The sequence below is a fragment of the Schistocerca serialis genome, chromosome 10, assembly GCF_023864345.2.
Source record: "Schistocerca serialis cubense isolate TAMUIC-IGC-003099 chromosome 10, iqSchSeri2.2, whole genome shotgun sequence".
NCBI classification, from domain to species: Eukaryota; Metazoa; Arthropoda; class Insecta; order Orthoptera; family Acrididae; genus Schistocerca; species Schistocerca serialis.
Window position 1 is genome coordinate 229,447,050 of NC_064647.1, and position 243,793 is coordinate 229,690,842.

At 41.3% G+C, this 243,793-nt stretch overlaps 1 protein-coding gene across 1 annotated transcript; it reads left to right on the forward strand.

Moving 5' to 3' along the window:
- Positions 1 to 122,056: 122,056 nt before the first annotated feature.
- LOC126424818 (inositol-tetrakisphosphate 1-kinase-like) lies at positions 122,057 to 223,015 on the forward strand. Its single transcript, XM_050087612.1, has 11 exons — positions 122,057 to 122,927; positions 133,403 to 133,427; positions 143,791 to 143,889; positions 157,551 to 157,695; positions 173,866 to 173,958; positions 188,044 to 188,087; positions 195,867 to 196,026; positions 198,804 to 199,046; positions 207,164 to 207,307; positions 211,585 to 211,738; positions 218,549 to 223,015. The coding sequence occupies exons 1-10, from the start codon at positions 122,821 to 122,823 to the stop codon at positions 211,728 to 211,730; spliced, it is 1,206 nt and encodes a 401-aa protein (XP_049943569.1). The 5' UTR covers positions 122,057 to 122,820; the 3' UTR covers positions 211,731 to 211,738; positions 218,549 to 223,015.
- The last annotated feature ends 20,778 nt before the right edge of the window (positions 223,016 to 243,793 follow it).

Sequence of the window (243,793 nt, forward strand, 5' to 3'; positions counted from 1 at the left end):
ACTTCCTGGCAGATTAAAACTGTGTGCCCGACCGAGACTCGAACTCGGGACCTTTGCCTTTCGCGGGCAAGTGCTCTACCAACTGAGCTACCGAAGTACGACTCACGCCCGGTACTCACAGCTTTACTTCTGCCAGTATCTCGTCTCCTACCTTCCAAACTTTACAGAAGCTCTCCTGTGAACCTTGCAGAACTAGCACTCCTGAAAGAAAGGATATAGCGGAGACATGGCTTAGCCACAGCCTCAGGGATGTTTCCAGAATGAGATTTTCACTCTGCAGCGGAGTGTGAGTTGTGCTTCGGTAGCTCAGTTGGTAGAGCATTTGCCCGCGAAAGGCAAAGGTCCCAAGTTCGGGTCTCGGTCGGGCACACAGTTTTAATCTGCCAGGAAGTTTCATATCAGCGCACACTCCGCTGCAGAGTGAAAATCTCATTCTGGAAACATCCCCCAGGCTGTGGCTAAGCCATGTCTCCGCTATATCCTTTCTTTCAGGAGTGCTAGTTCTGCAAGGTTCACAGGAGAGCTTCTGTAAAGTTTGGAAGGTAGGAGACGAGATACCGTCAGAAGTAAAGCTGTGAGTACCGGGCGTGAGTCGTGCTTCGGTAGCTCAGTTGATAGAGCACTTGCCCGCGAAAGGCAAAGGTCCCGAGTTCGAGTCTCGGTCGGGCACACAGTTTTAATCTGCCAGGAAGTTTCATATCAGCGCACACTCCGCTGCAGAGTGAAAATCTCATTCTGGAAACATCCCCCAGGCTGTGGCTAAGCCATGTCCCCGCTATATCCTTTCTTTCAGGAGTGCTAGTTCTGCAAGGCTCGCAGGAGAGCTTCTGTAAAGTTTGGAAGGTAGGAGACGAGATACTGGCAGAAGTAAAGCTGTGAGTACTGGGCGTGAGTCGTGCTTTGGTAGCTCAGTTGGTAGAGCACTTGCCCGCGAAAGGCAAAGGTCCCGAGTTCGAGTCTCGGTCGGGCACACAGTTTTAATCTGCCAGGAAGTTTCACAAAAAATGTTATTTAGCCTAAGGGACAAAAGCCCTGTTAATGATCCCAGCTATGTAAAGTTCTTGGGGATATACTTAGACAATAAATTGTCCTGGGAACAACACATAAAATATATTAGGATCAAACTGTCTAGAGTAATTTATTTATTAAGATGTCTTATAAAATATGTACCAGCAGCCTATGTTAAGACTTCGTATTTTGCATTCTTCCAAAGTATTGAGTCATGTGGACTTATTCTCTGGGGAAACTCAAGCCATGTTAAAAATATATTACTTCTGCAGAAGAAAGCAATCAGAGTCATTACATGTTCCCAGCATAAGGTACATTGTAAGCCCTTGTTCACTGAATTTAAAACAATGACTGTTATAAATCTGCACATATACCAAGTGTTAACCTATACAAAAAATAACCTACATGAAGTAAAACGTAGAAATAATATCCAAGGTCACAACACAAGGAAAAACAAGCCCGTATATACATCATACTGTAGACTAACAAAGACAGTCAATACCTATGAGCTAGTGGGCCATAAACTATTTAATAAGCTTCCACAGACAGTACAAGATCTTCCAGAGTGTGAATTTAGGAAAACATTAAATAAGTGGCTTGTTGCCAACCCCTTTTATGAATTAAAAGAATTCTTTGACTGGGACATTGAATTGTAAGTCGATTATGCTTAATTATTCTGTTTATTAATGTAACAATTGTGCTGTACAAAAATTTGTCTATTGCTGTAATGGCCTAACGACAATAAAATTATCTTAAAAGAAATTATCTTATCTATACCAAAATTACAGTTTGCTCATTTTAGTGCAATACATAAATGAAATAGTAACTGCTGGGATTACTGATAGTATTGGTAGCACTGACAGGGAAAGAAACGTAAATGAATATGTGAGAGAGAAACTTGGAGCCAATTTGTTTTTTGGTTTGTTTGTTTTTCACCTAGTTAGAACCACACATCATTCAGAGTTAGTACATTGTGCATTCTAAATACTTACAAATACAATTTGCATTTTGTTTAGTAAAAATTAGTTTATCAGATAACTTCTGCACTTTTATGCAACCAAAGCAATTACGTTTGATGGAAATATGGTTTACATGCAGAAACATAAAAAAAATTATAGTATTGTTGTTGATTTTTGTATTCAATAGAATCGTCACATATATGGGAGAGATAAATGTAGTTAGATATAAGCTTCCAGCACATGTAAGTACAGATGCAATGGAGAGGAGGGGTTGCCATATATTTTAAAATTTACCATAGTGTGAAAAATTTAGAAACTAAAAAATGTTGTGTAGAGCAACATATACAGGGTGTAGAAAAATTGTGTCATAAAATTTTAACCCTGGATAGCTGATGTCAGTAGGAACCAAATTTACTACTGTTGTGTAGGTCGACAATGCACTATTTTGAAACTATAGAAACTTGGTGCCACACACTCCAGTTGGCTGTGGGATTGCTCTGTTGAGAAGAAGAATTAATGAGGGGGGGGGGGGGGGAGGGGGGGGGGGGAATTGCCCCTAAAGGTGGAAGAATCAGCAGTGATCAATTGTATCAATGGTATGATGATGCAGAAGGCAATGGAAACCACTGCATTAAAGACACGTAACGTGTATCTATAGGACATGTGGCTTGTAATTGAAGAAGTGGTATGATGATCTCTCCATTGGTAAAAGATTCCGGAATAGTACCCCATTCGGATTTCCACGAGGAAACTGCCAAGGGGGAGGATACCATGAGAAAAAGATTGAATAATCAAAGAAAGGATAACATCATACAAATTGCGGCATGGAACATTAGAAGCTTCAATGTGGTAGGGAAACTACAAAATCTGAAAGGGAAATGCAAAGGCTCAATCTAGATATAGTGGGGGTCAGTGAAGTGAAATGGAAAGAAGACAAGGATTTCTGGTTAGATGAGTATAGGGTAATATCAACAGCAGCAAGAAATGGTATAATGGTAGTAGGATTCATTATGAATATAAAGGTATGGCAGAGACTGTGTTACTGTGAATAGTTCAGTGACAGGGTTGTTCTTATGAAAATTGACAGCAAACAAACTCCAACAACAATACTTCAGATACGAGTATATATGCCGACGTCCCAAGCTGAAGGTGAAGAGATACAGAAAGTGTATGAGGATATTGAAGGGGTAATACAGTATGTAAAAGGAAATGAAAATCTAAGTCATGGGAGACTGTAATGCAGTTGTAGGGGAAGGAGTAGAATTAAAGGCTGCAGGAAAATATGGGCTTGGGACATGGAATGAGAGAGGAGAAAGACTAATTGAGTTCTGTAACAAGTTTCAGCTAGTAATAGCGAATACACTGTTCAAGAATCACAAGAGGAGGAGGTATACTTGGAAAAGGCTGGGTGATACGGGAATATTTCACTTCAGTTACATCATGGTCAGACAGAGATTCTGAAATCAGGTACTGGACTATAAGGCATATCCAGGAGCAGACATAGGCTCAGATCACAATATAGTAGTGATGAAGAGTAGGCTGAAGTTTAAGACATTAGTCAGGAAGCATCAGTACTCAAAGAACTGGGATAATGAAGTACTAAAGAATGATGAGATATGTTTGAAGTTCTCTAAGGCTGTAGATATACCAATAAGTTGAAGAGGAATGGACATCTCAAAAATGTGCCATCACAGAAGTTAGAAAGAAAAACATAGGTACAAAGAAGGTAACTGTGAATAAACCATGGGTAACAGAAGAAATACTTCAGTTGATCAGTGAAAGCAGGAAGTACAAAAATGTTTCTGGTAACTCAGGAATACGGAAATACAAGGCACTGAGGATTGAAATAAATGGGAAGCGCAGGGAATTTAAGAAGAAATGGCTGCATGAAAAATGTGAAGAAATCAAAAAAGAAATGATTGTCAGAAGGACTGACTCAGCATACAGGAAAGTCAAAACAACCTTCAGTGACATTAAAAGCAAGGGTGGTAGCATTAACAGTGCAATGAGAACTCCACTGCTAAATGTAGAGGAGAGAGTGGATAGGTGGAAAGAATACATTGAAACCCTCTGTGAAGGGGAAGATTTCTACAATGTGATAGAAGAGGAAACAGAAGTGAATTTATAAGAGATAGAGGATCTAGTATTAGAATCATAATTTAAAAGAGCTTTGGAGGAATTAAGATCAAATAAGGCAGAGGGATAGATAACATTCCATCAAAATTTCTAAAATCATTGGGGAAGTGGCAACAAAATGACTATTTACATTGGTGTGTAGAATGTATGAGTCTGGTGACATACCAGAGCCAGTGGGCAATGCAAAGTACCTAGAATGGTGCACGTAGTACACTAGCATATCGGAGATGCATATCGTAGTAACTGGCAGCAAATGAATGTATAAAATCAAAGAGGGGACTCAGAACCCCATTGGCAAGGTTCCCCCTCTGAGGTTTCAGTGTCTGTTGGTGAATCAATATCTGGATTACTAGGGGTGGGTCATTTACCATGACCCAATAGGTTTATTTTTTGCTGTCTTTTTTTTTTTTTTTTTTTTTTCTCAATGTCAAATAAGGAAAGCACTGGTGCTGTATTTCAGTTTCTACAATAATGAGTGACATCACCAACAATTTTAATCTTTGCACAATTCAGTGTACCTTTAACCATGCAGACAGACTCCGATTCATTTATTTTATGATGTTTCCTTATCCTAAGAACCAACGGCATTGTAGACATATAGTAAGATGTACCACAGGCTCACAATTCTGGAGACTGCAAGAGCTCACAAGTGTGAGAATTATCGTACAATCACCTTAACAGCTCATGCATCCAAGTTGCTGACAATAATAATACACAGAAGAACAGAAAAGAAAATTGAAGATGTGTTGTATGACAATCAGTTTGGCTTTAGAAAAGATAAAGGCAATTCTGACATTGTGGCTCATAATGGAAGCAAGACTAAAGGAAAATCAAGACACATTCATATGATCTGCCGACCTGGAAAAAGTGTTCAACAATGTAAAATGCTGCAAGATGTTCAAAATACTGAGAGAAATAGGGATAAGCTGTAGGGAGAGACAGGTAATATACAATATGTACAAAAGCCAAAAGGGAATAATAACAGTGGACAACCAAGAACAAAGTGCTCAGATTCAAAAGAGTGTAAGACGGGGATGTAGTCTTTCCCCTTACTGTTTAATCCGTACATCGAAGAAGCAATTATAGAAATAAAAGAAAGGTTCAGGAGTGGAATTAAAATTCAAGGTGAAAGGATATCAATGATACAATTCGCTGATGACACTGCTGTTCTGAGTGAAAGTGAAGAAGAATTACATGATTTACTGAACAGAATCAACAATCTAATGAGTACAGAATATGGACTGAGAGTAAATCAAAGAAAGACAAAGTAGTAAGAAGCAGCAGAAATGAGAACAGTGAGAAACTTAACGCCAGGATTGATGGTCACAAAGTAGATGAATTTAAGGAATTCAGCTACCTAGGATGTAAAATAACCAATGATGGATAGAGCATGGAGGACATCAAAAGCAGACTAGCAATGGCAAAAAGGGCAGGCTACTAGTATCGAATATAAGCCTTAATTTGAGGAAGAAATGTCTGGGAACGTAAGTCTTGAGTACAGCATTATATGATAGTGAAACATGGACTTCAGAAAAACTAGAACGCAAGAGAATTGAAACATTTCAGATGAGGTGCTGTAGAAGAATGTTGAAAATTAGGTGGACTGATAAGGTACAGAATGAGGAGGTTCTGCACAGAATCGGAGAGGAAAGGAATATGTGGAAAACACAGATGAAGAGAAGGTACAGGATGATAGGACATCTGTTAAGACATGAGCGAATGGCTTCCATGGTACTAGAGGGAACTGTAGACAGTCACAGTATTTGGAAGTCTGTGTCAGGACCTTGGTTTGCTCATAATCCAACGGCACACTAGACCGCAACAGCACAGTAAGTCAGCAATCACTGAGCATTGCCTGTTGGAACTCCACAGCATGGATTACGACTTCCAAATAGGGACTGTGTCATCAAAGAAGCCATAGAGATCAGAGTAAGGGAGCCACAACTAAATCGTGACAGCGGTTACACCCTTAGCGAGGTGTGTGAACCCGCAATCACCTGGACTAAGAAGAAAAAGGATATTTCCCAGAGTGTACCGACTTTGGGGGAGGAGGGAAGAATAACGAGAGCAGTGCCGGCAGCCCTCCTTGAACGAGAAGACCTAGGACGCAGCCCCCAGACAGCGGGAGAACGGATGCTGTGCCTGGACCGCACCGAGTCACAGGAAGCGCCTGAGGGAGGAGTGAGTGGGGGATTGTCCTATATATACATGGCGCCAGCCCACTGCTGGTCAGTAAATCAGAGCACCTGATGATGGCAATGTGGTCGATTGCCGAAATATTGTGTCCTATGCACACACATACCAGGCTGTTCACCCGAGATTTATTTCATCATAAAATATGCCTGGAGAAATTGAAGAATCACAGGTTAAATATTGTTACTGTTATAGCAAAACTGAAGTACACTCCTGGAAATGGAAAAAAAGAACGCATTGACACCGGTGTGTCAGACCCACCATACTTGCTCTGGACACTGTGAGAGGGCTGTACAAGCAATGATCACACGCACGGCACAGTGGACACACCAGGAACCGCGGTGTTGGCCGTTGAATGGTGCTAGCTGCGCAGCATTTGTGCACCACCGCCGTCAGTGTCAGCCAGTTTGCCGTGGCATACGGAGCTCCATCGCAGTCTTTAACACTGGTAGCATGCCGCGACAGCATGGACGTGAACCATATGTGCAGTTGACGGACTTTGAGCGAGGGCGTATAGTGGGCATGCGGGAGGCCGGGTGGACGTACCGCCGAATTGCTCAACACGTGGGGCGTGAGGTCTCCACAGTACATCGATGTTGTCGCCAGTGGTCGGCGGAAGGTGCACGTGCCCGTCGACCTGGGACCGGACCGCAGCGACGCACGGATGCACGCCAAGACCGTAGGATCCTACGCAGTGCCATAGGGGACCGCACCGCCACTTCCCAGCAAATTAGGGACACCGTTGCTCCTGGGGTATCGGCAAGGACCATTCGCAACCGTCTCCATGAAGCTGGGCTATGGTCCCGCACACCATTAGGCCGTCTTCCGCTCACGCCCCAACATCGTGCAGCCCGCCTCCAGTGGTGTCACGACAGGCGTGAATGGAGGGACGAATGGAGATGTGTAGTCTTCAGCGATGAGAGTCGCTTCTGCCTTGGTGCCAATGATGGTCGTATGCGTGTTTGGCGCCGTGCAGGTGAGCGCCACAATCAGGACTGCATATGACCGAGGCACACAGGGCCAACACCCGGCATCATGGTGTGGGGAGCGATCTCCTACACTGGCCGTACACCACTGGTGATCGTTGAGGGGACACTGAATAGTGCACGGTACATCCAAACCGTCATCGAACCCATCGTTCTACCATTCCTAGCCCAGCAAGGGAACTTGCTGTTCCAACAGGACAATGCACATCCGCATGTATCGCGTGCCACCCAACGTGCTCTAGAAGGTGTAAGTCAACTACCCTGGCCAGCAAGATCTCCGGATCTGTCCCCCATTGAGCATGTTTGGGACTGGATGAAGCGTCGTCTCACGCGGTCTGCACGTCCAGCACGAACGCTGGTCCAACTGAGGCGCCAGGTGGAAATGGCATGGCAAGCCGTTCCACAGGACTACATCCAGCATCTCTACGATCGTCTCCATGGGAGAATAGCAGCCTGCATTGCTGCGAAAGGTGGATATACACTGTACTAGTGCCGACATTGTGCATGCTCTGTTGCCTGTGTCTATGTGCCTGTGGTTCTGTCAGTGTGATCATGTGATGTATCTGACCCCAGGAATGTGTCAATAAAGTTTCCCCTTCCTGGGACAATGAATTCACGGTGTTCTTATTTCAATTTCCAGGAGTGTAGATAGAGTTAGCATGGTTAGAGATCACTCTTGGCAACCAGAGTAAAATAATAACTGGACTCTTTTCTCAAGCTCCCAATTAAGGTGATACAATTACTGAAACGTTCAAAGAAAACTTGAGTCTAAATTCAAACACTTATTCAACTCATACAATTATAGTTGGTGGTGACTTCAATTTACCCTCAATATGTTGGTGAAAATACATTTTTAAATATCCAGAGGACACATAAAACATCATCCAAAATTCTGCTCAATGCAGTTTCTGAAAATTACTTTGAGCAATTATTTCATGAGCCCATTCAAATAGTAAACAGCTGTGAAAACACACTTGACCTCTCAGCAACAAATAATCCTGAGCTAATAATGAGCATCAAAACAGATACATAGATGTGCTGAATACCACAGCTCCCAAATCCACCAAAAGTTCACCTGTTGCCTTCCTGAGAGACTGTCTCCATTCCTTCCAAACTAACAGTATAGGTGTGACTTGAATTCAAAGAAATAGTATGGACTGAGAGATTTCTACCAAAAGAATTAACAAATGATGGAGATGAACCCCCATGGTGCACAAGTAAAGTCAGAACACTGTTGCAGAAACACCAAAAAAGCATGACAAATTTAAATGAATGCACAACCCCCAAGTGTGGACTTCAATGCAAGATTCTTATAATAGTTTCCATAATGAAACTTTTCTCGAAACCTGGCAGAAAGTCCTAAGAGATTCTGTCATATGTAAAGTATGCTAGTGGCAAGTCACAGTCAATGCCTTCTCTGTGGGATAGCAACGGAAATAATATCGATAACAGTGCTACTAAAGCAGAGTTACTAAATACAAGCTTCCGAAATTCCTTGACCAAACAAGTTGAAGTAAATATTCCAGAATTCAAATCAAGAACAGCTGCCAACATGAGTAACTTACAAGTAGATATCTCCACAGTAGTGGAGCAACTTAAACCACTTAATAAAAGCAATCTTCAAGTCCAGATTATATACCACCAAGGCTCCTTTCAGAGTATGCTGATACAAATGTTTTGTGCTTAGAATAATTTCAAGAGTTTGTAGTAATGACTGTACCAGATTAGTATATTTTGGCTATTTTCAGTCCATTGCATCCTATGGGATAGTATTCTGGGGAAAAACAAATTGTCGTCTAAATGAGATTTTCAAATTACAAAAAAGTGCTATTCGAATAATGACCCACAGCCCACCTCAAACACATTGTAGGCCCCTTTTTAAAGCATTGAAAATTTTAACAATTCCGTCATTATACATTCTGAAATGTCTGTTGGTGATCAAAAGAAATCAGGACAAAATGAAAACCAATACAGACTTCCATAATTACGATACACGGCAATGTAAAGATCTCCACATACAAGCTGTAACAAGGACCCAAAGCCAGAAACATGTATGTAATCAAGGCATCAAACTTTTTAATGCACTACCAAAACATATCAAAGAGCTGGAAAATGAGGATAAATTTAAAACTGTTATAAAGAACCACATGCTTGACAAATGTTATTACAGCATAAGTGAATATCTCTGCGCAATTGTATAACAATATATGTTTAAGTTAATGTGACAAATGAAATTACATCAGTGCATAAGAAATTATGTTATAAAAACACTTATTAGTTGTATATTGTATTAAACATAAGATGGATTAATATGAATTCAGCACAGATACAAATTTTGTAAAGATATTATATAGTTGTTAAAATGAACCCTGACAAATCCTATATCACAAATGTGATCATTCGGATGATAATAAATAAATAAATAAATAGCTCCATACTTAACAACCACATACAATTGCTCACTCGATGAAAGATCCCTACCCAAAGATTGGAAAGTTAAATAGGTCACACCAATATCCAAGAAAAGCAATAGGAGTAATCTACTAAATTACAGTCCCATATTATTAACACTGATATGCAGCAGGATTTAGAAACATACAAGGGTTGTAACTTTAATAGTGGCAACTATTTATTTACAGTGTGTACAAAATAGATACATGTTTCAAAGTTTTGCTGACCTTCAAAATAGTCACCAGCATTGCGTATAACCTGTTGCCAGTGATGTGGAAGTCGTAGGATACTCTTAAGAGTGCCAGTTGTGTTCGAGCGGTGCCAACTGGTGATCTGTAAATGGCCAGCATATTGCCACTGACATATATCATGTATATGTAACCTGTTAACTGATTCATTCCACATCATTCACCACAAATCATGCAAATTATCTATGGAACATGGAATTAATGGAGTTTAATGAGCATATTTCAAAAGTTCTGTTGACCCTCACAGTGACATTTCCATCTTGTCAAACATTACTGCAACTATTTATATGTAGTTCTCAACATAGTATGGCTTGAGCATGTGCATTTGTAACTTAGTGTCATCTTTCATACTTTGAGAATGACCAAACGATTGGCATGAGGGACATGGAAGCAACGTAATGACAAATAATGAGTCAATTGGCTGTGGTACAATGACTTCATAACAAGTGGTTGAGATGGTCTCAGGATAACAGTACAGCAAGAAGAATAGGCTGGGCCTTCCACAAGGATTACTCCGTGAGAAGATTATAGGACTGTTTGACTGGCTCTGGCAAATAGAGAGATGACAACAGACGACATCTGGGTAGAGGTTACAGGCAGAGTGTCATCATGGACTACCAGGAATAGTTTACTGGAAGCACCAGATGACATTTACCACTGACACCATGCCACAGGCAACAGAGACCTGCATGATGTGGAGCAAGGATCACCTGAGACATTGAGTGGCATAACCCTTTGGTATCTGCACATCCATTGAATCAGGCTGAAAAGTAATTATCGAAAGTAGGCTACTTCACATGATGTAGTCCACAACAGCTTTGCAGTTCAGACGCTTCAACTTCACTTTGATGTTTAGTATCCTACAATTTATGGCCACATAAAGTCTCATTTACTATAATTTATAAACAGATAAATGGTTGGACACATACTATATTCTGTTGATGTCCTGTAATGAGATTGCTGGAGAGTGCTAACCTATCACTGGAGTAGCACAGAAGTTCACATGTTGCAAGTAAATCATTAATACATTCTCTAATTACACTGTCCTTCCAAGTAGACACCCACACAAAAATGAAAATGATTTGCACAGTAAGTATAATTTGGAGGTAACAACACAGTTCACAATTTGATCTTACTATCACAGTAAGCATTGTTGAAGTCTGGCACAGTCCATAATAATTTTTACACACTCCCTGTCCAATCAATCATTGAAAACAGTCACTAAATGCCAGAGTGATCTCCTGGATGCAAAATTTAGATAAAACTCATCACATTATACTAGCCTTACATTCATTCAGTGATGAAATTTGTCTCAAAAACATGGACCAGTTTAAAAACAACAGTGACGTTCAATGATTATAAGAAACATTTACATTACTCTCTACTTAATGTATCTTTGGCTCAGAAAGGGGTAAAATGTGCTGCTGTAAAACTTTTCTATAAATTACCAAATGAAATAAAGTCTCTGAGAGTCAGCAGTAATAGTTTCAAAAATAAATTGAAATCATATGTCCTTGACTACTCCTTCTATACCAAAGATGAATTCTTGAATACGAATATATAAATCTGTAGGTATAATATACGCATTTTGTGCCATTTAAAATAATAATAAAAATTTTAAGTTTTTTTTAAATTTATTTATTTTAAAAGGAAAACTTGATTCATGTGTGCATTTCTTATGCACTTGGCTTGTTCCACATCATAATGGTCACCATGATATTGATCAATGGAACATATAACTAACTAACTAACTAACTAACAGCACAAACACCTTGAGTAATAGACAAACCCTTGATTAGCCTGCCCAGTTCCCTGATTTGAAATCCATAGAGAATGTCTTGGATGCAATGGATAGCCATGTACAGGGTCTTTATACATTAATTATAGAAAAGTAGCCTTTAATTGTGAAAAAGGTAAATAAGTTACAGAAATGTTTGACACAGCACTGACTACAATATATCTTCAAGTTTTATGTACAAATGTTCACTGTGTCTACCTTTTGTAACATGACAAATGTCCCATCTCTAATCAATTTTAATTTTGTTTCAGACTGAAGCCAATAACAGCAACTCTGAACAGAAAGAAGGAAAAAGGATAGATAACACCTGAGATTAGAGTATTATTTTGTGCTAAGATGAGAGCTCTTCCAGCCTATCATTAAAAAGCCAAACTTGTGCAAGAGACTCAAAAATAAAACACTTGTACACACTTCATTATCCTACCAAATACATACACCACATTCAGAAGTTGCTACAGCCAGATGATTTGTAGTTTGTCTCACTTGAAATTCGAGGAAGCACGAGCTGATAACAACAGGAGTGTTGCAATACAACATGACTTGTTTTCATTGAATCTTTTTCATCTCACAATTCCTTATTGTCTAACAAAGCTATTTTTCTATGAATATTTACAAGGAGCACACTAGAGGGAGTGAATCTAAAATGAAAAGCAAGAGAGTGTTTGCACAATATAACTGGAACAGAAGTGACACTGTCACACAGTGTCAGTTACCAGCCATGTCCTCCTGTATGGTGATACACCAACAGTAATTCCTATAGTGTTGATACAAATGAATATGATCTCCTGTGCTATATTACAATTCTGGAGATGAAGCTATAGAACTTACATCTCCCCGCAGCAAAAAATTTAATTCTTTGAAATAGTGTTTTGGTCTAAAAATGTTTTAAAAATAGAAAAATCAAGAATTTTTTTCTAAAACTGCACAATAATTGATTATGTAATTTGTAAATTTTCAAGGCTATTGTTAAAATGCACCCAAAATTGTAAGAGAGACTACCATTCATAGTCCAGAAACAAAGCAGCATATCTAAAATATAACATACAAAACCCTAATTCCATAAATAAATATTGTAAGTAAATGAAGATATTAAGAATTACTGTCTCTATATGCATTTCTTCTGATATAGGAAAGTTCCTGAAATATGTACAGTACATTATACATTAGCTACAGTTTTAGTGTGTCCAAGCAGCCTTCATTTCGTTTATGTATTAGTTTGGTGCATTAAGTCATAATGTTTCTGTTTTGCATGCCGATATTCCAACTGCTGTGGGTTTATTTCTCAACTGTCCTTTTTTATTTGTGGTTCACTGTTGCTGTTTGAGTTTAGTATCATTATTTTGTCATCTGGAGATACTGAGTGGAGATGTGGATGCTAGAAAATGTAGTGTCAAGTGGGTAAATCAGAACGTTTCTGAACATTCTTCTGTTTGCACTCAACAGAGGCACGAGAGCAGTGGAGGCAGCCAGTAACATTTTTGCTCCATATGAGGCTAATGCCATTGGATAGAGAATGGCAATAAAATAGTTTACTCATTTTAAGGAGGATTCTTTTGACATTAGTGACTCTCCACATTCAGGAAGACCTTCAGGATTTGATGAGAATCATTTAAATGCATTAGTCCATAACAATCCACTTCAGAGTACCTGAGAATTGGCAAATTTGATGAACTGTGATCATTCCACCATCATGCAACATTTGTATGCAATGGGAAATTTCAAAAATAGGGTGTATGCGTACCACATGCTCTAAGCCGAAATCATAAAAATCAGCCTGTGATCATACGTGCATCTCTGCTTGCTCGTCATCAATTGGCTTGTGCACAACACTGACCATTCCTACCATGTGTCATTATTGGTGACAAGAGATGGTGTCTTTTATGATAACATAAGGAAAAGAAGGGAATGGTTAATACCAAACAAAGCAGCAATTCCTCTCATTAAGACCTGCTTGCATCCACAAAAGATAATGTTATACATCTCGTGGAATAGCAACAGTGTGGTGTACTATGAAATGCTTCTCTGAGGTGTAATCAGCACTATTGACATTTATTGTTGACAACTAAGACGTCTTGTAGATACAGTCCAAGAACAACAGCCATGAAGATTTTCATGGACCGACGCTAGTCCACAATAATGTCCGCCTGCATTCTGCTAGACTGACAAAAACACAATGCAGGAGTTAGATTTGAAGTCATTCTGACCCATCTTATTCACCTGATCTTGTGCCCTATGATTTCCACCTCTTCTGCTGTCTGTTGAACAACTTTCAAGGAAATTCCTTTACCTATGTAAATGCACCCCTAACATGGCTTGACAAGTTCTTCACCTCTAAACAATATGGTTCCTATAGCCATGAAATTGAAAAGTTACCCCAGCACTGGCAGACTGTTGTAAATAGCAAAGGAAAATTTTTTATCAGTGACTAAAGTCTCTGTTATGTGGATCTGTTCTCTTTATTAAACTTACACAAAGACACAAAAAACTTATGCACCTATCTATTGGTGTGTACTGTTTAATGTAATTTAAATGTTCTGTACTTTTATTCATGACCATTTTGAGTTTATATGCTTCTCAAACCTTTGGCACCATCTGTTCTTACATAGCAGTTTAGCATTATTACATCACATTTCTATATTTCTACCAAACAATTCATGAAATTCCTGCTGAGTTTACAACTTGTGTACTGTCTTCAAGAAACTTACATTAAGAGGATACATCACGCTTGTTTCACCAGTACATTAAATTGCTGTGAATAACAAAGATCCTTTTTAGCTTCTTTCATTAAGTAGCTTCCATAACTCACCAGTCTATCCCTTGGAATCGTCTGCACTTCCAAGCAAGCCAAAGATCCATGGAATGTTTATTCCCATGTTTGAGCAGGTATTTTGACTTGCAAAGTCACTGCAGTTGTGACCCCATGCTGAAGATATACATCATTGCTTGATATAGCTCACCACAAGTAAAATAAAAATAACAACACTGCACAACAATTGTACCTTTAAATCAACATGTTCTGTTATAACTTTTAGCTCCCAGTTTCATTCAGCAGTACGAAGGAGTACACATACACATCACAATACAAATGCATGGGTGAAAGCAAATATTTGTACACAGATTAATACACAGCATAGTTCCATTGGACTAGTGCTACTTTCCCCTCACACAAATAGCCTAACCGCTCTGCAATAATTGCATTCATATTACTGTGACCCGGGGATCTGGAATCACATTGTGAGCAGGAGGGTAGGCACAGAGTGTGAGAGAGTGGTCCAGTTTCCACCTGAAGGCATCAGTGACACAGTGGCATCTGCAATAACATTTATTTCTCCTGTTGAGTTTACAGAGTTGTAAAGTGACTCAGGGAGCTGTACAGCGGCCAAGCAAAGGTGTGTGCCGTAAAGAAGAGCTGACACTTCATCAGTGAGTCATGACATCATAGCTGTAGGTCAGTGACCCACTCCTGCATCCTTTGCTGGTGGCAGCCCAAGGTTGGAAAGGTGCCTGGTCTAGCGGCTAGCATTGCTGCCTCTGGATCACAGGGGCCGGGGGTCGATTCCCGGCTGGATTGGGGCTTTTCTCTGCACGGGGACTGGGTTTTTGTGTTGTCCTCACCATTTCATCAGCATCATTCATGACAATGGCTAGATTGGAATGCAAAAAAAATTGGACTGTGTAAAATTTGGGGCTTTGTACAGGAGATGATGACCATGCAGTTGAGTGCCCCACACACCAAACATCATCATCATCACTGTGCAGTAGTGTGTGACCCACACCTCGGTTGTCTCATAAACAGCCCATCGCTCACTCAGATGAAGACAGCTGACCGTATGGACCACGAAATCAATTTTCATGAATACTAGGCCCTGTGCATCCACCACGAATCGACCGAGGCTACAGCTGATGCTCACAAGTCGGCCAGAGGGCTGCACGAATGCACCATTAGTGCAGAGATGACAGCTTGCAGATCATCCACAATTGATCCTCAGTGGAGGAGGGCTGGCTCACACAGTCTTCTTCTTAGCCATAACATCGTAGTAGGCAGCAGTGTCAGACCGTGGTCGTGGACTGCTTCAAGCTGCGAGTAGCAGGCAGACTGTCGTCGATCAGCTTGTCGTGGTTTCTCTGAATCTCACTAGACCGGCATTCTCTCTGCTTCTAGCAACACAGACATCTTGGCAGCATGACTAGAAAGACCTTTGAGCTCTGAAACCTGTTATTTAAAGAGTCAATCCTGTGCCTATGATGCAGCGCCTCTGGGTGTAGGAGTGGATTTACCCTCATTAATTAGTCCCACCAGTGCTCCTTGCCTCACTGTAGTAATTCAATAATTATTGTGGGTCACTGAGCTCAGGCCTTTCTGCAGTGTTTGAAACTTGCAGTGGCACTCTGCCACTGAAGTTGCTAAGTGTTACTTCAAACTGCATTGTTATGCATCATAGCAGCATTCGCGTTTCTGCTTTCCTCAATCAGAGGTTGTGTGGCAGTGCCTGCCTGGTGTCCTGACTTCAGTCACATCAGTTGACATGGTTGACATTCCAATTGGCACACCAGCCAAGAGCTGACTTTCTCTGTTCTGAGCTTGCCTGGTAGAACTTTAAGTAAGTACAGCTAAATTATACTGTACTGTAACAACATTATCCTCAGACTGCATATAGTATCTATATCAGTACAACATGCAACTTAAAAAAAAAAAACATTTCTTCACTTTATAAATATGATATTCTTTCAGTCTAAAAGCATATATAACATATCCTTTGATAGCAATCACAAATTTTAAGCTAACTTTTTAAAAATAGCTTGTACAAGAAAATTGGTTCTATATTTTACTTTCAGTCCCTGTCACAAATAAGAGAGAAACTTCTGTATTGTTCAAAGGTTGTACTTAACTATTTCTTCTCACATAACTCAAATATACTAGAAGCAGTTGAAATTTTCTATGAGGTTATTATGATTTAAGACCATGGAATAATGACAAAAGATGAATGTCCACTATGTTGACTTTAATTACAAAGGAAACTGGTACTTTCACTCACTTTACCAATCAGCCATGTCTTCTTTATGGACTACTCTGTGGGTTGTATACACTGCAGGAAGCAAACCTTGTTTCCTGTAACCCAGCTATACCATAGCTATGTCTTTGAGGAGTATTGGTAGAGTCTCAGAAGGTTCAATTTTCCCACACACAACCACGAACTGTGGAAGTATGTATACTGGAAGAGATACAGTTCACCCCTGTCTCCTGTTTGGCTCTCCCTTTTAATCAATGATTTGACAGATTTCCACAAATTTTCTATATTCTGTGTGTGAACAGATAGACCATACAAAGAGACACATTCCACAGAATTATTAACAAATTGATATTGGAATGTTTCTTCAAGCCACTGTCAGACTTAAATCTGTCTGTTATCAGTTTGGTCACTAACAAGATCTAGTGCTCAATGATAGGCACTACTGTTTTCTTGCCCTAAAATATACTAAAACTATGAAGCACTTCCAGGATTCTCTTTCAGTGCCTCTGATGATCCATATGGGTTCACTTTCATTTTTTTTAGTGGTCATACCTTCCTGTATTTCTTAGTGGCTGTATGCAGTTAGTCTGTTTCAACCATTTTCTTTTGTCTATCAATATAACTATCCATGGTAGTCAGAAATTTTGTATCTCAATAGTTCAGTGCCAGAAGTGGTTGTTTGTAGGGTATAGTCTCTTACCCAACACACAACAAAAAAAAAAGCTCTTTTTGATGGTCAAATTGCAGTTATCGAACTATGTGTTTTCCCTTATTAATGTCCTTTTCTGACACCTCACACAGTACAATTGAAAAGGAAAACCCAGGATCAGCACCTTTCTCTTGAAGTTTCACACAGCTGTCTCCACAACAATTCACATAATTACTGAAATCATGATTTGGTAGAAAATCATATTTCCAACACAAATACAAAAAAGACTGCACACTACACAATCAAGGAATTAAGTATAAGGACTAGAGACTAAAGTGGCTTCACTCATTCCTATTCACAACGCTAAACATTTCACAATGTTCCCTTGTTGTTGTTGTTGTCTTCAGTCCTGAGACTGGTTTGATGCAGCTCTCCATGCTACTCTATCCTACGCAAGCTTCTTCATGTCTCAGTACCTACTGCAACCTACGTCCTTCTGAATCTGTTTAGTGTATTCATCTCTTGGTCTCCCTCTACGATTTTTACCCTCCACGCTGCCCTCCAATGCTGAATTTGTGATCCCTTGATGCCTCAGAACATGTTCTACCAACCGGTCCCCTCTTCTTGTCAAGTTGTGCTACAAACTCCTCTTCTCCCCAATTCTGTTCAATACCTCCTCATTAGTTATGTGATCTACCCATCTAACCTTCAGCATTCTTCTATAGCACCACATTTCAAAAGCTTCTATTCCCTTCTTGTCTAAACTATTTATCGTCCATGTTTCACTTCCATACATGGCTACACTCCATACAAATTCTTTCAGAAACAACTTCCTGACACTTACACCTATACTAGATGTTAACAAATTTCTCTTCTTCAGAAATGCTTTCCTTGCCATTGCCAGTCCACATTTTATATCCTCTCTACTTCGACCATCATCAGTTATTTTGCTCCCCAAACAGCAAAACTCCTTTACCACTTTAAGTGTCTCATTTCCTAATCTAATTCCCTCAGCATCACCCGACTTAATTCGACTACTTTCCATTATCCTTGTTCTGCTTTTGTTGATGTTCATCTTATACCCTGCTTACAAGACACTGTCCATTCCGTTCAACTGCTCTTCCAAGTCCTTTGCCGTCTCTGACAGAATTACAATGTCATCGGCGAACCTCAAAGTTTTTATTTCTTCTCCATGGATTTTAATACCTACTCCAAATTTTTCTTTTGTTTCCTTTACTGCTTGCTCAATATACAGATTGAATAACATCAGGGCAGGCTACAACGCTGTCTCACTCCCTTCCCAACCACTGCTTCCCTTTCATGCCCCTTGACTCTTTTAACTGCCATCTGGTTTCTGTACAAATTGTGAATAGCCTTTCGCTCCCTGTATTTTACCCCTGCCATCTTTAGAATTTGAAAGAGAGTATTCCAGTCAACATTGTCAAAAGCTTTCTCTAAGTCTACAAATGCTAGACATGTAGGTTTGCCTTTCCTTAATCTATTTTCTAAGATAAGTCGTAGGGTCAGTATTGCCTCACGTGTTCCAACATTTCTGTGGAATCCAAACGTAATGAACTAAACACTGTCATTACGTACTGCCACAGCAGCCATATGTTTGACATATTTCATCGATCGATATATGTCATTTGCAGCCTGCGCATTTGATAGGTAATGCTTCTTGGAAATTACCCACAAAACAAACAATGACTTGTCAGCTCCCTTGAAATCCTTCCTTGATGATTTTTGCTTCTGTGGACAGTTGGACTTATAGTGGCCACACTTCCAGCAGCTGAAACATTTTATTTTCTTCTTTTCTTGCTTGTCTTTGGACAAAACCAGCAGTGATTTCTTACCATGTTTTGTGAAGAAGGCACTGTCACCACCACCCTTGTCAACCTTGGCATATTCTTCCACGCTTCCATTTAGCAACTTTGCTTTGATGTTTTCTGATGTGAAATTTACATATGTTTTACTGGAAGAGTGCAATGAAACCATCAACTGTTTTTTCCCATGTTCTACAGTTATTTGGCTACATCAATAGTATGAGTAACATATTCCTGCAACTCTGCAATGTTCCGGAGATTCATTCGCGTTGCTTTGTTCTTTCTTAACAGCAGGCAGATTTTCCAGGGTACCACAAGCTTCCTTTTCCTTTGTTGCATATCCAAATGTGCTTACAGAGATCTATCCATATGCATCTATATCCTCCTCTGCATTCATAACAGTACTTGCACATATGTCTAATCCCATAGTTTTCCTCACATTAGAATGAGTTTCATTTAACTTCTACATGTTGTAATCATCCTTGTTTCTCAGTTTGCCTGCCACTGGAGTGGTGATTTTAGTCAAACTTATATTTGAAGACATTTTCTGAAACCTGAATTCACAGGCATTAAATCGTGCAACTAATTTCTCTTGAAAACCAAGAGTTCAAACACCAGTGAATTTGATGAAACATAAATTGACACAAGTATCACTCACACCATGATGACATAATGTGATATGCCTTTGCAGTTATCTTCCTACCTGCACAATATATGTAATTCACTGCATGGATTTACCATTCTGGACCCAAAACCTGTTAACATAGCAATCTTTGTGGTGATAAAGACAAATAACAATTACATTGTCATTAATATCCCCGCCCCCAATACTTCCAGAACATATACATAACTTTCATTATAACAGGTAGAACAGAAACCCAAAGTACTTCTCATGTCATTACTTTTTCCAAAAATGTTTACAAGTCTAATATAGTGTGGTGCACAGTTTGTACCAAATAGCACAATACTTCCCAAACGTGCAAAAAATAAGTATAATAGTCTAATAACTTCTCATAAACAATCAATATTCTATCAGTTAACCTCCTCTAAGCCTATAAAGTACAGAAACACAAAGCATTGTTAAATCTCATTTCATGCAAAACATTTTCTGTCTGTTGCAGTGATGTGCAAAATAATGTAACAGTTTGCAACAACAAATGAGAGTTCACTTACATAAATTTCCTTTAGCCAACCAGAACAAAATATAAACCATAATCATTGTCATTCCATGTGAAAAATATTTTTCTTCAAATGCAGTAAAACAGGTGTGTCCCCTTTTCAAAACAAGAAAATTTCTCATCATCCAAGCCAACCATAAATAAGTTTTGTAAAGAAGAGAAATGGCAGCATCAGTCATAAGTAGTTTGAAATCATTTATTACAGCACATCGATTTCAGTCACTGTGTGAGCATCTACAGTTCAAGGCGGTTTTATTTACAAATCAGATACTGTAAAGACTTGAAGACTCAACATTGTGTCTATACAGAAGAACATAGGAGCTGATGAACAATTTTTTTTCCTTTAATGTATTTATAAAACTCAATGCAAGTCAGCTTGTAGTTAAGCTACCGTATGATCTATCCAATTATTATTGCACAGTGTTTGTACCATACTACATCATAGTATAACTTATGGACACTACCTCTTGGAAATATTCCTGTGGCATATTTTATTATTATGGTGCTTAATATGCATACTACAGTTAATTGACATTAGTTTGTTTTATTATTACATATTCATATGTACTACTACATGCCATATTATACAAAAATGACGAAGCCTATTTCATTAGAATGCTGTGTAAGTGTGCAAAGCAAAATACTATCTTGAAACCATATGTCAAGTGTTACAGGAAAAAGCACAGGGAAGCTATAATTGCTGCAAAAAGGAAGGACAATCATTCATATATCAGAAAGGGTAACAACAAAATGAAATCTATGTGGAAAGTTATCAATAATCATACAGGCAAATATGGAAATGCAACTAATAAAATCATCATAAAACACAGAAATGGAATTGTTGATGATCCACTTCTAATAGCGAATATATTTAATGATCATTATATTAATGTAGCACAAAACCTGATCACCATTAAATATAATCCAAAGACAAAGATAACAACTCCAATAAATGAAAGAACAATATATCTACTTCCCATAACACCCAAAGAACTACAAACAGCTATCAGCAAACTAAAGAGTAAAATGACCTGCAGATTTGATAGTATCCCTGAAAAAATTATTATATATAGTACCGATAATATTGTCTCCCAACTTGTGGACATAATCAATGACTCCTTTCAAACTGGTGTGTTTCCAAGTAAACTTAAGCAGTCAACAGCAATACCAGTTTATAAAAGTGGTGACAAGTTTGACATTAAAAATTTCGGACCACTATTATTATTATCTGTATTTTCGAAAATAATTGAAAGAATAATTTACGACAGATTGCTAGACTTCCTAAACAAAAATAAGATTCTTGTAAATGCACAGAATGGTTTCAGAAAAGGCAAATCTACACAAACAGCTCTCTTCAGTTTCCTACGACTGGTTTACAAAGCTGTTGAGCACAAACAACTGATCTGTGGGCTATTTTTGGATCTTTCCAAAGTGTTTGAACTAACAAATCATAATCTACTGCTGTTAAAACTGCATAGTTATGGTGTCCGTGGTATTTACTATGAGTGGTTCAAGTCGTATTTAACTGATAGGGAACAAAGAGCACAAATTTCTCAGGATGGAAATGTGTACCATTCTGGATATAAAAAAGTTAATTATGGGGTGCCCCAGGGCTCGGTATTGGGACCATTTTTATTCTTGATTTTTATTAATGACCTACCTCAACAGTTTTCAATGGGTGATCCGATGTTATTTGCTGATGAAGCCAGCTTCATTATAAAAGGGAAGAATGATTATGAGATGTAGCAAAAAATCGACAAAACAGCATAAGTGGTAGAAGAATGGTTTAAAGATAACTATATAGTTGTCAATGTCAAGAAAAGTGTAGGGATGAACTTCAACCATATATGGAACAAAAATAGGACCAATGTAAAATTCACATTATCAAATAGCCAAATTCAGCAAAAGAATCATATAAAATTTTTACGATTATGGGTGGATGAGCATCTAAGATGGGAAAAACATGTAGAAATGCTTAACAAAAAATTAAGCAAGTACTGCTACATTTTAAGAGTGCTTAAAGATTGCTGCAGCACTGTAACAGTGTTAAGTGCTTATTATGCATACATGCATAGTCTACTGAAGTACAGTATGGAATAATGTTCTAGGGAAATACCTCTTTTGCAAAGCAGTCTTTTAAGCTCCAAAAGAAAGCTTTAAGTGATGATGCATGCACAGCACCATGTAGAGGTATCTTTAAGGAATTAAAAATCATGACTTTACCATCTATACTTATATTTGAAAGCATTTGATTAATTAAAAACCAAGTTTCAGCTTTGAATAGTGAAATCCATGATTATCAAACAAGGAATAGGGATGACTACCAAAGGGATGTTCACAGAAAATAAATATATCAGGAAAGTGTTGTTTACAAACTAAAAATTCTGTACAGTGCATTGCCAGATAACATCAAAAAAATACCAAGCATTAACACATTCAAATAGAACTCAAAAATCTACTAATAAACAACAGGTTCTACAGCATTAACGAATACCGTATCTGGAATTTTGCTCTAATCTGTAGGTTTGCTTCATAGCCCTCTAAACAAAAATTCGTAATTGTCAATCATTCCTAGATAAAACCAAACTTCTTTCACCAATGTATGTATGTAATTATGCACCTAGCTTTTGCGCTGTATGTTACTATGCCTAGTTAACTAAAGTACTGGTATTCAATAGTTTTAGTAAAATGGACCAAGGGGTTTCACAAGCTTTTATTCCATCTGTATGTATGTAAGCACAATAATGTTTTTGTTATAAAGGTGTATTGATACCAATGATAAGATTTTGTACATAATGTAAATATGAAATATTTCATACTATTATATACTATAACAATTCCAATGTCATGAATATGATAATACAGGTGCAAAAAAAAATAAAAATAAAATAAATAAATAGTAAAATGATCAACAGTAGAAAGAACTTCTTGATTCTCAATTCCACAGTCTCTGACAGCAGTCGATTTCTTTCATTAGTCCACTGGGCCGACATAGCAAAAACAGTCTTTCCACAGTAGTGTTGTGGGTGGGAAGAGACAACAAATAAATAGAAAACAAATACATAATTTTGGCAGTTGGCATTTGCATTCAGGATTTTCGGTTTCCGTAAGAAAGTAAATCCACCTTTCTGCCACGGAGTGTTTAGATTTTGGATTCTTCCGAGTCACGCTTCGTTTTTAAAAGAACCTCTTCAGATACATATATTCCTGAAACAACAGTAGCCTAAAATCCTCACACGATTTTTTGCTCAGATATATTATACTGTTTTCTATCATCACTCTATCTGGTGTTTCAGATAGTATCATCCAATCAAATAATTGACATTTACTAAAAGAAATAGCCCATTTTTCTAAGTAATCAAGTGCTGTGGTATAGAAATTCTTTCTCTCTTCCTCAGATTTCGAAATCAAATTAATTATTTCTTGGTTAGGGTTCTCATTCTTTAATTTATTCAAATTCATCTTGATTGTCGATTAGTACATTTCTAATCTCAATTATCGAGACTTTGTTCTTCTTCGTGGTTTTTACATATTTTTCAAACAGAGCCGAGTCTGACTGGAGACACATGAAGTAAATTTCACTGATTGGGCTACTGAAAAAATGTGAAATTATTTTAGGGGCCTGTCTTCGGCGTCAAAAAACTGTTTCAGTGGAATCCAAAGCTTAACAATTCTCTCAACTGCGGGCCGGCATTAAGGACAGCCATCTTGATTTCGGGTGAGACAGAAGAGTCTGATGACTGATATCAAAGTATAAGCAGAAATCTTGCAGCTTCTCTGTCCTTACTGTGTGTACTGAAAAATAATTAAATATTTTCATGACTATTATTGCAATGTCAGCATTTAAGACCCCAGCAGCGCTTGATATAGAATTGTGGAGAATATGGGCTGGGCATCCAATTCCCTCTACGTTTTTTCCTAGTTCTTTAATTTGGTGAAACACATTCCACTGGTCACAGTCGATGAAGCTCTCAAGAGTTAGTACTGGTATGTCTCCACAAAAAGCGATTAATTTATCTAATGGAATTTGTAGTTGTCTTAAAGTGTCTGGACAAAACTTTGCAATTGTCTCCAATGTTTCTTTATTCAGCGAATCATACTTCAACAGCTTCTGTTGGATTCCGTCAGTTTAAATGAAGTATTGAACAACTAAAGGAAAGACCGTTTCAGCCTTGTGGTTCGATGCGTCAGTGCTTAAGCTGTCAAATGAAACTTCTTGAAATTGTTTTATGCGCTCGGACATGCAGTATGGTGCAATTATATTTTTAACAATTACTGTAGCTTTGGTCCCGGCTGTACACTGTTTTGCGGAGACTCGGGAGTCAGGATACATTGCGGCATTCACCTGTGTGGTACGGTCAGGAGAACTGAAGGATTGATGATGTTTGAGAACCTATAAGTTGTTGCTAGTTCTGCAGCAGCAACGAGCAATTCCTCCTGGGTATCTACTTTAATCATGAGTGTAGAAACAGGCTGTGACGTCAGTATTACTGTGAATCTATTTGTATGATTCTTAGAAAAAATATGATGCCTCACATCCGTGAGTTACTGAGATGAAACTGTTACAAATCACATACAACACTTCCTGATCTGTACGTCCTTTGTTGACAAAATACCACTCTATTTCGTAATCATTCGAAAAGTGACACTTTCTCTTTCCATCCTCAGGAATTTTCGTAAGCTATGGTAAGTTTACTAGCCTGTAAACAGTCAATAATAACACTTTAGTCGTCGAAGTACACGTCACTATATGCTTCACGCCCTCTAAACCCGCAGTAAACATTTCGAACATTATTAACATTCACTCGTTATTCGTATTACCTTTAGAAAGAATCGTCGTATCAGATCACTGTATAAAATGAGAATTGTTCTTCCGCATGGCGCTGCTTAAATAGTTCCAGTCCCGTACTACTGGATGAGTCTGGTATTTTCTGGAATGATGGTGCTGGCATCGTCGATACAGGATATGCAGCGTGCGACGCCTTCTGTGAGACGACCTTGTCAGCATAAAATTGTTGACATAAATAAAACTAACTGAAGCTGCAATTACATGTTGCGCTAACAGATGGCATTATTACTCCAGTACTTGGTCCAAGCTTGAAACAGTATTTTACAAAACTGTGACAAACTTGGGTCTTTTCTGGATGTCAGTGCAAGAAGGTCCATAACTGTAACTGTCCTGATGTATCAGGATGGATGGCAACCCTAACCACAGAGGTGTTTAAACAATCATTGTTACAGTGCTTCACACGGAGTGGAATGGCAAAAAACCTTAATAACTGGTACAATGGTTCTACCCTCAACCATGCACTTCACAGTGGTCTGCAGAGTATAGTTAGTCAGGACATGTCTCATAGATCACTTGAACGACTTTTTTATCTAAATGTTCCAGAACAAGTTGTTTTACAGTATGTGTACGCATGATTAATGTTAACATTAAAGAACACAATATTATTTTTAGTCCTACCCATGAAATTACCCTGAATCCAGGGCAAACGATACTAAATATCTTGTAGAACAAAGTGGCAATTATATCAAAACGCAAGGTGCTTAAAAATGTAATTAGGAAGGCAAAAAGTATGTGGTATGCAGATAGAATAGCTAAGTCTCAGGATAAAATTAAAACCATATGGTCAGTCGTAAAGGAAGTGGCTGGTCTGCAGAGGCAGGTCGAGGATATAGAATCAGTGCGTAGTGGCAATGTCCGTGTCACTGATAAGTTGCATATATGTACAGTATTTAATAATCACTTTCTGAATATAGCAGGTGAACTAAATAGAAACCTAGTCCCAACAGGGAATCATATAGCGCTCTTAGAAAAAAGTGTTCTGAGACTGTTACCTGAAATGCTCCTCCATGATACTGACAAGAGGAAGATTGAGTTAATAATTAAATCACTAAAGACCAAGAACTCTCATGGATATGACGGGGTATCTAGCAGAATACGAAAGTATTGTTCTATGTATGTTAGCCCAGTACTTAGCCATATCTGTAACTTTTCCTTTAGGAGTGGTCGGTTTCCTGACCGATTAAAGTACTTGGTAGTGAAGCCAATTTATAAAAAGGGAGACATTCATAATATTGACAATGTTAGACCTATTTCTATGCCATCGGTGTTTGCTAAAGTTATCGTGAAGGTTGTATATACAAGGTTACTGGAGCATTTAAATTCACATAATTTGCTGTCAAATGTTCAGTTTGGTTTTCGAAATGGTTTAACAACTGAAAATGCTATATTCTCTTTTCTCTGTGAGGTTTTGGTCGGATTACATAAAAGGTTACGAACGCTAGGTGTTTTCTTTGATTTAACGAAGGCTTTTGACTGTGTTGACCACAAAATATTACTGCAGAAGTTGGACCATTATGGAGTAAGGGGAGTAGCTTACAATTGGTTCGCCTCTTACTTTAAGAACAGAAAGCAGAAGGTAATTCTCCGCAATTTTGAGAGTGGTAGTGATGTTCAGTCCCAATGGGGCACTGTTAAGTGGCACGTTCCCCAAGGGTCGGTGCTGGGGCCAGTGCTGTTTCTTATTTATATAAATGATATGCCTTCTAGTATTACAGGTGATTCAAAAATATTTCTGTTTGCTTATGACACCAGCTTGATTGTGAAGGATCTTGTGTATAATATTGAAACAGTATCAAATAATGTTGTTCATGAAATAAGTTCGTGGCTTGTGGAAAATAATTTGATGCTAAATCACAGTAAGACTCAGTTTTTACAGTTTCTAACTCACAATTCAACAAGAACTGATATTTTGATGAGACAGACTGGGCATATTATAAGCGAGACGGAATAGTTCAAGTTCCTAGGCGTTCGGATAGATGGTAAGCTGTTGTGGAAAGCCCATGTCCAGGATCTTGTTCAGGAACTAAATACTGCTTTATTTAAAATTAGAACAGAATCTGAAATAAGTGGCACTTCAACACGAAAGGTAGTCTATTTCGCATATTTTCATACGCTTATGTCATATGGTATTATTTTTTGGGGTAATTCTTCTGATTCAAAAAGAGTATTTTGGGCTCAAAAACGGGCTGTTCGAGCTATATGTGGTGTAAGTTCGAGAACCTCTTGTCGACCCCTATTCAATTGTCTGGGAATTCTGACATTGCCCTCACAGTATATATTTTCTTTAATGTCGTTTGTTGTTAGCAATATTAGCCTATTCCCAAGAGTTAGCAGTTCTCACTCAGTTAATACTAGGCAGAAATCCAATCTGCATGTGGAATGCACTTCCTTGACTCTTGGGCAGAAAGGAGTGCACTATTCTGCTGCATCCATTTTCAATAAGCTACCACAAGAACTCAAAAATCTTAGCAGTAGCCCAAACTCTTTTAAGTCGAAACTGAAGAGTTTCCTCATGGCTCACTTTTCTATTCTGTCGAGGAGCTCCTGGAAGAGCTAAAAAATTAAGCAAATTCCAGTGTTACATTGTTGATTTTCTTTATTTAAACTTACGACTTGTCACCTGAATATGTTTTTTTATATTTCATTTTATCTGTTTCTAATATCGTGTTATAATTTCATGTATTGACTCGTTCAATGACCATAGAGACTTCTCCTTAATTTGGTCCCACGGAACAATAAATAAATAAACAATAAACAAATTAGATTTAAAACATGCTTCGCTACATGTCACCCATTTTATGTTGTTGGGCAAATGATCAAAAATTTTTGTTGGTGCATACTGAACTTCTTTTTGAGCCACTGACATTTTAAGAATGACAGTTTTTCCTCTAGTCTTGTAGGGATGGACATCACTCTTCATCTCATATTGTGATGGATTATTTATGACGAATTTTATTACCGAATGTATGTATTATGGCGGCACTGTTAAAATGCCTAGCTTCCTTAGGAGGTGCCTACATGGCTTCCATAGGTGAACACCACATATTATTGTTATTGCTCGGTTTTGTTTAATCAATATTTTGTTTCTAATTGATGAGTTACTCTGGGAAATTATTCCATAAGGCATTATTGAGTGAAAATATTTAAAATATATCAGGAGGTTGATACATTTCCAAGATTAGTGATTATACAAAGAGCCAAAGTAGCTGAACTTAAATTGTTCGAGACGCACAGTAATACGCTTCCTCCAGTTAAAATTTTCATCAATATGTACACCCAAAAATTTGGAGCATTCTGCTCTATTTATTGATTCCTGCTCATGTGCTACGTCAATTGTTAGTGTGGCTGTATGTGTTATACTGAACTGAATGTTGTCTGTCTTTTCAAAATTAAGACAGTGCATTTTCAGATAGCTCACTTACAGTTCTATGAGAAATATCATTTACCAGCTCTTCTGTTGCTCTCTCACTAATGAGGTTTGCTATAACACTAGTATTGTCTGCAAAAAGTGCCAATTGTGCTTGTTGATAGTTAAATGAAAGGTCAGTCACATATGTAAGGAGTAGGAGTGGACCCAAAATTGATCCCTGTGGGACTCCCTTTGCGATATATATATATATATATATATATATATATATATATATATATATATATATATATTTTTTTTTTTTTCCTCAGTCGCCAAAATGTTGTACCTTTCCAACATTGTCTGGGTTATTCAGCACAGTATTTTGCATTCTGTTTGTTAGGTATGATTCAACCCAGCTGTGCATAAAGCCATCAATTCCATAAAACTCGAGTTTTTCGAATATGATATAGATGTAGATGTAAATCAGGGCTTAATTTCGTTCTGGCACCTCCTAGGGAATGAGCATAAGACAAATGACATTTCATGTATTTACTAACATTACTCACATACCTCACGTCGCATCATGTTTTGGTTTTCCTTACTTTTCAGAAAGCCAGAATTGTACGTGACCCCAATGAGCCAGGAGTAACATCATTGTCATACATTCTTTACTATTAAAAATACTGGAAAGTCGTTCACTGAGCACCTGCAATGCAACTGTTTGAACGTCTAGGTTGGTAGCAGTCGAAAACATGACGTCATAGTCACAACGATTACCCACATGTGCCGATATGCATCTAGCAGAGAACTAGGGAGCAAAGTTCCACCGCTATGTTGACAGACAGTATCACCTGTTGTTTCTATTAACTCTTGTGGTTTTTATTGTTTTGATTAGGAGTTTTCAAAATCCGAATTTAAGAACAGTATTTTGTAATAAATGGTTTCTCATTCTGAGTTTTTATCACCAGCTGTCAAAAATCTAAACTTGTGATTTTTATGGCTGGGTTGGGGGGCAGTTAAAGAGATGCGTTCCAGCGCTTAGAATTTTACAAATTAAGCACTGATGTAAATGTGTGAAGGTTGGAAGTGGGGTTAGGGACGTCAAGTTTGCTTGTGTCGAAAAATGTTGTGTATCGCAATTTCTACTACAGTCAGGGCACATTCTGCGAGTGCCAATAACGTGTTGCCGTAGATTGCTTGTCATGAGATTTTCTTACTCTATCCTATGGTTCCACTTGCCCAGTTTTAGTCTTCAGCACTGTTGTTTCAACTACTGTCAGCCACTGTCAACGGTCCAATTCCATGCCAGACGACCAGATGCTGTGGTTCCCCAATTACTTATGTCAATTTGTTATTTTTTAAAACGTAACTTCAGAACATCTTTGTACCACTTGAGCTGTTCTTCTTGTTTTCGTTATCCGTTTTTGATTTGGGTTCATTATTTGTTTCGGTAGACAGTGTCGGGCATGTGGGTAGTATGACCAGCTCATTAAAAGTTTATGTTTTATGACGACGACCTCCATGCCGGTAGTATTTGTATCCTCCATGATGCCGATGCTGGTACGCCGGTCTTACCATTTCACTTTCAAAACTCTCCTGAGGAATCGCTGACGATATTTTTCAGCTTCAAGTATCTTCTGCAGGTGATCAAACCCATAATTGAGCGATGGGCACTAACGGACAGAAAAACAAAGACGCACCACGAAGGTGTACTGGTCACAAATTGATATACATACATCTACATCTACGAGGGGGAACCCAAAAATAACCGGAATCATAATGCTGCACATCGTGCACTTGTAGTAGCAGGTTGCGCCGCCAGAGGGTTGTAGTAGGAGCTCTGCTGAGTAGTAGAAGCTCTTCCACGCGGCGTCACCCAACAGTGAGAAGTATGGTTTCTTTCGCAGTTCTTTGAGTGTGCGTACAGTGCAGACGTGACACGAGGAAATGGCTAGTTCTTACGAAGTGCGGCAGTGAAGTTTTGGTTTTTGCTCGGCAAGAACGCAGCAGAAACTGTTGCTATGATTCAGACAGCCTACAAAGACCATGCTCTTGGTAAAACGCAAGTGTACGAATGGTTTTCTCGGTTTAAAAAGGGAGAAATGGTGGTTGAAGATCAGCTCCATTCCAGTCGACCTTCAACTGCTCGAAGCGAAGACAACATCGACAAAATTCCTGATCTCATCAGTGAAGATCGACACAGGACAATCGAAATCTCGAGGACTTGTCCGGGTTGTCCTGGAGCTCAATTCAGTGCATCTTGACCATCGATTTGGGGATGCGAAGATTGGCAGCAAAATTTGGGCTGAAGATTCTTACCAGAGATCAAAGAGATCATCGCATTCAAGCCTGTCTCGAAATGAAGGACGCGTTCAAAGGTGATTCACATTTTTTTCAACGAAATCATTACAGGTGATGAGTCATGGTGCAATGGGTACGATCCAAAAAGTAAACAACAGTCATCACAATGGAAGTCACCTGGCTCACCTCGACCAAAAAAAGCTCGACATGTGAAATCGAATGTGAAAACAATGTTTATCTGTTTTTTTGACATCAAAAGGATCGCACACTCTGAATTTGTCCCTGAAAACCAGACAGAAGTTTATCGCGAAAACGTTTGGCTTTGTGGGATTCTGGCGTGTGGTTCCTGGATCACGACAACGCACCCGCGCACACAGCTCTCAGCGTTTGTCAGTTTTTGGCCTCAACGAAGGCGACTGCCTTGACCCACGCGCCCTGTTCACCAGATTTAACACCCTCGGACTTCTTCCTATTCCCGAAGATGAAAAGAGAGTTGAAAAGGAAGCGTTTTGCGGATGTGGAAGACGTTAAAACGCGATGTCATGTGAGTGCTAGCAGGTATAAAAGAGGACAAATTTAAAAGGTGCTTCGAACACTGGAATGAACGTTTGGACAAGTGTATTAATGCTAATGCAGAGTACTTCGAAGGAGATTAAGGTTGTATTTGAAAACAATAAAGTATATTATTTCTAGAAAGAAATTCCAGTTATTTTTGGATTCCCCCTCGTACATGATGACTCTGCAATTCACAATTAAGTGTCTCGCAGATGGTTCGTCGAACCACATTTAAGGTCAATTGCTAGTGAATCCGCTTCAAAAATTCGAATTTTTTTCCATCTAAAATCAATATTTAGAGTTTTTTGAACAAAATGGGAGCTAAATGACTCGATTTGGACATCGGGAATGTCTTTAAAAACAAATTTAAATATATATTGGTATGTGGCAACGACCGTGTTTCCGCTGCGGTCGGATGTCAAATGACGTCATTATTATTATTATTATTATTATTATTATGCCACTTCGAAAAGATACACTGCGTAATCGTTTTCTGAGTTGGCAGCCCTGTTAGCACACACGCTTTCTGATGCTCCTTTGTTTTCCTTTCTATAACTCTGGTTTTCGAGAGTTGTTTGTGTTCAAACTTCTGTACGTTGTTGAGTTATTGGCGCTGTCTCATTCTCGGAAGTAGTTATGCCTCCAACAAGTGTTTTGGAACAGGAAAACGTAAGTTTTATGGTATCGGTTTACTTCGTTGGAAATTAGAGACTGTGTAATTACATCCACAAACCAACTGAATGTTACGTTGACTCCACCAAGTGCCAAGTGCCTCAAGACAGAAGCTACAATTTCGAGTACCCAGAGTGACATTTCTATAAAATATGATCAAAACACTGTAGTGGAATGTGTTTCCCTAATTGCTGAATTGAATACTTTATGTTTGCTTCTAAAGAATGCTGCTCTGTGTGCGCTTTGTGGAAAAGGTGGTATTAAAATCGTCGATGATTTTGAAGGCAGGAAAAGTGTGGCTAGTAAGTTAAAAGTGTTTTGTGATTTCTGTGGGGTAATTAAAACTGGGTATTCATCTGAATTTACCTGCACCTACAAGATTTGAGAAGTACACACAGTTACTTCTTGAAAGTCTTGGTCAAGTGATTGCTGTATCAATGAAGAAAACAGTAGAAGAAACTGTGTTATGCAATGAAGGTGACACTGATAAACCTGCAGCCTTTGATGGGACATGGCAGAAGCGTGGTCACCTGTCATTGAATGGTGTTGTCACCGCAAAATCCTCAGAAAATGGAAAGGTGATTGACATAGAATGTATGACAAAGTACTGCCTTGATTGCAAAGAAAATAATCAGGATCATATTTGTGTTCAGAATTTTTCTGGGTACTGTGGTGGAATGGAATCAGAGGCAGTTCTCAGAATATTTCAAAGGTCAGAAGAGAATTATGGTGTAAGGTACGTGAAGAACCTTGGAGATGGAGACTCTAAAGGGTTTGCAAATGTGTTGGAAGAACTGTAAAAATTGAAAAGTTAGTGTGTGATAGCTACGTCCAAAAGAGGTTGGGCACACGTTTATGGAAGCTAATAAAAGACATGAAGGGGAAAAAGCTCAGTGATAGCAAACCACTTGGTGATCAGGGTCGTCTTAGTAAGGAAGAGGTGGACAAAATGCAGCTCTATTATGGTTTAGCCATAAGAAGGAATCGAGACAATATTGAGGCCATGAAGAAAGCAGTATGGGCTACCTTTTTCCATAAAGTTTCTATGGATGACCATCAACAGCATGCTCTCTGCGACAGTGGTGTAGATACATGGTGTGGATACAAAAAAGCAACAACAAATGGTGAGACCTACACACACCATCACTTCCTGCCATTTGAGGTACTGGAAGCAATTAAGCCAATATACAGGGATTCAAGTGACACTAAACTACTGTCATGGTGCTTACATGGAAAGACATAAAATGTTAATGAATGTTTCAACCATGTGATGTGGGAACACCTACCTAAATCTGTGTTGGTTTCAATACCATGAGATTTAGTGTATTAGATGCAGTTATTTGCTTTAATGGTATTGCAGTTAGCAGATTTGATGTTTTAGAGTTGTTGGGACTAACTCCCGGTTTCAATAAGAGACAAGCACTGATGGCAATTGATTCCTTGAGAGTGGCTGCAGGCGAAAAATGGGTTCTTGAGGCAACTAAAGATGCCAGAATAGCACAGAGGAGCAAGAAAAGGAAGAGAGAAGATGAAGAACGCACAAACCAAGAACATTATGCAACTAGAGGGTTTTAAGAACAACAGAGGTAACAGATGAAATGTACCGTTAAACTGAATTTCCCAAGAATCAAATTTTCTGACATGTTTATTTTATGCAAGGCACCGGCCTTGCCACAGTGGATACACCGGTTCCCGTGAGATCACCGAAGTTAAGCGCTGTCGGGCGTGGCCGGCACTTGGATGGGTGACCATCCAACCGCCATGTGCTGTTGACATTTTTCGGGGTGCACTCAGCCTCGTGATGCCAATTGAGGAGCTACTCGACCGAATAGTAGCGGCTTCGGTCAAGAATACCATCATAACGACCAGGAGAGCGGTGTGCTGACCCCATGCCCCTCCCATCCACATCCTCCTCTGAGGATGACACGGCGGTCAGATGGGCCACTTGTGGCCTGTAGACGGAGTGGTTATTTTATGCAAAAAAAGTTGAGCTAGAGGTCTGAAATCTGAAGTCTGGTTATTTTATGCAAAAAAAGTTGAGCTAGAGGTCTGAAATTTTTTGTGATATTTCAGGCTAGCATTTGGAGAAAAGTAGACTACAGACACCAGGAGGAAAAATATACCCTTATTAATTATAAAAAAATTACCTTAATTTTGATTGTCTAATTTATGTATTTATTGTATAAAAACTGTTGATTGATATCATTTGATTGTAGTCTGCTTTTTAGATAACAATGTCATAAATGTGTGCACAAAGTTTTAAGCATCTAAGAAAAGTAGATTATAAGTCTATAGACTTCAAACGGAGACTGGCAGGAAACATTTTCAATTACTGATCGACATAAATGTTTATATAATAAAGTTTATATCAAAGCTATTCTTATTATTCTTAGACCAAAATCTTCATCCTTAAAACGCTTTCATTGTCCTAAAATATCTTTGTATTCAATGTTCACATTATGTAGTCAGACCCTCATAAACTTTATGAACATTCTTAGTGTTTTTCCAGCCGTTCACTGGCAAGTTACCTTAAGCGACATCTCTACCTTTCCAATATTGAACAGAGTGCGGGAGAAACGAACACTTAAATCTTTCCACGCAAAACTCTGATTTCTCTTATTGTATTATGATGATCACTTCTCCCTATGTAGGTAAGCATCAACAAAATATTTTAGCATTCTGTGGAGAAAGGTGGTGATTGAAATTTTATGAGAAGTCCCACCGCAGCGAAAAGCGCCTTTGTCTTAATAACTGCCATCCCAATTACATCACACCCGTGGCACTATCTTCGCTATTTCGCGATAACATAAAACGAGCTGTCCTTTTTTGAACTTTTCGATGTGCTCCATCAATCCTGCCTGATGCGGATCCCACTCTACACAGTGATACTCCAAAAGGGGATGTTGAAGCGTAGTGTAGGCAGTCCCTTTAGTAGACCTGGTACATTTTCTGGGTGTTCTGTAGATAAATCGAAATCTTTGATTTGCTTTTGCCACAACATTACCTATGTGATCGTTCCAATTTAATTGATCCATAATTGTAATGCTCAGGTATTTAGTTGACTTTGCAGCCTTTAGATTTGTGTAATTTATCGTGTAACTGAAATTTAGAGCATTCTTTTTAGTGCTCAAGTGGATGACTCACACCTCTTTTGATTTAGAATTAATCGCCATTTTTTGCACCATCCAGATATCTTGTCCAAATCGTTTTGCAATTCGTTTTGATCATCTGATAACTTTACGTAATGGTAAATACAGCATCATCTGCAAACAATCTAAGAGGGCCACTCAGACTGTTTCCTAAATCGTTAATATAGATCAGAAACAGTAGAGGCCCTAAACACTTCCTTGGAGAACGCCAGATATTACTTCTGTTTTGCTCGATGACATTTCGTCAATTATTATAAACTGCGACCTTTTGACAGGAAACCACGAATCCAGTCATACAACTGAGACGATATCCCATTGGCATGTAAATTAATTAGAAATCGCTTGTGAGGAATGGTCTCAAAGCCTTCTGGAAATCTAAAAATATTGAATCAGTTTGACATCCCCTGTCGATAGCACTCATTACTTCATGAGGATAAAGAGTCAATTGTGTTTCACAAGAACGATATTTTCTGAATCCCTGATGGCTGTTTGTCAATAAATCGTTTTCTTCGAGGTGATTCATAATATTCGAGCACAGTATATGCTTCAAAATCCTACTGCAAATCAACTTTAGTGATATGGGTCCATAATTCGGTGGATTACCCCTATTTTCTTTCTTAGACATTGATGCGATTCGTGGAACTTTCTAGTCACTGGATACAGATCTTTCTGTGAGCGAGCGGTTGTATATGATTGCTAAGTATGAAGCTGTTGTATCAGTATACTCTGAAAGGAACCCGTCTGGTACACAATCTGGACCGGAAGATTTGGTTTTTTTAAGTGTTTTAAGCCGCTTCACTACACCGAAGATATCTACTTCTAAGTTACTCATGTTGGCAGTTTGTTCTTGATTCAAGTTCTGGAGTATTTATTTAGTTTCTTTTGCGAAGGAATTTCTGAGATCATCTCTGCTTTAGATGCACTGCCATCAATAATCTCACCATTGTCATCTTGCAGTGAAGGTATTGATTGCCACTGGTGTACTTTACATACAACCTGAATCTCTTTGGGTTATGTACCAGATTTCGAGACATAGTTTCGTTGTGGAAATTATTAAAAGCCATTTCGCACTGAAGTTCGCGCTAAATTTCGAGCTTCTGTAAAACTTCGTAAGTCTTGGGGATTATGCGTTCTTTTAAATTTGGTATCGACGGAAAATGCAAAATTGTAAACTTGGAGGCCGATGAATGAATGATTGACGCTGCAGCGCAATTTCACCTCGCAGCTGGCAGTGGTAATAAACAGGGGACCTGTCGACAGCCGGCCTCGTGGCCGAGCGGTTCTACGCGCTTCAGTCTGGAACCGTGTGACCGCTACGGTCGCAGGTTCGAATCCTGCCTCGGGCATGGATGTGTGTGACGTCCTTAGGTTAGTTAGGTTGAAGTAGTTCTAAGTTCTAGGGGACTGATGACCTGAGATGTTAAGTCCCATAGTGCTCAGAGCCATTTGAACCTGTCGACACCAGGCCACATCGTGTACTCGATTAAGCAGTAACTACGCCTCGCAGACAGACACGTGATCAATTTACACAGATGTCAGCACGTGACAGAGGCCATATAGTTGGGCTCAAACAAGCCGGTTGGAGTAATTGGCGAACCACTCGACATTTGAATAGAAGTGATGAGACTGTTCGACAATGTTTGCAGGAATGGGTTAACCACGGCCTTGCACTGCGTCAACAAGGAAACAATAATCCAGTTTGCAGTAGTGTCGGACACATTCGACCTGCGATCTGACTGCAGTAGAAGTGTCTTCAGCGTCGAGTCCCGCTTCGAGCTGAGCATCGTGAGAAGTGCAGAAGTGTCTGGAGATGCTCCAGACAGTGGCGGGATACCAACCCGATTGTCACCCTCCATACAGTTCAACAGCCAGGAGTAATGGTCTGGCGTGCCATTTTACACTCCTGGAAATTGAAATAAGAACACCGTGAGTTCATTGTCCCAGGAAGGGGAAACTTTATTGACACATTCCTGGGGTCAGATACATCACATGATCACACTGACAGAACCACAGGCACATAGACACAGGCAACAGAGCATGTACAATGTCGGCACTAGTACAGTATATATCCACCTTTCGCAGCAATGCAGGCTGCTATTCTCCCATGGAGACGATCGTAGAGATGCTGGATGTAGTCCTGTGGAACGGCTTGCCATGCCATATCCACCTGGCGCCTCAGTTGGACCAGCGTTCGTGCTGGACGTGCAGACCGCGTGAGACGACGCTTCATCCAGTCCCAAACATGCTCAATGGGGGACAGATCCGGAGATCTTGCTGGCCAGGGTAGTTGACGTACATCTTCTAGAGCACGTTGGGTGGCACGGGATACATGCGGACGTGCTTTGTCCTGTTGGAACAGCAAGTTCCCTTGCCGGTCTAGGAATGGTAGAACGATGGGTTCGATGACGGTTTGGATGTACCGTGCACTATTCAGTGTCCCCTAGACGATCACCAGTGGTGTACGGCCAGTGTACGAGATCGCTCCCCACACCATGATGCCGGGTGTTGGCCCTGTGTGCCTCGGTCGTATGCAGTCCTGATTGTGGCGCTCACCTGCACGGCGCCAAACACGCATACGACCATCATTGGCACCAAGGCAGAAGCGACTCTCATCGCTGAAGACGAAACGTCTCCATTCGTCCCTCCATTCACGCCTGTCGCGACACCACTGGAGGTGGGCTGCACGATGTTGGGGCGTGAGCGGAAGACGGCCTAACGGTGTGCGGGACCGTAGCCCAGCTTCATGGAGACGGTTGCGAATGGTCCTCGCCGATACCCCAGGAGCAACAGTGTCCCTAATTTGCTGGGAAGTGGCGGCGCGGTCCCCTACGGCACTGCGTAGGATCCTACGGTCTTGGCGTGCATCCGTGCGTCGCTGCGGTCCGGTCCCAAGTCGACGGGCACGTGCACCTTCCGCCGACCACTGGCGACAACATCGATGTACTGTGGAGACCTCACGCCCCACGTGTTGAGCAATTCGGCGGTACGTCCACCCGGCCTCCCGCATGCCCACTATACGCCCTCGCTCAAAGTCCGTCAACTGCACATACGGTTCACGTCCACGCTGTCGCGGCATGCTACCAGTGTTAAAGACTGCGATGGAGCTCCGTATGCCACGGCAAACTGGCTGACACTGACGGCGGCGGTGCACAGATGCTGTGCAGCTAGCGCCATTCGACGGCCAACACCGCGGTTCCTGCCTGGTGTGTCCGCTATGCCGTGCGTGTGATCATTGCTTGTACAGCCCTCTCGCAGTGTCCGGAGCAAGTATGGTGGGTCTGACACACCGGTGTCAATGTGTTCTTTTTTCCATTTCCAGGAGTGTATTTCATAACAGAATCCTTTTGGTTGTCACCACCGGAATCCTTACAGTACATCGGAAAGGTGACGATATTCTGCGACCCGTTTTCAGAATGAAATTTTCACTCTGCAGCGGAGTGTGCGCTGATATGAAATATCCTGGCAGATTAAAACTGTGTGCCAGACCGACACTCGAACTCGGGACCTTCGCCTTTCGCGGGCGAGTGCTCTACCGACTGAGCTACCCAAGCACGACTCACGACCCGTCATCACAACTTCAGTTCTGCCAGTACCTCGTCTCATACCTTCCAAACTTCACAGAAGCTCTTCCAAGAGTGCTAGTTCCATAAGGTTCGCAAAAGTGCCTCTGTGAAGTTTGGAAGGTAGGAGACGAGGTACTGGCGGAAATGAAGCCGTGAGGACGACTACTGAGTCGTGCTTGGATAGCTCAGGTAGTAGAACACTTGTCCGCAAAAGGTTTCGGTCCCGAGTTGGAGTCTCGGTCGGGCACACAGTTTCCATATGCCAGTAAGTTTCAACCGTGATAGTGTGCTACGATCCACTACACTATTTCCACTCATCTCTCTCAAAGCGTTGTAAATTTTTGTTGGGTTCTTTCCACATAGGAATTCGCTTTGGTTTTTCAGCTTCCATTTTAAAACTGAAATACTCGCGACACAGCCAAGCAAACTAGCAAATTCACATAGAACCTTCACTTCTCAAGTCTCGCTCACAACTGACGTGAACTTCAACGTGATCACGCCACCGAAACGGTCGCGCATGCGCAATGTGTTGGACTTTTGGTTTTGGAACCACCCTCGTAATTACACATGATACGCATCTACCTAGCACCACGCCTCGTAACAAAGCTTTTGATATGCGCTATATGTGTTATATGAGAGACAACTTCCAAGGTAAGCAAAGTGCTCAACATTCCGCAGGATTCCACCACTGAATGTTGCAGTTGCGTCTTTATAGTTGTTATTTGGTGAAAATTGATGCAAAATGTGTGTTTGCCTGATGGTGACATCTAGGTCGATTCTCATGTATGCCTAACAGAATACTTTCAAAACTGCTTGAAGAGCCGTGTTAGCCATATCAAGTAATTAATAAGTACTAAGTTGGTGCGTAATTTCGTAGCGTTTCTGTTTTGTAAGTTGGTATTCCGGTTGTAATGGGTTTATTTATCCATTGCCATTTCTTATTTGTAGTTCACCGTTGTTATCTGAGACAGTACGTATACCCTCTCAGTGTGTATACTGTCTTTTATCATTTGGAAATAGTGAGTGGAGCAGTGAACCCTAGAAAATAGATTGCCAAGTGGAGAAATCGGAACACTGCCAGTGTATTCTTCTGTTTAAATTCAGCAGAGGGGTAATAGCAGCGGTGGCGGCCAGAAACCATTGCGCCGTGTATAGGGATAAGATGGTGGTGATTGTTAGTGTTTAACGTCCCGTCGACAACGAGGTCATTAGAGACGGAGCGCAAGCTCGGGTTAGGGAAAGATTGGGAAGGAAATCGGCCGTGCCCTTTCAAAGGAACCATCCCGGCATTTGCCTGAAACGATTTAGGAAAATCACGGAAAACCTAAATCAGGATGGGCGGAGACGGGATTGAACCGTCGTCCTCCCGAATGCGAGTCCAGTGTGCTAACCACTGCGCCACCTCGCTCGGTAGGGATAAGAGATAATGTCATTGGATAGAGCATGGGAAGGAAACGGTTTTCTCGTTTTAAGGGGGAAGTTTTAGACATTAGTGACTCTCCACGTACAGCAAGATCTTCGAGGTTTGATGAAGGTCGTTTAAACACATTAATCCACAATGATTCACGTCAGTGTATTTGAGAACTGAAAAATGTGATGCGACATTTGCTTGAAGTGGGAAAGGTTCAAAAATCAGTTCTATAGCTACCGCACGTTCTAGGCCAAAATCATAAAAATCAGAGGCTGGCGATAGGTTCCTCTCTGCTTGCTCGTCATCAATTGGCTCATGAACAACGCCGATCATTCCTATCCTTACCATTACTGGTGACGAGAAGTGGTGTCTTTTTGGTAACATAAGGAAAAGAGAGGGATACTTACCTAGCCTAACCCAACCCAACCCAACCGAACCTACCTCAGAGTCTAAGCAAAGCAGCAACATCCTCAAATGAAGACCTGCGCGCATCCACAAAAGATAATGTTGCGCATCTGGTTGAACAGGGGCTGTGTGGTGGGGTATGAATTGCTTCCAAGAGGTGTAATCATCATTGCTGACATGTACTGTCAACAACTAAGACGTCTTGCAGACAGAATCTAACAAGGAAACCTCCCGATCGCACCCACCTCAGCTTTAGTTATAAGTTGGCACAGTGGACAGGCCTTGAGAAACTGAACACAGATCAATCGAGAAAACAGGAAGAAGTTGTGTGGAACTATGAAAAAAATAGGCAAAATATACAAACTGAGAAGGCCATGCGCAAGATAGGCAACATCAAGGAAACTCTGAAGTCAAGAGCGCCGTGGTCCCGTGTTTAGCGTGAGCAGCTGTGGAACGAGAGGTCCATGGTTCAAGTCTTCCTTCGGGTGAAAAGTTTACTCTGTTTATTTTCGCAAAGTTATGATCTGTCCGTTAGTTCGTTGACGTCTCTGTTCACTGTAATAAGTTTAGTGTCTGTGTTTTGCGACCGCACCGCAAAACCGTGCGGTTAGTAGACGAAAGGACGTGCCTCTCCAATGGGAACCGAAAACATTTGATCGCAAGGTCGTAGGTCAACCGATTCCTCCACAGGAAAACACGTCTGATTCATTCCATACGACACTGGTGATGGCATGTGCGTCACATGACAGGAATATGTTGTCGACCCACCTAACTTGTACACTTGGCGAATGGGTAAAAAGATTCTTCTACCTTGCCCGATTTAGGTTTTCTTGTGGATGTGATAATCACTCCCAAAAAAGTGATGAAAACGTAAGAGTTTGTCACATAAACTGCAACAAATGAATGCAACAGTTTCACAGTTGCACAGTTTTCCCTGTGCTCTGTCAAAACATATGTTTTTTTACGTTTTCAAATTTTTCCGTGTGTAGACCGTCAAATCCTGCCTATGTCCAAGCAAATCTGAAAATGTCCTGGAATTTTGGAGAGCGAAGTTGATTATGTGTGAGTGCCTGAACTTTGATAATTGTCTGAAAATAAAAAATTAAACTTTTCACGCGAGGGAAGGCTTGAATCAAGGACCTCTCGTTTCGGAGCTGCTCACGCTAACCACGGGACCACGGCGCACCAGAGCTCAGAGTTACGTTGTTGCCTATCTTGCACATGGACTACTCAGTTTGTATATTTTGCTTATTTTTTTCATAGTTCCACACAACTTCTTCCTGTTTTCTCGATTGATTTATGTTCAGTTTTTCAAGGCCTATTCACTGTGCCAATTTATAACTAAATCTGAGGGTGGTGCGATGGAGAGGTTCCCTTGTAAGGACAATGACATTGTATTTAGTTTAGGAGACATGATGTCATAAGCATTGAGATGCGTGAAACAATTCCGCGTCATACATGAAGTTTTACTACGGCTATTCCTTACCACTACTCATACCGTCGACTCAGCTTAGGATATCCCTGACACCTGGCAGTGCTTTTGACAGCTTCCGACTGCAAAGCGCAAATGGTAGTAGGCGAAAACGACAGCCGTCTATAAAGCTATGAAGAGGCTTTGCCATAGAAACATTTACAAGAACGCGCTGTTGACACGCGACGCTGCTGTACTTTATGCATACTTCTTCGTGCGACTGTTTCACAACTTCAAAGATGTTTTCATGAATGAATACACAAGCAATGCTGGGTTTGTCGGCTAGTACTGAAAATATTACAGATAATCTGCGGCCGGCCGCGAAGCCCTGACGAGTAGGAGGGTCGCGGCAGTGGGGGCAGAAGTGTCTGGGCGTGAGCCTGCCTGGAGCCGCCGTCGCTGCAGATCTTGGTGGTAGTAGCAAATACTCCAGCGAGGCCATGGAGGGCTGACACGGAGAAGGGTTTCGTGTGAACAGCCGTTGCACACAGTCGATCCTAAGCCCTAGGAGAAATCCTATTTGATGGGGGCCGTAATACAGGGAATGGCAATTGAATCTCAATGTAGACAAGTGTAATGTGCTGCGAATACATAGAAAGAAAGATCCTTTATCACTTAGCTACACTATAGCAGGTCAGCAACTGGAAGCAGTTAATTCCATAAATTATCTGGGAGTAGGCATTAGGAGTGATCTAAAATGGAATGACCATATAAAATTAAACGTCGGTAAAGCACATGGCAGACTGAGATTCATTGGAAGAATCCTAAAAAAATGCAGCCCAAAAACAAAGGAAGTTGGTTACAGTACACTCGTTCGCCCACTGCTTGAATACTGCTCACCAGTGTGGGATCTGTACGAGATAGGGTTGATAGAAGAGATAGAGAAGATCCAACGGAGAGCAGCGCGCTTCGTTACAGGATCATTTAGTAATCGCGAAAGCGTTACGGAGATGATAGATAAACTCCAGTGGAAGACTCTGCAGGAGAGACGCTCAGTAGCTCGGTACGGGCTTTTGTTGAAGTTTCGAGAACGTACCTTCACAGAGGAGTCAAGCAGTATATTGCTCCCTCCTACATATATCTCGCGAAGAGACCATGAGGATAAAATCAGAGAGATTAGAGCCCACACAGAGGCATACCGACAATCTTTCTTTCCACGAACAATACGAGACTGGAATAGAAGGGAGAACCGATAGAGGTATTCAAGGTACCCTCCGCCACACATCCTCAGGTGGCTTGCGAAGTATAGATGTAGATGTATATGTAATCTGATGGCCATATAGCTGAAATACGCCTATAGTTGAAATAAAAATATTCATAGTGCCGTAATTGGTTATACACATTTATTATGTCCTTATTTGCCCGCCCGGTTAGCCGTGCGGTCTAACGCATGGCTTTCCGGACTGGGTAGGAGCGCCTGGTCCCCTGCACGAATCTGCCCGGCAGACTCATATCGAGGACCGGTGAGCCGGCCAGTCGGTGGATGGTTTTTAGGCGGTTTTCCATCTGCCTCAGTGAATGCGGGCTGGTTCCCCTTATTCCCCCTCAGCTACACTATGTCGGCGATTGCTGCGCAAATAAGTTCTCCACGTATGCGTACATCACCATTACTCTACCACACAAACATAGGGGTTACACTCGTCTGGTGTGAGACGTTCCCTGGGGGGGGGGGGGGGGGGGGGGGGGGGGGACCACTGGGGGCCGAACCGCACAATAACCATGGGTTCGGTGTGGGGCAGCGGAGGGGTGAACTGGACTGCGATAGTCGTCGTGGGCTTGTGGACCACTGCGGCTCCGGAGACAGATCCTCTCCATCGTTTCTAGGCCCCCAGTCAACATACAATACAATACAATGTCCTTATTTAATCTTTGTTGTCAATGGAAGCCATTAGATAGGCAACCTGGACTGGAACTGTGAACCATGCGTCGTTTTAGCCTTCAGTAACATACACTGAAGCCCCAAAGAAACTGATGCAGGCGTGCGTACTCAAATACAGAGGTATGTAAACAGGCAGAATACGGCGCTCCTGTTGGAAACACCTATAAAAGACAACAAGTGTCTAGCGCAATTGTTAGGTTGGGTACTGCTGCTACAATGGCAGGTTATCAAGATTTAAATGAGTTTGAACGTGCTGTTATAATCGGAGCACGGGCGATTGGACACATCATCTCCGAGGTAGCGATGAAGTGGGGATTTTCACTTACGACCATTTCACGAGTGCACCATGAATATCAGGAATCCGGTAAAACATCAAATCTCTGACATTGCTACGGCCGGAAGAAGATCACAGGAACGGGACCAGCAATGACTGAAGAGAATCGTTCAACGTGACAGAAGTGTAACCCTTCCGTGAACTGTTTCAGGTTTCAATGCTGTGACATCAAGTGTGAACGCACAAACCATTCAAAGAACCGAAGGCCCACTCGTGTAGCCTCGATGACTGTATGACACAAAACTTTACACTTGGCCTAGGCCCGTCAACATTGACACTGGACTGTTGATGACTGGGCACATGTTGCCTGGTCGGACGAGTCTCATTTCAAATTGTATTGAACGGATGGACGTGTACAGGTATGGAGACAACCTCATGAATCCATGGACCCTGCATTTCAGCAGGGGACTGCCAAAAATGGTAGAGGCTGTGCATGGTGTGGGGCATGTGCAGTTGGAGTGATATGGAATCCCTGATGCGTCTAGATAAAACTGACAGGTGACACATACATGAGCATCCTGTCTGATCACCTGGCTCCGAAAGCCCATATCGATTATGTTTCGTTGAATGGTTCCTATGCTGACACTTGTTGATGGCCCAGCATTGAAATCTGCAGCAACTTGCGGATGCGTTGCACTTCTGTCACGTTGAACGATTCTCTTCAATCGTTGTCGGTCTCGTTCCTGCGGGATCTTCGTTCGGCCGCCGATTTGATGTTTTACCGGATTCCTGATATTCGCAGCACGCCGGCTTGTGTGGCCGAGCGGTTCTAGGCGCTTCAGTATGGAACCGCGCGTCCGCTACGGACGCAGGTTCGATTCCTGTCTCGGGCATGGATGTGTGTGATGTCCTTAGGTTAGTTAGATTTAAGTAGTTCTAAGTTCTAGGGGACTCATGACCTCAGATGTTAAGTCCCACAGTGCTCCGAGCCATTCACAGTACACTCGTGAAATGGTCACGCGAAAATCCCCACTTCATTGCTATCTCGGAGATGCCGTGTCCCATGGCTCTTGACCCGTTCACACTCACTTAACTCTTGAGAACCTGCCATTGTAGCAGCAGGAATCGATATAACAACTGCGCCAGACATTTGTATTATACAGGCGTTGCAGACCGCAGCGCCGTATTCTGCCTGTTTACATAGCTCTGTATTTGAATACCCATACCTGTACCAGTTTCTTTGGCTCTTCAGCGTATATTACTGAAGGCTAAAACGACGCACGGTTCACAGTTCCAGTCCAGGTTGCCTATCTAACGGCTTCAAAAAAAAATGGTTCAAATGGCTCTGAGCACTATGGGACTTAACTGCTATGGTCATCAGTCCCCTAGAACTTACAACTACTTAAACCTAACTAACCTAAGAACATCACACACATCCATGCCCGAGGCAGGATTCGAACCTGCGACCGTAGCAGTCGCGCGGTTCTAACGGCTTCCATTGACAACGAAGGATAAATAAGGGCATGATAAATGTGTACAACCAATTACGGCACTATGAATATTTTTATTTGAACTGTAGGTGTATTTCAGCTACACGGCCATTACCAGACTATCTGTAATATTTTCATTACTAGCTGACAAACCCAGCATTGCTTGTGTATTGATTCATGAAAACACTTTGAAATTGTGAAACAGTCGTACGACGAAATATGCATAATGTACAAATGTGTAAGCGTGTCTACAGCGCGTTTTGGTAAAGCCTCTTCATAGCTATGTAGACCGCTGTGGTTTTTGCCTACTGCCGATTGCTCTTCGCAATCTGAGCTGTCAAAAGCGCTGCCAGGTGTCAGGGATTTCCTAAGTTGGCTTGACAGTATGAGTAGTAGTAAGAAATAACCGTAGTAAGACTTCATGTACGGCGCGGCACTGTTTCCTGCATCTCAGTGCTTGTGACACCATGCCTCTTCAGCTATGTGTCGTACAATGATGTATCTGTGCAGGTAATTCAGCGGCATATGTTGTTACTGTCTGGGAAATATGTTACGAGGAGAGTTAGTAACAAAGAAGTAATAAATGTAATTGTCAGGCACAACGTGGCAGCTTTCCACGCATCTCAGTGTTTATGACGTCACATCTTCTGAGCTATGTGTCATGCAGTGATACTATTTTGTAGGTACATTTAGTGGCATATGTGGTAACTGTCTGTGAAATTTATTGTGAATAGAGTTAGTAGCACAAAAATATTAAATTTAAACATCATGCATGCTGCCACAATTTTTCACGCAGGTCATTGTTCATCACCTCGTATCTCCTGAACAATGACAGATAGATGGTTGTTACCCCGACAGCGATTGTTGCCTGACGTTGAGGCACGTGTGTACAAAGTTTGGTTCAAATCCGTCCAGTGCTTTAGGATGGGGATATGGACGACACCCCCCCCCCCCCTCCACACACACACACACACACACACACACACAGAGAGAGAGAGAGATGCATACATTTTTATTATCTTTATGGATTTTACATTATTATACCCAGAATTTAAAAATTTAGAATACTGTCATAATCTACTTATTAAGAGGTATTGCATTACGTTGAAGGTTTAACACAGTAAATCAGACTTTAATGTCGGAAAGTGTGTATTTTCTTGAGGTAATGCAACTAACGGCGGCAGATTATATTCTTCCAGAATTTGTGAATCAGAGCACTTAACGACTTGTAATAAATTTTAAAGATAAGCTGAAACTTTTGTGAAACTTTTTCTCGCTGAGACCCTTCCAGAACATAATGAAAGGAAAGATGTTGGTCGGTTCTGAATGACAACTCCTTCTGATCAATAGAAGACCTATTAGATATGAAGTAATAATTTGGAAAAAAGAAGATTAAATTGTGTTAAACTGACACGTTCCACATCATATCGAAATGTCGTATTCATGATCTATAGAACAAGTATTAATGTAATGTAATGTTACTAAATTTTCACTCTTCATCTACGTCTGATTACTCTGCTATTCACAATAAAGTGCCTGGCAGAGGGTTCAGTGAACCATCTTCAAGCTGTCTCTCGACCGTTCCACTCTCGACCGGCGCGCCTGAAAAACGAGCCCTTAAATTTTTCTGTGCGAGCCCTGATTTCTCTTATCTTATCGTCTTGATCGTTTTTCCCTATGTAGGTTAGTGCCAACAGAATGTTGTTGCAATCGGAAGAGAAAACTGGTGACTGAAATTTCTTGAGAAGATCCCGTCGCAACGTGAAACGCCTTTGTTTTAATGATTGCCACTCCAATTCATGTATCGTGTCTGTGGCACTATTCCCCTATTTCGCATGCAGTAAAACTTCAGGAATGGTGTTTTGATATATTAACTCTTTTCTACTAACTCTGATCGCAACACATTTTGCAGACAGTAGCCACAAACACCACTGAAGGTACCTGCAAAATTTCATTGCTCTACAAGACATAGTTCAGAAGATATGATATCATAAACATTGAACGCGTGAGAAACTAGCTTTTCATTAAACAGAGCTCAGTTCTTTAACGAATTAGGGTATTAGACGTTACTGGTACACATTAATTGTCGATTTTCTTGTGAGCTCTTCGAAAGAAAGAATAGCTGAGAAAACGTGTGTACATTATGGAAGTCTCGACTGCTTGTGCGCTGTTGAAACTCATACTGCATGCCAGATGGTGCGTCGAGAGAAGCAATGACTAGCATAAAACTGTCCCACTCAAGTATCAGTTTCCCGCGCTCTGTCGCTTTCTCCAGGAGAGGTTACTGCCCCTTCTGCTGCTGGCCCACTTGCCTGCGTAGTCGGCACAGTGTCTGGGACGGGTCTAGAGTTGCTATGCGACGAACACGCTTCCTCCACGGCAACGAACAGTCTTAACTCTAGGACGCCTAAGGGAGGGGGGGGGGGGAGGGGTTCGTTGAACCCATAATTTTTTTATGTCCCCTGCTTTTGCCCAAGTAACTTTCATACTACATATTACCTTTGAGTTATTGTTTATTGGCTATTTTATGAAACGTTAGTGTCAATATATTTTATAGAAAATTCCTGCTTTGAAAGAAAAAGTAAATAAACTTATTATGGGTCCAACAACCCCCCCCCCCCCCCTTAGGCTTCCATGCTATAGAAAATTTCCCTTAGTAGGATTTCGTATTTCTCATCTCCACAATGCAAGTTAGTTTCTTGTTGGTTGGTATTCTTGATATTCACAACAATCAGTTTACTTTCAGAGGAGGTGATTGTTGATGTCAGTCAGCTGTTATTTCTCTTGTAAACTTGCAGTGAGTTAGTGCAGTTCCCAACACGTAGGCCTCCAGTAACTTTGGTGTCCTACACAGCGACAACGAAACCAAGTAAGAACTTACTGATGTTGTCAACAATGCACCAAGATAAAGGCACTGTTGGAGGAGAGAAGAATAAAACCAAGATAAATGCATATTTTAATTCCACTAAAGGTGGAATTGATACCATTGATCAAATGGCGCGTATGTACAAAAAAGAGGGGAACAAAGAGTATTTTACTCTCTAATCGACATTTGTGCTATCAATGCAACCACCATATTCATCCAGCAACATCCAAGATGGAATGAAGAGAAACACAACAAACGGAAACTATATCTTCTGCAAGCTGGGATGGAACTAGTGAAATTGCAGGCAGAAGAAAGAAGTGCCAATGCATGAGGGTTTTCTAACCAAATTGTTCAATCAATGGAGACTATTCTACAAAATAAAATCAAAGAAGTGACAACAGAAGCACGTCAGCCTCCTGCAGGGAAAGGTCGGTGCCATATTTGTGTAAGAAAAGCTAAAACATAGAAGCAGAAGTACAACAATCTAAGTAAACCAAAACAGTATTGTGGACAGTGTCATCAACATGTGTGTAACACACATTCAGAAAAAATTGTGAAGTGTGTCTCTTGCCTTGAAGTTGGGGATTCAGAGTAGTCTATTGCACATGAACACATTGTAGTTTGTATTGTAATATGTCAATTTTTATTCACTCAACCCAACATTTATAACAATTAACAACATTTATAAACCGATGCCTTAGTTAAGATACATAAACCATTTTGAAAGTTGTAATTTTTCGTCAGTGAATTTATTTAATACCTGTGGGCTCGCCGAACCCCCCCCCCCCCCCCTTAGGCATCTAAGTTAGGAAAAAAGGCTTGGGCGTCCTTGGGTTAAGCCAACATCAAGAGATAAGCGATTCGGGGGCCAGAAAATAACTCGGAACAACCGCTCCTGTATTCTCACTGTTTATTTGCAGCGCGTCAACAACTCGGCATTGCAGTACTGTAGTTATTATGTTGGTGCATAAGTTCGTAGCGTTTTTACATAATTAAAGTTACACGTAACGGAGATTTTAGCCACCAATAATATATTCTCCTTCACAATCTAAAACCGTCTGCCAACGCTGGGATAGCTTTTAGACTCCCTGATTGTAGAAACCACGTGGCTTCGAGGAAAACAACTCGTCGTGCCATATTTGGAGCGAATTTTCATCCGGAGAGGAAGTTCCATGAAGGTTGTTCGATAGAGAGCGGAAAAGGTGAAAATCTGAGGGCGCAATATTAGTGAATATGATGGGTGTGGAATAACTTCTGTGGCGAAATAAATAAAAAACATTTTTACATTTTAAATTCCACGTCATTGTTGATTTAATCAGAGTTCTCACCTTAGACGTAGAATTAGTCCTTCTGCCACAATATTAATTCATTAGTCGCCATCGATGTTCTTCTCTTTGTTGACCGTGTGTACCATCATGAGTCGGCATCGGTTCACTTCACGAAGACGGTGGAAACCAAGGAATACTATGCTACGTCGCTATAAATAATTTTCGTAACACTTCGATACTTTTCACTATTTTTTATTCACAACACAATAAGACTTGCTGTGCTCGTCGCACAAACCATAATTACCAACCATATGGCTGCCTTTCCGCACAGTCCAAAAATCACGTCCATCCTCCACAAGGCAACAATCGAAAGTGTCCCTTAGCTCCTTGGAGTATCAAACAAAAGAGAATCCAATGTGAACTTTACAAAGATTATAATATACATGCCTCTCAATTTATCTTTGGCGCAGCTTTTAAGATATCGTATGTCTCTGCATAGGAATGTGTCATTACAACTGCCCCCCTACTGTATACTGTCACTAGAAAATTTTATTTGATTGACAGGATACAGTAGTCGACCTTGCAATTGATAGGTTTGGGGGTCTTTTATTTACAAACTTCATTTTTATTGTCTCATTTTCATGGCACTGTGAATTCTTTGGTATTTCTGAGTGTGTGTCAGTTTTTTGGTATACTTATGCTAATATTTACAAACCTTAATCCTAATATACAAAGTTCTGGTTAATACTGAGAAAATGACATCATGTAGTAAAGTTTGTACAATAAAATATACACTGAATACAACGTTACATACAAATGTTTCCTTCCTCATCAGAGGTGAAAATTAAGTCCTTGTATTGCTTTCTGTGTTTATTCTGGGGCGAAGAGCTTTGTTCGCTAGCCCGTGTTGAATATGGGCGGGTGATACGCGCGCCTGATTGTTTGGTTGTCCGTTAGCTGGCGACGTTGGTTGAATGCGCGCGCCAGTGCACTGAATATACACCGACATACGGGTACCGTCGACACTTCCGAACCTCAGTATGCGTGTGCCTTTTGTAGTTCCTTCCAGTACTTAGACTGGATACGACGAGGTACATTGGAATATGTGCCCCGAAGAACACACCACACTATGTGCGAGGCGGAGGACGATCCCGTCGATGCAACTCCAGGTAAGAAGCGTACCATGTCAAACTTGTTTGGCATTGTCCTTTCCTACTGTGACGCCATGGGTCGTTTGACGATACAAGCTTCAATTTTCGCTGTCACTTGTTTAGGGTCGCTGACATTTGCAACGTAGCACTACTTTGCACAATTTTAATTTCTACACACACACCACTTTAACCGCGAGTATTGCGATCGAAACTTCCTTTTCACTACACTTTTTTTTTCTTCGCATTAACCCCTTTTACCTATTGTACTGAGATTCATTCCCCTCAATACTTCTGGTCAATGCACATAATTTGTAAGTCACGGGACTTGGCATGAAATACAAAATACATCACATACAATGGAATAACATATAATACATACAATACATTGTTTACATTAACTACAGGAAAAAACTATCGACTAAAATTGAAAAAATTTTTGACCACTCATAGTGGCTTCTTCGTCTTGGATTTTACTGACACACACGCTCGCCTTTTTCCATTAATCTGTTAGAAGGAACAAGTCCTTTGTTTTCCTTCTTGAACTCGAGTATAAGTTAAGGTTTACCTCCATTACGTATTCTTCACACGCAACGACATGCATCAGCATGCAGAGAATACAGCTGTAGCCGCTCCACTGAAGCTTGGGAAGTGAATTTTCTACCTTCTACTTAGGGTAGTGGCAACGACTACGTGTATGCTACGGTTTTTTGCGTATAAAATCTGAAAATGCACGAAATAATCATTTGTATGCAGCATAACCCTAATAAAACTTCCTACCTTAACATAGACATATAAACATACAATCTTGAAGTTCAGGGTGTAGCTACTATTAATATGTACAGTGTTTCACAATAGCGGCGCGCCCTTGTGTGCGTGTATCATTTTCAATTAAAGTGCGCTTATAGGCGTCTTGTGGTATCATGGGAGAAAAAATAGACATTTTAATGCATCGGTTGTCATGAAAATCTATGTACACGAACAATCAGACCTTCATAGCTTCAGTGCAGCATGAAATTCTTTATGACGTTTTTGTTCATAATTCATTTTATAGGCGATTCCTTTGCTTACAGGTCGTCGATCACACTACTTACCTGTTTCTCGTATAGCGGCATGTCATTTTCATTCTTTGTGACCGTAAATCGTTATATGTATGAAAGATATAATTTTAACATGATTTATCCTTTCATGTTTCAAGTGGGTAAAGTAATTCATACCTTCCTTCTGCATACATGAGTGAAGCATCGCTAATGTTGCACTTTGTATCAGGTTTTTCGCATTTTCTCGTAAACTCGTAGAGTCTTACGGTTTTAATTAAGTTGTTTCTTGATGTTAGGTATACATGTTTATAAGAGGTTGTCTTAGAGTTTAATTTTCCTTATACACTTCTACGTTGTTTAAGTTCCGTACATGTACAGAGCTTCTTTCGCCTTTCACACATTCATACATACGTTTATACACAAAAAAATATCTACCACTATAATATACACTTTGCTGGTGGGGCCCTTTTTCGGTACCCTGCACCATTCCTTCAATATTCCAAAATAATTCAGGGTGTGCTGAACATCGTCCCCTCATACTAATAATACTTACAACTAAATATTTCTTCTTACATACATAACTGCCTTACAGTCCATTAATGTGCAACATTCCCTATTTTCCTCCTTTACACTTTAGCTTTCGTACATGTACCCTCGTGTATAGCTTATATATTCTACAAAGTTGTTTGCTGAGTGCTTCAGGTGTTTCCTAACGTTAATGTGTGTCTCTCTCTCTATAAACCCTAGGTATTTGTTTTGAGAGCGATTCAGTTCATTACTCACGCTGCATAGGTCTGTTTATGATTACCCTATTTTAAAGCTTGTGTCACTCTTTTCCTTAGTCACAAAAATTCCCGCGTTTACCTTGTTGTTCATTCTGAAAATCGCTAGCTACTGTGTAATGTAAATGTATGCGTTATCTCTTTGATTTCCTCTTTGCTGCTTTTTCCCTATATGTAATTGTGTGCTGTTCTCGTGTACATAGCCTTTCTTCCGGTTATATATCTGCATTATTTATTTATTTATTTTTCTTTTATCTTTCTCCTTCCGTACAAGCCAAGATTTTACTCAGTATAATATAATATTACAATACCGTCCACGACCAGTATGTACTTGTATGTTCACTTTTATTACGTAATACCAGCTTATAATTAAAGTTTCTAAGTTACTATTTACAAGACTTGTGTACCCTTTCCTTTCTTGTTTTTGAATGACTTTCGTCTCTGTGTCTCATGGTAAGAGTGGTCTCAAAACTTTTAAACTTTCCGCGCATGCGCGCTTACGTACCACGACTGGACTGTAGGTGCGGGGAAAACTCTGCATTGCTGGTGAACATTATTCGTGATAGCCACCATCGTGTAATAGTCACGTGACACCTGGACGCGACCGCGCATGCGCCTTTGCGCTTTGTGTACGCTCAGCTGATCGGACATGGAAGGGGGGAAGATTTCTCCCCGGCTCGCTGCCTACAGCGCGGCCAATGACCTCGTCTTGACATGCAGCTATCGCGTGCTCATGAGCTGAGCGTTGGATTGCAACTTCGACGTGTGGTTTGTTGCTCGTCTCAAGCGAACAAACTCTGACCTTCGCGTTAATTTGTCTTTGTTCCCCTCTCTTAAATAACTGAGGTAGACTACAAAAGTACCGTATGGTTTATTTTATAGTGTTAAGACTCACAGTAACACATGTTTCATTAGGTGTGGTTAACTATGCGTTGTTCAGCTGGCATATGCCCCCAGTTGTTCGCAGTTTCTTAGGTTAATGACAGCAATTTTACTATGTGATCCAAGGTTGTACAATTTCAATTTTGCTAAAATAACATATAACCTTTAATGAAAAAATTCCTTGATGTCCTTGTGGGGGTATAACCCTTTCACCTTGCCCGTTCGTGTGTTACCTAACAGATAACATCCTGGGTGAGGTTTGTCTATTATAATGAAAGGGCCATCATACATCAACTGCTACTTTTTGTTTAATGCCTTAATTTTAGAGGATTTTGCGTGGGTACGTAATAGTACTTCCTGTCCAATGTTGAATTCTGTAACCTTTCTTATCTTTTTGTTGTTATTACAGCCTGCACGAGGTCACTTACCTTGTCCGGTGCTTTCATCTCTTCTTCACATAGATCATCTTCTACGGTCGCATCCTGATCATATCTTAAAAGTAATTGTCTAAGATGTAATGTGTGCTTGTTTGTGCCCCCTGTTGTCAAATCGGTCGGCCGGTGGGGGCTCATTACGACCGATTGTTGTTTACCGGGGGAGACAACGGCGTTGCTTCAGTAGTGTCCGTTACCTCTACAAAGTGTACTGAGTGGTTATTCTGTCGCCAATTAGTTTCCGGACCGCTGCGTGCAACATTTTCTTGCGACCGGCCGTCGCTATTCCTCCTTGGTCTATCATACCTATTACTGTAACTATTGTAATTTTCATTTGTGTGCCGCCTTTCATCACGCGGGCCTGACCAATCATTCACGTGATTTCTATCATTTCCATACCGGCGTGGTCCGTAATCTGTACTATACCTTCGGTCTTCACGTCTCTGTGTCGCCGAATTCCTCCGATTCCCGTAATTCCAGGTTCCATTATTTGGCCTTGTCGCATACGGATGCCAACTGTGTGGGTTTTGTCCACTGCCATTAAAATGATATCCGTTACCGTTGTTTTGATTGGTTCCGGAATATTCATTCCGATTACTTGTGCTCGGCTCTTCGTATATTAGATCAATTGAGTCAAGCACGGAAAGAAAGTATTCAAGGTCGTTCTCCGGTATGGTTACCAATTTTTCGCGTAAGTTCGCGGGTAGTTTGTTTTTCAGAATTTTGAGAACATCTACGTGCGGTATTGGATTGTTCCAATAGCGCGTCTTATTCAAGTACTTTTCGAAATACTTTCTCAACCCGCCGTTTTTGAGGTTGAACGGTTGTGGGTTGAATACTTCACGGCGCAGTCTTTCTTGGACCCCAGCAGACCAATATTTCTCCAAGAAAGCCCGTTCAAATTGTTCGTAGGTGACGCACTGTTCAGCCATGTCTGTGGCCCACAAAAGTGCGTCGCCTTGTGGGAAGCCTACTACATATCTAATCTTCTGTGCCTCAGTCCAGTTTCTTGGTAAGACATTTTTAAATGCTCTTACAAATACGACTGGATGAGTTTTTCTGGATTCTGTGGAGAAAACTGGAAACTGTCTATGTTTCAACAGGCTCTCATCGACTAGAATCGTCGAGATGCAAGGCGACACGCCTACTGCCTGTTGCAGCACCGCGTTTGGCGAATAGCCATTGTTTGCCTGTGCCGGTGCGTGCACATACGCCGGACAGGGCGCGTGATGTTCTGCGTTATTGACATCGTAATCTGGCACGAATAAGTGTCGCGCTGCTTGTTGCTTGACGTAGGCAAGTCATTTGAAACGTTTAGTCTACCAGCAATTTCCTTACGTATTCTGTCCTCGGCTACTTTGATTTCATTACCTAATTTTTCAAAAAGTTTTGTTTCCCGGTCAGTTATTGATTCATTTACATTACCGTTTTCTAAAGTTTCATTTATTTTGATAATGTCCGCGTTGATACGTCGAGTCTCCTGTTTCAGAAAACCGACTTCTTCGTTAACTTTATTAACTTGGTCAGGTATTTCTTCACATGCGGACTGTACTCTTGTTTAATTTAATTGAATAGCCTGTACGTTTTCACGTATTTCTTTTTGTACGGTTTGTGTTTGATTGTGTGTTTCTACTATTTCTGACAGTTCCTGTTCCTGTTTGGTTGTAAGATCTGACAATTTCTTTTCTAAGTCATTTGCCAATACATTGTATACACTATTGACGGTTTTGATGACTTTGTCTTCGATCTTTTGATCGATTTCATTGGTGAGTTTATTTAAGCGTTGATCGAAATGTCTGTGTATGTTTTCAAATTGCGTGTTTACACTTGAAAACTGCTGTTGGAACCCAATTTCCATGTTTGACAATTTTGTGTTTGTCATTATTTCTAGATTCGCCAGTTTCTCGCTCACATTTGACATCAGACTATATAATGCCTCAAGCGTAACTGACAAAGCTTGTGTGTTTGTATTTATGCCATTATTTGTTGCCATTGCTTCTCTGCCACGGTCTGATTGAATCGAAACCGGGCTAGGTTCACTGACTTCACGCGAAATATTTTCATCTGATCTGGTAATCGATGCTTCATCGACTGTGCACAAGGTTTCATTTGCAAGTGGTTCATTATTGTTAATCCCTGTGGAGTGCAATTGAATCGTATTTACTTCTACATTATGTTGTGCTGAAAAACTAATTGCGTCATCATTTACGTCACTATTGTCAGAATCGATGACGTGTCCATGAACATTTGTTAAATTAAAGTTCTCCGATTCCATTGTGAAGATATTATTTTTATCTGTACTTTACTGTTAATCTAAATCTTTAAATTCTCTCGCAGTTGAATTAATAAAAATATCTCGCGATTGTTATTTGATGCGTGTCGGAAATTTACAAGATGGCGCACTACGTCTTCTAATTCTGCGATTGTTGAACATAAAAAAGTAATTATCAAAGTGTAATTGTGTGTTGCCACAAACACTACCAGGATTTTAATATGGACAGGAAATGGTTCTGCTTTAAGTGGAGCTAAGCCAAGGTGCAGCCACTGCATGCGTTTGCGCTTTCCTACCTTAATTCCGATTGAGCTGCGTCACTCACGATTACGTTAGTTTTGTAAATCCTTGTCCTTGTTCCTTCTGGTTATTGTGCCATCCGTTTATACAGTTAATATTGTTTCACTTTATTCGTCATTTTCCATGTGCGTCATGTAACAGAGAAACAGTAATTAGTACAAGTACATTTGTAGCACAACAATGAAGTACTTACTCTTTGTTCCACCAGCACTGTCCTGTCACGGTCGCCAGTGTGGCGAAATAAATAAAAAACATTTTTACATTTTAAATTCCACGTCATTGTTGATTTAATCAGAGTTCTCACCTTAGACGTAGAATTAGTCCTTCTGCCACAATATTAATTCATTAGTCGCCATCGATGTTCTTCTCTTTGTTGACCGTGTGTACCATCATGAGTCGGCATCGGTTCACTTCACGAAGACGGTGGAAACCAAGGAATACTATGCTACGTCGCTATAAATAATTTTCGTAACACTTCGATACTTTTCACTATTTTTTATTCACAACACAATAAGACTTGCTGTGCTCGTCGCACAAACCATAATTACCAACCATATGGCTGCCTTTCCGCACAGTCCAAAAATCACGTCCATCCTCCACAAGGCAACAATCGAAAGTGTCCCTTAGCTCCTTGGAGTATCAAACAAAAGAGAATCCAATGTGAACTTTACAAAGATTATAATATACATGCCTCTCAATTTATCTTTGGCGCAGCTTTTAAGATATCGTATGTCTCTGCATAGGAATGTGTCATTACACTTCCCAATCCAACTTCTGTATAGTCCTTGCCACGTCGTGTTGCGGCATTTCTGCGTGCTCGCGGTGGCCCTACTCAATATTTCGCAGCTGTTCCACATTCTTTGGCTCTTGAGTGTCGATACCTGCAAGATTCGACCCAATGTTACATAACCCACCGCCGCATAAGCCAGCAGGAAATACAGTTCACTAACAAAAATTTTGGACCACATTTACGAAGTATTTATCCCCACACTGTATTTCCTTGAAGAAATACGGCAACCAGTCACAGATTTATTTTATGCAAAGATACGTTTCGGCCTTTCATCCACCCATTTTCAACTTGCGAAATAATTTAGATCTGTATTAATATAAAGTCTTCCTTGACCACTGCTCGAATGCCATAGCTGCCTTTTATTCACTAACTTGCGATTCGTTTTTCCACATTTTTTCACTGAAGCTGCCCAGCTTTCACCATTTGACCGACTAATTAGTCGGCGCAGATCTAAATGTATTATGCCAGTCCAAGAAGGGCGAAAGCATAAAGTAAAGTTGTTCAAAATGGCTAGCCGCCACATTCTTCCAAGAAATTCAGTCCTCAGCAATGGGACTGAAGCACCATTAACATGCATAAATTGAAGCGGTCGGCAGAACAAAAAGCTAATCTACCACATATACGAGGGTGAGTCAAATGAAAACCTTAAATATTTTTTAAAATATTATTTATTGTGCTGAAGTGGTACAAAGCTGTATCACTTTTCAACATAATCTCCCCCACGCTCAGTGCAAGTCCTCTAGCGCTTACAAAGTGCACAAATTCCTTTAGAAAAAAATTCTTTTGGTAGTCCGCGCAAGCACTCGTGCACCGCGCGGCGTACCTCTTCATCAGAACGGAACTTCTGTCCTCCCACTGCGCCTTTGAGTGGTCCAAACATATGGGAATCACTTGGGGCTTGGTCTGGTGAGTACGGTGGATGAGGAAGACACTCAAAATTCTCGCTTTGATTTGATTGCAGGCCACAGATGATTTTTTAGGAGATCTGTGTATGATGCACTGGTGACAGTGGTCCCTCTAGGCATGTAATGCTCCAAAATGACGCCTTTTTGGTCCCAAAAGAGTCAGCAGAACCTTCCCTGCTGATGGTACTGTTCGAAACTTCTTTGGTTTTGGTGATGAGGAATGGCGCCATTCCTTGCTCGCTCTCTTCGTTTCCGGTTGGTGGAAGTGAACCCAGGTTTCGTCCCCAGTGACGATTCTTGCAAGGAAGCCATCTCCTTCTCGTTCAAAGCGCCAAAGAAGTTCTTCACAAGCATCAACACGTCGTTCTCTCATTTCAGGAGTCAGCTGCCATGGCACCCATCTTGAGACATTTTGTTAAACTGGAGCTTGTAATGCACAATGTGGTGTGCTGATCCGTGACTAATCTGTAAACATGCTGCAATGTCATTCAGTGTCACTCGGCGGTTTTCCTTCACTCTGGCTTCAACTGCTGCAATGGCCTGACCTGGACGAGGAGCATCTTCCACTGAAGTCACATCGTTTGCGAACTTATTACTCTATTCGTAGACTTGCTGCTGTGACAGACATGCATCACCTACTGAAGCTTCATTCGTCGATTAATTTAAATAGATTTCACACCTTCACTACGCAAAAATCGAATAACAGAACGCTGTACTTCCCTGGTGCAAGTCGCAAGTCGGGTGGCCATCCTTATACTGATACTGCGACGGTGTGTGTGCATCTGCACTATGCTGCCATCTACAGGCCATTCTGCACGCCGTTTGTAGCACGCTTACCAGCTTACAGGATAACAGCGCGAAATTTCGATTTGTTTTTACAAATTTAAGGTTTTCATTTGACTCACCCTCGTATAATTGAGGCTCAGCACGTCGATGACTGAATCGCCGTTGAGTAATGAGGATAAAGGTGAAAGGGCACTACATCAGTGGTACACTCCTGGAAATGGAAAAAAGAACACATTGACACCGGTGTGTCAGACCCACCATACTTGCTCCGGACACTGCGAGAGGGCTGTACAAGCAATGATCACACGCACGGCACAGCGGACACACCAGGAACCGCGGTGTTGGCCGTCGAATGGCGCTAGCTGCGCAGCATTTGTGCACCGTCGCCGTCAGTGTCGGTCAGTTTGCCGTGGCATACGGAGCTCCATCGCAGTCTTTAACACTGGTTGCATGCCGCGACAGCGTGGACGTGAACCGTATGTGCAGTTGACGGACTTTGAGCGAGGGCGTATAGTGGGCATGCGGGAGGCCGGGTGGACGTACCGCCGAATTGCTCAACACGTGGGGCGTGAGGTCTCCACAGTACATCGATGTTGTCGCCAGTGGTCGGCGGAAGGTGCACGTGCCCGTCGACCTGGGACCGGATCGCAGCGACGCACGGATGCACGCCAAGACCGTAGGATCCTACGCAGTGCCGTAGGGGACCGCACCGCCACTTCCCAGCAAATTAGGGACACTGTTGCTCCTGGGGTATCGGCGAGGACCATTCGCAACCGTCTCCATGAAGCTGGGCTACGGTCCCGCACACCGTTAGGCCGTCTTTCGCTCACGCCCCAACATCGTGCAGCCCGCCTCCAGTGGTGTCGCTACAGGCGTGAATGGAGGGACGAATGGAGACGTGTCGTCTTCAGCGATGAGAGTCGCTTCTGCCTTGGTGCCAATGATGGTCGTATGCGTGTTTGGCGCCGTGCAGGTGAGCGCCACAATCAGGACTGCATACGACCGAGGCACACAGGGCCAACACCCGGCATCATGGTGTGGGGAGCGATCTTCTACACTGGCCGTACACCACTGGTGATCGTCGAGGGGACACTGAATAGTGCACGGTACATCCAAACCGTCATCGAACCCATCGTTCTACCATTCCTAGACCGGCAAGGGAACTTGCTGTTCCAACAGGACAATGCACGTCCGCATGTATCCCGTGCCACCCAACGTGCTCTAGAAGGTGTAAGTCAACTACCCTGGCCAGCAAGATCTCCGGATCTGTCCCCCATTGAGCATGTTTGGGACTGGATGAAGCGTCGTCTCACGCGGTCTGCACGTCCAGCACGAACGCTGGTCCAACTGAGGCGCCAGGTGGAAATGGCATGGCAAGCCGTTTCACAGGACTACATCCAGCATCTCTAAGATGGTCTCCATGGGAGAATAGCGGCCTGCATTGCTGCGAAAGGTGGATATACACTGTACTAGTGCCGACATTGTGCATGCTCTGTTGCCTGTGTCTATGTGCCTGTGGTTCTGTCAGTGTGATCATGTGATGTATCTGACCCCAGGAATGTGTCAATAAAGTTTCCCCTTCCTGGGACAATGAATTCACGGTGTTCTTATTTCAATTTCCAGGAGTGTATTTGGAAAAGTTGAGAATTTGGGTCTGACGGGATACTGTCAGGATTGTATATGCAGTTGCGCTGAGCACTGTGTCAGGATGGCGTAGTGATCAACGTATCTGTATAGTACGCGGGAGACCCGGGTTCAAATCTCGATCCAGTACAGATTTTCAGCTTTCCCCATTGATTTAACGCAATGAGCACTGGCAGTTAATGTTAGTAACTGCTTCATGTTACCAGAGTGCTTGTTAAATTCAAAGACAAGAACATTAATACAATAAGACAAAAATGGTGGGTTATCACCTTTACAGTTTAAATGAAAAAAATTGTGAGAATGGGGACTTTGGAAATAAATAAGTCGCAAAACTGAACCAATACCTCTGAGCAGGAATAAAAATGCAACTATGGTAAACTTCCAGAATCTTGCGACAATTTCGCATTTCACTCAGAAAATAGGATAGAAGCAGTTACATAAATCTCCCAGAAAATAATAGCGAGTGGAATTGGTCTCAAATATCTAGATAAAAAAACAAAATTGTGGCAAATTTTTTAAAAAATACTCCAAAATATACAGAAGCAAAAATAAGTAAAACAGAGCAAGTTAGTAAATTTAAACATGTTGGAGAAACTATACGACAGAATTGACTAAAAAAGTTTGCAATACACGCAAGGGATGATAAAATGCATAGAGCACATTGTTTGACAAAAAATACCTACAGCAAGAAATACACATCTAGTAAAACTAAATTAAAACATTGTACCACAATGGTAAGATCAGAACACTTAACGATGAACTATGAGCTGGAAAGAATAGAGCTACCTGAAGGATGGATTATTATAAAAATAATGGATACAATACAAACTACAAGTGGTTGGAAAATTAGAGGTAAGGAGGAGATCTAGGAAAATATAGAGAAAGTATAAGAAGTAACGGCAAAAAAGGATAAAAATTCTTTGGAAGCTCTGGCAAATGGATAACAGGCTAATGGAACAAATATTCCTGCATTCCAGGAGAAGAAATCGACAACAGCATGAATTACAGAAATAAGAAAAGAAGGGAAGAATATGGAGGAGTAGTAGGAAAATGGGCAACCACAAAGAGAGAAGAAGATCAGAAGTTGTCGAGTGAACGTAGTTTCTCAATATGAGGACAAAAAGACAAAAAATGTACGTAGCAGACAATTCTTTCAAGCAGTACATACGCAACTGCTTGTTACCAGCATGTAGTGAATTCTAAAAAACGATAGCACGATCATTGTACTCCTACTAAATTTCTTCTGCTGGCCACTTCAGTTAACAGAAGCAGAAAGCTGCTATCCAGGTAGCTGGTTGTGTTTGCGGGTTGAACACAACGGTTCCTTACATTAGATTAGGTGACCCTCCTTCCATTCCAGACCATTCGACACCCTGGGCATTGGTGCCAGACCCAAAAAATTCCCCTCACAAATGGGACTATTAACATAGCAGTATTCAGGTTCCGAATCATTCGCAACCAAACCCTAATGCCCGTAAGAAGCAATGCAGCCCACTTAATGCAAGGGGCGTTTCATATTGATTTGCACGTTGCAATGTGAACATGTCATTTTGATTTTTGTAAGTTATCTTTCAGAGAGACAGAGAGCAAGTTGTGGTACTGTTCAACAGTCTTTGATCTTGTAATAGCTGAGTCTTAACCTCTGCGCAGTCTGATACATTTTTAGTTGAAGTGCGGTAGGCGATGAACACATGCAATACTGCTGTGTTGACTTGTGATTGTATCTGTTTCTGTTAGACGAAGGAAGCCTCATTGTAAAGGACAACAAGAATAGATATGATGTATATACTGAAAGGCGAAAAGGATATCAATTTTGAATAACCTTTTTTTAGCTTTGTTCGCTCGCTGAGAGGTGAGAGAAAGACCACCCCACTTTCCTGAGTAACGCATTAACATATCAGCTGATTAAGGAGGGATGTAATGGATTTATTAGTACAAAAAATCAATTTTTCAAAAATATTATTTTCTTGATCTACACAGTTTAATCTATGTTATGTGTGAATTTTATCGTGATAGCAGCTTTAGAAATGCCTTTAAATTGTTAAACTGAGTGACTCTGCACTGGCGGCCAATCCCACCTTTTCCAACATTTCGGAAACTGCTTGCTTCAGCGGAATTTTTGTGTGTGAAGACTGTTCTTTTACGATATCTTTGGCTGACATCTATATCTCTGGCTGGCATCTATATGTTTGCCTGAAAACTTTCTTGCATCTGGTTTATTTATGTTTTGACAGCGAAGGGTTGAATTCGCAGACCTTTACGTGGAAGTCAAGATTTATGCATAATGGGTGGTGGAAAACTGTGTTTAAGAGACTGTGGTTTCATAAAAATCGGTTTACCAGCAAAAAAGAGGAAGCAGCTCGAAATGAAGAACACAGGCTCTCAGCTTCAGCATCGAAACTTAGGACAGGAGAATTGTACAGGTGCGTGAAAGATGTTGATATGGATTCCACTGTATTCAGACTTATTGATTTAGAGCTTCCCTGCCAGGCTATTAAGTTTTCATGTTCATGTGTTAGCTGTAAAAATACGGAATGCATGATTGCTGTTGAAGAAACAAGAGTGGGAATAGCTTGTGATTTTAAATTAATCTGTAATTTGTGTAGCTATGAATTTTCGTTTTCCTCCTCCAAAAAAACTGACACTGGTACCTATGAAAGTAATTTTAGGTTAGCATATGCTCTGAGATGCCTTGGACAGGGCAGGGAAGGAGGTAATTAATTGCGCGGTTTTCTGAACATGCCTCCACCTTGTGCAAGGTTTGAAAAAATAAATAAACAAATGTCTGATGCTGCGGAACTGCCAAAGTTTCTGTGAAGAAAGCAATGGAGGAATTGGTAGAAATAAACCAAAAAGAAACAGCTCTTGGGGTAGATATTCATGACAGTCGATCTCCTACAAGTGTTACTGACCTGTGTGTGTGTCTGTCGATGGGACCTGGATAAAAAGGGGTCATACGAGGTATGAAGTTGCATCTGTTGTTGGTATTGACTCAGGTAAAGTTTTAGGTCTAGAAATTACGTCCAAATATTGCCACCAGTATGCAATAAGGAAAATGTCCAACTATGAAGACAGTGAGAAAATTTGGCACGAAAAATATGCAGTAGCATGATCTAAAAATTATAGTGGCTCAAGTGGGGGCATGGAGGCTACAGCAGTTGTGAGGATGTTCTTCAGATCTGAGGACCAGTAAAGTGTTCGATATACTAAATATCTTGGTGATGGGGACTCTTCTTCATTCAAAGCGGTGATGGGGCTCCTCTTCATTCAAAGCTGTAACAGATAAAAATCCGTACCACACAACAATAGAAAAGTTGGAATGTGTTGGTCACATCCAAAAGAGGCTTGATGGTAAGTTTTGCCACTTGCTGAAAGAGAAGGAAGGTGAAGCACTTGAGGATGGAAAACCACTAGGAGGAAAAGGCAGGCTTACTCTGAAAGAAACTGATTCTCTTCAGTTATTTTATGGGAGAGCTATCAGGAAAAAACATACATAATTTGGAGGCAATGAGGCGTGCTGTGTGAACAATTTTTTTCCACAAACTATCCACTGATCAAACACCAATCCACAATCTGCGTCCGAAAGACAGTTGGTGTAAGTTCAACAACAGAAATGAGACCTATTCACGTAAACATTACCAGAACCTGTTATGAACGCAAGTAAGCCCACATTTAGATTTCTTGAAAACCTTAATTTATTGAGGAAGTGTCTTCACGGAAACACACAATATGCAAGTGAAAGCCTCAATAATTTAGTTTGGATTAGATGCTAAAAAAGGACATTCTGTGAACTTGAAGTACTCAAAATAGGTGTCTATGATGCAGTTTTATGTTAAAGTAACGGAAATAATGGAAGAATTGAAGTGCTGAAGAGAGCTGGTATAGATCCTGGTGTGTTCACAACAGAAGCATTTTACACCATCGACGAGAGCAGGGTCAAGAAAGCTAACAGATCAGTGTCTTACCTGCAAATACAGGCCAGGCAGATTCGAAGAGAAGAGAAACCTGGAGGATGAGGAGTATCAGTAAGGAGGATTTTAAAATTGAATTAAGCTTATTACATCTAGAAGTATGAGAACAAAATCTTTGAACGTCATTTTCTCTGTTTTACATTTTTTACGATATTAGAAGCCTTTTCTGAAAAATTATATGCGTTAATGCTATGAAATTTTCAGGAACTGTTTGCAACGTGTTCTGTCTCAGTACAACTAAAAAATGCAAGACCTCGATATTGCATTCTGATTTTTAGGTGATTGTATGTAGAAAAAAAAGTTAATTTTGGATGTGCAAAATTAAAAACTCTGTTAATGATACAATTTGTACCATAAATTAATAACCATAGTTCATTGTTCTTATAATCTTCTCAAGACATTAAAATAAAATTTTCAGATTAATGCATGATTAGAATTTGAGTTGTGGCTTTTTATAAAAAAGACAATAAAAAATTAAAAAATAAAATTTCTGGCAAAATATTAATCCTGCATATTTGATTATATTTTTCTATCAAAACACAGCTCGGTTGCTTTACACAAGCAAAATTTTAGATTTGTGCATTAATAAATATGGCTGTAATGATTTTTTTCAAAATAAATGTTTACATATTCCGTTACATCCCCCCTTAAGCTGCTTGGTTTTATAGAAACTCTCTGTTAACATTCTTCCCTTTTTAAACAATTTTTCAATTTGTTAAGCATAGTATTGTTTAGACCAATGTTATGAGTGAAGATCTTGCAAAGTTTTACTCTGTCTTTTTAAATACATCAAACAATGGAAAATACAGGATGGAATGTAACAATATTATGAAAAAGGAAATTGCTACTTACCATAGAGCAGAGATGCTGAGTCACAGATAGAGACAACAAAAAGATTGTCACAAATAAGTTTTCGGCCAACAAGGCCTTTGTCAGAAATAGACTACACACACACACACACACACACACACACACTAATGCAGCTCTCACACACATGATCACAGTCTCTGGCAGCTGGAGCCAGACAGTGAGCAGCAGGGCATTGTGGGAGAGGCAACCGAGTGAGGGTAAGGATGAGGCTGGGACAGAGTGGGGAAGGGAGGGATAGCAGGGTAGGTGTGGGGATGGTAAAGTGCTGCTGGGAGCATGCAGGGATGAGGTAGAGAGTGGGGCAGCTAGGTGCAGTCGGGAAATTAGACGGACGGTGGAGGAGAGAGAGGGGTAAGTGTAAAAGGAGAGAAGTAAAAAGACTGGGTGCGTTGGTGGATCAGACGGCTGTGTAGTGCTGAAATGGGAACAGGGAAGGAGCTAGATGGGTAACGACAATGACTATTGAAGGTTGAGACCAGGAGGGTTACAGAAACATAGGATATATTGCAGGGTGTGAGATAACGGGCGAGTGTGGCGCCCTGAAAATATTATGTGTTCGGAGTTGGCGTAGTCGCACTGGGGCCTCTCGACGGGCCGCAGCTCGGCGGCGGCAACGTGGTGACAAACGTTAGCCCAGGTCCAGCCGTGTGCCTAGGAATTCCACGGTGATGCTGTGTCGATGAAGGAGACATGCCGACAACGCCAAAGATGGCGGACTTCATGAAACCTTAATGGCAGACATTTCGCAGTTCGTACAGAAATCAATAGTAGCCAGATGAATCATGATACCTCAAAAAGAAACATGTACATTACCACTGCTTGCATGACGATTCTGATGGTGTAATCAGATTTTCAATATCTTTATTAATTTAAAGTTTAGTATCTGATGATAAATTATACAAGTAACACCCAGCAGCGAATTTCCAAAATCTAAACCGTTTATCCGATTTTCTCGATCGCCGTGTCTTTAGAAAGCTATTAGTGCAAACCTAAATTGGTATAAATTACAGGCACGTAACTTGAATAGTACACGAGTTATTGGAGGTCAGAGTGGCCGATTACTATCGATCACGTCAGGCCATAAGTACTCCACAGTTACACGAAAAAACAGCAGCAGCATGCTTATAAATATATTTATTCACCTATGTCTTTGTTTATATCCGATATATACTATTCATGAAGAAATTGGTTAAATACACTCCTGGAAATGGAAAAAAGAACACATTGACACCGGTGTGTCAGACCCACCATACTTGCTCCGGACACTGCGAGAGGGCTGTACAAGCAATGATCACACGCACGGCACAGCGGACACACCAGGAACCGCGGTGTTGGCCGTCGAATGGCGCTAGCTGCGCAGCATTTGTGCACCGCCGCCGTCAGTGTCAGCCAGTTTGCCGTGGCATACGGAGCTCCATCGCAGTCTTTAACACTGGTTGCATGCCGCGACAGCGTGGACGTGAACCGTATGTGCAGTTGACGGACTTTGAGCGAGGGCGTATAGTGGGCATGCGGGAGGCCGGGTGGACGTACCGCCGAATTGCTCAACACGTGGGGCGTGAGGTCTCCACAGTACATCGATGTTGTCGCCAGTGGTCGGCGGAAGGTGCACGTGCCCGTCGACCTGGGACCGGACCGCAGCGACGCACGGATGCACACCAAGACCGTAACATCCTACGCAGTGCCGTAGGGGACCGCACCGCCACTTCCCAGCAAATTAGGGACACGGTTGCTCCTGGGGTATCGGCGAGGACCATTCGCAACCGTCTCCATGAAGCTGGGCTACGGTCCCACACACCGTTAGGCCGTCTTCCGCTCACGCCCCAACATCGTGCAGCCCGCCTCCAGTGGTGTCGCGACAGGCGTGAATGGAGGGACGAATGGAGACGTGTCGTCTTCAGCGATGAGAGTCGCTTCTGCCTTGGTGCCAATGATGGTCGTATGCGTGTTTGGCGCCGTGCAGGTGAGCGCCACAATCAGGACTGCATACGACCGAGGCACACAGGGCCAACACCCGGCATCATGGTGTGGGGAGCGATCTCCTACACTGGCCGTACACCACTGGTGATCGTCGAGGGGACACTGAATAGTGCACGGTACATCCAAACCGTCATCGAACCCATCGTTCTACCATTCCTAGACCGGCAAGAGAACTTGCTGTTCCAACAGGACAAAGCACGTCCGCATGTATCCCGTGCCACCCAACGTGCTCTAGAAGGTGTACGTCAACTACCCTGGCCAGCAAGATCTCCGGATCTGTCCCCCATTGAGCATGTTTGGGACTGGATGAAGCGTCGTCTCACGCGGTCTGCACGTCCAGCACGAACGCTGGTTCAACTGAGGCGCCAGGTGGAAATGGCATGGCAAGCCGTTCCACAGGACTACATCCAGCATCTCTACGATCGTCTCCATGGGAGAATAGTAGCCTGCATTGCTGCGAAAGGTGGATATACACTGTACTAGTGCCGACATTGTGCATGCTCTGTTGCCTGTGTCTATGTGCCTGTGGTTCTGTCAGTGTGATCATGTGATGTATCTGACCCCAGGAATGTGTCAATAAAGTTTCCCCTTGCTGGGACAATGAATTCACGGTGTTCTTATTTCAATTTCCAGGAGTGTATTTACTGTGTTTTAGAAAGCACAGAGACATTAGGCTACTGGCCTACCTTTTGTTACTATTCCTTTGATATATGTTTATTTAATTTGTTTATGTATTTAATAAAGCAGGTGTTGAGAGATGTGAAAATTACAAACTATCAGTTTAATAAGTCACACATGCAAAATACTAACACGAATTATTTACAGACGAATGGAAAAACTGGTAGAAGCCGACCTCGGTGAAGATCAGTTTGGACTCCGCAGAAATGTTGGAACACGTGAGGCAATACTGACCCTACGACTTATCTTAGAAAATAGATTAAGGAAAAGCAAACCTACATTTCTAGCATTTGTAGACTTAGAGAAAGTTTTTGACAGTGTTGTCTGAAATACTCTCTTTCGAATTCTAAAGGTGGTAGGGGTAAAATACATGGAGCGAAAGGCTATTTACAATTTGTACAGAAACCAGATGGCAGTTATAAGAGTCGAGGGGCATGAAAGGGAATCAGCGGTTGGGAAGGGAGTGAGACAGGGTTGTAGCCTCTCCCCAATGTTATTCAATCTGTATATTGAGCAAGCAGTAAAGGGAACAAAAGAAAAATTCGGAGTAGGGATTAAAGTCCACGGAGAAGAAACAAAAACGTTGAGGTTCGCCGATGATATTGTAATTCTGTCAGAGACGGCAAATGACTTGGAAGAGCAGTTGAACGGAATGGATAGTGTCTTGAAAGGAGGATATAAGATGAACATCAACAAAAACAAAACGAGGGTAATGGAATGTAGTCGAATTAAATCGGGTGATGCTGAGCGAATTAGATTAGGAAATGAGACACTTAAAGTAGTAAAGGACTTTTGCTATTTGGGGAGCAAAATATCTGATGATGGTCGAAGTAGAGAGGATATAAAATGTAGACTGGCAATGGCAAGGAAAGCGTTTCTGAAGAAGACAAATTTGTTAACATCGAGTATAGATTTAAGTGCCAGTAAGTCGTTTCTGAAAGTATTTCTATGGAGTGTAACCATGTATGGAAGTGAAACATGGACGATAAATAATTTGGACAAGAAGAGAATAGAAGCTTTCGAAATGTGGTGCTACAGAAGAATGCTGAAGATTAGATGGGTAAATCACATAACTAATGAGGAGGTATTGAATAGAATTGGGGAGAAGAGGAGTTTGTGGCACAGCTTGACAAGAAGAAGGGACCGGTCGGTAGGACATGTTCTGAGGCATCAATGGATCACAAATTTAGCATTGGAGGGCAGCGTGGAGGGTAAAAATCGTAGATGGAGACCAAGAGATGAATACACTAAGCAGATTCAGAAGGATGTAGGTTGCAGTAAGTACTGGGAGATGATGAATCTTGCACAGGATAGAGTAGCATGGAGAGCTGCATCAAACCAGTCTCAGGACTGAAGACAACAACAACGACAACAACATTTAATAATGTGTGTTAGAGCATGTTTATGGTCCAGCAGTAGGAATATTTATTTAATTTCAAGTTATTTAAATGTAAGTCCAGTATTTTGAATGTGTTTCATTATGTTTGTGTGGGTGTGTGGTTTGAAGACATGGCGTGAGCGCTCTAGCCAGTCACAGCACTCGTGAATGGGGAGACTGGATGGAAGTGGAAGAAGAGTATGGGAGAGGACACGGGGAGTGCTGGACGTGACGGCGCGATGGACAGAATGTCACGCCAGAGACTTGGGGAGTGTGGAGCAGGTTGCGTGTGGTCACGGCAGATAGAAATACTTCGGACTTCTTAGTTGTGCACTTGTGAGATTTCCGTGGCTTCTACAGTGAAGACGTAGCACGCATTTAGAAGTGAATATCTTGTGAGCTATGTTCTTGTTCATAACTAATTAAGTGCAGTAGGAATCTATTGTTTCCCTGTTATTCAACTTATATCGACACCAATAAGTGTTTTGCAGAAATATACCGCATTCTCAAAAGTACTTCTACTACCGTACTCATCATTTAAAGTCGTTAAAATAGTACCTGCAGATATTATTTAATTGCCATCTTTCTTTTATAAATTTCTATATTAATTCGCAGTTGCTGAGTGATAGGAACCTTCGACCATTCAATTCAAGTGTGTATTCATATTGTATACTCTAGACTCAGCAGTATCTAGCTTGTAATGCGGCAACTACTTATCCCATCCCCTAGACAATGAAACCAGCCAGAAGTTTTAATATTTCAACTCTGAGTCGAAGGGTACATAGTTGAGGGCCACTCACACCACACATCATTTTTATTGTTTGAAAGCTCACAAGGGAGAGTTCCCATCTGTGCAGTTCAGAAAAGCTGGTGTTGGGAAGAATGGCACAGGCTATGAAGCAGTCATTGAAATGAAGGACGACGTGTTGCGCAGTGTGCTCAGCAGCAGGGTGGTCCAGTTGTTTCTTGGCCACAGTTTGTCAGTGGCCATTCATGCCGACAGACAGCTTGTTGTTCGTTATGACCACGTAGAATGCAGCACAGCAGTTACACGTTAGCTTGTAGATCACATGACTGGTTTCACGGGTAGCCCTGATTTTGAGGGGATAGGTGATGTTTCTGACAGGACTGGAGTAGTTGGTGGTGGGAGGATGTATGTGAGAGGTCTTGCATCTAGATTTATTACAGGGACATGAGCCATGAGGCAAGGGGTTGGGAGCAGGGGTTATGTAGGGATGGATGAGAATATTGCCTAGGGTCGGTGGGTGGAGGAATACCACTATGGGAGGAGTAGAAGGGATAGTGGGTAGGACATTTCTCATTTCAGGACACGACAAGATGCAGAGAATGCAATTCAGTTGCTCCAGGCCTGGGTGGTACTGAGTCATGAAGGGAATGCTATTCTGTGGCTGGATGGTGGGGCTTTGAGAGGTGTTGGGTGGCTGGAAAGATAAGGCATGTGAGATCTGTTTTTGCACAAGGTTGGGAGGGTAATTACGATCTGTAAAGGTCTCAGTGAGGCCCTCAGTATATTTCGAGAGGGACCACTTGTCACTACACATGCATTAAGACATATTAACAATTTTAAAAAAACTTTGTTTCCATTACCATTAGCGACGCACAGTATACATTTTTCGACTGAAAATAAGTATTTGTATGTAATTTTGTGTGCAATTTTCTCTTACTTTATTCCAAGTGAGAAAATAAAAAAACCTGTTTCACCACGTCCCGATGACTTACTACTCCTGTTCCTGAGTCCCAGAATCTGTAAATCACACGTATTTGCTACAAATGTTTCCGTATCTGGCTTTATGCATAAACTCGTTTCCTACGATTCAACTCGCACGCAGTGGGTGCCAGTGGCTAGTTCGTTCGTACGAGATAACTAGTAGTTGGCAGGCAACGTGTTAAGCTCTACAATCTGGCAGTACGTAACTTGATGTAGCTCTTATGAATCGTATTATATAGCGTATTATCAAAGGAGCTAGCGTAAAACTGTTTTACTTACAATTTAGCTGGTGAAATTTGAACTACTGTACAAACTTTCATGGAACATAGCTAGGAACCATTCTCATTAAACCAACTGTCAAAAAGCTGCATGAAAATCGGACCTTTCGTTTGGAAGTTACTATGCCACACATACACACTCTTTTAAACTTGAAACACCCCTATGTTTGCGTCGCCGGTTAATAAGGAAAAAAGCGCAATAATAGTCTAGAGTTCTGGTGGTATCCATGCATCACATCCAACAGGAAGAGCCCACTTCGATTTGCGTGGGTGTGTCATATACCACAATAGAAGAAAATTGTTGCGCTCTGAGAGACAATCCATAGCAGTTGATGGTTAATTAAAAGCAGAGTTACCACACTGTTTATGACACTAAATTATAAATACGTTATCCATAGTAGTTGATGGTTAATTAAAAGCAGAGTTACCACACTGTTTATGACACTAAATTATAAATACGTTACTTACCTCTCTTGAAGATCGTAATTGAAAACGCAGTGACGTTTGGACGTTGCAAAGCTGGTTACAATCTGTACGCGCTACAATACTCACGCCAACAAAACAATCACGAAAAGGCTACCGTTATGGAAATCCAGCTCAGTAGTACCAACTTCAGCGCAAGTATTATGGAAGGTCTCGAACTTGAAAGCGTCAGCAGACAGGTCGTGGTGTGTCCGTGCGGTTCTAGGCGCTACAGTCTGTAACCGCGTGACCGCTATGGTCGCCGGTTCGAATCCTGCCTCGGGCATGGATGTGTATGATGTCCTTAGGTTAGTTAGGTTTAAGTAGTTCTAAGTTCTAGGGGACTGATGATCACAGATGTTGAGTCCCAAAGTGCTCAGAGCCAGCCAGCCAGACAGGTCGTGTAAACGCATTCCATAATGTGGTATGTTAGGTTTGGGATATGATATGAAAATAAAGTGTGAAACACTTTCACACGCAGAAAATGTGAGAAGTTACGTGTCGAAAAATCCCATGATCGCGACTTGGATTTTATTTGTACAAAACGGAACATTTAGGCGTCCCGCCTGAACCCGGTCTGTACAGGGGGACAGGACTCAAAAAACCGGAACTGTTCCGGCCAAATCGGGACGTCTGGTCACTTTATTTCATTGGAATAATTACTCTCTCCATCGCACGGTTTAAAGAAGGTTTATCATTACGCATTACTACATTGCACCATATGGTATGCAACAGTCTGAATATTCTTTGGAAATTTTATTTAAAAATAGAAATCTAGTTTAGCCGCTGCATGCTTGCTGTTTGCTGTTGTGCTTTCGAGAAGTCAGCAACATGTCAATACGCAGGGTAGACGGAGGTACGTGGAAATTTTGATTAGGGCCAAACGATTGTTTTACTTCAGTTACGCATTTGACGAAGTTGTATTCAGACCAGTTACAGTTCAATTCAAATTAGGTTCTGTTTAGTCAAAGGTTAGCTCAACTCAAATTTGGTTCTGTTTAGTCAAAGGTTAGCATACGAGTTTTAAGCTGAATAATAGTTTGTGGGTACATAGCCTTGGTACTACATAGACTTTTTTATAGACTGGGAGATAAATTTGGGCTAAATTTCATACAGAAACACGTAGTGTTTCTACAAGATTTTAGCCTGTAGGATAAATGGCAAAGGTAAAGATAGAGAAAAACCTAGGATAGAGTTTGACAGAGCTCCTGATGTATGGCTGGAATGGTAGAGTAGAGTAATGAAAACGCTGAAGTGATATTGTTGACTCAGAGAACGAGGATTTTGTGCATCAACGTGGTCATGGTTCAGAAATAGTATAAGAAATGGCAGAAAAGGATGGACGTGGCTCACAGGAATAAGTTATTGAAGAGGACGTATTTCATTTAGGAAAAGATGGAACAGTTAAATGGAGGAAAAGTTAATATCCTGCCAACGTTAGAACAATATCTAGTAATATTATTAGGCATTTACCTAGACCCAGAAATAAAGCGCGTATGACAAAGACAGAAACAGGTATTTCAAAGTCAGTTTTGACTGAAAGTGTAATATCTCTCATTGCAACGTGTACTAATTAGATTAGATTACATTAATTATTCATTCCATAAACCCATAAAAGTGGGAATCCTCCCGGGTGTGGAACATGTCAGATAAACACATTACAAAAATGTAATTATAACAACTTGAGTTTCATTAATTTTAATGATCCTCAGTCAATAAACAGTACAATTATGTACATGAATTAAAATTAAACTTCTAATATTTACAGGTTTAATATTTATGTCTGCTTTCATTAAATCCATCATTCTGACATTTGCTAGTTTCTTGGCTATTACAACCAAGTATTGTCAAAAATTAAAGTAAATTATTCAGTTCAGTGATCCTCAGTTAAGAACAGTCAGATTATGTATAAGATTTAAAATTAAGCTTCCACTATTTACAGAATTAAGACTTACATCTGCTTTCCATACATCCATCATTCACACAGCAGGTAGTTACTTGGCTGTTACAACCAAGTATTGTCAAAAATCAAAGTATAATAAATTTTCATTAAAATGGTCTACTGCACTTGTTGAGAAACTCATGGATGGAATAGAAGGAGCTGGCCACCAAAAACTCTTTTAAATCATGTTTAAATTGTGCCTTGCCTGGAATTAAACTCTTAATGGTTGCTGGTAACTTATTGAAAATACGCGTTGCTGAATACTGGACTCCTTTCTGGGCAAGAGCAAGTGATTTTAAATCTTTATGTATATTGCTCCTATTCCTAGTATTGATACTGTGTACTAAGCAGTTAGTTGGAAAGAGAGATGTATTATTTACAACAAACTTCATTAAGGAATATTTACATCAACGAAGTTCTTGGCAAGTTTTCTAGGGGAAGGAATGCTAAACAAAGAGATGTTATAGAAATCAAAAGCTTTCATTGGTTTGTAATATCTGAGGATCTATGAGACTTTCTAGCATGAGTTTTTCGAAGTTGTGGGTAAGTTCAAAGGGCAGTGAACATGTATCATGCTATTTATGCATGACTGAAAAGTGACGCAGGTTGCACATGAGATACACTCCTGGAAATGGAAAAAAGAACACATTGACACTGGTGTGTCAGACCCACCATACTTGCTCCGGACACTGCGAGAGGGCTGTACAAGCAATGATCACACGCACGGCACAGCGGACACACCAGGAACCGCGGTGTTGGCCGTCGAATGGCGCTAGCTGCGCAGCATTTGTGCACCGCCGCCGTCAGTGTCAGCCAGTTTGCCGTGGCATACGGAGCTCCATCGCAGTCTTTAACACTGGTTGCATGCCGCGACAGCGTGGACGTGAACCGTATGTGCAGTTGACGGACTTTGAGCGAGGGCGTATAGTGGGCATGCGGGAGGCCGGGTGGACGTACCGCCGAATTGCTCAACACGTTGGGCGTGAGGTCTCCACAGTACATCGATGTTGTCGCCAGTGGTCGGCGGAAGGTGCACGTGCCCGTCGACCTGGGACCGGACCGCAGCGACGCACGGTTGCACGCCAAGACCGTAGGATCCTACGCAGTGCCGTAGGGGACCGCACCGCCACTTCCCAGCAAATTAGGGACACTGTTGCTCCTGGGGTATCGGCGAGGACCATTCGCAACCGTCTCCATGAAGCTGGGCTACGGTCCCGCACACCGTTAGGCCGTCTTCCGCTCACGCCCCAACATCGTGCAGCCCGCCTCCAGTGGTGTCGCGACAGGTGTGAATGGAGGGACGAATGGAGACATGTCGTCTTCAGCGATGAGAGTCGCTTCTGCCTTGGTGCCAATGATGGTCGTATGCGTGTTTGGCGCCATGCAGGTGAGCGCCACAATCAGGACTGCATACGACCGAGGCACACAGGGCCAACACCCGGCATCATGGTGTGGGGAGCGATCTCCTACACTGGCCGTACACCACTGGTGATCGTCGAGGGGACACTGAATAGTGCACGGTACATCCAAACCATCATCGAACCCATCGTTCTACCATTCCTAGACCGGCAAGAGAACTTGCTGTTCCAACAGGACAAAGCACGTCCGCATGTATCCCGTGTCACCCAACGTGCTCTAGAAGGTGTACGTCAACTACCCTGGCCAGCAAGATCTCCGGATCTGTCCCCCATTGAGCATGTTTGGGACTGGATGAAGCGTCATCTCACGCGGTCTGCACGTCCAGCACGAACGCTGGTCCAACTGAGGCGCCAGGTGGAAATGGCATGGCAAGCCGTTCCACAGGACTACATCCAGCATCTCTACGATCGTCTCCATGGGAGAATAGCAGCCAGCATTGCTGCGAAAGGTGGATATCCACTGTACTAGTGCCGACATTGTGCATGCTCTGTTGCCTGTGTCTATGTGCCTGTGGTTCTGTCAGTGTGATCATGTGATGTATCTGACCCCAGGAATGTGTCAATAAAGTTTCCCCTTGCTGGAACAATGAATTCACGGTGTTCTTATTTCAATTTCCAGGAGTGTATTTGAGGTTTGTAGTATCCCTGAAAGAGGTGTTTGTAGAGAGAATGACAAGTTGGCATCTATCGGAGAGTTAGTGGAGCTATTTAAGAAAAAGTAATTTTCGAGAACATTTCTCGTGGAGAATAGCGGTTTTTGTAGTACTTTAAAATGAACATAAGCGCTCTCGACCTCGAGAAACCTTTACTTTTGTGGTCACCGGCATTTTTTTTTAATTTACGAACCGTTGCCAAAAGTATTTATCACATAGTATATGCCTTATTATATTTGTGTGTTAAGTGTATTATACTTAGGTTTAAATAAAACGCTCTTAACATTCCTACACACTGTTGAACGTGTCCAAATACACCGTTTATGTTGCGGATGACACCTGTGTAAATACACCGTTTATGTTGCGCATGACAACTGTGTGTCAGGACTTATCGCTCGAGGAAAGGAGGGTTAAGAGATTTAGTTCTGCTGCCGTTTAGATAACGTGTGTATCACAACATGCGAGCGAAATGGAAACGTACTCCAAAGCCGAAATAGGCGTGTCAGTACGAATCTTGTGGGCAAAACGTCTAAATTGCACTCAGATTCACTACGTTTACACGCGACACATCATCCGAAAGACGAAAACCGAATTTCGGAAACTGTTTTTCAATGCCGTGTTTACACAAGTCAGAAGTGGATTTGCCAGCCTAGTTAAATACGGTGCCTAGAAAACAACTGATACAGTTTACGATTTAGTCAGCACAGTCGCTACTTCTCTTCAGTTCAACGAGGTGTGAACAGCTTTAGTCTAATATTTCTACATATCCTTCACTGTACAAAAAGCCACTCCGTCCGCATTAACCAGATTTTTTAAAAAAGAAGATGAAACCTGTCGGCCCAACCACGTTTCAAAACCGGCTGCGTTTACATGGGAGTGGAAATCGATTGCGGAACTGGAAAATCGGTAATCAAAAGAGGATTCCAGAATCGATTTTGAAGTATTTACGTGACCACCCAGGAGCGGTATCGAGAAATCTGTTTACGAAATCCGCTTTTACGAGCCCCAAGTAAACGTGGTAATTCGTTGTGAGATTCTAGCAGTATACGGACCAAATACAATGTCGCGTCGGGCCCTACTGAAACGGTGCCAACGATTTGACCAAGGCCACACGGTCGAGAACGAAGGCCACCGAGATAGGCTTACCATATGTCCAGTATTAGCCAGGACAGTCCTGGATTTTTTATTCTGTCTGGTGTAATGTCCGGCGTTGCAAATATGTCTAGGGTTTGAAAATTTTACAGCTGGGGAGGACTTTATAAATTTTAGAACTAGATACTCGGCATCGCGTTTTTAAAGATTCTCCTGCGGCCATGGAGCAAGTGTCACAAGCGATGGGGAGATGTGGTTACTGGAGATGGGGAAAACCGACACCAGTATTGTAGTTCTGAATGTATTTTTCGATATTTCTTTGGTTGCTGTTATAACAAAAAAATGGTTCAAATGGCTCTGAGCACTATGGGACTTAACTACTGTGGTCATCAGTCCCCTAGAACTTAGAACTACTTAAACCTAACTAACCTAAGGACATCACACACATCCATGCCCGAGGCAGGATTCGAACCTGCGACCGTAGCAGTCGCGCGATTCCGGACTGCGCGCCTAGAACCGCTAGACCACCGCGGCCGGCGCTGTTATAACAGGTTGTTTTACTTTTTACAAATAACAGTAAAAAACCAAAATATCAATTAGTCATAGCAACAGTGCTAACATTTTTCGTTTTCAAACAAATCCTATCTGAAAAAAGAGTAATTTTTATTCGTAAAATTTGCACTGGTTTAAAATATTGCGTTAGTGTAGGAAATGGGAAAAGCGATCAGTGCTGTTTTAATAACAATGCCAACAGTAAAGACAACAAACGCGTGGCATAAAAATTTTTACAACACTGTTGGGACAATAAAGTCGCCGTTACCCGGTGTCGTGACTTAAAGTTACGCGTGTACGTTTAGCGTGCACTACTTGCCCTCGCCTGGTCTGTACGGTCGATTCTCCAGTCGTCCCTGGACACCCATTGCGTTGCACAATAGCGCCAATCTTAGCCTGGAAATATATTTACTAGCAATCAAGTGCAATGGCTTCGTTTGCTTTAAAAGATTAAAGATTTGTCTGCCCATTTCTATGAAACAATGAGAGAGGAATGGAATTATGGTAAGGGCACTAAATTAAAAACTTAACAATAATTTGTTCATAGTACACAACAAAAATAGACAGAAGTTGATCTGGTGTGTCTATCTGCATACAGGTATTATGCCGTTATCTGCTCGTAGCCCTTCAGAATGGAAAATTTGACGTGAAAAACAGAGTTCTTCAACCTCGGTTTTCACCCTTTAGCACTATTAGTAATGCCAAAATGGTATGGTCCCCGATTACAGTATGATTTCTGAGCAGAGTTTCAAAAAATTAGAATCAGTCGGAGAGTAGTACCAACTTTTTGTAGGATTCAACCTCTTATCCTGTTTCAAGAAAAGCAGCAGTCGATGAACGGATTGTGTTTTCTTTCATTTGCCTATTTTATATTTTGATTCTATGTATCTTTAAACTGAGAGAGTCCAAATGTTTGAAACTTTGTTTATTATAGGAAATAACGTGAATAAAAAACTGAAAATCTGATATTTCAGAAGCCGGTTATTTTGAGCGGTTGTAACAGTCAGTTAACCTGGGGTGGAAAAAAAACGATATAACCGAAAACCGGTTGTTTAACGGATAACCGCTATCCCTAGCGGCTACGTTTTCACCTCAACTTTTCACTTCGTCATTTGGGCAGAACAACAGGGAAAATATGTTTATGTTGTTCTCGTGCGTGGAGTACCTTTTCTATAAGTTTCTGATCATATTATCTCTATTCGTTTTTTGGTTCATCGTTTAGCGCTGGGGAGAAGGAAGTGTTTTTTTTAAATGTTAACCTGCAACAAAAATTCAAATTTTTTAAGTTGTGTAATGACAGTAACAATGAACGTGTTCATTGCACCCTGTGTACTGGAGGACTTTCTGTTGCGCGTGAAGGAAAGCGTAATATTAAAGACCATGTGAAACCAAATAAGCATGGGAGTACTTACTATCAATGCTACTACTTCACTCAACAGATTTTTTTAAAGACAAGGATGGGACTCACAGTGACCGGGAGTTTGCTGTTAAAGAGATTACATTTTCACACGAGACTCCTAGATACGACCTCAGTTTCAAAACATCAGACTGCACATCTAAACTGGTTAAAAAATTATACGACTCAAAATTTGCATTTGCTAGAACCAAACTCCCCCCCCCCCCCCCCATGAACCATGGACCTTGCCGTTGGTGGGGAGGCTTGCGTGCCTCAGCGATACAGATAGCCGTACCGTAGGTGCAACCACAACGGAGGGGTATCTGTTGAGAGGCCAGACAAACGTGTGGTTCCTGAAGAGGGGCAGCAGCCTTTTCAGTAGTTGCAAGGGCAACAGTCTGGATGATTGACTGATCTGGCCTTGTAACAATAACCAAAATGGCCTTGCTGTGCTGGTACTGCGAACGGCTGAAAGCAAGGGGAAACTACAGCCGTAATTTTTCCTGAGGGCATGCAGCTTTACTGTATGATTACATGATGATGGCGTCCTCTTGGGTAAAATATTCCGGAGGTAAAATAGTCCTCCATTCGGATCTCCGGGCGGGGACTACTCAAGAGGATGTCGTTATCAGGAGAAAGAAAACTGGCGTTCTACGGATCGGAGCGTGGAATGTCAGATCCCTTAATCGGGCAGGTAGGTTAGAAAATTTAAAAAGGGAAATGGATAGGTTGAAGTTAGATATAGTGGGAATTAGTGAAGTTCGGTGGCAGGAGGAACAAGACTTCTGGTCAGGTGACTACAGGGTTATAAACACAAAATCAAATAGGGGGAATGCAGGAGTAGGTTTAATAATGAATAGGAAAATAGGAATGTGGGTAAGCTACTACAAACAGCATAGTGGACGCATTATTGTGGCCAAGATCGACACAAAGCCTATGCCTACTACAGTAGTACAAGTTTATATGCCAACTAGCTCTGCAGATGATGAAGAAATTGAAGAAATGTATGATGAAATAAAAGAAATTATTCAGATTGTGAAGGGAGACGAAAATTTAATAGTCATGGGTGTAGGAAAAGGGAGAGAAGGGAACATAGTAGGTGAATATGGATTGGGGGACAGAAATGAAAGAGGAAGCCGCCTGGTAGAATTTTGCACAGAGCACAACATAATCATAACTAACACTTGGTTTAAGAATCATGAAAGAAGGTTGTATACATGGAAGAACCCTGGAGATACTAAAAGGTATCAGATAGATTATATAATGGTAAGACAGAGATTTAGGAACCAGGTTTTAAATTGTAAGACATTTCCAGGAGCAGACGTGGACTCTGACCACAATCTATTGGTTATGACCTGTAGATTAAAACTGAAGAAACTGCAAAAAGGTGGGAATTTAAGAAGATGGGACCTGGATAAACTAAAAGAACCAGAGGTTGTACAGAGATTCAGGGAGAGCATAAGGGAGCAATTGACAGAAATGGGGGAAATAAATACAGTAGAAGAAGAATGGGTAGCTTTGAGGGATGAAGTAGTGAAGGCAGCAGAGGATCAAGTAGGTAAAAAGACGAGGGCTAGTAGAAATCCTTGGGTAACAGAAGAAATATTGAATTTAATTGATGAAAGGAGAAAATATAAAAATGCAGTAAGTGAAACAGGCAAAAAGGAATACAAACGTCTCAAAAATGAGATCGACAGGAAGTGCAAAATGGCTAAGCAGGGATGGCTAGAGGACAAATGTAAGGATGTAGAGGCCTATCTCACTAGGGGTAAGATAGATACCGCCTACAGGAAAATTAAAGAGACCTTTGGAGATAAGAGAACGACTTGTATGAATATCAAGAGCTCAGATGGAAACCCAGTTCTAAGCAAAGAAGGGAAAGCAGAAAGGTGGAAGGAGTATATAGAGGGTCTATACAAGGGCGATGTACTTGAGGACAATATTATGGAAATGGAAGAGGATGTAGATGAAGATGAAATGGGAGATACGATACTGCGTGAAGAGTTTGACAGAGCACTGAAAGACCTGAGTCGAAACAAGGCCCCCGGAGTAGACAATATTCCATTGGAACTACTGACGGCCGTGGGAGAGCCAGTCCTGACAAAACTCCACCATCTGGTGAGCAAGAAGTATGAAACAGGCGAAATACCCTCAGACTTCAAGAAGAATATAATAATTCCAATCCCAAAGAAAGCAGGTGTTGACAGATGTGAAAATTACCGAACTATCAGCTTAATAAGTCACAGCTGCAAAATACTACACGAATTCTTTACAGACGAATGGAAAAACTAGTAGAAGCCAACCTCGGGGAAGATCAGTTTGGATTCCGTAGAAACACTGGAATACGTGAGGCAATACTGACCTTACGACTTATCTTAGAAGAAAGATTAAGGAAAGGCAAACCTACGTTTCTAGCATTTGTAGACTTAGAGAAAGCTTTTGACAATGTTGACTGGAATACTCTCTTTCAAATTCTAAAGGTGGCAGGGGTAAAATACAGGGAGCGAAAGGCTATTTACAATTTGTACAGAAACCAGATGGCAGTTATAAGAGTCGAGGGACATGAAAGGGAAGCAGTGGTTGGGAAGGGAGTAAGACAGGGTTGTAGCCTCTCCCCGATGTTGTTCAATCTGTATATTGAGCAAGCAGTGAAGGAAACAAAAGAAAAATTCGGAGTAGGTATTAAAATTCATGGAGAAGAAATAAAAACTTTGAGGTTCGCCGATGACATTGTAATTCTGTCAGGGACAGCAAAGGACTTGGACGAGCAGTTGAATGGAATGGACAGTGTCCTGAAAGGAGGATATAAGATGAACATCAACAAAAGCAAAACAAGGATAATGGAATGTAGTCTAATTAAGTCGGGTGATGCTGAGGGATTTAGATTAGGAAATGAGGCACTTAAAGTAGTAAAGGAGTTTTGCTATTTGGGGAGCAAAATAACTGATGATGGTCGAAGTAGAGAGGATATAAAATGTAGGCTGGCATTGGCAAGGAAAGCGTTTCTGAAGAAGAGAAATTTGTTAACATCCAGTATAGATTTAAGTGTCAGGAAGTCGTTTATGAAATTATTTGTATGGAGTGTAACCCTGTATGGAAGTGAAACATGGACGATAAACAGTTTGGACAAGAAATGTGGTGCTACAGAAGAATGCTGAAGATTAGATGGGTAGATCACATAACTAATGAGGAGGTATTGAATAGATTTGGGGAGAAGAGGAGTTTGTGGCACAAGTTGACTAGAAGAAGGTATCGGTTGGTAGGACATGTTCTGAGGCATCAAGGGATCACCAATTTAGTATTGGAGGGCAGCGTGGAGGGTAAAAATCGTATAGGGAGACCAAGAGATGAATACACTAAGCAGATTCAGAAGGATGTAGGTTGCAGTAGGTACTGGGAGATGAAAAAGTTTGCACAGGATAGAGTAGCATGGAGAGCTGCATCAAACCAGTCTCAGGACTGAAGACCACAACAACAACAACAACAGAACCAAACTGAGGCAGTTATTGTTAATGTTATTACAACACATGCTCGTATATATTTGTAATGTGTTGCATTCTATGGAAACCATGAATTTTATACCAGTAGCGACCCCTGTAAGATATTTCAGTCTGGAGGAGTGATTTCAAGTTAAACTTTTAAATTGTGATGAAGTGTCAGATGAAACTGCTCAAATTTTGACTCAGTATCTTTTTCAGTGCACGAAAAAATACAAAGGCGAAGATAAGTTCGTCTTTTATACCGTTGATAACGATGACAGTAATTTTTGTGGTGTAAGTCATGGCTAGTGAAAAATACACTATGTGATCAAAAGTATCCGGACACCTGGCTGAAAACTACTTACAAGTTCGTGGCGCCCTCCATCGGTAATGCTGGAATTCAATATGGTGTTGGGCATCCTTAGCCTTGAAATTGTTCAAATGGCTCTGAGCACTATGGGATTTAACATCTGAGGTCATAAGTCCCCTTCACTTAGAAGTACTTAAACCTAACTAACCTAAGGACATCACACACATCCATTCCCGAGGCAGGATTCGTACCTGCGACTGTAGCAGCAGCTCGGTTCCGTACTGAAGCGCCTAGAACCGCTCGGCCAAAACTGCCGGCCCTTAGCCTTGATGACAGCTTCCTCTCTCCCAGGCATACGTTCAGTCAGGTGCTGGAAGGTTTCTCGGGGAATGGCAGCCCATTCTTCACAGAGTGCTTCACTGAGGAGAGGTATGGATGTCGGTCGGTGAGGCCTGGCATGAAGTCGGCGTTCCGAAACAGCCCAAAGGTGTTCTGTAGGATTTAGGTCAGGAGTCTGTGCAGGCTAGTCACCTACAGGGAAGTTATTGGCGTGTAACCAGTCCGCCACAGGCCGTGCATTATGAACAGGTGCTCGATCGTGTTGAAAGATGCAGCCGCCAACCCCGAATTGCTCTTCAACAGTGGGAAGCAAGAAGGTGCTTAAAACATCAATGTACGTCTGTGCTGTGATAGTGCCATGAAAAACACGACCACATCATAACACCACCGCCTCCGAATGTTACTGTTGGCACTACACACGCTGCCAGATGACATTCACCTAGTATTCGCCATACCCACACACTGCCATCGGACCGCCACATTGTATACCGTGATTCGTCATCCCACACAACGTTTTTTCACTGTTCAATCGTCCAATGTTTACGCTCCTTACACCAAGCGAGGTGTCGTTTGGCATTTACCGGCGTTGTGTGTGGCTTACGAGCAGCTGCTCGACCATGAAATCCAGTTTTTTCAGCTCCCGACTAACTGTGATAGTACTTGCAGTGGCTCCTGATGCAATTTGAAATCCCTGTGTGATGGTCTGGATAGATGTCTGCCTATCACACATTACGACCCTCTTCAACTGCCGGCGGTCTCTGTCAATCAACTGACGAGGTCGGCCTGTACGCTTTTGTGCAGTACGTGTCCCTTCACGTTTCCACTTCACTACCATCTCGAGTAAGCTGTCCCTCACCAGTAAATAGAATGTATTTGCTTAACCGCCGATTAGTATTTAACCAGTTGCACAACTCCAAGTGAAGGGCAGGATCTCACGGAAGTAAATGATGCACTTTTTGTTTATGGTAAGGATACAGATTATTATACTTCAGTGTACACCATACCTTAGATTGTGAAACGCCGAATCGTTGAGAGATACGTCGTATACTGGTACCCGGGCTGCGTTGAACAGCATCCATAATATCCTCATCATCATCTTAACGTATCGAGCGCTCATACTGATTGTGAACGCTAGGCAAAGAACCTGTCTGCCGTAACATTCGAAATATTCCGCTAATGGTTCGTGGATCCGGAATCTTCCTAGTTGGATAGCGTACGCGATTTTCGTTAACTACAGCCGTAGCATTACCATCATATTTTTCGTAAATAAACGCCATATCGGCGTATTCCTCTTTCGTAAATTTGAAAGGCACCCCTATTTCGTAAATAATCTACAAACTACAATAGTTACTATGTGGTTCCACTTAAATACATTGTTATTATGTTCTTTCACAGAACAGTACAGAAAACTAACTCGTTTCAAGGTTAGAAAAAGACTAAAACAACTTACTAACGGTTACCAACAATGACAAATGTTTCTACATTCTTAATGGAAACAAATTTACTTCTATAATAATCTTTGCTTCTCTTGATGTTCTGCAAAACAACTGCAGATACACGACTGGGGCATGTTTTATTAGATTCACCAGATCAATAACAACAAAATAAATGGAAATCATGCTTTATTTTAACCTCGTACAGTTTTGCGATGGCTTCATATTAGCGAAGTTGCTAAATTTCATGCAAAATCTTTTATTAGTCGTAACTAAACAATCGCGGACCTATTATTATATGAACTTTTTTCTTTCGTTTTGCTTGAAGAATAACATATTAAAATATTTGCATATCTTCATTAATTACCCTTCATAAGAGTAGCGATCGATAGCTGTAACATAAGTGAAATAAAATTTGCTCTAATGTCAGTCACGGAGAGGGGATTCAAGTTAAAGCTTTAAATTCCGATTAAATGTCAGGTGTAATTGCTCAGATTTTGACTCAGTACCTTTTTCAGTGCATGACAAAATACAAAAGCGAAGAAAAGTTGTTCTCTTATACTGCTGGTACCGGTAACAGTAACTCTGATGGTGTGAAGTCATGTCTGGTGAAATATACAACTGAATAAATAAAGTACAATGTTTCAGTACACATTTAAGAGTTCCAAATATTTCCAAAAAATTTGTCCTTGGTTGCGCCCCAAAAAAATATGATAAGCTTACATCGACATCAACCACAGACGACAATGTACAGAAACTGATTCTCAGCAGTCACAGAGTGACTGTCACGGACATTCCTCAGCAGATGTGCATCGCAACAGGCAGTGGCCATTTTTCGTCAGAGATCGTCTGCAGTACTGGAAAATGAGCTAGAGCTGGCTTTCGCCATCACTGACTCCCGCACACACCGGCGCAAAGGATGACGAGACACAAGTCCGTCATTTCACACCTGCAATAAAGAGTGCTTCTATGGAATGGGGATATGCCCGCTCACCTCCGAGGCAGAACATTGAGTTATGAGCAGCAAAGGTCATGGCCACCATTTTCTTCTACACAGAGTTTATGGCTAAGGGTACAACCATGAACGCCGATTCTTACTTGTAAGACGTCATGGTCTCCTGACCTTCATTGCTTACATATTCCGCCCTCACAATCATATTCCACACATCAAGACGCTTCATTCGAACCCGAACTCGATAAGATAAAGTCAGTGTTGTATGAATTCATGTAAACGATATGCAAATAACAAGTGTGCACCGGGGTTGAAATATTCGAGGCTGGCGTACACACATACATTCCAGACACGACGGTCACAGGAGCTTTTAGTTCGAGAGAGGCAGACTACACACCGGGAGGCCAGTCCCTTCAGAGGACGAGTCAACCTCGGCCGCCCGTGGAGCGGACAGCATGTGCCCGAGTGAAAGGGGGAACGACCCCATGTTCGGCTTAAAAGCAAATTCCGCTACATTGTGTGGGAGCATCCAACCTATGCATTCTTTACACATAGCACGCAGTTTCAGAGATTTTCACAGCGAGGTAGCAAACACCAAACGCCGATACTACAGATTTCCGGATTGGTCGCCATAAACGAAACGTCATTCTCCCGTTTCAGAAGGGCAATGCTGATTGGCAGACGATATTTCTGACGCCTTGAGCTGAAGGAGTAATGGAAGAGACCAAAAGATATACCCCTTGACGTCTGGTGTGGAGAGGCGCTGTTCCGTTGTCGCTCTTGGAGCACGGAACAAGTCTCTCCTCAGTACTTCACTGGGAGAGCACCTCTGTCGAGAGCGAATCGAAGTATCTGTATTGAGTCCTTGTGATTAAGCGTTGTTCACTGTGTTGGCCAACACACTCATTGTGCAGTGTGAACGGACAGAGTTATAGTTAAACGCCTGCGATCGAATTTTTGAGTGCCATCGCAGTGGACTGGTTATCTGACCAGTGTACCATGCCAATAGTTAGACTAAGGCGAATAGGTTGGTTGGTTGGTTTTGGGGAAGGAGACCAGACAGCGTGGTCATCGGTCTCATCGGAATAGGGAAGGATGGGGAAGGAAGTCGGCCGTGCCCTTTCAGAGGAACCATCCCGGCATTTGCCTGGAGTGATTTAGGGAAATCACGGAAAACCTAAATCAGGATGGCCGGACGCGGGACTGAACCGTCGTCCTCCCGAATGCGAGTCCAGTGTCTTACCACTGCGCCACCTTGCTCGGTGGCGAATAGGAATCCTTGACTTCATCAAGGCGCAGGTAGAGTTTGATTGGCGAAGGTCAATCCAGATAGAATGAGAGTTATCTTATTTGTCAGCAGCGAGCGGCGCAGACGGCAGTCATCACAGCTTATGGTATTGTGCGCTACAGCTCTTGCGAGCCCCATATTTCCTCCACAACAGTACACTTCACTGCATTTCACACGCGACAGCCTCGACCGTACCTAGCAACATTCTAACAGATAATTATTCAAGTTGAGTAGGTGCAGCTCTCAGCCATTCTGCCAAGTCAATAACAAAAACTTTGTATAGAAATTTCATTAGCGAATCCTATCCTTAAGAGGTAACTTCACATTCCAAAAAGAACCCAGAAATAACTTGTTCTGTTCATAACTAAAAGTGCCATTGTGATTTCTCAGAATTTTTGCAAAAATAAATAATAATTTTCGTTAGTTTCACGTTTTCCTTACACTAACTAGCACTACTCCAGTACCCAAGTATCCCACCAGTTACGTAAGAAACGTTGTGAATTTTTGTGTCATTTCCTTACAGCGGACGACTCCAGAAGATATTTATTGCTGAAAGTTTTTCAGGCATTTCTCTTTAGAACGTTAGGAGCGTCTGTCTGACTTCTGTAGTAGTGTGGGGGTGGAAATTGCATCTTGCAGTAGCCACAGGGTGAAGGGTACATCTCAGATTAATCCGTTGTGCAGAATAACAGAATAGCAGATCAACCCCCCCCCGTTCACCACAGATACTGTGCAGCACTGACATCGTCTGCTGCTGATCACACAGATCAAGTGTGGAATGTCTTTGCATGTGAAAAGAAGTTGGATGCTGCAGTAAATGAGTCACAGCTGATTGTAACAGAGTGCATGAAATTGATTCCAATGGAAAAGCTCTACCGGGTCATTAACATTGAACCCATTATTGTGAGGAGACATTGCATTTGATATAGAGTAGATGATCTTTATGTAGTAAGCGTGATGCTTCCAACTATATTCATAGATCTGATTTTATTTTTAATTGATTTCAATGTTACATTACATCACCTTTAGGCCCCTGAGTACAGTAAATATATCTTTACATAACTGTACAAAATTCAGTATCAAACTATTTATAGTTATTTTCGAAACTGATCACACATTAATTTCATTAAACTAGAACAATTCCATTTTTGATACGCGCATGTCATCAGCAAAGTGTCCAATTGGACTTGTCTAAGACTTACTCTCCTTCTCCCAATTCCTACAATGGAAAAAGCTTTGCCGTCAATCTCTCCAACCGAAGCCCGCCTAATTCCAACACTGAACCCAGCCTCTTCCATTTCATACCACCATCCATACCGTGATCCTTGCCTCCTTCCACCTAACCACCCACTGGTCACCTTCCAGGAATTCCTTCCCTCTAACTTGGCCTCATCATCCTTCTCCAGGTCCCTTCCTCGGAACACCAACATTTCAGCAGAAGAAAGAATAGCCATACACAGCCTCAAAACAAATCCTGACCTGATCATTCTACCTGCAGACAAAGGTTCCACCATTGTTGTTATGTATTCCAGTGACTACCTGGCGGAGGGTCTCTGCCATTTATCCAACTCTTCCACCTACAAACTCTTCTAGGGTAATCCCATCCCAGAATTCCAACACAACCTCCAATCCCAGAGTTCTGAATTAAATGTTCTTGGGACATGTTTTCTTGGTACACTTAGTACAGAAACGAAGTCTCGAAAGATCGAATTAGAGTCAAAGTTAACAATGAGAAAAATTGAGCAAAACTAAAATTGAGACAAACACAGAAATATGACAAGTCAGCGATATTTTCTAAGTTCAACGCAGCTGGTGACAAGAGAGTATTAACATACATACTGGGTGATCAAAAAGTCAGTATAAATTTGAAAACTTAATAAACCACGGAATAATGTAGATAGAGAGGTAAAAATTGACACACATGCTTGGAATGACATGGGGTTTTATTAGAACAAAAAAAAAAGTTTACAAAATGTCCGACAGATGCGCGTCGTTTGGTGATGATCGTGTGCTCAGCCGCCACTTTTGTCATGCTTGGCCTCCCAAGTCCCCAGACCTCAGTCCGTGCGATTATTGGCTTTAGGGTTACCTGAAGTCGCAATTGTATCGTGATCGACAGACATCTCTAGGGATGCTGAAAGACAACATCCGACGCCAATGACTCACCATAACTCCGGACATGCTTTACAGTGCTGTTCACAAAATTATTCCTCGACTACAGCTATTGGTGAGGAATAATGGTGGACATATTGAGCATTTCCTGTAAAGAACATCATCTTTGCTTTGTCTTACCCCATGTCATTCCAAGCATATGTGTCAATTTGTACCTCTCTATCTACACTATTCCGTGATTTATTGTTTTCAAATTTATACTGACTTTTTGATCACCCGGTATAATCTGAAGCAAAAGGCCTCTAGAACGAAAGCAAACATTGTTGGAAAACGTTACTAGCTAATAGTTACATAAAGTACTACGCTAAAAATTACATGTCCTGATAGGACTGACAACTTTAAGGTTCCAGTATGGCGAAAACATGGTCAAGTCCTAGGCCACTCAGAGTGTACTCACGTCCCGCCCTAATTACAGCCGTCGGCGCCAGAACACAGCCAATCTTGCTTCCTGTCATGTGGCCGGGGTAGGAAAGGGGTCTGTGATATCAACCACTTCTGCTGGTGCTTCACTCGCCATCTGGTGGGCCTGTGAACCGTGCCAGCCCTCGAATGTCATCTGTAAGGTAGCAGGTTGCCTGCACAACTTGGATGTAATGTGGGTTGCCGAAAGAAAGGCGGGAGTCCACTCTACAACATACTCGTTGTCGAGATACGGTTACCAACGTCTGGCCACCACAACGAAGGATGGCCTTATTGTGTGCCCAATACATCGTAATGCTGGCGAGAGCGCTACGCCCAGCTGTCAAACCCCATCTACATTTTAATTAAAATAACTCCTGGAAATACTAGAACGTTTCAGATAGATTATATAATGGTAAGACAAGAGATTTAGGAACCGGGTATTAAATTGTAAGACATTTCCAGGGGTAGATGTGGACTCTGACCACAATCTACGAACTGTAGATTAAAACACAAGAAACTGCAAAAAAAGGTAGGAATTTAAGGAGATGGGACCTGGATAAACTGAAAGAATCGGAGATTGTACAGAGTTTCAGGGAGAGCATAAGGGAACAATTGAAATGACTGGGGAAAGAAATACAGTAGAGGAAGAATAGGTAGCTTTGAGGATGAAATAGTGAAGGCAGCAGAGGATCAAGTAGGTAAAAAGACGAGAGCTAGTAGAAATCCTTGGATAACAGAAGAGATACTGAACTTAATTGATGAAAGGAGAAGTACAAAAATGCAGAATATGAAGCAGGCAAAGAGGAATACAAACGTCTCAAAAATGAGATCGACAGGAAGTGCAAATGGCTAAGCAGGGATGGCTAGAGGACAAATGTAAGGATGTAGAGGCTTATCTCACGAGGGGTAAGATAGATATTGCCTACAGGAAAATTAAAGAGAACTTTGGAGAAAAGAGAGCCACTTATTTGAATGTCAAGAGCGTTGATGGAAACCCAGTTCTAAGCAAAGAAGGGAAAGCAGTAAGGTGGAAGGAGTATATAGAGGGTCTATACAAGGGCGATGTACTTGAGGACAATATTATGGAAATGGAAGAGGATGTAGATGAAGATGAAATGGGAGATATGACACTGCGTGAAGAATTTGACAGAGCACTGAAAGACCTGAGTGGAAACAAGGCCCCCAGAGTAGACAACATTCCATTAGAACTACTGACGGCTTTGGGAGAGCCAGTCCTGACAAAACTCTACCATCTGGTGAGCAAGATGTATGAGACAAGAAAAATACCCTCAGACTTCAAGAAGAATGTAATAATTCCAATCCCATAGAAAGCAGGTGTTGACAGATGTGAGAATTACCGAACTATCAGTTTAATAAGTCACAGCTGCAAAATACTAACACGAATTCTTTACAGACGAATGGAAAAACTGGTAGAAGCCGACCTCGGGGAAGATCAGTTTGGATTCTGTAGAAATGTTGGAACACGTGAGGCAATACTGACCTTACAACTTATCTTAGAAGGAAGATTAAGGAAAGGCAAACCTACGTTTCTAGCATTTGTAGACTTAGAGAAAGATTTTGACAATGTTGGCTGGAAACTCTCTTTCAAATTCTGAAGGTGGCGGGGGTAAAATACAGGGAGCGAAGGGCTATTTACAATTTGTACAGAAACAAGACGACAGTTATAAGAGTCGAGGGACATGAAAGGGAAGCAGTGGTTGGGAAGGGAGTGAGACAGGGTTCTAGGCTCTCCCCGATGCTATTCAATCTGTATATTTAGCAAGCAGTAATGGAAACAAAAGAAAAGTTCGGAGTAGGCATTAATATCCATGGAGAATAAATAAAAACTTTGAGGTTCGCCGATGACATTGTAATTCTGTCAGAGACAGCAAAGGACTTGCAAGAACAGTTGAATGGAATGGGCAGTGTCTTGAAAGGAGCGTATAAGATGAACATGAACAAAAGCAAAACGAGGATAATGGAATGTAGTCGAATTAAGTTGGGTGATGCTGAGGGAATTGGATTAGAAAATGAGACATTTAAAGTAGTAAAGGAGTTTTGCTATTTGGCGAGCGAATAACTGATAATAGTCGAAGTAGAGAATATATAAAAGGTAGACTGGCAATGGCAAGGAAAGCATTTCTGAAGAAGAGAAATTTGTTAACATCGAGTATAGATTTAAGTGTCAGGAAGTCGTTTCTGGAAGTATTTGTATGGAGTGTAGCCATGTATGGAAGTGAAACATGGACGATCACTAGTTTGGACAAGAAGAGAATAGAAGCTTTCGAAATGTGGTGCTACAGAAGAATGCTGAAGATGAGATGGGTAGATCACATAACTGATGATGAAGTATTGAGTAGAATTGGGGAGAAGAGGAGTTTGTGGCACAACTTGACAAAAATAAGGGACCGGTTAGCAGGACATGTTCTGAGGCATCAAGAGATCACCAATTTAGTATTGGAGGGCAGCGTGGAGGGTAAAAATCGTAGAGGGAGACCAAGAGATGAATACACTAATCAGATTCAGAAGCATGCAGGTTGCAGTAGGTACTGGGAGGTGAAGAAGCTTGCACAGGATAGAGTAGGATGAAGAGCTGCATCAAACCAGTCTCAGGACAAGACCACAACAACAACAACAACTCCTTGATTGACGTTTCAGCACGTCAAGTAGCAGGGGCGAGCCAGCAATCCGACACACTTCGTTGTCGAGTTCCACCTTCTCGCAGTTCTGCGTGTTTTGTATGGGGATGCAGCACCTTCTCAGTTGTAGATAGCTGCGCGCCAGCAATCTGTGCATTAGAGGTTTAATCCAAGTCGGACTTGGAACAATCACGTTCCTACACATATGTATGTGCCATCCGAGAACAAGTAATGGACTGCCCACAACGTTCTATCTCGCCGTGTACCACTGGCCGGAGACTAGCAGTAGATGGATGAAGAAATTACTGTCCATGTGCCAGCTGCGGTCAACACCACAACACGAACGGCTACGTTCGAATTGGTGCCATAACTAGGAACCACGTGCTGTTAATGACTGGCGTCGCAGTGTGTTCGCCATGAGACTGAGGTTCTGTACTACACTGGATGACCTGTTCAATACTTCCTCATTAGTTATGTGATCTACCCATCTAATCTTCAGCATTCTTCTGTAGCACCACACTTCGAAAGCGTCTATTCTCTTCTTGTCCAAACTATTTATCGTCCGTGTTTCACTTCCATACATGGCTACACTCCATACAAATACTTTCAGAAACGACTTCCTGACACTTAAATCTATACTCGATGTAGACTGGCTTTCCTTGCCACTGCCAGTCTACATTTTATATCCTCTCTACTTCGACCATCATCAGTTATTTTGCTCCCCAAATAGCAAAACTCCTTAACTACTTTAAGTGTCTCATTTCCTAATCTAATTCCGTCAGCATCACCCGATTTAATTAGACTACATTCCATTATCCTCGTTTTCTTTTGTTGATGTTCAACCTATATCCTCCTTTCAGGACACTGTCCATTCCGTTCAACTGCTCTTCCAAGTCCTTTGCTGTCTCTGACAGAATTACAATGTCATCGGCGAACCTCAAAGTTTTTATTTATTCTCCATGGATATTAATGCCTACTCCGAATTTTTCTTTTGTTTCCTTTACTGCTTACTCAATATACAGATTGAATAACGTCGGGGAGAGGCTACAACCCTGTCTCACTTCCTTTCCAACCACTGCTTCCCTTTCATGCCCCTCGACTCTTACAACTGCCATCTGGTTTCTGTACAAATTGTAAATAGCCTTTCGCTCCCTGTATTTTACCCCTGCCACCTTTAGAATTTGAAGGAGAGTATGCCAGTCAACACTGTCAAAAGCTTTCTCTAAGTCTACTGATAGTTCGGTAATTTTCACATCTGTCAACACCTGCTGTCTTTGGGATTGGAATTATAATATTCTTCTTGAAGTCTGAGGGTATTTCACCTGTCTCATACATAGACGTCGACATATTTATATACTTTTACGCATACAAACAACGAATAAGTGTGTATAATATAAGGTTAGCACAAAATCGTTTGCCTTAAATTTTTTCTGGATACGCAATTCATCGAAAACACCTGGTTTATGATTTGTTTCTTAAAAGAGTAAAAAAATATATTAGAAACATTTTACTGAATTTGCAGCTTTTCCAGTTTTGCGCGATTTTTGACAATCATTTTAAGTTCTTTTCAGGCATGTTAAGACCCTTTTCAGCCTTTTTTGTCACTGCAGCATCACTCTGGGCAAATTAGTAAAGGTGCGAAGTACCCATTATGCAGAGACAGCATGTCATAAAGTTTGTTATAAAAAAATGCTGACTAAAAACTTACCTCGCTGAAAATAGAACCCTCGCGATGACCCTAGAGCCCTTGCCATGTGTTCACTACTACATTTACACCTCCTACCGGATGTTATGTGCCTACTTTACGTCCATAAGTACGATAACTTTGAATTCCGGTCGTATGTAAAGGCTGTTAGAGGCACTAAAGCTAGTATCCAGTTCCTAGCGAATGAGACAGGAATTAAAACTGAGGGTAACAAAGCAAAAGCTGAAATGCTTAGTGCAGTTTGCAAATATAAGTTTACAAACGAAACCCCGGAGAATTACCCTAATTTAATCCTAATAGCACTGAAAAGATGAAGGAAAACCCCAGGAGAATTGCGCCAATTTAATCCCAGTACCACTGCAAAACTGGATGAAATAAGTATTAGTGTCAGTGGTGTTGGGAAGCAGCTGAAACTGTTAAAGTTGAACAAAGCTCCATCACCCGAAGGAATGCCTATGACATTCTATACTGAATTTGCGGCTGAATTAGCTCTCCTCTAACTTTGTTCTATAGTAGATCCCTCGAGCAAGAAACAGTGCCCAGTTCTTAAAAAAAAGTCACAGGCCACACCAGTCGACAAGAAGGGTAGTAGAAGTGATCTACAAAACTACTGTGCAATATCCTTGACATCAATTTGTTGTAGAATATTACAACATATTCTGAGCTCAAACATAATCTACATCTACATCCATACTCCGCAAGCCACCTGACGGTGTGTGGCGGAGGGTACCTTGAGTACCTCTATCGGTTCTCCCTTCTATTCCATTGTTCGTGGAAAGAAGGATTGTCGGTATGCCTCTGTGTGGGCTCTAATCTCTCTGATTTTATCCTCATGGTCCCTTCGCGAGATATACATAGAAGGGAGCAATATACTGCTTGACTCCTCGGTGAAGGTATGTTCTCGAAACTTCAACAAAAGCCCGTACTGAGCTACTGAGCGTCTCTCCTGCAGAGTCTTCCACTGGAGTTTATCTATCATCTCCGTAACGCTTTCGAGATTACTAAATGATCCTGTGACGAAACGCGCTGCTCTCCGTTGGATCTTTTCTATCTCTTGTATCTATCTGGTACGGATCCCACACTGCTGAGCAGTATTCAAGCAGTGGACGAACAAGCGTACTGTAACCTACTTCCTTTCTTTTCGGATTGCATTTCCTTAGGACTCTTCGAATGAATTTCAGTCTGGTGCCTGCTTTACCGACGTTCAAATTTATATGATCATTCCATTTTAAATCACTCCTAAGGCGTACTCCCAGATAATTTATGGAATTAACTGCTTCCAGTTGCTGACCTGCTGCATTGTAGCTGAATGATAAGGGATCTTTCTTTCTATGTATTCGCAGCACATTACACTTGTCTACATTGAGATTCAATTGCCATTCCCTGCACCATGCGTCAATTCGCTGCAGATCCTCCTGCATTTCAGTACAATTTTCCATTGTTACAACCTCTCGATATACCACATCATCATCCGAAAAAAGCCTCAGTGAACTTCCGATGTCATCCACAAGGTCATTTATGTATATTGTGAATAGCAACGGTCCTATGACACTCCCCTGCGGCACACCTGAAATCATTCTTACTTCGGAAGACTTCTCTCCATTGAGAATGACATGCTGCGTTCTGTTATCTAGGAACTCTTCAATCCAATCACACAATTGCTCTGATAGTCCATATGCTCTTACTTTGTTCATTAAACGACTGTGGGGAACTGTATCTAACGCCTTGCGGAAGTCAAGAAACACGGCATCTACGTGGGAACCCGTGTCTATGGCCCTCTGAGTCTCGTGGACGAATAGCGCGAGCTGGGTTTCACACGATCGTCTTTTTCGAAACCCATGCTGATTCCTACAGAGTAGATTTCTAGTCTCCAGAAAAGTCATTATACTCGAACATAATACGTGTTCCAAAATTCTACAACTGATCGACGTTAGAGATATAGGTCTATAGTTCTGCACATACGTTCGACGTCCCTTCTTGAAAACGGGGATTACCTGTGCCCTTTTCCAATCCTTTGGAACACTACGGTCTTCTAGAGACTTACAGTACACCGCTGCTAGAAGGGGGGCAAGTTCCTTCGCGTACTTTGTGTAAAATCGAACTGGTATCCCATCAGGTCCAGCGGCCTTTCCTCTTTTGAGCGATGAAGTATCTTGAACAAAATGACCTCAATACCATCCAGCATGGATTCCGAAAACATCGATGATGTGAAACCCAACACACACTTTTCTCGCATGACATACTAGAAGCTTTGGATCAAGGCAGTCAGGTAGATGCAGTATTTCTTCATTTCCGCAAAGCATTTGACTCGGAATCACAACTGCATTTATTGTCGAAAGTACGATCATACGGGGTATCAAGTGAAATTTGTGACTTGAATGAGAAGGATGGCCTTTATCGTAGTTTGTGAGTAGTGGGTTATGGTGTGAGAGTGTGCAAAGTATTTTCATTGGGAGGAATACAGTGGGGGACCCAGAGAGCATTCTAGCGAGATCCTTTCCTGGAAATGGCGAATTTGTAACGGAAATAAACTGACAGAGGAGCAGGAGCGAAAGATCTGTGCCCTTCAGGTGCAGTTACAAGACGCAAAGGAGGAACTATATAGGTTGAGGAGGTGAAGGGCACCCGGGAATCGGAACTGGCAGTTGGTAAGAAGACAGCTAGGAGGAGCAGATGTTCAGACAGTTGTACCTTGCGTATAAAAATAGATTTGACCAACTCTGTGAGTTGGATGGAGAGAAGTCTCTTGTAGCCGTAGTTGTAGGAAACATGCAGCAGTCTTCAGCAGTTAGGAGGCCTAAGTCAGTTGCGAAGTCTAACAGGGAGAAGAAAGCTCTGCTGCTAGGTAGTTCACATGGCAGAGGTGTGGGCAAGCAGTTGCAGGAAGTGTTGGGGAGTGAACACCAGGTCACCAGCATTGTGAAGCTTAGCGCAGGGTTGGCTCAGGAGACATGGGGGAGTTATGTAGCAATTTTACGAAAAAGGATCAAGTAGTGATTGTGGGTGGAGCTGAGAATAGTCTTGGTACGGACGGGGAATATGATGTAGGTGGTGACCTGGTAAAGATAGCTACTCAAACTGGTGGCACTAACGTGCACTTCGTGCAACTGTTTCGACGTCATGATCGGCCTCATCTTAATGCTTCTGTTAGGCGTGTAAACATGGTGCTGGAGAAGGCACTGACGGTGGAGGGCCTGGCTCACATTACAGTGTTGCTAGCTGACTCTATCAATAGATTGGGTTTCCCTAGGCATGTCCTGCACGTCAGTATGTATGAAGGGGAGACTGACAAAGCTTATAGATGGCAGTGTAGTGGGTGGCGGTGGGATCACACATGAGAAAATTCCTGTAGAACTTAGTGTTGCAGCTGTACTTTTTTTAGATTATTGACAAGGGATTTCAGATCGATTCCGTATTTCTGGTTTTCCAGAAGGCTTTTGACACTGTATCATACGAGCGGCTTACAGTGAAATTGTGTGCTTATGGAATATGGTGTCAGTTATGTGACTGTATTTGTGACTTCCTGTCAGTGAGGTCACAGTGCGTAGAAATTGACGGAAAGTCATCGAGCAAAACAGAAGTGATCTCTGGCGTTCCCCAAGGTAGTGTAATAGGTCCTTCGCTGCTCCTTATCTATATAAACGATTTGGGAGACAATCTCAGCAGCCGTTTAGCTTGTTTGCTGATTACGCTGTGGTTTATCGACTAATAAAGTCATCAGATCAAAACAAACTGCAAAACGATTTAGAAAAGGTATCTGAATGGTGCGAAAATCGGCAGTTGACCCTAAATAACGAAAAGTGTGAGGTCATCCACATGAGTGCTAAAACTTCGATTACACTACAAATCAGTCAAATATAAAGGCCGTAAATTCAAATAAATACCTATGTATTACAATTACGAACAACTGAAATTGAAAGGAACGCATAGAAAATGTTGTGGGGAAGGCTAGCCAAACACTGAGTTTTATTGGCAGGACACTTAGAGAATGTAACAGTTCTACTAAGGAGTGCCTACACTACGCTTGCCCTTCCTCTTTTAGAATACTGCTGCGCGGTGGGGGTCCTTACCAGACAGGACTGACGGAGTACATCGAAAAAGTTCAAAGAAGGGAAGCACGTTTTGTATTATCGCGAAATATGGAAGAGAGTGTCACTGAAATGATACGGGATTTGGGCTGGACGTCATTAAAAGAAAGGCGTTTTTCTTTGCTTCGGAATCTTCTCACGAAATTGCAATCACCAACTTTCTCCTGCGACTGCGAAAATATTTTGTTGACACCGACCTACATAGGGAGGAACGATCACCACGATAAAATAATGTAAATCAGAGTTCGTACGGAAAAATATAAGTGTTCGTTCTTTCCGCACGATATATGATATTGAGATAATAGACAATTGTGAAGGTGGTTTGATGTAACCTCTGCAAGGCACTTACATGTGATTTGCAGAGTATCCATGTAGATGTAGATGTTGATGTAGATGTATATATTGATTCAAGTCAGTTCAAAATCAAGTATACCTGATTAAAGGAAGTCCGTCTAACAAAGGAATCGCCTGAGGAGGTCAGGTATTCAAATAGTGAAGGAATCAGCATATTTCTTCAAAATATAAGAGGTCTTAGAGATAAAGTTAGTGAACTGCTTATAGATGTTGGCTCTGTCATTATTGGTATATTCGAGCACCATTTAAATAGTTTGACAATTGCGAGGCTTCCTTTACCAGGATACAGATTAGCTGGCTGTCTTTCAAGCGTTCTCTGAGGAGTGCAGGCGTGGCCATGTACACAAAAAACAGTATTCCATTTGAGTCCGTAGACATAACGCAGTACTGTACTGAACAGATATTTGAATGCTGTGCAGGGGCACTTGAATTTAGTGAAACTAAACTTCTGATTGTTGTTGTTTATAGCTTTCCTAACTCTGACTTCAGAGCATTTCTGCTCAAGCTAGGGAGGGTTCTTGGTTCACCTTATAGGAAGTACCAAAAATTAGCTATAGGGGGTGACTTCAGTATTAATTTTGTATGTGTATGATGTTGAAAGATCGCCTACATTCATACGATCTGATGTAGACTATGTTCTTTTCCAACCAGTGTGCAGGAGAACAGTAGCACAGCCATAGACAATATTTTTATTTATTCTTCATTACTAGACAGGCATTCTGTTAGAAAAAGGGTGAATGGCCTTTCAGACCATGATGCACAAACTTTAACACTAAACATAGAGAGAGAGAGAGAGAGAGAGAGAGAGAGAGAGAGAGAGAGGGAGGGAGTGGGAGAGGCCAATGTCAGAATACTCAGGCTAATGAACGGGGGTCGACAAGAGGTTTACGAACTTACACCACTTGTTGTCCGAACTATCCATTTCGAAGCCAAAAATATCTCTTGAGAATGGGATATGTTACTCCAAAATATAATACCACACGTCATAAGCGGATTAAAATAAGCGAAGTAGATTACTCTTCGTGTAGAACTATCACTTATTTCAGATGCTTCCAATAGTAAACATGGTAGCATTAAGTCTTTGAACAAGATCCTGAATGTTGTAACCTCCCCACCGCAATTTAAAAGAAATGTAATGGATAATACTTAATATAAATGCTGATGGACATTGCTCTAAGCGTAACCTGCCCACAATGAAATGTACTGACAATGGCAACAAAAATGTGAAATACGCAATCTGACTCAAATATAAATTCTTCACAAAATTTAAAGTCCGTTCAGTGACAAGAAAATACAATTAAACCGAAATATCGGTCTTTGGCCCTGTGTAAAACAATCAGAATTAAAGTCTTACCTCAGAATAAATGGATGTCACATATCTGCTCTTGTTGTTGCGCACCGCTTGGAGGAACTGCATTGCAAATAATAATATTTCCTTTTTTTGTGATTTTTGTGAAATTTTTCTTGTAAAGAAGTGGAATGAAATGGGAAGTGCAACGAGATCTTTAGTTCAATAAAAAATTAAATTTTGAAAAAATGCTTTTGAAATAAAATTATTATTGGGGAACTTGTTGGAGAATAATTACAATAAATAAATTTTTACATTATCTAATAATTATATTAATTAATGGTATACCTTATTCACCATCTTGACCAGTGTTGCCGACCGCCTACATCACACAACCGCACTGGGCTGCTACTACTGACCGACCGCTCTGCATGACGACTAAACCGAGCTACAGACTCGCAACGACTAACTGACAGACTCGCAACGACTACTACTGACTGAGAACCGCTCGCAACACTCGCGCGGTCAAGCGCATACTCTCTGGTCACAGATGCTACAATGCCTCGCCATCGCTGCTGCGTTACATACGTGTTTCATAACCCTCCACTGGGGGGGCAAAAATTTGGCAGCGATGGTGAGTCATTTGGACTTGCCAATCGCGGCAAAATTTTTCTTTAATTAACAAAATCCTACAACTTACAGAATATTTAAATGTTGTGCACACGCACTAAGTACAAAATATATCAGACAAAGACAAAATGTGGATACTAAACATTGTAGCAAATCAGAAAAAAGTATATACAAATTTTGACAGATAAAGTGCACAGGCACTGAAGAAATTCTTTAGCATATTCAGAACAAATAAACAGACTGGCAAAAAATATTATGTTGACAAGTGACATAAGTGTACTCGCATTGGAGTTCAGCGAATCGAAAAATGTATAACCTATGAACATAAATGATGTTACCAAAAAATTTTTTTTTTATGTGACAAGAATCAGGATAGGAAAGGGAAGGATTGCATCATGGTTGTAGCACTTTAGATTGCACACAGCTGCTCTGAAAGTCCATATCTTTCCACAGAAGTACAACACCAAGTGACACAACTTGAAGATCTTTTCCCATCAGAATTTATCAGTGTAGCAAAGACACTGAACTGTCGTAGTAATGTTCCATGTTTTCATTTTGGCAGTACATTACGTACACCAAACAGTGGGACCATAATAATGTCTTCATCGCTCATGGTGGTGGACAGCATGTCGTGTCAACACCACACTCTTACAAGGCACACCAACGTAGAATTAGTGCAAAACCAAATATAGTGCTCCATGATCACTGGGATAAACAGGACAAATGGACATTGCAGTAATTCAGGGTAGTCAGCTTATGAGGTGAAGGACATCAAGTCACATAAAATTGATAATTACAGACTTAATTAGTAGTTTGTGGCATTCATAGCCCAGTTATTGAACATTTCTGTACCAAGTATGTAGTATTACAGAAAAATGTTCATTATTTGTTGTACATAGAATCAGTAGCCTTCTTTTCCTGGTTACAAAGCATTATGAAATAATCGCATTCTTTTCAGTTACAGAGTATAATTAAGAATCATTAATCTTCTCCTAATTACAGTTAATTAATCATTTGTCATTCCAATAATCATTAGCCTTTTCCTAATTACAGTTAATTAATCATTTGTCGTTAATTGATCATTTGTCTAATTACAGTTAATTAATTGATCATTTGTCATCTCAATATAGTAAGAATTATTAGCCTTAATTAATTACAAAGCATTATTAAACAGTACCATAGTTAATTAATTATGTGTCATTCCAATCTATTAAGAATCACTAGTCTTTTCCTAATTACAAAGCATTATGAAACAGTCACATTCATTTCCAATAACAAAGTATGGCATCGTTAATTAATCATTTGAAATTCCAATATAGTAAGAATTATTAGCCTTCTCCTAATTACAAAGCATTACGAAATAATCACATTCTTTTCCAGTTACAGAGTATAATTAAGAATCATTAGCCTTTTTCTAATTACAAAGCATTATTAAACAGTCACATTCTTTTCTGGTTACAAAGTATCAACATTGGAAACAAGAGCTAATCAATGGCATAATTAATCACAATTCGTGGAGTGACATTAATTATTGGCACTCAGTGGCCAGCAAGTATTGAATAGAATCATCATTCAGTATTATTCAGATTATTACGAAGTCATTATTAAAAATCAGTTAATTACAGTCAAATCATTAATAATCACAGGCATTATAAGTGGTAACATTACAATAAACAGTGTTCCTCCTTCAGTAGTATTCAGACCATTACAAAGTCATTATTAAAATCAGTTAATTACAGGCAAATCATTAGTAATCACAGGCATTATAAGTGGTAACATTACAATAAACAGTGGCAGTTGTTAGCTAGTGACAAAGCATCATTTTGAATATAGTCTCATTAAGAGGTCATTAATCAAGTGACATGCTATTCAGAGTTGATCAGTATTATTCAGAATTATCATAAACTAGTGACATTATGTGGGACTGGTAATACATTTTTTTTGTTAGCAATGCATTGCGTTGGGATCGATAATTAATTGCTGAGGCATAATACTTTTTGCTTTTGACCTATTGCTGCAAATGAGGATAGGTAACGTCATTCGTCATGAGTCAGCTGTAGCAAGATTATGTAACAAGGCAGTACATGTGATCACATTTATAAATGATAAACACAAATGGGTAAAATACAAAAAAATGCAAGTACTAGAACAGGTATAATAAGTAACAGGTTTAGTAAGTGTCATGAAAAACTTCTCCTGAAAAAAATACAAAATGGATTATTGACCGGAAAGAGGAAACGCACACTATGCTGAAAAGTAGTGAACTTCGAATTAACAGGCAGTGAAGTGTGTATAAAAATGTATTCCATAGCTGTCCTTTCCAAAACTTTCAGTCATCCTACTATGCAATGTAACACCTGCTGTCAAAGCAAACTGCAACAAATACTTAAATAACTACGTAGCATAAATACATTACTTCAACATTATCCTCATCTGTAAAGAAAAAAACTTCATTATCCATATCATCAAAACTTCATTATTATCATCACCTGTAAAGAAAAACTTCATTATTCATAATACCATTTCCTTCATCATTATTCATCAGTATTCACTATCATCTGCAAAAAATCACTTCATTACTCATTACATAACTATCCCTTATCTCTAACATATTTCATCACTAAAACTAAGATGTGTAGTTCTGTCTGACAGCCTGCATCAATCACCTTGTATTCTGAAAGAAAAAATTAGTTAAGACTGCTATTCTTCGATGAGTATAGTATATTCTTGTTAATGTTTGTTAATCCTGATCCATTTACTCTTCCTCATAAAGTTATTGCATCTCCTTTCGTTTATTCCGTAGGTGAAATTCCCATTTATGTTATATTTATTTCTTAGAATCATCATTCCTTTCTGAAATTGATGAACAAAGATTAATGTCCTGCATTTAAATCATATACCCACTAGATAATGACTGGTTTATGGTAACATAATTAACCCTACAGCATAACATGACAGAAAACGTAATATGTTAAAGACGTTGACAGTGTTCAGATGCAAAAATGTACACAGAATAATACAATGCAGTAGCAAAAAAAATGTGAAACAGTCACGATGTTGAGATGTCAAAAGCCAAAAAAAAATGTCAAAGTCGACTGGTGTGTGTTATATCTTAACTATTTCATAGTGCATACAAACAAAACTGGAGTACAATCATATACACAAAAAAGTAGAAAATGTGCACGGTCTGATGTGTAACGACAAGAAAAGCGACCTGCTAACCTTACCTTGCCGGGCACTTGCCAAGAAAAAATACGATAATCATCAGTAATTAGTCACGTGAAATAATTGCATTAGTAAATGGCATCATAGTGTGTTGAATCATACAGTGGTTTCACTCAATAAACGGTTTAATGTTTGAGATATGGTGATTGCCTTTCGATTTTCTGGTTCTCAAAGTTTCGACGTGTACAACATTGGGGTGAGGGATGCTGCGAATCCGATATGGACCTGCGTATAGAAGTTCAAATTTACTGCACTTACCTTTTAATTTGCTGGATAAATAGTGTGTACGTACTAGTATCTTCTGTCCAACGTGAAAGTCGCGGCGTGTACAAACCTGTTTTTGCTGTCTTCTCCGGCGCTCTGCGGCACGTTTGATGTTCTTCAGCGCAATGTCAATTATTTCGTGGTGTCGTAGGCGACGACTTTTGGGAAATTCTATTAATTCTTTAATTTTGTTCGGTAGTTCAACGTTTTTCAGTATAACAGTCGGAGATAGCATAGTGGATTCATTTGGAATGGAATTAATTACATCTTGGAATGAGAGTATGTGTGTATCCCAATCAATATGTCTTTTGTGGCAGTATATTCGGCACAGTTTACCAATTTCTTTCATTAATCTTTCACAGGGGTTCGAAGAAGCGTGGTACTTGGATATATAAATCGGAGAAATGTTTCTAGCTCGTAACATGCGTGTCCATACGCTACTACGAAATTGAGATCCATTGTCAGAAATTACTTTCATTACATGCCCTACATGAGATAGAAAATGTTTTACAAATGCTTTCGAAACAGTTTTAGCAGTAGCTTTGCGTAACGGAGTGAAAGTAACAAATTTTGAAGTGAGCTCAACAGCGACAAAGATGTAGCAAAAACCTCTGTTAGTTCTCGGAATCGGACCAAAAATGTCTACTGCGGCCATGTGTCTTAATTTCACAGGTATAATGGGATATAAAGGAGGAATATGTGAAGTGGTGTCTGATTTAGCTTTCTGGCAAATTTTACAAGACGCTAAAACTCGTCGTATACGTTTTTCCATGTTAGTAAAATAACAGTTCTGTCTCAGTATAAGAAAACATTTTCGTGCTCCGTAATGTGCGTAACTTAGATGAGTGTACCAGATTAATTTGTTAACCAGTTCGTCAGGAATGCATAATAACCAATTGTTGCTGTCAGGATGAGAGCGGCGAAACAGAATGTCATTGCGTACAGTGTAGTGGTTTCTAATCGTAACATTATTCTTATCTAGCCAAAGCTGTTTAATTTCTTTCCACACATTGTCTTTATTTTGCTCCTTTGCTATGTCCTGTAATGACGATGAAATAAAGTTTTCAAATGCAACTTGCTGAATGTACATGACACTGAAATTTGTTTTGCAGAAGTGGGTTGCTACGTCTTGCTGATTGTTGCCGAGAGAACGCGATAGTGCGTCTGCTATAACATTTTGCGTGCCGGGAATGTGAACTATTGTAAAATTAAATTCCTGTAAATATAGTTTCCATCTGCTTAATCTATCGTGAGTAAATTTAGCTGAAAGCAAAAATTGTATCGCTCTGTGATCCGTGTAAACGGTGGTATGTCTGCCATAAAGAAAGTGCCTAAATCTCGTAAAAGCCCATACAACACATAATGTTTCAAGTTCTGTAACGGAATAATTTCGCTCAGCAGGTGACAGAATGCGGCTTGCAAATGCGATGTTTTTAATTACTGTTGAACCATCTTCTTCGATTTCCTGGAAAATGTGTACGCCTAAAGCGGCGTTGGAACTGTCGGTAGCAATGGAAAAATTTCTAGTAAGATCTGGGTGCGATAAAAGTGGAGCATTCAACAGAGCATGTTTCAGGTTCATGAATTCAGAGTGTGCTTGCTTATCCCAAGACCAAATAGTGTTTTTACCTGTTAATTGGCATAGTCTAGGCGTGTCTAAAGCGGAGTGATGAATAAATTTACGAAAAAAGTTAATTAAGCCCAAAAACACTGCGTAATTGCTTCTTTGTCGTAGGAACAGTAATGTCACGTAGAGCTTGAAGTTTTTCCGGATCTGGTGCAATGCCTTCTGCTGAAATTACGTGTCCAAGAAATTTTATGGAAGTTTTGCCAAAATGCGATTTACTGAGGTTAACTGTAAGTCCTTGTGCATGAAAAGTTTGTAACAGTTGTTCAAGAATCAGATTGTGTTCGGACCAGTTAGCTTCTGCGATAAGACTGTCGTCTACATACGTCGTAATTCTGTCCTTAATGCAAACGTGTGTCGGATGTCGTCAAAATTAATAACATTTTCGTGAAGAAGATTCTGCGTGTCAAAAGTAATGCTTACGTTACTGGAATATGCAATCTGTACTGTGTCTGGTCAAATTCTGTGGCACGTGCTATTATTTACGAGAAGATGCTGTGGCATTTCGATTATTTGAACTGTTCTGTCATTTCTTACTGACGTATTACGCTATCGATGACACCTATTGTCTGGATCATTCATGATAATGTGTTGTTGCTGATGTTGTTGCTGCTCATAAGATCGACTGTTATTAAATGTACGCTGAAAATTGTGCTCATCATTTTTTTACGTCTGTCATGATAGTAATTTCTATACGGCGCATTGCGATACGAGTTGAAATAGTGTGTTGTCTGTACGTGATTATTTCTTTGCTGCCATGCGTTACTATTTGTTGGGGCCGGGACTATACGTGCACGCGGCGAAACATTAAAGTTTGGTTGACCTTGTACATTACATTGTTGGTTATGTATTCCAACCGGCTGACTTTCATGCTGTTGTGGTGGAAAACGTCTATTGTTACCAAAATGTGGTTCCTGTTACTAATAATTCCACACATACTGATGATTACGATTTTTTTTTCTGTAATTAAAATTACGCTGGTAGTTCTGGAGTGCCTAAAGAAAATTGTCACTTTCGGTAAAAATTTGTCATATCCGGTTTTCATTACATATTCTTAATTCTAAATAGAGCAATAGTTAAAGAGCTATTTGGATAGATATAAAGGATAGTAGAAGAGAAGGCAGCAGTGCAGAAAACTAAAGATGAAACAGCACTACTACAGCTCGGGGCCCTATGCTCGCTACGGCACATATTCATTAAAGCGTAATGAATCCCCTGAGGTCATTTACGCTCTGCAAATAAATGTTAGATTTTGTGTTACAGGCAATAGCGGTAAAATTTCAAAGGCAAATTGTTGTATCCGTGCTAATTCAAATTTCTTCATTACAGGCAATGCTGTTGTAAATACAAAAATAAATTGTCGCATCTGGTTCAAAGCTAGCTTCTCCATTACAGGTAACAGCGGTGAATGTACAAAGGTAAATTGTCGTATACAGTGCAAAGCGTGTACCTGTACGCTGTCATTAAATTCCTTAGATTTTCTTACAAATGCAAATTGCTTGAAATCTACGTTCTCGCCACTGAATTTGATAACACGCTCAGGCTTGTATGTGAATCCGCTCGTTTGTGTCATTTCGTACTTTAAGTTGTGTAGCTTTTCAGATTTTAAGTCGCGTGGCTTTTCGGATTTTAATTCGCGTAGTTGCTGTAAATTGCTCACATTATACACGCTGCGTGACTCTGACAAATGCTCGCAACGTGGCGGATTCTGTGACGTATTGGTGACTGAAATAGTTTTCCACTCTGTTACTGTAACACTTTCGTCAATTTGGTTGATCTGTCGTGCAAATTTCTCATCAGCTTCCGTATTCGGAGTGTGTGAAACTTCCACTGACTCTAAATTAATCTCGTCGCGAATCTGTACTTCGTTTTTAGGACATTCTTCAGTGACTGCATTAATTTCGTGGATCTGCATTGCATTTGAATTATCTAAGCCTTGTGCAACAGTGCCAACTTCTTCATTACTGTTATTAGCACAAGCCTTAGTATCCGCATGTAATTGTTCTTTACTGTCCTGACATTGAACGGTAATAGCTGTATTCTCTTCACTAACTTGTCTGTTCTGTTCATTAAGGTTATCGTGTTTTTCCCTCGGCTGTTTAATACATTCAGAAAATAGTTTGTTCCGTTCACTAAATAGTTGTTGTAACTCTTTACGACTGTTGTCTTGCTTTTCTATCATTTGGTTAATTAGTTGCAACACTAGTGCCAAAAATTGATCAAGGCCAAAATTAGCGTTTATACTCTCTGTGCTGTTTAGTGGTGGATCTGGAATTGTCTTGTTTTGCGTGACCATTTGGTCATTCTGTAATTTACAAAAAGGTTTCTCACTCGAGTCCGTCGTAATTTCGGTACACTGACCACTTTCACGAGAATTTTTCAAACCGGGTGTGTTAGGCTCGGCAGCGCTCATTACTATAGAGCATTCTGCGTCATCAATTGTCGTCAAGTTAACAGACGAGACAATTGAGTTCGTTTGTTCATCATTAAGGTGAAAGTCATCATTAGTGGTTGGAATGCACTGATTGTTAGTGAACGCAGGATTGTCATCCTTACGTTGCGTATCACAATTACTATCGGTCACGTTGTTTAAGTCGGTAATTTCATTCACAATACTTCGCGATACACTATTCACAGTCTTTCGCGGCATTTTAACAATAGTCAAAATTATTCACAAAACAATTAAGCACATATGCAAAAGCAACACACAAATACAACAGAGCAACGAATTGCCGTTGACCTGTAGAAAGAAAGTCACAAGTTAATAAAAGCGTTGCGCCAAATCCTAATTATATCTAAGCAAATAAGAGCAGATATGTGCCTGTTTTTCAAAAGACTCTCAACGAAATTCGATCCTGGACTGGGTGTCGCCAAGTGTAACCTCCCCACCGTAATTTAAAAGAATGGCCAATATTATTTAGGGATGCTAATGGACATTGCGCTAAACGTAACCTGCGCACAATGAAATGTACTGACAATGGCAACAAAAATGTGAAATACGCAATCTGACTCACGTGTTTCAATGTGGGTTTTCCATGACAGTTTACACCCAGAAATTTAACTGTTCAGTTCCACTAATCTTATGCCCATTCTGTGAACTTAAAACGTCGGATTTGGTTGAATTGTGTTTAGAAACTGTAAAAACTGAGTCTTACTGTGATTTAGAATAAGTTTATTTTCGGCAAACCTTGAAGTTATGTCATGAAGTGCACTATTTGAAACAGTACCGATGTTGTACACAACATACTGTACTGGCAATCTAGTGTCATCAGCAAACAGAAATAGTTTACAATTACCTGTAATACTAGAAGACATGTCATTTATATAAATAAGGAACGGAGGTGGCCCAAGAACTGATCCCTGGAGCAACCCCCCTCCCACCCTCCCCCTTATATATTACTTCACTTTTTTTGCGGGAAGGTGTGCAGTATATTACTGCATTCATTTTCAGTAAGTTACCACAAGAATTCAAAAATTGTAGCAGTAACCCACGAGCTTTCAAATCAAGACTGAAGAGGTTCCTCATGGATCATTCTTCCTATTCTGTCGAGGAGTTCCTTGAAAAGTGTTATATTGAAGACTGCGTTTACATAAACTAATGGCTTGTATTTTTTGGGGTTCTCAAACATTTAATTTTAACTGTTGTTACTTTCATGTTGTAATTTCATGTACTGATACATTCATGACCTTGGAGATTTGATCGTCAATTTGATCCTATCGAACTAAATGCGTAAAAAAAAAATAAAAAAAGCAATCCAGCATGGATTCCAAAAACGTTGATAATGTGAAACTCAACTCGCACTTTTCTTACATGACATACTATAAGGTTTGAATCAAGGCAGTCAGCTAGAAGCATTATTTCTTGATTTCCGAAAAGCATTTGACTCAGTATCACATCTAGGCAAAAGTATGATCATATGGGGTATCGAGAGAAATTTGTGACTGGATTGAGGATTTTTTGCTGGGGAGGACGCAGCATATTATCTTGGATGGAGAGTCATCGTCAGATTTTGAAGTAACTTCGGGTGTTCCCCAGGGAAGTGTGTTGGGACCCTTGCTGTTCATGTTGTATATTAATGACGTTGCAGGCGATATTAATAGTAACCTCAGACTTTTTGCAGATGATGCAGTTATCTATAATGAAATATTGTCTGAAAGAAGCTGCATAAATATTTAGTCAGATCTTGATAAAAATTGAATGTGGTGCAAAGATTGGCAACTTGCTTTAAATGTTCAAAAATATGAATTTGTGCACTTCACAAAACGAAAAATCGTAGTATTCTATGGCTATAATATCAATAAGTCGCTGATGAAATCGTCCAACTGATACAAATAGCTGGATGTAAGACTTTGTAGGGAGTAAAGCAGGTGGTAGACTTCGGTTTATTGGCAGAATAGTGGGAAACTGCAATCACTCTCCAAAGGAGATCGCCTACAAATCATTTTTGCGACCGGTTCTAAAGTACTGCTAAAGTGTGTGGCATCCATACCAAACAGAAGTAAAAGAGAATATTGAACGTGTTCAGAGAGGGGCAGCAGGAATGATCACAAGTTTGCTTGATCCGAGGGAGAGTTTCACAGAAATACTGAAGGAATTGAGCTGAAAGACTCTTGAAGATAGACGTAAACTATCCCGAGAAAGTCTAATAACAGAGATCCGGAAAGGGCGTTAAATGATGACTCTAGGAATATACTACAATCCTCTATGTATAGCTCACTTAGAGCTCATGAGGATAAGATTAGAATAACTACAACATGCACAGAGGCATTCAAACTATCATTCTTCCCGTGCTCCATATGTAAATGGAACGAGAAGAAAACATAACAGCTGGTACATTGGGACGTACGCTCTGCCATGCACCTCATAGTGGTTTGCAGAGTGTAGATGCAGTTGTAGCTGTAGATGTAGAACTGCCGGATCTCGGTAATGGATAACAATACTTTAAAAAGTTTCAAGTTTCCCAAAGAATATCATCTTAAGAACACATGGTAAACGTTTCTCCGATCTCCTATAATTAGAAATTATAGAAAGGGCCATTCCCCACAACTGGTTCTTTTCGCAGCCAACAACCGTGGTTTTCTGGGGTTTCCTCAGCAACCGCCCACGAACAAATGGTGCTTTTGTAAGCCATCTAAGGCCCACTCTAGACCAAACCTAATGGAAAGAAACCAGCTGATTTACTCAATTTGCCCGAGTTCGAGAAAGTGTGTAATGTTTAAATTTTGACCCTGTACTGAAGGATAGTTACAGTATGCCCGTTCTTTCGAGAGGTACACAAATGGTCATTAGGCGAAGGTCTACGCAAAACACTTGACCCCTTATCTCTGTAATCTGTAGAACCCTAGATATATGACCCCAGAAAAATAACATTTTCACGGACTGTTTTTTGGAACATACTGATACCGTGCATGCTGTGCACAGACTGATACATGGATAGCATAGCGTGGTCGTTATCTTCAAAGGCTATCGCATGAACAGTCTCAGGACGCTCACCGTTCGCTCACCGATAGATCTGTACCTACAGATTGGAAAATTGCGCAGGTCGCACCAGTGTTTAAGAAGGGTAGTAGGAGTAATCCATCTAACTACAGACCTATATCATTGACGTCGGTTTGCAGTAGGGTTTTGGAGCATATACTGTATTCAAACATTACGAATCACCTCGAAGGGAACGATCTATTGATACGTAATCAGCATGGTTTCAGAAAACATCGTTCTTGTGCAACGCAGCTAGCTCTTTATTCGCACGAAGTAATGGCCGCTAACGACAGCGGATCTCAAATTGATTCCGAATTTCTAGATTTCCGGAAAGCTTTTGACACCGTTCCTCACAAGCGACTTCTAATCAAGCTGCGGGCCTATGGGGTATCGTCTCAGTTGTGCGACTGGATTCGTGATTTCCTGTCAGGAAGGCCGCAGTTCGTAGCAATAGACGGCAAATCATCGAGTAAAACTGAAGTGATATCATGTGTTCCCCAGGGAAACGTCCTGGGACCTCTGCTGTTCCTGATGTATATAAATGACCTGGGTGACAATCTGAGCAGTTCTCTTAGGTTGTTCGCAGATGATGCTGTAATTTACCGTCTAGTAAGGTCATCCGAAGATCAGTATCAGTTGCAAAACGATTTAGAAAAGATTGCTGTATGGTGTGGCAGGTGGCAGTTGACGCTAAATAACGAAAAGTGTGAGGTGATCCACATAATTTCCAAAAGAAATCCGCTGGAATTCGATTACTCGATAAATAGTACAATTCTCAAGGCTGTCAATTCAACTAAGTACCTGGGTGTTAAAATGACGAACAACTTCAGTTGGAAAGATAATATTGTGGGGAAGGCGAGCCAAAGGTTGCGTTTCATTGGCAGGACACTTAGAAGATGCAACAAGTCCACTAAAGAGACAGCTTACACTACACTCGTTCGTCGTCTGTTAGAATATTGCTGCGCGGTGTGGGATCCTTACCAGGTGGGATTGACGGAGGACATCGAAAGGGTGCAAAAAAGGGCAGCTCGTTTTGTATTATCACGTAGTAGGGGAGAGAGTGTGGCAGATATGATATGCGAATTGGGATGGAAGTCATTACGGCAAAGACGTTTTTCGTCGCGGCGGGATCTACTTACGAAATTTCAGTCACCAACTTTCTCTTCCGAATGCGAAAATGTTTTGTTGAGCCCAACCTACATAGGTAGGAATGATCATCAAAATAAAATAAGAGAAATCAGAGCTCGAACAGAAAGGTTTAGGTGTTCGTTTTTCCCGCGCGCTGTTCGGGAGTGGAATGGTAGAGACATAGTATGATTCTGGTTCGACGAACCCTCTGCCAAGCACTTAAATGTGAATTGCAGAGTAGTCATGTAGATATAGATGTAGATGTAGATGAGGACGTCATCACAGACATTTTTGTCCAAGGACAAATGGTTAACTTCTATCGCGATTAAACAGTACAGTAGATAGGAACGGAGTCCTTGTACACCGCAGCAGTTAGGGAATAGTCGCCAGAATTGCACCACTGTGTTGGACTATTCCTTTTCTATAGCTCGACCTAACTGCTCGAGATAGCGACAGAGAAAAATGTGACCGTTTCGGATCTGTTCCACACAGATTCGCGTCCACCTTGATTGCAACACAGCGTAGAACCGCAACCGCGCCAAGGAAACGACATACTTTCCCGTCAGCTGTGTGAGAACAAAATCGTACATGACTGCGAAACACAGTATTTCACGTCGCTCTCGGAAATGTTAAATATTCGGTTTATTATAACCGCAGACGATCCTTACGTGAGAATTTTGTACTGAGTAGAAAGTCTATGCTCCCAGATTTGATTGAGTGACTGATTTCAGAAGGGGACATGTTCTACCTCTTGTCCTCCCTAGCGTCTGCTACGGAGGCCCATGCCTTGATTATTTCATCTAATTGAATAATGTGTCCAACACCTTCATAGTTCACCTATATGTAACTGTAACTCATTCAACCTGATACTTGAGCAGACTCATCACCTCAAACAGGTCCCATAATCGAAGTGTTCTCTGCGAAAAAGCTGCAATACTTTAGTATTGAAAGGTCTGATATTTCCCTTACTTACAGTTCCAATAAGCATCAAATTGCATTACGCAGAAAGTACTGAATAAGTCTAATTTTTTAACTAACTATCACACAGCTACAGCAAGTGCCAGAATAATATTCTGCATAGGCCTATGTCTACATCTACATCTACGTGATTACTCTGCAATTCACTATAAATTGCCTGGCAGAGGGTTCAATGAACCACCTTCAAGTTGTCTCTCTACCGTTCCACTCTCGAACGGCACGCGGGAGAAACGAGCACTTAAATTTTTCTGTGCGAGCCCTGATTTCTCTTATTTTATAGTGATGATCATTTCTCCCTATGTAGGTGGGTGCCAACAGAATGTTTTCGCAATCGGATGAGAGAACTGGTGATTGAAAATTCATCAGAAGATCCCGTCGCAACGAAAAACGCCTTTGTTTTAATGATTGCCACTCCAATTCATATCTGTGACACTACCTCCCCTATTTCGCGATAATACAAAACGAGCTGCCCTTCTTTGTACATTTTCGATGTCATCCGTCAGTCCCACCTGGTGCAGATCCCACACTGCACAACAGTACTCCAGAATAGGGCGGACAAGCGTGGTGTAAGCAGTCTCTTTGGTAGACCTGTTGCGCCTTCTAAGTGTTCTGCCAATGAATCGCAGTATTTGGTTTACTCTACCCACAATATTATCTATGTGATCGTTCCAATTTAGGTTACTTGTAATTGTAATCCCTAAGTATTTAGTTGAAATTACAGCCCTCAGATTTGTGTGACTTATCGCGTAATCGAAATTTAGCTGATTTCTTTTAGTACTCATGCGAATGACTTCACAATTTCCCTTATTCAGGGTCAATTGCCACATTTCGCACCATGCAGATATCTTATCTAAATCATTTTGCAATTCGTTTTGATCATCTGATGACTTTACAAGACGGTAAACGACAGCATCACCTGCAAACAATCTATGACAGCTACTCAGATTGTCTCCTATGTCGTTAATATAGAACAGGAACAATAGAGGGCCTATAACACATCCTTGGGGAACGCCGGATATATGAGGTGTTAAAATACGTTGAGTGAATTTTTTTTTTAAAAAAAGTCTACAAATGGTAGAAACGTTGGTTTGCCTTTCCTTACTCTTTCTTCTAAGATAAGTCGTAGGGTCAGTATTGCCTCACGTGTTCCAATATTTCTACGGAAGCCAAACTGATCTTCCCCGAGGTCGGCTTCTACCAGTTTTTCCATTCGTCTGTAAAGAATTCTCATAGTATTTTGCATCCGTGACTTATTAAACTGATAGTTCGGTAATTTTCACATCTGTCAACACCTGCTTTCTTTGGGATTGGAATTATAATATTCTTCTTGAAGTCTGAGGGTATTTCGCCTGTCTCATACATCTTGCTCACCAGATAGTAGAGTTTTGTCAGGACTGGCTCTCCCACGGCTGTCAGTAGTTCTAATGGAATGTTGTCTACTCCCAGCACCTAGTTTCGATTCAGGTCTTTCAGTGCTCTGTCAAACTCTTCACGCAGTATCATATCTCCCATTTCATCTTCATCTACATCCTCTTCCATTTCCATAATATTGTCCTCAAGATCATCGCACTTGTATAGACCCTCTATATACTCCTTCCACCTTTCTGCTTTCCCTTCTTTGCTTAGAATTGGGTTTCCATCTGAGCTCCTGATATTCATACAAGTGGTTCTATTTTCTCCAAATGTCTCTTTAATTCTCCTGTAGGCAGTATCTATCTTACCCCTAGTGAGATAAGCCTCTACAGCCTTACATTTGTCCTCTAGCCATCCCTGCTTAGCCATTGTGCACTTCCTGTCGATCTCATTTTTGAGACGTTTGTATTCCTTTTTGCCTGCTTCATTTACTGCATTTTTATATTTTCTCCTTTCATCAATTAAATTCAATATTTCTGCTGTTAGCCAAGGATTTCTACTAGCCCTCGTCTTTTTACCTACTTGATCCTCTGCAGCCTTCACTACTTCATCCCTCAGAGCTACCCATTCTTCTTCTACCGTATTTCTTTCCCCCATTCGTGACAATTGTTCCCTTATGCTCTCCCTGAAACTCTGTACAACCTCTGGTTTAAGTCACTTTATCCTGGTCCCATCTCCTCAAATTTCCACCTTCTGCAGTTTCTTCAGTTTTAATCTACAGTTCATAACCAATAGATTGTGGTCAGAGTCCACATCTGCCCCTGGAAATGTCTTACAATTTAAAACCTGGTTCCTAAATCTCTGTCTTACCGTTATATAGTCTATCTGATACCTTCTAGTATCTCCAGGATTCTTCCATGTATACAACCTTCTTTTATGATTCTTGAACCAAGTGTTAGCTATGATTAAGTTATGCTCTGTGCAAAATTCTACCAGGCGGCTTCCTCTTCCATTTCTTCCCCCCCGATACCTACTATGTTTCCTTCTCTTCCTTTTCCTACTATCAAATTCCAGTCACTCATGACTATTAAATTTTCGTCTCCCTTCACTACATGAATAATTTCTTTTATCTCATCATACATTTCATCAATTTCTTCATCATCTGCAGAGCTAGTTGGCATATAAACTTGTACTACTGTAGTAGGCGTGGGCTTCGTGTCTATCTTGGCCACAATAATGAGTTCACTATGCTGTTTGTAGTAGCTTACCCGTACTCCTATCTTTTTATTCATTATTAAACCTACTCCTGCATTACCCCTATTTGATTTTGTACTTATAATCATGTATTCACCTGACCAAAAGTCTTGTTCCTCCTGCCACCGAACTTCACTAATTCCCACTATATCTAACTTTAACCTATCCATTTCCCTTTTTAAATTTTCTAACCTACCTGCCCAATTAAGGGATCTGACATACCACGCTCCGATCCGTAGAACACCAGTTTTCTTTCTCCTGATAACGACGTCCTCTTGAGTAGTCCCTGCCCGGAGATGCGAATGGGGGACTATTTTACCTCCGGACTTCCGACGCTACAACCATTTTATATACACAGGCAGAGTCAAGTTAAAACATATGCTGACTCGCCTGAGATGATAAAGTGAGGTTTTGTTTACCGTGTCTCGCTTTATGGATTTCGAGCAACGCATGAACTTTAAGTTTTGCTTTAAGTTGCGAAAATGTACCAAAAACGCATGACATGTTGAAATTGGTGTGTGACGATAGTGCTGAAACTCTAAGATTGTTTATAAGAGGTATGAGCGATTTAAAAACGGAAATGAGTCGGTGGGAGACGAGCAACGTTCGGGACGCCCATTAACCCCAAATATAGGAGAAAACATGCAAAAAGTGGCAAAAATTGTTCGTTCAAACAGGCGACAAACTATTAAGAACTTATAGAAGAGCTTACTTAGCATCTCGTATGTGTCCTGCACTTTCGGCCGCCATCCTGCCGGCCGCACTTTCAAATACGAGTGCCGTCTGTTACGCCGTCGCGTTTCACACAACCGCCACCGCGGTAAGAGGTCGCTGCAACGGACGATTAGCCGCTGCCAATGAGATGCAAGCATCGCCTTTCTGGAGCCCCATCGGAGGGTGAACTTGTTCGAACATTCATGCAGCGACCCCATCGTGTGTGTTTGCCAGTTGAATAACAGTTGCATAGAGATGGGCAAACTGAAACACGTAACTGTTTCGAAACAAATGAAACAGTACAATGTAATGTTTCGATACGCTGTTTCGAAACAGTGAAACAGTTTGTGTTTAGTAATCTAATAAACCTACACATTTTACCATCTTGAATGTCTACTGTGTAAGTATGTCCATATAAACACAAATGAAGAGCGAGAGCGCTAATCGTATTGCAGAAAGTATGAAACTATCACTTAGGCGTATAGGCATTTCGTATTTCCCGCAGCAAATGCACTGCTTTCGTGTCGTGTGACTTTCATACTTTTCAATTGGCTGAGGCCAGCCATAGCTGAAGACAGAAGAACCACCACGAACGGAACTGGAGGTGGGAGCAAACTGCAGAAACGACGGATATGCTACAGGGATTCCCACATTCCGTTAGTACGGGTAATATACCCATCCTGCTAATTTCCATGCACACAAAGGGAATCATTGTGGATAATAGGCACATTGACTATAGACTCACAGATAATTCGAATAAATAACAAAATATAACAGGAAAAGATTTTGTCTTTCAAGGTGTTTCGAACCGTTACTATAAATTCACCATGTTCCCCAGCCCTTCCCGTTCACCATTACACTATAAGTGATATGTCAAACAGATTGCTTGCAATTATACCTACGTCAGATTTATGTATGTGTCTAATAACTGTCACTCTACGCCTTCTTTATTCAGAATGTTGTAGGTTTACTTGTGTTTCTTAATATGATTACTGTACATGAACAGAGAAGCGTATGTTATAAAAAAAGTGTAATTTAACTGAATGATTTTCACATATTTATTATTTTGAATGTGAATAGTATGTGATGTTTTATTGTTTGGTTAGTGTTTATAAAGCAGATGTTACGCCATTTCGGAATAGGACAGTCAGCTAGAAACGAAGCTTTATTTTCGGATATCTTAAGCTTCATGCTATTGCCTGTCAAAAAGATTTCGACACTCTTGAAAGTGTTTCATGAAGTGGTATGTTGTGTTTCAGTACCTGTACCGGCCCGAATCTCGTCCGACACAGAGCGGAATGAAACATCACTGTTTCGATACAATTAGTCCGTTCCAAGCGCAGGTGGACTGAAACAGCCTTATTTTGAAACAACGATACAGTTTCTGTGTCTGGATCGAGATCGAATCTGGTCCGGTTATCCGAGACAGGGGCGGAATGAAACACCACTGTTTCGAAACAGTGAACCACAGCCGTTCCGAAACACTGAAACTGTTCCACGTATCGATACACTGTATCGAAACATAGAAACAGTGGCGAAGTCTAATTTGCAAACTTTCACAGTGGCCAGGGGTCGATATCTTTTGAATAGACATTGTACTGAAGTGTGACAGATTTATAAATCTTTTTTGTATCTGATTGTATATTTCTAAATTCAAATCTGTTAGCAACTGACGTTGCCAATACAGCAACAAAGCAGTGACCCCATCGTGTGTGTTTGCCAGTTGAATAACATTTGCAAACTTTCTCAGTGGCCGGGGGTCGATATCTTGTGAATAGGCATTGTACAGAAGAGTGACAGATTTATAAATCCTTTTGCATCTGTATACAGGGTGTTACAAAAAGGTACGGCTAAACTTTCAGGAAACATTACTCACACACAAATAAAGAAAATATGTTATGTGGACATGTGTCCGGAAACGCTTACTTTCCATGTTAGAGCTCATTTTATTACTTCTCTTCAAATCACATTAATCATGGAATGGAAACACACAGCAACAGAACGTACCAGCGTGACTTCAAACACTTTGTTATAGGAAATGTACAAAATGTCCTCCGTTAGCGAGGATACATGCATCCCCCATCCGTCGCATGGAATCCCTGATGCGCTGATGCAGCCCTGGAGAATGGCGTATTGTATCACAGCCGTCCACAATACGAGCACGAAGAGTCTCTACATTTGGTACCGGGGTTGCGTAGACAAGAGCTTTCAAATGCCCCCATAAATGAAAGTCAAGAGGGTTGAGGTCAGGAGAGCGTGGAGGCCATGGAATTGGTCCGCCTCTACCAATCCATCGGTCACCAAATCTGTTGTTGAGAAGCGTACGAACACTTCGACTGAAACGTGCAGGAGCTCCATCGTTCATGAACCACATGTTGTGTCGTACTTGTAAAGGCACATGTTCTAGCAGCACAGGTAGAGTATCCCGTATGAAATCATGATAACGTGCTCCATTGATCGTAGGTGGAAGAACATGGGGCCCAATCGAGACATCACCAACAATGCCTGCCCAAACGTTCACAGAAAATCTGTGTTGATGGCGTGATTGCACAATTGCGTGCGGATTCTCGTCAGCCCACACATGTTGATTGTGAAAATTTACAATTTGATCACGTTGGAATGAAGCCTCATTCGTAAAGAGAACATTTGCACTGAAATGAGTATTGACACATTGTTGGATGAACCATTCGCAGAAGTGTACCCGTGGAGGCCAATCAGCTGCTGATAGTGCCTGCACACGCTGTACATGGTACGGAAACAACTGGTTCTCCCGTAGCACTCTCCATACAGTGACGTGGTCAACGTTACTTTGTACAGCAGCAACTTCTCTGACGCTGACATTAGGGTTACCGTCAACTGCACGAAGAATTGTCTCGTCCATTGCAGGTGTCCTCGTCGTTGTAGGTCTTCCCCAGTCGCGAGTCATAGGCTGGAATGTTCCGTGCTCCCTAAGACGCCGATCAATTGCTTCGAACGTCTTCCTGTCGGGACACCTTCGTTCTGGAAATCTGTCTCGATACAAACGTACCGCGCCACGGCTATTGCCCCGTGCTAATCCACACATCAAATGGGCATCTGCCAACTCCGCATTTGTAAACATTGCACTGACTGCAAAACCACGTTCGTGATGAACACTAACCTGTTGATGCTACGTACTGATGTGCTTGATGCTAGTACTGTAGAGCACTGCGTCGCACGTCAACACAAGCACCGAAGTCAACATTACCTTGCTTCAATTGGGCGGTGAATCGAGGAAGTACAGTACATACTGACGAAACTAAAATGAGCTCTAACATGGAAATTAAGCGTTTCCGGACACATGTCCATATAACATCTTTTCTTTATTTGTGTGTGAGGAATGTTTCCCGAAAGTTTAGCCGTACCTTTTTGTAACACCCTGTATATTTCTAAATTCAAATCTGTTAGCAACTGACGTTGCCAATACAGCAACAAAGCTGTGTATTATTCTCACTATTTTATATTAGTTGTAGAATAAATTAACATGTGAATTCTCTGTTCGTGAATGGCATCTGTTCCTAACTCCTGTACCCACTAAAAAGAACACAGCGTGCAAAGGAAGACACAATAGGTCCGTCCAAAGCATTTTAACCGGTAATTTGCAAGTGAGATGGATGAGTCCAAAATTTGTTCCCAGACTTTTGAGTGATGAATGGAAGGAAAATTGTGTCAGTTTTCACAGAGATTTCGGGTCCGGCCTTCTTTTTCAGGAAAATGGTTTAAGACTCGGAATTATGCAAGTTTTTAACAGTGTCAAATCTGGAACTTCAGTGTGCGTACTTACAAATCGCCATTCGTCTTACAAAATGTTAAATATACTCCATACCCCAAACATTTCCTCTCCCCCCCCCCCCCTGCCCACCCACTCCCCTGCAAACTATGCAATGGGCGGTTTTGTTCACGTCCAGAATTGCATCTGGATATGAAATTTGGGTCTAAGAGTGCTACCATGAAGCGAAAATTCGGAGTTATCTATGGAAAACCAATGAACCTCCTCGTCTTGAAAACGAAAGTTCTTCAAAATCGAATACTGAAGTCATAATCATTGGTTTTTTTCGATATTGAGGGCATAGTGCGATCAGAGTTCGTTCCATGAGGAACAGAAGTAAATGGCGAATTTTACTAGGGCGTAATGCAAGGTCTGCGAAACGATGTATGGGGAACGAGATCAGAAAATTGGCCCAATGGCTTCCTTCTTCATCACAACAACGTGCTGTGCTACATCTCGCTTTTGATTCGCGAGTTTATGGATGGAAAAATTGTTCCTGCGTGCCCATATACACCTTTTTCACCAGATTTAGCACCATGCGACTTCTGGCTCTTCCCAAAAATTAGAACAGGTTTTAAAGGAGAACGTTTTGACACCATTTGTGACACTGAGTGGGCCATGAGAAAGCAGCCGAACGTCCTTCGAACGGAAACCTTCGACAAATGCTTCCAGTGATGGATTCAAAGTTCAGATAAGTACATCGCTAACCAATGACAGTACTTTGAAGGAAATTAAATCAGATTTCATGTAAGCTTATTACTATGTTTCTAATAAAATTATTCGCCGTATTTTTTGATCACACCTCGTACATTTATATTCTGCAAACGACTGTGAAGTGAATAGCAGAGTGCGATGTGTACAGTGTTACTGTATATTCCTCAAGTCCTCCTCTAATATTGGTTCTTGAAAATCTTTAAGTAGGCTTTTGCGAGATAGTTGGTTTCTGTTTTAGCATCTCCGTGACACTCTCCCAAGGGGGAAACAAACTTGTGATCATACATGCTGCCCTCCTTTGTGGAATGTATACATTCAGTATTGCCTGATAGTCCAATTTCTCGGGCAATAATCTAGGATGGGTTACACAAGTGTTTCGTCTCCTTTGTGGACTGACCGCATTTTCTCAGTATCGTACCAGTGAATCGAAGGCTGCCACTTACTTTACCTACTTGAGGCAATGTGAACATTCCATTTCATATCCCCAGAAATTGTTATGTCGAGATATTTGTATGAGTTGACTGTTTTCAGTTGTGAGTCAGTGATATTGTAGTCACAGAATAATACGTTTCGTGTTTTTTTGAAGTGCATAACTTTAATTTTTGGACATTTAAAGCAAACTACCAATTTTTGCACCTCTTTGATGTCTCAATGAATATTTGGACAGCTTTTTTGATAGATAATGGCATCATTTACGAAATGTACGGGGCTCCAATTAATATTTTCCGCCAGGTCATTAATACACAATATGAAGAGCAAGGGTTTCATCCATCCTTCCTTTAGCATGCCTGAAGTTATATTTACATACCGGTACGTCGATGACTCTGCGTCCAAGGTAACATGCTGCATCCTTCCATACTCATAAATTCTATACGCTCGAACACTGAGAGCATATTTCCTTGTTTACAGTTATCTGTTTTGGAAGGTTTCTCATTTCTGTGCTGCGTTCTCCGGCTATGAGTCAGGAGCCCAACCCAAACCTGTTTGTCAAGTACATGCAGAAACCTTCCACGAATCGGCACGGCGCACCTTGCCCCCCTCTCTTGGTATCTTTGCACAGATCCCCACTCCAGACGGTACAGGTCACATTCCACTAGTCAAGGCAGGAGGGGGCGTTGCACGCGCGGATAACAAACTGGAGTAAATAGGCTGTTGGCCGCTTCTCGCTATGTGCTGCGCGACACTTACGTCATTGTCGCTGTAGTAAAGTTTATTTTAAAAGTACCATCGAATAATGAGTGCTGCCACGTGAAGTTACTCAAAAAGTAATACAAGTCAGTGGCGGAAAAGTAAATGACACTCGTCGGTATTTCGTAATTTTATTTTTCGCCCACGTTGAGGGTACTTTCATAATCGTTCGTCTCAGATAACATCTGTGCTAGATTACTTGCAAATCTGTGATCAGAGGGTATATTTTACAAACCTCATCTTGCTTCGTTGTGGTATTTGTTTTTGTAACCGGTGTTGTTTGTTTGGGTTGGCGGGCGAGTGAAAGTAAGGTTAAGGACGCAAGCTGGCAAAACTTCAGCAAGGTCACTCACGCTTTCTTGATCACGCCAGCAGTAATTGATGAATCATAAATTAGTGGCGTTAGCAGCGGTTGTACTAGCGGGAGCTCAAATGTGCACAGAACAGCCGTTTCCTGACGTGTTGCTGAATTCTTATCTTTCAGCTATAGGCGATAAATCGTACGACGTCACATTGTCGGAGGACGAAAAATAGACACTAATTATTGGATACTGATAAGAGATCTGTAGTAGTGAAAACTGTTTAAGTGTGTTTGCGTACCATCTTTTCAAAGAGATCTGCTGTTCAGAAGTTTTGTTGGGAATATGTGCCTTCCAGCAGAGTGAGAGTTCCAGTTCCACCGCACACGCAGAGAGAGAGAGAGAGATGTCCAAAATGACAGAACAGAAAGGTAGGCCACATATCATCGGATATTGGATGTCTGAGAAGAAGAGACAGAAACTGAACTGGACAGAATTTGGAACTACGTGCAAGTAAGCGAAGATCATTTAATACTTTTCAATAGAGTACTGATAACTAATTTATGACGAGAGTCACAAGATATAAGTCACTGATAAATTGTTGAGTTGTATCCATTTAAATATTTCATAGTTCGTTGTTGCATGAAAAGCTAGCTAGTATTAATAGTAGGAGAAGTATCGATTTAAATGCATCTGAGCTAATTATTCAGTTAGCATTCTGTGACTCGCAATCAATTTTTTCCCTCAAGTATTCATTTGGTGAAGGAAATGTGTTGATGCATGAAACCATTTCTGTGGTTATCAGTGCATTCAGTCCTCCGAGACGACAGAAACTTGAGCTTTCTGCTCAGTATATTCGGTTGCCGTTGTATAATCATAAACGTATATTGCTTTTTCAGATTTTATACGCTTCCAGTGAACGTGAATGTGTTTCTGTACTTATAATTCCAACATGTAGCGTTCTTATCTCTGCATTTATGTTCTTTCCCATACCAATTGTTGCCTCCAAATGCCCTTCTTTACTGGGTATTGCTACCAGTTATGCGAACATCCTTCTGAAATATTTTACTCCTAAGGCAAAGTAGTAGTTAGGGATACTTGTGTTCTGTAAATTGTATTTTATAACAACGGGAATAATTAAGGTAGACACTCTAGTCTTTGACAGTAGGCCCATAGTGAGGAGATTTATGTTTTTCCTAAGAGGTTCACAGTCCATTGCTTTAAAATATACCCTTTTATAATCTAGGCTCCCCTTACAGCATTTTGGATACTCTGAGTAACTTTTCACCAAAGAATTTGAAGTTAAGTCAGTACTGGTACTAGTGCCAATCCAACCAAGATTTTCATATGCACCCAGTCATTGACAGTTAGCTGACTGTAAATTTAAAGGCTTCTAAATCATTTCATGGTATTTCAGATATAGAGAACTTAGTACATAGAATAGTATAGAAATATGTGTCTTGTCAATGAAGTTTAAGTTGGTTAGAAAAGTTTGATAAAAAATTATGAACAGGAAAAGAAAGCATGTGTGAACAATAACAGAAATCAAAAACATGGCTAATAAAGCTGTGGTCAAAATTTTTCACTGCTGAGGCTTGGGAACCTGTTTTTTAGCCTTACTCCTGGGACCAAGATAACTTCTCAGCGTAAGAGTTGATACAGAGAGATTTATTGGCTGTAAAATATCTCTTGAGTTAGGGAACACTGAAATAAGCACTATGGTATACTGCTCTGAGAGCAGAAAACAGACATGTAATGTCAAGTAAGGTACACGACTGTCAATGAAGAATGTGATAGACCTCGGATTTATTGTTTCAGTTCTTGGAGCCAAGAATTCTCTCATTTGGGGAGGGGAAGAATCTCATAGAAGTAGTAAAATTACTAACAGCATTTGATTTTACAAATACAGAGAGATTTTCTTTGTCACCATGCCCTACACTGTATGCATAGACCTGCAATGTTATTCCCCACACATGTGATTACTTTGCCTGTTTAGATTGCAAAGATCGACAGAAATGAATTTCCAATAGAGGATCGTATAATGTAGTTAGTTTTGGTCACAGGTATGTTTTGAACTCATTGTAAAAATGTAAAAGTAACACTGTGGTACCAGTCATTGGTCATTGATTTGGGGGGGGAGGGGTGTTGCCAAAGACTGGAGCATCACAGAAAATTATGGACCAGTCTTATATACTTCTCCTTTAAATTAACAGCTGGGACTGATCACCGTACAATATCATGGATCAGTCTGATATAATACTATTGCTAAATTTTAACTTGCAGATATTACTCATTATGCATTAGGGATGTCCTCTAGTGTAAATTTTGTCATTTTGAAAAAGGTAAAAGCTGGTCTCAGGCCATGGATCTAATGACCTAGAAGACATACAATTTCCTTATGCATACTGAAGGGATAGGTTTTACTTTCTGTAATCATAACAAAAGACAAGTGTCAGTGACTGGAGCGCTGACAAAGACTTCTGCTTCTACCTCATCTGTTTGTTAATGGTGAGCTACTGTGATTACAAACCAGTATTAGCTAGTTAAGCTATAGATTTTTTTTTAAAGAACTCTTTGATCCTAATGTAATCATTGGAATTATTAAGAAGAGTGCTGCTGCATGGCACTATGTCTTCAATCTAAACTTGATCAATCCACCTGACTTCCAGGAGTCCCATTTCACAGGCTTGCATAACAGGGTGTATTAGCCTGCACCTGAAATCTTGTCTAGGCCTACATACTTTTATTCATTACAGAGCTCTGTCACTTTTTTTAGAAACGATCATCTGTAATGGTACTAAAGTGCAGATTTAGCATTGCTGAGAGCGATGTAAAAGGAAGTGGCTTCAGCAAGTGTGGCATAACTTGTGTTTGATTATCAGGCTGTTCATGGGAAGTCATACCATTTCCTTGGCACATCCGAAGTTTTGACACTGTTGTACAGTTGTGGCACGTATGAACCCTTACAGGACAGTGCTGAAATAGATACCCCAAATCTTTTATCATCAGATGATTTGAGTACATAACATAGTAAAGAGTAGACTGAAGAGACCCAGAGAGGAGCACTCACAGTTTAAACATGTCTATGTTTTGATATGTTTCAGTTCTAAATGCCCCTCTGAGCCTTTTCTATTTACAAATTTCTAGATCATCTGATGACAGGAGTTGGTAACAAGTTAGAACTGACAGTGATACCACTTGTGTGAATTGAGACAGAAATACATAATTTTTAAAAAAAATTAGAAGATTTCCCTAATGTGAGTATGCCTAGTCTGTATATGATTTCCGTGTTGGGATAATCTGTATCACTTCAGGCAGGGGGTTACCTTCATAGTCTTGGATGTTAATGAATTTAGCAAATGTTAAAATTCAGGAGTAACTAAGAAACACACATTTTTCTGTTTTCTTCAAAAAAATTCCTGTCCTGAGATACAGGCCTCCAAAGATGACACCGTGAACACCATTTTGAAGATGGGAATTTCGGAAAAAGTTTTTAAATGCTGAAGGCCTATCTCTGTAACAGTTCTAGATATATTTTGTTATACTTTTTTTTAATTTGAAAGATAATTGCTTTATGATTACAATGGTATCCTCCATTTGGACACAACTGTCAAAGTTCTTTTACTTTCGCCTTTTGAATTTTTTTTAAATTTACAGATTTTTTTTTTTTTTTCTTCCATAAATGGCAATCCAGAAAAGTTAGATTTTTTTCTGTTGATTAGTACTGTGTAGTACTATATTTTCAGTAAAGGAGAGCTTCCACTTTTAAGTTGGACAGGTATTATTTTTAAAAATCAGTTTTTAGGTTTCAAGTGTAATATCCTCTTCACAGAAGTTCTTTCTTACTAATTTCATTGTCTTTGTTGCAGTCATTTCTTTTCACTTTCATTGTTGCGTATACTTCTTATACTTTGTTGTAGTTTCTTGTCAGTTTCCTTTTCATGTTTCTTCATTGCAGGTTTCTGTATTTTAGTTGTTCAGTGCTAATTTGTTTACGGAAAAAGCCTGTAAGAAATCTGGGACCATCCAGTGAGTTCTGCGTTTTCGTGAGGAATTTGCCAGTTGACGCAGTTGCAGTGTGTTTAGGGAAAAGGACTGTTTGAAATGTCTTCTGACTAGGGCCACAGGAGAGTGAAGTGTGCTGACTATTTGCATATCCACAAAAGGGTGATATATAAGACAAACAAGAAAATAGACTTTGTTCAGGTTGGGAATAAGTGTTCTCATTTGAAGACTCTGTTTCAAAATGAAGATGTTTCCAGGTACGACTTTTTGTGTTCTAAATGTTTTGACAGAATAACAGCAATGATAGTATCCGAACAAAGTGGACCCTTCCATGGTGCAGATGATGCAGATTTTGGATCAGTAGAGGAAGGATTAAACACCTTGAATCAGTCAGCAGGTAGGTATTAGTCCTCTTTAGAAACCGCAGTCAGTGAAGTCGAGTCAAGCTCTATGCATCAAGAAAGGCAGAGAAATTATTAAAGCTATGGATGTATACACTACAGCAAAACTGAGTTCACTCTTCAAAGTAGAAATTCCATCTTCAATGAACCAAAGCACTCTTGCACCTCTTGCCAGGAATTTTTCACAAATATCAATTCAGCTATTGAATATTGTGCTTCCCACAGTGAAAAGGTGCAAGTTTTAACTATTATTCCAGAGATATTTTCAAAGAAAACGATTTTGAACCACATTCCATCAGTATCAAAGTACATGGTAGGAAAATCAAGAAGTGTGAGGTCTGTAAAAGGAGCCTTTGGAAGACTAGATCCCTATTATGGTCATCCTATAGAAGCAGCTAAAGTTCAAATAGTGTAGTCATTTTATCTGCAAGATAAATGGGACTGTTGTCACCAGAGTGCCAACAAAAAAGACACTAATAACTGTAAGAGTTGAAGGTCAAAAAGTTGTGAAAGTGAAGAGATACATGACTCGCAGTATTAAAGAAACTTTTGCAGTTTGTAAGAACAACTATACAACTTCATATATTGGAAGATCAAAATTTTATGCACTACGACCTAAGTGGGTAGTTCCACACACACCTAGAGATGGCTGTTTATGTGTGAACTGTGCAAATTTTGAACTTTGTGTGGTAACTTTGAAGAACTTACTGGAGCACGTGACATATGACACCTTGGTTGGGCATGTGAAGTCATTAGTAGTCAGTGACATAAAGCGAGAGATTTGTTTGCTTCAAGAATGTGATGACTGCCCTGGAAAAGGAGGACTGTCTTACAGACACTTGGCCTGGAAGACATCGCAGATAACTCTGCAGCAATTACATATGTGACATGGGAGGAAAATAAACTAGGCCTGATTAAGAAAACTGTTGTTTTTGGTCAGTGAAAGCAGTAACACACCGGCAGCTGAAGAAATTGCAACAGCGCATTGCAGAAGTGAAAGGGTGTGTACAGACTGAAGAACTATGTTTAGTGCTTGACTGTGATTTTTCTAAGAACTGGTCTGTAATTTTCCCACAAGAAGTACAAGGCTATCATTGGAGTAATGTCCAGGTTTCTATTTTTACAGGAGTGACATATTTTCAAAACAAGACACAAGTGTTGCAGTTGTAAGTGATGACACAGGACATGACTCAGCACATGCTTTGGTAGCAATGCGCAAAATTCCTCATCTGCAAACAGGGGCAGAGAAGATCACTATTATTTCTGATGGTGCTCCCAGTCATTTTAAAAATCATTACCAGCTGTTTGAATTGAGTAAATCGCTTGTGCCAACTGACTTGGTCTACAGTGCTATTGGTCACGGGAAGGGGCCTTGTCATGGTGTAAGAGGCCTGCTGAAGCACTATGCTACTAAACATAATCTTTCCAGACCAAATACAGCGGCAATTCAGAATGTTGAGGATTTTACAAGTGTCGTGAAATCTTACACATCCACAGCCCTCATTCTTTTGTTCAAAGAGGAAATCGAAGAATTCTGTGAGCAGAAAAAAAAAGAATGGTCCGAACAAACAACTCCTGTGAAAGGAATACAGAAGACACATTTTTGTACTCAAAGTGATGTGCAAACTCATATTACACACACTTTAAAGAGCAAGAAAGAAGAAATTTTGTTCGTTCCTTCAACACCGCAGAAACAGCAGGATAATATTCAGATTCACAACCGGAGAATGGGGATGTTTGTGGCGTGTGTGTGTATGACTGTGACTGGTGGATTGCAAAAAGTATGGACAGCAGTTATGAGTTAAACAAAACTGTAGTGAACTTTATGCTACCACATGGACCAACCGCTGGATATAGGTTTCCAGCTGAAGGACAGCAACACCATCATCAGTGCTCACTCCCTGTTCACAATGTTTTGAAGATTGTATGTCCTCCAGTTCCTACTGGTTCAACAGGAAGGCATCACTCTGTATAAAAGGAAGATACTGAAGCAGTGGAACACATTTTTAGTTCATTGACTGGCTAATTTTAGTACAAAACAGAGCCCACAGAGTTCCTTTGAATGGGCACGACCGATTTCCTTCCCAATCCTTCCCTAACCCGAGCTTGCGCTCCGTCTCTAATGACCTCGTTGTCGACGGGACGTTAAACACTAACCACCACCACCACCACCACCACCACCAGAGCCCACAGAAGTTGTATAATTTGAAACCTTTAAGTCTTTGGACCTTTAAGATACACTTTGGAACCAAGCATTTTAAAAATTCTTGAAAAATTGGTCTCTTACTCATCTTTCAAAACTAAAATTATGTTAAATAAGGCCAGCTTTCGATTTTTATGAGCCTGTAATGTGATAATGTGGTAATAAAATGGGTCATATATATGGCAAAAATTTCAATTGTATATAAAACCTGTTCAACCTAAAAGTGGAAGCTCTCCTTTTCAGGGAATGTAGAACTTTATGGTACTAATCACCGGAACAAAATTAAAATTTATTGGTTTGGCATTTTTGAAAAAAATAAAAATCCATAAATTATAAAAAAGTTCTGAATGCTATAGTAAAAGAACTTTGACAGATAAGTCCAAATGGAGGATTTCTTTGTAATCGTAAAGCAATTATCTTTCAAATAAAAAAAACAACAAAATATCTAGAACTGTTCCAGAGATACAGCTTTTTAAAATTTTTCCAAAATTCACATTTTTAAAATGGTATGCGCAGTGTCATCTTTGGAGGGCTCTATCTCAGAGCAGACATTTACTTGGAGAAAACAAAAAATATATGTTCCTTACTTAGTCCTTCATTTTAACATATGCTAAATTCAATAACACCTGAGACTGTTGTTGTTGTTGTTGTTGTGGTCTTCAGTCCTGAGACTGGTTTGATGCAGCTCTCCATGCTAATCTATCCTGTGCAAGCTCCTTCATCTCCCAGTACCTGCTGCAGCCTACATCCTTCTGAATCTGCTTAGTGCATTCATCTCTTGGTCTCCCTCTACGAGTTTTACCCTCCACGCTGCCCTCCAATGCTATATTTGTGATCCCTTGATGCCTCAGAACATGTCCTACCAACCGATCTCTTCTTCTAGTCAAGTTTTGCCAAATTTTTTTCTTAGCCTGCCTGAATTATATGAACTATGCCCGCTTTCTTCCTCATACAGCCCTTACTGCTCTCCAGAAAGGGGCAGTTCGAACACCGTGCATAAAGTAAACGTGGCTGCAGTGTATCTCCCCAGTATATATCTGTTTCTGTTCTCAAAAGGACATTCCCTTTCCCTGCAGCACAATTTATTCTCAACAGTACATTATTATATGTCTGTAGGCAAAAAGTGAACTGTCAGAGCTTGCTGAGACTGCATGTTCATCAAATTATTTCGGTTTATAGGCTGTGTCATTAGAAAAGACTAAAACACTATACCACAAATGTTTTGGCTGTATTTGCATTGGTCCTCTTTAAGGCAACTAAACTGCTAGATTCTGGACATGTTCTTCCTGCTCTGGAATACTGGTTTCATTCCTCTGTGGTCCACTAGGACATAGTGTGTATAGGAAACCAATGCATACCAACAGATATCTGCATGCAGTCACACCACCATCCAGCACAAAAGATTACTGGGTCACATATGCAAACAGTCTGAGCTCACGTGATTAATGGTAGTGGTAGCCTCCAGTGTGAGCCAAACTAGCTCCAGTCAACATTCAGCATAAATGGATATAGGATTTAGAGCCTACAGTGAACAATGGGGTACTGTGATGTACAACAGAGGAACGGCTCAGTATTGCTCTCTTACCTAGGGTGAGAGGTGTCAGTGACCTTGTAGGCTAGGTGCTGTGCCACAGAGGAATTAAACCAGTCCTCTAGAATGGCTCCAAGATCTGTTGAGGTACACAAAGGATTCCATAGATGCTCTCCACATTGCAGGCATCTGTGAACCTCGATGTGAATGCACCAAAGTTGACACTGGTGGAACTGGGAGATTGATTAGCACTTGCTTGTCACAACATGTGCACTACTTGCAACTGCTGCAACACAACAACTGGCAACAGTTGGACACCACATGGACTGCGGCTGACCCATCCATTTTCAGTGACATTATGTGCTAGCTCAGTAGCTTTGAATGAAGCAGTGGAAAATAAGAGAGGCTATCAAAATGATGTCCTACCATAACGAAGAGGGAGAACGGCTGCAAGTCGCCAACAACCCGACTGCCGGCAATCTCAGTTTGACCGGGTTCTTGTGTTCACCAGCCAGCAACGTTATAAAGAAGTGGCCATGACAGAATTCCTGCGCAGTGTCAATACCTCGCTGCAGGAAAATGCTGCTCCCGAGTCAGAGCTGCCGATTCATTGTTGCCAGCCAGCCTTCTGCCAGAGTAACACAGCCACCCGTACATATGCATATTTGCTCAAACTGTCCAGCGGAATACCAGAATGTCACATTAGCAGTTACATCACCACCTAGCAGTGGCAGTCAGTTATCAAGCTATAGCACACTGTAAATATCGCACTAAAAGTATACCATTTCTCTTTGAATGCGAGTCCGGAATTGCACTAAAATTTACGCCATTTCTCTTTGAATGCAAGTCTGATACCACACTAAAATTGTGCCATTTCTCTTTGAATGCCTGCTGTTGTGCAAATAAAACAGATGAAAACCTGTTTTATAGCACTCTATCCATGATGACTAGAAACCTGTGTCGAGTGCTGAAATGATGGTCAGCCATGATATGATCAACTCAGAGAAGGGATGCGGTTGTCTGTTTTCGATTGCACACACACTGATGCGATGTCATCCTTCGTGGCACTGCGAGTGCTCGTTACTCACAGCAACGGGACAGTATATTTCTTTGAAAGTACATGTAACGTGTTGTCCAAGCGTAGGATATGAAGGAGTTTTGAGGAGCAGTTGATGTAACAGTGCCATGCCTGAGTGGTGAAGCACACTGTCAGTTCATTTGCTTGGCTTTGATTCCAGTTGTTGCCTTCCTGTTTTTTCCCTTTTTTAATCATCTCATTTTGTTCCTCACTGTTTTAGTCTATTAATTGCAAAATTTAAATATATTTAAACAGTTAAATTCAAAAACATAAAATAAATATATTCAATTTAGTTACGATTAATACCAATAGTTAAAAGACTATAGATGGTGGTAAAAAGTGAATATATGAGGAAAATTTAGTATTGAAGTGTTTTTTGTAGATGATGTTCTAAAGAGACCCTTTTGCAATAAGCTTTAGAAGAGAAAATCATTTTTTGAGAGTAAAGTAGATCTGCTCCAAATGTAATTCTAACAGCAGGAGTGTGTGGGATGAGGTCACTGATTTTGCTCTAACTGTGCGAATAGAAGCAGGGAGACGCCCCATTCAAGCTCGTTGAATATTTCACCTGAGTGAGCTGTAGGGAAAGAGAAAACACACTTAGAGATTTACCCATAGGGTATGAGGAATTTTTGAGCAGCAGTTCACATCTCGGTGTGATAGCAGAGTGGTCAAGCACACTGACTGGTAATTCGTCTTCTCAGGTTCGATTCCTCCTGGTACCATAATTTCTTTTTCGTTGTTATTTTATTCCTCACGGTGTTACATGATTAATTATAAAATTTAAATACATTCAAACATTTCATTTTATATATGAAAGAAATTAATATACTTAATTTAGTTATGATTACTAGCCTTTTAAGTCAAAGGCTGTAGGCTACCAGATGGTAGAACATTGGTAAAATTTTGGCTTAGCCACCACTGCATCAAAATAGGCATTATATAAGAAAGAACATCCTCAGGATCTCGTATCTTTGTCGCCCTGAAGAAGACCTCTGCAAAGATAGTGTAAATGTTGGTGGTATAGTCTTTTACAGTGACACAGCCCAACACAGAAAATAATTTTATTCAACTTGACGTTGGCTGTGGAAGCATACAAACTTGTTCTATATATTCAGTTTAACATGACAGAGTGATTTTAGTAGGCTCCTTAGAACACTGTAGGTGTGTTGGTCTATACTAGTTCCGTGGAATCAAAAGTGTCGCAAAGGATGAATACCATATTGTGCACCAGAAAAGAGAGAAGCAGCTTTGTGAACAAAAAAGTATTGGATTCATAAATATCAAACATTTGAGAGACAACAACTTTTTATTTTCCTCCTGTCAAATTTTTATGATCACAAATTAGTTACATTAAAATTGGCTATTTTATTCCCCCTGCCCCTTTCTCTCACTGTTGGCAAAATTCCTGTGGACATTCACGACATCATCAGTCTAATTCATTGGTTCACCTGATCTACAGTAATCTCCTGTAGCTCTGCATCTCAGAGGCTTCAGATCATTTGAGTTTTTTCTACGTTTCCCTGTTGCACACCCACACAGAGCTGCAATACCAAACATTGCTTTTAAATAATTTTAAGAAACTACTGTCTTTATGTGAACTCAGTGTCAGTAATATTAGGTAATTTCAACACATATTATTTTCTTATAATGTCAGCAACATTTGATATTGCTATGAAGTTAACTATATGATGTCTTCAGTGTTGTATTATGTCAACACATTATTTAATGACAAAGTATGCATTTTCTTTTTTTATTTCTTTATTTCAGGAGGCACGGATTTGACTTAGTTAAGGTATGTTAACGTAACTATATTCAATCAGCATTGATAATTTGTTATTACTAGTTTATTTAAGATATGAAGTGATATGGTAATATTAAATAATTAGCTCATTCCCTGGAGCTTAAAGTTTTTGTTATGATACAGGTTCCATTAATGAGAGAGAAAAAAAGGGAAGTGAGATGCTGTTATACTTATTATGTTTCACTGTAACTGTGACTTGATTAAACTCAAATTTTCTATGACCAGTACCATTAGAGGTGCAGTTTAAACATATGCAGGGAGTTTCAGACGGAACTGTAAATATTTTATGATGTGGTCATTGTTATGATCTTTAGTCTGAAGACTGGTTTGATGCAGCTCTTCATGCTACCCTACCCTGTGCTAGCCTCTTCATCTCATAACAACTACTGCAACCTACAGCCTTCTGAATCTGCTTATTGTAGTAGTTTCTTGGTCTCCCTCTATGATCCCCCCCCCCCTCTCTCCACCTCCTGCCTTTCCACACACAAATCCCTCCAGTAATAAACTGGTCATCCCTTGATGTCTCAGAATGTGTCTCGTCAACTGATCCCTTCTTCTAGGCGGGTTGTGCCAGAAATGTTTTTCCCCCTAATCTCTTCAGTGCTTCCCCATTAATTACATGACTTACCCATTACAATCTTCAGCATTCTTCTGTAGTGCCATATTTCAAAAGCTTCTATCCTCCTCTTGTCTAAACTATTTATCATCCATATTTCACTTACACACATCTACATCCACACACAAACTCTGCAAGCCACCATATGGCGCGTGTTGGAGGGCACCTGTACCACTATTTGTCATTTCCCACATCTACATCCACACGATCCTCCTACTCATTAAATTATATTTTTACAGTTGTAGGGCTAGCTGCTGTTCATCACACCAACTGGAAATTTTGTATAAGTCGTTTTGTATCTTCCTACAGTCACTCAATTTTTGACACATTACTGTACACAATGGCATCATCAACAAACATTTGCAGATTGCTGCCCATCCTATCCGACAAATCATTTATGTGTATAGAGAACAACAATGATGCTATCACACTTCCCTGGACACTCCTGATGGTAACCTTGTCTCTGATGAACACTCGCCGTCGAGGACAACGTACTTGTTTGTATTATTTAAGAAGTCTTTGAGCATCTTGCATATCTGTGAACTTGTTCCGTTTGCTTGTACCTAACAGCCTGCAATGGGACACCATGTCAAATGCTTTCCGGAAATCTAGAAATATGGAATCTGCCTGTTGCCTTTCATCCATAGTTGTCAGTATATTATGTGAGAAAACGGCAACCTGAGTTTTGTCCAAGCAATTCTTTCTAAAACCATGCCGATTCATAGACATAAGCTTCCCAGTCTCTAGAATGTTTATTGTTAATTTGTTCAAGGATTCTGCACCAAATAGAATTTAATGATATTGGTCTGTAATTTTGCGGGTCTGTTCTTTTACCCTTCTTATATACTGGAATTATCTGCACCTTTTCCCAGTCGCTTCAGACTTCATGATGGGCAAGAGATTCACAATAAATGCAAGCTAGGTAAGGGGCCAATGCTGTCGAGTACACTTTGTAGAACCGAACTGGGATTCCATCCAGACCTGGTGATTTATTTGCTTTCAAATCTTTCAGTTGTTTCTCTACTCCAGGTATGCTTATTACTATGTTGTCCATATGTCAGTCTGTCTGATGGTCAAACGATGGTATGTTTGTACGATTCTCCTGTGTGAACGATTTCTTGAATGTGAAATTTAAAACTTCAACTTTCCTTTTACTGTCTTCAACTACTCCACCAGACCTGTCAACAACGGACTGAATGGAAGTTGTGGACCCATTTAGCTATTTTACATATGACCAGAATTTTCTTGGGTTCTCTGCCAGATTAAGGTGTGATGGTAGTAGTTATTGTACGTTTTGCGCATAGCTCTTTTCACAGATACACAAATCTCTACTGACCTTCACTCATTGTCATTCATGCGTTCCCTTTTGAACTGAGAATGCAACAGCCTCTGCTTCTATAGCATCCTCCAAATTTCATTATTAAACAATATTAGGTCTTTTCCATCCTTTATCCAGACACATACCTCTCCAGACCATGATTTACAATCTGTTTAAACTTTGCCCATAATTCCTCTACATCCATTTTACAGGAACTAAGTGATGCCAATTGACTGTCTAAGTGAGATGTTAATAACCGCTTATCTGCTCTATCTAGCAGAAACACTCTCGTAGCCTTCGTGACTGACTTATTAACTTTTGTAATCATAGTTGCTATAATGACATCATGATCGCTAATCCCCGTTTCTACACTGACATTGTCGATAAGGTCCAACGTATTTGTGTCTGCAGGGTCTAAGATATTTCCATTGTGTGTGTGTGTGTGTGTGTGTGTGTGTGTGTGTGTGTGTGTGTGTGTGTGTGTGGGCTGCCGGACTAGCTCCTCAAGACAATTTTCAGAAAATGTATTCAAAAGTACTGTGTGACACATAGGAGATGGACGGTTTTGAACTGCGTAGTACTGAGGGCGCGGTGGTGGGAGGGGGTCGTGGTGGGGGTAGTTCTGATTCACACAAGAAGCCATTCCATTTACTCAGTCACTATGGAGCAGTCGGACTTGCAACGTGGAATGTTTGTCTATGACAGTTTCATGAAAAGTGGTGAGTCTATTATTGCTACGCAGCGATTGTTTCGTGCGCGGTTTAATGTCGGTCGACATGGAGCTGTTCCGAGCTGTAACACAATCCTCAGATGGGTGGAAAACTTCAGATCAACTGGAAACATACTGGATAAGAAGCATCCTGGCTCAAGACGCAGAGTAACGACACCAGCAAATATTGAAAGGGTAAGGCAAGCGGCAGTCAGAAGCCCAAGACGGTCAGCTAGACGTCGTGCTAGTGAGTTACAAATCAATCATGAATCGGTTAGATGAATTTTGCATAAAGGACTAAAATTACATCCCTACAAAATGCTCACTGTCCAGCAACTTAAGGAAACTGATTTTGCTGTACGAGAAGACTTCGCTTACAGAACGCAAGGGATTTTCGGATCGAGCAAAAATGAAATTTTATTGATGAGTGATGAAGCTCATTTTCATTTAAATGGGACCATGAATAAGCAAAACGTATGTTACTGGGCTCCAGAGCAGCCCCACCTTATCCACCAGTGTCCTCTACACTCAGAAAAAAGGTAGTAGTCTGGTGTGCTCTTGGCTCTGTTGGCATTATTGGACCTTTTTTTTTTTTTAAGAGAACGGGGCCACAGTTACTGTTAATTTCGTTCGTTACATTCGTATGCTTGAAACATTCTTGAAACCAGAACTAAGAAGGCAACAAATCCCTTTAAAACGCATTTGGTTCCAGCAGGATGGGGCAACATCGCACACCCCAAACACTTCGATGACAGTTCTTAGACGCATGTTTCCTGGCCGGATTATGTCACGTTTTGGCAATGTTCCTTGGCCTCCCAGGTTTCCCGACTTTTCAGTATGTGACTTTTTTCGGTGGGGGTACCTTAAGAACTATGTCTATAACCACAAACCACGAAATTTGGACGAGTTGAAAAATGCAATCATTCAAGAAATTGCTGCCATCCCTGCAGAGATTTTAGTCCATGTGATGAAGGATTTTGAGAAGAGACTTGAGTTCAGCATTTGGAATGATGGACATCACCTTGATGACATTATTTTTCACAAATAACTTTGTTAACTAAAATGGCAAATAATGAGCTTTGATTTTGTGTAAATAAACATGCTTTAATTTTAAAGTTGGCTGAGTATTATTTCATTAAAAACCGTCTGTCTCCTGTGTGTCACCCTGTATTTTGCATGTCTGTCTGTCTGTACCCCACACAATGAATCCCTGGGCGTCCCAGTCTGTACTCAACAGGTAAAAGTTTCCTGCAACTAGTATTGCATGATGTGGGTATTTACACGCTATTGGCTGTAGACTTTCTTTGAATGACTCTAGAAACTGTCACAGCAGAATTGGGTGGCCATTAAAAACTCCAGCAATTAATTTGGTTTCACCTACACCTGTTCTACGCATCAGATGACTTCACTGTCTCTCAGAGCTTTGACCTCAATAGACACAATGTTTGCATCAACTGCAATGAACACACCCCCTCCTATGGCCTTTAACCTGTCTTTCTTAAATATATTCTGTGACTTGCTAAATATCCCAGAGCTTTCCACTTCAGGTTTCAGCCAGCTCTTGGTCCCAAGAATAATTTGAGCATGAGCACTTTCCTGGAGTGCAGTAATTTGAGAACTGTATTACAAATACTTTGGCAGCTTACTGATAAAATTATGACAGGAAAGGTGTCTTTATTCTGAACACTGTTTGACTTTCCTTGCTCGATATCGACTGGCAAGTGTTCCTCAGAGTACCTCAAACAACTGCCTAGCCTGAAAAATCCTCATGTGGACTCCAAAGGTACTCTGCTACCCGAGTAGCTGCTTCCTTTGTGTTGTGCACCTCTTACCTATCGAGGGGAGACCTACATTCCCACACAATAATGCAGGTCTATAAATCTGCAGCCAAGACTGTCACAGAGTCGATGAAGTCCTTGGTTGAGACTCTCCACTTGGCTCCAAACGAAAGGACCCACATCAACTTTGGGAATGATGCTGCGTATTGAGAGCTCTGCTTGTGCCCCATGCATGAGGCCAACAATCTTCACCACCTCTGCCAGCTGCACGTATGAACTGGGGATCGTCTCGGAACCCACGCAACAGGTGTCATTGGTGCTGATGTGAGCCACAACATGCAGACGACTGTACCCTGCAGGCTCGATAGCCACAGGCGAGGCCACCTCCAAATCATGGATGAACCCTCCCCCTCTGGCAGACATACTGAGTGCACACGGAGTTTCTTTCCAGCCCTGAACGCTATCTGCCTAAAGGGCTCCATAACGCACCTAACATTGGAGCTCCCAGTAACTACTAAACCCCTCTCCCCGTATGCCTGCTCGGACCCTGCTGAAGGAGTAGTCACCTGCCCACTCACAGGGTGAATGGGCGAGGCCAGGCAGCCAGTCTCCTCATTGGCCCTCTGCCTTGAATGACATGAAAGCATTACCACTTACCATTCGCCCTGTTGTGAGGGCGAGTCCACCACATCGGGTTCACTAGTAGGTGCCTCGAAAGCAGAGCCTATGGGCAAAACAAGCGACACCTGAGGTGTCCAATACAATGTGCCAGATTCTCCACCACCGTTACACCCCAAGATAGCAGCCTGAAGATGACTGACCATAGTCAAAAGCAGATGCAGCTTTCGTGAATGCAGCCAGCTCCTCCTGCATCCACAGACAGTATGCACATATCCTAGTCTTCCTAGCAAAACTAACCGATGAAGTGAACTATATAAGCAGACAACACTAGATGTGTAATTTGCTACCCTCCTGATGTGTCACCGGTGGATGCTGATGCATTACTGAATTACGTAGCTAGGCCTTTCTCTGAGCAACTATTACAGCACAGACTGAATGAATTTACATGTACAAAAATGTGAGATTAAACCTCTCATACAGAAAATTATGCACAAAATTTAGTAAATGTGCTACTTGGAAAGATAGAAAAAGATAAACACTCAACTTAATGCTCCGTAGATGTATATCAGCCGAGAGCTGGAGCCTGACCTGCTTACTAAATGGATGACTGAACTCCGTACAAATACTTTCAGGAAAGACTTCCTGACACTTAAATCTATACTCAGTGTTAAGGAATCTCTCTTCTGTAGAAATGCTTTTCTTGCCATTGCCTGTCTACATTTTATATCCTCTCTACTTCCCCATCATCAGTTATTTTCCTGCCCAAACATCAAAACTCATCTACCACTTTAAGTGTGTTGTTTCCCCATCTAATTCCCTTGGCATCACCTGGTATAATTTGTCTATATTTCCTTTATCCTTGTTTTGCTTTTGTTGATCTTCATTTTATATCCTCCTTTCAAGACACTGTCCATTCTGTTCAGCTGCTCTGACAAGTACTTTGCTGTCGCTGAAAGAATTACAGTGTCTTCGACAAACCCAAGTTTTTATTTCTTTGCCCTGAACTTTAATTCCTTCTCCAAATTTTTCTTTGGTTTCCTGTATTGCTTGCTTATTATATAGATTGAATAACATTGTGGATAGGCTACAACCCTGTCTCATTCCCTTCTCAGCCACTGCTTCCTTTTCATGTCCCTCTTGTTTCTGTACTAACTGTAAGAAATGTTTTGCTCTCTACATTTTACCCCTGCTAACTTCAGAATTTGAAAGAGAGTATTCTAGTCAACATTAGCAAAAGCTTTCTCTAAGTTTATAAATGCTATAAATGAAGGTTTACCTTTCCTTAACCTATCTTCTAGGGGAAGTTGTAAGGTCAGTATTGCCAGGTGTGTTTCCACATTTTTCAGGAATCCAAACTGATCTTTCGCAAGGTTGGCTTCTACCAGTTTATCCACTCTTGTGTAAGGAATTCATGTTGGTATTTGCAACCATGACTTACTAAACTGATAGTTCTGTAATATTCGCACCTGCCAGCACCTACTCTCTTTGGAATTTCTTCTTGAAGTCTGAGGTGGTAATGTAGAATAATTCTAATAAAACAACCCATGTGTCAATATTATGAAAAGGATAGATTGTTACTCGCCATGTAGTGAAGATGTTGAGCTCCAGACAGGCACAACAAAAGGACTGCTAAACAGACAAGCTTTCCGTAATAGACAACATACACACACACACAGCCACACAAACACAGCTCACACACACAACAACTGTTGAGGCTGTCCCCAGCAGCCTAGGCAGTGGTCATGTGTATATGAACTGTGTTTATGTAATTCAGTATGTGTATGTTTTATATTTCGGAAGAAGGTGTTCTGGCCAAAAGCTTATGTGCTTATATGTCTTTTTGTTGTGCCCATATGTGACTCACCATCTCCACTATACTGTGAGTAGCAATCTATTCGTTTAATAATATTGTCATTATTCCGTCCCGGATGTTCCATCGTTTTGTTTCATATAGCATGTGTGTGATTTTTATTAGTAACAGAGATATAGCTGTCAGAAAGTAATACAGACAAATACAAAAGGTGCTAAGGAACAACAAGTTGGTTTTTCAAATTTCACCCACGACTGAATTCTCTTTACATCTCGTGTAGCTATTTATATGTCCTCTTAGCACCTGGACTGGTCTTAAATGGCTGCCTGTGGCTGAGTACTCAGCGCACTATTTTCAATGACGTGTCTGTGAACGATAAACTAGTCCGTGTACGTCGTGACCTCTAGCAGCATATCTGATGCCTTCCAACGGCCGCCGGTGTGACTAGGTCTCAGCTTGATGGCCGACAGTTGGCCCCTACTCAGTGTGGGACCTGCTTGACGGTTCTGCTGTGCAGGTGGCTGGTGCGAGTAGATGCTTAGCTGAGATATAGTAGTAAGTAAGTGTGACATGTTAAAATGATACAGTAGAATTGGTCAGCAAATCATAAACACAGTTGAAAAATTCAGTTATATGCACTCAAGCACAATTTCATAGCTGGAATCTTAAATAAAAAAAAAAAGACAGTTGTCAAAGCAGCTAGAGTACCATCACGTGAACTGAAAGTCTGTTTCTGTAACCAGCAGTATCTCTGTAATCAAAAGAATCGGAAGGCTAAAGTGCAGTTATGGTGTACCTGTGTGTTCTGTTACGTACTGCAGTTGGCAACTGTGTGATGCGTATGGTAAGTGGCTGACTGCATTTGTATTCTATATGGAGGGCGGGAAGAAAACTAAATGTGGTGACAGAGTGACCTGTAGTGAAGCATGAGGTTAGGTTGGAATGTGACAGTTTGGTTGTGAGTTGGTGAAACCAATGAATTTCAACAAAAAATACAACAATCCGTCGTGTTCAATTCTCACCATGCAGCATGCAATGGAAGACACGGGTACACCGCAACTGCATTTCTACCAAATACACGTGTACTGTGTGTGAATTTCAACAAAAAATACAACAATCCGTCGTGTTCAATTCTCGCCATGCAGCATGCAATGGAAGACACAGGTACACCGCAACTACATTTCTACCAAATACACATGTACTGTGTGGAATGTGTTACTTGCATTAATGTATAGTGCTACTTCCTAAAATATTCTCTATTCCTGCTGAAACAACCTGTGTAACTGATATTAGTAGTATTTGGTTCTGACATATGAATGTAGTAGCTTAGTTGATTTACAAATATATGCATGTCACTTGCGTGACATTGCTGAAACTTTACCTCAGAAATATTGGTACCAAACAAACAAATAATACCCAGACATGTAGCATGGAAAGAGGTCACTTACCAAATGCATCGACAGAGAAATGGGATCGTGGTTTTTGATACACACTAAGGAGCATTATGTAGACTGTAACAACTTCGCTATTTTTCACACTTGTATTCACAAGATGCTTTGGAGAAAAACTTTTTTTGTCCTGTTGTCGGATATTCAGATAACGTGCTTCTTTACTTGCACGTAGACCTTAAAGCTAATTTTCTGTAGCCTCTTGATTTAAAAAGTTGGTATCTGCAGTTTCATTGCTGTGCCACACCCCTAAGGTACCGTATTTTGTGCTCTGGATACACCTATTTGACCATCTAGTAATCAGTTTAATGATCATTTTAAAATCAGATATAATCATGTGTATTAGATATAATCATATGTATTAGACAGTCATATAACATACTATTTTATATCCTACAGTTAGATAAATGCAGTACATAAGCGCTGATAATTTAAAATAACTTCCTTTGAGTCCCATTACATTGCATTCCTGTACCATTACTACAAAGGGAAGATCACATTTTGGCTTAGGTTTTCATAACTTGTTGCGGTAATAGATGTTTGTGAGGTATTTTCTTTCTTCTTCTTCTTCTTTCTTTTTCTTTTTTTCTTTTTTTTCCCCATGCACTTTACAATTATTCTTGTTGTCTCCTCCTTACACACCTCATAAAAACTGTAGTCTGTAGCTGAACAAAGAATACATTGTGGAGGTCTCAAGTAAAGAACTATTACAGTCCCATTGATGGAAGTACTAATGAGATAACTGCTGCCCGTTTTATACAGATAATGAAAGTTACTGTTATAATATGTTTATTAAGAACTAAAATATTCCATTAATAATATTTTTAGAAATTTAGTAAGCAGATTAAGTAAGGAAATATCCTGAAACTGTATTAAGCCAACATTTATAAAATTAAACATTTTGGGATTAATTGCTTTTATACTATTTAAAATTTTCAGCTGCTGGTAATGGGCCACCTTGAGCAGGAATGGCAGACATAGCTTTTCAGTTCCCTTCTCTGACGAGAAAAACAAGTAATAATGAAAAATATGAATAAAATTTATGGGTGATGAAATAAAAATGTTCTTTGTAAACTGTAGATTAGTACACACTCAACATTCAGGAGATCCAGAAGTAAGACCACCCTAACAGCTGTGGTTCACGTAGCACTGCTGAAATACCAATTGGTTCTGCTAAGAAATTAATCAGTGGACTAATATAGTTGAGGATACTTACTAGTTACTAGTTATTATGTGTTGGGAAGCACCACAGCTATTGCCGAAATGAGATGGGGGGGTAATTGTTTCCTGGCTGCTATTTAATTATGTGCTCACACCACGAGTCGTGCTCAAAATATTTGGCTGTGGTATGGAACAAACAATGCCGTGGAACATAACAGCTTGGATGTAGATGCTTTTGTCACTACCCAAGGTACCCAAATTTCCCTTCTTACCTACATTGCTTCTCAATCATATGCTTCAGCATTATTTTATTTCTGTACCTCTTTTCAAACCTCATCCATTCTATTTCTTTCTTCCCCCTTCACATATTTTATCTGCGGCTATCTACCACTAATTTGCATTCTCAGCACATTATTTCTTATGAGTTAATCTCTCAATTTCAGTTACCAAGAGCCCATTATTTGTAATACTTTGAATTTGGAACCTCAGCTGTTAGGTTCTTCTTGTACATTGTCAGAACTGTGATCAGCATGTGGAATGTATTTGTGGTTACCTCAACACCTGCCTATCTCACGCAATCCTCTTCCCATTCTCTGTCTTTTCCATCTCTGAAAGTATGTAACATAGGTGGAACTACATTTTTATACTTTTGTCTGTCAGCTTTACGACAGGTGTGTTCATTGAGAGGGTGACAAGTTGACATTGTGTCTTTTGTTGCAGACATTACCATTAAGTTTACTTGCATTTCGTATCTGTGATTATATAGGTTCTTGAAACTTTGTGATGGAAACTTATTGATCAAAACTCATACTGTAAAAGATGATAAGCCAATGTTGTGCTGCAAAATGTCATTTATCTAACAGATGCTCTTAATTTTTTTTGTCCCTCGACAGCTGGACTTGACGAGATCACTAGAAGACCAAGGCCCCTTCTGTGTAATCCTGCACAAGCTTACTGATATCATTGTTCTTGCTGGTCAAGGAGATAAAAAGGTATTTTTTTCCTTTCTTTACAATTGTCTGTCTTGAGTTTTAACAGTTTAAGTGCTGTGTGGAGTAAAAAAAAAAAAAAAAAAAAATACTTGGAGGCCAACCTTTTTTTTCCCCCCTGTGTATATAGACTGCAGCAGCGAGCGAAAATTTATACAAAGCCCAGGAATCGAACTTGGGTCTCCTTCTTACTAGGCAGGTGTGCTAGCCACTGAGCCACCATGGCACAGTGGTTCGCACAACTTCACGAAATACCCTGGCACACCTCCCTCCTTGATCCAAATTCTCACTGCCACCGTTGATACAAATTTTGACTTGCTGCTTCAGTCTATATACGTAAAATCATGTATGTATGAGACCAGTAAAGGCTCTGAAATTGTGTCATTTCTTTTTTAATGTGTGCAAATTACTGCAATTTACAATAAGATCTTACAGATTTACTTTCTTTGATTTAATCCTTGTTTGTTGTGTAAATATGAGACTTTTCCAGCATACAGCACCCATGTGGGAGATCCCAACATTCATTTAGTTCAGCCTGACAAAGAGAGATGAAGTATACGATGATGATGATGATGATGGAGGTCCCATATTCCAAGGAGTGTAGGGGACGATGCAGGAAACCTGCTCCACCTTACTAGGCAAGGTCCTAATGGAGGTGGTTAGTAATTTAAAATCCAGATACGCAAAGGCTGCCTGAAAAGTTCTCAGCTTCACCCAGAGACTGAAGCACTACTTGCATAATTTTTTCCCTTTATGTTGGTACACATGTTAGTAGATGGCATGTACATTGCAAATCATACCAGGCAGCAGTTGACCGTAACCTGTTGCGTGAGGCAGTTGCGATGAACATGGTGTTTGAAATGGAAAAAAATCAAGTATTGTGCAGTGATTAAAGTCTTCATAAGAAAAAGTTTAACACCAACGAAAATTCATTTGTGGCCTGTAAATGTGTGTGGTGGCTCTTCACCATCAGTTTCCACCTTGGGAAAATGGGTGACTGAGCTTAAACATGGCTGTGAAAGCACCCAAGATAATCCACGAGAAGGGCATCCAAAAATTGCAAGCACACAGCATATCATCGACAAAGTGCATGAAATGATTTTAGAAGGTTGGCATTTAAAAGTGCTTGGAATTGCTATTGCTCTATGGATATCACAGGAATGTGCTTGTCATATCTTGCACCAGGAACTGAACATGAGAAAGCCTTGTACAAGGTGGGTGCCACATGTGCTCACTGCGGACCACAAATGCATTCGCACAATGCTTTCCGAAAAGTGGTTGGTGTGTTTTAAGAAAAATAGAAGGGACTTTTTGCTCTAGTATCTGACAGTGAATGAAACATGGATTCACCACTACACACCTGAATCCAAACAGGAATCCATGCAGTGGATAGAAGATGGTTCTTCAGCTCCAAAGAAGGGAAGAACAGTGCCATCAGCGGGAAAGATCATGCGTCGGTGTTTTGGGATGCGAAAGAAATATTTTTGATTGACTTGTCTTGAAAAAGGTAAAACCATATCTTGAGAGTCATACTCTCAACTTCTAGTGAAACTAAATGCAAGGATTTGTACCCAGCTGAAAGAAAAAAGAAAAAAAAAATCATCTTCTATCAGGTCAGTGCCTCTGCCCACAAAAGTGTCTTGGCAATGGTGAAATTGAGGGATCTGCACTATGAAGTGCTGAACGTCCACCTTATTGCCCAAATTTGACCCCCTTGGACTTCCATCTATTCTCAAAACTGAAGAAATTCCTCACTGGATAGCACTTTTCGCCCAAATGAGAAGCCATTGTGGCTGTAGATGGGTATTTTGGAGCATCTCTGGAAGAACACTATGAGAGGAGATAATGACATTGGGACACTGCAGGATGAAATGTACTGATATTATGTTGAAAAATAAAAAACTTCTTTGAAAGCATAGATTGTCATTTTCACCATCAGGCCTGGTAGATTCTGATTTTTGTGTGTGTGTGTGTGTGTGTGTGTGTGTGTGTGTGTGTGAGAGAGAGAGAGAGAGAGAGAGAGAGAGAGAGAGAGAGAGAGAGAGAGAGAGAGGGGGGGGGGGGGGGGGGGAGGGGGGGGGGGCAGATCGGACTTTGTTTATCAAGGGGAATAGCAGGCATATTTAATGAGCTAATAAATTTGATTGGCATTTTTCCTTTTTTCATTCTGATAAATAATTTTGTTGACAATTTGGGCATGACCAAAGTCTTCCGAAGATAGATAACTGCTGGAGGAGAATATCCACATAAAATGTCATTCTGGAAACATCCCCCAGGCTGTGGCTAAGCCATGTCTCCGCAATATTCTTTCTTTCAGGAGTGCTAGTTCTGCAAGGTTCACAGGAGAGCTTCTGTAAAGTTGGGAAGGTAGGAGACGAGATACTGGCAGAAGTAAAGCTGTGAGGACGGGGCGTGGGTCGTGCTTGGGTAGCTCAGTTGGTAGAGTACTTTCCTGCGAAAGGCAAAGGTCCCGAGTTCAAGTCTCGGTCCGGCACACAGTTTTAATCTGCCAGGAAGTTTCAATATCCACATAATTTTCTTCTTTCTAGAAGCCAAATTAGCAACATAGTCCCAAGATGACAGCTCCATTGAAAAGGCAGATTTTCAGCCATTTTAGTTTCACAGTGTCCTTTTGGCAAAGGAAGATTGTGTTTTTTGTGGAAGGGCCTATTTGTCACTTCTTCAGAGTGACCAGCATGAATGTTCCCAAGGGTCACCCACTCCATTTGTCTGACTTGCTGCAGGAGGAACAGCACTGCCTCCCTAGTAGGTCGGCAGTGTAGGACTAGTCGTAACACATACCGGATGGTTTTGCTTTGAAGCCAGAGGTAATCAGTAAATGAGGAAGTAGAGTTTGATTGCATGTTTCAATAACGCAATCACAGATACAACACGTACTTATTTCCGGAACAGCAGGCGATCTGCATACTCCTGTACGTTGCACTAATGGCAACCAGTGTCCCAACATGCTTGTGTTCTTGTTTTTGGCTGTATGTTTATCTTCCCTTGATTGGTTCTCACTAAATAATACCTGCATTTTTTTTTAACGTTTGACAATATCATCGTATTATTTACTTCTGTAATATTCATGTTTCAGTATTCCGTGGGTAGGTTGCTGCGACCATTTGTAGTCCAGAACTGTAGTCTCTTGGCTATTCCCATTTTGTAAAGGCTGTCTCTTTTTTTATATTTTGATTTTGAGAACAATATACTGAGCTCAGCACTGAATTCAGTTTGCAGTATCTCAGTTACTTCTGTAACCGTCTCCTCATCGCTGAATAATTTTCAACACTCTGCAACTGAAACACCTGTTTTCATTTGTGAGGTCTGATACAAACACTCAAGCTGGCAGACAGTTTTGCAGGTAAGGTCTGGATTACCTGATAAATTATAGGAAGGAGTAGATGAGCTGCAAATACCATTTGATAACTCATTCTCCAGTTTTTCTCCTTATTAATGTCGTTACAGAGACTGACAATTTCCTCAAGCACCTCACATGCCTTGGCCCTTCCCAAGTAATAAACACAGCTGCACAGGCACTGCAATGGATTTGAAGGTCAGTGCCTGTACATTGGTATTCTAAAGCAATAAGGCACACTTCCTGAAAACATTAAAAAAAGTTAACTTGAAAATCTACAAACTCCCTCTTGTGTAAATTATTAACCATTTTGAGCATTACCTAATAGTGCTGTTTCCAGCTATGTCTGTAGCGTTCCAGTCTGCAGGTCACAAGTCTGCATCTTTGAGTTTCATTAGAAGCAACTCTTGTTTTATGTGAAGTATGTATATATTGTAAAATTTTACTTTTCTGGGGGTCTACAGCCTCAACATGTTTTGAGAATGAAAATGTTATCCAAGAGGCTATATTCTTTCTGATATATGTGCGAGTGGCCAATTTCAATTGTGGGACATTTTCAAGCATGTATCTTAAGGTTACAGCTTCATTTCACATTGGAATACATCATTGGTACACGTGGACAGGTATGCGTCATATTTCTGTGCATATGTGGTACAAAAACAATTACAATAGTGTACTTGATTATGTCCATTAGCTGACAATTCAAAATATTAATGACAAATAGTGAATCGGTGTAACAAGGGGTAATTAACATTTCAATTTGATAATAAATGTAGAATTCAAATATAATAAATAAGAAAGACCTCGCTTCTAACAAGTGACGCAATTGACCATTTTGTTGGAGGATTAGACTGCTACACACACTGTCGTCGCCATGTGTGTCAAGAATAGTTAAAATGCTATGTACATCGTATGTGACAAGATTCAGAAATGTTGAATGTCTGTTTTTGTTACAAGATCGTTTTTGAGAAGTGAGTCTTGTTGCTTTTGGATATTGGTATTGGGGCCCCAAGGAAAGCGTAGAAAATTAAAGAGGGCCTAGTAAGATCCCCTTTTTAGGCCAAAATCCAGATTTTATTTTTTTCTGGCAGAGAATGCAGGTTGAATTGTGTTAAAATCACAATGACACTACAAAAGTTAAGTTTCTACCAGTGTATAGAATGTTCAGATACAAGGATTACTCCAGAAGAAATGCACAGCATTTTTTTAAACCATCCAATTTATTTTCCCTACCTTTGATGTTTTTACAATTGTTGATACATTTGTGAGAGACAAAATGTCATTTTTCCACATTTCCTCCCTCCCTTTCAATTGTCCAAAGTCAGGACCAGCACATTTGAGCCACTGTTTATCAGTCTTCATAAGTCATCTTCAAATCTTGGTCCACTTCACCAAAGAGGTGTAATCCTACAGTGCCACATCAGGGCCATAAATGGGTGTTTCAACATTCAGGATTCTCGGAACCACCTGACACAAACGCTGTCTCAATATTCTGCACACTTTTTGGTAAACATTTTTGGAATACAGTGATCAATTGTTATATTTAGATTAAAGTTCAGTCTTGATCACGTTATGTCTGTTTTAATGAGTAACTGGTTTCGGTTTTTTCTATAAAACCATCATCAGACCCATTGGCTTCCTTGGGTTGGTAGGTGGAGCTCTCCTTGCTGCTGTGCAGTCAACTAATCAGTTGACTGCACAGCAGCAAGGAGAGCTCCACCTACCAACCCAAGGGAGCCAATGGGTCTGATGATGGTTTTATAGAAAAAACCGAAACCGGTTACTCATTAAAACAGACATAATGTGATCAAGACTGAACTTTAATCTAAATTCTGCACACTTCTCCTACTTCCATTCTGATTGACAGTTTATTCACAGTTATGCGTTTGTCTGTGAATACACTGCACACTGTCAGGAGCCTGTGTAGTGCTCGGTCTGTCACTGTGCGGGAGATTGCGAGTATTGGCGTGCCCATTTTCACCAGGTAATCTGCTGGTCTGACTACAAACTGTACCGTGTCATCCCCATACACCTTCTTCAGTAGTGAGTGTTTGTGACACTCTTGTTCTCACAACATAGGAACTCTAGAACAACTTGTTGCTTCAAATGAACGTTAAATGCAGCAGCCATCTTGAGGGTGTGCAACTTGCAGAAATAGTGTGGATTAAATTTGAATGCAAGTGGGAAGTATGTTTCTATGACTTCTGTGAATAACAAATATGTAGAACAAGAGTTGGCTTTGTGGAAAAATGTTTTTCTTTTGGAGTAACCCTCGTAACTCACTGGAATGCAGCTGGGGAATGTCCACCACAGCTATTTGTCGAGGAAATTACGCATCTGCTTTTCTGTAAGTTATTTAAATGTCGTGATGGTGCAGTGCTTTCACTGGGCCATTGATTTTACATTCCAGCTGTTTAGTCCATCTGATAACAAAGCGTCACAGCATGGTTTGTTCCTTCTTATTGCCTTTGTCTTCTTCTTCTTCTTCTTCTTCTTCTTCTTCTAAGGGAATAGAACATAAGGGAGCAAAGTGTTAGTTTCTCTATCAGATTAGAAGAAGAGCAGCACCACTTCCCTCAGACATAAAGTAAAAGGTATCAAAAGGTAGCCGTACATAATCTGATTGGTTAACAGACCATGTGCAGTACCATATCAGCTGGCCCCTCACATTAATTTAACATAGTTGTAAATGATAAATTATCGCCATTCTCACACTGTGAGGCCTCGTACATTAAAAATTGTGAACTGTCACTGGAGTTGCATTGCCTGGATGGCAGCAGGTCATTTTGGCTTAATGTATCATTTAAGTTGTTAATGACTGTTTCAGAATCCTTAATTTTGTTCCCATCATCATCTACGTTCTTTTGTGACCAACAGCTTTGCAGGTGAGATATGCAAAGATAAATGTGTAATTTAATGTCATTGACTTCTGTGCTTAAAAATGCTGTTTGTATCAGCAAATAGAAAAATTTCACAGGGTGTGGCTTCCTTCAGGAAGGTGTTATCATCCACTTATCTCTCCTGTTAGCTCATATCTAATCTGTGACACCCGAACTTTGTTTATGACTGGCAGTTTGAAGCCATCACTTCCTGGACACAGTGTAGCCTCATCAAAGAGTCTCTTATCTTACACTTATTTTATATATGAAATTTAGACAAGTCCATTACATATACAGGGTATCCTTAATTAAAGCTCAGTTTCATAATGCTGTCGAAAGAGCACTACTGCTCAGAGTGACGTCAAATTTGGATAGTGTATTACTGACACAGGAGGATGAAAAATTTTTAAGGACAATTTTACCAGTAGATGGGCACTGTAAGCATCTAAATGCAAATAGGGTCTACTACAAAAGACAAATGAATCACAATACAATGGCTGGGGAGTGAGTTGCACAATACACCATCTATACTGTTCAGCATACACGACTGCACAATCTCGGCAGTCAACAGTTGTTGCACTGTTATTAGGTAAGCCCACCCATCACAGCAAGGTCGTACTACATTGGATGGGAAAAATCAGTTTTTAATCATCCCGAGGCCATAAACCACATAAAAAGCAAAACGACATTGGTTTCTAATTGTATTGAGACTGGCAGAAGGCATGTTTGGTATACTGCCCACTGTTTTCTGCCATAAGTTGAAATCTGGAAACAGTACGTTCCACAGCAGATCGGAGTTTCTCAGGGATCACGTTGTGAATATGTTGTGCAGTGTATGCGTTCAATTCTGCTATGTTCATAATTGGAATACTGAACACAACATCTTTCAGATAACCCTACTGCCAGAAGTCACAGGATTAAGATCAGTTGATCTGAGTGGCCAGACTGTTGAGAAATGACAGCTGGTAATAGCAGCATTTGCAAAGTGCCCCTGCAACAGCCACTTCACTGGCTGCGAAATGGGTGGAGGAGTGCCGCCTTGTATAAAAGTGATCCTATCCACACTGTTGAAGAACTGAAGTGATGTTGATGTGCAAAAAACTGTCATAGCACTTACCAGTGAGTATACGGGTAACAGGAACCCACAGGACTGATCTCCCCCCCAAAAATATGGCCCTATGACAAACAACGCCGTCAACCCACAGCATACAGTCATGTTTGCAGAATAAAGTGGTACTAGTCAAAGTGCCTGCAGATTTTCTGTTGCCCGTATTCTCAAATTCTGTGTATTGAGATGTCCTTTGAGATTGAAATGGATTCCATCTGTCCACAGAATGTTCCTTGCAAGCGAGAGATTCCAGAGCGAATGTTTGTCTTGTTGGCAAATCAGCAGGATGCAACTCCTAAACATGGGTGATTTTGCACAGATAGCAGTGTAGGATGTTACTAAGGATTTTGTGCGCCGTGCCAACAGGAATGTCCAACCTTCAGACAGTTCCCCATATGCTGCCTGTTTTCACACCACCATTTAGCCCTGCTGCAGTGCTGTGGTCACATCTTTGACAGACACTATATCAGCTGCTTTCCTCCCTCTACACATTGCACTTTAAAAGAATGTGTCTTTTTGAATTTTGTAATCATTTTCTCCAGATCATTAGCAAGCATGAGACCAACACCGTGGTTCATACATTTTCAGGGCAACTGGCACACTTTCCTTGTAAAAGATCTTTACCAGCAGTGTGGGATCCTTCATGGAGACAGTCATGCTGGGGGTGGTCTTGGATGCAAACTGAGCAATAGCCATGTGCCGCGCATCTGTTGGTGTGGATATTCTGATGCTAACAGCACCATCTGTTGGACAACTTTTCGTTAATTTCTCTCCTCCCCCCAAGATGTTTCCCCATGTCAGTAATAAGCTGTTCAAATTTGATGTCATCGTGAGCAGTGGTTCCCTTGATGTCATCATGAGCAGTGGTTCCCTTGATGTCATTGTGAGCAGTGGTTCCCTTGATGTCATTGTGAGCAGTGGTTCCCTTTATGTCATTGTGAGAAGTGGTTCCCTTGATGTCATTGTGTGCAGTGGTTCCCTTTATGTCATCGTGAGAAGTGGTTCTTTTGATGTCATTGTGAGCAGTGGTTCTCTTTCTACAGTGTTTTTGGGCTGGAACTTTAATTATGGACACCCTACACTTTAAATAGGTATATCCTGGACCTGTATAAGAAAGACCAGTGGGATTGTGACTGATTGCTGTGTTCCTATCATTCCTTACAGAAATAAGTTAGCAGGACTTCCTGTGTTCTTGAGAAAATGAAATTCATAAATGTTCAAAGCAAATCTCATTCCCTGAATATTTTGTACATGTTTGTCATCAGAGCTTAATTCTTTCTATGTGACTGTTTTTTTCCCATTATTCGGTTCAATAGTTCAAGCAGGGACCTTTACCTATAGCATGCAAGTGATCTGCCGCCCAAGCTATCCAGACACTGCTGATGACCTACCCTCACGACTTCTTCCCGAAAGATATACAGGATAGAGCACTTGCTCATGAAAGGCAAAAAAACTCGGGTTTGCATCCCGGTCTAATGCACAGCTTTAACCTTCCAGGAACTTTCAGCTCTGCAAAAGGCTGTGAAGACTTGTATGACAATGAGCATTTGGGGAGCCCACATACAACACTGAGTGATGATAACATTTCCCGTGTGGATGCAATGGTGAAAACAGATTGCTGTTTGCACCTCAAGGACATGTCCCGGGAACTTGGCATTTCAAAAGGGAGTGCTTACGATGTCATTCAAGGGTCCTCATGATACCAGAAGGTTTCTTGTCTCGGGGTGCCTAAGCACTAAGCCGTTGGGTGACATTATGAAAGACGAGCAAATGATTGCTTCACTGAATCATCTACAATGGCATACCAAGAAGGGTGATGTTTACCTGGACTGCACAGTTATTTTACTGGTGATGAAGCACGGATTCTGCATTTCACACTAGAATCAAAGCTGCAGAGCATGGTGTGGGAACACCTGGGTTCACTTGTGGCAAAAAAGTTCTGTTGGGAAAGTGATGTTATCAGTCTTCTGGGATTGCCTTGCACTGCTGCTGCTGGATTTCATGCCACTAGGTAAAACAATCAATTCTGACAGTCTGCAGACTGCTGTCAGGAACAAGCAATGATGGATTACCAATGTGGACAATGTGATTATTCTCCACGACAATGCGAGGTCAAGTGTGGTAATCGGAACCACCGACTAGCTCTGATCATTTCACTGGTAGAGTCTGGACCTCACTCCATAGTAATTTCCACAATTTTGATCTACTGAAGAACTTCCTGGTATGACAGCGATTCATGTGTAACGATGGAGCCAAGACAGCAGTCTGCTGGACAAATTATACCAGAAGAGATCTCAGATTTAGTCCAGCGACGGGACAAATGTCTGAATTGCTGTGGAGACTATGTGGAAATATAGTGTAAGGTACATAGAATAGTATGTATATTTGTATGTAGTTTATTTCCACCAGTAAAAAATAGTGGCATAGACTCTGATTTGTCCTTGTACACCTATTTCAACCTGCTTACTGTATTCAAGCCTTTGTCTACCTCCACAATTTTTATGTCCCACACATTCCTCCATTACTAAATTGACAATTTCTTGATGCCTCAAGATATGCTGTACCAACTCATCCCTTCTTCTAGTCAGGTTGCGCCATAAATTTCTTCTCTGTCTGCTTCAGTTCATTACCTCCTCATCAGATATTCAATCTATCCATCTGCAGGGTGCATTCACAAAGTTGCAAGACAGATTTAGCTGACCAGCCGTACCGACGACAGTTCCCTCCGAGATGCTGCTGTCCTCAGAACGCTAGTGCTGTGAGTTGCACCCTTCGAAAACTCATAGATCTAAAATGCAGCATCATTTGGAGCAACATTATTTGGTAAAATTCTAAGCAAAACTGAACAAAACCACCACAGGAACTTTTGGTATGATTCTAGAGGCCTGCAAAGAAGAAGCCACATCACATGCAGTGGTTTTCATGTGGCACAAGAGGTTCAAAGAAGACCACAAGGGCGTTGAAGACGATGACTGCACGGGAATAGCTTCAGCAAGCTGATCTCGTGAAAATTTGGTGAAAGTGTGTGAACTTTTAAACAATGACTATTGTCTCAGTGTTAGGTTACTTGGCAATGAACTGGGATTGGTAAGATTACACTGTTCAAGTTAGCGACAGAAGATTTGATGATGAGAAAGGTGTGTGCCAAGCTTATTCCAAAAGTTCTTTTGGACGAACAGAAGGCATGGCGCCAGACTGTTTGCGAAGAAATGCTCAAACAGTTGCAAGTCGGTAACAAGTTTGTAGATCAAGTGATTACTGGTGATGAGTCCTGGGTCGATGAGTACCAGGTCAGTTTTATGCTGAAGTGCTCCACCATTTGAAGGATTGAGTCCACTGCGTCCACCTGGAATCAAAGACAATTAGATTCTTCACCATGACAATGTGCCCTCTCACACGTTGTTTGCCGCTGGTGAAATTTTAACCAAGTTCAATGTGGCAACACTGTTGCAGCCCTGACCTATCTTCCAGTGACTTCTTTTTGTGCCCTCGAATCAGTAGAGACCTGAAACGGAAGTGATTTGACATGATCCAAGCAGTTCAGGCTGCTTTGACAAGGTCTCTTGACAGCCTTTTCACGGGAAGAATTCCAGGGAGCCTATAAATAATGGAAAAATGCTGGCAGTGGTGCGTTGATACCCAAGGGTCACGTTTCGCAGATTTTTAGTTCGCTGTACAAAAATGTATCATAAGTTTTTTGTTCTGAGACCAATCCTGAAACTTTGTGAACGCATCCTGTAATCTTTATCATTCTTTCGTAACATCACATTTCAGAAACTTTCATTCTATTTTTGCCAGCTTTACTTATCATCTACATTTCACTTCTGTGGAAGGAGACAGTCCAGACAAGTACCGCCAGTAAAGATTTCTTAATAGGTAAATTCGCCTTCGTCTTCTCCAACTCGTACAACTACTGTCTGGTTTCTGTATAACTTCTAAATAATCTTTCTCTCGCGGCATTTTGCCCCTGCTACCACCAGAATTTCAAAGAGTGCTGTCCAATCACCATTGTCAAAAGTTTTCTCTAGAACCACAAATGCTGTAAACATAGGTTTACTTTTCGTTAAGGGGCTCCGGAAAGGCTCAAAATCATGAAAAGTTCAATATTTACTTTTTTGCGTTTTCTGAATCTGCGGACTATTACCTTTTAATAGATATATAATTTATTCAATTCCGAAGACTACAACTATTTTTAAATTTTTTTTGAAATGTGTTCTACATGGGCGTGACCCACTGTGGCGCTGTTAAACTGCTGTCAAATGGTGTTATTATTAACGTCCGTGTTCATCAGGTACATTTTAGTGTATCTGAAGTAGAAGATGTCTGTATAGAATCTATGAAGAACGCTGTGGAAGAGGCAGTAATGGAAAATAATGGTAACAGAGGTTTGACTGCAGCGTTCGACGGTACCTGGCATAAACGGGGACACACATCTCTTCATGGTGTAGTATCTGCCACCAGTATGTATACAGGGAAAGTTTTAGATGTAGCAGTAATATCAAAGTATTGTAGATGTCCACAAAAATATAAAGGTATACATGAAAATAATTGCAAAGCTAACTATAGTGGCAGTAGTGCAGGAATGGAAGTGGCTGGTGTTGCCAGTATATTCCAGCATTCTGAGGCGTGTGATAAAGTGCGATATGTTAATTACCCTGGTGACGGTGATTCTAAAAGTTTCAAACATGTTCAAGGACTGAAGCCCTATGGTGATGATGTTGTAGTGCAGAAATTTGAGTGTATTGGACACGTACAGAAGCGAATGGGAACAAGACTTCGGCGACTGAAAGCTTCGTACAAAAAACAAAAACTCAGTGATGGTAAAGGGTTGGATGGGAAGGGAAGGTTAACTGACAGTGTAATTGACAAAATACAGAACTATTATGGAATGGCTATTAGGCAATGTACACAAAGTGTTGACGAAATGAAGAAGGCTGTTTGGGCTCTTTTTTTTCATACTTATTCAACCAATGAAAATCCCCAACATAGCTTGTGTCCCAAAGAAGACAGTTGGTGTAAATATAACAAAGGATTGCTAACTGGTGAAGTGTACACTCATAAGCATAGTCTGCCTCATGCAATAAGGGAGGTGATAAAACATATTTTCAGAGACTTAGCAGCACCTGAACTGTTGAAAAAATGTATTCACGGAAAAACTCAAAACCCCAATGAAAGTGTAAATAGTGTTATATGGTCGAGAATCCCCAAGACTGTATTTGTTGGAATAGAAACACTTCACTTTGGTGTGTATGATGCTGTTGCGACTTTCAATGATGGCAACATTGTAAGGTGCAAGGTATTTAGAAATATGGGAATGAAGATAGGTTCTAACATGGTACGAGCGATGCTTGCTTTAGACAAGGAACGCCTTCGAGCTGCAGACAGGGCTGTAAAGAGTCTAGAAATACAAGCAAGAGTAAACAGGAGGAGGAACAAGAGGAAGCTGGAGGAGGAGTTTGCAGAGGATGAAGATAATCCATCCTATGGACCTGGAATGCACTAAAAAGTTAATCCAATCTTTGTTGCTCGATTCCCAAAACTTTTATTTTCTCATACTAATTACATGTTTTCTAAGGATCTTCCAAACATATTTGTTTCAGACTTTCAGTAAATGTTACACAGTACCTTCTGCATAATTTAACACAGCCTTTTTCCAAAAAACTGTATATTTTTGAATATATAAATAAAAAATTGCAAAAAAATGTTGTGAATTTTCATTACAATTGAAAAAAAATCATCTTTAATAACTGAACTAAAATTTTGTAAAATCCCTGTGTTAAGTTGTAGCCCATATTCCAATAAATAATCTGTAAAAAGTTCAACTTCCTACCTCAAATACTTTGTGAGGAAAGATGTAATTTATAAGCGTTATTTTAACATTGCAAGTATAGGGCGTTCCGGAGCCCTTTAAGTCACTTTCTAAGAAGTCCCAAATTTCTCTGTACCCAAACTGATTTTCTCCGAAGTTGGCATGTATGTGTATAAAATAATTTCTAACTCACACGGTACCTGTCCAAAGTCCAGAAACAGAAAAGGGTGAGTGGTAGCAAGGGAGTAAAACATTTTTAGCACACAGAACCCATCGAGAGGTGTGACAGTGCAGCACCCACCAAGCCAAGTCAAAAGGTTAATACAGTGTATGGATTATTGTTCTACAACTTTCTTATGTTTTAGTAACATGTTCTTTTAATTGTTTCATGTCCTTGAAGATTCTCTTTCTTCATGGGACCTACAAAATTTAATTAATGAAAAATGGTGAATAATTTGAATAATTGTTTTTTAAGTCACCAGTTTTTGTCAACGATTTTCAACTTTACAGGCGGAAGCAATGGTTCAGAGGGTCGAGAGCTACCTAGATGCCCATCCAGAGGTGGCGGTCATCGATCCCCTCGACAATGTCAGGAAACTACTCGACCGATTCCACTCGTACAGCATCAGCTTACGCAGTGGTGTCGATAGCCTCGGTAAGTGATCGGTGATAACATATGCCTGTTGAGTGTATTTTAATATTGAATAATTACACTGAGATCCCCAGTAGATAAGGAACAATTCAGCTAGTTTGTTTTTCTCGTATTTTTAAATTTGTGTTGACTGTATCAATTTGTGCAGATTGGAAAACACAGACCGTCTACAAAGGAGACTGGTTACAAAACACTGGTGTGACAGTTCATACAATATTGCTTAGGTGCGAGGGTCCCAATCCAGATATGACTAATAAAGGATTTGAATGCATTAAAAGGAGGACATGCAAATGGTCACTGGTTTTTTTGATCTATTGGAAAGCATCGTGGAGATGCTGAAAAACCGGAGCTGGCAAACACAGTATCAACCACCCCACAATATCACTACTGTAGGGACAACACAACATTTGTAATCCATTTTTCAAAAGGTGAATTCCAAAACAGGACATCACTGTAAATTACCTTTGTGGCACTAAGAGCAGCGAGCTGTCCAGTGACATTTCCCTTAAGCCTACATCATTATTGTAGATAAAGGTGAGACTCAGTACATCTGAAAAGCATCACCTGTATATGACTATCCACTGAGTCACAACACACGCAGAAATGTGTCGAGTGATTGCGATGGACGTTCATTGAAGAGAGTGTGATGAAAAATAAGAAGACAATAGCTGTGTTGTGCTCATGAGCACTGTCAGTACCAAAACAGTGTGAAGAGAGCTCTGTAAACAGGGAATTGTTGGGAAAGCTGGAATTTCAAGTCATTTGGTCGGCTGTGTCTTGATTCGGACTGATTCCAACTTCTGACCCCTTTTACGTCCCAAGAGTGAAACATAGCAGAGATTTGATGGTGATACAGGCAGCCATGTTGTGGTATTCTGTGAGCCCCTTGGTTACTCTGCAATGTCGCATTACTGCCAAGTATTATGTGACTCTGGTGGCTGATCAGGTTCATCCCAGTGGTACAATGTTTGTCCTTCAGTGGTAACGCTGTGCTCCAAGGTGACAGGACCCCTGTTCACACAGCTCGTATCGTCCAGGACCAGTTTTGTGGGCAGGAGGATGAACTGTCACATGTCCTGTGGCCACCACAGCCACCATACCCTAATATTATTGAGCTTTTGTTGTCTGCTTCGAAGAAAAGGGTATGTGATCAATATCCACCTCTATCATCATTACCTGAACTTGCCACTATTTGGCTGGGAGAGTGGTATAGGATTCCCTTGAAAACCATTCACGACCTGTATTTATTCATTCTGAGACAACAGGTTTCATTGTGTTTTGATGTGTCCATAGTTTTGTCCAACCCGTGTAGATATGGTTCATTTGGCAATCCATGTGAACACAGTTGTGCTATCTTCCATAATGTGACTTAATTGGATCAGTGATGAACACACATTAAAAAAAGTTTCGCATCACTTCGGTTCCGAGAGTTCTGGAACCTGTACAGAAAATTGGAATAGAGATCAACATAAACATCATTTCCGTCCTTTTTATTCCTCATGAAAACCACACATTGCATGTTGTACCACCATCCAGTGAGACCATCAGAGGTGGTGGTCCAGATTGCTGTACACACAAGTACCACTAATACCCGGTAGCACGTCCTCTTGTGTTGATGCATGCCTGTATTCGTCGTGGCGTACTATCCACCAGTTCGTCAACACCCTGTTTGTCCAGGTTGTCCCACTCCTCAATGGCAATTCAGTGTAGATCCCTCAGAGTGGATGGTGGGTCGTGTCATCCATAAACAGCCCTTTTCAGTCTACCGCAGGTATGTTCGATAGGCTTCATGCCTGGAGAACATGCTGGCCACTCTAGTTGAGCGATGTCGTTATCCTGAAGGAAGTCATTCACAAGATATGCACAATGGGGGCATGAATTGTCGTCCACGAAGACAAATGCCTCGCCAATATGGTTGCTCTATCAGTCAGAGGATGGCATTCACGTATCGTACAGCCGTTACGGCACCTTCCGTGACCACCAGCGGCATACATCAGCCTCACATAATGCCACCCCAAAACAGCAGGGAACCTCCACCTCGCTACACTCGCTGGACTATGTGTCTAAGGCGTTGAGCTTGACCGGGTTGCCTCCAAACACATCTCCGACGATTGTCTGGTTGAAGGCATATGCGACACTCATCGGTGAAGAGAACGTGATACCAATCCTGAGTGGTCCATTCGGCTTCTTGTTGGGCCCATCTGTACCGCACTGCACGGTGTCGTTGTTGCAAAGATGGACCTTGCCATGGATGTCGGGAGTGAAGTTGCACAACATGCAGCCTATTGCGCACAGTTTGAGTTGTAACATGACATCCTGTGGCTGCACAAAAAGCATTATTCAACATGGTGGCGTTGCTATCAGGGTTTCTTAGAGCCATAGTCTGTAGGTAGCGGTCATCCACTGCAGTAGTAGCCCTTGGGTGGCCTGAGCGAGGCATGTCATTGACAGTTCCTGTCTCTCTGAATCTCCTCCATGTCCAAACAACATCACTTTGGTTAACTCTGACACCCCTGGACACTTTCCTTGTTGAGAGCCCTTCCTGGCACAAAGTAACAATGTGGACGCAATCGAACCACGGTATTGACCATCTAGGCATGTTTGAACTACAGACAACACGAGTCGTGTATCTCCTTCCTGGTTGAATGACTGGAACTGATCAGTTGTCGGAACCCCTCCGTCTAATAGGCGCTGCTCATGCATGGTTTTTTACATCTTTTGGGAGGTTTAGTGACGTATCTGAACAGTCGGAGGGACTGTGTCTGTGATACAGTATCCACAGTCAACATCTATCTTCAAGAGTTCTGGGAACTGGGGTGATGCAAAACTTTTTTTGATGTGTTAATTTGGAGCACGTCTTGGCTTTTTCTCTCTGTTTTTGACTTCGAGTACGATCTGCTAGTATCATCTGTATGTTCATTTGTACATGTCCACTTGAAAATGACTTAATTTGAAATTGACCAATGGTGCTGAGTAAGGCATCTTATTTAATTACCTCCTCAGCCAAACCATGACTCCTTGTGAAACTAAAATGATAAATAAAAAACCTATTGAAAAGAAGTACGCCTCCGTAGCTGAATGTTAATGCGACTGACAGGCGTTGGAGACCCAAATTTGATTCCTGGTACTGTCAGGGATTTTTTCCACGATGGGAGATATGGCATGGCATGCACTGAACCTTGTGAGCCCAATTGAGAAGCTACTTCACTGGCTACTGGCGGTTCCAAGGACAAGAAACCTGACAATGATTGAGAGAGCAGTGTGCTGACCGCATGCCTCTCCATACGGCATACAGTGGCACCACTGGCAGAGGACGACATGGCATTCGATAAGGCCCGATTGGCCCGTCTAAGGCCAGAATGTAGAACTCGACCTTTATCTTTGTAACATAATGAAAACCGTACAAATTACCGATGAAATCACTGAACACATAGATAAGTCACCTTATGTAGGGCTCTTGAAGACAACACCTGGGTGGATAGGAGAAGAAAAAAAACATTGAAGTAAAGTGGTGTGTGCTGTGCATGGTAGACTGGATAGTTTCAAAACTAAACTATCACTGTATGTGAAAAAGATAGTTTGCAATCATTGTGTGTTAACAGCTTTTAATTATGACATTGAGACAAGGATTATTAACGTGAATACCATTCAGTTTTAGTGGCACTCAACAATCAGTGGAAAGATGGATGTTGGAATTACTAAGTAAGACAGGAAGACAAATCGGTCAGGGTGTATACTGGTGCCAGAGGGGTAATTTTGACTAAAATGAAATGATAATGGGTGGGACATTTATCCAGGCTAATAGATTGTACACGGACAAAGAAAGTTCTTTATTACATTCAAACACATAAGAAAATATTGAAATCAAGACCTAATGGAAGATTGGTGAACGTGCCAAAACAACTTGGATGTGTATAGGTTAAGACCACAGTGCTTTAGAGAGTTTAGGGTAGGCCAACATCATGCAGTGGATTCCATATTAAGAATGAAGATAACGATAATGATGATGATGATGATGATGATGATAGGCGTTCATGTACAAATCAACTAAATCATTAATATGTAGTCCATGCCTTGATAAAATATATTACCTTCTTTATTGAGACACTCAGCATCCTAACAAGATATGCAAATATGTAACTAAGTTTATGTAAAAGAACAGACTACTACTTACCAAACAGATAAGACAATAACATTTTAATGCTGGACCTGTCATATTTTGAACCAAAGGAAATGTACTCTCACTATGATGGCAGTCATAGGACAGACTGATGAAAACTTCCTTCGATGCAAGACGAAACAAAAATATTGATCTACTTAATATTATCAAGATTGAATTATAAAATATAATACCAGATGCCAGATTTTAAGTTTCTTCCTTCTTTCATTTCTTCGCTGTATAACAGCGTGTTTTGAGTACAAGGTGCCCATAAATGCTGTAGAAAGAGAATCACTGCTTAAAATTAGATCAATTTGAACAGCATATTATTGACACAGGGCAAAATGTCAAGGAATGGAAAACATCTATTGAAAATTTTATCAATAGATGGCATTGAAAGCACATTAATATAAATGGGTCAACCACAAATGACAGATGAATCGCAATATGACGGCTGTGGTTCGAGTTGCACATTATACCACCAGTACTGTTAAATGCATTTGATTGCGCAAGTTCAGCAGTCAACAGTTGTGCACTGTTAGTTAGGTATGCCCATCCACCATGGCAAGGTCATACCCCATTGGGTGGAAAAAAACGGTTTTTGATTGTCCTGAGGCCAGAAACCACCTGAAAAGCAAAATGACATCGGTTTTTAATTGTTCCGGAACCAAAAACTACTTAAAAAATTGAAATTATGTTGGTTTTTAATTTTCCTGGAACTAAAAGCTGCTTAGAAAGCGAAACAACATCAATTTCTAATTGTTGTGAGACTGGCTCAAGATGTGTTCAGTATGCTGTCCACTTCTCTCTGCCATAAGTTGAAATCGAGAAACGACATGCTCCACAACAGATCAGAGTGTCTTGGAGGTTATGTTGAAAATGTGCTATGCAGTGTGTACATTCACTTCAGCTACATTCATAACTGGAGTACTGAAAGCAACATCTTTCAAATAAATCCACAGTCAGAAGTCACAGAGATTAAGATCGGATGATCAGCTGATCTAGACAGCATGGCTGTAGAGAAATGACGACCGATAATTCTATTATTTCCGAAATGTCTTTGCAGCAGCCACTTCACTGACTGCAATATGCAAAGGAGCACCATCTTGCATAAAAATGATCCTATCTTTTGTGGCGGTGTTCGTAGCGACAAGCAATTCGCTGTAGAAACGGCTTACGAAGTCACCGCCACACTTTTAATAGCGGGCCGACCAGTCCGCTGGAACAGTGAACAGAAAGATGAAAGCCCAAACACTCAGATTAAATAAAAGTCGGTACTTGTCTTTATTGACGAAGATACAGAAACAAGGTCGTGAACTCCGTGTCTACACAAATCTGTCTAGTTCGAGTCGGAGCGGCTAGGTCAGCGTCGGCTGACGACAAACAACAACTCGGCTGCGATGAACACACAACTGACTAGCAAGTACACAATTCGGTGGCGAGTACACAACTGAGCGGTGAATACAGAACTCATAGCGCTCGCGACTCCAGCGCTTAAGAACCCAGAAGCCAGCGGTGGCGCGCGCAGACTTGCGGCGATTTCCTGTATCGCTGGCGCTGCTTATGCGGACGGCGTCCGGACTTTGATGCTGCCAACCTTTTGGCAGCGGGCTCGGGTGGCATTACTGGCTAGGATTTAACACTCCTCCCCCCCCAAATCGCCGCACCGTCGTTGAATAATGACGTGGAGAGCGTCGACGGCGGGGGAGGGGTCTGGCCGCAGGCATAGCAGAAGAGACCAGGGCGGAGACTGTTGTCGGTGGCAGTCCCCGGTCCGCACCCCAGCATTGGCTGCGAGGGGCCTCGGGAAACACCGACTGAAAACCGAGGTCAGGGTGCACGCCTGTGACCACGGGCGCAGCTTCTGGTATGGGACGCGACGGGGCGTCGGGACCCACGAAGAGAGGCAGCGTCTCCTGACGCTGCGTCGACGGCTGCTGAGTGGGCGCCGGACAAGGCGCCGCAATGTCAGACTCCTTGGGGGTGCCCAAGGAAAGCGGCTGCAGGACAGGCTGCACAGCCACCGCTTGGGAAGGCGGCCCGGCTGAGGGGTCGACGTCCATCAGCTCCGAAGGCGGTGGCGACTGAAGAGGGACCGCAGGCGCCGGAGCGACCACCTGGGGCGCTCCCGAAGGAAGCTGCGCGGGAGGCATCAACGGGACGGGTGTCAACGTGGTAGCGGCGACGGCTGCTGCTGCTGCCGTGGGGGCGGCAGCAAAGTCGGAAGGCGCGGCTGGAACCTGCCGCGGACCAAATCTGTGGACAAAGAACGAGCGGCAGAATCCGGGCGGCCAGCGCAGCGCAACTGGTTCTGATGCCTCCTGTGCACCCCAGTAGCACCTTGAACAGTATAAAAACCGCGACCCTGTACACTTATCACGGTACCACGTTCCCAACGACGGCGACCGTGATAAACTCTGAAAAAAACGGCGTCGTTGCGCTGAAAACGCGTGCGACGCTCAGAAGCGGCGGGTCGATCCGGGGGGTGCAACAACCATAGTAGGGTGCGATGACGACGGCCGTGGAGAAGCTCTGCAGGCGAAGGGCCGTTGCGTGGCGTGGTCCGGTACGGCGACAGGAACGTGATGAGGGCCTGCTGACGAGAGTGCGTAGCACGAAGGCGGTCCATATGATCCTTGAATGTGCATACAAAACGTTCCGCTGCACCATTCGATTGAGGGTGGAACGGCGGAGTAAGAACATGGCAAATGCCATTGGCAGAACAAAAACTTTCAAATTCAGCAGAGGTAAATTGTGGACCATTGTCAGACACTAAAACTTCTGGAAGACCCTCAATACAAAAAATTTAAGTCAACGCCTGTATAGTTTGTGCAGATGTTGTAGACTGCATGGGCACAACAAACGGAAAATTACTAAATGCATCTATCACGATGAGCCAACGAGAATTCCAATATGGACCAGCGAAATCAATATGTACTTGCTGCCAGGGACCGGCAGGGCGTGCCCACTCAAAATAGCGTTGAGGCGGAGCAGCTTGGTGTTCGGCACACGTCGAACAGTCTGTAGACATCTGCGTAATCTGCTTATCAATGCCGATCCATGTACAATGACGGCGGGCAAGCTGCTTGGTGCGGACCACTCCCCAATGACCTTGATGCAACAAGTCGAGGACCTTGGATTGGAGCACTTGGGGAACCACTACACGAAGCTGGTCATTCTCGGTGCGTAACAGCAAAACTCCGTGCGAAACAGACAACAAATGATGTTGCGGATAATAGCGACGAACCACAGGATCCGATATGTCCTTTGCCTTGGACGGCCAACCACGTTGAACAAAACGTAATAGTAAACTCAGATGAGGATCCGTAGCTGTCTCACGTGCCACCTGACGATAATCAGTCGGAAAATCCCGGAGGGATTGATGCTCATCGGCGTCAATCTGATGGCAAGAGTCGTCAGAGGAATCGAAGACATCATCCGCAGCAATCGGCAATCTAGAAAGCGCGTCAGCGTTTGCATGCTGAGCTGTAGGGCGATACAGTATCTCATACTGGTATTGTGATAACAAAAGAGCCCAACGTTGTAGTCTCTGAGCTGTCCGCTGAGGAACTGGTTTAGACGGATGAAACAGTGACGTCAGAGGCTTGTGATCTGTTACTAAATAGAATGGTCTACCATAGAGGTAGTGATGGAATTTTGTGACACCGAACACAAGAGCCAACGCTTCCTTGTCCAATTGGCTATAATTACACTGAGCTTTGTTTAGCAATTTAGATGCGAACGCAATAGGACGTTCGGTGTTACCGACTCGGTGAGACAACACAGCACCGAGGCCGAAAGAAGAGGCATCACAAGCTAACACCAGAGGCTTGTTAGGGTCGTAATGGACCAGACAACGATCATTCAATAAAGCCTCTTTAAGCTGCTGAAAGGCTAATTGGCAATCAGCTGACCACACAAACGGAACATTCTTACGGCAGAGACGATGCAACGGTGCAGCAATCTGTGATGCATTAGGTATAAACCTAATATAATATGTCAATTTGCCAAGAACTGCTTGCAATTCCTGCAGATTGCGAGGGGCGGGCAAATCACGAATAGCTGCTAAATGTGACTGGGAGGGATGAATGCCTTGAGCATTAATAACATGTCCCAGATACTCCATCTCCGTAAGGAAAAATGAACATTTATCGATGTTGCAACGTAGGCCTGCCTGAGACAACACTTTAAACAAACACTACAAATTACGGAAATGTTCAGCAGGCGTCCGACCGGACACAACAATATCGTCTAAATAGTTGCAACACGATGGCACATTAGCCAGAAGTTGTGACAAAAAACGCTGAAAAACAGCTGGAGCTGACGCACAACCAAAAGGCAAACGCAGAAAACGGAACAACCCCAACGACGTGTTTATGACAAAATACTGTTGTGATTGCTCGTCGAGGGGCAATTGCAAATATGCTTCACGGAGATCAATTTTGGAAAAGAACCGAGCTTCCCCTAACTTATCCATCAGCTCGTCCGGTCTAGGCAAAGGAAAAGAATCAATGACAGTCTGAGGATTAACTGTCGACTTAAAATCAGCACACAAACGTAACTTGCCAGACGGTTTCTTTATAATAACTAAGGGAGAAGCCCACTGGCTCGCTGATACGGGTTGAATAACACCGTTGTTTTGCCAACGACGAAGTTCATCTGCTACAGGTGCCCGGAGGGCGTGAGGCACTGGACGAGCACGACAAAATCGAGGCTGAGCATTATCTTTTAACGTAATATGAGCGGCAAAGTTCGCAGCACAACCTAGTTCGTCTTTAAATATGTCACTGTACCGTTTACACAAATCGGTTATGCTGTCTTGAGGAACAACAACAGAATTAATTTGCAACACATTGTCTTGGATAGACAGGCCAAACAAGTCAAAACAGTCTAATCCGAAAATGTTTACACTGTCTGTAGCGCGGAGCACTGTGAATGAAACTGTTTTGGTATTGCCACGGAATGTGGCTGGCACGCTACATACACCTAACACAGGAATGCGTTCGCCACTATAAGTAGCCAAAGAATGTTTTGCCGCTGAAAGTTTAGGGCGGTCGATAGCCGCATACGTAGCACTATTTATGAGAGTCACAGACGCACCAGTGTCTAATTGAAAATTGAAGGTCTTATCCTGGATGCGTAGCTTCACAAATAGTTTATTACACTGTCTCTGGATCGGTGCAGTGGAGGCGGAAGACACAAAATCAGCGCGTTTAGCGCGTGTTCGCTGCTTACGACAACTCGTGGGTTGGGCGGGTGGAACAACAACTCCCGCTTCACTTGCAGTCTGTACATTACGTTTTACAGCGTTTGAATTACGCTTGGGTCGCATAGCAGAGGGCTGGGTGGGTGGCTTATTGCGAACAAGTTTATTACCCACACGAACCGTGGAAGAGTCTTTAAACGCGACCTTCTGGGCGGGCTGGCTTTGAAGAACATGAATATCCATGGGCTGGACAGCACTAGAATTGTTCTTGCGTTTACGCAAACAAACAGTCTGGATGTGTCCTTTCCTTTGACAAAAGTGACAAACCGCGTTTCTTAACGGGCAACGTTCACGAGGATGAGCAAGAACACACTTAGGGCAAGACTTAACTCTATCATTTTGCACACGCGGCTGACGAATGTGTTTAACATGACGCGGCCGGCTAGTGTTTACAGTCTGACTCTGCCGGTGGGGCCGCGGGCGTGACATAACTTGCTTAGCACAGGCAATTTGAGAAATACATGGCTGATCTAACTCACACTCAGCATAGTCAAAAGTATCTTGGGCTTCAATGATGTTCATCACAGTCTCTAATGACGGGTCAGGCAACTTTAAAATAGCAGCACGAATACGAGAATCTGCAACGTTTTGAGTAATAGCGTCTCGTAACATGACATCACTGTAGGAAGCTCCACACACACAATTAAATCGGCACTGACGGGTGAGGCCCCGTAAATCTGTTAACCACTGTTTATTAGATTGATGTGGCAGTTTCTTTAATCTGAAGAACTTGAATCTGGCTGCTGCCACATGAACTCGCGACTCGAAATACTCAGCAAGCTTGTTAACAACAACGTCACAGTCTAAAGCTTCTGGCTTGGATTCCGGGAACAACTTACAAAGTAGTCGATAGACTTCCACGCCTGCAGTGGAAATTAAATAAAGCTGCTGCTCAGTACCCGTGATTTTGTAGACTGTCATGTGCGCCTGCAACTGCGCGAAATATTCTCGCCATTCTTCTCTTGATGCATCAAAAGCACGGAACGGTGGTGCTGCCTGTGCTTGTTCCTTTTGTGTTGGAGGATTAGCCGCTTGTTTGGCGATCGCTTCCACCAGACTTTGTATTTGCTGACTCTGTAACAAGATCAACTGTTGTAATTCGGCAGACATAGTGAACACAAATTAAACCAGCCCCCAAAATTTTATCGCTATAATTAGTATAACCAGAAACAAGTTGAACCAGCCCTGCACACGAGTTCGGAAGTCCTCGTCGCCAGTTTTGTGGCGGTGTTCGTAGCGACAAGCAATTCGCTGTAGAAACAGCTTACGAAGTCACCGCCACACTTTTAATAGCGGGCCAACCGGTCCGCTGGAACAGTGAACAGAAAGATGAAAGCCCAAACACTCAGATTAAATAAAAGTCGGTACTTGTCTTTATTGACGAAGATACAGAAACAAGGTCGTGAACTCCGTGTCTACACAAATCTGTCTAGTTCGAGTCGGAGCGGCTAGGTCAGCGTCGGCTGACGACAAACAACAACTCGGCTGCGATGAACACACAACTGACTAGCAAGTACACAATTCGGTGGCGAGTACACAACTGAGCGGCGAATACAGAACTCATAGCGCTCGCGACTCCAGCGCTTAAGAACCCAGAAGCCAGCGGTGGCGCGCGCAGACTTGCGGCGATTTCCTGTATCGCTGGCACTGCTTATGCGGACGGCGTCCGGACTTTGATGCTGCCAACCTTTCAACCTTTTGGCAGCGGGCTCGGGTGGCATTACTGGCTAGGATATAACACTATCCACACACCGCACTGTTGAATGTTTGGAATGACATTGGTGAACAAAAGACTCTTGTAGCATTTATCGGTGATAGTACGAGTAACAGGACCCACAGGACTAATCTCCTCGAAAAATTCAGCCCTGTAACAAGTAATGCCGCCAACCCGCACTTCACAGTCATCTTTGCAGAAGGAAGTAGTACCAGTTGCTGTGTCTGCAGATTTTCCATTGCCTATATTTTGCCATTCTGTGTATTGACCTGCCCTCGGAGATAGAAATGGGTTTCGTCTGTCCACAGAATGTTCCACAACCATTCGTTGTTCACTTCCGTGTGAGTAAGAAATTCCACAGTGAACATTTGACTTGCTGGCATGTCAGCAGGAAAGAACTTGTGAACATGGGTGATTTTGTATGGATAGCAAGACAAGTTGTTTTGTAGGATTTTATGCACCATGCATGTGCAATGTTCAGGAAATTCCCCATGCACTGCATGTTTGCACATCACTGCTCAACCCCTCCTGCAGTGCTGCAGGTATCAGGTCATCCAGATCATCTACTTTCCTCCCTCTGCTACATTGTATTTTCTAATTTTGTAATCATTTTCTCCAGACCCTTAGCAGACTTTGGACTGATGCCTTTTTGTATACGCTTGAGTGTCTGGAATGTCCGCAGGGCAACTGGCACACAGTCACTGTTCTTGTAAAAGAGCCTTTCCAGCAGAGTGCGATCCTTCACGGAGACAGCTGTGTTGGGCATCTCAGATGCAAATTGAGGAACGGGTGTATGCCACGTATCTGATGGTGTACATATTCTGACACTTACAGTGCCATGTATTGGTCAAATTTTTTTTAGCTTTTTCATGTTCCATAATGGTTCCCTCTGCATCAGTAATATGCTGTTCAAGTTTGACATCCTTATGAGTAGTGGTTCTCTTACTACAGCATTTTGAAACTGTAACTTCAATTATGGACACCCTGTATTTTAATATACAAATACACATTTATTGAAATAATGAATTCCGAACTATTAATTTGTCTTCTGTTTCTCGGCGATTGATAATGAAATGAAATAATAAAATTACAAGTATATCCATATCTAAAAAGACGCACACACACACACACACACACACACACACACACACAGAGAGAGAGAGAGAGAGAGAGAGAGAGAGAGAGAGAGAGAGAGAGAGATTAGATACTGTGAAAACGCCTTTGTTATTGTTGACCATAACAGGATGTTCCTTTCCCAAGTGGAGATGAAGCAGCACGTAATCCTGTTTACCACATAAAATTATTTCTATATTTTATGCGAAAAGTAATAATGTCAAAATAATTCACATGTTAAAACATGAAAATTGACAGAAATATGTAGTCTTACAATAGCCAATGGTAGGCCGAAGTCAAGATCCAAAAGAACAATGATAAATGTTTACATCATTGTGTGACATCTGGTCACGTGTGTCCGATCACTAACCCACTTTTTTCCATGTATTGTATTTTACTTTAAGATGCTGCAGACTATAAGATACACCATAATTTTTAAGCAGTTATTAAAAATAACATATTTACAGTTTTTATTATTAGATTTCAGAACAAGACCAACGAAAAATTCTTTGTTTATAAAACCGAACTGACCTTTAAAATCCCTGAAAATAGTCATCTGAACTTTCTTCTTCTTCTTCTTCTCCTCCTCCTTCGTGCCCACTTGTTTCTGTAGCTACAGTTGTAGCACCTTTCATGGAAATACTTACGTTATTCGGCACATTAAATGTCGGAGGACTTTCATCCGTATTCACTATTTTGCTTAGTTCCATACTTACTGGTTTTCTTTCGATGTTGAATATCCTTGTGGTATTTTTTGAGATATTTTTGTTTGCATGCTTCATAAACCTGTAACACCAACCAATTCCACCCTTAAAGTCTGTAAAGTTCAACTGTAGTGCTAGCTTATGTGTGTGTATTTGTGTTATTTTTAATTCCATTGCCATTTTGATAGTGTCTTTGAATCCATTTCAGTATGTCAGCTTTTAGTTTTGGCCGTTTTGCATTCAGTCGCCTATTTGCACATTTAGTCTTCCTTCTTTTTTTTTTTTTTCTCCTTTACTAGCCCGCCAATCATATTTGGTTTTTTCTGTTAGTGGAGGACCAAAATGCTGCTCAGCTTCTTTTTTCGCATTCTTCTGCATATGCTATTACTTTCAATTTCTAGCACACATTATTTTTTTTTTTCATTACGAACCTGGCTGGTAAAAAAAATATTGTACTGTTACCGATCTCACAAATTGCTTTCAGTTCGAGTTCACTGGCACCGTAGACTGTAATGACACATCATAGGCTAGACAATGTTCTGGATTTGTGATGGTGGGGCGAGAGGGAGACAGTGTCAGCAAGCTTGTGAATCCCCGTAACTCATGTTTGTCGCGTCAGTGCACTGCTGGTGCCAATTGAATCCATTGTTGGCATATAGAGAAAGGTTTTCTGCGCCATCGAATATATGGCAGTTTTTAGGACTGGTGGGAATTTTAAATCAAACACTGGACGTTTTTATATTAGTTTCAAATGTAAGAAGCACCTGAATTTTGGAGGCAATTTTCTGAAGGAAAAAAGTGTGTCTTGTAGTTAATAAAACACGGTATGGCACAGAGGATTCTGTACATCAGTGTCTAAATACTTTTTCAGCAAGGATTCCTCGTACCCAACTATCAGTCATTCCCTTTCCTGTTCCACATGCAAAGGAAGAGATGGAAAAACAATTGTCTATATACCTCCAAATGAGGCCCGATTTCTATTGTCTTGTTTTCACAGCACTTATGTGAACAGTACATGGGCGACACTAGAATGCAGAAGAAGGCTGGTTCTGTAAAGTTTCTCAATAGGATTTTGTGAAAAGAACATTGTCTCCTATCTGGGGATTCCCATTTGAGTTCCTGGAGCTCTGAATTGGTTCGATGTCTTTCTTTGATCCGACCTGGTATGGGTCCCAAACACTCGAGCAGCACTCAAGAATGGGTCACACAAGTGTTCTGTATGTGCTCTGTTTTATAGATAAGTTGCACTTTCCTAGACTTCTTCTAATAAACCAAAGTCGACCATTTACCTTCCCTGCAGCCGATTTATGTGCTCGTCCTATTTCGTGTTGCTTTCCAACATTACGTCTACATATTTAATTAGTGTGACAGTGTCAAGCAGCTCACCACTAGTCCTGTATTTGAAAATTGCAGGATTGTTTTTCTCATTAATCTCCATTAATTTACATTTTACCAGATCTATAGGAAGCTGTCATTCATTACACCAAATAGAAATGCCATCCAAGTTATCTCGTATCTTCCCACAGTCAACAATGACACTTTCCTGTAACTACACTGACACGAGTAGTTGCAAATTGCTGCTCAACCTTTCTGTCAGATCATTTATGTATAAAGACGACATGAGAGATCCTAATCACGCTTCACTGGAGTACTACTGACGAGACCCTTGTCTCTGACGAACACTCGCTGTCCAGAGTAACGCACAGTTGTCTATTACTTAAGGAGTCTTTGAGCCACTCACATATCTGAGAACCTATTCCGTATGCACAGGCCTTTGTTAATAGACTACAGTGGGGCAGTGTGTGAAATGCTTTCGAGCCTGTTGGCTCTCACCTGGGTTTTGCAGGATATCGTGCAAGGAAAGCGAAAGGTGAGTTTCACACATTTGATGCTTTCTAAATCTGCAGTGATTTGTGGACAGAAGCTTCCCTGTCACAAGGAAGTTTATTATATTAAAACTTTGAATATGCTCAGGTATTGGGCAGCAAAGCAGTTGTAACCCTTTCTCTACTACAGACATGCTTTCTGCATTCTGTGCTGAGGTGGCTTTGTTGCGGCTCTGCTGCTCACCAGATGCTACTTGTGCTCAGAAACGGCATTCCGGCTGCTATGAAATACTCGCTATCCAGTTTCAAGAAAACTATTTGCTAAAAAAATTGATTTTTGCACTTCTCACAGTTTGGTATCTTTTCTCAATAAAGGACTGAATTTCTTTTTGTTATTCATCTTCGTTACTTTGCTGCACCAGATTAGGTAAAACATTGCATGAGATTTTAAAGAGTTTGCAGAGGTAAAAATGCATAGCGTAGACTTTGCACATCATTGAATTTAGTTTGTACATTGCAGTATGTGAAGTGTAGGTAAGATATCGAAATTTTAAGTAAAACTGAAAGCAGAACAATACCTCATTTCATTTTTGAGTTATTAATTTTTGTATCTGGCAGATGGTCACACACAATGTGGCCATTTCCGTATCTGCGCACAAGGAATTATGTGGTCATCATAATCTTCATAATTCATAAGCAGTTCAAGATACAAAAATGAAGTTTTGTTGCAAATGAATAAAAATGAAGTTTTGTTACAAATGATAGCACAAAAAGAGGCACATGTTGTGTAAATACTTGAATCTTTTTTATTCACCAAGATATGGAAGTAAATCGTTTGCAGCAGTGGGAGTTTGGTGGCTCAGGATGAATACAGGCGTCAACAGCACTGTAGGAAAACCCGAGCGGCATGGTTATACACATCCACAGCACCTGTAGAACATGAAGCAGGACATATCTATACATCAATAGCAGCAAGAGGGTTAAGGATGTCAGTCTGTAATTTGGCGGATTTGTTCTTTAATCCGTCTCATATACAGGACTCATCTGTGTTTTTTTTCCAGTCATTTGTGATCACACTGAACAACTATTGTTGGTGTTAAAAGAGTTAACTAATGGGTATTGGTGTCACATATTGTCTGAATGAAAAGGTTTGCTCCTCTGATCCTTGGTTCTGAGTGATCTGTCACTCTTTTGCTACCATCCCCAACCTATCTATTTTACTCCCTGAAGAAGAAATTAACATTTCTGAAAGCTAGGATATTTTTTGTGCTTTTGTTACATATACCTATTGGCAGTGCTTAGAATTTCACTTTCTAAATTTACTACACTGTCTCCTTGTATCTAATAACTGTTCTGAAACTTTAAGTAATAGGTAACGTTTTTAATTCCAGATGCCTTCACGCCAAATTTTGTGGAGCTGTTGTCTGAAGATGTGGAAGACAACCTGAGACGGCTGAAGGAGGCGGGTGTCACATTCCCATTTGGTGAGAGCTGTAGCAGGACTTTTCTGCTTAAAATCTAATGAAGCTTGACACTGTGTAAGAGTCCATTCTTTCGCTCCTTAGCAATGTGCACGACTGTCTGGACATTACTTGTGTCATTAACAGTGTTCTCTTTTGTGACTGCATACTGCTTCAGATGGCCACAGTTCTTATGAGGCATGTATTTCAGGACAAAGTGGCTTGTTGCTGATTTTGTGTGTGGAGAGAGTATTTCCCATGTTTAAATCTGAAGGCTTTCTGGTAGTATACTGTTGGCTATTAAAACTGCTATGCCAGGAAGAATAAGAATAACAAACAACAAATTTTTATTTATTGTGCTTGTATAGTACAGCTGGAAGAACACATGGTTAAATTTCTAGGTATGATCATACAGTGTAGGCTTTCATGATGAGTACTGATTCCACTTGAAACTTTTAGGCTCCTAGGCCATGGTCAAAGTAGAAAATTTCTCCTAACATTTCATCTCTGGCTGTGGGAGACATCTTCAGAGTTGAAGTGATGAACTTCAACTGGGACTGGAGGGAGTGTTGAATATATAGGCATTGTAGAGAACACCACATGACGTCGGCTATGATATTACCTCTGGTAATGGCAGCATTCTCCATTTAAAGTAATCGATCTTCATTTTTATGGTGCAAAGTTTGTTTTATGTAATTTTAACACCTTCCTCTGTCATGTTAAAATTATTATAGTGTTTATAAATGTTAGTAACCCCTCAATACATGGGCACATGATAATACAATATTTTTGATATGACACTTGCCTGACCGAATTTTATGTCATGATTGGTAAACACAGTCCATTATGGCTGATTTATCCATATGTCCCAGGCGGTAATTCTTCTTGTGTTAAAGTTCGCAGCTCGTGGTCTAGTGGTTAGCGTTGCTGCCTCTGGATCACGGGGTCCCAGGTTTGATTCCCGGCCGGGTTGGGGATTTTCTCTGCCCGGGAGCTGGTGTTTATGTTGTCCCCTTATCATTTCATCATCATCATCATCATCATCACCATCATCATCATCACCATCATCATTCGTCGAAGTGGCTAAAATTGGACTGTGCAAAGATTAGGACTTTTATGGGCGTTGATGACCGGACATTTGAGTGCCCCACAGACCAAACATCATCCTCTTGTGTTAAACCAGGGGGATGTTATCACTTTCTTTCATGGTACTGTTATAATGGAGTTCACAATTACAAGAGAGGAACAACACAATAGAAGCCATGCATGCTGACTGTTACCTTCATAAAGATTCTAACCACCACCTCAGACAAAAAAAAGTGTGGTTAAAACCTTGGTAGACTGGACATAGAAAATTTGTGAACTGACCTACTTAAAGGATGAGACTGAACATCCACAGTCTACATTCAAGAAGTATGGCTGTCCTAACAATGAGATAGATTAAGCAAGTCACCCTAGGGATAGAATCAGCATCAATGAGGAACAGTGACTGCCCAAGGGCAAAATTTTCATTCCATTCATTAGTAAGATTATAGATCGCAGTGTTAAAGTGTTGAGCAAGTATGGTGTGGAAACTATCTTCAGACTTACCAGGAAGATAAAAGAAATGCAAAAAATATATGAAATCCTGTGAATATGTCAGGTATATATAAAATTCCTTGTTGTTGTGAACTGGTATATATTGGTACCACTAAAAGAAGTGTTAGCACTTGTCTGGTTGTACACACGAGGAACTGCAACCTGTGACATACAGCTAATCAGCCATAACTGAACATATTTACCAAGAGGGTGATCACGAAATAAAATTCAATGAGATGAACATCATATCAAAAACATCGTATGTAACATCTGCACAATTGTAGAGAGGCTGTTGAGATTTATAAACACCATAGCAATTTTAACATAAAAGAGGAAGGTGTTAAATTAGATAAAATTTGGATGTCAATATTGCACCGTAAAAATGACGATCAATTACTTTCAGTCGAGATTGTTGGCATTACTAGAGATAATCTCGTAGGCGAAATCATGTGATGGGCTATAGTGCCCTCTACATTGTCTATATATGTAGCACTTCCTTGAGTTCTGGTTGCAGTTTGCCTCTGTACCTCTAAAGATGTCTCCTGCACTCAGAAGTGAAATGTTGTGAGAAAGTTTTATACCTTGGCCACAGCCTATCAGACTGAGAGTTTCAAGTGAAGAAAAATTTGTAGGCAATTGGAGAGTGGACAAGGGGTGAAATTTATTATACAAAGTGGCCACCTCTGGAAGGTATAATCTTTCTAACCTGGCTGGGCATTCAATCAGACTGATATCGAATGTTGGATATGGGTACAACATTTGATGTGGCTTCAGGTCTGTGGCAGAGCTCATCATTCGTAGTGGCAGGTGAGAGGAGGAAAGAAATGAGAGGCGTTTTCAATGAGTGAGAGGCTGAGAGAATGTGCTGGCCAGGGCAGCAGTCAAGCCCCTATTTTATAGAAGTGGATCAAGACAGCAAGTGAAACATGCAGTCTTGTGTTAGAATTCTGAAAGATAGTGTCACTAACAACTCGAAGATAGGGCACTGCTGCTGGACAACAGACATCAGAAGAGTAATGCTCTCTGTCCAAATTGCTGGCCATGCAATCAAAAGTGATCGTGTTGTTTACGTCTACATCTACACTCTGCAGAACATTGTGAAGTGCATTGCAGAGAGTATGTTACATTGTACCAGATATGAAGCTTTCTTTGCATTCGATTCACATGTGGAACACAATAAGAATGAATGTTCAAATGCCTCATATTGTTCTGTACTTAATCTAATCTTACGCTTATCCGCCTTCAAACCTGCTACCCACGGTAATATAAATATATTTATTATTGATTAGTTATTCTCTACTTTGACCCTTGTGACTTCTCGCCAATTTTAGTGAGTTTTCGCCTTCCACTATCTTCGTCTTCCTCTGATTTCATCTCTTTTTTTTCCCCCTTGTGCATCCATTTCGTCCTTTTCGTACTTTTGACGCATATTTGGGTGTATTTTTGCATAATTTTTCAGATGTAATTCTACTTTCTTACATAATTTTTCGCATTTTTTGCACTACCATGGATCCTTGCTCCTTCCGTCTGCATCAATACAGAAAAGTTTCCTTATCCCTAGCCAGATCCCAGTCCCACTTACTGTTCCTGCGTTGTTGCTTGGCTCATGAAATCCCCCCTAATGGCCTTACCATCAAATTATCCGTCTCTGGTTGCCACCCCTCCTTCCACAATGACCCCTACGTGTTCAGATTCCGCCAATCCTTAGGCCTCACCAACATAGTCCTGCAAAACCATATCAACCAAGTCCAATCCTCCTTGCAGTACCTTCTCTCCACCCGCAAAATTCTCCTGCTATGTAATCCCAAATTCCTGGAACCCATAACACACATTGAAACTCTTGCCCTGAAGGAACTTGAGCAACATGCACAATGCCACCTCAAAAAGCTCTCCGTCCTAATCACTTCATACTCCCCGCCTCGGAGTACTACTGTCCACCACTTCTACCACAACCTCCAAACCTCCTCCACCCCCCCCCCCCCCCCATAGCTGACAAACCCTGTCTCGCAGACCTACTACACTTAACCCCCCTCCAAAACTCCCTTCCACCACCACACAGAGCCCAGAACCTAAACAGACCCGAAACACAGTTATGAACCTTTCCTCCAGAAGCCTTAGTCCCTCAGAAATACCAGTCCTTTTCAAAGGCCTCACCTTTTGCCCCACTCCCAAATTCAACCATGCAGGACTAGTTAAAGACCTTCTCTCCTTCTCCCGGTCCCTACAGTGGAAACCCTTTTCGCCACCAACCCGACCAATCAGACTCAACCAAAGACCAATATTGATCCTTGCCTAACTCAGTTCACTCCTCCATACAACCGTGATCCACCCCCACTGCCTCCAAACCACCCCATTAACTTTCCAGAATTTCTTAACCTCGAACCTTGCTTCACCATCATTCTCCAAATCCCTCAACATGCAAACTAACCTTACATTAACAGCAATAAGTGCAGTCCACCATCTAAAAACTGATCCCGACCTTATAAGCCTACCTGCTGACAAAGGCTCCACCACCGTTGTTTTGAACCTCAAGGATTACGTGGCAGAAGAATTCTGTCAGCTGTCAGATACTTCCACCTACAAACCATGCCACAGTGATCCCATTCGAGTAATCCAGCAGGATCTCCAGTCACTACTCAAATCCTTAGGCCCATCCCAGAACCTCTCTCCACAGTCCATCTCTCTACTTACTCCTACTACTCCTAGCACTCCCACCTTCTACATGCTTCCTAAAGTCCATAAACCTAACCACCCAGGACGCCCCATTGTGGCTGGTTACTGTACCCCCACTGAGAGAATCTCTGCTCTCGTAGACCAACACCTTCAACTTATTACCCAGAACCTATCTTCTTATATAAAAGATACCAACCATTTCCTCCACAAACACTCCACAGTTTCTGTCCCTTTACCACACAGTGCCCTGCTCGTCACTGTTGATGCCACCTCCCTGTACACTAAAATTCCTAATGTCCACGGCCTTACCGCTATTGAACACTACCTTTTCCAAACCAACAACCTCCTTCCTAGTCGCCATGACCAACTACATCCTCACCCACAATTACTTCTCCTTTGAAGGCATTACCTACAAACAAATCCACGGTACGGCTATGGGCACCCGCATGACACCATCCTGTGCTAACCTATTCACGGGCCATCTAGAGGAATCCCTCCTAAAAACCCAGAATTCTAAACCCCTCACCTGGTTCAGATTCATTGATGACATCTTTGCTATCTGGATTGAAGGTGAAGACACCGTATTAACATTCCTCCAGAATCTCAACTACTTCTCCCCCATTTGCTTCACCTGGTTCTATTCAGTCCAACAAGCCACCTTCCTGGATGTTGACCTTCACCTCAGAGATGGCTACACCAGTACCTCTGTCCATATCAAACCTACTAAACACCAGCAATACCTCCACTTTGACAGCTGCCACACATTCCGTACCAAGAAGTCCCTTCCGTACAGCCTAGCCACCCGTGGTCATTGCATCTGCAGTGACGGGCAGTCCCTCTCAAAATATACCGAGGGTCTCACTGAAGCCTTCACTGACCACAACTATCCTCCCATCTTTGTACAAAAACAAATCTCCCGTGCCTTATCTTTCCAGTCTCCCAACACCTCCAAAAGTCCCACAGTCCGGCCACAGAGGAGCATTCCCCTCGTAACTCAGTACCGTCTGGGACCGGAGCAACTGAATTACATTCTCTGCCAGGGTTTCGATTACCCCTCGTCGTGCCCTGAAATGAGAAATGTCCTGTCCACTATCCTTCCCACCCCTCCTACAGTGGTATTCCGCTATTCAATATACTCGTCCATCCTTACACAACCCCTGCTCCCAATCCCTTACCTCATGGCTCATACCCCTGTAATAGACCTAGATGCAATACCTGTCCCATACACTCTCCTACCACCACCTACTCCAGTCTGGTCACTAACATCACCTGTTCCATCAAAGGCAGGGCTACCTGTGAAACCAGTCATGTGATTTACAAGCTAAGCTGCAACCACTGTGCTGCATTCTATATAGGCATGACAACCAACAAGCTGTCGGTCCACATGAATGGCCACCGACAAACTGTGGCCAAAAAAAAAAAAAACGACCATCCTGTTGCTGAACACACTGCCAAACATGATATCCCTCATCTCAATGGCTGCTTCACAGCCTGTGCCATATGGATCGTTCCCACCAACACCAGCTTTTCTGAATTGCGCAGGTGGAAACTTTCCCTGCAATACATCCTACGTTCCCGTAACCCTCCTGGCCTCAACCTCCGTTAGTCACTGTCCTCACTCATCCAGTTCACTCCCTGTTCCCATTCCAGCACTACACAGCCATCATTCCATCGCTACACCCAGTCTTTTAATTTCTTTTTATTTCTCTCCTTTCCGCTACTTATCCCCTCCCCCTCCGCACCTTCTCTCCTGCCCTCTGTCTAAACTGCAACACTTCACTGCCCGCCACTCCCACCATACTATCCCTCCCCCTTCCCGCCCCAGCCTCCTCCTTACCCCCACGCAGTCGCCACTCCCATCATGCACTGATGCTGCTGTTCGCAATGTGGTTTCAGCTCTCTGAGACTGCAGACATGTGTGCAAGTTGTGTTTACGTGTGTGTGTGTGTCTACTGCTGACAAAGGGCTTAATGGCTGAAAGCTTTAATTGTGTGAATCTTTTTGTTGTGCCTATCGCGACTCAGCATCTCCGCTATATGGTGAGTAGCAACTTTCCTTCTCTGGTATTGGTACATTCCATCCTGGATTTTCCATTGTTTAATGATGTTACTCCGATGTATTTTGTGCAGTTCTGCTGAAATGCTAATCATTTGTGTATTCAGACACATAGTACACTTCATACCAGTTTGACATTTGTTGCTGGCCACGTTTATGGTATTGCAGTTTTAACAGTCAGCAGTGTATTTTCTGTGTTTCTCAGTGACGTACGTAGTTTGCATGCTGATTGTTGCCACAGAAAAGCTGGAATGTACATCACAATAATAGGGTTTCTATGATGGAAATGACAAAGGAAAAATGAAAACTGAGTGCAGACATCCACTCACCTGAAGTTGAATAAATGAGCGACATTTCAAAAGTTCTGCGCACTGTAAGATAAAATTGGAGAAAATATCTTTACAGGCCTTCAGTATAATCTCCATTCTTGCTTATGACAGCTTTCCAACATTTTGGCTACCTCCTTATTCCAGATAGGGCACCTTCATTGTTGTGCTTTCTGAGTGCTCGGGTCACCTCACTGGAAGCTTCATCATATGTATCAAAACATTTTCCCCAGAATTGTTTCTTCAGTTTGGGAAACAAACAAAATCTGATAAGCTTATAACGGGATCGTATGGTGGGTGCGGAGGTGTTTCCCATCCGTATTTGTTGAGCATTTCTCTCACTGGTAGGACCATAAGCGATTTTGCATTATCGGGCAAAATGAGGACACCAGCTGCGAGCTTGTCAGACCGTCGACGAATTTTTGATGGCCTTCCACTTCTTGGGCTGTTCTCAGTGCTTACTCAACTTTACGGAAAGAAGTATACCACCACGATACTTTGCTACAATCCATTACACCGTTCCCTCACACCTCTTACAAAGTGTCGTAAATTTCTGTTGGGTTCTTTCCACATAGGGATTTGATTTTGATTTAGGAAACTGGTCACTATGTGTAATCCAATCTGACTCCATTTCAGGTTCCATTTTAAAATTGAATTACTCATGACACACCCACACAAACTAGCAAACTCATGTATGACCATAACTCCTAAGGTCTCACTTACAGCTGACGCGAATTTTGGCTTGATTGCGCCACCGTAATGGTTGCATGTGTACAGTGTGCAGGAATTTTGAAATGACCCTCATATACTGTAGGCAGTGCACACATTTAAAATGTCTTAAAATCACATTAATGTTCAAGCTTTTGATATTTTTTTATTATGTTAGTTCAAAGTTATTCCCTCCATTTGGGATTGAGAGAGGTGCCACAATTTGCTACCAGCATAGTCTGAAAAGTTTGCAGAATCACCACCTGATGTCAGTGCTGGCACTAGGTTCCATTGTAATAATAGGTCATCCTTTGTGGGTAAGTATGATGCATCAGAGATCTGTGGTGCAGACGCCTCTATGTTGTTGTTTCCATGGGGTGGTTTGTAAAGATGCTAAAAATCGAGATTTGGGTAGTTGTTAAGTAATCTGTAAAGAAAAATGTGAAAGCAAAGAAAATTTGTGCCAATTTACAGAAAATGCTGGGGCTCTTCTCCATCTTATTCATTTGTTGTCAAGTGGACAGATAGGTTTAAATTTGGTCGAGACAGCTTAGATGATGATCTGCATAGTGGTTGGCCACAGTGTGCCGCTAAGACATAAATTATTGCAGAAGTGCATAAAATGGTCATAGAGGATCACCAAATGAAAATGGGGAAACTGCCGAACCTGTAGGGACGTCATCTGAATTACATTTTACAGTGAAATTGGCTGTGAGAAAATGATCTGCTAGATAGGTGCTATCACAGATACATTAGAATGGAAATGTGCAAACAATGTCTGACCCATTTTCAGAACAACCAACAATATTTTGTCTGCAGGTTTGTGACCACAGATGGAACATGGGTCCACTATTGTACCCCAGATACAAAACAGCACCAGGGCTTTGGAAACATATTGATTCACAGCCACCAAAGAAAGCAAAGCCAATACCTTCAATGGGAAAGACCATGGTGTCAGTTTTGTTGGACAGTAAAGGGATTCTGCTGGTACATTATCTTCCCACTGGTAAAACAATTATGGGACAGTACTATGCTAACTTCCTGGACCAACCATCAAAAGATACGCAATAAAGGCCTGGTTTGGCAAGGAAAAATGTCATATTTCATTAAGACAGTGTACATCTACACACAAGTGTCATTACCATGGTAAAAATACATGAACTGAGGTATGAATTGTTACCACACTCACTTCATTTGTCTGATGTGATTCCATCAGACTCCCATCTCTTCCCCAAGCTCACAATTTTCTTCAAATGGGTTTTCATACTGGCCACTGTGGGACCTGCAGATACACCACATCTTTCATGTGTCCCCAGAGGAAAAAGTCCTTGGAGGTGAGGTCCAGTAACCGTGCTGGAAACCCCTGAATGGGCCAGCCCCATCTAATCCATCGACATGGGAATTGTTGGTTTAGCGCCTGTTATGCCACCGTGGCATTATGTGCAGGACATCCATCATTTTGATACCACGTTATTTGACACAAATTAAGGGCTATGCCTTCCATCAGTACAGATAAGGTACATCCCAAGAACTGCTCGTACTGTCACCTGTTAGAGAGTGCCATCAACGAAATATGGATCAATGAAGTGGAGTCCTACAATACCGTGTGATACATTGACATTCCACTGATGTTGATGTTCAACTTGGTGAATCCAGTGTTTGTTTTCTGGTGACCAATAGTGCATATTGTGTAATATGATGTTCCCAGGGTTTGTAAATGTGTCGTCATCAGTAAACAGTGCCCTACACATAACGACATGGTTTTGCTACAGAATCCACCGACAGTATTCCAGGCAATTGTGAACATTGTTGCTGTGGAGGCCTTGATGTAGTGCCACGTGATATGGATGGTCCTATGTGTGTGCAGAATATGCACCACGCTTGTTCAAGAGATTCCCATCTGTCTCTCCATTTCACAAAAACTTGCATGAGGGCTTACTGCAGCAGCCACCAGAACAGCTGCCTCTGCTGCTTCATAAGTTATGCCTGTGCTCTGGAGCTGTGTTCTTGGAGACACCTGCCTTGTCGTGCAAAACCTTCTAACAATATTCATGGAGGTAGAGCGAGTTGGATGACTTCTATTAGAGTACCACTTGGCATACATCTGTACTGCACATGTACCATTTTGGTGACATTCTCCATACAATAAAATCATGTCAACTATTTCCTCATTTGTGAATACCACGTCGAATGCCTAGAATAGATGGACATGTAAATTAATATCACGATCACAACAGTGATACAAATTACAGTGTACACTACACTGGTGCCATGTACCTGTACATACTCCATGCAGAACAGTCTGCTTCATCGTGAGCTGTTCCCACACACAGTGCTGATTGCCACCTGTTCCTGTACACAACTGCAGAGGCAAAGTGTTGATTGGGCAGTATAATGGGGTGGCATACACTAGCCAGTACTCTTCTGTTGTCTGTACACAGATAAATACAACATGCATGAGGGACATCGTTATGTCATATTAATGTTTGTGGCAGGAGTCCCTATTATTACTTTCAGCCATGCGATAACAGTAAAAGTAAGAATACGTACATCAATCACATCGCGATTACGAGGAACGTGCAGGTCACATTTGCATCGCAGGAAGTGCAATAGTGGTGTGTTTCGTTCATTTTACGCCCCAACATCGCATTCCAATTTCTCGGAATGTAATTGACATATTGCGATGCACCCACCACCATTACTATAGTGATTTCTCGTGTTGTTGATAGTGTATGGGATAATACGGGGTGTCCATTTTAAAAGACACAAGTTTGTGTTGGAACCAATATTTGCACGTGGTTTAGAATGTCTCATAGTATTAACTTTTGTAAGCTACTGCTGTACATTCATACCTGTAAAAGCCGTTTGTCAGTATCGGTTGTGGTTCCAGAGATATAGGTGGTGAAAAGTTTAGGGGGGGACACCTCGTATAAGTTTGCTATGTGACCTGAGACTGAGATTGCTGCTGCATTCTTTGTTTTAGGGTCTGTCAGTTTTTTGGCTGCAATAATATCAGTGCATTGCCGAAGTGTTTTCGTGATGCAATTGGAATTTTTTACAAGTATATCTGTGGGTCAATGTGTCTAAATAACCAAACAGTTATCAAATATTAATGTAAATCATATTGATCTTTTACATTTCTTCAGTGGTAGCTGTTTTGTCACATACAATGAGGTATCAACCAGTAACCGCCCACCCCAGATTCTGTAAAGAATCAAACTCCCACTTATAAAATGGCTTCAAATATATGATTAGTTTCCAAATTAGTCAATGTGTTAAGTATTTTGTGTTAAGCATATAAAATACCTTTGGTTGAAGATACAAAACCCTAATTATATTGGTTTATTCACCCAAAGAATAATCAAGAAAAGATTTGAAATCATGTGTGAAATCTGTTGAAAGGCACGAAGTGCTGTCATTCTCAAATACTGGAGGAATGTAGTCTGGGTAATTTGTAAGCTGTGATCTCGAGTATATGATTTTCCTGTAAAAAGCTTTACAGTGCGACCACATAATGTGACACATGTTCTAGCTGTTACTTCTTTAATGATTATTAATCCCTAATTTGAATTCTGTAAGTAATCTTTAATTGTTTAATGTGTATTATTTAAGAGGTATGCTATTGCCTTTTTAAATAAACATATTTTAGTTACCACTTTCAAATCCTTGGGAAAATTATTAAATTATTTTAATCTCATATGGAAAATAGTGTTTAGAGTTTTTCAGTTCTTTACATTTGGCAAATGTAAGCCCAAACTGTACCTTGTTCCATGACCATGTTTTTAACTATTCAGAATGTAAATAGAAAAGGGAGAAGGAAAGTCTGGACTGCAAAGCCTGTTCTACAGAGGACATGTGAGCTTGAAAAATTACCCACAATGCACGTGTTTCGCCCCCCTCTACTCTGCGGACGTGGTTCAAATGGCTCTGAGCACTATGGGACTTAACATCTGAGGTCATCAGTCCCCTAGGACTTAGAACTACACTCCTGGAAATTGAAATAAGAACACCGTGAATTCATTGTCCCAGGAAGGGGAAACTTTATGGACACATTCCTGGGGTCAGATACATCACATGATCACACTGACAGAACCACAGGCACATAGACACAGGCAACAGAGCATGAACAATGTCGGCACTAGTACAGTGTATATCCACCTTTCGCAGCAATGCAGGCTGCTATTCTCCCATGGAGACGATCGTAGAGATGCTGGATGTAGTCCTGTGGAACGGCTTGCCATGCCATTTCCACCTGGCGCCTGAGTTGGACCAGCGTTCGTGCTGGACGTGCAGACCGCGTGAGACGACGCTTCATCCAGTCCCAAACATGCTCAATGGGGGACAGATCCGGAGATCTTGCTGGCCAGGATAGTTGACTTACACCTTCTAGAGCACGTTGGGCGGCACGGGATACATGCGGACGTGCATTGTCCTGTTGGAACAGCAAGTTCCCTTGCCGGTCTAGGAATGGTAGAACGATGGGTTCGATGACGGTTGGGATGTACCGTGCACTATTCAGTGTCCCCTCGACGATCACCAGTGGTGTACGGCCAGTGTAGGAGATCGCTCCCCACACCATGATGCCGGGTGTTGGCCCTGTGTGCCTCGGTCGTATGCAGTCCTGATTGTGGCGCTCACCTGCACGGCGCCAAACACGCATACGACCATCATTGGCACCAAGGCAGAAGCGACTCTCATCGCTGAAGACGACACGTCTCCATTCGTCCCTCCATTCACGCCTGTCGCGACACCACTGGAGGCGGGCTGCACGATGTTGGGGCGTGAGCGGAAGACGGCCTAACGGTGTGCGGGACCGTAGCCCAGCTTCATGGAGACGGTTGCGAATGGTCCTCGCCGATACCCCAGGAGCAACAGTGTCCCTAATTTGCTGGGAAGTGGCGGTGCGGTCCCCTACGGCACTGCGTAGGATCCTACGGTCTTGGTGTGCATCCGTGGGTGGCTGCGGTCCGGTCCCATGTCGACGGGCACATGCACCTTCCGCCGACCACTGGCGACAACATCGATGTACTGTGGAGACCTCACGCCCCACGTGTTGAGCAATTCGGCAGTACGTCCACCCGGCCTCCCGCATGCCCACTATACGCCCTCGCTCAAAGTCCTTCAACTGCACATACGGTTCACGTCCACGCTGTCGCGGCATGCTACCAGTGTTAAAGACTGCGATGGAGCTCCGTATGCCACGGCAAACTGGCTGACACTGACGGCGGCGGTGCACAAATGCTGCGCAGCTAGCGCCATTCGACGGCCAACACCGCGGTTCCTGGTGTGTCCGCTGTGCCGTGCGTGTGATCATTGCTTGTACAGCCCTCTCGCAGTGTCCGGAGCAAGTATGGTGGGTCTGACACACCGGTGTCAATGTGTTCTTTTTTCCATTTCCAGGAGTGTACTTAAACCTAACTAACCTAAGGACATCACACACATCCATGCCCGAGACAGGTTTCAAACCTGCGACTGTAGCGGTCGCGCAGTTCCAGACTGAAGCACATAGAACCACTCAGTCTGTGGACGTGACTGCTTGCACAAAAATCATGTGTACAATCATGTTTAAACAGAATAGGATGGATCTCATTCTCACCTGTATGAAAGTGCTTTGTGGATTCACAGACAACCAAGTGGGGAGCCCAACTGATAATAACGTGAAGTTCTTTTGAATAGTGTCTCCTGCTCAGTGAAATATTGTAATTTGTTCATCTCATAAATAGTTAACTGGTGAAAGAGCTGCTGTAAACACTCATTGTAATTTAAATGATAAGACAGTTATGCAATGAAATGAATGTAATTCAGCAATCTGGGTCAATCTGGAACTACTCTTAAAAATTTGTTCTTGTTCACTTGTACATACATTCACAATGTAAGCAGAGGTGAGCCACTATGTGTTTCTCATTAAAGGAAAACTTGTCTTCAATGAGTAAATTAATAGCGTCAACAGAAGAGCAACATTTATATTGCTTTATCCATGATTTCCAGCTTTTATAATGAGGTCGTTTACACATATGGGCAATTTACTTTCACCTAAACTGGATAAAAACAAGTAATACAGCATCACCATGTCAGTCTAAAATACAGATATATACATTAATCATTACAAAAGGACATAAAACACTTGATAATATCAAAAAGTGAATTTAAGCTGTCTATTCACATGTTGCAAGTTGACAACAAACACAGTAGACATGTGAAGCAGACGATTAGACAGGCACATACTGTGTACAGATTTTCTTGTAGCAGGACGATCTGTCATGTGCAGCGCTGCAGTAGACAATGACTTGCTTGTTCTGTCCCACGTGCCGTGTAAAATAGGCTTAAGAGAATGCAGAACCCAAGGGAGAAGAGACCAGCCTAAATTAACATCATATGACTGGCGAGAACTTAGTGTGAGCGGTACTGAAATGCTGAAGCCCAAGTTGTGTTCTACAGGATGCTTCTGTCCTTGTTTTTGCCTTTGGAGGGGATGTTTTAATATAATGAAACCTGAGATTCAGCACTGGTTTTAAAATTATCTGTCTATTAGCTCTTATTCAGTTTTTCCCATTAAAGTGACCAGTGTGTACACACACCTGTTTTGTTGCAAGTGTTGTTAATATTTGGTTGCTGTTGTTGGTTTGAAATAAATAAATTTGTATAGTCCCATAAGAAAAGAAAATCCATAAATTGCATCTGTGGATGTATAATGAGAATCTCAACTTGTAGTGATTTACTTTCAAAACATTTGTGTGGTTTTCAGTAGACATTGAACTTCCTGTTACAGTGTGCAAGCCTTCTGTTGCCCATGGATCAAGCAGAGCTCACAAGGTTAGTTGTTTTGAAATATATATAAATGTTGTGTGTGTGTGTGTGTGTGTGTTTTACAAGTGTATGCATGTGCATGTTTGTGTTTGCAGGGAGTGAGTGAGTGGAACCATTAGTCTAAAACGAAGCTGATCATATTGTAGATTTATAGCAAGGTCCCTATTATCTGGGTTAATGTGGATCTGAGACTGTATGCATAATTCAGAATACACATTTTTACCAGAAATTGCTATTTTCTGTATTTACGAAACATACTACATGTCACATTTGAAAACCCACAGCATTATTTATGTGTTACTTGCTGTAAAATTACAAAGTTGCGCTTAAAATAAATTGTAGTTCATATCACTTGCTTTCAGAAAATAATTTTTCAATATTTCCCATCCATAATAGCTCTCATTTGCTGGAGAGTCAAAATACACATTTAGTCTAACAGATTTTGCCTCACATACTCAGATAACTGATCGACACATTTCAGTGGATCAGAGTGCACGGTAATGGGTTCCTCAATTACTCTTCTTTGGTCTCTTTTTCTCCTGGGCACAATGCATTCACTGTATCTGCGTCACATAACTGCTCAAACCCTGATTCCTGGGCATAGCTATATAACCAGTTTCTGGTGGTTTCATCATCTATATATTCACAATCATATACTTGTATTCTGAATGAAAATATTTGTTCTAATTATATCAGAATACTTCCAGCTTCATTTTTTTATTTCTTTCAAAAATGCACCAAACTATGTATGGATAATCCACACCTGGGTAATTAAAGCTTGCTGTACTGTCAAATGTACAGTAAGATTGTTTTTAGCATTTTTGTATGCGATATTTTGACAAGTGACTTATACATCTCTTCACCTGGTGTTGCAAGCGAAGATCTGGGACCTGCCCTACCTGCAACTAAATTATCTCAAAACCTTCACTGAAATCCCTTGGTGAAGAAGATTGGATAAGTCATTGATATATTGGGTAGAAAAGTCATAGTCACACTTCAGCTGGTTACATGGAGATATATTTTCAAAATCATTGCTGGGGGAACCTCAGAAATAAGAACAACTAGTTAATTGCCAGGACTATATTTATAATTGTTGGTGCTGAGTAAACATTTACGCCTCTCACAGGGTGCTTTTATTCTTCTCATTTTTTGTATTATACTACTGTATATCTCAATTAAAAACTTGACCTTTATTTGTGTATAACTTGCAGTGAACATAGAAAGTATTCTCAGTAATTTTTTAAATATGGTATTATGTAACTTCAGATCAGCTTTTTGATTGAATTCGAGTTGTCCTAGCAGATAGAAGAAATCGTCAGATGGGAAAATAGCTTCATCCATCCACAACTTTCGTTCTGGACTCTGTACCTCAGGGAATAATTTATGTAGAGAGGTATAACTTGACAAACATGTGTGAAAGGATGTGGGGTTTAATTGAAACCAAAAATTCGAGCAACATGTTAATGACATCACATGAGAATCTTGTAAAAAAATTCAGTATGATGGGTGCGAGCTATACCAGTACATTACAGGATGATGACATCCCTTGCCTAGCTGATAAACCCATGCTGGAAGGGACAGCTTTTATGCAAGATGGTGCTTCATCCCACATTGCTACACGTGTGAAAGATCTCTTATGCGTATTGTTGGGTGAGGATTGCGTGCTGAGCTGCGACTTCTGTCATGCTTGGCCTTCCAGGTTCCCAGATCTCAATCTGTTTGATTAGTGGTGATGAGGTTGCCTGAAGGCACAAGTCTACCACATCATCCGATCTGATTGGAGATGCTGAAAGACAATATCTGACAGCAATTTCTCACCATATCCGCTGACATGCTGTACAGTGCTGTTCACATTGTCCCTCAACTGTAGGTATTGTTGATGAATGAATGATAGACATGTTGAGCATTTGTTATAAAGAACACGAGTTGTTATGCTTATTATTGTTTTTGTATCATATGAAGCTAATGGTCATTTTGTACATTTTGTTGTGGCTTCAATAAAACACCATGCCATTTCAAGCACATGTTAATTTTATCCCTCTATCTTCATGTGCTCCTGAAATGGCATGGAAAATATATAAGTAGAGCGAAGAAGAATGGGAATCATTGTAGTGAAAATGTGAGCTGCAAATGGAGAAGACCATTGATGTAAACAGCTTTGGCAAAGTGCAGATTGTTATGACCTGATACCTGGGAAGGAGTTTCTCTTAAACAGTGATGCTGGTGAGCTGTACATGTTCTACTGTTTTGACATTTATGGAAAGTGTGCAGTAATAAAAATACCCTCAGCTGTATGTACCAATTTTCTATGTATTGTGACCTGATCAGTGATACAATCCACCATCTTCAGGCTCCTCTACAACTCATGGTGATCACGTTTTCAGTGGTGTATGCACTGAGGAACAAAAGTCATGGAATACCCTCTAATATTATGTCAGATCTTCTTTTGCCTAGCATAGTGCAGCAACTCAATATGGCACGGACTCAACAAGTCGTTGGAAGTCCCCTGCAGAAATATTGGGCCACGGTGCCTTTTTTTTAACTGTACATAATTGCAAAAGCGTTACCAGTGCAGGGTTTTGTGTACGAACTGATCTCTCAATTATGTCCCATAAGTGTTTGATGGGATGCGTGTCGGGCAATCTGGGAGGCCAAATTATTCTCTCAAATTGTTCCAAATGTTCTTCAAACCAATCACGAACAGTTGTGGCTCAGTGACAAGGTACATTGTCATCTATAAAAATTCCATAGTTGTTTGTGAATATGATAGATGAACATAAACATTTCCAGTCAATAATCAACTCACTTATACCAGAGGACCCAGTCCATTCCATGTAAATACAGCCCATACCATTATGGAGTCAGCACCAGCTTGCACTATGCCTTGTTGATAACTTGGGTTCATGGCTTTATTGGTTTTACACCACACTTGAATCCTACCATCAGCTCTTAACAACTGAAATCGGGACTCATCTGATCTGGCCATGGTTTTCCAGTCATCTAGGATCCAACTAATACGGTCATGAGTCCAGGAGCGGCACTGCATGCGACACCATGTTGTTAGCAGAGGCATCGCGACGATCATTTTCGCCACGGTGTCCTAACATACACATTCCTCGCATGTCCCTATTGATTCTTGTGGTTATTTCACGCCATATTGCTTGTCTGTTAATACTAACAACTCGACACAAATGCCACTGCTCTCAGTTGTAGTGTGAAGGCAGTTGACCACTGTGTTCTCCTTGGTGAGAGGTATAGCCTGAAATTCGGTTTTCTAGGCATATTCTTGGCACTGTGGATCTTAGAATATTGGATTCTCTACCAATTTCTGAAATGGAATGTCCCATGCATCTAGCTACAACTGCCATTCCACATTCAAAATCTGTTAATTCATGTCGTACAGCCCTAATCACTTCAGAAACCTTTTCACATGAATCACCTCAGTACAAATGACAGAAATTTAACAGAAAGTGGTTGAAGAACAGTAAAACCACAAGTTGGCGACGAGATGTTGGACATCCACACTTCATCACTGAACGTGAAGGTGGAGGATGGGAAGCAGTCTATGGTAGTTCTGACAACAGAACATTATGCTCATACAAGCATGAGTTTTATGAAGCAGACCATTCAACATATATTGTTGAACATGAGGCTCTGCAGAGACATCGTCTACATTTTCCCATGGTGACTGAATGACATTAACAATTACAATTGCAATGGGTCCTGGGTCAAAGAGATTGGATGATGGATCAATGGAAATTTGTTTCCTGTTTGTTGAATCATAATTCCTTTTCACCAGGTTGATGGTCATGTCCGGATACACCACTGTCCAGGAAAATGAATGCTCAAAACACGCACCATGCCATAGTCACTGGCCACTTGAGGCACTATTATGCTATGGAAAAAATTCACGGCTTTAGGAGCACCTGTGATACTAATCAAAGGCACTATGACAGCTGTACACTTTGTGAAAATTATTTCGGATCACCTGCATCTCTTCATGCTTGATGTCTTTCCTGGTCACTATGGCATCTTCCAGCAGGATAACTATCTGTGTCACAAGGCCAGAATTGTTCTGCAGTGCATAGAAGAAGATGGTGGTGAACTATGTTGATGTTTTTTGGCCACAAAAATTGTCTGTTCCAAAACTGGTTAACACATCTGGTATGCTGTCGGGTGCCAGCTCTGAGTTCAAAAACCACCGCCCCATAATTTACAGGAATTGCGTGGTCTATGTGTAGACATCTGACACCACATACATGTGGAAACATTTTCAGGAGTTGTCAAAACCGTGCCACACGGAACCCACACTTTGTTCCGTGCTACAGATGGGTAAACACACCATTAAGTAGATGGTTATAAAATTCTAGCTAATCAGTGTATGCAAATGATTTGGTGCATAGCTATGTCAGCTCTGTGAATCTGTTAGCAAATAATGCTGATAGCAAATAATGCTGCAACACCAGAAAGCTGTATTGGAACGTGAAAGTACCTGCAGAAGAGTGTCAGTTTACCCACAGAAATGTAATGTGTTGTGCAGAAATAGGCATGATACAGATTGGTGATCATTATTTTAAACTGTCCTGCCTCGAAATGTTCATGTTGGGAAACTTAAAGTTGGACATCTGCAGAGAACTTAGATTGATTGAAAAATCCCAAGAAAACTTAAGTCTCAGAAGAAAGATTATATGAACGTGTGATGTCTTCTTTCGGACATGTTCGAAACAACATACACCACGCGGAATTCGCAGATGTGATACATATTATGTAAATTGAAGGTAGAGAAGAGAGAAAGCAAAAGAAAGGGAAGGAACTAATGATAGCAGTGACATCGGTACTTTATATGGAATCAGTGGACTGAGTAAGGGGTTTATGAATTAATGTTTTCACATTGTTAACATGCTTTGTTCATTGTATCAGAGTGCACAGTTTCTAACCTGTTGTTGGTGCCAAGGACCTCTCTGCATTGCACATTTTTATGTTTGATTTAGAAAAGCAGTGTAAATGAGTGAAACAAATTAGTTGTCATTAAAGTAGTAGTGTAGCACTATTCAGTTATTAACACCACTCTTGTGCATTATTTTCTTCTGGTTTTAAAGCTATGACTGTTAAAGTGAAGTACATTTGCAGGAGATCTACTATTTTTCAACATGATTGGCATGATTAAATTTTAAATAGAAAATCATTAATTTCATTTCATAATGATTCTACATTCGCTTAGGTTTTTCATTTTGATTTAGAGGCTTAAATATAACTGCAGAATATCAATACAAGAATAGTGTTATAATGATAATTTTTTAAAAAAAGACGTTATCAGCGATCTTATATTAATATGATAATTATAAAACAGTCTTGGTCGCAAATTTCTTTTAATCGGAGAGACCGGTTTCAATCCATAAGGATCATCTTCAGACTCCAGAATGGCAGGTGGACTTCCATGGAGCAAGCTGCACCGATCCACAAAGCTGAACTGACTGCTGGAGCCTCATTGAAAATATATGTACATGAGGTGGCATATTATTTAGTCATGCTGCTTAGTATTTTTTTTTTTTTTGCATAGAGTGACATGTGTTCTCAAACAAGATTTCCAAATGTATTGGGCAGACAACATCTCCTCCTCTTTCCTCACCTTCAACATCACATGAACATGAGGGCTCTGGTTGTCATTTTGGTGTGCAGTACTTCTCACTCAGGCTGTAGGGAGCTTTACTCAGTGTACGTGGAAGTTTACAATCTACAGTATAATGGAAAGGATGGAGTGCTACTCCCCATATAGAGGATACATTGAGCTGGAGACAGTCACAACAAAAAGGTTGCTTTTGGCCACAGGGCCTTCTTATAAAGTAGAAAACACCCCACATTCTCACAAACGCAGCTCATACACATATGACCACTATCTGTGGTTGCCGATCAGCCTTAGCAGACAGAGACAGTGGTCTCATGTGTGAGTTGTTTTTGTGTGTTTTCTACTTTAGAAGAAGGCCTTGTGGCTGAAAAGAGAAATGTTTAGCAGTCTTTTTTTTCTGCCTGTCTGCAACTCAGTATCTCTTCTATATGGTGTGTGCAGCAAATCCTTTCCATAATATTGTTGTTATTCCATCTTGGGTTTCCCAGTGTTTGGAAAGTTTAGAAGCTGCACTTTCAGAAGGCCATAAATGCATACTATCAGAATTATGGCTCGAATTTTCACATGGTATCAATTGCTGGGGCTGCCATCTTACAAATATGCTTTTTTTTTCTCCTTAAAATATGAGGTCAACTTGGTGATTTGGTGATGTTTACTTGTAAGACTTGCTTGAGACACTGTGTGTTAACACATGCAGTACTCACAGAGTCATGCTTCTCAAAATAATAGTTGTATGATCTTTTCTTATTTTTCATCTAAGTGCATATGTGTAGTTTCAATAAAGTGATCAAATTACAGCAGAATGGGACAGTGTGCATGCTTGACAATAGCAACAGATGGACATGCTACATCATTTTCAGTCTATTTCCACTGCAGTTGTTCAGTATCAAAGCCACAGCAATTACTTTATGATTTTTACCCCAAGAATCCTTATTCTGCTGGTTTTAATCACAATATTGAAACTCCACATTTTTCGTTCATAGTGGGGTACTGCATTGTTAGTGCTCTCTAGTTCCCATTTTTGTCCTTTGCTGCCATTTTCTTACACCTAAAGGGTGCTATTATTCACTGTACATTTAACCAAACTGTGCCTATTGTATGTAGAACTCCAGTCTGAATGCTAGATGAGGAGGCAGTTATAAATGTAAATTATTTCCATCATGTCTTATTATTTTACATAATACAAATGACTGTAATTGGACTTTTCTTTTATAACTGCTAATACCAATGAGGAATAACTGTACAGTGAAGTAAGTCCAAGCAGTCTATCTTGAAGCTCAGTCATTTACTTTACACAGTATGAATGAAACAACATATAATTATAATTGACAGTCACAGCCCTCAAAACATAATCCATAATCAATGAATTTGATATTGATTCTTTACACGATATTACTATTCCCAATTTTTTCAGACTGAACTGCATTAATTTTAGCTGGCTGACTCCAAAAGATAATTTTATAAGGCAAAACAGACTGCAAAAACATGCTTTTTCAAGTTGAAATAGTTGCAAATGAAATCCTAAGCAGAGGCTCAGAGCTGTTAAAACAGGAAAATGAATACAAAGATGATGCCACACTTGCCACTCTTTGTGAGTAGTTTTTAATATATTTCTTTATTTATTACATTGTTTTGGCTGCTGCCATCATCCTCAACATTAGTGCATACCTTGGGTAACACTTGTATCTTTGTAAACATTGTGAGCCGAGTTGACAGTTGACATCCCACTTAGATGTACATTTTGTTGGTACTAACACTGAGCATTGTTTTACGAGTTCTACGTTTTTGTGAGTGTACTTTTTAAAAGTTTTTAAGTTTTAATTTTTGATCTTTTGCAGCTTGATATTGTATAACAAACGCTTCCCACTCTTATGTTCCTTTAATCGTAATTACAAATCTGATGATGATATTAGCTAAAATGATGTATTAAATAAAGAAGTATATTAAGTGATCTAGAAGGTTTTATTCACAATATATCCACAATGGTAGCAAACTCATTCAGGAAATCTATTTTCTATATTAATTTGCTAATTTCTGATGCAAAAAAAGAATTTACTCAACCTTGACTTTTGAGCAATAAAGGAATTTGGAGTCCTGCGAATCTTGTGTTAACAATATTCCAGTCCATCCTGCAAACACAAGTTTCTTTCCTTTTCAAGATGTGCCTCATCTTTAACGAGCGTGGAGTACGTGACTGTCAGCCTCCGTGTGTGGCTCAGAGCTTCATCAATCACAACGCCATCCTGTACAAGATATATGTGGTGGGAGACAGACAGCACATCGTTGAGAGGCCATCCCTCAAGAACTTCTACCCATGTGGTGAGATGCGCCGTCTTTGCTGTTTTTGCGCTGCTTTAAACTTTGGACTTAGTGCTGTTGTTGTTGTTATTGTATTTGGTCCAAAGCCTGGTCTGATGCAGCTCTACATACTAGTTTATCCTGTTCAAGCCTCTTCATCTCTAAATGACTACTGCAACTGACATCCATTTCAACCTGATTACTGTATTCATGCATTGGTTTCACTCTACGAAGATTTCGATTTTTACTCCCTACACTTCCCCCCCCCCCCCCCCTCCCCCACCCCACCCCCAATTACCAAACTGATAATTCTATGATGCCTTAGGATGTGTCCTATCAACCGATCCCTTCTTTCAGTCAACTAGGGTGATAAGTTTCTTTTTTCCTCAGTTTGATTCAGTACTTCAATTTTCACCATTCTTCTGTAGCACCACATTTCAAAAACTTCTTTTCTCTTCTTGTCAGAACTAATTATCATCCATGGTTCTCTTCTGTAAAAGACAAGGGGTGTCCAACCAGCAGACTGCATGCAGCCCAAAGCAAGTTTCAGTGTCTCCCAAAAAGTGAGGGTCTATCACATGATCAACAAAAAATAAATTCCATAAAATTACGGTTTTGTAAAGTTGTGATGAGTGCATGCAGCCCAAAGCAAGTTTCAGTGTCTCCCAAAAAGTGAGGGTCTATCACATGATCAACAAAAAATAAATACCATAAAATTACGGTTTTGTAAAGTTGTGATGTATTGAATATTTTCAATTTGAAACTTCTGCCGCATAGTTTCTCTCTCTCTCTCTCTCTCTCTCTCTCTCTCTCTCTCACACTCTCTAGCCCTTTCCCCCCTCCCCCTCCCTCCTTCCCTCCCTTGTAGAGTAGCCCAAAAATACTTGTCTTCTCCTGACATGGCTCAGGTGAACTGAAAGGTTGGACTCCCTTGCTGCTGACAAATACCTTCACGGAACATTTCCTAACATTTAAATTTATAGTAGATGTTAACAAATTTCTGTTTTTCAGAAACCCTTTTCTTTCTATTGCCAGTCTGCTTCCTATATGCTCTCCACCTTGGCTATCATCAGTTATTTTGCTGTCTTTTACTCTTAGTGTCATATTCCTAAAATAATTAAATCAGCATGACCAGATTTAATGTAATTACATTCCATTATAACACCTTGTCAAGACACTATCCATTCTGTTCAGCTGCTGTTCGAAATCCTCTGCAATCTCTTATAGAATTTCAGTGTCATTGACAAACCATAAGTTTATTATTTCTACTCCCTGAACTTCTTTACGGCTTGCTCATTGTGCAGATTCAATAAAATCAGGAATAACCTACAAAACTGTCGCAGTCCCTTCTCAACCATTGCTTCCCTTTCATGCCCCATTGTAGTTATTGATTTTGTTATCCCGATCCAAGTACAAACATAAATAATGACATTCCAATTGGAATGTTTGAAACATATTATTTTCCAAGACAGAAATACAGTTGAATACACAAGAATTCTACTGGGTAGAAAGTATAGAAAATCCCTATGACGTTCCGTCCATATAGATTATGTGATTCACTGATCATGTTATTTTATTTTTGTATAGTTTTTACAACACAAATACATAACCTTTCACAGTGCGTAACCAGTTTTAACCTCTTCATACTGCCTATAGATAGGAAGAGGAAACAAAGAATCATTATAAAATCTACCAAGAAACTGTAGGAGGGAATTTGGTATGCTTAACCCTTTAACTGCTGTAAACAAGATAACTAGCCATGTTCCACCACTCCATAGGTGCAGAGGATGTCTTTAAATGCAGACCCTGGGTTTTCCTGAAGTGGTGTTGTTGTGTTTACGCGTCCCGTTCCACCAACCTTTCACTGCTGTGGTTGAGTTACTTCCATATCTCAGTGAATAAAAAAGTTTGGACAATTTATCATACAACATCTTTGTACATTTCATATGCTACAGTATGTGACCTTAATCAACCATACACAAAGTTTACACAATGTGTTTTTACATCTGCAAATTCCTTAAAATTTTGTAAAATTTTTTAGCTAATTTGATGCATCATAGTAATAATGGCATATAACAAAAATAAATTAAGTTCTTTATTGTGTGTAGATATAAGACTGTAAGATGTGTAAAAATCAATGTTACCATCTAATAGTTTTCTTAAAATCGAATGATCAGTATTTCATAGCGGCCGCAACACCACCTATCAGCAGAGACAGCAGCATTTGGTGAGCAGTACAGCCATGAAAAAGCAGCACTCAGCTCGGAATGCAGATAGCACAGCTGCACCAGTAAAAAGATTCAAATTACTCAAACTTAATGTATCCATAAGATATTGTCCCAACGAACCCTTCGCCCTATCTCTCCATCCCTCTGCTGCATCTTCAGACTGTCAATAGATAAAAAGAGCTGCCAAAGAATAATTATAGAATCTGTAAAATCAGTCAAGTAATTATTTACACTATGTAATAAAAATATACCTAAAGGCAGATACTCCAACATTCTTGTTGCATTTTCAAGAAAAATAAAGACAACAGCAGGTAGAGGTCAATGTTTTATAGGTGGAGTAAAATATTTTCTGTGTCTTTTCATACAATCTACAATTGTGAAAGGAATAGATACTTCAGCAGATTTTATAATTAAATTCTTGACACTAATGTTATGTGACTTTTTAAACAGTTTCAAAAACTTTTGAACAGTTTTTAAGTTTCAGCATTTGCACACAAAAAAGGAAGAAAGAAAGATCAGAGATTGGTCCAGGCAACATTTCACAAACATTTCTTCACGTGTGTTTCACAGATCGAGACACGATTTTTTACGACAGCCACGACGTGTCGAAGGCAGATTCGCAGTCGGCGCTCTCTGTGCTGGATCCAGAGGATGCGGCAACAGTTCCCCAGCCACCGCCCCCAGACCCCGAGAGACTCCGGGCGGTCGTCAACGCACTACGCTCCAAGCTCGGGCTGGCGCTCCTTGGCGTGGACGTGGTCGTCGAGAACTGCAGTGGCCGCATCGCCATCATTGACATCAATGCCTACCCTGGTGGGTGTACAGCATGCTTCGGACTGTTCCTCTGGGTTGTTTAATTGCTGTGCCACGTATCTGAGATAAAATTTATGAATGAATGAATTGAATATGCTTCATAAATCCAGTTATCTCTACTGTATTTGGATTAAATTCTCTGGTCTCAGAGCATAGAACACGAGTGTGCCGTCAGATTTCTGTCATCTGCATCATCCACCATGTTACAGTTTGTTAAAAAGTTTTGATGAATCTGTACTTGATTGAGGGTTGTTTGATTATATGTAGTTTTATACCTTATATCATCGACAGTAACAGTCTTGGAGGCGAGGAACTATCGAGTAAGTAAAACGATTCCAATACTTCGTTGAAAGATGCCCAAAATATTTTCTGTATACAGAGCTGCATGGCCTTAGTCTATCTACAGAACAGAATCACGAAACCACTGAAAGTTCCTGTGAGCTGTGTTTATTTGTAGATAGCCATTTGTGGTCAAGTGACCGTATTTAGTTCACCTATGTATTAACAAAACGTGTAGGAAATTAGCAATGCTTCTTGCATTGCATGTTTAACACTACGTGTCTATGGCTGGAAGACTTGTCTGGTGTAGTGGTAATAAAGTGTACACAAATTTTCTTCATGAATCATTCTATCTATTAATGAAAACTGTATCAAAATCCTTGCAGATATTCCTGAGATTAACCTCCACATACAGATGGAGAAACAAGACAGAGGAATTTAATTCTTCGTAGTCAGCCATTTGTAGACTTAGAGAAAGCTTTTGACAATGTTGACTGGAATACTCTCTTTCAAATTCTGAAGGTGGCAGGGGTAAAATACAGGGAGCAAAAGGCTATTTACAATTTGTACTAAAACCGGATGGCAGTTATAATAGTCAAGGGGCATGAAAGGGAAGCAGTGGTTGGGAAGGGAGTGAGACAGGGTTGCAATCTATCCCCAATATTGTTCAATCTGTATATTGAGCAAGCAGTAAAGCAAACATAAGAAAAATTCAGAGTAGGAATTAAAATCCATGGAGAAGAAATAAAAAACTTTGAGGTTTTGCTGATGACATTGTAATTCTGTCAGAGACAGAAAGGATCTGGAAGAGCAGTTGAGCGAACAGGATAGTGTCTTGAAAGGAGGATATAAGATAACATTAACAAAAACAAAATGTGGATAATGGAATTCAGTCGAATTAAATCGGATGATGTTGAGAGAATTGGATTAGGAAATGAGACGCTTAAAGTAGTAGATGAGTTTTGCTACTTGGGGAGCAAAATAACTGATTATGGTCGATGTAGAGAGAATATAAAACGTAGACTGGCAATGGCAAGGAAAGCGTTTCTGAAGAAAAGAAACTTCTTAACTTTGAGTATAGATTTAAATGTCAGGAAGTCCTTTCTGAAAGTATTTGTATGGTGTGTAGCCATGTATGGAAGTGAAACATGGGCAATAAATAGTTTAGAGGAGAAGAGAATGGAAGCTTTCGAAATGTGGTGCTACACAAGAATGCTGAAGATTGGATGGGTAGATTATGTAACTAATGAGGAGGTATTGAATAGAATTGGGGAGAAGAGGAGTTTGTGGCACATCTTGACAAGAAGGAGGACCACTTGGTAGGACATGTTTTGAGGCATCAAGGGATCACCAATTTAGTATTGGAAGGCAGTGTGGAGGGTAAAAACTGCAGAGGGAGACCAAGAGATGAATACACTAAGCAGATTGAGAAGGACGTAGGTTGCAGTAGGTACTTGGAGATGAAGTTTGCGCAGGATAGAGTAGCATCGAGAGCTGCATCAAACCAGTCTCTGGACTGAAGACCACGACAACAACAGTTCAGCCAATTTACAGAAAATATTGATAGATTATATATGCAAAGCTTCCTCAAGAATTCAGTTTATTAGTGAAAACAACATCAAAATCGATAGTTCCTGAAATTGGTCTTCACAAAGAGACAGAAAAACACAACTGGAGATTTTATAATATGTATATATTCTGGTAGTAATAATTTCATGCGGCTCAATGGCCCAGGGCAAGTCTTACAGTTGGATACCACTTTGGCAACATGCGTGTCCCTAATCTTCCCCAGTTATTCAACTGGGCAAAGAGGACGTACTGTACAACTCAGTGTGAAATCCAAACCACTGCCATTACTGGTGAACCTCCACATCATTAAGAGATAACTGATAGGTTAAAAGACAAACTGAAAAAAGCAGTGGTCTGACCAAGATTCAATACTGTCACTTTTTGATTTTAATGCGCACCCTTTACCACTAGCCCTCCAGGCCCAACATCAATTCTAATCAAAATTTGCTGCTCTCTGGAGTTGTGTTACCTGCTTACTTTACTCCTTTTCTCATCACTTACTGCCTCCTCTCTAGCTGAGAAGCTAGTGACTTATTGTTGCCATGAGATCTGCTCCAAATGCTGCATAAATATGGAACTGATAACAACACAGAAATTATACATTCATCGTTATGTAGTCGTAATACATTATATGCCCAGACCTTCCTTGTAAACCAGTTTATCTATTAGTGAAACCACATCAAAATCCCTACAGTAGTTCCTAAGATTAACCTGAAACATATAGATGAAAACTGTGATGAAGAATTTTAATTTGTTATATTTTCATTTGTTATGTTTAGATAGTATATGTCAAAATAATAGTAATGCAAACTATTGTATAGAGCAGATACTCATGGACACCATTATTTCAGGTTAAAAGATGGTTTCTTGTCTGAAAATTAAGGTCTCCAATGCTTTTCCACATGGTAAACAATATTTTATATTTTACAATATTTTATAGCAAAATCAGTTACAGATTCTGAAAGGTTGGACTTCTAGCTATTTTTCAATGTAGTCCCCATCAAAATCGATGCATTTTTAGTCGCTCCAGAAGCGTTTTCATACCTGCATTATACCACTCTCCCGCCGACTCGTGCAAAAAGGAATGGACAGCTGCCTTCATCTCTTTGTTGCTTGATAATTTAATTTTGCCCAAGTGTTGTTTCAAGTTGGGAAACAAATAGTAGTCACTGAGAGCCAAATCAGGGCTGTACGGAGGATGGTCAACAATTTCCCATCTGAATTTGGCGATGAGACCTGTCATGGTGCTGGTGACATGAAGGTGGGTGTTGTCATGGTGCAAACAAACTCCCTTTGTCAGCCAATCCCTCCTTTTGTTCTGTGTAGCCCGGCCTAGCCTTGTTAGTATCTTTCAGTACCTTGCCACATTGTTTGTTGTACCTCTTTTCAGGTAGTCAACCAGCAGAACGCATTCTATACCCCAGAATACTGAGCCATCACCTTCCACCCTGACGGCATTTGCTAGAACTTCTTGACATTTGGAGAACAGAATGCTACCATTGTTTTAATTGTTCAGTAGTCTCTGGCATGAAGTAGTGAATCCTAATCTTGTGTCCGATTATAACTGAATCCAGAAATTCTTCACTCTCTTCCTGGTAGTGGCACATAAACTTGTGAGCACTTTCGATGCGCTTCTTTTTGTGTTCATCAGTGAGTATCCGTGGCACCCACCTGGCATACACCGTGTGATACTTCAAAATGTCCGTCAAAATCTTGTCTCAGACACATCCCCCATCAGTTCAGCAATCTCTCGCAGTCACACGCTGATCTGCAGGCAGAACTTCTTCAACTTTCCTCATTGTCTCATTCAAAACTCGCAGTCACACGCTGATCCGCAGGCAGAATTTCTTCAACTTTCCTCATTGTCTCATTCAAAACTGATGGACGCCCACAGCTTGCCTCATCGTGCAAGTTTGTACAGCCAACTGTGAAACACGTACACCACTTATGAACACTTTTTTACATTCATACACTTTTTTCCATACTCATTTGTCAACTGGTGGTGGATTTCAGTAGGAGTTGGCCCCTTAAACCACAGAAATCTAATCACAGAACGCAATTCACACTTGGCGGGAGCATCAATTTTCCTTTCCATCGTTAATGGGTACTATGCCAAGAATGAGTGTCACAGAGGGGTGGAGACTGGCAAAAATAGTGGTGTGGGAAGCAAGGAACACAGTGCTGTTATCAGATTTAAGCTAGCTTGCTCCGTGCCGGTGGGAGCTTGTTGAAGACCTTGCTTTACAGACAACCCTATCACATAATTATTTATCAGTTGCAGGATATAAATGAAATATTTAAAAATATAGTACACGTAAATCTGACATTGAGTACCTATTGTCTCTTATATGTGCATCCTTGATATTATACATTTTTCTGTTAGTCACTAAGTATAGAAACTTACAGTCCACATACTGTGTCACCAAACTCACATCGGTAACTTATGACTGAATCTGTGGTGTCACCGCCGGACACCACACTTGCTAGGTGGTAGTTTTAAATTGGCCGCGGTCCATTAGTACATGTCGGACCCGCATGTCGCCACTGTCAGGGATCACAGACCGAGCGCCACCACAAGGCAGGTCTCGAGAGACTGACTAGCACTCGCCCCAGTTGTACGGACGACTTTGCTAGCGACTACACGGACGAAGCATAGCTCAGTAGCAGAGCAGATAGTTAGAGTAGCCTTCAGCTAAGTCAATGGCTACGACCCAGCAAGGCACCATTAGTAACATTGCATGTATCTACAGAGTCTCACTTGTATCGCCACAATCTCTGGATGTACCACAAGGATGGATTAAAGTTAAGTATTCCAGCAGCTACGTACTTTTCTTTATAGCATTCATTACGTATCCTGTTTCAGACCTCACGCCATCCTGCTTTAGCTTAGCGCGTGCCTTTCGGCTTCCTCTCATTGTGTCTAGGCTGTCTTGTCTAGACGCAACAGAATCATTTTATGTTTGTGCAGTGATTTTACTTACAATTTAGGGCAATTGATCATAACTTCATCAGAGATGTGTAACTTACAATTTCTGTGTCCTGGATTGTAGACGATGAATAAAATGAGTTAAACAGAGGAAGCAACAAATTTTGTTTGCATAATGAAAAATGACCAAATATCAGTTTTATTTTATAACTAGACTAAAAAACATGTCATTTATTGGAAACATAGTTAAAAATATTTCTATATTGTACTAGTTTGTAAAAAAATTATATAGTATCCAAAACAATCCACCAGTCACTCTGCTGACCAAATACAAAAACTAATCTACTATTTCAGCATCTCATTTCCTAATCTAGTTCTCCCAGCATCACCTGACTTGCTTCAGCCTTTTTTATAAAGACAGTTTCCATTCTGTTCCAGTTCATACTGCAAATCCTCAACAGAATAACAATGTCATCAGTACACTTCAAAGTTTAAATATTTTACCATGAACTTTTCTCTTTTCAAATTTTTCCTTATTTTCCTCCCCAGCTTGTTCAATGTACAGTTCAATAACATCGGGACTGGCTACAACCCTGCCTCGTTTCTCTCTTAACTACTGATTCGCTTTGATGTCCTTCAACTCTTATAATCGATCCAGTTTCTGTTCAAGTTTTGGATAACCCTTCACCCCCTGTATATTATGTGGTAACTCACACGTGTCACCGCATTACTAGGCCTTTCCGTCTCTGATGGCAGCAGTGGCTGCTGCCTCTTGTCCGGCCACCATTTGAAGCGTGGACGGTTGACATGTGGCCACGCAAACAGCATCCTACCATTTCCACCTCACCGAGCTACATCGTCGAGGCTCACCTGCTACCCGATGGCGTCCATTCCAGAATCGGCACCTAGAAACAACACCTACTTTCCTGCAGAGACTGTCCCGAAACAGATGGGTGTGCTGATTGCTCAGACTGTGCCAGTTGGCACACCTGTGAAGTACAGTGACTTACTAAAGCCACCGCCTCAACTCCACACTTCACTCTGCTAATTGCACTCTGGTGATCGTGTAATAGTACTCTGTGCTATGACTGTATTGGCTCTATTATTGGACTTTTGTTTGGGTTATTCTATTTGAATCAGTTCCTTACCAGTGCTTGCACTTTTGGTCACTGTGTAGTGGTCACAACCTTTATCACTGTTACCTTCATTATTTCAAAGAGTGTAGTACCACTCAACACTTCCACAAGTCTTCCCTAAACCTGCAAATATTCGGTTTATCTTCTAAGAGGAGTCATAGGATCGATACTGCCTCGCGCATTCCGACGTTTCTTCAGAACTAAAACTGGTCCTCCCCGAGGTCAGATTCTACCAGTCGTCGTGTCAGTGTTCTGCAAGCATGCCTTATTAAACCAGTGCTTCAGTAACATTCACACTTGTCAGATCCCGTCTTCTTTGGACTAGAAATTATTACAGTCTTCTCGAAGTCTGAGGATATTTCGCACGTCTCATTTGTCTCGGCCTCCGAGTGGAATAGTCTTCATCTTGACAGGCAATACCAATGATCTCGTGAATTGTGAGAGATAGTTGTGTAGTCCGAGGAACTTGTTTCGATATAAGTCTTCCTGTGCTTTTTTGAATTCTTCTCTCAGTATCGTATCTCCCATCTCATCTTCATGTGTCTCCTCTTTCTTCTCCATAGGATTCCCTTCAAGTTCCTTCTCCCTGTTTAGCCTTTCCATATACTCGTATTACGTTTCTACTTTCCATTTTGTGCTTAGTACTGGCTTAGTATCACCCCAGCCATTCCTGCTTTGCCATTTTGCACTTCCAGTCAGTCTCATTATTTGGACATCTGTATTCATTTTTGCCAGCTTCATGTGCTGCAGTTTTATATATACTCCTTTCATCAATTATATTCAACTAGCTGAAAAACCTGGCATTGCCCAGGTATTCATTTTGCCAATAATTTTCTGTTAGAAACGAAGATAAAGAAATGAACTGCGTTTGCAGCTAAGCACCAAAAAAACTGATTTCCGTGCATTCGTGAAAATACCTTTGAAATTAAGAAACAGTTGTACAGAGAAATATTCATAAATTACACATGTATAAGTACAGTATCCATGTCAAGAAATATGATCCCAGACAGTTTCTGTACACAGGACACAGCTCCTTCGCATGCGTGCAATGCGATTTTGTAGGCATCCCTGTGGCAGTGCCTGTTCGTAGCACTACAAATGGCTATTGTATTCACCTACAGCTGTTTGTGTGTAGCAGTGGAGAGTGAGCAAAATCGTTGCCAGGTATTAGGGATTTCATTAAGATGACCTGATTCTAGATGTGTCTCAGTTAGTAAGGAATAATTGTATTAAAACTTCATGCTTGATGCAGCACTTTTTTTCCACATATCTCAGTATTTATTAACCGTATCTCTTCAACTGTGTGTCATGTAATGATATATCCGTGTAGGTACATTCAGCGACATATGTGGATACTGTCAGGAAAATGTGTTGTGAACAGAGTTAGTAGAAAAGCACAGTGCTGCAATTTTCACACAGCTCTGTGTTTACAATGTCTTATCTCCTGAACTATGATAGGTTGGTGGTTCTTACCCCCACAGCAATTGTTACCTGACAGTAAGGGATATGTCTACTAAATGTGGTTAAAATTAGTCTAGTGGTTTAGGAGATGTGGAAAACACACACACTTTTTTTGCTATACGTATGGACAGTGAACTGTACAAGGGCTTCTAACAGATCTTGTCTTTTTGCCATCTTTTCCCCTGCTGCCTTCACTGTTTAATCTCTGAGCTACCCATTCATCTTCTAGTGTATTCCTTTACTCCATTTCAGTCAAATGCCTAATGTCCACTTCGCAACTCTTAACAATCTTTGGTTCCTTCGATTTACGGTGTCCAAACTTCTTAGTTATCTACCTTTCTGCAGTTGCTTCTGTTTTAAATTGCAGTTCATAACCCATGCATTATGACCAGAGTGCACATCTGCCCACGGAAATACTGTGCTGTTTAAAATCTGGTTTGGACATCTGTCTTAGCATTATGTAATAAGTCTGAAATCTTTGAGAGTCTCCCAGTCTCTTTTACATACGCAGCCCTTTTACACGATTCTTAAACCGAGTGTTAGTGATGATTAAATTGTGCCCTGTGGAAAATTCTCGTCCTTTCGTTCCTTTCCCCCAGACCGTATTTTGCTATTATTTTTCCATTTCTTTTTGTAATAAAATTGAAATTCCGAATCTCCATTAAATTTTCATCTGGATTGTGAAATCAAATGTGTTAGTTCTTCTCTAATTAGAACTGTGTAAGGTTTGTGGCACTCGTGTGCAGGTTATGACGGCTTCCCCAACTTCTTTGAGAGCCTGATGACGTGCATCCTGGGAGCCGTCGAGTCACACCGAACAGACGTGCCGGATGCGGTCCTCTCCAACGGATCAGACAGCTTCTCCAGTGGACCTGGCAGTTCTGCTTGCAGTGAGTTTAAGTTTTAAAAAATTTATTTTTAATCAATGAGTTTAGCAATTTATTCATTTTCACTTGCTAGAGGTGGTTCCCAAGGATGGAATAGACTTTTTGAAACCACCTGTAAGATAGGATATCAGATATCACACACTGCAACTTTTCAGCCTAGTGAGCCCTTGTTTGTAAGTAACAAAAAAAATCATATGATTGATTAGAACAACGAAAATAGCACTGATTTTGAAATGGCACCATAACGTGGCAATAAGTTTATCAGAATGACTGTGATCATTATTTTTATTCAGTTACTTGCTTTAAATTTATTATTATTATTATTTTTTTTTTTATTTCTCGTCCTTTGTCGCATCATTTTAATCATTATATTCACTTTTTAATTTGCTCTCATTATTATTATTATTTCTTTTTTTCCATCTGGAATCTTCTCCCATATGATTTTAATTACCTTATGTATTCAATTCAGGGTTCAGTATGGGTGGTCTTGGAATATTAATCACTTAAGTATGTTACCAAGACAAATGTATTCCATAAATTTCATGACTACACTAATTAGTTTTTGGTGTTGTGATTTTTTTCTGTCAGAGTATTTATGATACTTTATCATACAAATAGGAATCTTGGAATAGGAAAACTGCTGTGTTCAAAAGAGTCAATGGAACTTACGATTTAAATTACTGGTCGCTCAAAGTGCAAATCTTACGGTCTCACGAGTGTTGTCGAATGTCATAATCTTGAGGAGGTCGGTCAGTGGTGACTGGTGCGAAATTGCTCCATATCTGAAGTTTCTGACACTCATTAATTTTGTGCTGTTGCATAAACTCTTGTCAGAGTTTTCTTCTTTTCCAACTGCAGACCAGATGTGTCATGCTTGTGAGAAACTCGCACGCTTTTAACTTGCACTTCAGAAAAGCATCCGATCACAGTCCGCCACATATGAGCCAGCTGCAGAGCTCTAACAACATGTCCTGTAGCCATATCCTCTCCCTGTGACTGGTATGTGCACCCAAGCATGCATAATTTCAAAAGTCACTGTTAGGAAGATGTGGCAATCCTCAGCTACACAATTTTCTTCACCCTATCTTATCTCAGTGATTACAATTGTTATATAACAGCATTATAGGCATTAATTTTTATTATTGAAGTGCACTTCATCCAGATTGCCCAGAAATAAATAAATCTATGTTACTTTATATTTGAGAAACAGGACACTATGTTAGGGTATTACAGTCAGAGCTATAGTCACAAGGACAGCCTGTAGAGATGTCTCATCCTTTGGTAGCACAGCACAATTATGCTTTGTGCATGTCAGTGAGGCCTATTTGCCAAATTTTGTGGTTTGGTCCTCACTTAAGCCTGTACAAAGTCACATGTAACGAACTGAAGAAAATGATCATCTGCAAGTGTTTACTTTTCCAGAAATGACCTTGGAAACCTGGCACATTGACTGTATTCTGTAAGAAGCTGTGAGGCTCATTTCTACCTATCAGGTACTTTAAACAAACGGAACTGCCAGTATTGGCTAGCAAGTAGTGCTTGTAAACTTCATCAACCCCCTCATAGTGACCAAGTAACTGCAAAATGTGGAATTCCACGATTTTTACTTATTATAACATGCGTTTTTCTGGAACAACAGATAAGTCACAGTGTTACCTTATACTCTGGTAAGAATTTTTTTTGCTTAATCTGAGAAGATGCTGAATTTATATCAGTAGGGTTTGGTTTCAGTGGTGTGGTGCTACTTCCTGTTTCTTCTTCTTCTTCTTGCATTACAGCCTCTGTAGGACCACTGGTAGCACCATCATAGATTGCATTTTCTGCTTCTGCTCCCAGAAATCTTCATTCTTTCTCTTCTTCCATCTTGACTGTCTTCTGAGATATTCAGTATTCTCTTTTCTTGTCTGCTCCACTGGAGACTGTTTTTGCTTCCCCCGTATCCTTCTCTGTTGTCAGTCTCCTGCATATTGGTTGGTGTGTACTTGCTTCTCCAATTTTCCTTTCCTTTTATTTTGATCCTCAATTCAACAAATACTTTTGGAGTTCAACAACCCACACAGTTCCTGTCTTTCCGCTTGTATTTCCTGTTGTTTCCCATACTCTTTTCATCATTCCATCCAGATTCACTCTGATTTCATGTCCGGTAAACCTTGCCCTTCTCACTCCGATTTCTTCTAATATTGTCCTTATGTTCCGGCAGTTTTCCCTACATTTTCGCATCCATCTTTCACCACTCCTTTTAGGGCCTGGTATTTTCCTCACTGTTTCTCACTCTTATTTCTCTGGTTTTCTGCATCCTAGTGCCATCATCGCAGTTACCTGTGTGTACTTACTACGCATCATCTCGGCCACATATAATACTGCATTCCTCATGTTGCCATGTAGTGTCTCATCTTTGCTTCAGTAGATATTTGTTATTTTTCGTGTCTATATCTCTGGTCATACAGAAGGCTGACCACATCTTCATCCTCTCTACTATTTCCTCATTGCTCCTGTTTCTCCCTGTCATATATTCTCCCAGGTATTTAAATTCGTCCTATTTCCGCATAGTGCCTCCTGGTGATTTCCATCCCACTAGTTATTTTGCTAAGGTTGTCTACATGTGCTGTGTTGTGCCATGTCTTAAGAGACTCCATAGCTTTCTTGAGAGAGGACATGGCGTTTTGTCTGTCAGGTATGTGAAGTGGCCCTTCAGTCTCTGGATCTTGCACCAAGTACTCATTTCTAGTTGGGCCACCTAAATCTTGGACGTAATTGGAAAACCGATGGTCATGAAACTCTTTTGGAAAGTATGACTGGTGATATCCAAGCAATTCCATGTGCTATGTCTGAAAGCTGTATGGACATTTTTTCCATAATCCTGCAACTAATCCTGAGTAAGAATAGTTGTCTCATGTGTTAAGCCATTTTTGACACCTATTGATAATGCATTTACCAAATGACATTGTATATTTAATTTTAAGGAAAAAAATTCTAATCCATTCGGAAACAACTGGGTTTGGGTTTCAGAAATGTAACACTTCCTGATTGTACCCTGTATGTAACTGAGTACCCATTTCTGTCCTGAAATGCCACCAGAATATGGAACGAATAACTTTACTCTAACCAGGGGCCCTTACAGGCTGCTCAGCTTCTTCAATTTTCTTCATATGTAGACAATTTGAAGGTCATTGCCTGGACAGCAGGCACAGTATGGTGCAATTCTCAGAAGAAGTTGGAAGGAAAGAGGCCTTCAAAAATGTTTTCCATTCACAGTTAAGTGCAAAAAAATTTTGTCTTATCAATGTATATGCCAGTAGATGAATGCGTACCATAAGAGGATGGTAATCCTAGAGTCACTAGTTTGAACTTCACATGTAGTGTGGTTTTATTTTATTAGAAGTCCATGTTTATTAACAAATGGAAATATATACTAGCAAATGTTTTTGATAAAATTAACATCTTTTTATTTTTAGTTACTATTTGTATGAAAATGTGAAACATCAAGTAAAAAATAAAGTATGTTTTTATTTCTAGAGATTTAACACTATTATTTATGTATTTAACTTTCTTCGTGTAATAAAGAGCCATTTTGCACATGTTTGTATTGAGTTTTAATTTATTTACATATAACCAGTAATTAAAAATAAAAAAGTTATTTTTATAAAAAAAATTATGATTCAGTATTTGTTAATTAACATTTTCATTTGTTAATAAATGTGGAATTTAAATAAAAGTAGAAAAAATAACTATGAGCAAGATTCAAACAAGTGACATCACAATTAATTACTGTGTGTGTGTGTGTGTGTGTGTGTGTGTGTGTGTGTGTGTGTGTGTGTGTGTGTGTGTGTGTGTGTTTTACTGCTGCAGGACATTGATGTCCAGGCACTGACATCCAGATGCTTTGAAGATGAAGAAAATTGGAGAGAAGGTGTCTTTAATGTTGTAACTGTTCTAATTTGAAAACCATTGCTGTTGTCTGTTAGGCAATTCATTTCTGTGGAGAGAGTGTTAGTTGCATAACTTTTGATTCCATTCATTTCGTTGTCATAGTTGGTCAATAAAGAATGGTGCAAGGACTTTTCTTTCGTGCTAGACGGAATTTGTACTTATCATTCAGTTGTCAATGAAAGCACAATCACAGTAAAATGCATAGTGAAATTAGTAACTACCATTCCATAAATAGAGGCTTTACATTCTTAAGGAGTTGAAAAAAGATGAAATGTAGGCGCAGTAACACAGTCATTTTATTTTTGGTGGAACATAATATACACACACACACCTATTTTCTTCTGGCTTAGGCAAAACTAGCAGCAGCACGAGCTCACCAGGTGACCAGGACGATTCTGGCTTCGACACAGGGGGCGACTCGAGTGACGAGAAGAAGAAGAAGTGGGGCCGACGCCTTCGTGGGAGCGGCGGCTTCGCGGCAGTCGCCGGCAAGTAACAGCTCAGGTACGCAGCTGTTAAACATCTCTGTTTGTGATTCTGTGTGTAGTGGGAACCACTATTTGTAATGTAACTGCATGTAGCGTTGTCTGCATTTGTTAATTAATTGGGCATTTTGAGCCTCATTTCCATTGTAATGTTACAGTTCTTTTAATTTAGAAAATTGGAGTTGTGATCTTTCATTTCTGTAAGTACCTCATTAATATGTGCAGCATACTGTAACCTGTCATAGTAGACTAATGTTTTTATCTGGTAGAAACTGCAGTGCTCGAGACATGTTTAGTTCATAGATCTCGCTGTGACAATAGGCGTAAGTTTTTAATCAAACAGCGCTGTACGGGCCATATCAGTAGCAGTACAGTTATGTAGTTACTGCCTGTGAGAACACTGTGACAGTGTAAATAAATGTCACCAGAATTTCAATACTGCAGTGCCTGTATTATTCCGAATTACAATGCAATGTTCCTTTGGACATACATGCGTGCCCAAGGAACATTGCATTGTAATTCATAATAACACAGGCACTGTGCAGTATCGTATTTACCCATTGACTCCCGGCAAATGGCTTTCACGTAAAATGTCTCCCCTGTACAGGTTGTAGATGCGTGGTTCACGATGTATGGAAGCGTGGGTCCAGCCACGAGTCGTGCTTGGATAGCCAAATCCTAAGGCGGCTGCTTGTGATAAGCAGGAAATCCGGATTCGAGTCCCAGTCCGGCACAAATTTTCATTGTCGGCATTCTGTTATACAGCTGACAATTGTCCATATTCAGCTGCGAATGCATTTCACCTGTATAATTTACCAACCATCTTTCAACAGTATTTATCTTAAATGCTGGTACTACATGAAAAATTGACATCATGTGAAGTAGGAGTGGTTCAGCACAGCTTTCTCCAGTAGAAAGAAACTACAACAAAAATGACACATTTGGCCAAACAGTCCTGTTAACACTGCACAAAAAATAATTATTATAATGATGAAGTTAATCAGAGTATAATTTGAACAGAAAGTTGAGTTGGCCACTGAAGCCAAAGTGGCAGTCTTAATTAAAATCAGTCTGTTTGAAAAGCTACACAAGTTGACAGCAGCAAATGTAATTGAAATTCAAATGTATTTTCTTCAAAGACTACCGTTGCTCCGAGTGAGTGATTCAGGCTCATATAATGTGTAATTACCATTTTAGCAACATTGGTAATGATACATTACTGACTTAGAATTTTAGCAATGTTTGTCAATGTTAGGCTTCATAAAATGAACATACACACTTATTCAGGTGAGGCAGATGCTATTTCAACTAATCACAAAATAATTGTACTATCTGATTATAAAAGAGATAACTTTGTTTAAATATTTAACCCTTTGACTGCTTTTGATGAATTAATTCTTTACGCACTGCCGCTCCCCAAGCACTGTTACAAAGTTTAAGTGTACTCTCTGGGTTTTCCTCCACCGCTGTTGATAATTTAACTTGGGCCTCCTTGCTGATCCCTGAGTGCTGATGACCAGTATGGACTCACGTCAGCTGTTGGCGAGCTCAAATGTACAGCAGAGTCTCTGCCCCATATTTCAAAAGCATTTCACAGACCTAGCTGCTAAGTTGTGACCATTTACTTGATCTGTCATTATTTTGTTTTGCTGCGTGCGACTTCTCTGTTCATCTGTCTGTCCCTCAGGATTGGCATCACAACGTTTTTCTCATACTCTGTTGTACAAGGAAAATGACAAGGCATAGTGGTTGCACTTGGATATACTCCCAAAGAGCAACAATGAGGACGAATTATTTGATGTCGACATACGTGATAAGTCCTTCAGAGATTCTGAAAGTGACAGTCGTAATCTACACACGTCAGCTGGAGTATTGCTACCGTCTTATGTTTCGACAATTACTGTATCATACTTTCCTGACTATAACACAAATTGTTTCCCAAATTCATCATTTGAAAAATATGGGCTCATCTTGCATTCGCAGATTAAGATATTGCTTCTGAGGTCAACATTTTTACACTATTTAATAGAGTAATACAGGGGTCATATTATGTTTACAGATGAAATTTGACTATTGAGGTTTGATACAAACTTATTTTGATCAGTGCCGTAGGGTACGGCTTGTCACACAACACTTGAGTTCAGATAGTTCAAGAATTCCCAATACATCGAGTTGCTCAATACGTTATCGACCTTGCTCGAACAATCACGTGACCTGTAGCTTGCAGCGCTATCGTAAGGGATACAACAACAGTCTAATGCTCTGAAAAAAAATTGACAATTTTGTGAAAGCCAGGAGGAACAACATTAAATTCTATCAACTTACAAACTTTTGTTGTATTTAAGATACTTTACACATACATTTTTGCTGCTTTTTAAGTAAATGTAACATTCAGAGGTGAAAAACCCATTACTTGATTCTTAACCCATGTCTATGTTTTATTTGGCTGTGAGGAACTAATGATTCACCAGGTAGGTCGCAAACGAGTAATTCCACTGCTGATCTCATATTATAATACTGGAGAAAATCATTACTGTACAAGCTTTAGAACTTTAGAACAAGATGATGACATTCAAGTGCAACAAGAAAGAAAATTAATCCAGAATGAAATGTCTACGTTTACATCTGCATCTGCGTGGATACTCTGCAAATTTCACTTTAAGTGCCTGGCAGAGGTTTCATTGAACCACCTTCACAATAATTCTCTTTTATTCCAATCTCAAGCAGTTCACACAAAAAAAAAAAAAAAAGAATGAACGCCTATATCTTTTTGTGCGAGCTCTAATGTCCCTTATTTTATGATGATGATCATTTCTCTCCCTATGTTGGTTGGCATCAACAAAATATTTTTGCATTCGAAGGAGAAAGTTGGTGACTGAAATTTCGTGAGAAGATTCCACTGCAACAAAAAACACCTTTGTTTTAATTATGTCCACCCCAAACCCTGTATCACATCTGTGACACTTTCTGTTTCTCAATCGTGCAAAACGTGCTGCTCTTCTGTGAATTTTCTCGGTGTACTCCATTAATCCTATCTGGTAAGGATCCCACAATGTGCAGCAGTACTCCAGAAGAGGACGGACAAGCGTAGTGTAGGCAGTCTCTTCAGTAGATCTTTTGCATCTTCTAAGTGTTCTGCCAATAAAACGCAGTCCTTGATTACCTTCCCCACAGCATTTTGTTCGTAATTGTAATTCCTAGGTATTTTGCTGAATTTGTGGCCTTAATATTTGACTAATTTATCGTCTAACTGAAGTTGAAAGGATTCCTTTTAGCACTCATGTGGATAACCTCACAGTTTTCATTATTTAGGATCAGTTGCCGAGTTCCACACCATACAGGTATCTTTTCTAAATTGTTTTGCAATTTGCTTTGATCTTTTGATGACTTTACTGGATACTAAAGACAGCATTATCTGCAAACAACCTAAGGTGGCTGCTCATATTGTCTCCTAAATTGTTCATATAGAAAAGGAACAGCAGAGATCATATAACTCAACGTGGGGAACACCAGAAATCCCTTCTGTTTTACTTGATGATTTTCCATTACTGCAAACTGTGACCCCTCTGACAGGAAATCATGAATCCAGTCACTCAACTGATATGATATACTATAAGCACGCAATTTGACTACAAGCCACTTGTGAGGTAGTGTGTCTAAAGTCTTCTGGGAACCCAGGAATACAAAATCGATTTGAAATCCCTTGTCAGTACCACTCAACAATTCATGCGAATAAACAGCTAGTTGTGTTTCACAAGAACGATGTTTTCTAAGTCTGTGCTGACAGTGTGTCAATAGACCATTCTCTTCAAGGTAATTCATACTGTTTGAGGTTATGTCAAGCAAATTAAGTAAATCATATTAAAGTGACTGTAATTGTTGTCGCGAGAATATTTTACAGTGGAAAGACCTGATTGTGGGACAAGCAAAAGTTCAAGAATTGGACCAAATAGTGATTGTGACCTTTTATTTATTTATTTATTTATTTGTTTTTTGTTGTTACATATGACCTGCACTTTAGAAGATATCACCATCCGCGTTTCACCGTTGCTTACAAACAGTGACCGATTTGGCTGAAGAACTGCAATCGGTGCGAGGTTGGGGGGCTATTGTTGAGCAACAGAAATTTCGTCATGCTGCCAACCATGGGAATGTATATTGCATTACATCTACCATGTTTAAACTGCAGTTTGCCTGAACCCATTTGTACTTAGAAGCAAACTGACTTTAAAATTTGTCAGATACTCAACAATAGCATACATTTCTGCAGGAAACACTAAAAGACTAGATGGGCGCCAGTGGTTTACTTACATGTTTCGTGCAGCACTGTTGTCGACACTCACCGTGAGGTACGACGGGGACAATTGGGGGTGTCAGCTGCTCGTTGTACACAGCCAATTAGAGAGTGGTGGACAGGCAATATGTTTGGAAGCAAGAGACATTGTAACATTCTCATGTCATTATAGAAGTGATATCTGCAGTATGTTCAGAAAATAAATAGCTGTGTTCTTGGGTCCCACTGTAACAACCACCTCAGAAATGGCAAAATATTTGGAACCAACGGCCAAATATTTGTGACAATGAATATTATAAGTTTCACAGCTGTCCTGTTAGGATGATGGCAATGATGATGGTGGTCATGATGATGACTATGATTGAAACTAATGATACTACAGATGATAGGCTAAGTAAACTAAAAAGCAGTGAAGATAAAAACTAGTGTAAAATTTTTTTTTTATTCATTTTATTTCTCCTTGTATTGTCAAAATGTAGACAATCAGTAAATGGCATAAATTTAGAATAGGTGTAATGTTAACTTTTTAGACAAATCTCCTACAGCAATAAAAGTTTGTAATTTTGTTTAGTCATAATAAGTTAAACAATAATTTTTTCTCTTGTATTCACAGTCATCTTTCACTCGGGTAAATATGGTAATTCATAGTTCTTATTACAAAGTATTTGAAAGTTATGGTTACCAAAACTGGGTTTGACACTGTTGAAAAAGCCATCTTCATATCTGGGCAGATTTGTTACAATTGTAAATTTGCAGAGTAAGTACTAACATACAATAATGTTCACCTCAGCAGTGACAAATCTGAGAGCAACAGGGGGAGACATTGCAGAAATCACTCAAAAAATATTCAGCACAGGGCAAGCCAGACCTTCGGGTAACCCTGGCCCAAACACGTAAAATAGTGCGGGTAGACGCATCGGGCAAGAAGCATGCAACATGCAGCTAAGCCTGTATCAAGCACACCTGTGGTGGTCAAAGGGTTCATACACTCCTGGAAACTGAAATAAGAACACCGTGAATTCATTGTCCCAGGAAGGGGAAACTTTATTGACACATTCCTGGGGTCAGATACATCACATGATCACACTGACAGAACCACAGGCACATAGACACAGGCAACAGAGCATGCACAATGTCGGCACTAGTACAGTGTATATCCACCTTTCGCAGCAATGCAGGCTGCTATTCTCCCATGGAGACGATCGTAGAGATGCTGGATGTAGTCCTGTGGAACGGCTTGCCATGCCATTTCCACCTGGCGCCTCAGTTGGACCAGCGTTCGTGCTGGACGTGCAGACCGCGTGAGACGACGCTTCATCCAGTCCCAAACATGCTCAATGGGGGACAGATCCGGAGATCTTGCTGGCCAGGGTAGTTGACTTACACCTTCTAGAGCACGTTGGGTGGCACGGGATACATGCGGACTTGCATTGTCCTGTTGGAACAGCAAGTTCCCTTGCCGGTCTAGGAATGGTAGAACGATGGGTTCGATGACGGTTTGGATGTACCGTGCACTATTCAGTGTCCCCTCGACGATCACCAGTGGTGTACGGCCAGTGTAGCAGATCGCTCCCCACACCATGACGCCGGGCGTTGGACCTGTGTGCCTCGGTCGTATGCAGTCCTGATTGTGGCGCTCACCTGCACGCCGCCAAACACGCATACGACCATCATTGGCACCAAGGCAGAAGCGACTCTCATCGCTGAAGACGACACGTCTCCATTCGTCCCTCCATTCACGCCTGTCGCGACACCACTGGAGGCGGGCTGCACGATGTTGGGGCGTGAGCGGAAGACGGCCTAACGGTGTGCGGGACCGTAGTCCAGCTTCATGGAGACGGTTGCGAATGGTCCTTGCCGATACCCCAGGAGCAACAGTGTCCCTAATTTGCGGGGAAGTGGCGGTGCGGTCCCCTACGGCACTGCGTAGGATCCTACGGTCTTGGCGTGCATCCGTGCGTCGCTGCGGTCCGGTCCCAGGTCGACGGGCACGTGCACCTTCCGCCGACCACTGGCGACAACATCGATGTACTGTGGAGACCTCGCGCCCCACGTGTTGAGCAATTCGGCGGTACGTCCACCCGGCCTCCCGCATGCCCACTATATGCCCTCGCTCAAAGTCCGTCAAATGCACATACGGTTCACGTCCACGCTGTCGCGGCATGCTACCAGTGTTGAAGACTGCGATGGAGCTCCGTATGCCACGGCAAACTGGCTGACACTGACGGCGGCGGTGCACAAATGCTGCGCAGCTAGCGCCATTCGACGGCCAACACCGCGGTTCCTGGTGTGTCCGCTGTGCCGTGCGTGTGATCATTGCTTGTACAGCCCTCTCGCAGTGTCAGGAGCAAGTATGGTGGGTCTGACACACCGGTGTGAATGTGTTCTTTTTTCCATTTCCAGGAGTGTAAAATATTTTAGGTAGCTGTCGTGTATTATAAATCTTTATAAAGATGTCAGCATCTGTTTGTTACATTAAAACCATATGGTACACTGGTGTCTCTTTGAATGAAGCTGTATGGTGTTGTGTTGCAGGTTCCTGGGGACAGTTGTGCCAGATGAACTCCCGAAGCAGCTTTGTGTTAGCTGCCTCAGTGTGTACATTCTCTTCTTCATTGGCCACCAACAGAGACAGTGATTTACATTCCAGTTTCTGCACTTTTGTCTCTCTGGAACCTCTTCGGCTGACTTTTTTGTGTGTATTGACTGTGTTTGAAACAGGAGGAACTCTGACTTTTCAACTGTGTTCATTTAGTAGACAAAAAAAAGGGGAGATATTGCTGAAAAGGGGAGATATTGCTGAAATTTAAAAAAGTGTTACACCTCTGTTGCCTTCAAGATACTGTTTCCTGAATAAGACACTCTGAGTCCCAAGAACAAGTTAAATTATTGCATTCAGATCTCTCATAAAGCATTTATTTAGTGTCTAGAAATGTTTCACTATTTTAAGCATGTATTAATGTTCGAGTGTTCTTTAGGCATTGCTTTTGTGCAACTGTCATTTTAATATGTCAGGTCATTGTCCAGGCTGTGATTTGCATTTGAGTGTGCCATTCCAGTGTCTGTCGCCTTCTCGCTTTTTATGCTTCTACTGCTAAACTAGATGATTCACTCACATTTCTGTAAAATTGGTATTTCCACAATCTGTTTTTCTGCTTGAGGAATGACAATTTATTATATCTTGTAACAGAGCTTGTGACAGCTATCACAACAGTATTAGAATTTGCTTTAATACTGCTCCAGGTAGTAGAGTGTTGCTATTCCAAAATGTTACTTTCGGTATTGATAGGCCAGCAACACAACTGTGTTCTTATTCCAAGTTGGTGTGAATGTACTGTAAGCTGCACGAACAGCATGTTCATCTTTAAAAGACTCCTCCAGTGTTACAAATGTAATGGGAGTACATATCAATGTTTCTCTCATTTAAATAATTCCTGTTAGATTAGTGGAGAGTGGTTTCATATCTTTTTTTCTGTACATTGCTCACATCACTCCCAAACCAAGTGGTGGGTTATCATTCGTTAGCTGCTGCTGTAGGAACACAAATGCCTGACAAACCTGTGTAATGTCTTCTGAGAGGAAAATGTTCTACAGAGAAATTTGATATTTTTAGACACTTGCCTGAAGCAAATCACAATACCTACTTACCAGTTATTGAAACAGGAGGAATAAGCTGAGCCTACAGAAAAAAAGAAAAAGAAAATAGATGTTCAGGTTAGAGCTTTCAGAAAGTGCTGTTCCTTTATAAGAAAAGGGGGGGGGGGGGGCACTGACTACTTCCTCAAGCTGTCGGAAGATTTCTAAGTAAATTGTCCTTTCCTTTCTTCTCCACTTAAAGTCTTATACTCACATGTCCCTCTTTCGTCAACTATTTCCTCTCTCAAAGAAGGAAGCACTAATTTCAAAAATTAGCTAGTTCGATATTGTGTGCACTGCCCCCCTCATTACCATCAGCTTTAGGTCAGCCCTGATTAGCTGGCTTCTGTTTCAGAAATTCCCTTTTTGTTTTGTGTAGTACAAATTTTGGTTTTTAGCATTTGTATTTTAGTTTGCAATTCAGTTCATTTCTGTGTTATTTACTTTACGCAGCTAGTCCTTCTAGAACTGATTGATAAGATATTTTATACGAAAAAGGCTGGTCTTTTATTCACCAAAATGTCACATGCTTTTGCAAGACTGAATTTCCTTTCTTCATATATCTGTTCTGAAACCACAGAAACAATTTACTGCAACATGTACATTACTTTTTGCCACTGTTCTCATACTACCATTTTCAAAGTACCAATGAGCACCAAAATATTAGCTTACTTCAAGAGAACTACTGATCCGAACAGTTAATGTGATGTGATGTGTGTCAATTCAGAGAGTAAAATGTTTTCCCCGCTCTCTGTGACAAACCTGATGGCTGATCTTCCTAATGTTAATGGAGTTATAAGAAAAGAAGTAGCTTCCCAGTGAAATTCAGAAGTGAATCATCTGTGGAGGTGAGGCAGTTGTAAATCTTTGCATTAATTGCCTTGAAGATTTATAGGTTGATGCCAACAAACATTTTAAGATATTCCAACCTTCTTGTTGTTTCTGTCATCATATAGAGGCAGTGGAGTCTAAAAATATCATTTCTCAGATTCGATGGAGTGTAGCAATTTTGGAATTATGTTTTCATAGTAACAGTATTATGCGTGTTACAGAAAGATGGAATGATATTCAAACATTCAGTAGTGCTGTCCATTCTGCAGAGAACCCTGTGACATACTTAATATGTACAGTGGATAAATGCAGATATTTGCTAAATTTGTGTTGCTGTACTTCTGTGCTAAGAACATACTAAAAATCGCTTTGTTCTAACTTGTTGCTTCCAGTGATATTACTCAGCATCTTGCACTATAAGAAATATCAAGTAATACTTGTTTAAATGCCCATAGTTTATTATATTTCCAACACTACGAGGGAACGACTTTACTTCTTGTGTAGAAAATTGTCGATTCCAATTTCTTCTTCTCTGTGTAGAGCCTGGTCATTGACCTTAGACTATTTAAATATTGGCATTTACTATTATTAACTGATACAGACTTATGAATTGTATTATAAAGAATGCTCTGCTCGGTTTTAAAGAAGAATAACGCTCTTGATGTCCAAAGGGAAGATTTTTACAAGCATAACACACAAATTTCTCATCTGTTAGTTCATATAATTTAGCTCTGAACTTATTTTCACCAAATTAGTGAGCTATAAACTATACCGTCAATTGCAGAAAAACATTATAATTAGTGCTTGAGAGTATATGACTGTGAGATCGATGGTACAAAATCTGCCATTGACCTTTTTAGATTGTCATTTGCTCTGGGGGCTGTTTATGAACATACCCCAATAAGGAGACCAGGAAATAGTGGTTTCCACTATCTGTTGCAGATGGTACAATGCTCTTTTGATAGGCTGTCAAATTTAGCTTTGCTGGATCTTTGTTTGCACATGGTCAGTTTTGTAATTGTGAGGAACCACATACAAGTTTCTTTACAAGAGATATGTATGTTTCTCACAGTTCGTGGTGAATTTCCATTATGTATGCTCTGAACAGACTGTTTATTTTCACTGTCACACAGTGGCAGTGTGGAAGCTGGTATTTGTGATCTAATCACAGTTATCTATTACTCTTCACAACCAATTGACCCTTACTGTTCTGTGCACAGGTGGCTGATGGGTGTAATTGATTCGATAGAAATCAAATTATGTTGACCTTTATGTATTATTTTCAGGCCACTGCCATCATTAATTAACAGACAACATTATGTTTAGTGTGTCTACATCTAAAGAAGCAGAAATAATGTGAAATTAGCAGCTGCTGAAATGTTGTGTGTAATTAACTTGGAAATCATTTTACGGATTTCTTTAAACAAAATACCCATTAATCTCTGTCATCTGCTAACTTAAATGGTAGTGAACAGAAATTATTCAGTACTTTTTGATATCAACTGATTTCTATCGATTCAGCTAATCCCATTAGTTGTCTCACCAATTATCTTCTTGGAATGTATGTGTGTAGCATTGAAATGTTCTTTGCGTTATTATCCATTCAGTGCAACTGGCAACAAAATATTGTTCCAGAGAATGAGTGCAGTCTTATAGAACTACAATTTGACTGTGTTTTTTATGCCTTACCTTCCAATGATTGACATCACTGCTGCTTCCAAGTCTTTAAAAGTTTCTATTACAAAACGTAAACTTTTTGAAATTCTCACTTTGTTTAGAACTCCAGTAAGAAATTTTTATTGGTCATTCCTTTTTGAGATGTATATTAAGAGAGAAAACAGACTGTTTGCAGATGGTTGCCTCAGGTGATGCAGTAGCTGTATATCCAATCAGTCACTTAACACTTAAAAATACTTTTTCAGCCAAGTATGCTGAACAACTATCTAGCTTTTGTATTTGGAAGGCCTACATAGACTTTTTACATTTCTTGTGTACCATTGCACGAATGATTGCTGCTGGAAGAGATGTTTTGCAGTTTTGGAAAATTTCCAGTTTTACAGTGACAAAAGTAGAAAATTGGTTGTTGTCGACCTCGAGTAGCATTTACTGCAGGTACTGGTAGTTTTATACTTCAGGGTCCAATAATGCAACGATGTGTGTTCTCTGTGCGCTAAAACTGATGATGATTGTCAATTAGCAGTTACTGATTTTTGTTGACTGTGTACATAAACTTGTTTTTATTGTGCCACAGTAGTGATTGTTTTGCCTTATTTCATACATGTAAATTCAGAATGTACTTTGAAGTTAAAAATATTTATTACCTCTGTCATATTATGCAGAAGTGGACATTTATGTCACAGATGTGTGTTAATTTGTACCACATGAGAGGAAAATGTTGTGGCATGTGTGATTTATTTAGCAGGTCATTGATAGTAGTAAATGTTACTGTGGTGAGCTTACAACAAACTTGTGGTGTTGGATGCAATGATAACTTTTTATTGCAGTGACATTAAACTGTATTTATTTTTTATATAATATGTTTATTCATTTCATTTTGCCTTTATGCTTGCCATATGGTTATCAAAACAATGCTTCTGTGGCTTTCATTTTTGGGGCCACTCTGACAAGGTATGAAGGTCACATTGATAGACATATTTTGTGTGTTAGTTCCTATGAGGAAAGAAAAACATCCAGTTTTTCACAGAAGTCTGTTTCATTTGTGATGACATATCTACATACAGTCAAACCCCTTTTTAAAGAAACTCTGGGGACTCAAATATTTTTCCCTGAATGGGGGTTTTTGCCAGAGAACATGATAAAAATGACCCAGAATCATAATTTAAGCATGCAAAAGTGGTAAAAGTGCTATTTTGTTACAAAATTATTTATATCCTGTGCTACAAATTTAAATGCAGAAATAATATTACACTCTTTACAAAACATGTCCTTTAATTATTTTATAAAAAAATCAGTAAGTCTTGTTTATTTTGTCCTTCTAGGATATTATACTGAAAGAAGTTCTTTCTCCAGCTGATTGATATGAGTTAGAATCGATTCATCTACATTAAAAGAGGAAAAGAAATTCCTGACATCAATTTCTTACAAAGCATCGGTGTCACTTCCAGCACTCCTACCTATATGCCCTCATAAGCATTTCAGTGGCATAAATCTCGGGTATGGAAATTCGGATGTCATCATCACAGCAGATAATATCCTGGAATGTTGCATTTTCAGAAATATTAGTTTTGCTTCCTTGTGCCGAGTCTCATCACTTCCTTCCTCTCAGAGAGTGAAAGTGACTTGTACAGAACTGCTACTGTGTACCTGTATCTAACAGAGCGTGTTATGTCCAGGTCAAGAGGATACAGATGACTCGTGTGGTTTGGAGGAAGTAACACATCATTTACTTTCTTCTTTCTGAGATTATGTTTCCTTAGGATGTACAGGGCATAGATCAATAATAAGTACAACTTTCCCTCCTGTTGCTCCTATCTTGGCATCTAAATGCTTGAAAAAGTCATAAACATTTTTGACATCTCCAGGGACTGCTGTTGTGCACATAACTACAAAGCAAAAAACAAAGATGCTGTGACTTACCAAACGAGAAAGCGCTGGTAGGTAGACACAATAAAAAACACACACACAAATTTCAAGCTTTCGCAACCCAAGGTTGCTTCATCAGGATAGAGGGAAAGACGAAAGGATGGGTTTTAAGGGAGAGGGTAAGGAGTCATTCCAATCCTGGGAGCGGAAAGACCTACCTTAGGGGGAAAAAAGGACAGGTATACACTCGCGCGCGCACACACACATATCCATCCGCACATTTACAGAGACAGGCAGACATATGTAAATTCAAAGAGGTTGGGCAGAGATGTCAGTCAAGGCGGAAGTACAGAGGCAAAGATGTTGTTGAATGACAAGTGATGTACAAGGGGCGGCAACTTGAAATTAGCAGAGGTTGACGCCTGGTGGGTAACGTTACCGAGCAAGCTTCAACCTCCGCTAATTTCAAGTTGCCGCCCCCTGTACATCACCTGTCATTCAACATCTTTGCCTGTGTACTTCTGCCTCAACTGACATCTCTGCCCAACCTCTTCGAATTTACATATGTCTTCCTGTGTCTGTATATGTGCAGATGGATGTGTGTGTGTGTGTGTGTGTGTGTGTGTGTGCGTGTGCGCACGAGTGTATACCTGACCTTTTTTCCCCCTAAGGTAAGTCTTTCCGCTCCCGGTGTTGGAATGACTCCTTACCCTCTCCCTTAAAACCCACATCCTTTCGTCTTTCCCTCTCCTTCCCTCTTTCCTGATGAAGCAACCTGGGGTTGCGAAAGCTTGAAATTTGTGTGTGTGTTTGTGTGTTTTTTATTGTGTCTATCTACCAGCACTTTCTCGTTTGGTAAGTCACAACATCTTTGTTTTTTATATATATTTTTCCCACTTGGAATGTTTCTCTCTATTATATTCATAACTACAAAGTAACATTTTTATATTTTGGGAACATGGGAATTAATAGTGACAGCAACTTCTCACTTCCATCACTATTTACACACCATAGTGTCATCATCCTCTCTTTACTTTTCTTTTACCTCTGTGGCACTTTTCTCCCTTAACAGAATATGATTTTGCAGGAAGTAAATTATAAAAGATGTCAGTGTAATCAGCATTTAAAATGTATCTGGGCTCATAACCCTATTTTATTATTTGAGGAGCGAAACAACATGTGATGGTTGAAGTAGAGAGGACATAAAATAAAGTCTGGCAATGACAAGAAAAGCGTTTTTGAAGAACATAAATTTGTTAGCATCAAATATATCAGTTTAGTATTGGAGGGAATTGTAGGCGTAAAAATTGTAGAGGGAGACCAGGAGATGAATATATAAGCAGATTCAGAAGGAAGTCTGTTGCAGTATTTATTCGGAGATGAGCTTGCACAGGATAGAGTACCACGGAGAGCTGCAGCAGACCAATCTTCGAACTGAGGACAAGAACAACAGCAACAACTGTTACTTTGTATCAATCATGGCAATTCAATGTTCTTGCAGTAGTGCACAATTTCCAAGACTAGAACCTCACTTTCTCCACTTACCCTTTGAAATTACAGATTATGCCATTTTTTTCCTTTTGAAAAAGAAAAATTCAACCAGTCGTTCGATGCACTGAAATCTGTGCACATATTTCTGCTTATAGGAATTCTTCCATTTCTCAGTCCTTGAAACAACTTTTGAAGAATATTTTACACAATATTCAATGTGAACATGCAAATGTCTTTTTGGATCCACAGGAACTGTCTGCTGCGACATCTAAAAACGCTTCCTCATTTTTTCAATATGCTGCACATGTAGACAGCGGTAAATCATATTTCTTCTCTCTGTTGGAAAGATTCCTTTTAAGATTGTGATTCTCAGCTTTCGCTGAACTGTAAGCATTCTACAATTGTAGGCTGTTATTCCACAAAAGTAAAACTGATAACTTCAACACTTAAGTAACTGAACAACTACACTTTTTGTGCCTCATAGGCTCAGTGACTGTGACATCAGATCATGTAACTCTTATAACGTCAAGTTTAAAAAATATATTTCAGAACAACACAACACATATAAGTCACAGAGTAAGTTGACAAGCAAGACATGTGTACACGTTAGCATTCGAATGAGCACCGAGTCCCAGTCTAGCGGCCGCTGCTCGGCTGGCCGCTTAGGTGGCGCAGCTGCTGCATGGATGGCAGACAGCACCACACGTAGAGGACGCGCGTAACTGCGCGGTGGCGCTTTTAATGATCAGTGAGTTACAACACTTTTCCCCCCTTTGAAATTGTTGCACTGGTCTTGATGGAGGTGTCCCGGAGATGGCTAACGCCCATAGGCGTTGTTTGACTCGCCGTAAAATCTCGAGGAGGAGGCTTCCCGTACGAACGGAAGTGTCCCCGATGATAACGGGTCGAGATGACAGGAGACGTAGGGTTCGAATCTGCTGAGGCCCCCTGCACCAATTTGCCCGTTGCGGCAAGTCCAGTTGATATGACAGGAGACACGGGCGATGTGTTGGCGTCCGTTGGAGGAGGAGGCGAGTAGATTTGCTCTGACAGAGGATGGTCATCCAGTTCCTGCATGGGCACGTCTCCTGATGGCGTCCGTTCTTGTGCTGGCATCGCGATGACGGTGAGAGGGCTGCGTTGTGAGTATTGAGAGATGCCAAGATCCCGAGCGTCAGGTAGAGCCGAAGGTGGTGTAGCGGCATTCGGAACAGGCATTGCCGGCACACGAGGCCGAAGCTGGTCCGAATGACGCACTGCAACACCCGTGTCCATCTGGATTTCATACAGACGTCTGCCACGGTGTCTTAAGATGTGGTCCGGGCTCCATTTTAGCTGCCTGCCATGTCCCCGTACCCAGACGAGGTCGTCGTCGGTGAACCGGCCGAGGGAAGGCACCCGCGGCCGTTAGGTGGAAGGCCGCAAAAGATGAAGTAGCGTGCGGGGCTGTCGGCCATGTAAGAGCTCAGCCGGGCTGTGGTCGCCCATGGGGGTGAAACAGTAAGACACCAGAAACTGGAGAAGCGCATCATCAGCAGCAGAAGAAGTCAGAAGTTTCCACATCTGAGCCTTAAATGTGCGGACCAGTTGTTCAGCCTCATCGTTGGATTGTGGATGGAACGGCGGGGCCGTGACATGCATAACGCCGTGACGAGCACAAAAATCCGTAAATTCGGAAGAGGCAAATTGCGGACCATTATCAGTAAGAAGAGTAGAGGGGAGGCCTTCCAAAGAAAAAATGCGGGCGAGAGCACTGGTGGTTGACGCGGTGGTAGGCGACGTGCAACGGACAATGAAAGGAAAGTTAGAGTAGGCGTCAATTACAAGGAGCCAATAAGTACCTAAAAAGGGTCCCGCAAAATCAGCATGAATGCGCTCCCAGGGCTTCTCAGGCGAAGGCCACGGTGACGAAGATGACTTCGGGGCAGCGGCCTGTGACGCACAAGGGCCACAGGCAGCGACCATGTGTGCTATTTCAGAGTCGATGCCAGGCCAGTACACATGATGGCATGCCAGAGATTTCATGCGAGACGCACCCCAGTGCCCTTGGTGAAGGAGGTGCAAGACCGAAGCATGCAAAGACACAGGTACCACGTCACGCGGCGAAGCATGTCAGTGGAACGGAGGATAACACCATCCCTAGCCGTGAGGCGGTAGCGCAAAGCGTAGTAGTTCCGCAACGGATCAGAAGTCTTAGCGGACGGGCGATTTGGCCAACCCTTCTGAATACAGCGTAAAACCCGGGAGAGGGTAGGGTCAGAACCCGTAGCAGCCGCCAACCTGTCCCCAGTAATGGGGAACCCGTCCACAACCCGCTGCTCGGCAACATCCAGGTGGAAGCACAAAAGTTTGTCCCTATCGAATGCCGGATCAGGACCCATGGGAAGGCGAGACAGAGCATCAGCATTTGCACGTTGAGCTGTTGGCCAGAAATTAATCTCATAATTGAAACGAGACAAGTAAAGAGCCCAATGCTGGAGGCGGTGTGCAGCCTTGTCGGGAAGTGACGTTGATGGATGAAGCAAGGAAACAAGGGGTTTGTGATCCGTAACAAGATGAAATTTTGAGCCATAGAGAAAAAGAGCAAACTTATGAAGAGCATAAATAATGGCCAAAGCTTCTTTCTCAATTTGAGAATACTTTTGTTGGGCATCCGTGAGCGTTTTGGAGGCATAAGCAATGGGTTGTTCCGAACCGTCAGAAAAACAGTGCGCAAGGACTGCACCGACCCCGTATTGAAAGGTGTCTGTGGCAAGAACAAGATGTTGGCCAGGTCGATAAGTAGCCAGGCACGGGGCCTGTTTCAGCATAGTCTTCAATTTCTGGAAAGCCACCTCGCATAACGCGGACCAGTGAAAAGGCACGTTTTTATGCAACAGGCGATGCAACAGCTGAGTCACCGAAGCCGCAGACGGTTAAAACTTGTGATAGTATGCTATTTTCCGCAAGAAGGCCTGCAGTTCCTTAACAGATGTAGGCCGAGGATGGGCATCGATCGCAGCCACAGTTTGCTGAAGCGGATGAATACCATCCCGAGACAGTTGAAACCCCAAGTACGTGATAGATGCCTGAAAAAATTGTGATTTCTGAAGATTACACTTAAGACCAGCAGTCTGTAAGACATGAAAAAGTGTGCGGAGATTTTGAAGATGTTCTTCAGTGGTGGAGCCAGTGACAACAATGTCGTCCATGTAATTGATACACCCAGGGACAGGGAGCAATAATCGTTCCAAGAATCGCTGAAAGAGAGCAGGGGCGCTAGCAACCCCGAATGGCAAGCGTTGGTATTGATAGAGACCGAAAGGCGTGTTAAGGACCAGAAACTGCCGGGAAGCAGCGTCAAGAGGAAGTTGATGATAAGCTTCTGACAGGTCAGTTTTAGAAAAATACTGGCCTCCAGCAAGTTTATTGAACAGTTCTTCAGGACGGGGCATAGGGTAAGTGTCGATGAGGCATTGAGCATTTACAGTGGCTTTGAAAACGCCACAGAGACGAATATCACCATTTGGCTTAGCAACGACAACGACAGGAGAGGACCACTCACTGGAAGTGACAGGAACACAAGACCCCTGAAGTAGTGAGACGATCCAACTCCCGTTTTACCCGATCATGAAGGGCCACAGGAATGGGCCGAGCCCGAAAAAATGTAGGGCGAGCAGTGGGTTTGAGCGTGATATGAGCTTCAAAGTCGTTTGCACGGCCTAACCCAGGAGAAAAAAGGGACGAAAATGTCGTCGACAAGGAATCCAGTTGAGCATAAGGAATAGCATCAGAGACAATATTGACAGAGTCATCTATGGAGAACCCAAAAACAGGAAAGGCATCGAAACCAAAAAGATTTTCTGCATTGCTCTGGTCGACCACAAATATGGGAACAGTGCGAACGACGGATTTGTAAGATACCTCAGCATTAAACTGTCCCAAGAGAGAAATCTTCTGTTTATTGTACGTCCGTAATTGCCGAGTGACAGGTGACAGGAGTGGAGAACCCAACTGAAGATACGTCTGAGAATTAATTATAGTGGCAGCAGAACCGGTATCCACCTGCATGCGAACATCCCGACCAAGGATTTGGACAGCGAGGAATAACTTCCCTGAAAGGAAAGAAGTGCAATTGACAGACAACACAGAATCAGCGACATGTTCATGAACATCGTGTATGCGGCGGATTTGCAAACGGAAGACACATGACCTTTCTTTTTGCAATTGTGACATACAGCCCAACGTTGGGGACAATCCTCGCGTGAATGTTTCGTAAAACACCGCGGACATGAAGGAAATTGACGGGGGTTTTGCTGCAGTTTCTTAGCGGGTTGTTTACGGCTAGGCCGAGGCTGCGCGTGGGAGCGCACTGCGGCCACGTCGGTCGGCGGGGACGCGCCGCACGCGTCGTCAACTGCGCACAGAGGTTGTATTTCCCCGACATCACCCCACGCCTCTATTTGCGCCCCAGTGGCGTGAGAAATTTCAAAAGACTGCGCAATGGAGAGAACTTCATCTAGAGTCGGATTTGCCAACTGAAGGGCACGTTGCCGAACTTCTTTGTCGGGCGCCGACCGGATAATAGCATCCCGTACCATGGAATCGGCATAGGATTCTTTGTGAATGTCAGTAACAAATTGACACTTTCTCCTGAGGCCGTGAAGTTCAGCAGCCCAAGCGCGATAGGATTGATGTGGCTGTTTTTGACAACAATAAAAGGCAACACGAGAGGCTACCACATGTGTTTGCTTTTGAAAATAGACAGACAGAAGTGAGCACATTTCAGCAAAGGACAAAGATGCAGGATCCTTCAAAGGAGCCAATTGCGACAACAACCGATACATTTGAGGTGAACTTCAGGAAAGGAACAGAGACTTACATGGTTGTTCGTCCGTGACATGAAATGCCAAGAAGTGCTGTCGAAGACGTTTTTCATAATCAGACAAGTCTTCCGCCGTCTCGTCGAAAGGAGGAAAAGGAGGTACAGCCAACGACGAGAAACGCCCCGCATTTGACGCCGCGACGAAATCGCGAATCGCTGCCATGAGAAGCGTTTGCTGTTCAAGGAGATTTTGCAATAGTTGCTCGACAGTAGCCATGGAACCCTGTGGGTCAACGGTGAAAAGGAAAAATCCACTACCTCGTCGCCAATTGTTATAACGTCAAGTTTAACAAATATATTTCAGAACGACACAACACATATAAGTCACAGAGTAAGTTGACAAGCAAGACATGTGTACACGTTAGCATTCGAATGAGCACTGAGTCCCAGTCTAGCGGCCGCTGCTCGGCTAGCCGCTTAGGTGGCGCAGCTGCTGCATGGCTGGCAGACAGCGCCGCACGTAGAGGACGCGCGTAACTGCGCGGCGGCGCTTTGAATGATCGGCGAGTCACAACAGTAACCTAAGTCACATGGAGATTGGTTTCTAATTCTTTCAACGTATCTGTCAGTATGGCTACGAGGGAAGTAGAGCTATTCACCATGATCTAAGTACACATCAACCGGTTGAATCGATTACCATTCACTGTGTCACAGGACAAAAATTACAACTTCTGTGAAGTGGAAATTAATCAGAAACTCATTAGAACATTTTGAGACTTACTTAAAAAATGGATTTCAGTTTGCAAAATGTTTCAAGTTTATTCCTTAAAAGCAGACTTTTTCTTAAAGTTCACTAAAAGCGGGGAGAAATAATATTGTTTTAATGGGAGTTTTCACCAGGACTGACAGAAATATTTGTTAAAAGCGAGTTGTTTTTAAAAGTGGCTTCATTAGTTTGGAATTTTAATGTAGCTCTTTCTTTTATTGTTATTTACATAAATTATCCATGTAGTGACAGCCATTGACCAACCCTGATAGCTACACATATTAAAGTGCCTGCTTTCGGGTCTCGAGGAGGCGCAATGGTCCCAGATTACTTTCCACATTCACCTAAGTGAATGCCGAGCCAGTACCCTTGTCCCATCTCAGATACTTTATATGCACAGTTGCCCATGAGATTCACACTAGACACAGACATATGCGGTACACAAATTCTGTCCCAGAGACAAGCATCAGGAAGGGCATTCAGCCACCAACTTGCCACTAACAATGCCAAAACTGGTATAACAGTGTAGATCCCGAATGAGATTTTCACAGTTCTGCAAGTTTCGCAGGAGAACTTCAGTAAAGTTTGGAAGGCAGGAGACGAGGTACTGGCAGAAGTAAAGCTGTGAGGACAGGGCGTGAGTCGTGCTTGGGTAGCTCAGTTGGTAGAGCACTTGCCCGCGAAAGGCAAGGGTCCCGAGTTCGAGTCTCGGTCCGGCACACAGTTTTAATCTGCCAGGAAGTTTCAGTGTAGATCCTGTAGAGAAATGGAGCTAAGACAAAAGAAGAAGAAGTGACGTATTATTACTACTACTACTATTACTACCACTACTATTATGGCTTGCCAGAATTTAATCCTCATAGAGTACTTGGAAAAGAACAGACTTATATAAATGGTGTTTTTCAAAAAACATAACAACTTTATTCATACGACTTACAGAACTAGTTTTTTTTACATTTTTTATATTGAAGTACATCAAATTCTTTTATCTTACAGCTAAAAAGTTGAATATGCCAACTATTGGTTATGTGGCACTCATCCCGTCTGAAGCAGATTTCTTGATAAACTTGCTGCATTATGTCAGGCATAACTTGTTCAGTTGCATCGTTAATTGCTGCTCTGATAGTTAATTGTTGCAGCCTTCTTTGCTCAACTCATGCTAGCACTTGAGACGGTATGGTTTGGTGCTGGCATACTACGTGAGTCAAAACTTTCGATCTATTTTCTTTCGAAATTAGATTTCGTCCATATCTTATACGAATAAGTTTGTGTGAATTTTCAAAGCTGTACGGGTGGTACAAACACCGTATCTCTGATGAATTCCCACGAGAAAAAATAAAGAGGTGTCAGGTCAGATGACAGAGAGGACCACGCAGTCAGCAAATCGTGCCCAATAATTTTAGTTGAGATGTGGTTGTTTAGGAGTTACTGCATGAGGTGAGGCAGTGCAGTGGCTCACCATCTTGAATATAGAGTATGCTGCAGTCTTGGTCAGCCTTGTTAATCACTGAGGTAAAAAAAGTTGCTGCAGTCTTGGTCAGCCTTGTTAATCACCGAGGTAAAAAAAGTTTTTGAGTGTATCTAAATACACTATTCTGTAAACTGTTTTCACTTGGAAAAGAAAGGACTGTAAACTTTGCAACTGCTCATCACCCAAAAAGATATCAACTTTTGGGTTGTCGTGAAAGTGTTCTGAGACTTCGTGGGTTGCCCCTATCCCAAAACCTGTAGTCATGTTTATTAACTCTACCATTTAACTGAAAAGCTAAAACATCACTAACGGTAATGTTTCCAGTGTTATCTTCATCCTTATATAACTAATGTAATATTTCCCCACAAAACTAATTGCTAATTTGTGCTGGTTGAGAAGCAAATATTTTCTTAACTCACGGCCAGTCATGTGGTGGATACCCAACTCGTGAGAAGCACATGGGGTCAATTTTGTAGGACTGTTAACAAGGCTTGTCTCACTTGCTCTATGATGTTGTCAGACACACAAGGTTGACTTAAGAATATTTTATGGCTTACCGAGTACTCAGTTTCGACAAAACATTTATGCCACTCCTAAATGCTAGGCTTGCTGGGTGGAGCTTTGCTTTACCCATTGCGAAAATTACATTTTGCTGTTGTTGAAGACACGGATTCTTCAAACCAAAACATGCAGCAAACATGATCAAGACAAGTGAAGGCGGCCATTTTTGCTTAAACTCTCACCAACACTTGTAGTAGTGTGATTTGGTACTACATGCATCAAAACTTGATCCATTTTCCTTAGAAATTTGGCCAGCACTAGGTCTGTAAGTCTTTTGAATAAGCTTGTATAAATTTACAAGGTTGTTTAGTCCTTTTAGAAATTCTCTTCATTGAGCCTAATATGTTTCTTTGTTGGATCATTTGGTACAGGAGTTGAATGGAAGACATCTAAGATTGGCAGGCAAAACACTGGTTAATGCACCATTCCAAACTGCACCAACTCGTTCTCCACAGTAGATCCAAGTTGCTTCTTCGTGTTTCACATCTTGAAGATTATCCCTGTCAGGAGAAAGTTTCTTCAAAGAGAACTACTGTTTCCACCAATGAGCATATTCCAGGGTTTGAAAAAGCTAGTTTGTTCCCACAAGCATAAAAAAAGTAAACTTCTTGAACAAAATGTGCATTGTAATAATAAGTATTGCAGTCTAGATGGGCAAGAGAACGATAATTTTTTATTTATTTATTCACATATTCCTGTAAAAATACAGGTATATACATTAGAACATGTATGTAATGAGACTACAGAAAGACAGAAGTACACTCCTGGAAATTGAAATAAGAACACCGTGAATTCATTGTCCCAGGAAGGGGAAACTTTATTGACACATTCCTGGGGTCAGATACATCACATGATCACACTGACAGACCCACAGGCACATAGACACAGGCAACAGAGCATGCACAATGTCGGCACTAGTACAGTGTATATCCACCTTTCGCAGCAATGCAGGCTGCTATTCTCCCATGGAGACGATCGTAGAGATGCTGGATGTAGTCCTGTGGAACGGCTTGCCATGCCATTTCCACCTGGCGCCTCAGTTGGACCAGCGTTCGTGCTGGACGTGCAGACCGCGTGAGACGACGCTTCATCCAGTCCCAAACATGCTCAATGGGGGACAGATCCGGAGATCTTGCTGGCCAGGGTAGTTGACTTACACCTTCTAGAGCACGTTGGGTGGCACGGGATACATGCGGACGTGCATTGTCCTGTTGGAACAGCAAGTTCCCTTGCCGGTCTAGGAATGGTAGAACGATGGGTTCGATGACGGTTTGGATGTACCGTGCACTATTCAGTGTCCCCTCGACGATCACCAGTGGTGTACGGCCAGTGTAGGAGATCGCTCCCCACACCATGATGCCGGGTGTTGGCCCTGTGTGCCTCGGTCGTATGCAGTCCTGATTGTGGCGCTCACCTGCACGGCGCCAAACACGCATACGACCATCATTGGCACCAAGGCAGAAGCGACTCTCATCGCTGAAGACGACACGCCTCCATTCGTCCCTCCATTCACGCCTGTCGCGACACCACTGGAGGCGGGCTGCACAATGTTGGGGCGTGAGCGGAAGACGGCCTAACGGTGTGCGGGACCGTAGCCCAACTTCATGGAGACGGTTGCGAATGGTCCTCGCCGATACCCCAGGAGCAACAGTGTCCCTAATTTGCTGGGAAGTGGTGGTGCGGTCCCCTACGGCACTGCGTAGGATCCTACGGTCTTGGCGTGCATCCGTGCGTCGCTGCGGTCCGGTTCCAGGTCGACGGGCACATGCACCTTCCGCCGACCACTGGCGACATCATCGATGTACTGTGGAGACCTCACGCCCAACGTATTGAGCAATTCGGCGGTACGTCCACCCGACCTCCCGCATGCCCACTATACGCCCTCGCTCAAAGTCCGTCAACTGCACATACGGTTCACGTCCACGCTGTCGCGGCATGCTACCAGTGTTAAAGATTGCGATGGAGCTCCGTATGCCACGGCAAACTGGCTGACACTGACGGCGGCGGTGCACAAATGCTGCGCAGCTAGCGCCATTCGACGGCCAACACCGCGGTTCCTGGTGTGTCCGCTGTGCCGTGCGTGTGATCATTGCTTGTACAGCCCTCTCGCAGTGTCCGGAGCAAGTATGGTGGGTCTGACACACCGGTGTCGATGTGTTCTTTTTTCCATTTCCAGGAGTGTACATATAAAACCAAATGTCAATATCTAAGATCCTAACATATTTCGTCAGCTTTCATGAGGCTACTCCAACTCCCCTGATAGGATTGCATGGGGCACTCATCCCTAATGTGCTTGATTGTCTGGCTCACAGTCACAAATCAGAGACTCAGTAGCATCCCATTTGGAAAGCTAGTTTGCGCATCGACCTTTCCCAGTGTAAGCCCTGTTCAATTTGACCCGTAGTGGCCTGTTGAGTTCTGCCCCAGCAGTATCACAGTTACGCTTCTGGAACCACTCACACTCTTCAGGATTTTCAATAAGTTAACAGCTCTGATCCCACAGGTCTCTCACCTCGATTCTAATTGAATTTAGCTCTTCTGCTTGCCATAACGGTGGATTTCTTGAATGGAGTCTATTTCGTAGTAGACTTGGTATGCCTTCCTGTATGGGTAATTCCAGGTTCTCCTGCAGCTTGCGGTTTTCCAAAAGCGAGGCCTCGCTTCTGCAGATTGTGGGTGGATGGGTGTTACTCAGCAGAGGAAGCCAATCGGTGGCTGTTGGCTGGATTGTCCCTTTTATTAAGTGCGTAGTGTGGTTCAACTGGACATCATTCAAGTTGTGTTGGCAGCTGTATAGCCACCCTAGGACACAATATTCAGCTACCGAGAAGATCAGCACGATGAACGATGTGCGCAAGGTATGAGCTGAAGCTCCCCGTGCCATTCCACACAATTTTTGAAGTTACAAGTTTTTATCTTGGCAGCAGTATTTTCAAGATTGTTTTATATGAAGGGGTGCAATCAAGGAGGACACCGAGGTCCTAGGATACCTGTTATGGCTATGAGTGTTTCCATTAGGTTTCACTGTGGGCTCTGTGTCAGCTGGTTTGCTGTAATGTACATACTTCAGTTTTACTTGTGCGGGGTTTAATTTGCCACTTTCTATAAAAATAGCTCATAATGGCTAGATCTTCTGTGAGAATTGTCTCTGTGGTAGACCATTACTTAATTTCCACTCCTCGCTCACATTTTCTCACAAGTAAATGCCGAAGTGCCTATTGTTTATAATAGTGGTGATAAGAGTTACAATTTTTCAGCATCAGATTGTTTTTTTTTTTTTTTTTTTTTTTTTTTTTTTTTTTTTGTAATTTGTATATCATCCCTTTTCGCCAGACTCTGACATATACCGGGGTTAGGTCAACAAATGTGACAGGTGTCTTCACGTTTTCGTGGAAGCCGGCCTCCGTGAAAGTTGTTAGGACTGATACCTGGTCGCTGTAACTTCTCTCTGGTCTGAAACCTACTTGCTCGGCTGGGATACATTCCAGAATGAAGCTGCTAATTCTGTTACTAAGGAGCCTCGGAAGAGTTTATCGAGATGGTTCACAAGGGAAATGGGTCCGAAGCTTTGAGGGTGGTCAGCCGGTTTACCTGATTTTGAAACTGCCACTATTTTTATTGTCTTTGGCTCGTTGAGCAGTGATCTATTATCTAGGATGTTGTAGAAGAGGCGAACCAGCCTTTTTTTTCCCTTCCCCACCACTACCCCACCCCTGGCCTGCTATCCCTCCCCACCCCACCCTCCTCCTTACCCCCACCCAGTTGCCTCTCCCGCCATGCACTGCTGCTTATAGTCTGGTTTCAGCTGAGACCGACCTTGGCCGTGTGTGTTTACATATACATCTACATACATACTCCGCAATCTACCATGCGGTGCGTGGCAGAGGGTACCTCATACCACGACTAGCATCTTCTCTCCCTCTTCCACTCCCAAACAGAACGAGGGAAAATGACTGCCTATATGTCTCTGTACAAGCCCTAATCTCTCTTATCTTATCTTTGTGGTCTTTCCGCAAAATGTAAGTTGGCGGCAGTAAAATTGTACTGCAGTCAGCCTCAAATGCTGGTTCTCTAAATTTCCTCAGTAGCGATTCATGAAAAGAACGCCTCCTTTCCTCCAGAGACTCCCACCCGAGTTCCTGAAGCATTTCCGTAACACTCGCGTGATGATCAAACCTACCAGTAACAAATCTAGCAGCCCGTCTCTGAATTGCTTCTATGTCCTCCCTCATTCCGACCTGATAGGGATTCCAAACACTCGAGCAGTACTCGAGAATAGCTCGTATTAGTGTTTTATAAGCGGTCTCCTTTACAGATGAACCACATCTTCCCAAAATTCTACCAATGAACCGAAGAGGACTATCCGCCTTCCCCACAACTGCCATTACATGCTTGTCCCACTTCATATCGCTCTGCACTGTTACGCCCAAATATTTAATTGACGTGACTGTGTCAAGCGCTACACTACTAATGGAGTATTCAAACATTACGGAATTCTTTTTCCGATTCATCTGCATTAATTTACATTTATCTATATTTCGAGTTAGCTGCCATTCCTTACACCAATCACAAATCCTGTCCAAGTCATCTTGTATCCTCCTACAGTCACTCAACGACGACACCTTCCCGTACACCACAGCATCATCAGCAAACAGCCGCACATTGCTATCCACCCTACACAAAAGATCATTTATGTAGAAAGAAAACAACAGCGATCCTACCACACTTCCCTGAGGCACTCCAGATGATACCCTCACCTCCGATGAACACTCACCATCGAAGATGATGTATTGGGTTCTATTACTTAAGAAGTCTTCGAGCCACTCACATACTTGGGAAACAATCCCATATGCTCGTACCTTAGTTAGGAGTCTGCAGTGGGGCACTGAGTCAAACGCTTTCCGAAAGTCAAGGAATATGGCATCCGTCTGATACCCTTCATCCATGGTTCGCAAGATATCGTGAAAAAAGGGCGAGTTGCGTTTTGCAGCAGCGATGCTTTCTAAAGCCATGCTGATGCATGGACAGCAACTTCCCTGTCTCAAGGAAATTCATTATATTCGAACTGAGAATATGTTCGAGAATCCTACAACAAACCGATGTTAAGGATATTGGTCTGTAATTTTGAGGATCCGTCCTTCTACTCTTCTTATCCCTTCTTATATACAAGCGTCACCTGCACTTTTTTTCCAGTCGCTCGGGACTTTACGTTGGGCAAGAGATTCACGATAAATACAAGCTAAGTAAGGAGCCAATGTAGTAGTGTGTGTGTGTGTGGGTGTGTGTGTGCATGTTTGTGCATGGGTGTGCATGTAAGTGTGAGTGTGCACACATGTGCATGTGTCTATTGTCGTTTTTCAACAAAGACCTCGTTTGCAGAAAGCTCACAACTCATTTTGTGACAGTCTTTTTGTTGTGCCTATCTGTGACTCAGCATCTCACTATGTGGTGAGTAGGAACCATCCCTTTCATAATATTGTTACACTCCATACTAGGTACTTTACCATTCAGTCAGTGTAAATAGTGAAGAGAAACTGGATTCGTTTGGGCACTGAGCTTTTGGAGGCGAGTTCTCGTCTTATTCTGGAAGTACGTTGTTTGTCACAGGATGATCTAGATGTTTCAAGTATATGGTTAGTGATTTGGTTACCTGAAGTACAAGGTTTGTGACTGGGTTCATTGGAAGCTCCACTAAGCTTACGCAGCAGGCTCCGTGCCTCTGTACTCGAATGTTCGAAGTTTACATTTTCTACCATCTCGCACCATCGTACTCTTCCAGCAGCCTTCAGACTTCGGAGGAGGTCATCTGCAATTCGCTTTTGTCAGTTTCGCTATATTCTTCATAAAGTTGTTCGCAATGTTCATTCCGTCCCGGTATATATTCCTTTCTGAACCCACGAGGGATAAACGTTTTAGCAACGTAAGAACAACCCTGACCAGTCGGGGGTAGTATTGTAGGTTCTGGTTTCATAAAACAAATATATATTTATCTAGGTGGTTGGCAAAACTCCGCCAATCGGCCCTGCAGAAATTCCGTCTTGGTCACAGTAGAGATCTCACAATTGGGTGAGAGAGTCCAATATTGAGGATTACTGGCCTCTGTTGGCTGTGTGGGAAATTAGGTATTATTCCTCTAGATATAAGCATTGGGTGCTGCCTGCAGTCGCAGGACGTAAAGCAGAGATCGAGATTGTAATCTCTTCGCCAGGTGGCAAATCCAAAAGTTCACAAATCCTTGGTATCATAAACCAGATACAAGTTTCCATTTTCAGCCCAGTATTCGAGTGCGATAACACATTCGTTGTCGTGTGCTTAGTTCCAATGAAAATGGTGACTATAAAAATCTCCAACATAGAACAATGGGTGGGCAATAATTGGCAGACATTTAGTGGCAACGGCACGTTTTGTGGCTTGTAAATAATTTTTATAGAGGTCGCCTTCATTTGTATCGAGACATAATGGAGCTCATTTTCTGCATTTGTTGAAATGAGGTGAGCACGCTCGATGTTGCTCCTTACATAAGTGGCAACATGGTAGACACTGTGATATGTAGCACCTGTAAGATTGTCGCCACGGATCCTGCCTCTTTTACGCAGGTCTTCCGTAGTTAGAGCATGTGTTTCTGTCAATGTCATTACCTACAAGGAGTTGAGATAGGTATTCACTTTTGCCTTCTCTGTTTAAATGGCATACTTGGACTGAAGGGCCAAGTCTTTTAATCAGTTGGTGCTGAGAAGGTCCATTTCTTAAGACTTTTTGATTTTGATTTCTCTGCACGTTTGTAGCCAGGAAATCCAATATTTGTTCTGGCTGCTGATTATACTAATGTTGAACACATTTGTCTCATTAATTCTGTTGTGGGAATCCAGGTAAGCTGCAAACAGTGGGGTCGAAGACTCTGCGGTGTACGGAGGATTGGGTCTTTCCTGGAAGCGTGCGCGGATAACCGAGATCGTTAAGCAAGAAATCCTGGTTCGAGTCCCGGCCTGAAACCTATTTTTAAGTGTCACCCGTAGGTACGATTTCCGTGCCTAATACAGCTGATGACAAAAGTATTCGCATTATGACAAAATTTTATAATATTACTACAGTTGCAGATTGTCACCAAAGTCTGTTCCTCCAGACTTGCATGCATGTCTCAAGGAACAGACTTTGGTGACAATAAAAATGTATTTGTAATGAGCAGCCAAATGAAAACCAAGTGCCTGCCACAACGGGACCACGAAATGGTTCCATTCAAAAGTAATCACCACACCTGTTAAAACATTTATCCCACTGGGAGAAGAGAGGATCAGTTCCTGTTTCATAGTACGCAGTCACCCACTGACAAATCCACCACTGCAGCCACTCTCGCAATTCCTTGTCGAGCTGGAACTGATGTCCACGTATGCGTTTCTTCAAGTCACCAAAGGTTTGGAAATAATATGGTGAAAGATCCAGGCTGTTCAGGATACATTGCAGTGCTTCCCAACCAAATCGCTGAAACATAGCCTTCATCCAATTGGCAGTGTGGAGATGGGCAATATCGCGCAACAGCTTGAATCTGTCTGACACTGTTCCTGGGCGTTTTGATTTTATGGTCCTTTGCAGTTCCTGCAAAATGTGTTCATAGCTCTGCTTGTTGGTTGTGGTTCCACGTTCAAGGTACTCACTGAACAGAGGACCCCTGCAGTCGAAGAAGGCTGGATCGTGACCTTATTGGAATTTGCACGAACAGCTTCGGATGACTTTGGTGGGTAGATGTCGGATGTTGTCACTGTTAGTTTTGCTGTTTTCCCTCAGGCTCAAAATGGTTGTACCACATAAGGTCAAGATCGTCTTCTTCTTCAACTGTAGGGGCCTTCTGCTCTAGAGTTCCTCGCGTGTGGAACCATAATCAGTATGGAACACTATGAAGATACTGTGCAGAAACTGTGATGGGCCATAAAGTGAAAACGCCTAGGTACGATGTTGGATGGAAACATTCTGTTACACGATAATGCCCAACCCTACAATGCATCGGATGAAGGCTGCTACCCTTCATCGATTTGGGTGGGAAATATTGCAGTATCCTCCACGTCTTTAGTGAACTGAAGAAAGATGTGTGGATGTCAGTTCCACTTGGAGGAAGAGTTGGTGCGGTTGTGGATCTGTTAAAGGCTGATCGTGTTCTACCAAACGGGAATGGATTGTTTCATCTCCCAGTGGGATAAACGTCTTAACGTGTATGGTGATTACTTTTGAATGGGACCTTCCATGGAACTGTTCTGGTGAGTGTTCAGTTTTCATTAGACTGCCCTTCATCGTTATGATGGATCGCCTTGAGCAGCAGGTTGATGAACTATCTGGGTTTTCCGACATGTGCAAAGAAAATGACTATGTCCTGTCGTGAGGGAAGGTATGGATTTGATGTGGAAAACTGCAATAGCTGTAAGGGGAATGAAAGATTTTTAGACTGCTTATGAGGGAACAATACAGGAACCCTCTCGTATATAGTTTGCTGGATATGTCGTCCTCCAGTACAGACGACAAAATTTTGTGCAGATCTGTGTGAAGGATTTCGGGCATTGGCCTCCAGCCCCAATGGAGCGATATGGTATATGTAATATGCTCAATGACAACACACAGACGGTAATTGTTTTTCGATATATCAGGAGAGAGAGAGATGCGGTTAAGTCTTGTCGGAGGTACTATTACAAGCAGTACTATAAATGGAGCAGATAGTTCTCTCAAATCTACTACGATTTTGTTCCTAAAACTTATGGCAATCGGCTGTCTCTATTCTCGTGGACTGTTTTTTATTTATTGTCACGATAGTGTGTTTAAAAAAATAGGTGTTTTTTTTTATACTTCACAATCTCTACTTATAAGGTAGACATCACTTGAATTACAGTTCGTAGTGGAATCTAGAAATTATAGTGGATTTTTTTCTGACGTGTGAGCAGATTGTGTAAGTTAGGTTGTGATGATAAAATTGCTTGCAAAACCAGAACGCAAGAATCTGCTGCTGTATAACAGAAACTTTACAGACATATCGGAAGAGGTTAGTTACGCATCAAAAATGTCCCATGTAAGCATGCAGATGGTAACTGGTTTCGATGTAAAGGAAGAGACTTATAGGATGTGTTACAATACAGACTCTCACGGTCTGTTTCTTATACGCCTGTATGATATAGCATCGCAGTGGTAAAGCGAGACCTGCCATAGTGTACAAAACAGCTACGTGCTCTTGACTTATAGCTTGTTGTTGTTGAACATAAAATGATTGTAATTTTTTTTTTCGACATATCATCTGATGGTGTGAAGGATTGTATTCTCCGACGTTATTTCACGTGTCTGAAATGTTTGAGATACACACGAGATCACCTGTGTTCAAATGTTCAAATGTGTGTGAAATCTTATGGGACTTAACTGCTAAGGTCATCAGTCCCTAAGCTTACACACTACTTAATCTAAATTATCCTAAGGACAAACACACACACCCATGCCCGAGGGGACCAGCCGCACAGTCCATGATTGCAGCGCCTAAGACCGCTCGGCTAATCCCGCGCGGGGATCATCTGTGATCGGCGCAGTGCACTTCTCTCGAAGTCTCAAAATAATGAGCTGCAAATTGTACGAGGGTCGGTCAAAAAGTAATGCCTCCCATTTTTTTTCTACTTAAAGAAATTAGGTTAAGTGAAAAATTTGAATTTGGCGCCATTCCTCAAACCTTCTTCTGCAATCCACTGCAGTAGTAACTTTCTGTGTCAACAGGTGGCAGCACAGCAGAAGTTTGTAAGATGGCCGACATCGATGTTCGTTTGAGACAGCGTTGTGTGATTGAATTCTTGAATGCAGAAGGTGAAACGCCCATACACATTCATGAAAGACTGAAGAAGGTGTATGGTGTTGTGACAGTGGATGTCAGCACTGTTAGACGATGGGTTCGTCGTTGTAAGGAAGCTGAAGGGCAAACACCGTTGACTGACGAAAAGCGGAGCGGCAGGCCGGTGAGTGCAGTGACTCCACACAACATTCAGCAAGTTGATGACATCATTCGTGGTGACCATAGGGTGACTGCAGATGAAGTGTGTCGCATTATTTCTCTTAGTAAAGGCAGTGTGATCACGATTATTAAACAATTGGGGTACTCAAAAGTTTGTGCACGGTGGGTTCCAAGAATGTTAACCGATCAGAATAAAGAGGCAAGGAAAACAATAGCCTCCCAACACTTGCAGCGCATCCGTTTGGAGGGAGATGAGTTTCTGAAAAAAATTGTGACCGGGGACGAAACATGGGTGCATTTTTTTGAACCCGAATCAAAGAGGCAGTCAATGGAGTGGCGTCACACAAGCTCGCCGAGGAAGAAAAAATTCAAAACTGTGCGATCGGCAGGGAAAGTTATGACAACAGTTTTCTGGGATACAGAGGGTGTGATTCTGGTTGATTTTTTGGTGCAGGGATGCACAATAAATTCTGTTCAATACGTCACAACCCTCAACAAACTTAAAGCACGTCTTCAGCGAGTTCGCCCAACAAAATCAATGGCAGATGTTCTTCTTTTGCATGACAATGCAAGACCACACACCAGTCGTCACACCTCTGACGAGATTGTCAAAATTGGATGGGAAGTTTTGCCTCATCCCCCATACAGCCCTGACCTGGCACCATCAGACTTCCATCTGTTCGGGCCATTAAAAGAAGCTCATCGTGGGA

What these genes read in the sequence shown, in the direction of transcription:
- LOC126424818 (XM_050087612.1), top strand. Translation starts at nt 122,821, where the DNA reads ATGTCCAAAATGACAGAACAGAAAGGTAGGCCACATATCATCGGATAT. An exon ending in ACGGATTTGACTTAGTTAAG is followed by an intron (nt 133,428 to 143,790) that starts GTATGTTAACGT and finishes GTCCCTCGACAG; the next exon opens with CTGGACTTGACGAGATCACT. An exon ending in CAAGAACTTCTACCCATGTG is followed by an intron (nt 196,027 to 198,803) that starts GTGAGATGCGCC and finishes TGTGTTTCACAG; the next exon opens with ATCGAGACACGATTTTTTAC.